The sequence below is a fragment of the Trachypithecus francoisi genome, unplaced genomic scaffold (assembly GCF_009764315.1).
Source record: "Trachypithecus francoisi isolate TF-2019V2 unplaced genomic scaffold, Tfra_2.0 Lachesis_group6, whole genome shotgun sequence".
NCBI lineage: Eukaryota > Metazoa > Chordata > Mammalia > Primates > Cercopithecidae > Trachypithecus > Trachypithecus francoisi.
The window spans coordinates 85,950,460-86,218,253 of NW_022681471.1; the positions used below are offsets into that span (position 1 = coordinate 85,950,460).

Here is a 267,794-nt window from a genome sequence, read left to right on the forward strand (position 1 = left end):
TTTTTTTTTTTTTTGAGACAGAGTTGTGCTCTTGTTGCGTAGGCTAGAGTGCAATGGCACAATCTCGGCTCACTGCAGCCTCTGCCTCCTGGTTCAAGAGATTTTCCTGCCTCAGCCTCCCAAGTAACTGGGATTATAGGCATGCGCCACCACACCCAGCTAATTTTGTGTTTTTAGTAGACACAGGGTTTCACCATATTGGTCAGGCTGGTCTTGAACTCCTGACCTCAGGTGATCCACCCGACTTGGCCTCCCAAAGTGCTGGGATTACAGGCATGAGCCATCGCACCTGGCCTTTTTTTTTGTTTGTTTATTTTGAGGTAGAGTCTCGCTCTGTTGCCCAAGCTAGAGTGCAGTGGTGCAGTTATGGCTTACTGCAGCCTCAACCTGCCAGGCTCAAACACTGCTCGCACTTCAGCCTCCTGAGTAGCTGGGACCACAGGTGCATGCCAACACCCTGGCTAATTTTTGTAGAGACTAGGTTTTGCCACATTGCCCAGGCTGGTCTCAAACTCCTGGGCTCAAGCAATTCGTCCACCTTGGCCTTCTAAAGTGCTGGGATTTTTGTTTTTTTGAGATGGATTCTTGCTCTGTTGCCAAGGCTGGAGTGCAGTGGTGTATTGTGGCTCACTGCAATCTCCGCCTCCCTGGTTCAAGTGATTCTCTTGTCTCAGCCTCCTGAGTAGCTGGAATTACAGGTGCCCACCACCACGCCTGGCTAATTTTTGTATTTTTAGTAGAGATAGGGTTTCACCATGTTGGCCAGGCTGGTCTCAAACTCCTGACCTCAAGAGATCCACCTGCCTTGGCCTCCCAAAGTGTTGGGATTACAGGCATAAGCCACTGTGCCCAGCTTTAGATGTTTTTTAGCTATGTTTTTTCCATTAGGATTTTTTCGAATTTTTATTTTGACAATTTCAGACTTACAGAAAAGTTTCAAGAATAGTACAAAGAATTGCTATATACTCTTCACCTAGATTTGTTAAATGTTCACATTTTACCACATTTGTTTAGCTACTCTGTTTCTTCCTCTGTCTCACAGATGTATTCTGTTCCGTTGATCTATTGATCTATCTATGTATCTATCTATCTTTATATTTATATGTGTATTCTTATATATATTCTTTGTATGTATATTCTTTATATATATTTCTATTTTCCCCTGAACCAATTGATAGTCAGTTGCAGACATGATGCCTTTTTATTCCTAAATACTTCAATGAGTATTTCCTAAAATAAGAATTGTGTTATATAAACACTGAATAATTATTAAAAATCAGGAAATTCACATTGATAACAATACTATTATGTATAGAATCTACAGACCTTATTTAGAACTCACAAATTTCCTCAACAATAGTCTTTATAGCAAAAAAAAAAAAAAAAATCCTCTGAATAATGTGCATTTGGTTGTTATAGCTCTGTAGTCTCCTTCCATATGGAAGAGTCCCTCAGTCTTTCTCTGTGTTCCATGACACTGACATTTTGGAGAGTGCAGGCTAGTTATTTTTGGACAGTCCCTCAATTCGAGTTTGTCTGATGCTTCCTCATAATAATAAGACTCAGGTTATGCATTTTGGTAGGAATCTCACAGAAGTGGTGCTGTATCTCTTTTTTTTTTTTTTTTTTTTTTTTTTGAGACGGAGTCTCCTCCCTCTGTCGCCCAGGCTGGAGTGCAGTGGCGGGATCTCAGCTCACTGCAAGCTCCGCCTCCTGGGTTTAGGCCATTCTCCTGCCTCAGCCTCCCGAGTAGCTGGGACTACAGGCGCCCGCCATCTCGCCCGGCTAGTTTTTTGTATTTTTTTTTAGTAGAGACGGGGTTTCACCGGGTTAGCCAGGATGGTCTCGATATCCTGACCTCGTGATCCACCCATCTCAGCCTCCCGATGCTGTATCTCTTTCAGTGCATCATATCAGGATGCACATGATGTCTGATTGTCCCATTAATGGCAATGCAAACTTGCATCACTTGGTTAAGGTAGTGTCCATCGGGTTTCTCTGCTGTAAAGTTACCGTAGTATCTTGTGGGAAGATGCATTGGGCTTATGTAAATATACTGTTACTCAAACTTTCACCCACTAGTTTTACCGTTCACTGACAATTCTCACCTGGAACAATTATTATGGCCTAGGTCGACAAATGTTGGTTTTCAAATGCCATCTTTTTTTTGACGTGTCTTGGTTGGCCTTCCAGTATAAGGGAGCACTTTTCTTTCTCCTACGTTTATTTATTTATATCCTCATGGACTATGGTCGTCTCCTTTACTCAGTGGGTTATATAACACATTAAACTATTCTTTATTTTGATGTTTAAATGTCCCATATTTGACCAGTAGGACATCTCTAATCTCCTCTGTCCTTGGACACATCTTCATCTCTCTTTGAACAATTCCTTGTTTTCTGGCACCACAAGATGCTGCAGGCCCATCTTATACTTTCCCTGCCGCAGCCCTGGAACCAGCCATTTTCCCCAGGAGCCCTGTCTCTTTTTACTAGAGAATGGCATTTAGTAACCTAGATTTGGGTACTAGGTGTTATAGCTAGATTTTAAGAGTTTTCTTTCTTGTTTGAAAAAAAAAAAAAAAGCTGAAGCCACGTTACTGACAATCAAATGCTCTTTGTTGGAAGTGTTGGGAAATAGGCAATATCTGCCTGTAAAAGTTGTTGGGTGTTGGTGTCTTCTGAAAGCAAGTTGTACCTTGGGATGTGGTACCACAGAGATTCGGGGGAAGGAGCAGAAGTAGAGGTGACTAGCAATGAGGGTGGGCTGGAACAGTTGAAAGGATAATAATAGCTTATAATATGCATTTAGTGAGCACTTACTGTGTGCCAGGCAGTGTGCTGGGAGTTTCACAAACATTTTCTCTGATCCCTACAATAATTCTAGGAGGTGAAGTAAGGTTGACTTACTGGCTAGTAATAACTGAGCCAGGATAAGAACCTAGAGAGGGGCCGGGCACGGTGGCTCACGCCTGTAATCCCAGCACGTTGGGAGGCTGAGGCATGTGGATCATGAGGTCAGGAGTTCGAGACTAGCCTGACCAGCATGGTGAAACCCCATCTCTACTAAAAATACAAAAATTAGCCGGGCATGGTGGCTTGCGCCTGTAATCCCAGCTACTCAGGAGGCTGAGGCAGGAGAATCACTTGAACCTGGGAGTTGGAGGTTGCAGTGAGCCAAGATTGCGCTACTGTACTCCAGCCTGGGTGACAGAGCGACACTCCATCTCAAAAACAAACAAACAAATAAAAAGAACCCAGAGGGGGAGGAAAATGGTGGGAGAAGCCATTGAAGGGTGAAAATGGCATATCTCTGGATTTTGGATAAATCACTCCAGTGTAATAGGTTAGGAATTTGAAGACTGAGGCTCTAGTCCCAGCTCTGCTACCCACTGATTGTGAGATCAGGGGTAGCCACATAGCTTCTTTGAACTTTTGTTCTCTTGCCTGGCTACCTCACAGAGTTGTTAAGAGAATCAAATTAAATAATGACTCCAAAAGCAGATTTGTAAACCATAAAGTGCTACACAAATGGAGGTGGTTACTATTTATTTATTTATTTATTTTGTTTTTTAGAGACAGGGTCTCACTCTGTCCCCCAGGCTGGAGTGCAGTAGTGTGATCACAGCTCACTGCAGCCTTGAATTCCTGGGCTCAAGCGATCCTCCACCTTCACCTCCCAGTAGCTGGGGCTACAGGTGCATGCCACCATGCCGAGATAATTTTTTTTTTTTTTTTTTTTTGTGGGGACAGGATCTTGCTTTGTTGCCCAGGCTGGTCTCAAACTCCTGGGCTCAAGCCATCCTCCTGCCTCAGCCTCCCAAGTACTGGGATTATAAGCATGAGCCACCTCACCCAGCTGGAAATGGTTATGATCTACTTAGCCTTATGAGCCTAGGGGTTTCCTCTTCCATCAGAGACCATAATTCTCTTGAAAATATAATTGATCACCGGGCATGGTGGCTCGCGCCTGTAATCCCAGCACTTTGGGAGGCTGAGGCGGGCAGATCATTTGAGGTCAGAAGTTCGAGACCAGGCTGGCCAACATGGTGAAACCCTGTCTCTACTAAAAATACAAAAATTAGCTGGGCATAGTGGCGGGTGCTTGTAGTCCCAGCTACTTGGGAGGCTGAGGCAGGAGAATTGCTTGAACCTGGGAGGTGGAGGATGCAGTGAGCCGAGATCGCACCACTACACTCCACCTTGGGTGATAGAGTGAGACTCCGTCTCAAAAAAAAAAGAAAAAAAGGCCGGGCGCAGTGGCTCAAGCCTGTAATCCCAGCACTTGGGAGGCTGAGGCGGGCAGATCATTTGAGGTCAGAAGTTCGAGACCAGGCTGGCCAACATGGTGAAACCCTGTCTCTACTAAAAATACAAAAATTAGCTGGGCATAGTGGCGGGTGCTTGTAGTCCCAGCTACTTGGGAGGCTGAGGCAGGAGAATTGCTTGAACCTGGGAGGTGGAGGATGCAGTGAGCCGAGATCGCACCACTACACTCCACTTGGGTGATAGAGTGAGACTCCGTCTCAAAAAAAAAAAGAAAAAAAGGCCGGGCGCAGTGGCTCAAGCCTGTAATCCCAGCACTTTGGGAGGCTGAGACGGGCGGATCACAAGGTCAGGAGATCGAGACCATCCTGGCTAACACGGTGAAACCCCGTCTCTACTAAAAAAATGCAAAAAACTAGCCGGGTGAGGTGGTGGCGCCTGTAGTCCCAGCTATTCGGGAGGCTGAGGCAGGAGAGTGGCGTAAACCTGGAAGGCGGAGCTTGCAGTGAGCTGAGATCCGGCCACTGCACTCCAGCCTGGGTGACAGAGCGAGACTCCGTCTTAAAAAAAAAAGAAACAGAAAGAAAAGAAAATATAATTGATCTAGGTTACAGGAGAACCCCAGTGATCTGTGTCCCTTCTTTACCTCATGTGCCAGTGAATTTCAGGGACACTCCTTCAGCAAATTTTGAGTTAGTTAATGCTACCAAACCTACCATCACTTATACTTCTTAGTAACTGTGGCAGGTAACCTCTAAGATGACCCCCAATGATCCAGACTCTTGGTATTCACCCCTTTGTTATTTATTGTTTGTTTGTTTTGTTTTGTTTTGTTTTTTGAGACGAAGTTTCGCTGTTGTGGCTCAGGCTGGAGCACAATGATGCGATCTCGGCTCACAGCAACCTCTGCCTCCTGGGTGAATGGTGTGCACCAAGTGAGCCAAGATCGTGTCACTTCTCTCCAGCCTGGGCGACAGAGCAAGACTCTGTCTCAAAAAAAAAAAAAAAAAAAAAGACTGTGACTTCTGACCGGGTATAGTGGCTCACACCTGTAATCTCAGCACTTTGGGAGGCTGAGGCAGGATGATCGCTTGAGCACAGGAGTTTGAAACCAGGCTGGGCAACTTAGTGAGATCCCATCTCTACAACAACAACAAAAAAAAAAAAAAGAAGAGAAGAAAAGAAAAGAAAATTAGCAAGGCGTGGTGGCATACACCTGTAGTCCCAGCTACCCAAGAGGTTGAGGTGGGAGAATCACTTGAGCCCAGAAGGTTGAGGCTGCAGTGAGCTGTGATCACGTCACTGCGCTATAGCCTGGGCAACAGAACAAGGTCCTGTCTCAAAAAACAAAAACAATAACAACAAAAAACTATAAAACTATGCTTTGTAGCTTGCTAGACTATGATTATCTCTTTTGTTGGCTTTGATGAAGCAAGCTGCTATGCTGGGGAGGTCCATGTGGCAAGGAACTGAAGAGCAGCATCCAGCCAGAAACTGAGGCTGTCAGTCTAACAGTCTTTGACGAATTGAAAATCTGCCAATAACTAGGTGATCTTGGAAGTGGCTCCTTCCTCTGTCAAGCCTTCAGATGAGACTCCAGCCCTGGATGACACCCTGATTACAGTCTTGTGAGGGACCCTGAAGCAGAGGACCCAGTTAAGCTATGTGTAGATTCCTAACCTACAGAAACTATTAGATGAATAAATGTTGTGGCTTTCTTTTTTTTCTTTTTTCTATTTTCTTTTCTTTTTTTGAGATGGGCTTTCACTCTTGTTGCCCAGACTGGAGTGCAGTGGTGTGAGCTTGGCTCACTGCAACCTCCGCCTCCAGGGTTCAAGTGACTCTCCTGCCTCAGCCTCCCAAGTAGCTGGGATTACAGGCATGCACCATCACGCTGGCTAATTCTTTTTTGTATTTAGTAGAGATGGGGTTTCATCATGTTAGTCAGGCTGGTCTCGAGCTCCTGACCTCAGATGATTCACCTGCCTCAGCCTCCCAAAGTGCTGGGATTACAGGCATGTGCCACTGTGCCCGGCTGAAATGTTGTTTTAAGCCACAAAATTTGTGGCCATTTGTTACTCAGCAATAGATAACTAATACAGTAACCATCTTTTATATAAGCTCCTTTTATCATCTGCTCGCTCCTGTATTTCTTTTTATTTTTTGAGGCAGGGTCTTGCCATGTCACCCAGGTTGGAATGCAGTGGCACTATCATAGCTCACTGCAGCCTCAAACTCCAGGGCTCAAGAGATCCTCCCACTTCAGACTCCTGAGTAGCTGGGACTACAAGCATGCACTGACACAACTGGCTAATTTTTATTTTTTGTTTTTTTTTTTTTTTTTGAGACGGAGTCTCGCTCTGTCGCCCAGGCTGGAGTGCAGTGGCCAGATCTCAGCTCACTGCAAGCTCCGCCTCCCGGGTTTACGCCATTCTCCTGCCTCAGCCTCCCGAGTAGCTGGGACTACAGGCGCCCGCCATCTCGCCCGGCTAATTTTTTGTATTTTTTTTTTTTAGTAGAGACGGGGTTTCACCGTGTTAGCCAGGATGGTCTCGATCTCCTGACCTCGTGATCCGCCCGTCTCGGCCTCCTAAAGTGCTGGGATTACAGGCTTGAGCCACCGCGCCCGGCCTGATAACTAATACAGTAACCATCTTTTATATAAGCTCCTTTTATCATCTGCTCGCTCCTGTATTCTTTTTATTTTTTGAGGCAGGGTCTTGCCATGTCACCCAGGTTGGAATGCAGTGGCACTATCATAGCTCACTGCAGCCTCAAACTCCAGGGCTCAAGAGATCCTCCCACTTCAGACTCCTGAGTAGCTGGGACTACAAGCATGCACTGACACAACTGGCTAATTTTTATTTTATTTATTTATTTATTTTTGTAGTGACAAGGTCTTGTTATGTTGCTCAGGCTGGTCTGGAACTCCTGGACTCAAGCAGTCCTCCCATCCCAGCCTCCCAGAGTGCTGGGATTGCAGGTGTGAGCCCCTGCACCTGGCCTCGCCTGTATTTCTTACACTCTACATTTTCTCTCCCTTGAGCCAATCTTGAACTGCTTTGCTTCCTTCAAAACCTTTCTACTGTACCTTCTGGAAACCTCACTCTATAGTTAAGAAGCTCCCCTTGGCCGGGCGCAGTGGTTCACGCCTGTAATCCCAGCACTTTGGGAGGCCGAGGTGGGTGGATCACGAGGTCAGGAGTTCGAGACCAGCCTGACCAACATGGTGAAACCCGTCTTTACTAAAAATACAAAGATTAGCCAGGCGTGGTGGTGGGCGCTACTCAGAAGGCTGAGGCAGGAGAATCGCTTGAACCTGGGAGGCGGAAGTTGCAGTGAGCCGAGATTGAGCCACTGCACTCCCGCCTGGGTGACAGAGCTAGACTCCGTCACAAAAAAAAAAAAAAAAAAAGCTCCCCTATAGGATATAATATATTTGGGGTTTTTGTGTTTTGTGGGGGTTTTGTTTTGTTTTGTTTTGTTTTTTGAGATGGAATCTCCCTCTGTCGCCCAGGCTGGAGTGCAGTGGTGCAATCTCGGCTCACTGCAACCTCTGCCTCCCAGTTTAAGCAATTATCTTGCCTCAGCTTCCCAAGTAGCTGGGATTACAGGCGGCCTCCACCATGCCTGGCGAATTTTTGTATTTTCAGTAGAGACAGGGTTTCGCCATGTGGCCAGGCTGGTCTCAAACTCCTGATCTCAGGTGATCCACCCGCCTCGGCCTCCCGAAGTGCTGGGATTACAGGCATGAGCCACTGCCCCCAGCCAGGTTTTGTGTTTTTTAGAATGGGGTCTCAGTCTGTCACCCAGGCTGGAGTGCAGCAGTGCGATCATTTCTCACTGCAGTCTCTAACTTTGGGGCTCAAGCAATCCTTCCGCCTCAGCCTCTGGAGTAGCTGGGACTGCAGGTGTGAGCCACCGCACCTGGCTGGATATAACATATTTGAATAAACAGGGAGACATACCTGGTTCCTGGATGGGCAAACTCATTTATTAAAACGTTAATACTCTCCAAATTAATTTATAAATTTAATGCAACCCAAATAATTTTTAGTTGATATTACATTTCTAAACTGTATCCCTTTAGAAGAGTAAACATCTAGAAATAATCAAGAAAATTCTGAAAATGATTAATGCATACCAACTATTCTTAGCACTTATTGAAAGACATTGTGGGCCGGGCGCGGTGGCTCAAGCCTGTAATCCCAGCACTTTGGGAGGCCGAGACGGGCGGATCACGAGGTCAGGAGATCGAGACCATCCTGGCAAACACTGTGAAACCCCGTCTCTACTAAAAAATACAAAAAAAACTAGCCGGGCGAGGTGGCGGGCGTCTGTAGTCCCAGCTACTCGGGAGGCTGAGGCAGGAGAATGGCGTGAACCCGGGAGGCGGAGCTTGCAGTGAGCTGAGATCCGGCCACTGCACTCCAGCCCCGGCGACAGAGCAAGACTCCGTCTCAAAAAAAAAAAAAAAAAAAAAAAAAAAAAAAAAAAAAAAAAAAAGAAAGACATTGTGAGGCTATAGGAATTAAACAGTGATACCAGTACAAAACTGACTAGATCAGTGGAACACAATAGAAAGTTCAGAAAAAAAACATGGACAGTTTAGTAATTGACAGATATTTTAATTCATTGGTGAAAATATAGATTGTATAATAATGGTGTTGGGATAACTGGCTTGTGATTTTGGTGAAAATGAAATTGGATCTCTGTCTAATCCTTACACCAAAATAAATCCAGGTGTATGAAATAAATAAATAAATAAATAAGGCCGAGTGCCCAGCCTAATTTTTGTATTTTCTGTAGAGACAGGGTTTTGTCATGTTGCCCAGGCTAGTCTCAAACTTCTGGCCTCCCAAAGTACTGGGATTACATGCATGACCCACCACGCTCAACCCTGTTCACCTTCTGGGAGTCAGTCTTGCATCTTGTCCCTTGGGGGAGGGGGGGCAGCTTAGTCTGCTCAGGTGCCCAGGCCATATAGCCTGGGGTGTCAGAGGAACTGGTACTTCAGGTAGGACAGATATGTGTCCCAGCCCAATGTCAGGCCATTGATGTAGGTGACTCAGAACTGGGAGTGGGGTGTACACAAAGGGAAAGTTCACCAGCGTGCAGCCGGCCACATGCACCAGTCAGCCTTGTAGAATTCCCAGAACCTGTCCTGCAGCTCCTGGCAGCTCTCTCCCAGCGTCTGGCCTTCCAGGCAGCCAAGGCCCAAGAAGTATCATATGCTCGGCATGGGAGAGGCTACGAGCTGATCCATGAGGACCTTCCTGAGGGCATTTGGGAGGCCACAGAGGCTAGACACAGGGAGTAGGCAGTCCAGACAGAGGTACCGATAGTGCGGGAAAGGATCCACGTTGCCATCCACTGCAAACATGCTCACTGAGTGCCACCTGTGGAGCATCTGTCAGGCTGGGTGCAGACTACCCAGGACTGTCACGCAGTGTCCCGGGCCACCATAAGCATACCACAGCCCAGTGTATTGATGACCAGCAGCACACAGCCATGGAACAGGGACTGCCCCATAGTTCACAGCCCATGCAGCCAGTGCCAGTAACATTTGGCCCTGTTGTTACTCAGTTGTTGTCTGAGTAACATTTGGCACTGTTGAGCTCTCCCTCCATTTGGAAGATTGGCCCTTGGTTTCTGTGACACCGCACTCTCCTGGCTTTACTCTTTACTCTTTGGCCACTACTTCTCAGTCCCTTTTGTGGGCCCCTCTTCCTCTGCCCTTTCCTTAGAATCTGGTGTTCCATAAGGCTATGTCCCAGCCTTTTTCTCATTTTTGTGGAACTAAATGAAGACTCACCAAATAAGAAAAGCAAAGCCTATTTTTTCAGAGCTTGCTATAGCAAGGGAGTCGGCCACCATCACTTTCCTATTGGCAGAGACTCAAAGGCAGGCAGAGCAGTGGGAAAGCTTTAGCATGGAGAAAAGGGAAGGCTTCAGGTGTGCCCTGACTGGAGGCTGTTGGTGGGGGAAGCTGGAGGCGGCTAGCTAGAAGCGGGGTGGCCTTTGTGGTTGGTTGGGGATACATATTTGTCTTTCTCTGGTTAGTACTAAGTTGGAAGCAGGGACAAAAATTAGGGAAACTGTTAGTTATTCATCAAGTCCTGGCCATTTGGGCCAATTTTTTTTTTTTTTTCAGACACAGTTTCACTCTGTTACCCAGGCTGGAGTGCAGTGGTATGATCTTGGCTCACTGCAGTCTTTGCCTCCCAGGTTCAAGTGATTCTCCTGCCTCAGCCTCCAGAGTATCTGGGATTACAGGCACATGCCACCACGCCCAGCTAATTGTTGTATTATTAGTAGAGATGAGGTTTCACCATGTTGACCAGGCTGGTCTCGAACTCCTGACCTCAGGTGATCCGCCCACCTTGGCCTCCCAAAGTTCTGAGATTACAGGCGTGAGCCACCACGCCCGGCCGGGGCCAATTGTTAGAGAAATATTTGCTTAGCTTCCTGGATTGTCACTAGAGGTGGCAAGCTGGTTTCCTGCAAGTCTGACTTAAGGTAGGCTGGCTTCCTGGGCTGTTTATTATACATAAGAAGTGGGCTTCCTGGGCAGGTTACTGCAGGTTGTAGGTCAGAGTTCTGTTTTTATATACGGTCTGGCCATTGTCCATTTGTACGTTCAGGCTCTCGTTCTGTGCAGTCTTGGTAGACGACCTCACCCATTCCTATAGCTTTAATAACCATCTACGTGTTGATGGTTCCCAACTTTTTCACTCCAGCCTATATTTCTTTCCTGCACTTCATATTCATATGTCCAACTACCTCCTGGAAATCTCCCCTTGGACATTCCAGACACTTAAAATTTGGCAGGTCCAAAACTGAATTCAGTATTTTCCCCAGAAACCTGTTCCCCTTTGCGTGTTCTCTGTCTCAGTGAATGGTTCCATCATCCACTCAGCTACCTCAGCCATTAAACCCAGGCTTCCTCTCCGACCCACTCTGTCAACCATCACATACAATCCATCACTAATCATGTTGATTTTTATCTCCTAATATTCTATAAGTCGGAGATTTGACACATAGGCTCATGGATCCTGGAGGATTCCAGAGCATCCATGAACGTGCTGAATTGTAGACAAAATTTGGTATGACGATGTCTAGTGGCATTTTTCTGGGGAGAGTGTGCAGGCCATCACTTTCATCACATTCTCAGACAGGTCTGTGACTGAACAAAAGGTTTAGAACCACTTCTCTAAATGCATCCATTCCTTGTCATCCATCCTCCCACCCTGACCAGATGTAGTCACTACAGAGGACTGTGTCTCCCAATAACAGCCTCTTTGCTCTCTTACAGCTGCAAATGAGGGGATCTTGCTGTGGCCATGGACAGAGGCCAGCAGGGCTGGATGCTCTGGGCCCCAGGTGTGCCAATGTGGCCTGCTCCCCTCCCCACATGCCCACAGATCACTTACTCTTTTTTCCTTTCCCCCCTCCCCTATCTCTTTCTTCATCTTCTTTTCTCGTTCACTCATTCTCTTTCCCTTCCCCAGCTTGTCTCTTGCTTCAGTAACACACTGATTGTAGGGCACTGGGATCTTTGACACACGTAGCTTGAAGCCTCTTCAAACCAAGACTAGAGGCAGCATTTACCCTGCTCATTGGCTCCCACTGGCAGAGCCCTCAACACCCCTCCATAGAAGAGGAAAGGGAAGTGGGAGGGGGGCTGAGCTTGGAGGTATGGGGCCAGTAATTAGGGAGACCTCAGCCCCAAGAATAGCTGTACTGTTAGGAGGAATATGGGGGGCAGCTCAAAGAATCATAGACCCGAAAATCCTTGATTAAAACTTAAAGTTGGGAAGACATTTTACATTCTCTAACCTGATCTTTCCCCCATCTCTTACAGATAGTCCTCGATTCCTTCTTTTTCCTCAATTCATATTTACAACAACAAGTTCTGTTGGCTTTACCTCAAAATATATTCCACTCTGTTCTACTGATCTCTGTGTGCATTCTTTCTTTAACACCACGGTGATTAATATAAAATGTATATTTGGTCTTCCCCATTTCCTGATATACAACTCCTAAAATCCTTAAAATCTCCAAAGTGATGGCTTTTTATATGTTAATGGGTTGGCTGATGGCCAACAGCCCCTAGGTAGCTTCAGGACTGGGGATTGGTCCCCAAAAAGACCAAGGCAGGATTAGAGAGTTGGGACTTTCTGCCCCATTTCCCCACCTCAGGGGAGGGGGGAGGAGCCCAGAAGGTTCAGCTGATCACAATGTCAATGATTTAATCAATCATGCCTGCATAATAAAGCCTCCATAACAACCCAAAGGCCAGAGCTTGGGGAGATTCCAGACAGCAAAACACGTGGAGGCTCCTGGAGGTTGGCACACTCAGAGAAGGCGTGAAGCACTGTGCCCCTTCCCACAGGCCTTGCCCCATGCATCTTTTCATCTGTATTCCTTGTAATATTCCTTATAATAATCCATTACCCTTTTGCTGCCTGACCTCTGCCATCATGGGTCGCATGCATGCTCCCGGTGGCTGACATTGACTTCCGATGACGTGAAGGAGCAGATTGACAAACTGGCCAAGGGCCTGATTCCCTCACGAATCAGATAAGGATGCTAAATGCTATCTGATTCTGATAGCCGGCTTCATCATTTGGCCCGATATTATAACACCAAGCGAGTCCTCCCTCTTGATTAGGAAATATGAGTCATCCACAGCCTCTGCCCTGGTCACATAAATTGTCTATATGCTCAAGCAATAAAATGATTATTTAACTAAAAAAACCCAAAAATCTAATAAATATAAGTGCCGGGCGTGGTGGCTTACGCCTGTAATCCCAGCTCTTTGGGGAGCTGAGGCGGGTGGATCATGAAGTCAGGAGATCGAGACAATTCTGGCCAACATGGTGAAACCCCGTCTCTACTAAAAATTAAAAAAAAAAAAAAAGCTGGGCATGGTGGCATGTGCCTGCAGTCCCAACTACTTGGGAGGCTGAGGCAGGAGAATCACTTGAACCTGGGAGGTGGAGGTTGCAGTGAGCCGAGATTGAGCCACTGCACTCCAGCCTGGGGACAGAGCAAGACTCGTCTGAAACAAACAAACAAACAAAAATAAATAAATAAATAAATAAATAAATAAATAAATAAATGTATGATGTATGTATGTATGTATGTAAGTGTTTCCTTGAGTTCTGTGAAGACCATGTCTAATGGTGAAATAATGAAACTTTGACAACTTCCCCTTTTCATTGTATCTGGAATAGAAACTTTTCTGTGAGCTACTCTAACAAATTAATGGAACTCAGTGAGGGGTTGTGGAAACTCAGTTTATAGCCAGTCTGTCAAAAACACTGGTAAAACAACCAGGAGTCACATCTGAAGGCGGAGGTGAGGATGAGGGAGGGGAACATGGCATTCTTGGAGACAGCTCTCAACCTGTGAGATCTGACGCCATCTCCGGGTAGTTAGTATCAAAATTACATGAAATTAGAGGACATTCATCTGGTGTCCACAACAAAACTGATTGCTCATTTAGTGTGTGTACTCCCACACATCTGGTCACAGAAATCTGTGTTGATTGTTCTGTGAGAGCAGAGCAAAAACAGTTTGTTTTTTCCACACTCAACCACACTGTCTTGTGTACCATAGCTTTATAGTACTGTGGTATCTTGACATTAGATAGTGCGAATCCTCCAACTTTGTTTTTCAGTATTGCTATAATATAGCTTGCTGAGATTTTGACTGAAATGATACTGAATATATACATTAAGTTGGAAAGAAATGACATCCTAAAAATATTGAGTCCTCTTTTTCATGAACATGGAATAGCTCTCACTTTATTTAGATTTCTTTCATTCATGTTTTATAGTTTTGTAGATTTGGGTCCAGTACATATTTTGTTATATTTATTCTTAAGTATTTCATTGTTTTACTGCTATTGAAAACAGTATTGCGGCCGGGCGTGGTGGCTCATGCCTGTAATCCTAGCATTTTGGGAGGCCGAGGTGGGCGGATCACTTGAGGTCAGGAGTTCGAAACTAGCCTGGCCAACATGGAGAAACCCTGTCTCTACTAAAAATACAAAAAAAAAAAAAAAAAAAATAGCCGGGTGTTGTGGCGTGCACCTGTAATCCCAGCTACTTGGGAGGCTGAGGCAGGAGAATTGCTTGAACCTGGGAGGCAGATGTTGCAGTGAGCCGAGATCATGCCACTGCACTCCAGCCTGGGCAACAGAGCAAGACTCTGTATAAAAGAACGAAAGAAAGAAAGAAACAGTATTTCTTTCCTAAAATTTCAAATTCTAATTGTTCATTGCTGGTATATAGGAAAGCAATTGACTTTTTTGTGTATTGACCTTGTACCCTGTGACCTTGCTATATATATTTTCATTAGTTCCAGGAGTGGTGCCCCTATAGATTGTTTGGGATTTTCTGCTATCCCACACATTTTAATAGTTGCATTTTTATTTTCACTTAATTGAAATACTTTAAAATTTATCTTGAGACTTCTTCTTTGACCTCTATGTTATTTAGAAATTTGTTGTTTAATTTCCAAATATTTGGGGATTTCCTAGCCATCTTTCAGTTACTGGTTTCTATTTTATTTCTTTTTTTTTTTTTTCCGAGAAGGAGTCTGGCTTAGCCACCCAGGCTGGAGTGCAGTGGCACGATCTCGGCTCACTGCAACCACCATCTCCCGGTTCAAGCGATTCTCCTGCTTCAGCCTCCCGAGTATCTGGGATTACCATCATGCCCGGCTAATTGTTGTATTTTAATAGAGATGAGGTTTCACCATGTTGGCCAAGCTGGTCTTGAACTCCTGACCTCAGGTAATCTGCCCGCCTCAGCCTCCTAAAGTGCTAGGATTACAGGCATGAGCCACCGCACCTGGACGGTTTCTATTTTCTTTCTTTCTTTCTTTTTTTTTTTTTGAGACAGAGTCTCGCTCTGTCCCCCAGGTTGGAGTGCAGTGGCACGATCTCGGCTCACTGCAAGCTCTGGCTTCCGGGTTCATGCCATTCTCCTGCCTCAGCCTCCCGAGTAGCTGGGACTATGGGTGCCCACCACCACTCCCGGCTAATTTTTTTGTATTTTTATAGAGACGGAGTTTCACCATGTTAGCCAGGATGGTGTCGATCTCCTGACCTCGTGATCCGCCCGCCTCGGCTTCCCAAAGTGCTGGGATTACAGGCGTGAGCCACCGTGCCCGGCTCCATTTTATTTCTATTGTGATTTGAGAGCATACTTTGTATTATTTCTATTATTTTAAATTTGTGGGGTTTCTTTTCCTTTTTTTTTTTTTTTTTTAGAGAGAGACAGGGTGTCAATCTGTCATTCATGCTGGAATGTAGTGATGCAATCATAGCTCACTGCAACCTCGAAATCTTGGGCTTGTGAGGTCTTCCTGCCTCAGCCTCCTGAGTAGCTGGAACTACAGGTACACACCACAATGCCCAGCTATTTTTTTTATTTTTAATTTTTTTGTTGAGACAGGGTCTCGCTATATTGCCCAGGCTAGTCTTGAACACCCAACCTCAAACAATCCTCCTGCCTTGACCTCCCGAAAGTTCTGGGATTACCAGTGTGATCGCCACACTCAGCCTTTTGAATTTGTTAAGGTGTGTTATATGGCCCAGAATACAGTCTATCTTGGTGCATGTTCCATGTCAGCTTGAGAAGAATGTGTATTCTGCTGTTATTGGATAGAGTATCTATAAATTTCAATTAGATCATATTGATTGATAGTGCTGCCCAGGTAAAAATCTATTTCAAATCTGTCCACATATCTTTCTCCACAATCACTATCCTAGCCCAAGCTATCATGGTCTCTTGCCTGGACTGTCTAACTGGCTTCATAACTAGCCTCTTAGCTGACCTTCTTGTTTCTGGTTTTGCCTCCACTATAACCCATTCTCCACACATCAGACAGAGTAAGCTTTAAAAGACAAAATTCAGATCATGTCACTTCCAGCTCAAAATCCTCCAGTGGCTTTTCGTTGTATCTGAAATAAAAACTAAATGTCTTCCATGGCTGTCATGGCCCTACAACATTTTACTCCAGAACTTCTTTCCTACCTCATCTAGTACCAGTCTTTCCTCTTGCTGTCTCTAGTTGGACTTCTTTCTGAATTCCCTTGAATACACCAAGCTCATCTCTCACCCTGGGATCCCATGCCTCTGGTTCCTCAGGAATGACTGACGACTTCTTGTCATTCAGGCTCACCTCAACTCTCACCTCCATGGAGAATCCTTCCCTAACTAACCTATTTCATCTTGTTCTCCATCCTCACCCTATCATACTACCTTTGTACTGTTTTTTGTTTTATTCATTTGTTTTCATAACACTTTTGACTTTTTGAAATGTTCTTGTTCATATATTTGTTTGGTTGTTTGTGTCTGTTATCCTTTCTCTAAAATGGGAGCTCTAGGAGAGCAGGGATCTTCTTCACCACTAAGTAGCCAGAACCTAGAACAGTGCCTGACACCCAGATATTTACTGAGTGGCTGCACTTCTACTTGAACATTTCCAGTGACTTGGAATTGACTGCTTTGGTCCGTGGGGTGGCTAGTGCTTCTTTGGATAGTTTTGTATGTTAGAAATTTCACCTATCTTCTTGAACTAAATGCTGCATTCTTGACCATATAAACAGATTAGAAGAGAAAAATGTATGATCATTAGAAAAGATGCTGAGGAAGCATTTGATAAAACTTAACTCCTGTTCATAAAAAAAAGAGGTTCTTAGCAAGCCGGGCATGGTGGCTGACACCTGTAATCCCAGCACTTTGGGAAGCTTAGATGGGAAGATCGCTTGAGCCGAGTTCCAGACCAGCCTGGGCAACATGGTGAAACCTCATCTCTACAAAAAATAGCCAGGTGTGGGGGCACACACCTCTGGTCCCGGCTACTTAGGGGGGCTGAGGTGGGAGAATCGCTTGAGCCTGGGAGGTCAAAGCTGCCGTGAACTGTGATGGCGCCACTGCACTCCAGCCTGGGCAACAGAGCAAGATCCTATTTAAAAAAAAAAAAAAAAAGGAATGAGAGGAAACTTCCCTAACCTGATAAAGAGTAAGAGTATCCTCCAAAATCCTCCGAATACTCCAGTGAAGACCATGTCTAATGATGAAACATTGACACCTTTCCCCTTTAACATAAGTAACAGCAAAAGGATGCCCATTATCATCCCTTTTGGTCAGAACTGAACTGGAGATCCTGCACAAAAAGGCAAAGAAACAAAACAACAGGAATACAGATTTAGAAGGAAGAAACAGAACTGTCATTTAAATCTGCCTTCTTGGGTGGCTCACGCTTGTGACACCAGCACTTTGGGAGGCCGAGGCGGACAGATCACTTGAGGTCAGGAGTTCAAGACCAGCCTGGCCAACATGGTGAAACCCTGTCTCTACTAAAAATACAAAAATTAGCCAGGCGTGGTGGTGTGTGCCTGTAATCCCAGCCACTCAGGTGGCCAGGGCAGGAGAATTGCTTGAACCTGGAGGCAGAGGCTGCAGTCAGCTGAGATCATGGCACTGCACTCCAGCCTGGGCAATGACAGTGAGACTCTGTCTCAAAATAAATAAATAAATAAATACATAAATCTGCCTTTTCATAAATCGTACTCACTGGTCCTCCTTGTTTTTTCTGGAGGCCCACAGAACAAAGCTGTCCCCTCTTCTGCATGGTAGCCCCAGGTCTTCTTCCTCTCTGGGCCTCGATCACCTCATCTGTAAAATAAGGTTATCCAAAAAGCTCCTTGTGTTTCTATGCTTCCATGCTCCTCTGAGTCCATATCCTCCTTCCTACAGGCAAGGCATCTCCATTTCCCTAATAGCGATGATTTCTACATCCCTCCTTTCCTAGCAACATACTCCATTTTGTTTTGTTTTGCTTTGTTTAAATATGGTGCCCAGAACTGGAGCAGAAGGTGAAGAAAGGCGAGGGCACAAAAAGATGAAAATAGAAGGAGTTAGACTGAAAACAGAGCTTGAAAATGGTAGAGACAGGCAGCCAAGGGGAAGGGCTTGGGGGAGGGAGGACAGAAGAGGCAGGGGACAGCCTCTGAGACAGAAGTGGCCTGGTAGAGCCAGCTTGTGGGCAGTGCTCGATCTCCTTATTTCCCTGGGAGGGGAGGAAGGTCCCCTCCATAGTTTGGGAGACGGTGATGGCCACAGAGTCTGTGGTCAGCCACAGCCCTGGGTGGCTCTGCCAGTCCTCCCTTCCAGCTTTCCTCCTCCTGGACTCCAGGACTGTCTCTCTCCCAGAGCTGGGGTGGGGGTAGGGACAAGGGGGCATTGACAAAAGCCAGCTCCAGATGGGAAGGGGAACTGCACAGCATCGGGTCCCTGTCCAGGAGGCAGGAGCAGCCGCCACAGTGGGAGGGAGCAGCAAGCCAACAGCTGAGTGCGACAAGGCCTGGTTATTTTTTTTCCAGTTTGTTGGCATGTGGGTGGATTTTTTCTCCTTTTTTCTTCTCTCCTGCTCTCTGCCGTTTCCACAGAGATGTGGGAGTTTGCAAATTTGTCTCAGTGGAGGGGAAAGGCAAGAGCTGATTTTGGGGGTCCTTGTCAGGGACCAGGGGAACAGAGAAGGGCACTGCAATTTTGGCAGCAGAAAAAGCAGGACCCATTCCCTGGCGGCATCCCTGGGGCGAAGAAGGCTCTCACTTTCTCCTTTTGTCTTGAGGCTGCAGGGATGCCTTCTCACCTCTCCTCAGCTCTTGGCTCTCAAATCCATCCCACTGGTGATTGCAAAAGCCTCCCTCTGCTTCCTTTCTTGCTCTACAGTGCCAAATACACTTTCCTCAGGGCCCTGGACCAACTAGGCCACTCCTGAGACTCTTCTGACCAGAGGCTGCTCTCCTTGTTAGTATCTCTGGGGGTTGGGCTTGCGGGGAGCCGAGGAGCTTTCCTTTTTTGAGCTATACATTTAAGGGATAAAAAACGGTACCTATAGCACATGCTAGGTGTCAAATGAATGTTTCAGGCTTTCAGAGGAGGAAGTTTTCTGAAAGGATTAAGGGGTGAGAACTTTAGCGAGTCTGGAGGACATGGGACCCAGACAAACTGACAAAGTAGCTGAGGGCATGCCAGCCAGGGGCAACAGTGCCCAGGGCTGTGGGCCTGGACACCTAGATGCTGATTCTCGTTCTGCCATTAATTTGTAACGTATTGCTGAAGAAGGAAATTCTTTCCCTTCTCTTGGGCTTTGTTTCCTCATCTGGAAAATGGGCTGGATCTCTAAAGCTCTACAGATCTGTGGAGACTGAATCCTGATTCCTGGCATCGAGGGTTAGGAGCCGTGTAATGAGATCATGTGTATACAAGTGCATTGAACACCATCAAGGAGTAGGCTTGCCTGAGACTCAGAGGTTTCTTGAGATGTGGGTCTTTCAAGTGATAAAACAATCTTGGGCAAACGGGTATGGTTGATCTCTCAAGCAAGGACCACATCCACTAGTTGTTATTATCATTATCATTATCATTATCGTTATTATTACCACTAGAGGGCAATACTCTCTTATGCCTGGGAGTAGGTCTTACCCCACCGGAAAGGTGCAGAACTGATCCCTCATTCCAGGGCCAATCAGATCTCTTTTCTTTTCTTTTCTTTTCTTTTTTTTGAGACAGAATCTCGCTCTGTTGCCAGGCTGGAGTGCAGTGGCGCGATCTCAGCTTGCTGCAACCTCTGCCTCCCGGGTTCAAGCGATTCCCCTGCCTCAGCCTCCCGAGTAGCTGGGACTACAGCCGCACACCAACACGCCTGGCTAATTTTTTGTATTTTAGTAGAGACGGGGTTTCACTATGTTGGCCAGGATGGTCTCGAACTCCTGACCTCAGGTGATCCAGCTGGCTTGGCCTCCCAAAGTGTTGGGATTACAGGCGTGAGCCACCACACCCGGCCCCAATCAGATCTCTCATTCTTTCTCCTGGAGAGCAGAATCCTGAGGAATAGAGATATTTGTGAATTCCAAATTCCAGGAGTTTCCTTTCAGTTCTGCCCTGTGGTCTCACTGCCGATTGTGCCCAAATCCAGATCAGCAGGTGGTGACCAGGCTGTCCCACTGTGGCAGAACTGCCTGCTTCCTAGGGGACTGGGGAAATGGAGAGATGTTGACAAGTAGCTTTGGTTTGTCTGACCACAATGGGCGCTTTCACGAGACTATACCGTTTGCGCCATGCTTTGATTGTCTGGCCGTATATGCATTCTGCAAGGCTAGCCAAGGCCAGCTCCATAGATGCAGGAGCTGGCCTCCTCCTTTCTAAAGAAATGATTTCGGCCAGGTGTGGTGGCTCACACCTGTAATCCCAACAATTTGGGAGGCCAAGGCACACAGATCACCTGAGGTCGGTAGTACGAGACCAGCCTTACCAACATGGAGAAACCCCGTCTCTACAAAAATACAAAATGAGCCGGGTGTGGTAGCACATGCCTGTAATCCCAGCTACTGGGGAGGCTGAGGCAGGAGAATCGCTTGAACCCGGGAGGTGGAGGTTGCAGTGAGCCGAGAGTGCGCCATTGAACTCCAGCCTGGACGACAAGAGTGAAACTCTGTCTCAAAAAAAAAAAGAAAAAGAAAGAAAGAAAGAAAAGAAAAAGCAAGAAAGAAATGATTTCTCTATTACCTTATACTTCTTATCACATTGGATTGTAGTTATGATTTATCTGTCTACATACCCGATTAGGCTGTCGATTCATACATTCAACAAACACGGACTGCTTATCCTGGGTTTTGGCCAGGCTTATGGTACACAGCGGGGAGCAAAACACAGTATCTGCCCTTGTAGAGCTAACAGTCTAATGAGGAGGTAGGAGATTAGCAAACCAAGAACTGCACAAATCAATATAGAATTACAAACTTGCTAAGTTCAGGAACGAAAAGGACTCACTGACAGAATGTATCAGAGGGATCTGCCCAGTTTGGGAGTGAGAGAAAGGGCGACTGATGAGCCAACATTTGATCTGAGATTTGAAGGATGAATAGGCAGTTAAGTGGGCAAAGGCAGCAAAGAGAACTTTCCCCGCCAAAGGAACAGCAGGTGTGCAGGGCCCGAGGTGGGAAGAGCCTAGCTCCCTGGAGGAACGTTTGCTTCTTGAGGGCACAGCTTGCCTCTGGTTTATCTTTTACTGTAGCTCCAGGTCTGGCACATAGAGAAACCAATAAATGTTTGTTGAACTGAATTGAATGAGATTTTATTATGGAAAGCATCATAGGTTGGGGGTTGAAAGGCCTAGCTTCTGCTTGTAGCGCCTCTGGGCAATTCAGTTCCATTTTCCAACTGCTTACTGTTCACCCACAGTGGGCAAGAACCCAGGGCCAAGCCTGGTTGTGGATTGAAAGGTCAACAAAACTGTCTCTGCCCTCCTCAAACAATCCTCCTGCCTCAGTCTCCTAAGTAGCTGGGACCACAGATGCATGCCACCACATCCAGCTAATTTTGTTTTCAGTGAGACAGGGCCTCTCTGTATTGCCCACGCTGGTCTTGAACTCCTGCGCCTAAGTGATCCTCCCACCTTAGCTTCTCAAAGTGCTGGGATTATAGGCATGAGCCACTGTGCCTGGCCAAAATTATCTTATTCAACTCCTCCATTTAGTGTTTCCATTCCCTGGGCAACAGACCCTCCTGCTGAGGTTGTCCAGCCACTGTTTGAAGACCTCCAATGACAGTGACCTCCACCACAGCCCTGGTGGAGTAGTGAACAAGGAGACAAGTCCTTTCCACTGTCTGAGCCTCTTTTCATCCGGTTATAAAATGAGGGGTTTGGATTACATGATCTCTAAAGTTCTTTCCAGCTCCAGCAGTGTTGACCTCTTCTTCCTTGAATAATAGCCAGTTAGATGGCAGTGGAGAGCAATGGAACAGATTTTTTTATTTCTCCTGCCCTGTAGGAGTTACATGCAGTAGGACTGGGGAAATGCAGGCTTGAGTTCTGTGTATGGACCATTCTTCCTTTTAGGAGTGTCTCAGGGGCTGTCAGGGTTCAGTGCTTCTGGCTGGAATGTTGCAGTATTCAAAGGACCTTTGTTTCTTTTTTTCCTGTCCCCCCTCCTTACCTCCCGGCCAGACGTCTTTTCTACATCTAGGACTGTGTAGTGCAAATCAGGGCTGGAAGGAGCCTTTTAAATTATCTTTTTTTTTTTTCTTTTTTAGAGACAAGGTCTTGCCCTGTCTCCCAGGATGAAGTGCAGTGGCACAATTATAGTTCACTGCAGCCTCAACCTCCTGGCCTCAAGCAATCCTCCTGCCTCAGTCTCCTAAGTAGCTGGGACCACAGATGCATGCCACCACATTCAGCTAATTTTTTTTTTTTTTTTTTTCAGTAGAGACAGAGTCTCACTACGTTGCCCATGCTGGTCTCGAACTGCTAAGCTTAAGTGATCCTCTCACCTTAGCTTCTGAAAGTACTGGGATTACAGGCGTGAGCCACTGTGCCTGGCCAATATTATCTTATTCAACTCCTCCATGTAGTGTTTCCATTCCCTAGGCAACAGACCCTCCTGATGAGGCTGTCCAGCCACTACTTGAAGACCTCCAATGACAGTGAACTCGCCATCTTCGCCAAGCATCGCCTGTGAGAGCTTTCTTCCCTCTGGGATCATCTCCCAGTAATTTTTACCCATTGCTTCTGGCTGTGCCCTTTGGAGCCAAGCAGAATAATTCCACTACATTGCCCCCCTGACAGCCTATTGGATATTTGAAGACAGTAATCATGTCCTCATAAGCCTGCTCTCCTCTAGGCCAAATATCATCTGTTCCTTCAAATGTTCTTCATTGTTTCAAATCCCCTTAGCATCTGTAAATATAGTTTAGTTTATGTAAGATTTATATCCCGCCTACTTTAAAGAGGATATTAGGCGACTCATCAGTTTATAACATGAAAGAAAGACAATTAGGGATAAAAATGTGGAAGAAAACAGACCAGAGACCATGTAAAGGAAGCACGAATAGATGTTGCCAGGTACCTAAAATGAACTGGATTATAATTGGACTCTGAATTTGGCTCAAAGTTTTATGGCAGCTAGGACAAAATTGGAAACACATTGGGTTATGTGGTTTTATGTTCTGACAGGATCAAGCTTACAAATCATCTTCAGAGAGAAAATTTTCCTAAAACGAAACCCCAGACTTGCCTATTAGAATTGCTTTCTGTGCAGCTGTTCGAGACCGATAGGTATTTTGGTTACATCTCACCCCTTCCCCCACTAGGGGAAAGGGGGCTGGAAGGATAATTAATTAATTAGCCAAATGCAGTCTCAGTTTTAAGCACTGCTATCTCTTTAGGGATCCCCACAGAGAAAAGAATCTTCCTTTTCCCTTTCTTTTTTCTTCTATGTTCCTCACAGATGGCTACTTTCCTACCTTTCTGCCCTCTAAAGTCTGCAATCTTAAGACTCTTTAGAACACCAGACTGCGGGAAATAGCCTAAGAAAAGGGTCATAGCCTAGTGGTGACTGATCATAGCAATTGTGTGCAAATCACTTCTCTCTGGTCCTCAGTGTTCTTATCTGGAGAAGGAATTCACCTGTACGTTCCTTCTTTTCAGCTCTGATATTCTGGACTGTAAAGTCTGAGAGAAAGACCAATTTTTTTTTTTGGAGACAGAGTCTCGCTTTGTCACCCAGGCTGGAGTGCAGTGGCAGGATCTCAGCTCACTGCAACCTCCGCCTCTTGGGTTCAAACGATTCTCCTGCCTCAACCTCCCCAGTAGCTGGGATTACAGGCATGCGCCACCACGCTCGGCTAATTTTTGTAGAGACAGGGTTTATGATGGCCAGGCTGGTCTCAAACTCCTGGCTTCAAGCGATCCTCCCGCCTCCGGCTCTCAAAGTACTGGGACTACAGGTGTGAGCCACCGTGCCCAGCCAGACCAGTGTTTTTTTTCATTTTGATTTTCCCACCTCGTGCTTGGCAGCTAACAGGTTTGGGAGAAAAGGTCTGCTCACGGAAGGGAGAGAGCTGTGAGGATCCAGTAGGAAAAACCAATTTGAACAGATGCCACCTTTGGATCTGAGGCAAATGCTTCATGGTTCTCAGTATTCTGACGGGTTCTTGTTGACTGGAACCTGGCAGTGGTGAGATGTGGTTTTTAAGGCTCTTTCCTGCTCTAGCTCCACGTTCCTTGGCAAAGCTGGTCCCAGGGACTGAGGCTTCTGGGAAATGACTCTGGGAGGCAGCAGGTGGGTAAAGAAGGTAGTACCACAGTTTTTGATGAACAACAACAATGAACCAATGCTAAACTCACCTTGTAGTGTGTGATACTCGGTGCGTGCAATATCCACGTGGGCCCCTCACCTCCCACCATGTCACTCTTCCTACCATGTCACTCTCCTGCTCAAAAACCTTTCATGGCTTTTCATTGCCTCTAAGGGAAGATCCAGATCCTTCAGTTTGGCAATGGAGTCTTCTCTAAGCTGAATCAAGCTCTGTCTTCCCATCTCCCATCCCTTGCTACACACATACATACACACACCACACACGTCTCTTGTGCTGTCTTCAACCAAACTACACGTGGTTTCCTAAACAGACACTGTTTTCCTGACCCTGTTCCTTTCCTCACAGGCACAGGGTTCCTATTAGCAGGTCTTGCCCAGTTCTAGTACCTTCTACCTGTTGAAATCCTAGCTTAGCTCAAAGACCTTCACATCCATAAAGACCTCCCAACCCTTCCCCGCCATCCTTGTGCCTCAGCTCTAGCGTTTTGTACATTCTGTCTCATTAGTCATGTTTGTGACTTATGGTCGTGACTCTGAGTAGATTGGGAGCTCCCTGAGGGCAGAGGCTGTATCTGATTCACCGAAGCCTCTCTATCATCTTTTGCTGCCTTGTCTTTCTCCAGAGCACCCATCACCGTCTGTATTAGTGTCCCAGGGCTACCATAACAAAATACCACAGACAGGGTGCTTACAACAACAGAAGTGGTTTCCCTCACAGCCCTGGAGGCTGAGAGTCCAAAATCCAGGTGTCAACGCGGCCATACTCCCGCTGAAGGCTCTAGGAGAGAATCCTTCCTTGCAGTTTACAGCATCTAGTGGCTGTGGCAGTCCTTGGCATTCCTCAGCTTATAGATTCATCTTTCCAATCTCTATGGCTAGATTCATGCAGTGTTCTCCTCACGTATGTGTGTTTCTGCATCTAATTTTCCTTCTTCTTTTAAGGACACTAGTCAATGGATTAAGGCCTGTATTCATCCAGTGTGATCTCATCTTAAGTTGATTACGTCTGCAAAGACCCTTATTTCAAATAAGGTCACATTCAGTTTCTGTGTGGACATGAATTTTGGGGGGCCATTATTCAACCTCATTCGCCATCCAATGTGCCCTACATATTTCATTTGCTTCTTGTCTCTCTCTCCCACTAGAATGTTAGCACTATAAGGTTAAGGATCGTTGTCCTTTTTTGTTCATTGCTATATCCTCAGTGGTCGACAGCAGTGCTTTACTCATTGTAGACACTCAAAATGGTTTGTAAATGAATCTAAATACCCATCTGCTTTCAACCCCACAGGGCATCTAAACAATAGAAGAAGCAAGATAAGGATGGGAACATACATATTGCCTAGAACATAATGTTCTGCAAGTGTTTGTTGGATGAATGGACATATTTGGTGGATATACTGTATTACTTTAACATTTATGGAGCACTTACTTTGTACAAGGTACTGAGGGAAAATATAAAGTGAGAAGTGAGAATGAATCATCTGAGTATCCTCACTATGCCTCTGTGTGACCCTGGGCAAGTCACTCAACCTCTCTGTTTCACTTCCCTCATCTGTAAGCTGGGAGGTAATAATAGTACCTACCTCATAGGATTGTCATGAGGGTTAAGTGAGTCCTTATATGTAAAGTGTGTAGCACAGTACCTGGCACACAGTAAGCGCCAGAGACATGTTAACTATTACCATTGTAGTTGTTGTTATGTGATAGCTCTGTGCAAGGTGTTGTTTTTTAATAAAGCTTTATTGAGATATAATTAATATACCATAACATTCAGTGGTTTTTAGTATATGGACAGGATTGTGCAAGCATCATCACAATTTAATTTTAGAACATTTTCTTTTTCTTTTTTTCTTTTTTGAGATGGAGTCTCGCTCTGTCGCCCAGGCTGGAGTGCAGTGGCCGGATCTCAGCTCACTGCAAGCTCCGCCTCCCGGGTTCACGCATTCTCCTGCCTCAGCCTCCGAGTAGCTGGGACTACAGGCACCTGCCACGTCTGTCGCCTGGCTAGTTTTTTGTATTTTTTAGTAGAGACGGGGTTCACCGTGTTAGCCAGGATGGTCTCGAACTCCTGACCTCGTGATCCGCCTGTCTCGGCCTCCCAAAGTGCTGGGATTACAGGCTTGAGCCACCGCGCCCGGCTTTCTTCTTTTTTTTTTTTTTAAGACTAGTCCAGTGCAGTAGTGAGAGATGGGAAAAGAGTAGAACAAGGAGTTCGATCTATAATTGACTGTCAACAACCAATTGAGATAACTCACTGCCTTTGGACCAGCCTCATTTTAGAACATTTTTATCCCCCTCCAAAAAAGCCCCATACCCGTTAGCAGTCTTCCCCATTTTGCCACTCACACTCCAGCCCCCGGCAACCATTACTCTAATTTCTGTCTCTATAGATGTGCCTATTCTCGGATTTCATATAAAAGGAATCATACAATATGTGGCTTCTCTCATTAGCATAATGTTTTCAAGGTTCATCCATGTTTTAGCATGTATTAGTTCTTGATTCCTTTTTAATGACTGAATGCTATTCCATTGTGTGGTCATACCACATTTTGTGTATCCATTCATCAACTGATGAGCATTTGGTTGCTTTCACTTTCAGGCTATTACAAATAATGCTGCTGTGAACATTCATGTACAAGTTCTTGTGTAGATGTATGTTTTCATCTCTCTTGGATATATACCTAGGAGTGGAATCCCTGGATCATATGGTAACTCTATGTTTAACATTTTGAGGAACTGCCAGACTGTTTTCCAAAGTGACTGCACTATGTTACATTCCCATCCGCAATGAATGAGGGTTCCAATTTCTCCACATGCTCGCTAACACTTCTCATTGTCTGTTCTGTGGATTTTAGCGATCATAGTGGATATGAAGTAGTATCTCTCTCTCTCTCTATCTCTCCCCACCCCCTCGCCATGTGTGTGTGTGTGTGTGTGTGTGTGTGTGTGTGTTTAAGAAACTGATGTTATTTTCCATCAACCTGATTTCCGTTTTCTGTTCAAGAGCCTGTGGAAGAACAGCTTAAGACCACTCAGTGGTTATTCCTATCCATTCAGCTATCTGAGAGTAACTGCTACAGACCAGCCTCCAGTGGCAGGCTGAGTGCTCCAAACTTGAATAGAGAATTATTGAATAGGTACAAAGGGCACCTGCACACCTTCAGACCAATCTGCACCCTCAGGTTGAATAGCAGTAGACTCAGGAGCTGGCACAGTCCATTCACCCTGAAGTTCCTCCTTGGTCACAGCCTTTTCTGCAGCAGCCTGCTCTTCCTTTTCAATCTTTTCAGGATCTCTGCAGAAATAGAGATCAGGCATAACTCCCATAGGTGTTCATGGGAGGTGGTACAACGCACGTGCAGAACCTCCTGGGTGAGCATCCATTACACTAGACCCCCTGAGGGAACTCCCGTGTTGTTGCATGGGATGGCAGTGTCCACACAGTGCAGGGGAGACTCTGTGTGACCCAGAGCAATGGTAGGCAAGTTAATATAAGATGCCTCTGTGAGAGGTTAGTGGTCAGCCCTGGGATCAGTAACCACCAGCAGACGTGGCTCCTGGAAGGCTGCCTGGATCTGGTTAGTGAAAGTTCCGGGAGTGAAGCGCCCAGCAATAAGAGTGGCCCCAGTGGAAACAGCAAACTTTAGCACAACCCACTGGCCAGTATCCTGGAAGATATAACACTAACATCAGTCTGGTTTTCAATGGCAACAATGGCAGAAGCTTCTTCCAGGTCCTCTTCAGATTTATGATGTAGATGCCATCACTTTTCTTTTTGTAGATGTACTGTTCCATTTGGAAGTCAAGGTTGGTGCCATTCAAGTGGGGCTCTGCTGCAAGGAATTTGAGGATATCGTCTTCCTTCATCTGCAGGACATTAAGGTCTCCAGACACTGTGAAAGTTTCCCTTTAGGTTATGGGAGAAGGCAGGAAACACCTGATGGGTAGCACTGAGAGCTCATTGTAGTTTTGATTTGCATTTCCCTGATGGCTAATGATGTTGAGCATCTTTTCATGTGCTTATTAACCATTTGTATATCTTCTTTGGAGAAATGTTTATTCAAATTCCTTGCCCATTTAAAAAAAAATAGTTGTCTTTTTTTGCTGTAATAGTTATTTTTTTTTTATTTTTTATTTTTTGAGACGGAGTCTCACTCTGTCACCCAGGCTGGGGTGCTGTGGTGGGATCTCAGCTCACTGCAAGCTCCGCCTCCCGGTTTCACGCCATTCTCCTGCCTCAGCCTCCCGGGTAGCTGGGACTACAGGCGCCGCCACGTCGCCCGGCTAGTTTTTTGTATTTTTCAGTAGAGACGGGGTTTCACCGTGTTAGCCAGGATGGTCTCGATCTCCTGACCTCGTGATCCGCCCGTCTCGGCCTCCCAAAGTGCTGGGATTACAGGCTTGAGCCACCGCGCCTGGCCTAAAAGTTCTTTATATATTCTACGTACAATTCCCTTATCAGATACATGATTTGCAAATACTTTCTCTCATTCTGTAGGTTGTCTTTTCTGTGCAAGGTGTTTTTGCATGCTTTTATCCAAGACCACCCTGTCAGGTAGCTGTTATTGATGGGGAAATTGAAATTAAGAGAGGAGAAGATGGAATTTAAATTCAGTTTTGTCTGACTGTAAAACTCATGTTTTCTTCTCTAACCCAACCTGCTCACAAAGATAAATTAAGACACGTTTCTGTCTTTAAGGAGCTCCGTCTGGCAGAGGACATAAAAACAAGAACACAAACAAATGTGCTGTAAAGCAAGTTCCACTTGTTCCACAAATGCCACAAGATAGGGAATGCAGCAGCAGGAGGTCAAGAGGAGGGCGGGAGAGAGAGAGAGGGAGGGAGGAGAGAGAGAGAGAGAGAGAGAGAGAAAGAGAAAGAGAAAGAGAGAGAAAAGCAGCTCGCATTGTTGGCTGAGGAAATCAGGGTTGGCTTCAGTAAGGTGGCATTTGAGTTAAGTCTTGAAGGACCAGTACAGTTTCAGTGTATGGGGATGATGGAGTGAATGGGGAGGGCATTTCTAAAGGAGAGCAGGAAATGAGGTTGGTTGAATGAATGGAGCCTTGATCCCAAGACTGACTGTGATGTGGAGTCCTAGGGCTTGTTGAGTCCCAGGGCTTGTTGAGTTGAGAGATCCTGGACTGCCCTGGTTAGAGGACCCGGGGACTGGCTGAGATGGGGAATTCTGGGATTGGCTGGGGGTAGGAGATCTGGGCACTGGTTTGAATGGAGAGTGTAAGGGCTGGCTGGAGTGGGAGATGCCTGCGATGTTGTGCATGAGTGTCTGTGTGCATCCTTTGGGAGTCCCAAGGGATGCCTGGGATGAGGGCAGCTGCAGACAGTCAAGGGACTGGCTAGGATGGGGGACTCAGGGACGACTGCCCATGATAGGGGCTGGAGGGAGGTCGCCTGAGGTAGGAGACACAGGGGTTGGCTAGGAAGAGGAATCTGACACTGGTTGGGATTGGCAGACCTAGGGGATGGGGAGTCCACGGGCTGTCTGGACCCGGGGACTGCCTGGGATGTGTTCCTCCCGGGGTGGCTTTGGATGAAGATCCCTAGCCCGAGGGACTGGCGGACTCTGGGAAGGAGCTCTTCTTTAGGCTGCGTTAAGTGAGGACCCTGGGACTGGTGGAATGGAGAGATCTCTTGCGGGCTGTGATGGGGCTGGCCCTGACCGGGCGCCGGTGCCTTGGGGCCAGTCCAGCTGCGGGTGCGGGTGGCAGCCGCAGGTGGGGCGCGTGGGGGCGGGCCGGGCGAGCCGGATGGGGGCAGGGGCGGGGGGCGGGCCGGCGGCCGGGGCGGTCCCGCGCGGCCGCGCTGCGCAGTGACTCCGCAGCGGGCGGAGCGCCGTGGGCCGCGTCCTCCCGAGCAGTGGCTGTGGTGGTGGTGGTGGCGGCGGCAGCGGCGGCAGCCTCAGCTCCTGCTCCCCGTGCCGCCGGCCCCAGCGCTGTCTCCCGGGCCCCCTAGGGCCCCCGGGCCCTCAAGCCCGGTGCGCGCCCTCGCGTCCCGCCGGCCCCCTCCCCCGGCTGGGCCCGGGGAGGGTGGCGCCGTGAGAGAGCGGGGACCGGGCTCTCCTGCCCGTTCCCCTGCCCCTGGGCCGCCAGGATGGAGGCGGGGTCGGGGCCCCCGGGCGGCCCGGGATCCGAGAGCCCAAATCGGGCCGTGGAGTACCTGCTGGAGCTGAACAACATCATCGAGAGCCAGCAGCAGCTGCTGGAGACCCAGCGGCGGCGCATCGAGGAGCTGGAGGGCCAACTGGACCAGCTCACCCAGGAGAACCGCGACCTGCGAGAGGAGAGCCAGCTGCACCGCGGGGAGCTGCACCGGGACCCCCACGGCGCGCGGGATAGCCCGGGCCGCGAGAGCCAGTACCAGAACCTGCGCGAGACCCAGTTCCACCACCGCGAGCTGCGGGAGAGCCAGTTCCACCAGGCGGCCCGGGACGTGGGCTACCCGAACCGGGAAGGCGCCTACCAGAATCGGGAGGCTGTGTATCGGGACAAGGAGCGGGACGCCTCCTACCCGCTCCAGGACACTACCGGTTACACAGCCCGCGAGCGTGACGTGGCCCAGTGCCACCTGCACCACGAGAACCCAGCCCTGGGTCGCGAGCGTGGCGGGCGGGAGGCCGGGCCGGCGCACCCGGGCCGCGAGAAGGAAGCGGGCTATTCGGCGGCGGTGGGCGTGGGGCCGCGGCCACCGCGGGAGCGGGGCCAGCTGAGCCGTGGCGCATCCAGGAGCTCCAGTCCCGGCGCCGGCGGAGGCCACAGCACTAGTACCAGCACCAGCCCGGCCACGACCCTCCAGAGAAAGTAAGGAATGTGTGTTTGTACCCCTGGCTCTTCCCTCTAGATCCCTCTCCAACTTGTCCAGCTGATAGAGTAAGAAGCCAGTGTCTGGTTCCGTGTCTTCCTCTCCTGTCCCAATCCGCCAGGAGAAGCCCGGTCCCCCTCATCCAGCTGACACCCCTTCCCTGGCCACCCCAGACGGGGTTGGCCAGATGAGTGCAGGCGTCTCTTCTTTCCCGGTACCACGGCCAGCGAGGGACTAGAGCAGTCATCGTCGCCTCCCCCGCCTCCACTTCTTCAACCCCTAGCTGCATCCTTGCCAGAAGATGGATTTTCATTTATTTATTTATTTTGGATATGCTGATTGGAATTTTTATGGTCGGCGAGGGTGTCTACTCAGAGCCCCAGGGGAGAGAAAGAGCCCCCACCCCCGCCTTTTTTTTTTTTTTTTTTTCCCGTTTTCTTTTTGCCTGATCTTTTCTCCTCTGGCCGCCTCAGCTCCATCCCTTACCAGAGAGGCAGGTGGGGACCAGAATGGCTGCTGGAGGCTGAGACATCCCTCTGAGGGGAACTGCAGCACATTCTGGCAGAGGGGAGCAAAGATGGGGGAGCAAAGATGGAGGCCAAGCCCTTGGCTAGTTCCTCAAAGTCCACCCCCTCTCCACCCTTCAAGGAAAACAACACCCATTTAAAGAGCCCTACGGGAAGGGAAGTCTAGATTGCCCCTCTGCTGAATCGGTTCCAGTTCCTGCACTGGGGTCTGTGTGTCTATTTGGGACACCTTGGCACTATCTCTTGGGTTGGTGGGACATGGGCTGGGTTCACTTTTTCTGTGTAGATAGCATGGTGAGCCGATTGGGATACATGTATCAGGCTGAGAGAGTCAAGGGCGTGCAGGCTCCCAAGGCTGCCCTAAAGCCTCCCTTATTTCTTTTCTGCCGTATTCGAAGGAACACTGAGCTGGGAGTTGGGAGACCTGAGTTCCCCTTTCAGCTCTGTTGCAGATTGGCTTTGTGACCTTGACTGAGTCTCTTTCTGTCTTAGGCCATCAGTTCCCCTGTATCTTTTTAAATGGCAAGGTCTGCCTTGGATACTCTTGAAGTACCCTCCAGCTCAGATTTGATGGTTCTGTGTTTAATCCAGCTACACTACAGAGCAAGTCTGAAGTCCTGTAGCAAATGGACAGGCTTCCCCCTCCTCTCACTGCTCAGCTGGTCCTACCATGTGCCACAACCAGTGGAGTGTCTCTTGGAGGCTGGGTTGGGGGTGGGGAAACCTTCTGCCTCAGGAAATCTGCCGAGAGACAGCGCTCTGCAACTCCCCCGTGGTGAGGCAGCAGGCTGGGGTGCTGGGTTGAGATGGCTGGGCCCCAGGAGCAGCAGCTGGAGCTTGAGGGCTCGGCTGGGCTCCACTGCAGCACACTCTAAGCTGAGTTTTAGTGTGGACTGCCCCTGAGGAGTCTGGGGGCAAAGGAAATGGGCTTTCCTGCCCAGGCAGGGCTGCTGCGAGCTCAATCCGGGAGGACTGACTGTGTGCCTTGGGGCGCCACACTGGAAGAGGGACAGAGGTAGACCAAGGTCCATTCAGGAGAGGGCCGTGGTGGGCCGGGGGCAGAAGAAGACTGCATGGGGTATGGTGGTCTTTGAGCCTGGCTGCAGAAGACTTTTCTAGAGGGGTCAGGCCTGTGACAGAGGGAGCGGATTCATTATGTGTGGCTTCAGTGGGCAGAACCCGTAACAGGGAGAACATTTGAGATAGATTAGGAAGAACTTTCCAACCTGGCCTTCTGGTGGTGCAGTGGACTGCCTCAAGAGATGGAGGTGGGAGCTGACTGGACCTGGAGCTCTCAGCTGAGCTCGGGTGGGAGTCTGGGAGAACTGGAGGAAGCATGATTCCTGAATGAGGTAGAAAGCCCAATGAAATGATCTGGTGGTCCCCAGTTATGGGATTCCATGACTCTGGCTCTCCACCCTGCAGACATTGGTCTGAATCTCTTGGCTGACTGGTTGCCTGTTTGCTCCTGAGCTCCATGTTTCTGGTATCCGTACAGGCCTACCTCTTGGTCCTTCCCTCTTTCTGTGAACCCCCAAGTCGCTTGTTGCGTTTCCTTGCTTTGCATTTCCTACTGGATTAATAAAGGGGTTTAGATAGTACTTTAAGTTTCTCTCCTGATCATATGTTAACTGTTTGCACACCCATTATTACCTCCTTTGGACTTCACAACAAGCCTTCTGCAGTGAGTGTTGGCAACTGCATTTTAGAGATGGGGAAACTGAGGCTCCAAGATGAAGGGACCTCGCTCAAGGTTACCCTACTAGTTGCTAATGGAGCTGGGAGTAGAACCCAAGTCTTCCTGTCTCCAAGGCCTGGTATTTTTTCTCTAAAGCTCTCCAACCCACAGGAGTCTCCTAGCCTCAGGACCTGGACTGGCACTGAGCTGGGAGAGGCCAGGAGAGCCTTAGGTCTCTAGAGGATTTGAACAGGAGGAGATGAGTCTGGGATGAGTGGGGAGTTGACGGCAGCAGGGAAGAAGGCTCTGTCTCCCTCCTTTCCACTCTCCCTCCTGGCCTGGCATCAGGAGGGCCTGTTGATGCAGTAGCCATTGCTGTCACTGCTGCTGCTGCAAGCGACTCCCCTGCTAGGTCTGTTCTGGGTTTGTAAGGAGTGGGTGAGAAGCCGCTGGAAGCGAGGGCAGGCAGGGTGGGAGTTTAGCAGCAGAGGCTGCAGCATTGGGGGAGGCTAAGTGGAGCGGGTATAGGCTGGGCTTTCTTGGTCCCCAGGCTCCCCCTGGTGGAGGAAGAGGGGAGAGTGGTGCCTGGGCCGAGCTGCAGCTTGTTGGGGGGCTCCGCTGTGCCTAGGGACTTTCTTTAGTCCTCCCAATGATCCTGTGCTTCTGTCACCACGATCCACATTTTACAGAAGAAGAAACTGGGGGATCAGAGAAGTGAAGCCCACCGGAGGTTACATTACTAATAAGACAGACTCCCAGTCCTGTGAACTTTCCCTCTACTGCATTGGGCATCAGCTGTCATGTCCACCCCCATCCATGTCATCCATGCAGGATTCCCATATCCTCCTGCACGGTCCCCTCTGGACAGGTTTCAGGATGCCAGTATCCCTTTTGCTGTGCTCAGGGTGTGGCCTTTCCAGTGCAGATAGAGTGAGATGCGTCCCTACCTCCTTTTGGTCCTGGGTCCTCTGTACGTGAAGATTTTGTTTGCTTGCTTTTTAGTAGTCGATGGTCCTGACTAATGCTCAGGTCTTTTTACCTGGAATTGTCCATATACCCCCCGCTCCCTCCAAGCCTGGTTGATTAGAGAATAGCTCTGCTTTTGTTGTTGATCTTGGCTTGGCCCCCTTGCAGTTCTGCCACCTAGAATGATTTATAGGAGTGCTAGGGGCCCCTGCTGAGTTGCTCCACACTGAAGAGCTGCATTTCCCACGCTTTTTGCATGGGCCCAGCTCAGGCTCTGCTGTAGGCGGTGGTGGGCTGAAGCTGGTATGGTGGCAACTCTCCTTCCTTTACCCCCACCCCCACCCACCCCGCAAGTTGGCTTACATTTGGAGATAGCAACTAAAGGGGCTGGCCTGGTGGTGTTTTTTGTTTTTTGTTTTTGTTTTTGTTTTTGTTTTTGGTTTGTTTTTGGGACAGGGTCTTGCTCTGTCACTCAGGCTGGAGTGCAGTGTTGCAAACATAGTTCACTTAAGTGAGCTCAGGAGTTTGAGGCTGCAGTGAGCAATTATTGCAAAAAAGAACATCAGGCTGGTCCTTCTGGTTGCTATCCCCCCAAATTTTTAAGCAGAAATGGGGTCTCTCTGTGTTGCCCAGACTGTTCTCAAACTCCTGGGCTCAAGTGATCCTCCCTCCTTGGTGTCCCAAAGTGCTGAGCCACCAAGCCCAGCCCAACATGGTATTCTTGACAGCTAGGGCAATGTATGGTCTACCACATGCTGTCCTCTGCTTGCAATGGGATGTCAGCATGCTCCCCGCAGGGCTAAGGCCACTGAGAGACAGCACATGAGACAGCGAGCCCAGGGAGAGGCTCAGGGGAAGTCTGTCCTTTGGGGTCTTGGGTACTTTTCCCAGGGGGTGTCTCTCTTTCCCAGGAGGGAAAACCATTTATCTTCCCTCCCACTGTGTTGTGAGCATTATCTTCATGTGGGAGGAAATGGTAATGTTGAATTTAATGAGAATGAGAGTCTTGCTTCTCTATCTAGATCTGGGGCAAGAATGGGGTTGTTATCATCTACAAACATTTCTTGGCTGTGTGCACAGTGCAGGAGGGGCCACCAGGCTGAGCAAACACCACGCTCTTAGTGCTTGCAGAACCCCTGCTCCCCTCCATCCAGGGAGACAGGGTTGCAGGCCTAACCATGCCATAGAGACAGTGCTCAGGACAAAATGAGTGGCAACGGTGGTGAGGAGTGGAAGTTCTCAGAGGAAGGAGGGATCAGGGCAGGCCAGGCTGCTGTTTGAGTACCCGGGTGGCAGGTGAGGGATGAGGGGTATGGAAGGAATATGAGTGGTCCCTTCATGGAGGTGGCTGCCAGGAGGAAGACGTCAGACCGGACTTGCTGCCTGCCCTTTCTCATCTGTCCCACCCCTGCCTACCATGGTCTCTGAATTTGCTGGGAGCAGAATAAAGGCCTGGAGCATGGGGAAGAGGCCACACGTGTACCGAGTGAGTCTCAGCCTTCTGCCAGGCCCCACGCTATGTGGCTTTATGTAATAATAGCTAACTTTTTTCACTGCTCTTACTGTGTGCTAAGCACTATTTGTTCTAAGTGCTTTCCATGTATTAATTCATTCAATCTCCACATGAGTCCTCTCATGTAGATATTGTTATTAACTCCATTTTACAGATGAGGAAACTGAGGTCCAGAAAGGTTGGATAGCATACCCAGAATCACTCAGTGAATAAGTGGCAGAACTGTGAAGGAGCTGGAGGAGCCCAGGGAGTTGGGCTCCAGGGTCTGCAGTGTTCTAACCCACCCTGGAGCACTACTTCTTGTCTCATTTGCACAGAGCCCCTGCCAGATGGGTGTGTTTGTTCGACTGTTTGTTTTATGGAGTTTCGCTCCTGTTGCCCAGGCTGAAGTGCAATGGCACGCTCTCGGCTCACTGCAACCTCCGCCTCCCGGGCTCAAGCAATTCTCGTGCCTCAGCTTCCCGAGTAGCTGGGACTACAAGCACATGCCACCACCCCCGACTAATTTTTGTATTTTTAGTAGAGATGGGGTTTCACCATGTTGGTCAGGCTGGTCTTGAACTCCTGACCTCAGGTGATCCGCCCGCCTCTGCCTCCCAAAGTGCTGGGATTACAGACATGAACCACCGCGCCCGGCCTATTATCTTCATTTTTTCAGACAAGGAAACAAGGATCAGAGAGGTACAGTGACCTGCCCAAGGTTATTCAGGCAGATGGAGCCCAGAACTGTCTGGCTTCCAAGCCTATGGTACACCACTGCCTCCCGCAAGCAGGCTTTAAAGGCATCAGAGCTGCTCCAGGTGTGTGGCTCTAGCTTCCTCCAGCAGAGCTCCCAGGACCGCTGCTCTAGGCAGGCTCCCTCTCACCATCACCCCCTGAATTTTGGCCATGGTCTCCTAGTAGATTGCCCCTCCTGCTCTCACTCCATCAAGCCTCTGATGAGGCGCAGCCAGACCATGTTCTGCGGTCCAGCTCCAGTAGTTTCACTCTCTCTTTGGCCTGAAAACTCCTCTGCCTGCCCTGCAATGTCTTCTTAGGATCTGTCCCCAGTCTGCCTTTTTCCTCTCATCTTTTTACGGACTATGCTCTAGCCAGGCTGACCCGTGTGTCCCCCTGGTTAGCCCACTCAGGCCTTCTGCTAGCCTCTAGGTCTTTGCTCATGTTGTTCCCTTCTCTTGGGCTGCTGTACCCAGTTCCCAGGCTGGACACAGCTGTTACCTCTCCTGTCTGTTTGCTGGTGTCTCTGATGTTTGGTCTATCCTTGACCCTCTCAATGAGCACTCTGCCCCTTTTTATTCCTTCATGGTTGTTTACGTCTCATGTCCCCTCTGTTAGACCGAGAGCCCCTTCAGATTTACATTTAACTGACATACACTGAGTGCATTTTGTGTGTCAGGTTCTGTGTTACGTGCTGCGGGCATGCATGAAGGAGCTATAAGCTTGGAAACACGTAGCACAGCACATAGTAGCTGCTTAATAAATACTGAGTAGACGAATGAATGTCTGATTGAGTCCTGCTGAACTAATGGCCAAAGGTGCCTAATATTTTCTTCCTTCCAGGACTCCTGTAGTAAGAAATGACAACTTCAGGATCCTCTTGGGGTAGGCACAGTAGCTCCCAGGACTTTGGGAGGTCAAGGCGGGAGGATCACTTGTGCCAGGGAGGTTGAGGTTACAGTGAACTATGATCGTGCCACTGCACTCCAGCCTGGGCAACAAATCGAGATCCCGTCTCTAAGGAAAAAGAAATTCTTTTGGCTTTTCTTTGGCTTTTTTCTCATGCTCCCTGGAGCCATTTTGGCCTTTGCTGTCTCTTCTCACGCTCACCAGCCTTCCGATTCATAGAATGTCAAGATAGCAGACTTGGATGAGACTTTGGAGACATTTAGACCAATCTGCTGTTCATTATCTCTCCGTACCATGTCAGGCTGTGGTCCTGACCCTCGATGCCAAGTCTTCTGTTCTGAAAGGAGCAAAGAGGCCTGCACAGGACCTGTGTGCAGTTCACTCAGCCCAGTGGGAAGTTGTTTATTTATCCATCAGACCTTCCTTGAGCTCAGACCCTGAGCTGGACATGGTATCTCAGGATTGATGTAAGACTTGGCCCCTCTGCCTCACTCACTGCGGTGTTCCCTGGCAGTATCATAAACATTGGTCATGGGGAAGAATGCTTAGTAAGTGACTTACTTCCTCTTTTGGGGAAGCTCGTTTAGGGCAACATAATTTGCCAGTTACCACAGCTTCCTCATGGTATTTGGTTTCTCTCCAAGCCTGCCTGTTGGAAGCATTTACACGGGGAAGCCCATTCCCCAGTGCTTAGTAGTTGAAGCTCTCTGGGACCTTAGCATTCAGAGAAAGCATAGTGCCATGGAAGGACTTTGTGTGACTCTAGGCAAATCACTTTCAGAGCTTCAGTTTTCTCAAGTAGTAAATAGGAATAAAACTGTATTTTCTGATGCATGAGATTCATGTTGCCAGCCCCCTACCCCCCTCAAAAAATTGTATCAGAAAATTTCCTGGCTGCCTGGCATACTGTACATCAAGGTCCTAATCAGGCTGGGAAGCTGAGAATGGAAAATAATACATGAGACTGCCCTGCCCCCTAGAGGCGGAATGTGGCAAACACACAACAATGCAAAGACCGATGCATCTCATCGCATCCCTTTCAAAGCAGAGATGACAAGCCAGAGCTACACGGCTGATTAGGATTATTCCTCTAACATTTTATTTTATTTATTTATTTATTTATTTTTTTGTTTTTTGAGACGGAGTCTCGCTCTGTCGCCCAGGCTGGAGTGCAGTGGCCGGATCTCAGCTCACTGCAAGCTCCGCCTCCCGGGTTTACACCATTCTCCTGCCTCAGCCTCCCGAGTAGCTGGGACTACAGGAGCCCAACACCTCGCCCGGCTAGTTTTTTGTATTTTCTAGTAGAGACGGGGTTTCACCAGGTTAGCCAGGATGGTCTCGATCTCCTGACCTCGTGATCCGCCCGTCTCGGCCTCCCAAAGTGCTGGGATTACAGGCTTGAGCCACCGCGCCCGGCGCCTCTAACATTTTAGATGTAAATGTATCACTGTCATCACCTGATAGGTACCATTTCACTGTTTCACTAGTGCATTTCTTTGGAGCGATGTGATTTTTATACCTTTTTAAGGGAGTGATATGACTGCATATCCAGGCCCTGTGATTTCCTACTGGATTCCAGGATACAGCATACTGCATTCACCTGAATAAAACTGATATTTTCCTTCATATAACCACTTTAGAATTATTGTCATTAGATCTGTAATGAAAAGTACCTAACTTGGCCCTTCTCCCACATTTTCTTGTAAATCTGGAAGGCATCTCACACAACTGTATCTGATATGCCAGCCAGTTCACAAACAACCCATCTCATTGTGATTGTTGTGAAAATTAAATAAGATGACGTAGGTGAAGCGCTGAGCACACAGTATGTGTTTACTCAGCGATAGTCATTATTATTAATAGTAACTCTGTAAAGCTGTGTGCTGTGGGAGGACAGGAGGAGAAGCCATGTGGCAGCTCACCACATTTCAGAGAGAGAGGTCAGTCCAGTGAATATTGCATGCCAGGATGTGCCATGCCTTGTGCCATCACAGGCAGAGAATTCCATGATTAGTATCATATAGTTCCTGGTTTCGAGGTGCTCATAATTGGGTGGAGAAGGTGGTGGTGGAAATAGACGATTGCAGTGTGCTATCCAGTGTGTTATCCCCCAGCACAGGGGGCCACAGGCGCTCAAAGGAGGGACATCACCCCGGACAGTCAGGGAAGGCTTACTGGAGGAGGTGATACCTGAGCTGAGGCTTGGAGGATGAGTTGGAGTTAGGTAGGTGAAGAAGGACAGCATGTGGGTTGGTGGGAATTGGGGGCAAAAGGGAGGTTAAGGCAGAGGGGCCAGCATGAGCAAACACACAGAGGTATGGGCCCAGCAGGATATATGTATGGGGAGGTTTTTTCTTTCTTTTTTTTGTTTTTATGAGTTCAATACAAACTAGAGCACAAACAGGGAGGCTCAAAGGGGAGTCTGGAGGGTTGGTCAGCTCACATCATGAGGACACTTCACTAGCAGCGTCAGGAGCTTTCTGCTGTTTTGTTTTTGTTTTTGTTTTGTTTTTATTTTTGTTTTTTTTTGAGACAGAGTTTTGCTCTTTCGCCCAGGCTGGAGTGAAGTGGCGTGATCTCAGCTCACTGCAACCTCTTCCCCACCCCAGGTTCAAGCAATTCTCCTGCCTCAGCCTCCCGAGTAGCTGGGATTACAGGCGTGCGCCACCACGCCTGGCTAATTTTTGTATTTTTAGTAGAGACAGGGTTTTGCCATGTTGGCCAGGCTGGTCTCAAACTCCTGACCTCAGGTGAGCCACCCGCCTCGGCCTCTCAAAGTACTAGGATTACAGGCACGAGCCACCGTGCCTGGCCAAGTAACATTTTAAACTGGGGGAGAGGTGCCTATTGTGTGGTGTGGGAGAACATGTCAAGAGCCACATTTTGGAGAAATCCCTCTAGAGGGCAGTTTGGAAGATAGATTGGAGGGTATCCGGGGAGGAGGCTGGTGCAGCAGTCTAGATGAGAGATGATCAGGCCTGTGCTTGGGCAGTGGGAGTAGAGATAATCTATGTGGGGAGAAAGCTGATGACGGCGGGGGAGCGCGGCCTGCTATGGAAACTCAGAGGAGCGGCAGCGTTCATGACAGCAGGGTTTTAATAATACCAGCATAGAAATCAAGAAACTACAAGTTGGAAGGACTCTGACAAATCATCCAACTGAAGCTGTTCATTTTACAGATGAGAAGACTGAGGCCCAGAGAGAGAAAGGACTTGTATAAGGCCAGTCAGGGTGTAAGCAGAAAAGAGAAAGCTGATTAGAAGAGTCACCCTAGTATGAATGCCAGCATTCAGAGCATCTTTTCTTTCTTTCTTTCTTTTTTTTTTTTTTGAGATGGAGTCTCTCGTTCTGTCGCCCAGGCTGGAGTGCAATGGTGTGATCTCGGCTCACTGCAACCTCCCCTTCCCGGGTTCAAGGGATTCTCCTGCCTCAGCCTCCCGAGTAGCTGGGATTACAGGCATGCACCACCACACCCAGCTAATTTTGTATTTTTAGTAGAAACAGGGTTTCTCCATGTTGGTCAGGCTGGTCTTGAACTCCCGACCTCAGGTGATCTGCCCACCTTGGCCTCCCAAAATGTTGGGATTACAGGCATGAGTCACTGCGCCCGGTGCATCTTTTCTTAAATGTGCTGCTTCAGCTAGATGCGGTGGCTGACGCCTGTAATCCCAGCACTTGGGAGGCTGAGGCAGGTGGATCATAAGGTCAGGATTTCGAGACCAGCCTGGCCAACGCAGTGAAACCCTGTCTGTACTAAAAATACAAAAAATTAGCTGGGTGTAGTGGGGGGCACCTGTATCCCAGCTTCTTGGGAGGCTGAGGCAGGAGAATCGCTTGAACCCGGGAGGCGGAGGTTGCAGTGAGCCGAAATCTCACCACTACATTCCAGCCCAGGTGACAGTGTGAGACCCTGTCTCAAAATAAAATAAAATAAAATATGCTGTTTCCTGCCTTGAAATCCCATGAAAGTTGCAGGGATTATCATATTTATGTCCCACAGATGAGAAAACTGCGGTCAAAAGGAAGCTAGGCGACTTGTTGGGGAGAAAGTGATGAAGGGGCATCACCTAAAGGACTCTTGCTTTGATGGCAGACAGACCCGCTGCTCTGTTCCAACCTCTCTGAAATCAAATCTAGAATCATGGCTGGGGAATGAACCCAAGGTTCTCTTTCTCCCCCTGGCTCAGGCCCAGCCTCTTTCTGCTGTTTTTTGTCTTACATGGTTTCATTTACTATAACTGAGGCAGCTCAGAGGCAGTTTCTGACTGACAGCCAGGTCTGTCATCCCTGTTTTTCTGTTTTTATGGAAGAGAGTGGACCTGTGTCTGTCTTTAGTATATCCCCATTACCTTGGGCGGGGCAGCTCTACCTCAGGTGTCTTTGTTTTGAGGCCCGATGATACTGATTCACAAAGAATGAGCTTTGGAGACAGACAGACCTGGGTTTGAATCTATGTTCCACCCCAACCCGTGAGATGGCCTCAGCTAGGTCATTTTACCTTTTCTGAATTTTAGTTTTTCTGTAAAATGGGATAACAATGCCTATTTCTCAAGTTTTTTGTTTGTTTGTTTGTTTTGAGACAGGGTCTCTTTCTATCAGCCAGGCTGGAGAACAGTGGTGTGATCACAGCTCACTGCAGCCTCGACACCCTGGATTCAAGTGATCCTCCTACCTCAGCCTCCCAAGTAGCTTGGACCACAGACATGCACTACCATGACCAGCTAATTTTTTTGTAGAGACAGAGTCTCCCCATGTTGCCTGGGCTGGTCTTGAACTCTTAGGCTCAAGCAATCCTCCCACTTCAGCCTCCTAAAGTGCAGGGATTATAAGCATGAGCCACCGTGCCTGGCATATTTTTCAAGGTTAGCCAAGATAATTTGGATGGCATTCCCTGATACTGTAGGTGCTCCATAAATAGTCATTTTCCTTCTCTTTCATGAAATCTCCATGGACAATGACTAACGAATCAAAGCTTTGCTTCCCCTGAAAACTGGTATATTTCTTCCTTCCTAATGTGAGGCTGTCATAGCTCATTGTATCTTCCTTTTTGCCTCAGCCACCAGTTAATTTGAAGCATAGCTCTAGCATCTTTGTTGATTTCTTTTTCGGAGTTCTTATTTTCAAGTTCAATTTCTATTCTGTGTTATTGGAGTAAGCACCCTCAAATCCTTTGTGACTCGAGCAGGTATAAGTAACTAATGGGTGTAAATAGTTGAATGAATGTAAGGCTGAAGAGGCTGGACTGGCGATGGTGGGATTTGAAGAGGACCAGAGGGTGGAGCAGGCTGGGGCAGCTGAGACAGTATCTGCGTGGATGGTTGTGAGGAGCCAAGGGGTCACTTAGGAGGGGCCAGCCCTTCACCCGCCTCTCTTACCTCCTGTTCTCAAAAGAAGCATAGATTGGAGAACAGGACCTCATGTCACCCAGAATCATCAGCCTCCCCATTTCATATTTACAGTGTGGAAGCCAGAGTTCTAAAGAAAGAGAAGGACTTGTTTTGACAAATTAAATCAAAGCAATGCATTTACACAGTTTTTGAAAGGCAAAATAGTACATAAGGACTCATGTAGTAAAAAGCTGATGTCTTCCTATCCCCTGCTTCTCAGCCCCAGATGCAACCACTTTTCCCATTTAGTTCTTCTGATGGTAACTTCATATCTCTAAATAACGTGCTTGAATGGGTATTTCCTATTTATCAACTTTAACATTATCTTGACTTTTTCCTACTATGACAAAATAATTTAGCTTATTTACAACAGCTGACTCTTTCTCAACACTCCCTCCCAGTTGGTTTTTTTTTTTTTTTTTTGAGACAGGGTCTTGCTCAGTGGCCCAGGCTGGAGTATAGTGGTGTGATCAAAGCTCACTATGACCTCAAACTCCTGAACTCAGGCAATCTTCCTGCCTCAGCCTCCAGAGTAGTTAGGACCACAGGTGCATGCCACTACACCTGACGAATTTTTAATTTTTTTTTTTTTTTTAGAGACGGACTCTCGCTATGTTGCCCAGTTAGGTCTCGAACTCCTAGGCTCAAGTGATCCTCATCCCTCAGCCTTCCAAAGTGCTGGGATTGCAGGGGTGAGCCACTGCGCCTGCCCCCTCCCAGATTTTGAGAGTTTTATTACTGTTTGGGCTCCTTTATTAGTTATTATTAAAACTATTTTAAACTGTGACTTCTTATTTCATCAGTTTTCCACAGCATCTCTTGACCATATACTTTGTAAGACATAGTTATTAGTGCCATCCTTCCCTCCATCTCTCCTTCCCTCTTCCACCTCCCAGTCTCTATGTTCTGTACTTGTGTATCTAGCAAGGTAGATTACATTTGCATTCTATTCTGTAAAAATAATTATGTCTTCAATGCTTTATCCAGAGAGATTGATTATAAAAATTACCTGGCAGTACACTGTTTATGTGATTGTGACTATGTCACTATTAGTCATCACAGGGCCAAATAGTGTACTGTAATTATACCTCATCACTCACAGTTACACAACCTTTGTACTCCCAGGATTGTTTTAAAACTTCATACCGAAATATAATGTGAATACAGAAAAGTGCTCATATCAGAAGTGATATGACCATATCACAAGTGATATAGTCACGATTTATAAACCAAACCCCTAGGTAACCAGCATTCCGAACAAGGTCTGTTTTTTATTCACCCTGAGTGGTACTCAGGCAGCTCTTTCAGTTTGAAGTACTAAGTAACCTTTTTGTTTTGAGATGGAGTCTCGCTCTGTTGCCCAGGCTGGAGTGCGGTCGCATGATCTCGGCTCACTGCGACCTCTGCCTCCCGGGTTCAAGTGATTCTCCCATTTCAGCCTCTCTAGTAGCTGGGACTACAGGTGCCCACCACTATGCCTGGCTAATTTTTGTATTTTTAGTAGAGATGGAGTTTCGAACTCCTGACCTCAGGTGATCCACCCACCTCAGCCTCCCAAAGTGCTGGGATTATAAGCGTGAGCCACCGTGCCTGGCCTTTTTTTTTTTTTTTTTTTTTTTTTAAGACAGGGCCTCACTCCATTGCACAGGCTGGAGTGCAGTGGCTCAACCTCCACCTGCTGGATTCAAGTGATTCTCCTGCCTCAGCCTCCTGAGTAGCTGGGATTACAGGTGTGTGCCACCACGCCCAGCTAATTTGTATTTTTAGTAGAGATGGGGTTTCACCATGTTGGCCAGGTTAGTCTGGAACCCCAGACCTCAAGTGACCTGCCCACCTTGGCCTCCCAAAATGCTGGATTACAGGCGTGAGCCACCACGCCTGGCCCTCTCCTTATGTTATTTCTTTGATCATTCCTTCCCTTAATTTGCTCTGTTTTCTTGTTTGGAATGTCTGTTAGTTGGGTGTTGAACTTCCTGTAGGCTTTTGATCCGGTAAGCTGCTTACCTTTTCTCTCATACTTTCTATTTTACGGTATGTGAATAAGTTAATAGAAAGTCTGACTGAGCCAGCCGTGGTGGCTCATGCCTGTAATCCCAGCATTTTGGGAGGCTGAGGCAAGAGGATCGCTTGAGCCCAGAAGTTTGAGACCAGCCTGGGCAATATGATGACATGATGAAACCGTGTCTCTACAAAAAAAAAAGAGAAAATCTGACTGAGCGGTGAGCTGCCTGAGTATCCAGGCTTGCTTGTCCACTCACTGGCTTCATTTTGGCGAGCTGGCAGGGAGTTGGTTGTTATAATCCCCAAGACCAGAATGAATAGCACTTTATTTTGGGGGCACCAACATGCCACTAGGTGTCTTGACTCATCCCAGATAGTTTAATTCCTTTAGCAAGCAGCCCTCTGATACTTTGCCTAGGGGTGAATGCCAGGCGGCCCGTGTTCTAGGTCTCAGGATTGGGGTGGCAGGGAAGGAAGGATGTCGTATACTTACCTTCCATTTATCCCTGTGTCCAGTGCCCTGGTTCCTCCTACCCTCTCTTGCAGCTACCATCTCCAAGTCTGGAGTCTCTCTGGGCCTCTGCTGGCCTGACTGTCTCCTTCCTCAGCTGCAAGCCCCTAAGTGGTGTTCCTGGATCTCCCTCAACTGTGAACACCCTGCTGTTTGTTTTTTGCTTCCAGAAATTTGTTGGAATCTCTCACCCACTGATCTCACCCTCTCCCATCCTCCTCCCTGTTACGAGTTCATACTTTATTTTATTCCTTCACTTTCATTATGGTGGGGTCCTGGGAGAGAAAGGAGATAACATTTATGCCCTTGAGGTGGAAACTAAGGCAAAAGCTACTTTAAAAAATGATTGTTTTGTTTTTTCAACCCAGACTGAAACTGGAAACTATTAGTAGGCCCCCCACATAGCCAAGTTTGGATGACCTCATTTGGGCCTGTGTTGCTTCTGGCCCCAGCCCTTATCATAAGCATTCCTCCAGTGGCCTCCAGAGCACCCCTTGCCTCAACCTCTGCTTCCTAGACCATGGAGTCAAGCGAGCCCTCAGCTGAGGAACCGGACATCTGGGTTCTGATCCCAACCCTGCCGCTGCCTCCCTCTGGACCCCTGGGCCAGCCTCTCCACCTCTCTGGGTGCCCTCTCTGTGGCTTGAGAGGCTCTCCGTCTGCTATGAGCTGGGCTTTGCGGGGATTGGCTGGGTGCTTGGAGGGCAGCCCAGCCTCTTTGTCCAGGCGGTGGGAGCATGTGGGCCAGAATGGGCCCCAAGCGCTCAGGAGGGGGCTTGGAGGCTGAACTGAGGCTTCTGCAACAGCAGGCTGTGCTAGCTGCTCCCCCTTCTGCCCACTCTTTCCCATCATGGCTGAACCTCTATCCCTCTGCCTCCAGCAGAGGGAGGAAAGAAGGCAAGGCTAGAGAGCTAGTTCTGTTTTCCTTTGCTTCTTCTCTCTCTCTCTCATTGTAGTACCGAGCTGATCTGTGCTACAATACCTGTGCTTAACCCCACCTTCCTTTTTTGGTGTTCCCCCTTTCCGTCCTTAAATGATTGTCTCTTCTAGAAGCGCTCCTTGAGTGTTCGTGGGGTGGGGGCTTGGGCTGCACTGTGTGGTGGGGAGACAGGAGACAGATGAGGGAGAGGGGCCAAGCTTGTAGGCTGGGATGGGAGATGAAGTGCTACTTCGCTCTGGGATGATAGAAGGAAGCAGCAGCTGTAGCAGTTAAAAGCATTGGTTTTGGAATCAGACAAACCTAGACTTGAATCTCGGCTCCACTACTTATTAGCTGTGTGAGTCTGGGTAAGTCACATTGCTCCTCTGTACCTCAGTGACTGCATCCATACAATGAGAAGAACTACTTTGCACAACAGTTATGAAGATTGCGCAAAGTAGTGGGTACAACTGTGGACCATTGTAGGTGCAACTAAATAGTGACTTTATCGCTGGGAATGGTGGCTTATGTCTGTACTCCCGGCACTTTGGGAGGCCGAGGCAGGATTGCTTGAGGCCAGGAGTTTGAGACCAGCCTGGGCAACATAGCAAGACCCCATCTCTACAAAAAATGAAAAAATTAACTGGGCATGGTGGTGTATGCCTGTAGTCTTAGCTACTCAGGAGACTGAGAGCAGAAGATTGTTTGAGCCCAGAAGTTCAAGGATGTAGTGAACTATGATCATGCCATGGCACTCCAGCCTGGGTGACAGAATGAGATCCTGTCTAAAAAAATAAATAGGGTGGGTCATCCTTGTAATCCTAGCACTTTGGGAGGCCTAGGCAGGTGGATCACTTGAGGCCAGGAGTTCGAGACCAGCCTGGCCAATATGGTGATTCTCCATCTCTACTAAAAATACAAAAATTAGCTAGACATGGTGGTGCACACCTGTAATCCCAGCTACTTGGGAGGCTGGGGCACAAGAATCACTTGAACCTGGGAGACACAGGTTGCAGTGAGCCGAGATTGCGCCACTGTACTCCAGCCTGGGTGACAGAGTGAGACTCTGTCTCAAAAAAAAAAAATAAGAAAAATAAAAAATAGTAACTTTATGATTATTTGGATTATTATAAGGCAGAATATGCTAAGGCCCAAATAAAGTCTGCTTGTTACTTATTATGATTATATAACATATAGTATTTGCTTATGATTGAAAGGAGCATGAGGTTAGGGAAGGTATTCTCTAAGAAGGCAGCTTTTGACCTCATCACTCTTTGGATCAAGCCTCCCAGGGGCTCCCTGGCAACTACAGAATGAGGTTCACGCTGTGCTGCTGGTATTCGAGCCTCTCTTGGTTGTAATCTTTGCCTTTCTTCTTCAAAATGTAAATGTGAAGTGACTTGTCTCTTTATTTCCTGAAAAAGACATTTTAAAAGTGATAGACAAATATTTCATTTGAAGTATATAGCAATCTTCCTCATCATTGTCATCATCATCAACATCATTTTTATCATCCCAGAACCTGTACAGTGAGTTGTGTTAACAAGGACTATAGGAACAATAATCACCTGCAAAAGGATAGCCAGCCACTGAAACCACCATGGCCTTCATTTTGCCATTTACCTCCATCTTTGCTTTCAAGATTGTTTGGCTCCATTACTAAAAGTGATTCCAGTATCTGACAAACTTTCTGATTTGTCCTATGGTTCTTTTTTTTTTTTTTGGGACGGAGTCTCACTCTGTCGCCCAGGCTGGAGTGCAGTGGCCGGATCTCAGCTCACTGCAAGCTCCGCCTCCCAGGTTCACTCCATTCTCCTGCCTCAGCCTCCCGAGTAGCTGGGACTGCAGGCGCCCGCCACCTCGCCCGGCTAGTTTTTTGTATTTTTTAGTAGAGACGGGGTTTCACGGTGTTAGCCAGGATGGTTTCAATCTCCTGATCTCGTGATCCGCCCGTCTCGGCCTCCCAAAGTGCTGGGATTACAGGCTTGAGCCACCGCGCCCGGCTATCCTATGGTTCTATTTCTTCTTTTTAAATAATCTTCATGAGACTTTCTTGCGTAACACCATTACCTCATCCACCTGTTCTCTATACTTTTTGTCATTACTTCATCCACCTGTTCTCTATACTTTTTGTCATTTCTGGGTCTGATTCTTGACTTCCTTAGAAGGAGTTTTCCTCTCTACCTGAATCATCTTTCTTTTTTTTTTTTTTGAGACGGAGTCTCACTCTGTTGCCCAGGTGGAGTGCAGTGGTGCAATCTCGGCTCACTGCAACCTCCGCCTCCCAGATTCAAGCAGTTCTCTGCCTCAGCCTCCCAAGTAGCTGGACTACAGGCGTCTGCCATCACGCCCAGCTTTTTTTTTTTTTTAGTAGAGATGGGGTTTCACCATCTTGGTCAGGCTGGTCTTCAACTCCTGACCTTGTGATCCACCCGCCTCGGCCTCCCAAAGTGCTGGGATTACAGGCGTGAACCACTGCGTCTGGCTACCTGAATTGGCTACCTGAATCATCTTTCAAAAGGTTTTCACTTTCACTTTTTTTTTGTTTAGACGGAGTTTCGCTCTTTCACCCAGGCCGGAGTCAAATGGCACGATCTGGGCTCACTGCAACCTCCGCCCCCCAGGTTCAAGCGATTCTCCTGCCGCAGCCTCCTGAGTAGCTAGGATTATAGGCGCCCACCATCATGCCTGGCTAATTTTTGTATTTGTAGTAGAGATGGGGTTTCACCATGTTGGCCAGGCTGGTCTCCAATCCCTGAGTTCAGGCAATTCACCCGCCTCAGCCTCCCAAAGAGCTAAGATTACAGGCGTGAACCACTGTGCCAGGCCTACTTTCACTTTTTACATTGTCATGATTTAGGTGTCATTTGAACTTGGGAATCATCTTTACCTCCCCTAGTGCTTTTCTCCTTCCTCGCTCTCACACCACTTGTCTTCGCGCCACTTGTGGTTTAGGGAGAGCTTGCATGCTCCTTTGGGTAAGGCTACAGCTCCACTCATTCCTCAAGCCACTCTGTTTCCTTCCTAACCCTACACTCAAGTTGTACTGAACTATGTAGAGTTTTCCTAAGCATGTCAGGCTTCTTTTTGCTTCCATGCCTTTATTCTGACTGTTCCTATGGCTGAATGCCTATTTTTTTTTTTTTTTTGACAGAGTCTCACTCTGTTGCCCAGGCTGGAGTGCAATGGTGTGATCATGGCTCACTGCAGCCTCTACCTCCTGGGCTCAAGTGATCCTCCCAGTCCAGCCTCCCGAGTAGCTGGGACCATAGGCATGGGCCACCACACCTGGCTAATTTTTTGGTTGTTTGTAGGGACAAGGTCTCCCTATGTTGTCCAGGCTTGTCTCAAACTCTTGGGCTGAGGCAGTCTTCCCGCCTCAGCCTCCTGAGTAGCTGGGACTATAGGTATACACCATCATGCCCGCCTAATTTTTGTATTTTTGTAGAGACAGAGTTTTGCTTTGTTGCCCAGGCTGGTCTCAACCTGGGCTCAAGCAATCCTCTCACTTTAACCTCTCAAGTAGCTGGGACTATAGGCACACACTAATATGCCTGGCTAATTCTTATTTCATTGTAGAGACAGAGTCTCACTGTGATCCCCAAGCTGGTTTCAAACTCCTGGGCTCAAGCAGTCCTCCTGCCTTGGCCTCCTAAAGTGCTGGGATTACAGACATGAGCCACCATGCCTGGCCCCAAATGCCTTTTTACCCTTGTCTACATGGCAGATAACTAGTTAACTGTTTTTTTTCTTTTTTTTTTTTTTGACACAGGGTTGTACTCTGTTGCCCAGGCTGGAGTGCAGTGGCATGATCATAGCTCGCTGAAGCCTCAAATTCCTGGGCTCAAAGTGATCCTCCTGCCTCAGCCTCCCTAGTAGCTGAGGGAGGCCTAGAAACTTATTTCTCGGCCGGGCGCGGTGGCTCAAGCCTGTAATCCCAGCACTTTGGGAGGCCGAGACGGGCGGATCACGAGGTCAGGAGATCGAGACCATCCTGGCTACACGGTGAAACCCCGTCTCTACTAAAAAATACAAAAAAATTAGCCGGGCGAGGTGGCGGACGCCTGTAGTCCCAGCTACTCGGGAGGCTGAGGCAGGAGAATGGCGTGAACCCGGGAGGCGGAGCTTGCAGTGAGCTGAGATCTGGCCACAGCACTCCAGCCTGGGCGGCAGAGCGAGACTCCGTCTCAAAAAAAAAAAAAAAGAAACTTATTTCTCTCTGTTGCCACCACACCTGGCTAACTATTCAAATTTGAAGGACATCTAAGTACCTCACACTGTTCCAGGCACTTGGAAACAGTGAGCAAAATAGACAAAACCTCTGCTTTGTGGAGCTGAGATTCTAGTGTATGGATGTCTGGGATGGGCGTGGAAAAGAAACAAATAAACAGGAAGACACATAATATGTCAAGTAGTAGTAAGTGCTATGGGGAAAAATAAAGCTGCACGAGCCTGGGGAGTGCAGAAGGCCCAGTCAACTCCACCACAGCCAGTGTTTGCACAACCATTATTGAGCAGCATTTTCTCATTTAAGCATTTTCCAGTGTTATCACATATTCTTTATAGCCATAATCCTCCCAACAGCCCTATCATATTAGTGCTATTATTATCTCCATTACATTGATGAAGAAACTGAAACTTAGGGTCGTAAATCGCATAGCTAGGAGAGGCAGAGCTGAGACTCAAATCCAGGCCTGTCTGATCTAAAGCCTGGACTCATAACTACTGTCATTCTACAAACCTCAACACAATTCTCTGAAGTCAGAATTATTATGCCTGTTTTATAATTGGGGAAACTGAGTCAGAGAGGAGAATGGATTCATCCATGGGTTGCACAGCAAATGAATGGATTTGAACCCAGATCTGTGAAGGCTAGGGCCTTCTACAAACCCTGGGGCCTAAGGCTCTATAGACTTGCCTGCTTCTACATTTCTAGGGCCCAAGCAAGTTATCAGTAGAAGCCCTTGGCCCTCCACGCTTCTCTTCCCTCCCATAGTTCATATGGAGCCTTGAGCTATGTAGATACCCCAGCCAACATGTCCAAGCCCTATCTATCTCCCCTTCCCCTTAGGACACTCCTTGGGCTTAACAGATGGACCTGGGTAATAAGACCATGCAATTCCCGAAAGTAAGCCCAAGAAATTTAGGCAAGAAATTCTGAGGTCCTTGGTGCTTGAAGTGCAGCCTAGAAGGGACAGGGCCAAAGATCCTGATGGGTCCTGATGGCATTACAGACATTTTGCCTGATGGAGAGTGGCCCCTAAAGTGTGGGCCCCAGTGTAGGGCCTTCTGTTTATCAGTACAACCCATGAGATTGCGATTCGTAATAGGCTGGCCTCCAAGATCCTCCTCCTTTGACTTCCTAAGCTAGGTCCTACTTTGCAGGGAAGGGAACAAGGGGTGTTCTGTGGGCCTGGGCCTTCAGAGGCTCTGGCTGGTGAAGAATGGAGCTCTCCCAGCAAGCCCTGGTGGACATGTGCACTGATTCTTACTCCCCCCACTTCACAGTATTTTGTTCCCAGTACTCTCAGGCTACTTAACCAATTTAATTCTTAGTAGCTTTTTAAACATTATACTTTCAATGCATTTTTAAATTAGGAAATTTAGAAAAACTAGGAAAAGTAGAGGAGAAAAACATTACACATAATTACAGTACCCAGCGGCAGCCACTCTGAACATCTGGTGTATTGCCCTTGTTCTCTGCATTTTTTTCATGTAGTTGAAATGATTTTACACATACAGTTTTTTTTCTTGATTTTTCCATTTGCGCATTTCCCCATGTCATTGCATATTCTTCATAACCATCATTTTTAGTGGCAACTGATATACCACGATGGACTTAATCATCCTCTTAATGTAGGGTGTTGCCGGGCGCGGTGGCTCACGCCTGTAATCCCAGCACTTTGGGAGGCCAAGGTGGGCGGATCACAAGGTCAGGAGATCGAGACCACTGTGAAACCCCGTCTCTACTAAAAATACAAAAAATTAGCCGGGCGCGGTGGCAGGCGCCTGTAGTCCCAGCTACTCAGGAGGCTGAGGCAGGAGAATGGCGTGAACCTGGGAGGCGGAGCTTGCAATGAGCCGAGATCGTGCCACTGCACTCCAGCCTGGGGGACAAAGCGAGACTCCCTCTCAAAAAAGAAAAAAAAAAAAAAGTATAAAAATGTAGGGTGTAGAAGCTGTGCCCATTTTTTTTCACTGGTTGAAATCATGCTGTGATAGGCTTCCTTGCACACACAGCATCAAAGGAACTTATATCTTTTAGGGAATTGATCTTATAGGGAGACAATTGTATTCAGCTTATTTCGCTTTCTAGATGGTCCCTCTAGCTAGGTCCAATTCATTTTTTTAGTCATTCATTTATTCATTAATTTCATCACCACATATTTACTCCATACACCTGGAAACCACACTCTGAGATATGCGGGTCCAAGCAGGAATGAGACAGAGTGCTGACTACCAGGAGCTCCCAGTCGCTGGGAGAGTTAGCCATGGAAATAGACAATTTCAGAATAGTTTGATCAGGGCCGTGATGGAGGCAAGAAAAGGATACTGTGGGAGAACAGAGGAGGGGCTCCTAACCCAGTCTAGGGATGTTAAGATACGCTTCCTGGAGGAGGTGGTGCCTAAATGAGTCATAGAGGATGAATAGGAGTTGGCTGGAATAAGAAAGGGAGCTTCCTGTTAAACACAATGAGTTGGATAAACTTATTTCTCTCTGTTGCTTTCCCAAATCTCATTAAAATATGAAAAAAGGAATAAAAAAGGTAGAAACACATAAGGTCTGGGATGCTGACCAGAAGTAAACTATTCTAATCCCAGCAGTGCTCAGGATTGAGAGGTACTGAAGGTACATCCTCGGAAGGCAGGATGAAGTATGGACCTGAGAATGGGAATGTTGAAAATCTTTTCTGTCTGGGCACAGTGGTTCATCCCTGTAATTCCCCCACCACTTTGGGAGGCCGAGGTGGGAGGATTGCTTGAACTCAGGAGTTTGAGACCAGCCTGGGCAACATAGTAAAACCCTGTCACAAACAAACAAACAAACAAACAAACAAACAAACCAAAGATTGGCTGGGTGTAGTAGCATGTACCTGTGGTTCTAGCTACTCGGGAGGCTGAGGTGGGAGGATCGCCTGAGCCCAGGAGGTCAAGGCTGTGAGCTATGCTCACACCACTGCACCTCGTCTGGGCAACAGAGAGAGACTTTGTCTTAAAAAAAAAAAAGTCGGCCGGGCGCGGTGGCTCAAGCCTGTAATCCCAGCACTTTGGGAGGCCGAGACGGGCGGATCACGAGGTCAGGAGATCGAGACCATCCTGGCTAACACGGTGAAACCCCGTCTCTACTAAAAATACAAAAACTAGCGGGCGAGGTGGCGGGCGCCTGTAGTCCCAGCTACTCGGGAGGCTGAGGCAGGAGAATGGCATAAACCGGGAGGCGGAGCTTGCAGTGAGCTGAGATCCGGCCACTGCACTCCAGTCCGGGCGACAGAGCGAGACTCCGCCTCAAAAAAAAAAAAAAAAAAAAAAGTCTTGTTTTTCTGGTCCTTCCCCAACCCCATCCAGACAGTGAGTCCCCCACTCCCAGCTGCATCCCTGCAGATGGAGATTGCTTCTTTGGAGAAAGTGAAGTTAAGAGGCTTTGACTTGAAGTCACCAAGTACAGTGGAGGATGGGGTGAAACAGGCCTGCAGGCAAAGGAATCTGCAACCTAAAACAGTGGAACCCCAACTTCCTTCCATTTAAAACAGTGGGACTCCAACCTCCTTCCACTCCCCCACTTCTAGGACACCAAAGTCAGGTACACAGATGAGATCAAAGGATTGTTCTCTGGGGAAACTGAAAGGCCCCAGAAAAAAAGGCCTCCAAAAGCTGACACTTGAAAGTCTTCTAACAAAAGAACAGGCTTTCAGCCCAGTAATTTGATAGTGAAGCCCACCACCTGGCAAGCCCCACCTGCACACAGAGCTTCCACGCAGCTTGGTAGTGTCATGGGAACTAATCAAGGATCACCAGCCAAGGACCCTTAAGATAGGTATATTTTATTTTAATGTAAACTAAACCTCAGTACACTGGGCCAGGCATGGTGGCTTATGTCTGTAATCCCAGCACTTTGAGAGGGCTGAGGTGGGAGGATCACTTAAGCCCAGGAGTCTGAGACCAGCCTGGGCAACATAGCAAGACCTTGTCTCTAAACCAAAAAAAAAAAAAAAAAGAAAAGAAAAAACTCAGCATATGTTTTTAAAAACCCCAAGCTCTGGTAGCCAGAGATGATCAGATAGTCCAAGGCTATTTGAGGAAAACCATCAACTTGGAAGACAGATTGAAAAAGCAAACAAACAAACATAAAAAAGGAACTTGGAAGGTAATGAAGGGAGGAGAAGAAACCTGGGACATTAAAAATAGTGAGAGCTAAAATAAAAATTTCAGCAGAAGGATTAGAAAATAAAAGGTGAGGAGATATCCTAGGAAGCAGAATAACAAGACAAAGGGACAACAGAAGAGAAAAGATGAGACAATTGAAGGATCAATTGAGGAACTCCAACAGCCAACAATAGGAGTTCCAGAATAGAGAATGGAGGGAACAGCAGGAAGGAAATTCTCAAAGACATAATACAAGAACATTTCCTAGAACTGAAGGAATGAAAACTCCTGCTGAGTACCAGCAAGATAAATGATAAAAAGACCCATGCCAAGATACGCCACTGTGACATTTCAGAATACCAGGGATTGAAGGGAAGATCCTAAAAGCTTCCAGAGAAAAGACATCATATACAAAGAATCAAGAAAAGGAATTACGTTGGACTTATCAACAGCAACACTGGAAGCTAGGGTATGATAGAGCAGTGTTCTCAATATTCTGAGGGAAAAGAATTTCCAACCTAGAAGTCTATACTCAGTTGAATGATCAATCAAGTATGAGGGTATGTAAGATCTAAAGGTTTTAAGTCCTATGCCTCCTTTCTCAGGAAGCCCTGGGGAATGTGCTCCAGCAAAATATGGCATAAACTCTAAAAAAAAAAAAGCCACGGAATCTAGGAAACAGAAAGTTCAATGCAAAGGAGAGGTGAAGGGAATTCCTAGATGATGGAAAAGAGGTTCTTTTTTTTTTTTTTTTTTTTTTTTCGAGACAGAGTCTCGCTCTGTCATCTGGTCTGGAGTGCAGTGGCGCGATCTCGGCTCACTACAACCTCCACCTCCCAGGTTCAAGCTATTCTTCAGCCTCAGCCTCCCGAGTAGCTGGGATTACAGGAATTCGCCGCTGCGTCTGGCTAATTTTTGTATTTTTAGTAGAGACAGGGTTTCACCATGTTGGCCAGGCTGATCTCGAATCCCTGACCTCAGGTGATCTGCCCACCTCAGCCTCCCAAAGTGTTGGGATTACAGGCGTGAGCCACCACGCCTGGCCTGAGAGAGAGGTTCTTAGGGCAACATCTGGGCAGGCCTAGAGAGCAGCCAGCCTAGGTTGCAGGAGGAAGGTGGGTGTTTTTAAGGGAAACAAAGAGTAGGATGGATTACCTGATATGTCAAAGCATATTGAGAGGAGAATTGCACTTCTGACAGTTTGGGGAGAATTGATCATTTGTATGAAGAGAACTAAGCTGACAAAAAAATAATGGACAGTAATCAGGCTGGGCACAGTGGCTCATGCCTATAATCCCAGCACTTTGGGAGGCCGAGGTAGTTGAATCTCTTGAGCCCAGGAGTTCGAGACCAGTCTGGGCAACATGGCAAAACCCCATCTCTACAAAAAACACAAAAATTCTCCAGGTGTGGTGGTGCATGCCTGTAGTCCCATCTACTCGGGAGGCTGAGGGTGGGAGGGTCACTTGAGCCCAGGAAGTTGAGGCTGCAGTGAGCTGTGATCGTGTTACTGCACTCCAGCCTGGGCAACAGGATGAGGACCTGTCTCAAAAAAGAAAAAATATAGACAGTAATCAATAGCAGGGAAAATAAAAAGTTGTACGGGAAAGGAAATGTAATCATAGTATGTCATATGATTAATCCATTTATTAGTATCCATGCAGTCATAATAATGTAGACCACCAGCCTAGGCAACATGATGAAACCCCATCTCTACAAAAAATACAAAAATTAGCCAGGCATGATGGTGCATGCCTGTAATACCAGCTAATCGGGAGCTGAGGTGGGAGATACTGCTTGACCCCAGGAGGCAGAGGTTGCAGTGAGCCAAGATCGTGCCACCGCACTCCATCCTGGGTGACAGAGCGAGACCCTGTCTCAAAAAAAAAATGTAGACCACCAATGTTGATTTAACCCAAACTTTGTGATATAACTCTGATGGTAGAATGAGAGGAGGGCACAGTTATTCAGTTGCAGGACAGTTGGAGTGAATGGAAGTGGTCACTGCACAGCATTTAGGCTGGGTACAGTGGCTCACACCAGTAATCCCAGCACTTTGGGAGGCTGAGGCAGGATTGCTTGAGCCCAGGAGTTTGTGGCCACCCTGGCCAATATAGTGAGACCCTGTATCTATTTAAAAAATTAATAAACATGGTTGGGTGCAGTGGCTCATGCCTGTAATCCCAGCACTTTGGGAGGCTGAAGTGGGCAGATCACTTGAGGTCAGGAGTTCGAGACCAGCCTGGCCAACATGGGGAAGCCCAGTCTTTACAAAAAGATACAAAAATTAGCTGGGCACAGTGGCACATGCCTGTAATCCAGCTACTCAGGAGGCTGAGGCAGGAGAATGGCTTGAACCGGGAGGCAGAGATTGCAGTGAGCCGAGATCATGCCATTGCACTCAGCCTGGGCAACAGAGTGAGGCTCCATCTCAAAAAAAAAAAAAAAAAAAAAGTTCCTTTAGCAGTCAGTGTGAGAAAGGAGCTGTCCACAAAGACATTTGCAGTTAGGTGTAAGGTGATATTCAGGAGAGAAAGTGCAAGGCTGCTTTGGGGCTGGTTCTCAGCTTTTGGAGAGACCGCATGATTTCTGGGCCAGGGCACCTGTCTCTTTTCCTCAGGACACTCCTGGGAGGAGCCCTGTTCATAGTTGCCCTTCAAGTTTCATTCTTAAAAAAATCTACTTCTTCGGGCCAGGCATGGTGGCTCATGCCTGTAATCCCAGCACTTTGGGAAGCTGAGGCGGGCAGATCGCCTGAGGTCGGGAGTTCGAGACCAGGCTGACCAACATGGTGAAACCCCATCTCTACTAAAAATACAAAATTAGCTGGGCATGATGGCAGGCGCCTGTAATCCCAGCTACTCAGGAGGCTGAGGCAGGAGAATCGCTTGAACCCGGGAGGCAGAGGTTGCAGCGAGCCGAGATTGCACCATTGCACTCCAGCCTGGTGACAGAGCAAGAGTCTGTCTCAAAAAAACAAAACAAAGCAAAACAAAAAAATCTACTTCTGTTGATGTCCAGTCTCCTTTCTGTGGGAGACATGATCTTTTAGGCATGTTATTCAGATTCTGGCTTGAGGACCAGTCTGTGATCGTTGAAGTTACTCCACATATCTCATTTCTGATGCATTTTGTATTTATTTAATTAGTTTTGCTTTCAGGGACAACCTTCTTGATCTAATTTCAGGTTCCTGGGAAGAGGCACCATATTGTTCCCCAGTTACTGCTTATGGATGGCTTGGAGCATGGCAGGCAATCTAGTCAAGAAGCAAGGGCAGAAACTCCAACACAGCAGCTCCAGGGCCTCCGTTCTTTTCAGCCATTCTGCTCTGTCTTCCCCATAAGTCCCCAAAAGGCTCAGGAACTTTCAATATTCTGCCATTTATTCTCCCATCTTCCAAATTGCTTCTTTTTTATTTTTTTATTTTTTTATTTTTATTTTTTAATTTTTATTTATTTATTTATTTATTTATTTTGAGACGGAGTCTTGCTCTGTCGCCCGGGCGAGTGCAGTGGCCGGATCTCAGCTCACTGCAAGCTCCGCCTCCCGGGTTTACGCCATTCTCCTGCCTCAGCCTCCCGAGTAGCTGGGACTACAGGCGCCAGCCACCTCGCCCGGCTAGCTTTTTGTATTTTTTTAGTAGAGACGGGGTTCACCGTGTTAGCCAGGGTGGTCTCAAACTCCTGACCTCGTGATCGCCCGTCTCGGCCTCCCAAAGTGCGGGATTACAGGCTGAGCCCCCGCGCCCGGCCCCAAATTGCTTCTTATACCTGGAAGAAGCAACATTAAAGTCCCTGGTCAGATTACATGCCTGTTTTTGCTTCAGAAAATATGGTTTACTCCTCAAAGCTCCAACAAGTTACTGTTTATTGGCCATCACTACTGAGGATGGGAGTTGGCATATCCGAATCTCTTGAGAATCCTGGGGCTAAGCGGCCTTCATTAAGAGAAGTCTGGCCAGGCGCAGTGGTTCACGCCTGTAATCCAGCACTTTGGGAGGCCGAGGCAGGTGGATCACTTGAAGTCAGGAGTTTGAGACCAGCCTGGCCAACATGGCAAAACCCTGTCTCTACTAAAAATACAAAAATTAGCAGAGTGTAGTGGTGGGCACCTGTAATCCCAGCTACTCAGGAGGCTGAGGCAAGAGAATCACTTGAACCCGGAAGGCGGAGGTTGCAGTGAGCCAAGATAGTGCCATTGCACTCCAGCCTGGGCAACAGAGCGAGGCTCTGTCTCTAAATAAATAAATAAATGGCTGTGGGGAATAGCAGGAGAAAGCGGTCTCCTTTACTGACAGGATTGATGAAGAGGGATCTAGTCCTTGGGTCTATTGCTTCTCCTTGCAGACAGCAGAATCTAGTTGATAAGAGATAAACTTTGAGGTTCTGAAGAAATAGAATATTTAAGACCTAAAGATTGCTTAGAACTCAAATAAACACAGCCCCATCACTTTACAGGTGAAGAACCAAGGTCCAGAGGGAAATGATTTGTCCAAGTTCATACTGCCAATTAGGGAATGAGCCATAAAAGGACCTAGCATTCTTTCTACCACCATTCTTTTGGGAGGCATTCTATACTGCCTCCCAAAAGAATGGTGGCCCAGCTTCATGACCATTGGGCAGGATATGAGCCTCTGAGGAGGTGTAGGATAGCACTGATGGTGTTCTATACATAAATGAAATATGCTAAATGCATAAAGGGTGATGAACCCTGGGGTGAGCGCACCCCCACATGAGAGTCATATGATGCTGTGCACCCTTCAAGCTAGTAAGAATCAGTCCATAGCGAGAATTGGCGAATTCCCCACTGCATCATGATTTGGAGCTCTTTTGCTCCCCTTTGCTGCCTTCTTGAGGGTTGTCACATATCACATAGAAATACTTCTGGAGCAGAGATGCATTTCTCATAATCTCTCAGATGAAAGAGCACTGGAGAGGAAAGGTCTGTTGGTGCCTCTCTGGCTTGATATTGAGGAATGAAGATAAGGGAACTCACCCTCATAGTGCGTATGTGCCTGGCACTGAGCTTGTGGTATAGTGGAGCGTGGTGGTAAGAACATGAACTTTGGGGTTCACTCTGAGCTCCTCCACTTGTGTGACCTTGGACAAGTCATTTTGACCTCTCTGAGTCTCAGTTTCATATCTTAAAATTGGAATGAATAACCCCCACATTGCAGGATCAAAGGAGACATGTACAAAAAGAGCTAACACTATTGCCTGGTAATAGTAGGTACTCATAGTTTGTTCACAGTGGGGGTGGGGGTGATTAGAAGTGTGTTTAAACCCTTGGGTAGATTGGGGCAAGTGGCCAGTCCATGAGCTCCTTGAGAGGTTGTATTCCCAGGGCAGGGCCTGGTAGACAGCAGACTGAACACATGTGTGCTGGGTTTGGGGGTAGGTGGGTGGTGAAGAGATCGGCCTGCCTGGAGCAGAGGGTTAGTGTTAGGGAGAGAGGCTGAGAGGCTTGGCCTCAGTTCTGTAGGCATCTGGGGAGTCACTGAAGTCAGGTCCCTCAGGCCTTGTACCTGAGAATAATTGGGCCAGGCCTCAGAAGCAATCTTGTTGCTGCAGAGGGAGATGGAACGTTTTAATAAATGTGATAAGGCACGCTGTGGCCCTGGTCCTCTGTTCCTTCAGGGCGCTGAGAAGGCTAAGGGTTGGTGCTACTGGCATCTGCTGAGCATGTACCATGTGCTGGGCACTGTGCCAGGCTGAGCCTCACAGCCACACCCCATAAAGGGAGTGACTCTCACCGCAGCCCACCCCCAAAGCCCCATTTACAAGGCAAAGCACTGACACTCAACAAAATGAAGTATCTTCCTAGGATTCCATGGCTTGTGAGTAGTGGAACCAGGAGTGCTGTGGGCAGCACCCTGTTGCGTGCCTGCCCCACCTCGCCAGCGGGGCCTCCTTTCATTCTTTCAAGAAATGCTCCCTTCTGAGGCCCACCTGCTCCTCTCCCTGTGTGTACCTATGTCATTTAGCGCTTAGCATAGGTGGACACTCCCTCACTAAAGCCATGTCTTGGCTCTCTCAGCTGAGGACAGAGTCTGTGCTGTATTCATCTCTGTCTCCTTTGCAGCATGAGCGAGGGTGGGAGGCCTGAGGTGAAGATGGAGAAAGATGACGAAGGGGAAGTCCGTGTCCCACACGCTCCCACTTTCAACTTCCATGGTCCTCTTCCGCCCCTTCCCTGCACGCAGCAGACACCAGCCCCACTGTCCTGATCTTCCCTCCCTACACACACACGTGCGCACACAACACGTGTACACATGTGTGTGCACTTGCGTATACACTCTCTCACACTCTCTTTTCTTGGGAAGGCGTAGTGGGAGGGGAAGGGTATAGTTCAGATTTCACTCATTCCCTGGTGCCCTCAGTGATGTCCCAACTCCATTCTCTTCTCTTGCCCTTCTTTTGCCTCTAAAGAGGCTTCACAATGAAAACGGCCAGACCAGTGTAGTCGAAAGGAGCCCAGCGGCTGACTCACTTATCCCCTCAACCTCGTTCCCTTCATCTGGAAAACAAGCAGGTTGGACAGGCAGTTGGCAAAGCCTCTTCTGTGGTGTTAATAATACCTGGCATTTGCCTACCGGGTTCCAAAGGGTTTAATTATCCCAACAGCCCTGTGAGGATCAGCCTCATGTCACAAACGGGGAGACTGAGGCTCAGACTCAGAGAGGTGAAGTGATTTGCCCAGGTCTTGGGGCTGGTAAGTGGCAGAACCAATATCTGAACCTAAGTCTTTCTGTGTTTCAAGCTTGGGCTTTGCCCCTGCCCACGGCTGCTGGCTGCCTCGAGGAAAGCCACGCTCCTCACTGCGATCCACTAGGCCCCACATGGTTGGTTCCTGGTGCCTCTTTGACCTCACTTCTGACCACTCTTCCCCTTGCTCACTGCACCCCAGCACCACCGTCTTCCTCTCCATCCCTTCAGCTGGTGAGGCACTCTACTGTCTCTCAGCCTTGCACTTGCCATTCTCTTCTCTCTGCATGAAATACCCTTCCCCTCATTTTTGTGATGTGCATTAGGCCTCAAGGCCCCCAAAGCCACTCTACCTAGGACAGAGGGAGAAAAGTAGAGCGCATATACTGACTGTTTTGGTTTTTTTTTCTCTGTTCCCTTTCAGATCTGATGGTGAGAATTCCAGAACAGTCAGGTCAGTACCTCCTTTCTTTAGTACTAGTGGGAGATGGGGCAGGGCCTGGGGTGGGGGCCTCTGGTTTGTAACTGCAGGATCCATGGGCAGGGGGAGGGGCCAACTCAAGACTGTCTTCCCTGTTGGTATTAAGGGTGGCTATGGAGTGGAGTGGGAGGGCAGTTGGGGAATGTGGCAGCTGTGGGGAGGGGGTTCAAGACTGTTCCTTAGTCTTTCTGACACTAGTTGACTTGGGGGCTCGGCTGAACACCATAGGGGCTCATAGGAGCTGCCCAGATGTGAAAGCTGAGAGGTCAGCTCTGGACCCAGGACCTTTTCCACCTTCTCCTCCCGGGGGAAGAGGGCATGATTGATGCTGAGCTTCCCTGGTCTAGCGTTCACATTCCACCCTGAATCTGTGGCAGCCCTGAGTAGTGGGATTTGAATGGACTCTGGATGTAACACATTCTAGACATTAGAACTATACATTATGGCGACAAGGAAAATTTTTTGTGTGTGTGCTTGGTAAAAAAAAGTTACAAGCTTTGGTACATTTATTTTATTTTATTTCTGTTTTTTGTTTTGTTTTTTGTTTTTTTTTTTGTTGTTGTTATTGTTGTTACTGACCCATTGGTAGACATAGTAAGCTTTAAAGATGTGTTCAATCTGCCAGTTGGGGAGGCAGGAGTAAAACTTGGGTAAAGGTAAAGACAAGGACCTTCGTGCATTTCCCAGGCCTTACCCCATCAGAAGCTTCATGAAGGCAGAGGTGTCAAGTATAGGGATTATATAGGAATGATGAGGGTGCTCAGGATAGGACCCACTCAGCCTTAACATCTAGGCTGGGGGCTTTGGGATAGGCCACTGAGCTGAGCTGAGCCCAGGCAGCAGAGGCACAGATGGGTACAGTCCTTCCCAGCCACAGCTGGCAGTAACATAATTGGCACCTTTGTGAAGAATAGAAAAAGATGTCCCATTCAAGGGCACCCCCTCTGAGTGGCGGCTCCATTGAGCATAGCACGGGTGGATATCAGCCCCTGTTCATATCCTTTGGCTGTGACCTTTTGTGCAAGGCACAAAATTGCCGACTGTATGCAGCAGCCCTGGTTTTGTCATTCAGGCAGGGGATATGGGCTGGGGACAGAGGATGCCAGCATACAGACAAAAGTGTCTAATGAGACACCCTCTGTTCTAGCACCCCAGACAGGGGCTCTGGGGTAAACACACGGATACCCAGAGCCAAGATTGGGGCTGTGGGATGAACACACACAGGCAGCCTTAATGTAATCAGTCCCTTAATGCAATCAGTCCCAGTGTCCAGGAAAGGGGTTTGTGACAAGACATAATTAGACCCAGCATGCAGCCAAGGAGCATGTCACGGGCACAGCTTGTCCTAGCACTTAGGAAGGCACCTGTCTAGCAAAGGGAATAGATCTCAGTGTCCCACCGTCGGTTTGGAGAGAGGCCACCTCAGCTGACCCCGAGCACGGGGCTCCTGCAAGCATCCCCAGTGATGTACCTGCTACTTGTTGAAGAAGAAGATTGAAAACATCTCTAGTTATCAGCTCTTTCCAGCAAGGAAGTTCCTGGGACACAGAGCTCAGGACATTTAATAATGAGCATAATCATAAGTCATGTGATGATAGACATTGGGCCTTTACAACTTACAGAAGTTGTCAGGGACTTTCTTTTGTTTGATCCTCCCGTGACACTGTAGGTAGAACCTGGGCTGGCCTTATCGTTTTACAGCTGAGGAAACTGAGGCTCAGAGTGGTTATAGGTTTTGCCTGCAGCCAGGCAGCTAATATGTGGATTCAGCTAATATATGGATCCTGAGCCAGGATTCAAACCAAGTCTACCTGGCGCCAACTAGAGTGCTACCCATACCATCACCACGGAGCTCTCGACAGGCCTGGCAGATAATAATAATCATCCTCATCCTCATCCTCATCATGATATTAGCAATTATAGCAATCATCATTTGTTCCTCACATACTAACAACTTGGAATATAATGCTCACAACAGCCCTAATAGGCATGGATTACAATCCCTGATTTACAGATCGGGGGAAGAGGTCTGAGAGAGTCAGTGCCTGGGCTGTCTGATTCCAAAGCCAGCATTTAATTTATTCAGACACGCTTCCTGACATCCGTCCTGGGCCCACAGTCAAGGAGGCTATAGGGGCTAGAGAAGTCAGCATCTGGGAAGCGAGGGTCAAACTCAGGCTATGGGAAGGGGCTAAAGCATGGCGGTGTGGGGCAAGATCTTGACAACATGGTGGAAGGCAATTTGAACTTGCAACCAGGGCTGGGTAGGGACCCACTTGTAAATTTTTGAATCCGCTCCAGTTAGGGTGAAGGAGAGCTTCCCGGAGCAGGCAGTGTCTGAGCAGGGCTGTCAGGGACTGCCATGCAGATTTGCATAAGGAGGGTGTCCCCGGAGGTGGGATCAGCTTGTGGAGGAAAGCAAGGGGGGTGGGTTTAGAGACAGGGAGCGATCCGTGGGGCTAAAATAGAAGATTTAGGCAGGAAAAGAGCAGTAAGGTCAGAATGCGGGTCAGGGCTGGGTCACAGCGACCTTCTGCCATCACTTGGGAGCTGGGGAAAGTTGGAGGAGAGAGGCGAGGCTCTGTGGCATAGGAAGGGCAGAAACTTGGATCCACGCACAGGCCTCCGTTTGGGGGTAGGTTGCTTTCTAGTTATGTGACTGGACAATCTGTTCATCTCTTGGAATCCCAGTTCCTCATCTAATAAACGTCATGTGTGCGTGCATGGGTTTGTGGAAGGGGAAGGGCTAGGTGGGTAGAAGAAAAAACCGAGGAGAGGCACTAGGCCTGGGCTTTTGGGAACTGAATAACAAGGAGAGAGCAGAGTCGGTAGATTGCAAGCCACCCTTGGCATGACCCAGGCCTGAGGACTTCTAAGTATGGGGTGCCAGAGGAGTGTGGTGTCTAATTAGAGCAGAACAGCTGGTGATGGGGGTGGGGGTAGGCATGGGCAGAGAAAGGTGCCTGGACTTCTTGTGGATCCCTGAGAAGTTGTCACAGATTTGACCTAAAGGCACCTTAAGCCAAAGTCCAGAGAGGGATTGGCCACGGCTCGAGGTTACAAAGCTAGCTAGCAGCAGAGCCTGCTTCCTAGCTGTGCGCTCTTTGCAAAATCACTTAACTTCTCTGGTTCTTAGTTTCTCATGAGTAAAATGGAAACAATAGTCTTGACTTTTCTGGGTTGATGAGAGAACTTAAAGTAAAGCAACGCTCAGTGTGAAACAGTGGCGCAACAAACTGTAGTGTCCTCCGCTTTCCCCTAACCCAATCCGTTGTCATACGCTATATAGTCAGGCTGGAAGAATGTGAAGAGGTGTAGAACTTGAAAACAGAGAGGGCAGGAGGGGCCTGATGAGGCCCTCACCAGAAGATGAGGGGGCCCAGGCCTAGAGGCACTGCTGCAGTGAGGGTCAACCTGAACTTGTTGGCTCTGGGGACCAGGCTGGGGTTGCTAGACACGCAAGGATGAAAGCAGGAGGAGGTGGCCTGTTGCTAGGGAAGGAGGGAGGGGGTGGGGGAGCTGCTGACACCCGCAGAGACAGGGACGTCCCTATGGCAACGGGAACCACTGCAGTTGGAGGAGAAGTGGAGGAGGAGCCTCCCACTCTGGGCCTCGGTGCCCCAATCTGTCCTACAGGAGTTTAGATTAGATAATCTCTTGTTTTGACCTCTTGGCAATCTGGATGGCCAAGACCTCATGAACGATCCGTGGCTCTCCCATCCACATGTCCAAGACACTACCCGTCCCCAGAGCCATCCAGCTGCGTCACCTCCCATGATGCCTCCCATTTGGCTCAGCCTGGTTGCCCACCTTGCCCTGTTCCTACCACATCCTTTGCCTGGAATCTCGCCACTCACTGCTTCCCAGTCTGGGGTTGCTGCAGACACAGATGAGCCAGCTCGGGTCAGCCCAAATGGGAGCGTGATGATGGGGTAGACAGTCATTTTGTAAGGACAGAAGTCTGGAGGAGTCAGAACTGGATTCTGACAGTGGGACAGAGGAGGAGGTACCTTTCCAGAAAGCTAAAGAAGGGCAAGAAGGGGTAAGAGATTTCTCTCTCCTCCCCTTCCTCTCTGTGTTCTGCCACCGCCTGGCCCAGCCCCAGGAAGTGGGTGACCCCTAAACTGGCTGAGTGCCTGGTTGGCACCGAAATAAACTTGCCTTCTCTCTCTTCCCCTCCCCTTGCCTCTGTCCCCTCTGTCCTGGCTTTAATTAGCAGCCCTGGGGATGAGTCACTTGGCAGCTGGGGAGGGAGGCTGCATGGAGCTCAGTGAAGCTTCGACTCCTGCCCTGAGCCTTACGGACAGCACCTCTGTGTTCATGCATGTGGGTGTGCACTGCTGCATGGCAGTGTGGCTGTGAAGAGCAAAGTGCAACACTGCATGCTGGCACGTGGCCCTGCATGTCAGGGGGTCTGCAGAGAACCCTATCGGGTTGCTGCTGCGTTTGTTTCTGTGTACCACTGAATGTCAGCATGTGTGAGCGTGTGGCTGGAGCGTGTGGCTGTGGTTGTCAGTGTCAGGGAACAAGGAAGCTTCTGGGTGAACAAACACAAATGCTGGACAATTGCATTCACCCCTCTCTACCTAAGCGTTCTTATGCAATTTTGCTTACACAAGCCCTGCACTTACATTCCCAATTTTCACTTGTCTTAGTCTGGGTACACTTTGTTGTGAGGAATGGAAGCCCACTCAAGCTAGCTCAAGAATAAAGGGCTAATGAGGGGGACTATTGTGAGGCTACATTTCACAGAATCTAAGAACAGTTAATGAAATACTGCCAGGCCTCACACAACTGGAAGTGGGACCAGGAAGTCGAGGACCAAGGTTGCTGTCTCGCTCTCTGCATCTCCTGGGCCCATGTCTCATCTTTCTCCATCTCTCATGGCTTGCCTGGTCCCTGTCATCTCTTTTTCTTTTTCTTTTTTCTCTTTTTTGAGATGGATTCTTGCTCTGTCGCCCAGGCTGGAGTGCGATGCCATGATCTTGGCTCACTGCAACCTCCACCTCCCGGGTTCAAGCAATTCTCCTGCCTCAGCCTTCCAAGTAGCTGGGACTACAGGCGTGTGCCACCATGCCCAGCTAATTTTTGTATTTTTAGTAGAGACGGGGTTTCACCATGTTGGCAAGGATGGTCTCCATCTCTTGACCTCGTGATCCGCCCACCTCAGCCTCCCAAAGTGCTGGGATTATAGGCATGAACCACTGCACCCAGCCTATCATCTCTTTTTCATGGCCTTCTCTCTCTGGACCAGCCTCCTCTGCTTGCCCATGGCCTGACATGGCCACCAACTTGGAAGCTATATGACCTTTTCCAGCATCAGGATCCGCCCCTCCTGCCATTGAACTGCAGTGATCCTCCAGCCTGTTGGTAACACAAGGCGGCAAGGGGCCATGTGAGATAATTGATTCCCTTAGAATTGGATGAGAGGAGAGAGAGAGAAAACACTTGGTACTTCGTGTTTCTTCTGCAGTAAGCACAGTTTTCATGTGTACCCAAGTGAGGTCAGAGCCTGGTCGGCTCAGAGGCAAACGCTTGTAAGATTGTTTTGGTTCCTATTTTATAGCAAGATGACCTTTGCTCACTGTGCTTTCAAGTTCCATATCCTTGCATCAAAACATGCTGTTTTGTCTAAAAGTGCCCTCTTATTTTATGCTGAAAAAGCTTTTAAATGTACAGTGAATATTACCATTGCTACCAGCTTGTGGTAATTTTTCATCACCTCAGAGCAACTGGTATAAAGCTACTGATGGGGCAGCTGCTACCCAGCTCTTGGTGGCCTCAAGAATTTTGACATTTTATGAGTTCAGTGACTGAATTTATAGTTATCTCCAGTGTATAATTACAAGTACACATTATCAATGTTATCAGCTTGATGCTGGAGCTTACTTTTCCATTAATACAAACCCTGCAGGTTTTACATTAATTACAGAGGGAATTAATGACCCTTTAGACAAGTTTTTACCTATGAATAAAGAGTCTGGAACCAGCCGTGCCAGTAATGACTGTTCTCCAGACACAGGAGCGATGTCCACAGCTCTGGCCTTGGCCCTGGCCTTCCATCCTCTGGCCGAGATTAGGGCTTCCCCCACCTCCTCAGAGGCCTCCTGATTCTGGCCTGGCACACAGTAGGTGCTGTTACTTTTAATAAAATTGGTAGTTTTATTATTGCTGTTAAAGCCATCTTCCATATCTAAATGGTAAACCTAAGTGGGAGACATTATCCCAGGTTCTGGGCAGTCTCCTTCAACTCCTCCCCCTGCCCTTTTCTCACTGTTCCAAATAGTAATAATTGCTTTGAGTCAGAAAATGTCTGCTAAATATCAGGTACTATTACAGAGCACTGGAGACACATTATCTTTAATCCTTGTGGCCACCCTGCTAAGTAGGGATGACTTACAGATGGGGAAACTGAAACCTAGAGAGGTAAAATGACTTGCCTCAAGTTGTTCATCCACACATCCATTCATTTATTCCTTCATTCAAGGATTTATCCAGTGCCTACAATGTGCCAGACGCTGCTAAATGTGACTGATGGGGTGGTGAGTAACAACCCTGCTGTGATGAAGCCCACTGTCAGGTCAGGAAATAGACAAGAGACAGACAATTACAGACAATTATAAGGAAGTGCAGGGTGCTGTGGGAGCACCATGGAAATATACCCAACCCAGCCTGAGGGCCAGGGAGGCTTCTCCAAGCCGACATCTAAGTGGAAGCTTGGAGCATGAGCAGAAGTTAGCCAGGGGAGGGGTTGGCTGGGGCAAGGAGAAGTGCAGAGTGTTGCAGGCCAGAACTGCGAGAAGAGTGTTTGGCACCCACGTTTGTGAAGAACTAAAGGAGTATCTGCAGTGAGATGGCACTGTCATGAGAAATGGTCTGGTCTGGAAAGGGAGCAGAAGTTTATCGGGAGGCTGGAACTGTGGCCCTGGTTGCTTAGGTCCAGAGCTGAGGAGCTGCAGGACCCAGCAACAGTTTCCATGTGACAATCGTGGGCCTGGGAGGCTCCTGGGTCTGCCTGGCCAGCAGCAGGCTGGGATTCTAGTGGCCACAGTGCCCTCTAGTGTCCACTGGCCCACCTTGCAGCCTCCACCTCTGTCCATTGTCCCCCACCATGTGTGACCGGGTGCCCTGGTGCTGAGTGCTGGGGACACTGGGATGAACAAGACACAGAGCTCTTACAGAGCTCCTGACAGAGGAGGGGCAGCAGGCATCTGAACACAGTGTTGAGAGAAGCCAGCTGAGAGAAGAGCAGGGTGGAAGGACACAAGGGAGGTGACCCAACCTGCTTGGGTGGAGTCAAGGCAGGTTCCCAGAGAGCACAACATCTAGCTGACTTTTGAAGAACAAGCGGGAACCAGCCAGGTGGGGAGATGACAGTGGGGGCACAGTGGGACAACAGAGGTACTATTACAGAGCATTTGACACAAATTCTCTTTAATAAGGCTTGGAGCAGCAGAGTGTAGCTGAGAGTTGCAGGTGCTTCTGTCTGGGTGAGGTGCAGGTTGAAGGTGGGGAGAAGGCTGAGACTAGCTGGAGGTATGGGATAGGGGCTAGCTCACGGAAGGTTCTAGGATGCCTGCCACCCGCTCATCACGGGCACTTAGTGAATGGAATCATGTAAGAAGCTTCCTTACCCTTTGGGATCACAGACCCATGCGAGGATCTGATCAAAGCTAGAGGTGTTCTCCCCGGAAATTAAAGCTTTTCATACAACTTTAGGGGCTTCAAAGATACTCCCCACCCCACATGCCTGTCCACAAACCACAGGCTTCCAAACTGCTCTTCCTATAGATATGGAAACCCACACGGAGGCCTCCAAGGCTCTACATGCTGGGCCCCCACCTCCATCTCCAGTCTCACCTTTCTCCCCTGCACTTTTCCCACCCCACCACGTCAGCCTCTTCGTGCTTGCTGGAATTACCACCTCAGGTCCTTTGTCCGGGTTGTTTCCTCTGCCTGGAATGCTTTCCTGCTGCCATCTCTACATTTTGCTCAGTTGAATTGCATTAGTTGGTGAATGTCTGTCTCCTCTCACTTGGTTATAAGCTCTGTGAGAGCTGGACATTGTCTACCCTTAGTCACTGCTGTATCCAGCACTGGGGATAGTGCCTGGGCCACAGTATCTGTCAAATAAGCACGTGAAGGCCCTACCAGTGCCCCATGGCTGGGTCAGGCTCCTCACCCTTCATTCCTTCCTCCCTTCAGACCCTGGTGGGTCATCATCTAAGTCTGTTCAGCATGCTCAGCTATGACTTAATTCCAAAAGTGGTCCCAGGTTCAGGGATATTTTCTTAGAAATCTTCCTCACTGTCCCTGAAACAAGCAGGCTTCCCGTGGGTCTCCTCTGCCTCTCTGGGAGAAGGGTCAGACTCTGTCAGGTTCAGGCTGAGACTCTTCACCATGTGCACACTTTGTCTACCTACCAAATCCCTACAAGAACTGTGAGGTAGGAATTGTCACTCCTCTTCTATAGATGAGCAAACTGAGCTTCAGAGGGCTTACCCAGCTAAAAAGTGACAGGGCGAGGACTTGTACCCAGCTTTACCAGGCACCAAAGTTTAGGTTCTTTGTCTCACCAGAGAGGGAAAGGGGCTTACCCAAAGTCACACAGCGTCATCCCTTAAAGCTACCACTACACTTTCTTTTTTTTCTTTTCTTTTCTTTTTTTTTTTTTTGGACAGGGTCTTGCTCTGTCACCCAGGCTAGAGTGCAGCAGCGTGATCTCAGCTCACTGCAACCTCCACCTCTGGGGCTCAAGCGAGCCTCCCAAGTAGCTGGGACTACAGGTGTGCGTCACCACGCCTGGCTAATTTTTGTGTTTTTAGTAAAGTCAGGGTTTTGCCATGTTTCCCAGGCTGGTATCAAACTCCTGAGCTCAGGTGATCCACCGCCCCCCACCCGCCCCACTGCCCCCGGCCTCCCAAAGTGCTGGGATTACAGGCATGAGCCACTGCACCCGGCCCAGCACTACACTTAATGTCTCTCCGCTCCTGCCAGGTCAAGAGAGTCCAGCTCTTAGGGCAATAACTACAAATGGGCACAAGGTGAAGCTGCTGCAGGAGATAGGAGAGTTCCTCAAGGAGAGTTAAAAAAAAAAAAAAAAAAAAAGGCAGGGGCTAAGGCCAGAGCCCTGAGGACCAGGGCTTTGAGGGGTGGGCAGAGGGAGAGGAAGCCACCAAGGACCCACAGATGCCAACGTTGTGGTGGTCCGGAGGGCCTCTCTCTCTCAGTAGCTTTGGCTTTCTTGAGAGGAACCAGCTGCCCCAGCAGGGAGGCAGGAAGGCTGGCCTGTTGCCTGTCAGCTTCTATTTCTTCTAGATCACTGGCCCCCTGGCCCCTCCCAGGGCCGCCTTCTGCTCAGAACAGCCAGGGGCCTGGGCTCCTGGGCCGTGAAAGGACAGGAGCACTTTGAGCTGGACCTGTGATATTCTCAGGAGCCCTACATCCTTCAAAGCCGAAAAACCCTCTCCTTTCTCCAGTCCCGCGCATGTGGAGGACAGAGAGGTTGCTGTAACAGGCAGGCAGGGAGCCAGGGCACCTGCAGTCTACTCTGACTTGCTGCATGAACTTTAGTAAGACCCTTCTCTCCAGGCCTCAATTTCCCCATCTGTAAAGTCAGGCTGGGCAGTTTCCTTGGAAGAATAGCCTCTTGGCATTTCTTTTGATTTTCTGTCTTCTCTTCAGGAAGCATTTCTCTCAGCCAGTCTAGAAAACAACACAGAAGAGTGAGAGCTTATTGCAGTGGGAAAGAATATTGACTGGGGCCCCATCTTGATACCCCAAAATGGGTGATTTGAATTTTACTTAATGTGCAGAGTCCCAGAACAACTCCTAAACACAGTCTCTTTAACTGTGCTGAAAATAAGGATATTTGTGAAAAGCTTCTATGGAAAGGTTTCTGTATTCACAAGGTAACAATATGGCTGAAGGGGCAGATTCCAGGTTTGGGAATAGCCAAACCGGGTCTTGATATTGGAGCTCTGCCACTTACTAGCAGTATTACTTCACCTCTCTCCATCTCAATTTTCTGTTCAGGAGACTAGAGCCAGCGATACAAACTTGATGGGGTGCGTGGGGAGATTCTAGCAGAGTGCACTGAGGGAGCCCAGCCTGGGGTTTGGCCCAGAGGAGGGACTGAGAGCTCTCCAGGCCGCTTCCTTCTAGGAGGGGTTCCCAGCCCTCCTGGAGGAGTAGGGGAAGGAGCAAAGTTTCCAGTTGCAATCTGGCCAGCAGCCCAGCTGGCCTGGCCCCGCCTTCTTGGTTCCTCCTTCTAGGGAAGGGCTGGGGAGGAGGGGGTGGTGACACGGTGGAGACACCGGCTAGGCCGGGGGCCTGCCCTTGGGACAGGTCCAGACCCATGGAGCCCCCCGGGAGGAGCAGCAGGTAGGAACCTGGGCCCCGAAGCCTGGCCCCCTCCCTTCCTGCCCAGACCTGGACCCAGTCCCTGGGCTGCTGATTCAGCAGCCTCCTGGCTTCCTGGTTCCTGGCTCCCTTCTTGGACTCTGAGAGGCCTTTGGCCTGGGGGAGGGAGCCAGTTCAAGTGGGAGAGCCCATGGGCATCCAGGTGCCCAGCTCTGGAAGGACCCTGGAACCCTGAGCAGCACAGCTTGTGGCCTGTGAGGGGTGAGCTTGGCTCCTACCCTGCTCCACTAGCCTTGTGTGCGAGGCACTGCAGGGCTCCAGGCTCGAGGCCTCTGAGATTCTAACACCAACATTCCAGCAGCCTAAGGGTCTCTGAGTCTCAGATTCAAAAGAGATAATGAGTCAAGGACTTGGGTTGGAGACTGGCACCTGAGAAGCAGTCGCCCTGATGATGATTAATTCAGAACCTTCGATAAGAAGAGTCTCAGATTCAAAGATTGTCTGTAAGGTTCTCAGATTTGGACATCCTCGAATTCACAGCTGGCCTGGCCACGTCTCCTGGCTTTTACATGGGCTTTTGAATGGCCAGGCCCTGACCACAGTCTGCCTCTATGGGCTTGTGGGGGACAGGGGCTGGCTGACCTGGAGAGGTCGGCTGCACTCCCAGCTTGCTCTGGCTCCAGCTGACTGGCACACCTCTGGCATCTGCACTGCACTGGGTAGGGCAGGGACCAGGCCCTCAGCCTCCCTGCCCTGCTGTGCCTCCTCCTCCCCTTGGCCATTCTCCAGACTTTAATCGCAGGAGGCACAAGGTGGAGGGGTCTTTGGACCCTGCAGTAGGGGTGGTGGGGGCGCAGCATCAAGGGTGGAGTGTGGGCCCTGCCTTGGGGTGGGAGGGTAAGCACTGGCTTTCAAAGCAAAAGACTCCTACCTGGAACCACCCCATCTTCTGCCTCACCCACTCAGCCCTGAGTCCCATCCTGTCACCAAGACCACTGAGACCTTGTCAGCCTCCTCCGCCCTCACCCTTCTCTGCTCTGGCGCTCTCTGCCTCTCTCTGGCTTCTCTCTGTGTCTTTTGTCTCGCCCTTTCTCTGTCTTCCTCTTTCTCTGTCTTTCTCCTTTTCTGTCTCTTTCGGTTTCTCTCTGTCTCTCTCCCTCTCTTCCTTCAGTGTTCCCCCTACCCACCCACCTGGGTTCTCCCCCTTCTTTGGGCCCAGAGCCTCTCCTTCCTCCGTCCCTTCCTCCCTTCTGTGAGTGGTCTTCTCTCAGGGGAGCCCCCATACATCTTTCCCCCCTCTCTTTCATCCCCCCTTCCCCTGCCATCCTCCCTACCCTGTGGCGTCTGGTGTGAGGAGGGCTGCCTTCCCCCTTCCCTGCTGTGGTGTCCCAGCGTCTCTGTGGCTGAGGTCCCCACGGAGTCACCTGGAACACAGGAGGCCCAGCCCGGCTCTTTCGTCTTCACTGCCCCCTGTTGTCATTGTGTTCTGTATGTGGTTCGAGTGCCGTCCTCTCTTTCTTGACTTTGTGGTTTTTTTCTTTTTTTCTTCCTTCCTTCCTTCCTTCCTTCCTCCTTCCTTCCTCCTTCCTTCCTTCTTTCCTTCCTTCCTTCCTTCCTTCCTTCCTTCCTTCCTTCCTTCCTTCCTCTCTCCCTCCCTCCTTCCTTCCCTCCCTTCCTTCCCTCCCTCCTTCCTTCCTCTCTCCCTATCTTCCTCCCTCTCTCCCTTCCTCTTTTCCTTTCTCCCTTCTTATCTGCCTTCCTTTCCTCCCTCCCTGCCTCCCAACCCTCCTCTTCCATTTCCCATCCTCCATTCCTCCCAGCCTTCCCTTTTCCCCTCCCGCACTCACTCTCACCTTCTTGTCCCCATCGCCCACCCTGCACTTCCCTCCCTCCCTGTCTCTCTCTCTGTCTCTCTCTCTGTCTCTTGCTGTCTCTCAGGTCCACAGCGTCTCATACTCTACACCAGTATTGCTGTCCTACTCAGGTCCTTGACTCCATGAAGCTTACCCCCTCAGGCAGGCTGGCAGAGAGCAGGTAAGAGCTAGACCCATCCCTCCCCCAATTCCTTCTCCTTCCAGGCAAATATACAGTGTCATTGCCAGCCCCTCCCACCTCCCTGAGCCCCCGCTGTGCCTGTGGAATGGGTGTCCGAGTGTATGAGGAGAGTGCCTGGGAGATCAGGTCAGGAGACCAAAGAGGACATTCAGGATCTATCTGTAGTTTGTCCTTCCTTAAAACAATCCTTCCCTGGAGACCTGCCCAAGAGGCCTGAGTGGTTGGTCCTAGACTATGTGAAATTCCAGCTTTTTTAAAGGATGAATAGGAGTTTGCCAGTTGGATAGACTGAGGAAGGGCGGTTAGGCAGAGGGAACAATCTGCCCATATCTTTGGAGAACGTTATTTCTTTTTTTTTTTTTTTCCCGTGGCGGAGTCTTGCTCTGTCGCCCAGGCTAGAGTGCTGTGGCGTAATCTCAGTTCACTACAGCCTCTGCCTCCTGGGTTCAAGCAATTCTCCTGCTTCAGCCTCCCGAGTAACTGGGATAACAGGCATGTGCCACCACGCCCAACTAATTTTTATATTTTTCTTTTGGTAGAGATGGGGTGTCACCATGTTGGCCAGAGTTGGTCTCGAACTCCTGCCCTCGTGATCCACCCGCCTCGGCCTCCCAAAGTGTTGGGATTACAGGCGTGAGCCACCACACCCAGCTGGAGAACATTATTTCTAAGTTGATTAGAAAACCTATTTTATGTTTTCTAATTACAACTCAATAAAAGGAAATATTAACAGCAATAGCAAAAAGGCTAGGCCCTCCTCCCCATTTGAAAGTTTAAAAATACTTGTGCTAAAGAGGAAATAAGAGTGGAATTTATAGACTGTTTAGAATAAATGTCAGTGAGAATACTACAAATTGGCCGGGCGCGGTGGCTCACGTCTGTAATCCCAGCACTTTGGGAGGCCGAGGCGGGCGGATCACGAGGTCAGGAGATCGAGACCATCCTGGCTAACACGGTGAAACCCAGTCTCTACAAAAATACAAAAAATTAGCCGGGCGTGTGGTGGGCGCCTGTAATCCCAGCTGCTCGGGAGGCTGAGGCGGGAGAATGGCGTGAACCCAGGAGGCGGAGCTTGCAGTGAGCTGAGATCGTGCCACTGCACTCCAGCCTGGGCAACAGAGCGAGACTCCATCTCAAAAAACAAAAACAAAAACAAACAAACAAACAAATACTACAAATTAAAACCTATAAAATACGGGCACAGGGATTCCCAGAGGAAAATATATAATCTTAATTGCTTTTATTAAATAACAAGATGGTTTAAATTAAATGGACTAATTATTCCACTCAAGAAGCTAGAAATAACCAAAACAAAGCAGAATCATTACTACAAATAAAACCAGAAATTAATTAAATGGAAAACAAAAGATTTGATAAAGTATTAATAAGTAAATATGACTTTTGGAAAGACCAGCTCTACCTAGTTTGGTAGACATTCTTTGGCAGATATGACTAAGAAAAAGCTAAATAAATAAATACAATAAAAAATAAGGAAGGGGATTTAACCACAGATTCTAAGGAGATGAAAAAAAAAGTTATTATAAAGAAAATATTGGGTCCGGGCGCAGTGGCTCACGCCTGTAATCCTAGCACTTTGGGAGGCCGAGGCAGGCAGATCACGAGGTCAGAAGATCGAGACCATCCTGGCTAACATGGTGAAACCCAGTCTCTACTAAAAATACAAAAAATTAGCCGGTTGTGGTGGCGGGTGCCTGTAGTCCCAGCTACTTGGGAGGCTGAGGCAGAAGAATGGTGTGAACCCGGGAGGCGGAGCTTGCAGTGAGCCGAGATTGTACCACTGCACTCCAGCCTGGGTGACAGAGTGAGACTCTGTCTCAAAAAGAAAAGAAAAAAAGAAAATATTGGTTGGCCTCAGTGGCTCATGCCTGTAATCCCAGGACTTTGGGAGGCCAAGGTGGGCGGATCACCTGAGGTCAGGAGTTCAAGACCAGCCTGGCCAACGTGGCAAAACCCCGTCTCTACTAAAAATACAAAAATTAGCTGGGCGTTGTGGTGTGCGCCTGTAATCCCAGCTACTAGGGAGGCTGAAGCAGGAGAAACACTTGAACCTGGGAGGCAGAGGTTGCAGTGAGTCAAGATCGCACCACTGTACTCCAGCCTGGTGACAGAGCGAGACTCCATCTCAAAGTAAAATAAATAAAATAAAATAAATAAAATAAAAATTGTATACACTTTTATACCAGTAAGTGTGAAAATATAGATTAATTGGGTGGTTTTCTAGGAAAATGTAAATTACCAGAGTGACTTAAGGAGGGACAGGAAACGTGAATAAAATGGAAAAGTGTGGAAGAAACTTAAAAGACGGTCAAAGTGGCTGGGCACGGTGGCTCACGCCTGTAATCCCACCACTTTGGGAGGCTGAGGTGGGTGGATCACGAGGTCAGGCATTCGAGACCAGCCTGGTCAACATAGTGAAACCCCGTCTCTACTAAAAGTAAAAAGTAAAAAATAATTAGCAGGGTGTGGTGGCAGGCGCCTGTGATTCCAGCTGCTCAAGAGGCTGAGGCAGGAGAATCGCTTGAACCTGGGAGGCGGAGGTTGCAGTGAGCCGAGATTGCGCCACTGCACTCCATGCACTCCAGCCAGGGCAACAGCGTGAGACCCCGTCTCAAAAAAAAAAACAAAAAAAAAAAGAGGCTCAAAGTTTTCTCCCCAGAAATGGTACCAGGTTCAGTTGGTATTTTGGAAGTTCTGGTATGATGGACATTCTAGCAAATCTTGAAAGATCAGATAATAGGAAAAGATAGATAGCTTCCCAGTTCATTCTATAAGGCTAGTATAACTGGACAGGTTTAAACAAACAGACAAAAAGAAATATAGCCTAATGCCACATATTAATAGAGCTACAAATATTTTCAATAAAGGATTATCAAATGGAATCCATCAGTGTAGTAAAAGAAGAATATATTGTGACAAATGAAAGCTTGCCCCAAGAGTGCAGGGATTGTTCAGCATTAGGAATGTTATTGTAATTTATTGTATTAAGATATTAAAGAGAAAATATCATATAATCATCTCCATAAATGCTGAAAAGTGATCTGATTAAATTATACATCTATTCTGCTGTATTGGGGTAGTTTGTTACACAGCAATAGATGACTAATATAGTAAGCTAAGAATCACGAAAACTTCGTTAACTTGGTAAAGAATTTTTATCAGAAACCAAAGAGAATCATCAGATGTAACAGTGAGGCACTAGATACATTTCCATTGAATTCAGGAACAAAATAAGGATGGCTGGTATCACTGTTATTAACCAATATTTTTCTGGAAGTTTTAACCAGTGGGATTAACAAAAGAAATATATGATATAAATGTTAGAAAGACAGAGTTAGAATTAGCATTATTTGAGGATAATATGATTGTCTACTTAGATAATCGAAGAGAATATAATAAAAAATTAGTAGAACTAAGAAGAAAAGTCAGTGCACTGAGTAGACACAGACAAATATACACACAAACCATTAACTTCTCTGAGTACCAGCAATAACTAATTAGAACACATCATAGAAAAGATCCCATTCACAATAGAAAAATAATTCTATAAAACCACTATGAATTTACAAGAAATGTGAAATATTTCTCTATAGAAAACTATAAAATTTCATCAACGGTTGTAAGAAGACTTGAGTAAAACAAAGTTATATCTTGTTCCTGGATGAGAAGAGTCACTGTGGTAAAAATGACATTTTGTTCCCAATTTGATCAAAACATTCATTGCATTCCTTATTAAAATTTCAGTGGTATTTTCTTTGGGATTTGAGTGATTGGAGTTTAAAGTTCATTCGGAAGAGTAAATGTTCATGAATCACTAAGAAAATTTTGAAAAAGAATTAGGGTGGCCGGGTGCAGTGGCTCACGCCTATAATCCCAGCACTTTGGGAGGCCGAGGTGGGCGGATCACGAGGTCAGGAGATTGAGACCATCCTGGCTAACACAGTGAAACCCCGTCTCTAGTAAAAATACAAAAAAAAAAAAAAAAAAAAATTGGCCAGGTGTGGTGGCGGGCGCTTGTAGCCCCAGCTACTCGGGAGGCTGAGGTGGGAGAATGGTGTGAACCTGGGGCACGAAGCTTGCAGTGAGCCAAGATCTCAGTCACAAAAAAAAAAAAAAAAAGAATGAGGGCAACTTGTTCTGTTAAATATAAACTTACCATAAAACTGCAATAATTTCAAATGTTCTGTCATCACAGAAATAGAGGACTACAGACATGAAACAAAATAGAGAGTTTAGAAACAAACTCATGTTCATATGGGAATTTAATTTATGACAAAAGACATCTCAGATCGTGGGGAGTCAATAAACGAGATGGGACTATTGGTTACCCATTTGGGAAAAAAATTAAGTGAAATCCCTGTCTCATATGAAAACAAAGCCAGGTGCAGTGGCTCATGCCTATAACCCCAGCACTTTGGGAGGCTGAGGCGGGTGGATTGCTTGAGCTCAGGAGTTCAAGAGCAGACTGGGAAACATGGCAAAACACCAAAAATACAAAAATTAGCCGGGCCTGGTGACACATGCCTGTAATCCCAGCTACTCGGCAGGATGAGGCAGGAGAATCGCTTGAACCCGGGAGGTGGAGGTTGCAGTGAGCCGAGATCTCGCCACTGCACTCCAGCCCTGCAGCCTAGGCAACAGAGGGAGACTCTGTCAAAAAAAAAAAAAAAAAAAAGCCAGAAAAGTACCAGAAAAATATCTGGAATATTTTAATAATACTAGGGTGGAGAAAGCCTTCCTGAGCATGACTTAAAAACCCATAAGCTGTAACATAAAGAGGAATAATTTTGGCTACATTAAAATTTAAAACTGTGTGGAGAAAGATACTATACACAAAATTAAAACATAAGCAACAGGCTAGGAGAAAGTATTTGCTACACAGATATCAGGCAAAAGGTTAATATCTCTGCCTATATCTATATCACCTTCTGGAAACTAGAAAGGAAAAGATACAAAACCCATTCAAAATGGAGAGATAACATGATATGGCAATTCAGGAAGAAATAGACAATTAGCTAATAAATGAGAAAAGATGCCCAAGCTTACTAATAGTTAAAGAAATGTAACTAAAGCAATGAAGTGCCATTTTTAGGTATCCAAATTAAAAATATCGGAAGGGTTTTGGAGAAACAGAACCTCTCAGATACCTTGTGCAAATTGGTAGCATTTTTTATGAGGCTAGTTTGTCAGTTACCACCAGAATCCTAAATTCTTCCATGCTGAGAACCATATCTTGGAGCTAGATTTCTCCAAGATATTGCTTCCAGAAGGACCCCAACTTGGCCAGCCAGAGGCCTTTTCTAAAACACCGCAATCTAAACTGCAAACATAAGCCAGACCGTGCAACTCTTTATCACATGCCCTTGTAGGATATCATTCTCAACCAACTCTTAACTAAAAGGTGCATGATATATGCTTCTCAAAAGAAAGACAAGATTATGTGAGTAGGAATAACCTTTCTTTGTAGCCAGTCTGCAAACGTGTTAAAGTAACAGAAATAACTTTTATGTGCACTTTAAACAAAATGTGCATTCCTTTGACCCAGCAGTTCAACTTTTAAGAATCTAACCCTCAATACTTCGAGACATATGCAGAGATGTTCAGTGCAGCATTGCTTGTGATACTGAAAAATTAAAACAACCTAAATGTCCATCAGTAGAGAATAGATCTTAGTCCATGATATACCCATATTATGGATTACTCTGCAGCAGATCCAAAGAAAAAAGGTAGATCTCTGTATACTCGCACAGCAAGATCTACAAGACTTACTGTTACATGGAGAAAGCAAGTTGTAGAACAGGGTTTATAGGCCGGGTGCGGTGGCTCACGCCTGTAATCCTAGCACTTTGGGAGGCCAAGGCGGGCGGATCACGAGGTCAGGAGATCGAGACCATCCTGGCTAACACAGTGAAACCCCGTCTCTACTAAAAATACAAAAAACTAGCCGGGCGAGGTGGCGGGCACCTGTAGTCCCAGCTACTCAGGAGGCTGAGGCAGGAGAACGGCATGAACCCGGGAGGCGGAGCTTGCAGTGAGCTGAGATCACGCCACTGCACTCCAGCCTGGGCGACAGAGCAAGACTCCATCTCAAAAAAAAAAAAAAAAAAGCAACAACAACAGGATTTACAGTATGATCCCATTTTTGTAAGGAAAAGATAACCCCCATAACAACAATGAAAACATGTTATGAACACCCTGTCATAATTTCAAAATTACTGGCCTTTTTCCTTGGTCTAATTTCCTTGCTTTTATTAATTCATTTCCCTCCTCCTTTATACCTTCTCCCTGTATCTAGCTGTTCAGATTTTGTTTAGATCCTTTTAATAATTAGCTCAGATACCACCTCATTCATTCAGCAAGTATTCTGTCTTGCCTGCTTTAGATAAGGCCTTGTGCTGACCCTTGGTGGAATACCGGAATGAATTGTATTTGATCCTGCTGTCCTGGAGCTGAAGTCTAGAAGGGAGAAAGGCACGTAGACATTGACACCATAGTGTGATTTGGGATGGGACAGAAGTAGGCCCAGAAGGCTGCCAGATGAGGGGCAATTAACCCCATCTGGGAAGGCTTCCTACTGGAGGGGACGTTTGTAATGAGTCTTGGAAGAGTGCTAGCTTTCCTTCATCCCCTTCCTCCACCAGAAATGGTCTTGTTCACTCTTTGGCCCTCCAAGTAGGATGACTTCGTACGGGAAAAATAATTGAGTCAGTACCTTTATTCAAGCCCGAGTTCTGCCACTTACCAACTTGGTGACTCTGGGCAAGTCATTTATCCTCTGAGCCTCTGTTTTCTCATCTATGTAATGCCAACTTACCTCTTAGGGCTGTCTTTAGTATTGGAGATAATGCATGGAAGGCTCCTGGGTGACTGTCAGCTCTAGAAGAGGAGGGACTACCTGTGTCTTGTTTTCCTCATAGCCAACTGTGTAGCATTGGATTGGATTCAATCTCAAAGCTGTGTGTATCTGGAGATGGTTCTGGAGCAAAGAATGGGCCTGACCATAGCAGGGCTTTGGGATGAGAAGGCTGAGAGGAGTACAGGGTACACAGGTTGCATCATAAGAAGAGAGAACCAGGTGCCTGGTCCTGGCTTACATAAAGGTGATGCAGGAGGGAAAGTAAGAGTAGGTGTTCCTGGGAAAGGGATTCCAAGTAGGGAGTTCTGGCCCTGGTTCTTGGTCCTCTTCTACTGATACCATCTCTTAATCTCACAGTCCAGGGCAGTGAGGCATGGTGGACCACTACTTGCCACGGCATTCATGGCAATCTCAATCCCAACTTTGTCACTCACTAGCTGGCTGACCTTCACCAACTCACTTCACGCTTCTGAGCCTAGTTCCTTATTTGTTAAATAGGACTCAATACCACCAACATCATGGGGTTCATTTACTGAATGAACTGAGCTCATTCAGGTGAATGCATTCAGAATTTGAGTGGCTGGCACATAATGGGTACTCAGGAAAGAGTAGCTATTATTAGTGTTCATTTCAGTAGATACTTTTGGAGTGCTGCTGTGATCAGGGTCTCTGTTGGGTAACAGTTCTTGCCTTCCATGAGTTCCCAGTCACTCAGGGAGACTGAGAAGGGCTCTGACAGAGGAGAACACTGAAAGGTATGGAAGCCCAGAGGAAGGAATTTGGCCCTGTCTGGGGCTGGTACAGGTCAACTCAGCCTAAGAGTTAAGACCTAAGGGTCTTAAAGGTTAAGTAAGAGCCAGGGACAGAAGGGTGAAGTGTGGAAGAGCACTCCAGGCAGAAGGAATAGCATATAGCATATGGAAAAGAAACGGGATGTTATTGGGAAGGTCCAGAGGTTCTTTACCTGGGGTGCATGGGTCTCAGATGGGCTTCAGGAACCCCACGAACCTCCGGAAATTGAATGCAAAATGTTGCATGCATATACCTATGTGCATTTTTTGGTGGAAAAGATGGTCCATGGCTTTCATTAAATTGGTAAAGGGGTTTGCATTCCCCCCAAAAAGGTTGAGAACCAATATTTTTGGTGACAAAGTGTCAGTTGAATGGATTCTAAATAGGAGAGTAATTTGGCAAAATTGTGTTTTAGAAACATCACATTAGCAGTCAGTATGAAAAATGGGTTGTATGCAGGGAGACCAGCTGGAAGGCCTAAACTGGGGTATTGGCAGAGAAGAAATGGATTTGAGCAGGGCTACTGTGTTGCACGACTCCAATGAGCACCATTTGTTGAGAAGCATTTTAATTTCAAATTATAGAATCCAAATCCTTTGAGAGTTATTAATGAGATAGACTCAATAGAAGTGTCAGATGATATAAACTGTTGTGGATGTGTAAGGTGAGGGAAAGGGAAGAGTCAAGGATGAGTCAAAGTTAGCAGAGGGCCAGAGGGACGTGAGTCCGTGCCAGGGTAATAGTGCAAGGGGAAAAGGGAACGTCTATTAATGCTCACCTAGCATCCCGAGTCCTTGGTCTCAGACATATTTACTAACTTTCATCCTACCCCTGGTTCTCAGAGATCCCAAATGACACTGGCAATACTCATTTCCCTGCGGATTTTGCAGAGGAATTACTTTTGCTTTGTGAGTCAGTCAAGTTTCCTGAAGAAAGCTGTGTTTAAGCTAGTCATTCAAGGTCCGTGAGGATTCTGAGAGTTAGAGATGGGGGAGGAGGTGCTGACAGTGTCTGCAAGGGCCTGGAGGTGAGCAAGGTGAAATCAGACATTGGAGGGTGCAGAGGTCAGGCTTACCTCAAGCAGCTGTCTGAAGAGTACAGGCTTTTTATTTTATTTTTTTGGTAGGCAGCTGGAGAGCCATGAACAGTTCTTGAGTAGGAAAAGAGGAAAAGTGACATGATCAAATTAGCATTTTAGCAGGGAGATGAGGGAGGAGGCTACTGCAGTAATTCAAGGGAGAGAGAAGCCAAGGTCGTGGGCATAGAGCCGAGGAGATGGATTTGAGAGGTGATCGGGAGGAAGAGAGGACTGGAGTCAGAGACTGAAGAGGTAACCGGGGAGAGAGGAGGAGGTGGAGATGACCGAGGCTGGAGTTCGCAGTAAGTTAGAATGTTCATGCCTGGCGCTGGATTCATTCATTCACCAAATATTTATTGAATGCCAGGCACTGTGTTAGGCACTAGGGGTTTAGCACTGAACAGAACAGATGCCTGTCCTGATGGATCTTACAGTGACTGAGACAGATAAATAAATAAACGACTAAATGTCTAGAGTGTATCTGATGTCAGTAAGTGCTATGAAGAAAAATAAAGCTGGGGTGATAAGGTAGAGAATGTTGGGGTGCCTTGTGAGAGGGAGGGCCTCTCTGATGAGAAAGTATTTGAGCAGAGGCTTGAAGGAGGTAAGAGAGTGAGCCGTGTAACTCTCAGGGACGATGTTCCAGATAGAAGGAAACTCAGGTGTAAAGGCCCCAAGGCAAGAGTGTGTTTGGTCTGTTTGAGGAGCAGCAGGGAGACCAGTGTGATGGGAAAAAGGCTGACGAAGGAGCGAGAGGAGTAGAAGATGAGATGGTAGGGGCGACATCACAGTCTATCTTTTGGAGCTATTTAGGAGGTAGAGTCCACAATAATTGGTGACAGACTTGCTAAGGGGGCAGGAAGAATCTAGGGTGACTCCAAGGTATGTTTTGGGCTCAGGTGACTGGATGAATGGTGGTGCCTTAAGGACAATGGTGAGATGCTAAGTCAGAGATCCCTATGAGAACTGAAGGCCCAAAGGGCCGTCCTGGTAGAGCTGTCCAGCAAGCTCTGGGCTCGACGGGTCCGGGACCCAAGAGAGGGATCCACACCTGAAGTTATGAAATGGAATGAGATCACTGAAAAAGTGTGGAGTGAAAGAGAAGAGGACCAGAGCAGAACTGGGACAAGGAAACCAACATGTAGGGAAGGAGCCCAGGAAGAAATGGGGGCGGGGTCAGAGCAGTAGGAGGAAAAGCAGTGGGGGTGGGCTCACAGAAGCAGAGGAAGGAAAGGGCCATGCAGAGGAGGCCTTGTTAAGAGTGTCAAATGTTGCAGCCTGTGGGGAGTAAGCTGAGGGCGGAAGAGAGTCTATTGGCTTTAACCATCAGGAGGGCCTGGGCGACCTTCCTCAGAACAGCTTCCGTGGAGTGGTGGGCGCATGAGGCAGATTGCAGTGGGTCGAAGAGCTCGTGGGAGGTACCGAAGTGAAGCAGAGATGGCCAGTGTAGACGGGTTTCTTAAGAAGAAGCTTAGCTGTGAAGAGGAGAGAGGGACACAGGGGGATGTGGGGGCAGATAGAGGGTTTTTATTCCCAGATGGGAGAGACTTGAGCTTCTATAAATGTTGATAGGAAGGAGGCAACAGAAGGGGAGAGGTTGAAAACGCAGGAGGGAGAGGGGATGATTATTGTGGAGGAGGTAATGGGGATGGGCTCCAGAGTCCAGGTGAAGAGACTGGCCTTAAATGCTAGAGGGGCCCCCTCTTTCTTACAGAGGAGCAAGGCGGTGGTAGTGGTGAGGATACAAGGGTATTGGGGGGTTAGTGAAAGAAATGCTTCAGGAAGGTTCAAAGCAACAAATGGAGAGCCCTGGCCAAGGGAATGGATGCTGGAGCTGGGAGGAAGCAGAGAATACTTCTGGCTAGGACTTCCTTAGGAAGTGGCACTTGAGCTGGGTCAGGAAATTCAGAAAGGATGGTAATAGGCAGATCTCTGTGCAGAGGGAAGAGTATTCTAAGTGGAAGAAACAGAATCAGCACACACATAGAGATGTGAAAAGGCTGGGCATGCTGATGGAATAATGAACAAGCTAGCTTGATGAAGGTTGGGCATGAGTGAGTAGGGAACATGGATACCACTATAATGGTTGTTATAATAATAGCTACCATGCACTAAGCACCAGCCTTGCTTAGTACATATTTGAATTCCTTTAGTCCCACCGCACCCTGCAGAATAGGTATTTCCTCAGTTTGCGGGTAAGGAAAGTGAGTCCTGGAATGGTGAAGAAATGAACCCAAGGTCATCCGGCTAGTAAATGACGGGGCTGGTATTGAAACTCAGGTCCGTCTGACTCCATAGCCTGCACTTTTGCCATCTAACAGGAAAGGCCTGGTAAGGCCATATGATGGGAGAGCCGCGAATGCCAACTTGAGGACCCTGAACTTTATCCAGGAGGCAGTGAGTGTCTGAGTAGAAGAGATGCATGCTTGAAGGTGGGCTTTAGGAAGGCTAATGTGGTTCAAGAATGGAGGGAGAAGAAATCAGGAGGTGACTGCAGTGTTAGGGGGAGAGGAAGCAGTGGCCTGGCCTGGAAAAGAGGGGAGTGAGTGGTGGGAATGGAATATTATTTGTTCCTCATGACAGCCTCGAGAGGTGTGGATCTTCTCTTTTTATAGATGAGGAATGGGACACTCAGAAAGGGAAGGCTACTTGCCCAGAACTTGTGCCCTGCTTCATGTGATTTTGCTGATTCAGGAAGTCCGTGGAACAATGTGTCAGAGGGAGCTCTGAGTCTGAGAAAGGCGTGTGCGTGCGTGTGTGTGCTTGTCTGTCCATCAGATGGACAGCAGTGCCTTCCCTTCCTTTCCCTTCCCTTCCCTGTCTGCATTCCTTCCCACCTCTTCCCATTCTTCCAGTTTCCTGGATTCCATAATTCCTGTATCCCCTGAGCCAAGGGGTCTGGGAATAAGGGTAACTGTTTCCTTGCCTGTCCCCAGAAGGTCAGCCTTGTCACTCCCAAGCCACCTGGTCCCCTCCCATCCCAACTGTCTGTCCATCCACCATATGAAACTGTAGCCCAGCACCAGTGAATGCCACGTGCAGCCTGGCCCCTGGTACTGCTCAGCAGCACCCTAGGGATAGGTGCTTGTTCCTTCAGCAACTCTTCTCCCACTGCTATGGCTGCTTCTGTGTGGGCAGACGGCCACTTTGGGAATTAGATTTGGCTTACGAGTAGTTAACAGTAATTACCACCATGTTCCCATTGCTGTTGTTTGCCAGACACTTGATGTATGTTCTAGTTCTTGCAACAGTCCTGGGAGGTTCACATCACGAGCCCCATTTTTACAGATGAGGAAACTGAGGCTTCAAGAGTGACAATAATGCGCTAGAGGGCATATAGCCTGGAACCACTTGTAGAGCTGGGATTTGAACCCAGGTCTGTTTGCTTCCAAAGCTGTGGGCTTCCCATACTCCATTTCCAAGTGTCTCCCATTTTCCTGAGCCTGAACCTTCAGGAAATACAAATCCTCGTCCTTCAAGAACGGGGTGGGTTTCTAGAGATAGTGCCAAGTTCACCCGAAGGACCTAGTGGGATGAGTCTGAGACTTGGAGCTCTAAGAACTCTGGGTTCAAATCCTGACTCTACCACTTACCCAGCTGTGTGACCTGGAGCAAGTTATCTAACCTCTCTGAGCTTTAATTTCCTCATCTCTAAAATTTTCCTCTGCAGAGCTGTTGTAGGGGCTAAGTGAGATGATGCGTGCAAAATGAGAGCAGGTTGCTGTTATTATATTAAAATAAGGGTCAGGCACCTGGCAGGGTTAGAAAGGGAGTTGATATACGCTGAAGGTGACCTTAAGACTGAGCCCAGGCTGGGTGTTGGGGAGGGCTGTCCCAGCACACTGAGTTGGGTGTGGCCCTGGATAATCCATCACACTGGCCTCCCGACCCTGACCCCCATTCTCGTCCCAACTTCTGGTTCCGGTCCTGGCCCTTCGCGTATCTCCCCTGCTCTGCAAACTAATGCCTCTGCCTCTCTCTGTCACCCGCCGCCTGTGGCCTCTACCCCGCCCTTCCTGGCCCCAGGGAAGAGGAGGAGGAGGAGACTGAGGAAGAGGAAGAGGAAGACGCTCACCAGTTCTGCTGTCCGGCCTCCGAGTGCAGTAGTCCCTCCTCTCGGTAACTGAGAGGACAAGGGCCATTTTCTATGCAGAAGCAAAAGCCTTAACCAGCCCCTCCTTCCCCCTGCCCATGCCCCCACATATCCCCCATGGGACCCTGTCCCCTGCTTCAGGAACCAGATGGGCAAGCATCATACCCCTTCCTCCCCCCACCTCCTTCTTGGAATTCCCATCCCCACTGCTGTCTCCTCTGGACTCCAGCCCCTGAATTAAAGAGAGCTGGAGCCCTAGGTCCGACTAAAATGTGGGAGAAGCAGAACTTGGAGCTTGGAGCTTGGAACCTGGACCCTCCTGTACCCGCACTCCCACTTCCCAGGCACCCTGGAGCCTGCCACTACTGGAGAGGTCTCCAAATGACATCCCAAGGACCTACCTCTGTCCTCTGTGAGCACAAACAGAGATGCAGGGTGCCTAGGGCTCAGAGGACCAGACGGGGGCAGGACCCAGCCTGCCTAGTTCCCTGTCATTTGTTCCCTTGCTGTGGCCATTGCTGCCATCTCCACTGCTTGAAGGCCTCACCCCATGCCCTCTGCCACTCCCATAGTGCTCTGTAAATATGATCAGGAGGAAAAGGCCTCTCAGAGTACGTGTTGCTGTGTACAAAGGAATTTCCATCAATAAAAGCTGATCTCTTCTCTCTGTCTGATGTATATTCCACCCACCCCTACTTCCCTCTTCCCATCCCCACCAGGGCTTTGCCCTCTTTCCTATCCAGGGCTGGGAATAGGGGCCGGGAAAGAGAGTAGGGTTTGACTCGTGGTTTCGTCAACACCCAGGAGGCACTCGATAAATGCATGAATGACTCCCAACATGGGCAGGCTAACCTTGGACATGTCGCGTGGCCTCTCTGACATGTAGTTTTCCCATCTGTAGAAAGGAGAAGGGTTGGATTAGAGGGTCTCCAATGGCTCTTCCAGCTGTGACATTTTGTGAATCTGAGATGCTACAGTTTTAAGAAGCTGTGATTATGTGAATTTAATAGACAATGATTCAGTGACACATTCCACTGCAATTTTATGATTTCTGTTTCTACAATGCAGTGATTTTGGGATTCTCCAATCCTGTGGTTTTAAGATTGCATAATTCTACCATTTGAACAAATTCTGAAGATGCAATTTTAATATTCTGCAATGTTTAGATTCCTTGATCGTTTACTTTTAAGGTTCTGATTCTACAACTTTAGGGATCCCTGAATCTGAGAGGAAGCCATTTCCCCCCTATGCAGCAACCCTCAATATTCCCTGCACTTGGCCAGAGGCTGGTTCTAAGACTCCCTGGAGGCTGTCAACTGGAGGGTGGAAGATGTCCTTTACGGGTTTGTAGGACTCACACTTTCCATGATGTGTCTGTGTTAGGAGCACAGCCGGAGACCCCAAAGTGGGCTCATACCCCCGACTTTTCCTCTCTGAGCCTTTGGTATTAGACAAATCTGAGTTTACCTTCTGATTCTGCCACTTACATCTGTATAACCTTGAGCAAGTTTTTTCTTCTCCTTGAGCTTTGTTTTCCTCCTGAGTACAGTGAGAATATATCTACCTCTCTGGGTTGTCATGAAGATTAGCAAGAAAGAACACAACGAGTCCAGCATGGGGGCTTGTGCACTGCTGGGCAAGTGTGCTGTGATTGGTGGTTCTTATTTTGATTAAGGCCCAAGTGAGAGTTTTCTCCTGTCTTTTCTTTCCTCCCTCCCTTCAGCATTCCTATCACATTGAACCTCTAGGTTTCCTAGAACCTCACCTCCTTCCCTCACTTATTGCTTTACTTGCTCAACTCATCTACTCATTCACTCATTCAAAGTCTCATTTATTTCTCCCCTCCCTCCCTGCCTGTCTCTCTTATTTACTCTTCCTCATTCTACCCAATAAACCATTGTTTGAGCCCTTACTGGGTACAAGACCTGACGCTAAATACTGTGAGAGATCCAAAGTAAGACAGAGGCCAGGTGTGGTGGCTCACACCTGTAATCCCAGCCCTTTGGGAGGCTGAGACAGGCGATGGCTTGAGGCCAGGAGTTTCAGACCAGCCTGGGCAACATAGTGAGACCTCATCTCTACAAAAAGATTTTTTTTAAAAGCATGACAGTGGCTATGTCCTCTGCGAGTTCTCCATCTCCCGGGGGAGATGGAGATGAGAAATCCTTTGGAAAGTAGGAAGGATGCAAAGGGTTAAAATGACTGGACAGGAATGGCTTCAGTAACGAGCACATTTTGTTCCTGGCCCAGAGAGGAAGGAGATGTCAAGGTGGTGGGGAGATGTGTGTCCAGGAGGGCTTGCTGGAGGAAGCGGTGCAAGAGTTGAGCCTTGAAGGTTGGTAAGGCTTTGAAGAGGTGGCAAGGGGTGAGAAGGCATTACAGGAGACAGGGGCCACATAGGCAAAAACCTGGGGGAGAACTCCAGGGTCATGTAGGGGAATGGTGGGTACATTACTCTGTTCACACCGCTCTCCAAGGTGTGTGAATGTAGGAGACCTGGGACTGGGGACGAGGAGACCATTCCATCCTTCCACTGAATGGAGAGAGAAGCAAGTGTGGGGGTGAGGACGGGAGTTGAACTACATACAGGGAGGAGGCGAGTCAGGGTCAGATGGTCCTCCCGACCTGTGGGCAACTGAATTGACTGAATCGGGCAGAGGGCTTGTGCTGTGGGAAGGGGGCAGGGTTTTGATCAGCCGTGAGACAAATATGTGTGCACGCATGGTCTCCATGTGCCCGGGCATCCTCACACATGTCTTTGCACGAGGCTCTGCAGGTCTCACAGTCTCGAGACTGTGCACACTGCTGCAGAGCTGAGGAAATGTGATGATGTGAGACTGGATGCGAGGTTGATTGTGTGAAGTGGTGACTTTATGTACCTGGCAGCCTTGATGTGTGTGTCTGGTGGATGTAATCACAAGGCTGGGTGTGGGTGGCTTTTAAGCATGTGAGGCTGTGGCCTTTAGGGTGACAGTTGTCAGGCAGGATGGTCACACACACACAGACACACGTGATTTCTACCTGTGGTCTTCGAGGACCCAGGGTGGCTGCTGAGTAACTGCTGTGTGCTTAGCTCTGGCATGAGCGCCATAGGTTCGAAAAGGTGAATCACACCGGGTTGCTGCCCTTGGGAAACAGGACGGGAGTGTGGGGTAGGAGACGGACACTTTAAGAGAGAACCACAAGTTAGCCAGGGAGAAAGACTGACTGTGATATATGCGTATGCACAAGACACAGGGGAGGGAGTCACTGACCCTGTCATGTTCTGCGAGGGGCAGGAGTGAGTCAGCATTGACTTCCCAGAAGGACCAACCTGCTCAGGGTACTGCAAGATGAAGATGAGCTCACCCAGACCGAACAAGTCCAGGGGTGAAGGGGAGACAGACGACATTCTGGGCAGAAGAAACAAAGGAAGAGTATGAGCATAGGCTTGGTGATGTGGATCAGCTTGCTGTAGTATAGGAATTGCAAGTAGCCTGCTGTTGCCTATGACACTGAGGAACTTACAGGGCAGGGTGAGAGGTGAGAGGTGGGGAGACAGGCCAGATTCAGAGAGGCTTCTGAAGCTAAGAGTGGGATGCTGGCCAGAAGTGAGGGGGATTCTTGTCCTGTGCAACCCTGGGCAAGTCACTTTGACTCTCTGGACCTCCGTTTGGGTCTGTGGGATTGGATAGTTCATAAAGCCTAGTCCGTCCAGTCCATCCCAGCTCTGTGCATCTTCTACCACCCTTGGCCAGCCACATCCATGAGTCATTGCTCTTGAAGTCAGGAGCTTCTTCCGTCTAAACTCAGTCCTTCCTGCTTCCTCCTGGGTTGCTTCCTCATTCACCCACTCCACAAATATTTACCCAGCATCAACCCCTTGTGTGCCACTGTGGGAAGGCACGGGGAGATGAAGAATGCAAGGACTGCACCTTGGAGGGACTGCTCAGTAGTGCCTGCAACAGACGGTGGGGTGGTGCTAAGAGCACAAGCTTTGTGTTCAGATACATTTTTGTTTGAATCTTGGCTCCACCAGTGCCGAGCTTCAAGGCTTCGGGCAGGTTTCATCATCTGTGCTGTCCCCCTCAAGAGAACAACCCAGACCTTGCAAAGTTGCTCAGCCTAGCAAAGTGACAACTCAATAAATGACAACTATTATTTTTAGGGCTGCACAGCAGCAAAGCTGGGATTCAAACCCAGGTCTGTGCGCTCCAAAGCCTGTGTATGCCCACTGCATACCCAGTCAGCTCAGCTCCTTCAAAGGCTTCTTTCTCCCCTGTCAGTTCCTGTGCCAAGCGAGGCTGGACTCAGGCTTAGAATCCCTGTGACACTGGGATTGGGCAGCAGAACTAGTTTGCCGAAGAAATATTGGAGGGAGAGGTGGCTGCAGTCCCCCTGCCTCCTCTCTCCCCTGCCACTGGGTCCAGTCTTCTGGCCCAGTCTGCTCCTTCCAGAACCCAAAGCCCCTGGCCCCATCCAGGTGCAATGACCTCCTCGTCTTGTTTTCTTGTCTCCACTTCCGGTCCGTCCCGTTCCCCCCACTGCCACCTAAGTTGTCATGGGGATAGTCCTCACCATCCCTAGCTTCCTCTTGCCCTCATCTTATGATATCCATGGCAACAGCCCCCATTCGTTTCCATGGCAACTGCATCCTGATCCCATCCCCTGCTGGCTGCCTGGTTCCGGGCAGTGCCAATAAAGGGAAGGAGGGAGAGAAGACTTCCCATTAGGAGCAGCATTCGAGGAGGGTTAGTGCCCCTGCCATGGGCAGGCCAACCCCAGATCCCTGTGGAACATCCTACACTGCTTCTCCCCATCTTAGTGCTTTGGCACACAATGTTCCCTCACTCTTCATCTCTACCAACTCCTTCCAGGCAAGACCCAGTCCACAAGCTTCCTCCCCAAGGAAGCCTTCCAGGCGGCAGAGGAACTAGCACAAGCTTTGGGGTTTGAATCCCTGTCCTTCCACTTGCTAGCTCTGAGACCTTTGGCAGTCATTTCCCCTCTTGGAGTTTTTTTCTTCATCTGCAAAATAGAAATCCTAATTCTTCCCTCACGTTTGCCATGCAGATTAAATAATGTGTGGAAAATGCCTGACACAGGGAAGGTGCGCAGTAAGTGCGAGTTTATTTTTATTCTGCTCAACCACCCCCAAACAGAAGGGATCTCTCTCCTGCACTCCCCCAGCACTTCCTCTGTTCCCCAGCCCTGATAACTTTCTGCTTTGTACTGTGGTTATTGTGTAACATAGCTTATTTCCCCCTCTGCAGAGGATGCTCTCCAATTTCCCCCACAGAATAGCCCAGCAGACAGTGCACATGGGCATGTGTGTGTGTGATCGTGTCCGTATATGTGCATGTCTGCATGTGTTTGTGTCTTTTTTCATGTGTCTGTGGATGTGTTTTTGTTTCTACGTTTGTCTGCCTTTGGATGTGTCTGTGTTATTGTACCTCTGCGTGCATGTGTGTGAGTGTGCGTGTGTGTGTGCACATGCAGATGTTTTGCTCCTGGCTGGGAAGAGTCCGGGGTGAGGGGGAGCTCCCAGACCCTTTCTGAAGTCCAGGAATCCAAAGAAGGAATTGGTTTTGCTTGACCCTGCACAGATGAGAAACTGAGGTGCAGAGAGGAAAAGTGACATGCCTGGGCTTACACAGCTGGTCAGTGGCAATCAGGACCTGAGCCTCGGCCTGCCCAGCATCTTACTCTACAACAGGCTTTCTCTCTGTCTCTGTGTGCGCATGTGTGTGTATGTGTGCGAGAGAAAGAGAAGAAGAGAGATTTTCCATGTGATCAGCATGTTCCCGAATGTTGTTCTGGGGGCTCTGACTTGAGGGATTCCACATCCCCAGTGCTGTTTCTTCAGCAGTATGTATGATATCAGAAGCAACGCCCTCAAGCACCCTCCTTTTTTTGCCAGGCTCCCTTGTGGGAGGCTGTGCTGACAGCCCGACCTCCCTGCCACTATTCCCTTTGCAACCAAAACAAGGGGTGAGCTCTCAAGGGAGGAATTGCCAAAGAGTGCAGAGCCAGGGGCAGCACGGAGCTGGGAGTGAGGAGAGGCAGCAAGATGTCATGAAAAGCCTGGCCCTGGTTTTGCTGGCAGCACGGAGCTGGGAGTGAGGAGAGGCAGCAAGATGTCATGAAAAGCCTGGGCCCTGGGTTTGAATCCTAGCTTTTTTACTTAATAACTATGGGACCTTGAGCAAGTTTATATCACCTCTCTGAGCCTCAGTGTCTTCATCTATAAAATGAGGCTAATGGTGCTTGCCTTGATAAGTTTCAAGAATTCAATGAGCTAAGTAGTGCCTTTGTCCTAGGAATTACAGGTGACAACAGGGCCCTACAGCAGCCCGAGAGGAGCGGGTGTAAGGCAGCCTGTGTGGAGCAGGCAGGCAGGCATGGAAAGGCACACCTGAGCTGAGTGTTGAAGGCTGAGCAGGAGGTAGCCAGGTTGGGGCAATGGGCAGAGAATATATGATGTGGGGGGACAAGTCAGGAGAGCCATCCATGGCCACATTGAGGAAGTTGAAGGTTATTCCATGGCTGCTGATTCCTGGAATACCCAAGTCAGATCATGTCCCTCCTCTGCTCACCTCAATCAGAGCAAACACCAAAGTCTTTATTGTAGGCTCATGCCTTTCCGATTTGGCCCCCATGACCTCTCTGATCTTATCTCCTATATCCTCTCATTCACTCTGTTCTACCTCCGGGCCTTTGCACTGGCTGTACCCTCTCTCTGGACTGCTACTGCCTTTGCCATGCAATTTACTCTCACTTCCGTCAGCACTCTGCTTATATGCCATTGCTCCAGAAAGGCCTTCCCTGAGCACCACATCTCAAACAGCACCTTTTTGCAATCTGCTTTATTTTCCTTCCTAGCACTTCACCGCTACCTGAAATGGCAGGATATATTTACTTGTTTCTTTCTTCTCTAAGCCTCCAACCTTGTGCCCCCTATAATGAGACCATTCTCTGGGTCCCAGCCACACCCATTCCCTCGCTAGAACATCACCTCCCTGAGAAAGTCCTTGTGCATTTTGCTCACTAGTATATTTCCAGCACCCAGCACTGTGCCTGGCATACAGAAGGTGCTCAGTTGTTGTTTGATGAGTGAGTTATCTGGCACTGTGGAAGGGTTTTAGTGAGAGAATGAAATAGTTAGGTTAGTATGGTTTGTTTTTGTTTTTGTTTTTGTTTTTGAGACAGGGTTTCACTCTGTTGCCCAGGCTGGAGTGCAGTGGCACCATCACGGCTTACTGCAGCCTTGACCTCCTGGCTCAAGCGATTTTTCTGCCTCAGCCTCCCTAGTAGCTAGGACCAAAGGCATGCGCCACCATGCCTGGCTAATTTTTTATTTTTATTTTATTTTTTTGAGATGGAGTCTCTCTCTGTCACTCAGGCTGGAGTGCAGTGGTACAATCTTGCCTCACTGCAACCTCCACCTCCCGGGTTCAAGCGATTCTCGTGCCTCAGCCTCCCGAGTAGCTGGGAATACAGGGGCCTGCCACCACACCCGAATAATTTTTTTGTATTTTTGGTAGAGACGAGGTTTTGCCATGTTGCCCAGGCTGGTCTTCAACTCCTGGCCTTAAGTGATCCTTCCATGTCAGCTTCTGGAGTAGCTGGGATTACAAGTATGAGCCACTGTGCTCAACTAGATTTGTACTTTTTTTTTTTTGGAGACAGTCTCACTCTATCTCCCAGGCTGGAGTGCAGTGGTGCGATGTCAGCTCACTGTAACCTTCGTCTCCTGGGTTCAAGTGATTCTCCTGCCTCAGCCTCCCAAGTAGCTGGGACTACAGGCCCACCATGCTCAGTTAATTTTTGTAGTTTTAGTAGAGATGTGGTTTCATCATGTTGGCCAGGCTGGTCTTGAACTCCTGACCTCAGGTGATCCACGTGCCTTGGCCTCCCAAAGTGCTGGGATTACAGCCATGAGCCATGGTGCCTGGCCTAAATTTGTACTTTTGGTTGTTGTTGGGTTTTTTTTATTTGTTTGTTTTTTGTTTGTTTGTTTGCTTGTTTGTTTTTTTAAGACAGAGTCTCGCTCTGTCTCCCAGGCTGGAGTGCAGTGGCGCAATCTTGGCTCACTGCAACCTCTGCCTCCTGATTCAAGCGATTCTCCTGCCTCAGCAGGAGATTACAGGCGCCCACCACCACGCCCGGCTAATTTTTGCATTTTCAGTAGAGACGGTTTTCGCCATGTTGCCCAGGTTGGTTTTGAACTCCTGGCCTCATGCTCGCCTCAGCCTCCCAAAGTGCTGGGATTATAGGAGTGAGCCACGACGCCCGGCCCAGATTTGTACTTTTGAAAGCTCTCACTGGCCACAGGGTGAAGAACGGGTTGGAAGAGGAGATTGGAGGCTGTGGTAAAAGTTCAGGAGAGAGTATTTCTTAGAGCAGCCTCCTGAGCACATTCATTGACTCCCTCTGGACGGCAGTTTTTATTGATCACCTACTGTGTTCCAGGCCGTGTGCTCTGTGTTAGCTGGGAGATTATCAAACTCTCTTCCTGAGCTGGGATTCTGGGAGTCATGAACACAAATAGCTGTCACGCTTTGCCAAAGCTAACCTGTGCCATAAAAAGCAGGACAGACATGTGCTGTGTGTGGGAGCTCTGAACAGGATCAGCAATAATTTCTGGCTGGAGGCGGGATTCAGGAGGGCTTCTTAGTGGTGGCATATGACCTGAACTTGACGGAACTAGGATGTGGGGGAATTTCTCAGATTGCAGATGGCGGAGACGATGGGGATTGCATTTCAAGTGGTAGGTACTGTATGAGCAGTTTTGGAGATAGAAAGCATGGAGCATTTGGGAAAAGCCGGATTTGGGCCAGGCTGGAATGACAGGTGGATGGAGTAGGGGGCTGGCAGCCAACCCTGAAGTATGGCTTAATGTTTAAGAGTGTGGGCTCTGGAGTCAGACTGCCTGGATTTGAATCCTGGCTCTATCATTAGTAGCTGTGTGACCATAGATATGTTACTTAACCTCTCTGGGCCTCAGGTTCTTTACGTGTAAAATGAAGATAAATTACAGTACTTATTTCATATGGTTGTCTTGAAGAGTAAACAGGTTATTCAGTGTGACGTGGTAACAATTGTACCTAAATGTACTAAATGGTCTATAAATATTAGCTGTTGTATCTTGGAGAAGCCTCAAATGTCAGAATAAGGGACTTGGGCTATCTCTTCTGAGCAGTGGAAGTTATAGATGATGGTTCATGCATACAGGAGACAGTTGATCAAAACTGGGCTTGAGCGGTGTGCTGGGAGGGGAGGTTTGAGAGATTAGTGGGCATGATCCTGCAGTCCTGGCAGGGAGGAGAGGAACATCTTGGATGCCGGGGGTGGGCTGAGCTGGGGCTGAACCCTGGAGCGGGGGTGATGTCAGGGCCACCGTCCCAGGCTCCGGAGGGACGAGAATTTGGGGTGGAGGGTGAGCAATGGGTGGGAGCTCCCCCTAGGGCGAGCCGAGCTCCACAGTGCTGCAGCCCGGGACCGGGCCTCGTGGGCACAGCCTTCACGCCACATCCAGCCCCCAGTGCAAAGCGCTCTGCTGCAAAGCTGGCAGGCCTGTTGCAGCTAAGCTCCTGCACTGGTAGGGTACCCCCCAGTACCCACCCCAGCCTATTTCTGCCCTTTGCCTTCCCCTCTGCCAAATAGGGGCTGGGGGTACCCCTTTGCCTGTTTACCAGCCAAGAGCCTCCAACCTTGTGCTCCCCATGATGAAACCATTCCTGGGTCCCAGCCACACCTATTCCCCCCACAGCCTCCTCCATGCCTCACCTTCGTGTTCCTTCCCGCCCGACTCCTTCCCTGTCTTCCCCACCTCTGTAGCTCTTCACCATGCAGGCTCGGCTCAAGGCCCCTGGGCTCTGTCGCCACCTGGGTTCCCTGGCAGCCTGGTTGCCATGGCACCATGGGAGCAGTTCTGGTGGAGCAACAGCTCTGGGAAACCAGGGCGGGCAATCCCAGGGCCCAGCTCCTGCCACGCGTGGAGACCCCCCTGCCCCCTTCCCCCAGCTGAGCAAAGGAGGCCATGAGGAGAAAAAGGAAGCTGCCCCGCAGGGCTGCTCTTTACCTGTGAGGATGCTGGATGGGAGGCGCCTCCCACTGTCGCTGCTCGCCCTGCCCTGCTGCTGGCCCTGCCCTCGCAGCCAGGGAACCCTGGGAACTGGCTTGGCCTGGCCTGGAGTTCAAGCACCAGGGGCAGGGGCCAGGCTGCAGGGGGCAGGGCTGGGCAGGTGAGGGGAGAGTCTGGGTGGGCAGGGTGCAGGGGTGGGCCTCACACAACTGGGACAGGGCTGGGAGGGAGTGGCGCTTCGAAGGAGCTAATCTGGGGTGGTGCTGGGACTCGGACTGGGAGGGAAATCACAGTGCACTGTGTTGGGGACAAGGCCAGGAGGGGATGGAGCTGTAAGGGGAAGAGGTCTGTGGGAAGGGGTGGAGCTGTGAGGGGACAGAAAAAAGGGCATGAAGAGACAAGACTGGGAGGAGAGTGGTCTCGGGGAGAAGGCTGTGAGGGGTGAGGAGGACAGGACCAAAGAGATCCTTGAGGAAAGGAGTCTAAGAGGATCTTGCTGTGAAGGCAAGGGGGCTGGAAGGGAAGGGACTTGGGTGGGAGTGGGGAGACAGTCCAAGAGCTAGGACTCACCGTGGCCTGTAAGTGTTGGGTCCCTGTATCTGTGAGGAAGCTGGGGTGGATGGGATGGGGGGCAGGGATCAGGCTCACCCACTCTCAGTCTGGCCAGTAGGCCCCTCTCCTGTCCCAACATCCTGGCTCATCTTATCTCATCCCCACAGTGTGGAGGGTGATGCCCCAGGCAGTGACCTGAGCACAGCGGTTGATAGTCCTGGGAGCCAACCCCCTACCGGCTGAGCCAGCGCCCCCCTCCAGCAGCCACATGGGGGGCCCCCCTGCTGGAGTGGGCCTTCCCTGGGCTCAGCGGGCACGCCTCCAGCCAGCCAGTGTCGCCCTGAGGAAGCAGGAGGAGGAGGAGATAAAGCGCTCCAAGGCCCTATCGGACAGCTATGAACTCTCCACAGACCTGCAGGACAAGAAGGTGCAGCAGAGGCAGTCTGGTTGGGAATGGGAGTCGGGATGCAAGAGAGCGCCAGGGGAGGGTTTGGGATGTGGCTCTTAGGGGTGGTATCAGGGAGGGATAATGAGGCTGGAATTGGAGAAGACTGGCCCAGGACCCTTCACCCCACTGGGGATGCACTCATTCACCACCCATCCACTGAGGCTTGTATTCACTCAAGAAACACTTACTGAGTTCCCTGCCCAGGTCTTGGAGATGTAAAGATGAATGAGTCCTGGATCTGGTCCCCAAAAAACTCAGTCTAACGGGAAGCACACATTATCAGTTGACCTTTTCAGAAGAGTGCCATACAATAGATTATTTAGCTAAAAAAAAGGTGGAGGGAAAACAAAATACTACATATAGGAAAAACTGGAAGGACATATATGAAAACACATACCCTAAACCAAAGGACATATTCTAGTTAGGTGTTTGGAATGAAGGAAATTCCTTCCTTCCTTCCTTCCTTTATCCCTCCCTCCCTCCCTCCTTCCCTCCTTCCCTTTCCTCCTCCCTCCTCCCCTTCCTTCCTTCTCTTCCTTTCTTTCTCTCTCTCTCTTTCTCCTTTCTCATTCTCTCTCTTCTCCTTTCTTTCCTTCTTGCTCTCCATGTATTTTTACCTTGCTTTTCTTTTATCGGCTTCTCTGTTTGTTTCCTGTTTTCAAATAATCAATATGTTCTTCTTGCAAATAAGAAAACAAAACATAATCCAATCCCATTTGACCAGTGTTATCTGAAATTCAAGTGAGGAGACAACACTGAGCACCTAGCCTGGCGCTTTTTGTGGCTGTAAGCAGTCAGCCGTGACTCCAGTGGGGGTGGTGTGGTTGAGTGCCTAGGGAGATGAGGCTGCCATGACTTTCTGACTTTGTTCCCCTCGACCCTTCTCTGCCAGGTGGAATGCTGGAGAGGAAGTATGGGGGCTCCTTCCTGAGCCGCAGAGCTGCCAGGACCATCCAGACAGCCTTCCGCCAGTACCGCATGAACAAGAACTTTGAGCGGCTACGCAGCTCAGCCTCAGAGAGCCGCATGTCCCGCCGCATCATCCTTTCCAACATGCGTATGCAATTCTCCTTTGAGGAGTATGAGAAGGCACAGAACCCCGCGTACTTCGAGGGCAAGCCTGCCTCGCTGGACGAGGGTGCCATGGCTGGTGCCCGGAGCCACCGGCTTGAACGGGGGCTCCCATATGGGGGCTCCTGTGGTGGGGGCATCGATGGTGGTGGAAGCTCCGTCACCACATCTGGAGAGTTTTCTAATGACATCACAGAACTAGAGGACTCCTTCTCCAAACAGGTCAGGATCCCTGAAAAGGGCCTTTCTTCTCCATCCCCATGCTCTGGCTACTCCTGCTACTTTTTACCTAGATTGCAAACTGAAAGAAGTTGCGTGACAGGCGTTTAGTAACAGCAAATAGCTACCATTTGAGTTGGGACTGTGAGAATAATGAGAAAGAACTGGCAAGATAGAAATTACTTTTTTTGAGACAGAGTTTCACTCTTGACACCCAGACTGGAGTGTAATGGCACGATCCTGGCTCACTGTAACCTCCGCCTCCTGGGTTCAAGTGATTCTCCTGCCTCACTCTCTGGAGTAGCTGGGATTGCAGGCATGTGCCACCACGCCCAGCTAATTTTGTATTTTTAGTAGAGACAGGGTTTCACCATGTTGGCCAGGCTGGTCTCAAACTCGTGACCTCAGGTGTTCCACCTGCCTTGACCTCCCAAAGTGCTGAGATTACAGGCGTGAGTCACTGCGCCCGGCCAGAAATTACATTGTTAAAACAAGCAAGTTACAAATATGAGTGTTCCATGCTGTTCCCTTCTTGTGGGAAAAATATATATGGGTGTATAGAACAAATAAAAAAAAGTTCTCACTACTTGGAACTTGATCTACTATAAAATAAAGCTTAACTCACAGGTAATGAGCTCCTACTGTGTGCCAGTGCTGTGTATGCCTCACACCAGACCTGTGAGACAGGGATTATTATTCCCATTTAATAGAGGAGGAGACTGAGGAATTGGTCCTTGTCCTCAAGGATCCCAGTGCAGTAGGAAATGGCAGACATGTGTGCATTACTGTCTCCTGAAGTAGAGTGTGCTCTGAGCCATGAGAAAGGCTGTAGTATAATGTATAGTACCTTGGGAACCCAGAGGAAGGGGAGGAAACTTTCTTCTGGAGAACCACAGAAAACCTACTTGAGAAAACAGCATTGGAGCTGGGCCTTGCCAGACAGAAAAGATTTAGCAAGTTAGAAATACTTGGAAGGGTGTTGCTTACATAGGCATTGCATCAGCAAAAGCCTGGAGGGGTGGGATTGTAACGCAGTAAAGGTAGTGGGAGATCGTTCTAGGGTTGGGGTGTGTCAACATACTTGCCCAGGTGTGAATCCCAGTTCTGCCATTTCCCAACTGTGTGGCCTTGGCAAACTGTTTAACCACACTGAAACATGATCAATAAAATGGAGAGAAAATAAAATGGAGAGAAAACCCTTTTAGAGTTGTTTGGAAGACTCAGTGCAACTATACAGGTAATATATATGAAAACGCCTAGTACATAGTAGCTGCTAAGTACATGTTAGTTTTCTTCCTAAAACTAAGAAGGTACTTGGTAGAGATTGTTGAATGAATGGATGAAGCTTTATAAGAGAAAAAGTCACTCTGCTCTATCCTCTATGATCTGGCCTTGCCATCAGCCTGGGCATGCCTCCTTGGACCTGGTGAAGAGGTGGAGGGAAGGACAGGAATATTGAAGGGAAGATCTATATTATTCATCTGTTCATTCATACCACAAAGATTTAATTGAACATCACTTCTGTGTCAAGCAATGTGTTGAGCTGAGCTAGAAAGAGAAACCAGGCCTGGATCCATCCCTCAAGGGAGGAATGGGGAATAGGAGATCAGTCTGGGAACCAGGTCTGGTCCCAGCTCTGAGTGCTATTGAAGTCTGATGGGGAAGTATATCCGTTATTTGTTAGCTGTGTAACAAATTACCCCCAAATTGGTAGCTTAAAACTGACCCAAGGCCGGGCGCGGTGGCTCAAGCCTGTAATCCCAGCACTTTGGGAGGCCGAGACGGGCGGATCACGAGGTCAGGAGATCGAGACCATCCTGGCTAACACGGTGAAACCCCGTCTCTACTAAAAAAATACAAAAAATTAGCCGGGCGAGATGGCGGGCGCCTGTAGTCCCAGCTACTCGGAGGCTGAAGCGAGAGAATGGCGTAAACCCGGGAGGCGGAGCTTGCAGTGAGCTGAGATCCGGCCACTGCACTCCAGCCTGGGCAACAGAGCGAGACTCCGTCTCAAAAAAAAAAAAAAAAAAAAACTGACCCAAGAGACTGAGCCTAAACAATAAACATTATTATCTCATACAGTTTCTGGGGGCCAGGAAGCTGGGAGTGGCATGGCTGAGTGGTTCTGGTTCAGGGCCTTTCATGAGGTCGCAGTCAAGCTGTAGGGAGAGCCTGCAATATCTGAAGACTAGACTGGAGCTGGCAGTCTGCTTTCAAGCTCACTCACTTGGCTGTTGGCAGGAGGATTCAATGCCTCACCCTGTGGGCCTCTCTATAGGACTGTTCGTGATGGGCTTTCCCCAGGTTGGGGGGTCTGAGAGAAAGAGTACAAGTGACAAGCGACCAAGAGTACTCAAGATGGAAGCTGCAGTCATTTAAATTTTTTTTTAAATTTTGTAAATTAAAAAAAATTTTTTTGCAGTCTTTTTTTAAAATTTAAATAATTTTTTTTTGGCCGGGCATAGTAGCTCACACCTGTAATCTCAGCACTTCGGGAGGCCAAGGCAGGCGGATCGCCTGAGGTCAGGAGTTTGAGACCAGCCTGTCCATCATGGCGAAATCTCGTCTCTACTAAAAATACAAAAATTAGCCAAACGTGGTGGTGCGCGCCTGTAATCCCTGCTACTGGGGAAGCTGAGGGAGGAGAATCGCTTGAACCTGGGAGTTGGAGGTTGCAGTGAGCTGAGATCATGCCACTGCACTCCACCCTGGGTGAGAGCGAGACTCTGTCTCAAAAAAACAAATAAAAATTTTAGAGACAAGATCTCGCTCTGTTGCCAGGCTGGAGTGCAGTGGCATGATCATAGCTCACTGCAGTCTCAAACTCCTGGGCTCAAGTGATCCTCCTGCCTCACTCTCCTGAGTAACTGGGACTACAGGTGTGTGCCACCACACCCAGCTAATGTTTTTATTTTTTGTAGAGATAGAGTCTTGCCATGTTGCCCAGGCTTTTCTTGAACTCCTGGGCTCAAGGGATCCTCCCATCTTGGCCTCCCAAAGTGCTGGGATTACAGGCATGAGCCACCATGCCCAGCCTCTGCAGTCTTTTAAAACCTAATTTCAGAAGTGACATACATTCACTTCTGCCATATGCTGTTTGTCACACAGACTAACTCTGGTACAATGTGGTACCCTAAGGTGTGAATACCAGGAGGCAGGGATCATAAGCGGTCAGTTTAGGTCTGGATACCACAGGGAAAGAGCATTACCAGCTGTGGTCCAGACGCTCAAGGTCAAATGTTATGGATTTCCTAAGAGAATTCCCACAGAGGAAGCTGGGATTTTGGTTTACCCTGGGGGATGGCAGAGGCAGAATGTGGCTTGAATCAGGGAGGAGGTAACATTTGGCTTGAGTCTAAATGGACACAAAGGAGGTATTGGGGTGTGAGCTGAGTGGGGGAACTCATGGGCATTAGTCCCAGCTCCTGTGAGTTCACAATGGTTCCCTGGGAGTCATTTTATAGACCACAGAGAGCTTGTCAGGGCTGGGGGAGGGGAATCCACCCTCCTTGCTGACCTACCAGGAAGACTCCCTCTTTTCCCTTACCCACCCCCTCATTCCCACCTTCCACCATTCTTCCCTTTATCTTTCTTTCTTTTCTCTCCCTTTCCCTCCTCTCCTCCCCCGCCTGCACAGGTAAAGTCTCTGGCTGAATCCATCGACGAAGCCCTGAACTGCCACCCGTCAGGGCCCATGTCTGAGGAGCCAGGGTCAGCCCAGCTGGAGAAGCGGGAGTCAAAGGAACAGCAAGAGGACAGCTCGGCCACATCCTTCAGTGACCTTCCCCTCTACCTGGATGACACAGTTCCCCAACAATCCCCTGAGCGACTGCCCAGCACAGAACCCCCACCCCAGGGCCGGCCCGAGTTCTGGGCGCCAGCCCCTCTCCCGCCAGTTCCTCCACCAGTGCCATCAGGAACCCGGGAAGACGGTAGCCGTGAGGAAGGCACTCGCAGGGGTCCCGGGTGCTTGGAGTGCCGGGATTTCCGGCTGCGGGCCGCCCACCTTCCCCTGCTTACCATTGAGCCTCCTAGTGACAGCTCCGTGGACCTGAGTGACCGCTCAGATCGCGGCTCTGTCCACCGCCAGCTGGTGTATGAGGCTGATGGCTGCAGCCCCCATGGGACCCTGAAGCACAAGGGGCCACCAGGCAGGGCCCCGATCCCACACCGCCACTACCCAGCCCCTGAGGGCCCAGCCCCAGCCCCACCAGGGCCCCTGCCACCAGCCCCCAACAGTGGCACTGGGCCCAGTGGCGTGGCTGGGGGTCGGAGGTTGGGGAAGTGCGAGGCAGCAGGCGAGAACTCTGATGGTGGAGATAATGAGAGCCTCGAGAGCTCCAGCAATTCCAATGAGACCATCAACTGCAGCTCTGGCTCCTCTTCTCGGGACAGTCTAAGGGAGCCTCCGGCCACCGGCCTGTGCAAGCAGACTTACCAGCGGGAGACAAGGCACAGCTGGGACTCGCCAGCTTTCAACAATGATGTGGTCCAGAGGCGGCACTACCGAATTGGCCTCAACCTTTTCAACAAGTGCGTGCTCCCCCTTCTAGCCTGCTCGCCCTTTCCTACCCTGCCACGGGTACTTGAGTTCCTGGGACAGAACTCCACGCAGTGATCCCGGTTCTGCCATCCTTTCATTTTGTGGAACGGTATTTCTCCCCAGACATTCAGGGAAGAGGATTGGCAACAGGGTGGAAGAGTAGAGAGTCCCTTAACACACCTGGGCAGTCCTAGTACTGTCTCTGGCTGACTGTGCGATCTTGGGTGAGATGACCCCACTAAATGGATTCTGAACCTAGTCCTCCCCACCTTCCCTTTTTAGAGGGGAGGTGATATGATGTAGAGCCCCAGCCTGGGAAACAGGAGATCTGGCTCCCGAGTGGGCCTTTGGCCAGACTTGCTGCATAGCCCTGGGCAAGGTGCATTCCTCCCCTGGGCTTCTATTTTCCACCTACCACTAGCAGAATGTGTATGTGAGACATGTTGGGGGCAGGGTGGTGTGCTGGACCCTTCAGTGACTGTGACTAAGCTCTTTCTAGGTGGCTGGTCTTCTGCCAGGTGTTTAGGAGTGAGGTGGGAGTGTGACATTTGATTAGAAAATAATTGGAAAACATTAGATGTAATTAGAAAACATTAAATGTAATGTAAGCCATTACTTGAATGCCTTACATCTTTATAGCTTATTAAACACTGCCACCTATATTTAATTCTTACAATAACTCAGCAAGGCAGGCAGTAGTGTTCCTGTTTTGTAGATAAGGAACCAAGGCTTGGAGAAGTAAAAGGAATTGTCCAAAGTCATACAACGGGGAAGTGATGGATCCGAGACTCCTATGGCACCAGTCCCTTCTAAATTTTAACCTTGTGGGGTCCTAAGGTTCTGGGGTTCTGAGTATGGGATAACTGTGACCCAGATTTTGGCCCAGCTCCCTGGAAATCTAGGGAGCACCTTGTCTATAGAATACTCAGAGGAAGTTGGTGAGACCTGCCTGCGTGGGATGTGGGATATGGAACAAAGTAACCTCTTCACTTCTTCCCTACTCTGAGGGTCTGTGACTCACAGAGAAGGTGCTCAACCCTGCTCCTCGGTTCTTGCTGGGAATGTCAAAGCTCCTGGCGTAGAGCGGCTCTCATTAGATACTGATTTTCTTTCAATTGTGGTGTAGGTCCAGTGAAGGGGGATGTTGGTTGAAGATACCTTGGGATTTGAAGCTCCTCGAAATGGGCAAGTGGCTTCTTCTCTCTGGGCCTCAGTTTTCTCATTTGCACCATGATGGGATTGGATCAAATTATGTATTTGACTTTGTTGGTCCTCTGAGGCCGGACTTAGTTGGGCCCAAAATGAGTTCAACAAATGAGACAGAGAGCACAGTTCCACGAGGACAGTCATCTCATCTACCTCCCCTCTTTCTGCAGGAAGCCAGAGAAAGGTATCCAGTATCTGATCGAGCGGGGCTTCCTGTCAGACACACCGGTGGGAGTGGCTCACTTCATCCTGGAGCGGAAAGGCCTCAGCCGGCAGATGATAGGGGAATTCCTAGGGAACCGGCAGAAGCAGTTCAACAGAGACGTGTTGGAGTGAGGACCCCAGGATGGGGCAGGCTGGGCCAGGGATTCCTGGAAAAGGACAGCAAGAGGGAGGAAGGGGGCAGCCTGTCCCTTTAGCTCAGATAAGCTTTTCAAAACAGGATGAATAGACCTTCCTGCCCCCTTACCTTCTGCCCCAAGGGGTCTGATCTTGTTTGGCTCTATTCCTAAAGTCTTCTGTGTGGCCCTGGGCAAGACGTGCTCATCCTGTGGCCTGTTTTGGGCCTCAGTTTTCCCGTCTCTGGAGTGGCTCGATGGAAAGGGCCTTTAGTGACCACATGCCTTGCCTCAGTTTTCTGAGATGGATTTGATTTCAAACATTCTGTCCTCATGTGTACTTGCTCGGGCCACGGGTCCTGAATTTGGGAGTGTATCAGTGGGGGTGTTGGTCCATTTGAGCAGGTCCAGGTGGGTCAGAGGTTTTCTGCAGAGGAATTGAAAGCACCACACCCCCTTCTTTGCTCCTTAGCTGTGTGGTGGATGAGATGGACTTCTCCTCCATGGATCTGGATGACGCACTCCGGAAGTTCCAGTCCCATATCCGGGTTCAGGGTGAGGCCCAGAAAGTGGAGCGACTCATCGAAGCCTTCAGGTGTGCCTGTCTCCCACTTGTGAAGCTGCCCCTCCCTCCTGTGGGCATCAATGTAGTATGTGTTTACAAGTCACTTCTCTGAGCCTCATACTTTCTTCACCATAAAACAGAAATGATAAATCCTATCTTGCAAGGCAATTGTGAGGATCAGAGGTAGTGCATGTAAAGTATCTAGCTCAGCCTCTGGGACATGGGCATTCAATAAGTGACAACAACATCAGCAATAACAGCTAACATTCACGGAGCACTTACTAGGTATCAGGTGCTGAGCTGAGCACTTTACACGATTATTTCACCGAATAATCACAACCACCCCATAAAGTAGGCACTTCTATTATTATTCCCATTTTACAGAGGAGAAATCAGAAGTTTAGAGAGGTTAAGTAACTTGCCCAGGGTCATACAGTGAATAAGTGGTAGAACCAGGATTTGAACTTGTGTGTGTCTAAGTCCATGATCCATCCATGCCCTTAACCATTTTACTCTACTATAAATGCTTTAGAGATCAGGTAGGCCGGAGTCTAAATCCTGGCTCTGCCACTTAGGGTATTTAGAAGAGAAACAGGAGTTGCTGAGAACTTGTTTCCCACAATGGGGGAAGGATTGCTTTGCAGTTAGAAATATCTGGGTTTATCATTCTCAGCAAACTATCACAAGAACAGAAAACCAAACACCACATGTTCTCACTCATAGGTGGGAACTGAACAATGAGATCACTTGGACTCGGGAAGGGGAACATCACACACTGGGGCCTATCATGGGGAGGGGGGAGGGGGGAGGGATTGCATTGGGAGTTATACCTGATGTAAATGACGAGTTGATGGGTGCAGCACACCAACATGGCACAAGTATACATATGTAACAAACCTGCACGTTATGCACATGTACCCTAGAACTTAAAGTATAATAATAATTAAAAAAAAAGAAAAAAAAAGAGAAATATCTGGGTTTTCATCCCGGCTTCACCATTTACCAGCTCTGTTATCTTGGGCAAGTTACCTTGTCACTTTGAGTCTCAGTCGCTTCATCTTTAAAATGGGACTGCCAGTAGCTACCTTGCAGGATTATGATAGGATTACATGAAACAATGTACATAAATCCCCTAGAAGAGCTCTGTAAAAGGTAGCGATTGTAATTTTTACATGCTGGTCTAGGGGAAGCTCTGAAGAGGACAGACCCAGAGATCAAGAAAGTATTTCTTGCAGGAAAGGGTTGCTGGTGTCAGACTGGGTGGGTGGTGGGTAGGCAGAGATGGCTGCTTCCTGAGTCTGGCTTTGACCCCTCCTGCCCTGCAGCCAGCGGTACTGTGTCTGTAACCCAGCCCTCGTGCGCCAGTTCCGGAACCCAGACACCATCTTCATCCTTGCTTTTGCCATCATCCTCCTCAATACCGACATGTACAGTCCCAGCGTCAAGGCTGAACGAAAGATGAAACTAGATGACTTCATCAAGAACCTGAGAGGTGACTTCCTTATCAGCCTTCCTGCCCTTCACCTGGGAAGGGAAAGTGGGGGTTAAGGTGGGGAAGGATGCAGGAGATCCCATCTGTTCCTTGGAAATTATTTGTGATGCTGTCACTTTCTGGCCTAGCTGGATGTTCCCAGGATATTCACTTATTAATTCACTCAAATCGTCATTTGCCCATTGTACTGAGCTTCTACTGTGCACCAGGTTTCTGGGTCCTGGGGTTCAAGCAGTGAACATGATAGATTAAAGTCCTGACTCTTACAAGGCTTTATTCTGATTCATCATTCAGTCATTCACTTCTCCTTTCCTCACTCCCTCTTTCCCTCTCTTATTTATGCCCATGAGGACTCATTTAATTATTTTGCGTACCTTTTCCTCTATTCATGCATTCATTTATCACTCGACCAAACAACCAGCCAGCCAGTCAACACTTAGCACTTAGTGTGTGCCAAGCCCCACGATGGGTGCCAAGGACAATGGAGAGGAATCTGCCATACTCCCTGTTCTGAGAGAGCTCCCCGTGTGTGGGAGAGGCTGACTTGTAGCACCCAGATAACTAACATAAGACAGAAAGTGAACAGTGACATCAGAGAGGCCAAAAGTGCAGTCAGAGCTCAAAGGAGGAAGAGCCCACCTCTAGCTAGCTTCCCGGAGGAGGCAGTATTTTTATTTTAAGGTGGGTCTTGAAGGCATGGAGAAGGTGACACAATAGAGATAGAGGAGGGCTTACCTACCAGTGAGAATACCAAAGACGCAGAGGCAGGAACATTTATTTTCTTTAGGGAACAACTGAGGGCTGGGTACGGTGGCTCACGCCTGTAATCCCAGCACTTTGTGAGGCCGAGGCAGGTGGATCACATGAGGCCAGGAGTTCCAGACCAGCCTGGCCAACATGGGGAAACCCCGTCGCTACTAAAAATACAAAAATTAGCAGGCATGTTGGTGCGTGCCTGTAATCCCAGCCACTCAGGAGGCTGAGGTAGGAGAATTGCTTGAACTTGGGAGGCAGAGGTTGCAGTGAGCTAAGACTGCACCACTGCACTTCAGCCTGAGTGACAGAGCAAGACTCTGTCTTCAGAAAAAGAAAGAAGAACAATTGAGATGAGGTCACTGATGGGTTGGGAAGGTCCCAATATATGAGGGTCCCAATATATGAGGTTCCAATATATGGAACCAATATATGAGGGCCTTGAATGCCAGATGAAAGGTGTCACCTTGCTCTTTTTGCTTATTCTACTGATGTCGAGCCCTCCCTATCACCAAAGAGCAGCCTACTAAAAATGGTACAGATGTTAAGATTATTTAAGCAGAAACGAAAGAGGAAAATAGAGTCAAAGAAAAAAGCAAACTGAAAACAAGACAAATTGGCTGCCCATTGGGTTTGTGCAGCTGTGGCTGCTCTGGTAAGAAAGTCAGTGCAATATAGAATGTTCCTTTAGCACCTGTCCAAGGAGGAGATGTGGCATTTCCAAGGAAGAAAACATTTTCTCCTTTTTGTTTTCTGTTTTTTTTGTTTTTTATTTTCAGAGACAGGGTCTCACTCTCTCACCCAGGCTGGAGTGCCGTGGTGCTAGCAGAGCTCACTACAGCCTTGAACTCCTGGGCTCAAGCGATCCTCCCACCTCAGCCTCCTGAGTAGCTGGGACTATAGGCACAGGCCACCATGCCCAACTAATTTTTAAATTTTTTGTAGAGACAGGGTCTTGCTATGTTGCCCAGGCTTGCCTCAACTCGGCCTCCCAAAGTGCTGGGATTACAGGTGTGAGCCTCCACATCCTGCCCAGAAAACATTTTCTCTAGTAGAGGATTTAGAGAGAAGAGTGAGTAGGTTTCACTCAGCAATCAGAAATGGAGAAGGATGGTGAAGATGGGAGGAGGGAGTTAGATCAGAGGCCATTTGGAGCTGTCTCCTATAATTTTGCCATCATTCATTCATCCATTGTTTTTCCCTCTGTCTCTCAATATATGTGTGTGTGTGTGTGTGTGTGTGTGTGTCTGTATCTTTTCCACTCTAATTATTAAATAAAGAAGCAAATAAATGAAGGTAATACACACTTGTTTCAGAAATGTTGAAAGATTCAGAAAATTAGAAAATTTCTTATATCACCCAAAATTTGCCCCCTAGAGGCAATCATAGTTAATGTTTTGGTGCATTCTAATCTTTTCCCTCATGCATATGTAACTTTTTATATAGCTCAGATCATACTATACATGCAATTTGTCTTGCTCTTTTCACATAATTTGCTACTGCAATTTTCTCAAGCTATCGAGATGTTTTTGTAAATGTCAAGTTTTTAATAGCTGTGCATTATTTTATTAAATGGATATACTATCCTTTACTTAACTGTTCCTCTATTGTTAAAATTTAGGTTGTTTCAAATTGTCCCCATAAGTAACACTTAGTGAGTATTCTTTTTATTTTATTTTATTTTTTGAGACAGGGTCTTGCTCTGTTGCCCAGGCTGGAGTGCAGTGGTGCAATCATGGCTGACTGCAACCTCCTCCTCCCAGGCTCAAGCTATTATCCCACTTCAGCCTCCCAAGTAGCTAGGACCACAAGTGTGTGCCACCACACCCAGCTAATTTTTGTATTTTTTGTAGAGATGGGATTTTGCCATGTTGCCCAGGTTGGCTCTTGAATTCCTGGCCTCAAGCGATCCACCTGCCTCAGCCTCCCAAAGTGCTGGGATTACACTACGCCTGTCCTAGCAATCTTTTTTTTTTTTTTTTTTAGACAGAATCTCAATCTTGTTGCTCAGGCTGGAGTGCAGTGGCCCGATCTTGGCTCACTACAGCCTCTGCCTCCCGGGTTCAAACAATTCTGCCTCAGCCTCCCGAATAACTGGGACTACAGGCACATGCTACCATGCCTGGCTAATTTTTTGTATTTTTAGCAGAGATGAGGTTTCACCATGTTGGCCAGGATGGTCTTCATCTCCTGACCTCATGATCTGCCCGCCTCGGCCTCCCAAAGTGCTGGGATTACAGGTGTGAGCCACCATGCCTGGCCTGCACTAGCATTCTTGCACATATTTCTGAGTAGTTCCTTAAGGTAGATTCCTAGAAGAAGAATCACTGTGTACAAACATTTAGATTCTTGCCAAATTACCTTCCAAAAGAGTTATGTTACCATACATGCCCACTTCCCTGCACTCTTCCTAGCACTGGATTTCATTTAAAATTATTTTTGCTAATTAGGAAGGCAAACAATAGTATCTGATTGTTTTAATTACAATGTATTCTGAGTTGTTGAGAGAAAATTCCCCACCCCGGGGAAGATAGCAACTGGCTATTGTGTTGAAGGACATCCTCCCTGCCCCAATCCTGGCCAAGGGGCTGAGGATACCCACTGACCCTCAGTCCTGACTGTCATGGCCCGTGCCTGGGTGTGGGAGTTGTGGAGCATCCCTACCACCCAGTGCCCATAATCATGTGACATATCCCTGTGTTACTCCCTCCCCCAGGGGTTGACAATGGTGAAGACATCCCCCGAGACCTCCTGGTGGGCATCTACCAGCGCATCCAAGGGCGTGAACTGCGGACCAACGATGACCATGTGTCCAGGTGCAGGCTGTGGAGCGCATGATTGTTGGAAAGAAACCAGTAAGTGCCTTGGAAGGCTGCAGAGGGGCCAGGGTTCAGGTCTGCCTCTGCCACTAAGTGCACCTCCTGAGTCACTGCACCTCCCTGAGCCCCAGGTGCCCTTTACCTGCAATACGGAGTGGGTGATAATGCATTCCTCAGAAGGCTGTGGTGCAGAGTGAATGCATCGAGCACATTCCAAGGCCCATAGTGGGTACTGTATAAATATTAACATCCTTTTCGCCTCTGGCTTTGCCTCTCCATCCTAAGTGAAGGGCCAAGCTGATGGTTATCAGAAAACCAAAGCAAGAACACACTTTAGGCCAGGTGCAGTGGCTTGTGCCTGTAATCCCAGCACTTTGGGAGGCCGAGGTGGGCGGATCACCTCAGGTCAGGAGTTCCAGACCAGCCTGGCTATCATCGCAAAACCCTGTCTCTACTAAAAATACAAAAATAGCCGGGCGTGGTGGTGCGTGCCTGGAGTTCCAGTTACTCAGGAGGCTGAGGCAGGAGAATCGCTTGATCCCAGGAGGCAGAGGTTGCAGTGAGCTGAGATCGTGCCAACGCACTCCAGCCTGGGTGACAAAGCAAGGCTCCGTCTGAAAAAAAGAAAAAAAAAAAAGAACAGGCTTTAGCCAACAAACATTTGTGGATGCCTTTCCACTGAGCCCAGCATTTTACTGGGCACCAGAGTTGGTGCTGGGCATTCATATATATGAATCAGACGTGGTCTCTGTCCTTGGGGGCACTCACAGACCAGTTGGGGTGTGAGACAAAGACGCATATAATACTTCTGCCTTACGGTCCAGTTTAGGAGAGGAGAAAGGAGAAAGAGGCCATTTTCAGCCTGGAGAAATCAGGGAAGGCTTCTTGGAAGAGATAATTTTGGGATTGATTTTTTTTTTTTTTTTTTTTGAGATGGAGTTTCACTCTGTCACTCAGGCAGGAGTGCAGTGGCATGATCTTGGCTCATTGCAACCTCCACCTCCTGGGTTCAAACGATTGTCCTGCCTCAGCCTACTGAGTACCTGGGATTGCAGGCACCAACCATCACACCCAGCTAATTTTTGTGTTTTTAGTAAAGACGGGGTTTCGCCATGTTGGCCAGGCTGGTCTCGAACCCCTGACCTCAGGTGATCCGCTCACCTCGGCCTCCCAAAGTGCTGTGATTACAGGTGTGAGCCATCGTGCCTGGCTGGGATGGAAATTTGAAGGGGAGTTGAAATATGACCATGCAGAGCTGGACAAGAAAGACATTCCAGACAGAGGGGCAAAGACAAGGTAGAAGAAAAGTTTAGGCCTTAGTTGCTGATACCCCTTGTGTCAGAGTGATACACATGTATGAGAGGTAAACTTTTTGCGGTTGAAACTTAAGGTGCCAGGAGGCCTGAAGCTGACGGGCTGGCCTTGCTGACACCTGTTTCTCCATGCCTGACTAGGTCCTATCTCTCCCTCACCGTCGACTGGTTTGCTGCTGCCAGCTCTACGAGGTGCCAGATCCAAACCGCCCCCAGAGGCTAGGGTTGCATCAGCGAGAGGTCTTCCTCTTCAATGATCTCCTTGTGGTATGAGCACTGTGGGGGAGGAGATGGAGGGGGATAGTGAGGTTGACACCTGAGTCTGGTGTGAACCATGTTGATGTTGGTGTGTGGTGTGGTGTGTGGAGTGTCGCGGGCGAGGTGTTCTGCCATGCCATCTGCATGGTCTCAGGCAAGGCCCAGGCCTTCTCTGCCCCTCCTTTTCCTCACAGATTCATTTGGAGATAGTAGCAGACGCACAGGGACAGAATATATGAGGACCAAAGGGATGACAGACTTACAACCTGGGAAGTGGTAGGAAATATCCTTGTCCACCTCAGTAGCCCATAGGGTTGTGTGAAGTGGGGTGAACCTGTGACCCCCAGGTCAGTCTAGAAATCTTCAGTAATCAAGATGCTTGAAGTGGGCCGGGCACCATGGCTCACGCCTACAGTCCCAGAATTTTGGGAGGCCAAGGCAGTTTGAATCACTTGAGTCCAGGAGTTTTGAGACCAGCTTGGGCAACATGTTGAAACCCTGTCTCCACAAAAAATACGAAAATTAGCCGGGCATCGTGGTGCGTACCTGTAGTCCCAGCTACTTGGGAGGCTGAGTCAGGAGGATCACTTGAGCCCAGGAGGCAGAGGTCGCAGTGTGCTGTGATTACACCACTGCATTCCAACCTGGGCAACAGAGCCAGACCCTGTCTCAAAAAATTAATAAATAAATAAATACATAAATAATAAAAACAAAATTTGAAAAAGATGCTTGGGCCAGGCACGGTGGCTCATGCCTGTAATCCCAACGCTTTAGGAGGCCGAGGCAGCTGGATCACCTGAGGTCAGGAGTTCGAGACCAGCCTGGCCAACATGGAGAAACCTTGTCTCTACTAAAAATATAAAAAATTAGCTGGGCATAGTGGTTCATGCCTGTAGTCCCAGCTACTGGGGAGGCTGAGGCAGGAGAATCGCTTGAACCCAGGAAGCGGAGGTTGCAGTGAGCTGAGATCTCTCCATTGCACTCCAGCCTGGGCGACAAGCGAAACTCTGTCTAAAAAAAAAAAAAAAGATGCTTGAAGTGATTCTTAAAACTGAGCTCATTACAAATAGAGATGTTTGTCTTTTAGGGATGGGACTCTTAGGACTTTGCTGGTTGGAAGGGACTTTCGGGGTCCAGCTTCCTAGATGGCCCACTGGATGTATGACTGCAGGGACAGAAAGCCGCCTTCCTCTAAGGCAGCCAGTTGCCTTGTTAGGCAGCTCTGACTGCTAGAATCTGTCTCCCTGTGGGTTTCTTCCAACCATCTGCACTTAACCTTTGGCATCACAAAGAACAAGTGTTGTCCTTCTGCTCCAAGACAACTCTCCAGGGATTTGAGGACAGTGATCCTGTTCCCACTGTGGTCTCTCCTTTAGAGCAGGGTTTCTCGGTCTCATCACTGTTGATATTTGGGGCTGGATAATTCTTTGCAGGGACTGTCCTGTGCACTGTAGGATGTTTAGCAGCACCCTGGTCTCTACCTATTAGGTGCTAGTAGCAACCCTTCAACCAAAAATGTCTCCAGATATTGCTCCATGTCCTCTGGGGGCAATATCACCCCCAATTGAGGATTGCTGCTTTAGCTGAAGTATTTCCATGCTCCCTCTGAGCCTTAGTTTCCTCCTCTGTGAAATGGAGCTAACCCCTACCTCACAGGGTTGTTATGAGGATGAAATGAAATAAGAGGTTATATGTGGAATCTGCCTTACCCCAAGGAGTACCTGGCCCACACAGTCAATGTGTAGACATCCCTCAGGTACTGAAACTGGTGTGTGTCCAGCTGTATGCTAGGCACCGGATATGCCAGAATGAATCAGAATTAGTCCCTGTTCTCAGGGAGCTCACAGCCCAAAGGACCTAAAAAAGTGCTTTGTGTCATTGTGCCATCCTGAAATCAAAACATTTCCTTTTATGAGCCACTTGCAGACCGCCTGAGGTGTTTGCAACCTGTGTTAGTTGAGTCCAGAATGCCCAAGTACTCGACAAAGACGTTGGGTTGTTGAGAGGAAGACTTGTTAACTCTCTACATGGGTTCAGCAGAGATTGCCATTAAGTGCAGGCTCTGGTGAGGCCCAGTGACAGAACCCGACAACCAAACTCCTGCCTTCCAGTCCAGCAGGGGGTGATCACACACTCAGAGGACTAGCATAGCGCCTGACAAGGGAAAGGTACTGAATCATCATTCTGGAGCTCAGAAAAGGGGTTTACAAATCTCTATGGGATGTTGGAGCAGGCTTCCTGGAGGGAGCAGGATTCAGTTAGTTCCTGGAAATGTGGTAAATGTCTGTGGTGCGTGGTCATTATGTCAGGAACTTGCGTTTTCTTCCATGCCTCCCATTCTGTCCCTCAAGCTTCCATTCTCCCCAGCTTGTGGGCATGTGTGTTTGTGTGTGTATGTCTGTTAATGGGGTGGGAGGGGAGGGTGGTTACCAGAAACAGGTGCCACGTGGAAATTCCCCACCCAAAACGCTGCCTCTTGTCTTTTTCCCACTCCTGCCAAAGGTCACCAAAATTTTCCAGAAGAAGAAGATCTTGGTGACGTACAGTTTCCGTCAGTCTTTCCCCCTCGTGGAAATGCACATGCAGCTCTTCCAGAATTCATGTGAGTCCCTTCTTGGATCCCAGCTCCCGAGAGTCTATGTCATGGCCCCCATGCTCACCCGTCATCTATACCAGCTCCAGTTTTTGGAGTCCCTTACAACCAGGCTAAGGGTCTCCAAAGCACCTACTTGGTCCCAGGATGAGGGGCAGGCCAGGGTGGAGTATGACTCGGGTCTAGCCCCTGGTTAGCTCATAGTCTTGCAGAGAACCACAGTGCATGTGTTCTCTGGTAGGCCAAAGAGATGGTGATCACGCTGTGCTCTGAAGGATGAACCAGGAGGAGCTTTGTTTCATGGTATTCTGGGCAGCAGTAGCAATGTGAGTTGAGGCAGAGGTGAGAAGGAAAGGGTTTCAAGACAGCAGTGCAGAGCTGTATGCCTTTACATCCTGCAGTACAGGGAGTAAGGGGGCCACAGCTACCAGGAGTTTGAGGGCTTTGGGGCAAAGGGGAGCTGCTAAACATGCTCAAATGGAGAAGAGGCATGATCAGAGTTAGACAGTAGAAAAATTATTTCATGGGCTAGGTGTGGTGGCTCACACCTATAATTCCAGCACTTTGGGAGGCCAAGGCAGGAGGATTGCTTGAGCCCAGGAATTCGAGACCAACCTGGGCAATATAGTGAGACCCCATCTCTACTGAAAATAAAAAAAATTATCTGCACATATGGTGCGTGCCCATGGTCCCAGCTACTCAGGAGGCTTGAGGCAGAAGGATCACTTGAGCCCAGGAGTTCAAGGCCGCAGTGAGCCATGATGACACCACTGCACTCCAGCCTGGGTGACAGAGAGATGTTATATCAGGAAAAAAAGAACAGAAAAGAAAAATTATTTTATGTATGAGCCACCTTGCACCAATCCCAACAGAAGTGCCCAGTCTCCCCTTTCTCCACAGATTACCAGTTTGGGATCAAGTTGCTGTCTGCAGTACCTGGTGGGGAGCGAAAAGTCCTCATCATCTTCAATGCCCCCAGCCTCCAGGACCGGCTGCGCTTTACATCCGACCTGCGCGAATCCATTGCGGAGGTGCAGGAGATGGAGAAATACCGTGTGGAGTGTGAGTAGCTCAGCCACATCTCCTCCCCCATCTCCTGAAACAGTGCCCTGCAGAAACCAAGAATCCTATCCTCTGAGAATCTCAGAGTTGAGGGTTAGCTTGTCCAACCTTCCCATGCTCATTTCAAGAATTCTTCAGCCTCTGCTTGAATACCTTCAGTGACAAGGGGCTCATTACCTCCCAGCCCCATTATTATCCCGAACTCTAATTATGAGCCAACTATTCCTTCTAGTGAAAGGTATTAGGGAGAAGAATCAGAGTACTGGAGGTAGGACTGTAGTTTTAGATTCCAGGTATGCTATTCATTATCTGGGTGAACTGGAGCTAATTGCCTAACCCGCCTAGCCCCAGTTTCTTCCTACACGAATTTGGGGTAATGAAGTCTCCTTCACAGAGTAGAGGAGATGAAATGAGACAAGGTAGCCGAAATGTCCCAACACATCTTAGGCATTCAAAAAAATCTATATTCCCTGTCCCACCCTCTCTCCTCCTCTGCCCACATATCAATTCCTGAGCTCAGTCCAGTGGCCTATCCTCTCCAGGGGTCACACCAAGTCATTTTGATCATATATATATAATGGAAAATAGTGATTACATCTCATTCCTCCCGATGCCCTCCAAGTTTTCTCTTCTCCAGGCTAAGCAGTCACAGTTAAGTAACATGGTGTTAAAGAGAAAGAGGCAGGCAGACAGAAAGAGAGAGACGAGGCGACAGACAGCTCCTTGGTGAGGCCTTCACAGCTCCAGGGCCACTCTACTCCTCAGCGAGGCAGGGATAGAAATTTCAGTTCACCAGATCCTTTGAGATCCTGGGAAATCCTGAGAGGGATTAGCAGCCCAAGACGAGGGGAGGCCAGTAGACATGTTTCTATGAGCTCTGTGGGGAGGTGGGGCTGTAAGGAGGCCGGAAGCACCCAAACTCTGGAATCAGGCAGACCTGCTTCCAGAATGTCGGCTCCGCCATTTCCAGCTGTATGACCCCGGGCAAGCTCTAAGACTTCTCGGATTCTCAGTTTCCTCCTCTGCACAATGTGGATGCTAATACTGACCTCAGAACTGTTGTGAGGATTGACAGAGATCAAGTATGTGTAGCGCCCAGCATACTGCCTGGCACTTAATAGAGGATTTGATTCCTGTCAGTTTCCTGCTCCTGCCCTTCCAGGAGCCCCTCTGCTCCGGAGCAAGGTATCTGAGAACTGACTGAACTCCGGAAAGATTGCCCTTTGCCATAGGCTAGAAGGGCCTTCCCGTCCTTACTGTGAACCATCTGCCATGAAGCTCTTTCTTGAAGGGCAGGGGTGCTTTGGGAGACTGACTGCAAGAGGGCATGGGAGGGGAGAAGTCATAAGGGTGAAAGGAAGGGAAAGGGAACAGGGAGAGCAGGCACCAAGAGGGATGAAGGGAAGGCTGAGCAGGAAGGGAGGGTGCAAGACGGGAGCTGGGCACTAAGGGTACTTCGGTGATGGAGCTGCAGTTTTGGGGGAGACAAGGGCTGGTCGTCCACGGGGCAAAACAGGAAGCCTGGGGACAGAGGGAGGGAGGAGGGAGGAGGAAGGAGGACAGAGGGCTAGGGTCAGTCAGATGGGCTCTCACTCCTGTTCCTGACCTTTGCTCCCTGTCTCCCCGACTGCCACCCAGCGGAGCTGGAGAAGCAGAAAGGTATGATGCGGCCTAACGCCTCACAGCCTGGAGGGGCCAAGGACTCAGTGAATGGGACGATGGCCCGCAGTAGCCTGGAGGACACTTACGGGGCAGGCGATGGGCTCAAACGGGGCGCACTCAGCAGTTCCCTGCGAGACCTCTCTGATGCAGGTAAGCCCTCTGGGCCCCTGCCCTGGCTGGGGAGACACAGGACCAGGTGTCCTCTTTGCCTCCTGTCACTGGCCACCAGCCTTCCCTCCACCTGCCACACACACACGCACCCTGCCTTCACCCAGAGTCCTGGGCGCTGCGCCACAGGGGGCCTGGGAGCCAGGTCAGAGCAGGGGGAGCCCAGCGTTTGGGCCAGGGAATGTGAAGTGGGGCCACAGTCTTGGTGCCTCTGTCTTGCTGCTCCACCTCTCCTCCTCTTCTCCCTCTTCTGTCTCTCCTGTACCTCCACTCCTCCTTCTCCATCTTTTCCTCCTCTCTCTCCTCCTTCTCCACCTCTCCTCCTCCCCACCTCCCCCTCTTCAATGGGGGAAAGGGATAATGGGGTGTCTGTCCCCGGGAGGGGCCCAGGCCTGGTGCCCAGCTCTGGAGCCCAGCAGGGTAGGGAGGGGGGGTTGCTGCTCTGACGCTGGGCTCCTTGCTTGTGGGTGCAGGGAAGCGGGGGCGGCGTAACAGCGTGGGATCGCTGGACAGCACCATCGAAGTAAGTGCCAGCTCCTGCCCCACTCGTCCTCTGCATGAGCCCTGCCCCGGCCATGGAGACCCAGAGGAGGAGGGGACCTGTTGCTCCCCCCTTCCCTGCTGAGAACCGTGCGGCTGCCTCTCCCAGCCAACCACTCTCTCCATCTGTCCTCAACTCTGTCTGTCCTCATTCTGCCTGTCTCTCAGCCTGTCTTCCACTCTCCCGTGCCCCCTTTCAACCCCAGGGCCGACGGCGAGTAGGGATGCCCTTGGAGTTGGGCCACGAGAAGCTCTTACCTCCAAGTCCTACTCTTTGACCCTGGGCGAGTCACTCTGCCTCTCTGGGCCTAACCTTTTCCCTGCCTGCAAAATGGGGATGAGGAGGAGGTACTGCTAATTTCTCCTCTCCCAGCTGAGGCTCAGATGAGATAGTGGATGTGACAGCCAAGCTTTGCAAGCTGGGGAGCTCCACATATGAGTACAGGACGGTGATTTGGTTTTTATTACAACTTGGGGTTCGCTATCTCCCCAGCTCCAGCCCTCAGGGACAGGGGTGGAATTTAGGGCTGGGGGTTTAGGGCATCTAGCCTGGCCTGACTTCCCCCCTCCCCCCTTCCAGGGGTCTGTTATTAGCAGTCCACGCCCTCACCAGAGGATGCCACCTCCGCCCCCACCCCCGCCGCCAGAGGAGTACAAGAGCCAGAGGCCCGTCTCCAACTCCTCATCCTTCCTGGGCTCCCTATTTGGAAGCAAGCGGGGCAAGGGGCCCTTCCAGATGCCACCACCGCCAACAGGCCAGGCCTCTGCCTCCTCTTCATCTGCTTCTTCCACGCACCACCACCACCACCACCATCACCACGGCCACAGCCACGGTGGCCTGGGGGTGCTGCCTGATGGGCAGTCCAAGCTCCAGGCCCTGCATGCCCAGTATTGCCAAGGACCAGGCCCTGCCCCGCCACCCTACCTCCCACCCCAGCAGCCCTCTCTTCCCCCACCTCCCCAGCAGCCCCCACCCTTGCCCCAGCTAGGCTCCATTCCACCGCCTCCCGCCTCAGCCCCACCTGTGGGGCCACATCGCCACTTCCACGCCCATGGCCCAGTCCCAGGGCCCCAACACTATACCTTGGGCCGGCCAGGCAGGGCACCCAGACGGGGGGCTGGAGGACACCCTCAGTTTGCTCCACATGGCCGCCACCCCCTGCACCAGCCCACATCCCCACTGCCCCTGTACAGTCCTGCTCCCCAGCACCCTCCAGCCCACAAACAGGGCCCTAAGCACTTCATCTTCAGCCACCACCCACAGATGATGCCAGCAGCAGGCGCGGCTGGGGGCCCTGGATCCGGCCACCAGGGGGCTCCTACTCCCACCCCCACCACCCCCAGTCACCATTGTCACCGCACTCACCCATCCCGCCCCACCCCTCCTACCACCCCTTCCCCCACCCTCTCCCCACACCCCGCACTCACCCCTTCCGCCCACCTCCCCCCATGGCCCGCTGCACGCCTCTGGGCCCCCTGGCACAGCCAACCCCCCCAGTGCAAACCCCAAGGCCAAGCCAAGCCGGATCAGCACCGTGGTCTGATGAATGGAGAGAGTGAGCTGGGGAACAGGAAAGTCTGGGGAACCACAGGAGAGGGACCTTACACCCTCTTTGCTTCCTCGGTTTTTTCAAAAATATATACACATAGCAACGTCCTCCTCCCCATGTCCTTCCTGCCTTGGGACCGTCCCCTCACCCCCAGCAGTTGCCATGGGGTTTCCTTCCAGATTCGAGGATCCTTGCCACTTGAAGCCTGGACTCAGGGTGCTCCAGCGCTGGGGAGTGGTGAGGGCCTTCCAGAGATCCTCGTTGTCTTTCTCCTGTCTTCTCTTCCCCACTTTTCCCTGGAGGTCTAGCTCTGTGGCCTCAGACCTCTGGGCCTATGTGAGCTCCCTGTCAGCTCTGGCTGGCGGAGAAGGGCAGGTGTCCAAAGCTGTCGAGGTGAAGGCTTCCTCGGGGCTCCTCTGGCCGTGTGGGGCTAGGAGAGCGCTCTGTAGAGTTGTGGCCAAACCTCAGCTGGCTTGGCCCTCTCTCTGACCTCAGGGCCTGGCCACACACTTCCATGTGTCTTCTTGCCTGCTGGAGGACACGGACCGTCGATTCACTCGGTGGGTGGGACCCTGCTTATGTTGGCCCCACGTGGGGCAGTGCTTCCTCTCTCGAGCCAGTCTATGCCCTTTCTCCAGTAGGCCCCAGCCCAGACCTCTTCGGCTTCAGGAACTTGCCTCGCCCTGCAATGTTCTTATCCTGATCAAAGTCCAGACAGCTTTTGGGGGGGCTCAGGTCTGGGATGAGAAGGGCACTGCCCTCCCTCACCCATATTGCATGCCCCCCCATTCCCTTACACCTACCCCACCTACAACTGAAGACAATGCACTTTACAGATATCGCCCACACACACCTCGCTGGGGCAGGGCACCCAGCATCAGCCCTGGGGAGAGAGGCTCCCAAAGGGCCACCATGAGCCCAAGATGTCCTTCCTGAGGCAGAGATTGAAGCCATCAGACCTGGGGTTGGGAGCCAGAATGCCTGAGTCCTTCTGTCCATCAGAATCTCCGCTGCCTCTCCAGCCCTTTTGCAGCCCTGTTTATTTATTATAAATATATTTTTTACAAGCCCCAGCTCCTCTTCTTGCCCCGCATATCCAGCTCCTCACTCAGCTCCTGTCTCCCTCTCCCCCTCTCCACCACGGGCTGCAGTACAGACAGACAGAGGAACCCTGGCTGTACAAAGGGCCAGGGCCACTGGAGCTTGGGGGCGGGGGAGGGTGACAGTGGGAGGGACTGTATGGAGAGGAGCTGGGGTTCAGGCATTGTCTTTTTTCCTCCTTGTATATAAGAATGTATATTTGATGCCTCATAAAAGACCTTGTGCTCACCTCCTGCCTCTGCCTCCTACTTCTGCGCCCCTTCCCCACTGTGGAGCCCGTGGAGAGAGGCCTTAGCCCAGGAAGGTGATGCGCTAATGTTAGAAATTCAGGCACCTGGGTGGATGAGATGCTTTGCTTGGAGGGAGGTGGGAGTGAGGGAGGTTTTTCTATCTCATTTCATGCACAGTTTGCGTGACAGAGTGGCAAGAGTATGGGCTTTGGAGTTGATCCAGTTCACATCCTGGGGTTTTCATTTCCTAGGCATGTGAATTCGGGAGAGTCACCCTCTCTGAGTCTCCATTTCCTCAGTGTAAAACTTGGGGTGATAAGCCGTTGCCACACGGAGATATGATGATTCCCAGGAGTAATGGATGCCAAGGAACCAGGATAGAGCTGAGCAAGTTAGTTCCCTTCTCTTCCTTTCATAGGATGGATGCTTCCTTCCACTCTTGGGGCATCTCCTCTCACCCTGGATGTGGCTGGCCTGGCCTGGCTTGGGAGCTTCTCCTCATCCCCACAATGGCTGGCCACATTTCTATCCTTGAGGGTGGGAGAGTGATTTGGAAGGCACAGGGCTAGATACATTTTAAGAGCTCTGCATATGTACTTGGGATGTTAGATACCAAAGAGCTGGACTCCCTTTCATTTACAGAGAAGGGACAGGCTGAGAGAAGGGAAGAGTCTCTCCCGAGGCCACTCAGCAAGTCAGGATGAGGTTTCCTGACTTCTAGCCCCAGGGCCCTTTCCAGTCCTCCCAAACCTCTTGCCTCTGAAACGGACGTGTTTCTAGCATCACTGATTATGTCCTGGATCTTAGCCTAGCGCAGGAGAAGTGGGGTTGAGCCATGGTTCTTGGTTAAAGTCAGCAGGGTCCCCAGAAGCAGCATTCAGTCACTATTTTTGCTGCCTTCCTAGAATCTGGAATGGCCTCTAAAAGGGAATGGTTTGGATGGCCTCGCTCTTAGCAGCTCAGACCAATTCTTTGTTTTCTTCCTTGTATGCATGTTTAAAGGTGTCCCAGGTAAGACAACTAGCAAAAGCAGCAGCTGGGGCCACCTACACATTTGATGCTGCCTTATGGACCAGACGTGAGGGTTTGAAGAGCTTAGACCCACAAGGTCCTGAATCAAGTCCAATCAACATTTTTTAGTTTTCTTCCCTGCTGAACCAAGCTGCACGATCGTTTCCCTACCTTCAGCTTGATTCTGGTCGCATTTTTCCAAAGCTCAGCTTTTAGCACTCAAATCCTGGCTCAGTGACTTGCCTGTGCTGCATTTGGCAAGTCACCTAGCCTTCAGAGCCTGGCTTTCCACCTGTAAGATGGGGATAATAACCTTGCAGGACAGTTAACAGATGCATGTGAAGTGCCTACCTCATGGCCAGACACACAGTAAGTCACCTACAGAGACCACTTATCTTGACATGGGAGGTGTTCCACAAGGTGGCCCAGCCAATCTCTGTGGTCCTAACTCTCATTCCTCACCCACACATTGGCCATCCACTTACTGTTCCCCAAAAATGCCTCTGTGTACTTTCCGAACTCAGCATTTTACTTGTGCCTTTCCCCCCTGCCACGATACTCCCCCCAACATCCCTGATGAAGGTTTTCCCAACCCTTGCAAGATGGGCTTGAAGAACCCATCCTTCACAAAATGTGCCCTTCATCACATTCTCTGAGATCCTTCCCCACCATACCTTAAGTGGCTTGGGAGTGACACTGGTCTGAATCATCTCCATCCAGAGCATTGCCCCATATAGTGCCTGGCACAGCACAGATGGCACTAAAATTTTGTTGATCAAATGAATGAACGAACGGTTCTTTCTAAGTCTCAGAGTTAGGTATCTTTGCATTGGTTGATTTACTGATTGATGCAACCTGTGTACCAAGTTTCCGGGCCCCTCTGGGAGCTCCTCATGCTTCCTTCAACTGTTTCCTAAATTCTCCTCCTCCAGTCCTCATTGCAGTCCCAGTGCTGGGCTGTCCGTGCTCCTCACCCCCTCCACCCCTCCAGAAATGCACTGTCCAGACTGTGGAGGGGTAGTTCATCTCCTCACTTCCCCATTTCTCTGAGGACCTGAAGACAGCAAGCCCATTGACTATTCTTATATCAAAGGTGCTGCTGCCAATCTCTCTGGGGATGCAGATGGGGAGAGACAACACATAACAAAGAACCGAATTGCTTGAACCTGCCAGGCGGAGGTTGCAGTGAGCCGAGCAAGATCGCGCCAATGCACTCCAGCCTGGGTGACAGAGGGAGACTCTGTCTCAAAAACAAACCAACCAACAAACAAACAAACAAACACAAAGGACAAAGGTTCTAGAATCTCAGAATTCTTATGTTTGCTCTCCAGTGCTGTCCAATAAGGTCTGTCTGTGATAAGCAAAATGTCCCTTACCTGTGCTGTTCAATACAGTAACCACTAGCCACATGTGGCTACTGAGCACTCAAAATGTGGCTAGTGCAACTGAGGAACTGCACTTTTCATTTTATTAAATTTAAATGTAAATAAATAAGCACATGTGGGTAAGTGGCTACCACGTCAGACAGTGTAGGACAAGAGTTTCAGGAGTGGACAGACAGCCTGGTGGGGATAATGTGAAGATGATAAAGTAAGTACAGGCCCAGAAGGAAGCCCTGGGTGTGTGGGAACACAGAGGAGGGGAAAACCCAACTTGGGGTGTGTGGGTGGGGTCAGGCACCGTTTTCTGGAGCCACCCTTTTAGTGGAGTGGTCTTGAAGGGTGAGTAGGACTTAGCCTGACAGAGAAGGGCATTTGTTAGAGGGAGCAGCGCATGAAAAGGCCTGGAGGTGTGAGCGAATGCAATGTGTTAGTAGCACAGTAAGAAAGGAATGGGAACTGGAGCTCCAGCAGTGGGCACAGCACATGGTGCAGCGTGGAGACAGGCAGGTCTCCCCAGCTGCTCCCTGTGACTCTGTTGCCAACAGGTTTCTCAGGCTGGCATCAGCAGCAGCTAAAGTAAGACCAGGTAACAAATTGGGCTATCTAATATCTCCACTGTAAAGTTACCACTTCCCCATTGTAGTGGATGAGTATCTTGTGGAGAGATGAATGGAAATGTTGTTACTCCTCAAACTTTCACTCACTAGTTTTAGCGTTCACTGGAACAATTATTATGGCTGAGGTTGTCAAATGGTGATTTTCAAATGCCATCATTCTTTCAATATGTCTTTTTTTTTTCTTTTTTGAGACAGGGTCTCATCCCATTGCCCAGTGCAGTGGTGCGATCATAGCCCACTGCAGCTTCGAACTCCTGGGTTCAAGTGATCCTCCCACCTCAGCCTTCCATGTAGCTGGGACCACAGCCACACACCACCACGCCCAGCTAATTTAAAAAATTTTTATAGAGATGGAGGTCTTGCTAGGTTACCCAGGCTGGTCTCAAACTCCTGGCCTCAAGCAGTCCTCCCAAAGTGTTGGGACTACAGGCATGAGCCACTGCACCCGGCCTGGGCATGTCTTAGTTGGCTTTCCACTATAAGGGAGGGCTTTCCCTTCTACATTTATTTATTTATATCCTTATGGACTTAATGATTGTTTATTTCACTCAATGGTTTATATATAACCCATTAACATCATTCTTTATTTTGATATTCACAACCTCAGATTTGGCCAGTAAGAAGCCCTCTAAGCCCCTGTGTCCTGTGGCACATCTCTATCTTTTTTTGAGCCCTTCCAAGGAGCCCTGGTTTTTTTTAGTAGAGAATGACATTTAGAAACCAAGATTTGGGCACTAGGTGTTACAGCAATATTTGAAGAGCTTGCTCTTTCATTTTGTAAAGGTTTGAGCATCCATTGACGATTTTCTAGCTCCATCATTCCTTCTATATAATTTAGAATTCTACTTTCCCTTTTCTCTCACTTCATTTACTTATATCAATGTGGAGTCATGGATTTTTATTTTAACCAGTGAGTTGTAATCCACTACTGTCATAATTCATTTTGAATTAACATTATTTTGGATAAATCATTTTGTTGTTATGTATATGTATTAAGCACATACTATACATCTGTATTTCTATACCAGACATCGATATTTCTCTCTCTGTCTCTGTCTAATAAACCATGAGTTCACACAGATACCTTGAGGAGGTTCTTTTAAGAGTAAAGGCTAGAGATAGTAAAAGGCTCACAAGAGGAGTGGAAGATGGCGAGGAGGAGGGGATGGATTCTAGAGCTATTTAGGAATCAGAACCAACAACTCAAACCTACTTCAGAACTGGAAGAGACCATATTTTACAAACCAAAAAAGTGAGACACAAAGTCAGCGTTGCCCAGTTGATACACAAAACACGAATGGGGTGAGTGTGGTTTTGAGCCCAGATGAGCCTTCCAGTCACTGCTCTGCACCAACTCCATGTCAGACCCTGTCTCCCAGGTGGATAGGTGAGGCCAAGCCAGCCCCCAGTCTGGGGTGAGCTCCTTGATGCATCCCGGTTCTTAAGTCCGCAGCGCCTAGACTCTGGTTGGCCCCCAGCAAGACCCATGGCTTGGGGAACAAACCCATTTCCTGAATGCCTTACTACATTGGGAGCACCATCTGAGACTTTTACAGGCAGAGTTGTACGACAGTCAGACAGACCTGAGTTTGAGTTCTGGTCCTGCACTTACTAGCCATGTGACTTGAATAAGTTTACACTTCCCTGAGCTTCAGTTTCCTCATCTGTAGGATGGGGATAATAATACCTACTTCATAGCACCTGGCCCTTGATGAATGGCAGTCATCATTATCTCTAATCCTCCTAACAACACTGTGAGGAAGGGATTATTTCGCTTCATTATATAAAGGAGAAAAGGCTCAGGAAGGTGAGGTACTTGGCAGATCTCAGTGGGTGCATGTCAGCTCCAGGAAAGTAGAGACTACATCTGTCTTGGTCACCATTATATTCCCAGTGCCCAGAAAATTTTCTGGTGCATAACAGAAATTTAATAAATATTTGTAAACGAATAAAGTCTATCTCACTGGCTTCAAAGACTACGTGATTTCTATTTAATTTTCCAGGACAGGGGTGTCTGGGCTAAAGTACCTCAAAGAAGCCTGTAGGAAGACTGTGCAGAGCTGAGACCCAAAATCTGGCCTCCTGATTCCTGACTCATGCTCTTTGTCCTTCCCTGAACTGCCTCTAGATGAAAGGCTGAACTTCCTTCAGCCTAGGATCTACCGTATTCTCCCACCTTCTAGATTCTCCTCACCCTTCCCTGGCCAGGCCTCTGCCTCCTTTTCATCTGCTTCTTTCACACACCACCACCACCACTACCATCACGGTCACAGCCACGGTGGCCTGGGGGTGCTGCCTGATGGGCAGTCCAAGCTCCAGGCCCTGCATGCCCCATATTGCCAAGGACTGGGCCCTGCTCCACCACCCTACCTCTCACCCCAGCAGCTCCCTTTTCCCTCACCTCCTCTATTCCTGGTGAGGGCAAACGACAGGAAGAGCATTTGACCAGAGTCAGCAACTTCCTGTGTAACATTGGGCAAGTTGTTTAACCTTTCTGAAACTTGGTTCCTCATCTACAGACTGGGTAAATTCACCTACATCTTTCCGAAGACTGTTGCAAAGACTAAGGGAAATAATTGGCATGAACTAGCCATGTAGGCAATTAGATGCTTATCCATGTGAGAGGCTAGTGATATTACTGTGATTAGCATCACTTTGCCTAGCTTTCCTGCTTCCTGTCCAGACAGCTGTTCAGTTGGACTATCCACCTGTGTTTCTGGTGGAGAGGGGCTGAGGTTTCCCCTGACACCTAGAAAACTAGAAAGATGTCACTTAATATCTTTGTTACTTGGGACAAGTCTCCACACGAGCCAAGTGGGGATAAAGATCTTGAACACTGAAGGTAATATAAGGATTCAGACGATAAAAAAAATAAAAGCACTAGCAGTGTCTGACACAAAGGAGATCTTAATGAGTTTTGGCATATTGGTTGTTGACTCTCAGAAATAAAAATAACAGCTACCAGATACTGAGGGCCTGCTATGTGCCAAGTACACGACAATTCTGCAAGGTATGTAGTATCCCCATTTCAGTTACAGAAGTTGGGACTTGTTCAAGGTTACAAACTAGAAAATGGCAGAGCTGGTGGGACTGCAAGGCATGACTCTTTGAGCCCAGGGCGTGAGCTCCTACCTGTGTGCCCTGTTCCCTCAGCTAGGATGTCTTTAGCTCAGTCCTGAAGTAGGCAGGATGGACCTAATTGGCACAGTATCTGATTAGGAACAGTTAACTGCACGAAGGTATGACACTCCCTACCTGCCTTAAGCTTACAGTGGACGTTTAATATGTTAAACAGGAAATGTTTGCAAAAAGTATACATATTTTTCAGTCAATATATGCTAAGGACATTTATTCATTTTTCTTTTGTTTATTCAACATTAATTTACTGCTTAACACGCCAAGTGCTAAGGAGGTATAAGGCCACATGGTCCCTGCCCTTGAGGAATTCATAGTCTGATGGGGGAAAACAAAATTACTTAATCAGCATGTACACAAGTACTCAAATATTTGCACAGTAGGTGTTCAAACTATATGCAGTAGGTCCACAGCTGATGAATGACATAGATGATCCTCCAATCACTAGATGTCTGATGTATGTGTACAAAATACTGGTTTGATACTCATTCAAAGTACTGTAGTTGCAATGAACCTATTCAGAAACTGCTCAAGGAACATGCACACAATAGGACTAAATGTACATACAATTGGTACCAAATGCACAGGGGCTATACACAATAAATACAATCAAAGTACACGGATGTTTGGAAAGTACACTGCAGGCTCACAAATGGGCAAACAGGTGTTTTACACAGTAGACACTGAATAAATACGCCGTTGCTAAACATCCAATAGTTAAACAGGCTTATTTTGTCGGAGTGTATGCAACAAATGTGTACACGGTAAAAGTGAATACAGAACAGTTGAAAGCATTCATTAAAATGCTGACTCCCAGTGACTTTTGGGGGGTAAGAATCGAAACCCCATCGCTCTACCTGTAACCTTGGATGAAATAAAGATTTCCTGCTTTACTTGGGACTCAGGATTCTAAAAAACCATAATCCCCAGGGAGTAAGCAGCTTCCTGCCTGCCTTATTTCAAAGCCCCAGAGGTGTCAGTGTCTAGAGCTGGAGACTAGTACATCTCCCCCCACCCCGCGGGCCAGCAGAAGGGGTCCTTTGCAATCAGACTCCCAAAGCCGCCTTCCGCAGCCCATACCGGTAAGACCAAGGAGAAGGGACACAGAACGCTGGTGCTGGGATAGCGAGCCGGTTGAGGTCTGCGAGGGAGTGCCGGTTGGCTCCACCACCACGGACACCAGCTCCTCTTCCGGTCTCCATAACGCGCATGCGCATCACTGGCCTTTAAACGTGCACCGCCGGTCCATCCGGAAAGAGGCTCCGGCAAACTAATTACAATCTTGTTCCTCCGCCGTTGCAATGAACTATTTTCTCTCAATCGGGGGTGGTACTTTTGAGTAACCCCTTCCAAATAGAACCCATAGCAGCCTATTTAGCTCGGTCTCCACTATCTGAAGATTTCCTAGGGCTTGGTGTGACGCAAAGTATACGAGGCTCGGAAGGACACCCCGCGGAAGGATCCGGTTTGTTGTGGTGTGGGGAGGGGAGACGCTGACAAACCAAGATGGCGGCGGCGGCGGCGATGAAGGCCGCGGTGTTTGGGAGGTAACTGTGGTGGCGAAGGCTGCGGTAGTGTGGAGGCAACGACACAGTTTGGAAGAAACGGAGCAGGACGAAGAGGCGGTAGCAGTAGCGTCAGCTTGAGACTCTCAGAGCACGACGGCCACACGCCCCTCTAGGCCCTCGGCGGGCGGCGGCTGCCCCGCTTAGGCCTAGCCTCCGAGCATTGCCTCGGCTTCAAACAGCGGCGGCGCCATGAGTCCTTAAGGGCGGTCCAAGCCCTCCTGATCCCTGGCCCAAGACCTCAGGCCCACCATGGAGCCGGGGTCCGACGATTTCCTACCGCCGCCGGAGTGCCCAGTGTTCGAGCCTAGCTGGGCCGAGTTCCGAGACCCTCTTGGCTACATCGCGAAAATCAGGCCCATCGCAGAGAAATCGGGCATTTGCAAGATCCGCCCACCTGCGGTAAGCCCCGGGGCCGGTTTTCGCCGGCGGCGAGACGGGGAATGAAGCAGTAGGATAGCCAGCAGCGAAGTCTGGGGCGGAGGGCAGCTCGAGGTGGGGAGAGTGGGTGGCTGGGACCGTTGTGGATGCGGCGCGGATCGGAAAAAGGTGTTGGGCCGGGGGTCTTCTCGTGGTGTGAGGCCCACAGGTGACCTGGAGTCAGAGATCCACCCCCACTTCGGCTCTTCAGAATCATTCTGGGTTTAAGACAGGGATTCCTAGTGGGCCGGAGGGAGTTCACAGAGAGGCACCTCGCACATCTCTTAGTTAGCCCGGGCCACCTAGGTCGAGGCTGTAAAAATAAGGCGTTTCTCCAATCTGTTGTCATCACTTCCCTTAAGGCAGGCAGCATGGTATAGTATTAATAGAAAGATCGCAGCCCTGAAGGGAGACAGACTTGAGTTCAAAACTCCACTTTGAAGCTTAGCAGCTGTGTGACCTTGGGAAAGTAGAAGTAATCTCTCCGAGCCTGTGAAATGGGTCCCAGGAATGGTTATTTAGAGGATTGAATTAAACTAGGTAGCGTCTGTATGTAGTAGGCACTAGATAAGTGGTAATTGTGACTGTGAGGGTGTTTGATGTGGTCATTGGTTTATTCCTATGTAGGTTGACTCATATTTACTCATACCCTGCCAGGCCAATTCATCTATGATAATATCCTGGCCTGCTGGACCAGTCAGGAAATCAGTCTCACAGGGATTGCTCTGTCTCCCTTGAGGTGGGTTCAGGGAATTGTCCTCTTATTTTCCTCATCGAAGGCAATGTCAAGGCCTTTTCTGCACATCATCCCGCAGACTTGACTTCCTATGGAGATGTTTGGACCGGTCAGCTTGGTGGTGGAGTGTGAGTCCTTCTCAGAAGATTTCTACTCTGCTCTGGACCAGGATGTAGGAGATCCCAGAGGATAGGGCACTCTTGGGCCCCCAGAACAGAATGAAGCCTTGGAATTCTGTCCCCTTTGGAACATGATTCACAGGGGTCAGCAACAAAGGCCATAGCTTTCCTCCTAGGCCTGGCTTCAGGCTAGAAGTCCCTCAAGGGCTAGGGCAAGCTGCTGCCTTGCTGGTATGGTGGAAAAGTGATGATAATGTTCAGTGATCACTTGGGATTCCAAGCGCAGAAATTGAGCTTTGCTGGAAAAGGGTGTTTTTGAGTGGGTGTCTCCTGGCTGAAATGGAATAGGAAGCTTCATTCCTACCTGAGGAGGGCACCACAGGCCTCCTTATCCAACTTGGTGCTTTCTGGTGCTCAGCCACAGATCTAGGGTGGTTTCAGATAGATCCTCTAGGAGTTGTTGGGTAAGCTAATTTCTTCCTTCTTGGAGTCTGGCCACAGATTTCTGAGGTATCCTTGTCCATGGTGAGGGAGTGGCAGTGGGTAGAGGATCAGGAAGGCTAGTGGAAGGGAGAGGCAGGAGTCCTGGGCAGCCTCAAGGAGGCACTCCCTGAAGTAGTTGGGCAAACCTGTGGGAAAAGAGGCGTAGCTGACATGGGGGTAGTTGAGGCCTGAATTCCTTTTTTTCTATCTTGGACTGACTTTTAGGCAGGCTGGCCTTGTGCCCGTGTTGTTACCCTGCTTTGGGGGATCAGGAAGGGGAAGAGTGACATGTCCCAGGTGTGCATGGCCAGCAGGAGGCCATCCTTTATTTTGCTTCTTTTCACTGGTCAACAGTGTGCTTCCCTCTAATCCAGGATACCTGGCTCTCTGGTTTGGTTTGGTGTTTTCCTTCTCTATGGCTGCTCCTAGGCCACCTTTAGGCAGCTGGCCGCCTTCTGGTTGAAGTTTGAAGTACTTGCTCAAGTGATGCTTGGGCCCAGGGTGGGAACCTGTATATGGGTGGGTGCCTGGGAATTGGAGGTTTGCTGGAGGAAGGATGGTTTCGGGCCTGAATTGCTGGGCAGGTGACTGCTATGCCTGGGAAAGATGGGTGGGAGGAGAGTTGTGGGTACCCTGAGTAGACCCAGGGGAGTTTGGAGGGATCTTGCTTTCTTCATCAGGTAGCCAGCCTTTTTTATCACCACATCCCAGTAATACCAACATACTGAGCATTTGGCATACGATAGTCTGGAAATGAAGACAGGCGGTTTGCAGGGCCTTCCCAGGTATCTGTTGCATCCATGGCTCCTGCTGTAGCATTCCAGGGCTGCCATTTCCTGTCAGGTGCTTGATGTTGCACTGGTTGTCTAGAATTTGATTCAGCAGGAAAGAAGAGTGCCCGGAGTTTTGGGGTTGAGCACCCTTTTAGCTGGGTTACCTGTGCTGAGGGGACTGCCCTATCCTGATGAGAGGCAAGCGGGCACAGGGAGCTTGTCTGGATTTGAGCCATACCATTTTGGCCTGCGTTTTTTTTTTTTTTTTCTTTTTTTTGTTTTGGTCCCTGCTTCCTGAGCCCCAGATATTTGCCACCTGCTTTGGCTGGTAGGGGAAGGGGAGTGTGGTCTGTGTATGCATGCAAGTGTGAGTCCTCTAGCCCATTTTCTAAAAGTGTGTGTGCAGGAGAGGTCAGCAGTTTTTCTTCTCTTTTACTGTCTCCCCCCCACCCATGTGTATGCATATATGTATGAACACTGGTGTCTGCAAAGGCCTTGGATCAGAGGTCAGAAGACGTGGGTTCTTGGCTCCACCACTAACTCAGCATGTAATTTTGGAAATTTCACTTTTTTTCTCTGAGCCTCACTTTCCTCGAGCATTGGTTTAGGTTACTTTAGGTTCATTTTGCCAACCCAGCAGGAACCAGGGCTCTGGGAAGGAGAGGACTGTGTAGCAGGTTGGAAAGGGGTGTTGGAGAGTGGGTTCTTCACAGCTGACCTTTGGGCAGGACACAGCAAGCTCCAACTTGGCAGGACAGAGTTTCTTCCACTTTCATGATCCTTACCTGACTTCCCTCCCCAAATCCTCCCATTCTTTGCCACCACGGTCAGGCATCCCAGCTCTTAACCCCACCCCCTGGAGCTCCCTCCCCTGCCTCTTCCTGTACCAGGCAGGTGTATGAGAGAGGATCCACAGGAAGCCTTCCAGACTGGGTGAGTGATACACGTACTTGCTCCCTGTTCCTTGCTCTTCCCTGCAGTGTCTATCTCAGGCCCTTAAACTGAGAGAACAAACATTAAAGGGCCAAACCTTTACGTCCTGCCAGAATCAGAGCTAAGCTACCCTGCATGTGTATTGTGAGGTGTGGTCAGCCTTAGATGTCAGGTCATAACGATAACTCCTTTGAATAACATTTTCATTTGAAAACTAGTTTTAATTTTCCTTATTGGTCTTGTGAGGAAGCCAGGCTAGAGTTCATATTGCCACCTCACGGATGAGAAAACAAGTTCAGAAAGCTAAAATCTCATAGCTAGTAAGTAGCAGATCTAGAATGTGAACCCATGTCTTCTGACTCTAGATCCTGTGTGCTTTCCAGTACTCCCAGGCCTGTGTGTCCTACAGCACATGCCTAGGGGATAAGGAGTTAATGTGGGTGTGGAGAAGGTTTAAGGTCAACAAAACAGAGGCTCCATCTCTTAATTTCTTGAAATCCTGGCACTGTACTGTTGGTGGGACTCAGGAGAAGTTTCCTAGGGCATGTGCATGGGGCCTTGGTGTGGACTTGAGGGCTGCTAGACTCTTGTGAGTTCTGGGGGGAGGTGGGGGTGGGTGGTTGGGTAGGATGTTTGCAGGTTAAAGGGTCTGGAGTGGCTAGAGGTCTGGGAAGGTGCCAGTGAGATTCCGAGCTGCTTTTGGTGAGTTCGGTCTTACACTATGCTGAGATAACTCAAGTCCCTTTCACCTCTCTACCCTCTCAGGACTGGCAGCCACCCTTTGCTGTGGAAGTGGACAACTTCAGGTTTACCCCCCGAATCCAGAGGCTGAATGAGCTAGAGGTGAGAAGACTAGGAGCTGGTGGTGGGGTTGGGAGAATGGATACCTGAGTTCTAATCCTACTTCCCTTGTAGTTTCTCTGACTGAGGTACTTTAACCTAGCTAGGCCTTTATTCTCTCTTCTGTGAAATTGCATTACTTTAGTGTGCCCAGGGCATGGAAGAAGCTTTAGAACTCTAAATATAACCAAGAGCCAGGCGCATTTAGCATTTGTGATTTGATAGCCCAAAGGCTAGGGACATATATCTCTTTCTCACAAAGGTTTGTTACTTCTGAAGCTCCCCTGTGAACTAGCCTCCCCTAGCTGAGTCAACAAAAAGGAAATATGGAACTGGCTGATACCCCTTCTTCCTTGGCCAGCTGAATGTGGCTTCATATATCCAATTCATCCACAGCCCTGTGCTTTCTACTTTCCTTCCATGGGTGCTTGGTAAGGTGGGAGTTTAGGTAGATGGGCAGAACAACACAAGAACTGGGCTCTGTGGAGGCTGGAATGGTTAGAGACTTGGCAAGGGGTCAGGCAGGTAGGATTTTCCTTCTCCCTTTTGTTCTGTACAGGAAGTCCAGGCCCTTTTCATGGACAGGTGGGGTTTTCCCTGCTAGAGAATGCCTGGGGTAGTAGATTAGGCTCACTGAAGCCATTTCCACGTAAGATCCTGGAGTTTTCCATGGAAGCTCTAGGTTAGGCATATGCTGCCACTCCCTCCCCCATTATTATGTACCCACAAATCTTACTAGATGTCCAAGGGGTGGGGATTAGGCCCAGGCCCAGCTGAATACTTACACCCTAAAAGTTCACTTGTGTTCTAGACCAGAGTTCCTCAGCCTCAGCACTATTAACATTTTGGGAAGCTAAGGTGGGAGGATTGTTTGAGTCCAGGAGTTCAAGACCAGTTTGGGCAACATAGCAAGACCCCATCTCAGAAAAGAAAAATATATCTTGTCAGGTTTATAGGGGTACAGCTTGGGCAAGATGTTGCCTAGCATGACACAAGGGCAGGTTTTCTATAGAGGGAGTGCTGGCTAATGAGAAGGAGCAGGGATGAGGCCAACTTCAGAAAGCTAAGGGGCTGAGGTCGAGGGAGCACTTCCTTGCCCTTTGAGGGTTCTCACAGCTGAGGAACTGTAGGTTGTTTCTTTGCACAAATAGACCTTAGTTTTTCTCAGCTATGAAATGGAAAGAGCTGTCTTTGTTCCCCCTAATGGGATCAGGGCAAGGTAGCGAATGGTAGTGACTATCTAGTTCCCCAAGAACCAGGCCCTCTGACTGGAGTGAGGAGGTTATAGACTTGGGGCCTATGGGAGTCCTTCTTGGTTACTGAGATTTCAGGGAAGCATGATACATATCTTGTTCCTAGTCTCTTTGGCCCACATTGGGTCCTGGGTTGGCCAGGTGCTAGTGCTACTCCGATATACCATCTCTTAGTTCTAGGCCATTCTGTCTATAATTGTAGCATGCACTTTCACCCTTTAGCCACCATGGAACAAGTTTGGTGGTACATAAGGAGGTGCATGTGCCATTTTGGAGCTTTCTTTCTCTGAAACATGCCTAGAGCTTAGATATAATTCTGAAATCTGCAGAGGATCTTCACTGTTCCCCTCATTAAGTCTACCCCTCTGGGGTAAGTGGACTATGCAGTTATTTTCCGTTTATAATTATTGGTAAAAGAAAAAAGGAGTCCACAGCGGAACTGATTTGCTCAAGGCAATATAACAAATAAGTAGCAGAGGGAGAGCCAAAGCTCAAGTTATGTGGCACCAAAATATCTTGATGTTTGCTGTGTGACCTAACTCCTCTGAGCCTCTGTTTCCTCATCTGTAGAGGAAGTGATAATACTCACATGACCCTGTCAGGGAGATTGACAGAGGACATATCTAAAGCTTTTGGCAGTTGTGACCCTCTCTATTGGGACCTTGGGCTTCTCTAATTGACTAGAAGGTGACAAATGAGAGAGAGGTGGCTGAGTGCAGTGGCTCGCACCTGTGATCCCAGCTCTTTGGGAGGCCGAAGTGGATGGATTGTTTGAGCCTAGGAGTTTGAGACCAGCCTGGGCAACATGGTGAAACCTCATTGCTACAAAAAATACAAAAATTAGCTGGTCGTGGTGGCGTGCGCCTGTAGTTCCAGCTACTCAGGAGACTGAGGCAGGAGAATCACTTGAGCCCAGGAGGTCAAGTCTACAGTCAGCCGTGATTGCACCACTCCATTCCAGCTTGGGCGACAGAGCAAGACGGTCTCAAAAAAAAACAAAAGAAGTGAGAACGAGGTGGGGCTACGTACTGTCTAGAGTCTGGGATCCGGTTCATTGGAAGAAGCCCTGGGTAGTGAAAGTGTGGACTGCTGTATTCCTCTGTTCTCCCCTAAGATTGGACCCAAAGATAGTGGTCAGTGGGAGGGGGTGGCCAGCCTCTTTGAGCCATTTTTTCTTCAGGCCCAGACGAGAGTGAAACTGAACTACTTGGACCAGATTGCCAAATTCTGGGAAATCCAGGGCTCCTCCTTAAAGATTCCCAATGTAGAACGGCGGATCTTGGACCTCTACAGTCTCAGCAAAGTAAGAACAGGTTTTTGTCAAGCACCCCCCCACCTCACCCCAATATCCTTGGTACTGTGGGGGCCCCCTTAGTTTGAATATTAGATCTTTAGGCTGCAATGGAAGGGGCACAGCTTGGTAGCACACAAGCTGTCATGAGAACATCTTGGAATCTTTTGCTGCAATTTGAGATTGGGATAAGGGGATAGCCTCCAGTGAAGTGAGGGACTAGAGTTGCCCTCATTGCCCTTTTGCCCTTTCTACAGGCCTACTCCCTCACAAAAATACACATGAAATATCCATGTCTTTTCCTGCTTGTTTTTTCAGATTGTGGTGGAGGAAGGTGGTTATGAAGCTATCTGCAAGGACCGTCGGTGGGCTCGGGTAGCCCAGCGCCTCAACTACCCACCAGGCAAAAATATTGGCTCCTTGCTACGCTCCCACTACGAACGCATTGTTTATCCCTATGAAATGTACCAATCTGGAGCCAACCTTGTGGTAAGGATGTCAAAGTGGGGCAGGGCGCGGCTTTACCCTTCAGCACAGATTTCTACACTTGCTCTTAATGAAACTGGTTTGGCGGACTGAAGACCTGGGAGTTGGACTCTGCTCTTTCCTAGTGATGCTTGTTCTCTTTCTGCACTGCTCAGGGTCAGAGGTCCTGGAGTTATCTGTACGGCTACCTTATTTGTTGTGTGACAAAGTTTTAACTGATAGAGAAATCAGATAAGGGAGAGCTTGGGCTAGAAGGTGTGGGAAGAGATGGCGTCTGATTTAGTTGGGGAGATGGTTGGTTGGTGGAGGAAGTGACTGGAAGGGAGCAAAGGCACTAAGAATTCCCAAAGTGTGTGCTCGTGTCAGTGCTAAAGACCAGTGGAACGGGCTACTGGTGTGGGTCAGGTGAGTGGACCACTACTTTGGATGCCATTGGGTGAGGGTAGAGGGAAGTTCTTGCTTTTGCGGGCTGGAGTCCCATGTCCTGACCCTTACCCCTCACCTGTCCCCAGCAGTGTAACACACGTCCATTTGATAATGAGGAGAAGGACAAGGAATACAAACCCCACAGCATCCCCCTACGACAGTCTGTGCAGCCTTCCAAGTTCAACAGCTATGGCCGGCGGGCCAAGAGACTGCAGCCTGATGTGAGTACTCCCCTTCTTCGAACTTAGAGCTTTGAGGTGGAGGGAGTCCTTTCCTTCCCTCTGGCTAAGCTGTGTTCCCTGTTCCACTATCCCTTCTTTTGTTCTCTGAGTTCTTCCGAGCGTTAGTGTGTGCCTCTCTCTGGCTTCACTTTTGCTTTTTTCTCCCCTCTCAGCTGAGCTGCTGAGCTGGGTCTTGATCTGTTTGTGCAGCCTCTTTTGTATGTCTGCTCTTCTTGCCTGTTTTGTTCCTTTCCGGACTTACTCTGCTCATAGAAATAGAACTCTTCTTTCTCCTTATACCTGTGTCTTTTGTTTTGTTTTGAGACATAGGGTCTTGCTATGTTGCCCAGACTGAAGTACAGTGGCTATTCACAGGCTTGATCATAGTGCACTATAATCTTGAACTCCTAGGCTTGAGTGATCCTCTCGCCTCAGCCTCTTGAGTAGCTAGGACTACAGGTGTGTACCACTGTTCCCAGCTCCTTATGGCTATGTCTTCAGGCAGAAGCTTATGTGCGAGGCATTCTTCTTGCACTGGAATACAACAAGAACAAGATGGACACTCCCTGGGCTCAATGAAGCATGTAATTTAGCAGATCCTATTAGTCACTGCCATTTGTTGGTAATGCCAAACACTGCTAGCTTTTTCATATATATTATCCCTAACCCCCCTCATAACTATAAGGGAGGAGGTAATATTCTCATTTTGCAGTTGGGAAAACTGAGATATCCTGTCTTTTATTCCTTTCCGAGAGAGGGCCGAGGAGGCAGCTCACCTACCCTCAGTCTCCAAAAAGCAACACTGAGTTCTTGGCTTAGCCCATCTGTGCCTCAGCCCCCAGCATATCAGGTGATATGTAGTCTGAGTTATTGTTCTTTTAGGATGGGACAGTCTGCCCCAGATAGCAGTCTTGATTCATTTCCTTCTTTCCTTCCAGCCGGAACCCACAGAGGAAGACATTGAAAAGAATCCAGAGCTGAAAAAGCTACAGATCTATGGGGCAGGCCCCAAGATGATGGGCCTGGGCCTCATGGCCAAGGACAAGACTCTGCGGAAGAAAGGTAAGGCCTAACAGGCTGGGGTGGCCTCACCTGGGGAGAAAAGTCAGGGCCCTAAGTGTCCTAGACCTCTGTTTACAGCCATTTTTCTCTCTCCCAGATAAGGAGGGGCCCGAGTGTCCCCCCACAGTAGTGGTGAAGGAGGAGTTAGGTGGGGATGTGAAGGTGGAGTCAACTTCGCCTAAGACCTTCCTGGAGAGCAAGGAGGAGCTGAGTCACAGCCCAGAACCGTGCACCAAGATGACCATGAGGCTGCGGAGGAACCACAGCAATGCCCAGTTTGTAAGGACCCAGCCCTGACTTCTTAATGTTCTGCTTCTCGTCCCTTCAATAAGCATTCCCCTGCATGGCACTGGACCAGGTCGCATTAACCACAAAAGCGGGCCTCCATGGGCCCTGCCCTCAGTTAGCTCCCTTAATTGGGGAAACAAAGCCAACTCACATGGAACAAAGAGCAAGAAAGGGTGATCAAGTGCTGTCAACATGAAGTGCTGGAAGGGTCCAGAGAAGGAGCCTCGCCATTGCTTCAGGATAAAGGCTGAGCTCCTCATTGCCATGCATGATCCAGTCCCTGCTGACCTCTAGCCTCATCCCCCAGAACTGCCCACCTCACTCCTCTGCTATAGCCACACTGAACTCCTTGTAGGTATGTTCATTTTTCCCCGTAAGACGCACTATGCTCTTTCATCCCTATCCTTTGCACATGTTGTTTCTTCAGCCTGGAAGATATTCCCCCTGTGCTCTGCCCTGTTGCCAAGTTTTATTTTGCCTTCAGGTTTCAGCCAGTTTCAGGTGTCACCTTTTCAATGAAGTCCTATCTCAAGGCTATCCCCCCTTATCTCCAGCTGCTTTGAGTGCTTCCTTCTCTAGGCTCCACAGTGCCCTTTATGGACCGCCATTGGCAATTTTTAATTTTTATGAACACATGTCTCTAGAGTACTGTATATACTTGGAAGGATACCATGTCTTGTCTTTGTGCTAGAGTCCAGCGTAGTTCTGAACATGGGTTTAGTAAGTGTTTATTGGATGAATGAAAATGGGAAGATTCAAGACTGGATGATGAAAGACTGGTCTCGCAGCTCTACCTGCTTATTTGGGGAGGTGGTACATACAAGCAGTTGAGCTCCAGACCTAGCATGACTAGCCTGTACAGGACTGTAAATCATTCAGCCAGCAAACACAGTGGATTTCCAATGGAGAACTTTTGCTCTTCTCCCCTGGCAGATTGAGTCATATGTCTGCCGGATGTGTTCTCGAGGGGATGAGGATGACAAGCTCCTGCTGTGTGATGGCTGTGATGACAACTACCACATCTTCTGCCTGCTGCCTCCTCTGCCTGAGATCCCCAAGGGTGTCTGGCGGTGCCCAAAGTGTGTCATGGCGGTAAGGCCTCCCCACTCCACATCTGCCTCATAGGGCTTTCTTGCCTTCCTTCATCTGGCCTTATTGAGGGCAGCCTCTTAGCTCAGCCATAGTCTTAGGTTTTGGGTCTCTGTGGTGGGATTAGGCTGGGCAGAGCTTTGGGAGAAAGGAGCAGGAGATTCGGCCTTTGCTTTTGTCCTCTAAGAGCTGCCAGACCACCTGGAGAGGTAAGCATCATAATTAGACTGTATGTGGTGACATATAAACAGAGGCTAAATTGTGTGTTAGGAGCTCTGAGATATACAAGTTCAGAGGAGAGGAAAATGGCTAAGGATAATAATCAGGGAAAATGTCAGAAATGAGACTTGAAGGATAGGATTTTTTTTTTTTTTTTTTGAGACGGAGTCTCGCTCTGATGCCCTGGCTGGAGTGCAGTGGCCGGATCTCGGCTCACTGCAAGCTCCACCTCCCGGGTTCCCGCCATTCTCCTGCCTCAGCCTCCCGAGTAGCTGGGACTACAGGCGCCGCCACCTCGCCCGGCTAGTTTTTTGTATTTTTTGGTACAGACGGGGTTTCACCGTGTTAGCCAGGATGGTCACGATCTCCTGACCTCGTGATCCGCCCGTCTCGGCCTCCCAAAGTGCTGGGATTATAGGCTTGAGCCACCATGCCCGGCCTTTTTTTTTTTTTTTGAGAAAGAGTCTCGCTCTGTCGCCCAGGCTGGAGTGCAGTGGCGTGATCTCAGCTCACCGCAAGTTCCACCTCCCAGGTTCATGCCTTTCTCCCGCCTCAGCCTCCCGAGTAGCTGGGGTTACAGGCGCCCACCACCACGCCTGGCTAATTTTTTGTATTTTTAGTAGAGACAGGGTTTCACCATGTTAGCCAGGATGGTCTCGATCTCCTGACCTGGTGATCCACCCGCCTCGGCCTCCCAAAGTGCTGGGATTACAGTCGTGAGCCACCGTGCCCAGCCAAAGGATAGGAATATTAAGAAAAAAATGTTCTTTCAAATTCTGAGTTTTTGTTCTTTTTTTTTCCTTTTTAGAAAGTTTGAGGCTGGGCACGGTGGCTCACGCCTGTAATCCTAGCACTTTGGGAGGCCAAGGTGGGTGGATCGTTTGAGCCCAGAAGTTTGAGACCAGCCTGGGCAACATGGTGAAACCCCATCTCTACCAAAACAGATACAAAAATTAGCCAGGCCTGGTGGCGCACGCCTGTTGTCCCAGCTACTTGGGAGGCTGAGGTGGGAGGATCCCTTGAGCCCAGGAGGCAGAGGTTGCAGTGTGCCGAAACCATGCCACTGCACCCCAGCCGGGGCAACAGAATGAGACCCTGTCTGAAAAAAAGAAGAAAAGACGTTTTGGAAAATAGACAAATTACTTGCCTTCCCACTACCCAGTGATAGCCATTGTTACTAGTTTGGTATATTTTTTTCTCATCTTTTTGCTGTTACTTATATGTAACTATAACAAGTTTGAGATCTTGTTATATATTTTCATTTGTTACTTTATAACCATTTCTCTGTATTACTAAGTTTAATCAAGGTCTGGAATTTTTTTCAGATGGTATATCATAGGTATAATAGTTATTTAGTTGTTTTCCTCTTGTTATATTTAGACTGAGGCAGTGATACAGGCTTTAACTAGAGAGGTAGGTGGCTGTTCGGGACTGGGAGGTGGAGGACTAGCAGGAACAGAGGTATAGCAGGAGAGCATGCCTACTGTGGGTATAGGGGCAGTAAGGAGAGCAGCCGAAGCAGCAGTAAGGGCCAAGCAGCCAGGAAGTTGGGCAGGTACATTTCATGAACTTCCTACCTTCACCCAAATTCTTGGTGCTTATCTTCTACATTTCCCTCTGGATTTCTGGAGAGCAGACATTCGCCTTATCTTAGGGACTCAACTGTGGTTGTAGAGACCAGGTGTGCACATGCGTACATACACACACACAGACATACACAGATGAGGAAAAATCAGGGCAGTGCATATTGGCCTTGGTAGTGGTGGAGATTCCAGTTGGGGAGGAGTTTGGATACCAACAGTATCAAGACTATCGACTCTACTTGACTCTCTTAAGTGGTTATAAGTCAGTGGATCAGACTGACATTATTTTTCAAACATAAGCATGGTGTGTGTCTGATTTTGGGGTACATATCGTTCTCATCTAAAATAATGAGCATAGGTACAAAATGAGGTAGACCCACATCCTGTCTTCTGAGACAGTCTCAAGAACAGAAGTAGTGGAAGGTTTATACTGTAAAAGCCAGTGTCTTCATTTTCCATCTTTCTTTCTTTTTTCTTTTTTTCTTTTTTTTTTTTTTTGAGACCGAGTCTTGCTCTGTCGCCCAGGCTGGAGTGCAGTGGCCGGATCTCAGCTCACTGCAAGCTCCGCCTCCTGGGTTTACGCCATTCTCCTGCCTCAGCCTCCTGAGTAGCTGGGACTACAGGCGCCCGCCACCTCGCCCGGCTAGTTTTTTTTTTTTTTTTTTTGTATTTTTAGTAGAGACGGGATTTCACCATGTTAGCCAGGATGGTCTCGATCTCCTGACCTCGTGATCCGCCCATCTCGGCCTCCCAGAGTGCTGGGATTACATTCTTTTTTCTTTTTTTTCTTGCGACAGAATCTTGCTCTGTCACCTAGGCTGGAGTGCAGTGATGCCATCTCTGCTCACTGCAACCTCTGCCTCCCAGGTTCAAGTGATTCTCCTGCCTCAGCCTCCTGAGTAGCTGGGACTACAGGTGCCTGCCACCACGCCTGACTAGTTTTTGTATTTTTAGTAGAGACAGAGTTTCACTGTGGTGGCCAGGCTTGTCTCGAACTCCTGACCTCATGTGATCTACCCACCTTAGCCTCCCAAAGTGCTGGGATTACAGGCATGAGCCACCATGCCCAGCCCCATTTTCCATCTTTCAAGGTGCTAGGATATTCAGTGCCATTTTCCCAGCCTTATAGTTCTAGTCTGGGCGTAAAAAAACTTCCCTAAGCATTCTGCATAGAATCACATTTTAGAGGCCAGGCATGGTGGCTCATGCCTGTAATCCCAGCACTTGGGAGGGCAAGGCGGGCGGATCACAGGGTCAGGAGTTTGAGACCAGCCTGGCCAACATGGTGAAACCCCATCTCTACTGAAAATACAAAAATTAGCCAGGCTTGGTGGCGGGCACCTGTAATCCCAGCAACTCGGGAGGCTGAGGCAGGAGAATCGCTTGAACCTGGGAGGTGGAGGTTGCAGTGAGCTGAGATTGTGCCACTGCACTCCAGTCTGGGCGACAGAGCAAGACTCTGTCTCAAAAAAAAAAAAAAAAAATAGAATCATATTTTAGTGAGAGAGGAAAAATGGTGGCAGAAGAACACCGGATAGCATATTAAAGTCAGAGCCATTTAGATAAAGTCCTAAAGGAAGAAAAGAGCATGAGATGACTCCCTGGAAGTTGTGAGACTGGAATTGAGTTTTGAAGAACCAATGAAAGAAAGTGGAAAAGGACATTGCAGTAGGGAGGAACTGAGCAGAAAAAGCATGATGGGGAATGAAAAGACTTAAGCCGAAGTGGTAAGAGCAAAAGGTACAGCTATAAAGTAAGGCCTGCCTCAGGGGCCTTGAGTGCAGACCTAGGGCTCTTCTCCCTCCCTACGCCTTATATTCCAGTTCCACTTGTGAGGATTCTTCACCTCTTTGCCTCTGTTTTGGTGACATGTTCTCCTTTGGGTTTTAGGAGTGTAAGCGGCCCCCAGAAGCCTTTGGCTTTGAGCAGGCTACCCGGGAATACACTCTGCAGAGCTTTGGCGAGATGGCCGACTCCTTTAAAGCTGACTACTTCAACATGCCCGTGCATGTAGGTGATGGAGGGCTGAGGTAGTGTTGGGCTAGGATCATAGGTGTTGGTGCCAGATGGTCTCAGCTCACCTGGGTCAATGGGTCCAGGATGTGATGGGCCATGGTCAACTGCTACCTTTCTTCCCCTAGATGGTGCCCACAGAACTTGTGGAGAAGGAGTTCTGGAGGCTGGTAAATAGCATTGAGGAAGATGTGACTGTTGAGTATGGAGCTGACATCCATTCCAAAGAATTTGGCAGCGGTTTCCCTGTCAGTGACAGTAAACGGCACCTAACCCCTGAAGAGGAGGTGAGTGGATGATCATGGTTACATGTCAGCTATGTGAACTTAGGCAAATCATTTAATATCTGAAAAACTCAATATCTCTGTAAGATGAAGATAATTATGCTAGTCTTACGTAGCCGTGAGATTTAGATGAGATGAAAGAAAACAGTCTGGTACCTGGCATGTACAAACATGAAGATGGGTTCTTTCACCTCTGCGAGCCCATTTCCTTATCTCTAAAATGGGGATAAGATCTACCTTGCAAATTTGTTATAAAAATTAAATGAGAAGGTATATGAGATTCTGGCTCATCCATAAGAAGTGTTCAGGGGGTGGGGTTTGTATGCACAGGAGAAAATGAGGGCTTAGTTGTGCTTCCAAGAAAGGGTACATTTTGATCCAGAGCAGGATTTTTTTTAACTTGCAGGTATTTTGGTAGATGGATATATCTGTACATTTTGCAGAAATTGAAGTGAATAGAATTGAAATTTTGTATGTCTGCTTTTTGGTGGAGAGGTAGGGAGAAAACCTATATGTTTCTTAAGATGTTTCAAAAAAGTCTCTGACCTCAAAATTAAGATTCCCTAGGCTAAAGAAAATGACTAAGATCTCAGTTCCTTAGCATAACCCTCATGCCCTTTTTACAAATACCTGACCTGGCAGGAGTATGCTACCAGTGGTTGGAACCTAAATGTGATGCCGGTGTTGGAACAGTCTGTACTGTGCCACATCAATGCAGATATCTCTGGCATGAAGGTGCCCTGGCTCTACGTGGGCATGGTCTTCTCAGCCTTTTGCTGGCATATTGAGGATCACTGGAGTTACTCCATTAACTACCTCCACTGGTGAGTGGGGCCCTGGGGAGCCAGGGAATCAAGTCAGTGTGGGCTCCCTGCATGACCAAGGTGTGATTGTGTGTGTCCCTTTTCCATTTGTGCAGGGGTGAGCCGAAGACCTGGTATGGGGTGCCCTCACTTGCAGCAGAACATTTGGAAGAGGTGATGAAGAAGCTGACACCTGAACTATTTGATAGCCAGCCTGACCTCCTGCACCAACTTGTCACCCTCATGAATCCCAACACCCTCATGTCCCATGGCGTGCCAGTGAGTACCCAGGCAACAGGGACAAGCAGCAGGAATGATTTAGTGATGTCCTTTGTGATGGTGGTGGTGGTGGTTGTCATCTAGATTCTGCCCCTGCCCTTTCTTCGTTGCTGTTCTTAATTGGGCTACAGGTTTGACTACTCTAGTAGAGACCCAAAATAATAGTGATTAGATGTACCATATGATGGTATACCCTCTGGGCCATGTGATAGAGGGTAACACCTAAGGGGTGGCTTATTATCACATCTACATTCCAGCCAGTGGAAGAGGGAAATGGGAAAGGGCAGGGCTAGACAAATCTTTCAAGGGCACACATCATTTCCATTCATCTTCTGTTAGTAAAAACTTGGTCATAATGACCACATCTAGCTGCAGGGAAAACTGGGAAATGTAATTCTTATTTTGGATGGTCAAGTACCGCTTATAAACGGGAGGTCATGTTGTTATGACAGAAGACAAGAATGAATATCAGGGTACAGCTAGCAGCCTCTGCCATACCTTGTATACTCTTACCCTTCTCAGAGCAATGGATAGGTCTTTTTATTTAACAGGTCAAAAGTTGAACCCAGAGTTCTGGGCTATCCTCTGTGTACTTCTCTCTTACCCTTTAAAACATTTTGCTGGGTATACAACGTGGCTTACCTGTGAGAGACTTTATATTCCTGGGAATTTCTAGCATTGATTAGCATCAGCCAGTTTTCTGGTGTGGATCTTAAAACAGCCTGATCACTAGTCCTGTAAGAACAGGAATTAGTAGATCCTGTATCTCTGCTTTAAGTGTTACCTGGGGCTGCTACTCTTCCCTACTCCCTTCCACACTCTTTGGCCTTGGACACATTACTACTTACTCTAATGCATGAGATAGTCAATAAATATTGAATTAATGTCTCCTTCAAATATTCCTAGATATCTGTACAGTAGGGCTTTGGACTAAGTCAGTGGTTCTCACCTGCGTTTCTTTTTACCTTCACCTGTTTTGGTATACTATATGTCCCGTGAGTAATATTTTTATTATAAAATTTAGTGATATTTAACCAAGGACTTGGGATATCTAGGGAATTGGACAGAAGGAGGTGTCCTATACCAGTTTAGGCAGTCTTCCTCCACTCAGGGAGTTATCCGTTTCTCTCTCTACCTCACCCCATTGAAGGATTACCGGACTCGATGATCAAGGCTTGAGTTCTGCTTCATAAGTAGACATGGGGTCTGACTTTCCTCAGACTTCTGTCTTCCTGACCCATAGCACAGCATCAGTCCTTGTCTATAATGCCATGGAAAACTGTAAAAGAGGATTCTCTTGGCCAGGCGCAGTGGCTCACACCTGTAATCTGAGCACTTTGGGAGGCTGAGGCAGGCAGATCCCTTGAGGTCAGGAGTTTGAAACCAGCCTGGCCAACATGGTGAAACCCCGGTCTCTACTAAAAGTACAAAAGTTAGCCGGGTATGGTGGTGCACGCCTGTAATCCCAGCTACTCAGGAGCTGGAGGCAGGAGAATCGCTTTAACCCGGGAGGCAGAAGTTGTAGTGAGCTGAGATTGCACCACTGCACTCCAGCCTGGGCAACATAGTGAGACTCTGTCTTAAAAAAAAAAAGAGCCAGGCACAATGGCTTATGCCTGTAATCCCAGCACTTTGGGAGGCTGAGGCGGCCGGATCACCTGAGGTCGGGAGTTCGAGACCAGCCTGGCCAACATGGCGAAACCCTGTCTCTAATAAAAATACAAAATTAGCCAGGCGTGGTGGCGCATGCCTGTAGTCCCAGCTACTGGGGAGGCTGAGGCAGGAGAATCGCTTGAACCCAGGGGGCGGAGATTACAGTGAGCCAAGATCATGCCATTGCATTCCAGCCTGGGCAACAGGTGCGAGACTCCATCCCAAAAAAAAAAAAAAAAAAGGATTCTCTGAAGGATTGGGTAGCTAAGAGGCATATATGTGTGTGTGTGTGTGTGTGGTGTGTGTGTGTATATATATATGCAGAAGGTCATGGAGCTGTTTAATCCTTACCTCTTTTTAAAAAACTTTATCACAGACTCTGAAATATGTGCTTTTTGCTTACACCTCCACAGCATTTCTCCTGCTCGTGGCTCACCGTCTTCTCTGGCCAGCTACTACTTTGCCACCCAGCCCTCTGTCTGCCCTGCCCTTCCTATAGGTAGTTCCCAGCATCTCCAGGCCCTTTGGACTTGGCAGTATCCCCTTAATCGAAGCATCTGTGATGTTTATGTTCGCATGCTGGCAGGCTGCAGTTTAGCCAGCTGGAGCTCCCTCAGAGGTATCTTTAGCTCCCTGCCCCCACCGCCCTGCCTTCCCATTTGGTGGGAGAAGGACATTTCTTTTTATAGATATGTAATGTAAGTACTATCTTCTTTCTTTTTTTTTTTTTTTTTTTTTGAGACAGAGTCTCACTCTGTCACCCAGGCTTCAGGCTGGAGCGCAGTGGCACGATCTCGGCTCACGATCTCAGCTCACTGCAACCTCCTCCTCCCGGGTTCAAGTGATTGCCCTGCCTCAGCCTCCTGAGTAGCTGAGATTACAGGTGCCTGCTACCACGCACAGCTAATTTTTGTATTTTTAGTAGAGACGGAGTTTCACCGTGTTGGCCAGGATGGTCTCGAACTCCTGACCTCAGGTGATCCACCCACCTTGGCCTCCCCAAAGTGCTGGGATTACAGGCGTGAGCCACTGTGCCCGGCCTATTTTCATTATAAAATAAACATGCCCTCTTCCCAGAAAATGGAAAACAGAAAGTTTGCCCCTATTCTCTCCACCCTAAACATCTAAACATTGTTATGTTTCCATCTGTTATTTTTTATGTAAAATTCGACATAGCAATAATCAGTGTATGGTTTTTATAATCAATTTAGTAAGTTTATTGGTGTAGAACTGCACTGTCCAATTTGGTAGCCACTGGCTACACGTGGCTACTGAGCACTTGAGATGTGGCTAGTCCTCACTGAAATGTGCCAAAAGTATAAAATGCATGTTAGCTTTCAAGACTTAGTACGAAACAAAGAATGCCAAGTATCTCACTTAATACTTTTGTGTACCAATTATACCTAGAAATAATAATATTGTGGATATATTAAGTTAAATAAAATATGTTTAACTTAATTTTACCTGTTTCTTTTTACCTTTTTAATGTGGCTACTAAAAAAATTTTTTTTTCTTTTTTTTTTGGAGAAGGAGTCTCACTCTTGTCACCCAGGCTGGAGTGCAAGTGACGTGATCTCGGCTGACTGTAACCTCCGCCTCCCAGGTTCAAGCGATTCTCCTGTCTCAGTCTCCCAAGTAGCTGGAACTACAGGCATGAGCCACTATGCCTGGCTAATTTTTGTGTATTTTTAGTAGAGATGGGGTTTCACCATGTTGGCTAGGCTGGTCTCGAACTCCTGACCTCAGTTGATCCTCCCGCCTCAACCTCCCAAAGTGCTAGGATTACAGGCGTGCGCTACTGCGCCAGTTTTTTTTGTTTTGTTTTGTGAAGGAATCTCACTCTGTTGCCCGGGTTGGAGTGCAGTGGTGCGCTCTTGGCTCACTGCAACCTCCATCTCCTGAGTTCAAGCGATTCTCCCGCCTCAGCCTCCTGAGTAGCTGAGATTACAGGCGTGCGCCACCACATCCGGCTAATTTTTGTATTTTTAGTAGAGACAGGGTTGTACCATGTTGGCCAGGCTGATCTTGAACTCCCAATTTCAAGTGATCTGCCTGTCTTGGTCTCCCAGACTGCTGAGATTATAAGCGTGAGACACCGTGCCCAGCAAAAGAATTTAAAAGTACCTATGTACCGAGCATATTTCTCTTGGACAGCACTGGTCTAGAATGATTTTCGCTTTGTTGCTATATGAATTATAACCATTTTTAAAAGTTTTATTGCAGTATGATTTGCTACATACCGTAAAATTCACCCATTTTAAGTACACAATCCAGTAAATTTATGGAGTTGTGCTACCATTTCTACAATCCAGTTGTAGAACATTTCCACCACCCCAAAAAGATCCCTTATACCCATTTACAGTCACTCCCCTTTCCAGCTCCTAGTCCCAGTCAACCATTCATCTGTTTTCTGTCTATAGATTTGTCTTTTCTGGACAGTTCATAAAAATGGAATAGTATGTGGTCATTTGTTTCTTCTCTCACTTAGCATGTTTTTGGGGTTCATCCACATTGCAGCATGTGTCAGAACTTATTCCTTTGATGGCCCAGTAATATTCACCAGTTGATGAACTTTTTGAGTTGTTTTTACTTTTGGCTATTCGCAGTTGTCATTTTTAACAGCTGCAAAATGTGAGGAGAACTTTTCTAAATAACCACATAGGAAATAGTAAAGTGACATTGCCAGAATCAGGGTGCAGAGTGAGACGGAGTTATAAGCATCAAGTTCTACTCCTGGCTCTGCTACCTGAGGCTTATCTGAGACTTAGTTTTCGTGTCTATAAAATTAAGGCTGGCATAGTAAGACCCCTTCTAATTAATTAATAATAAATAAAATTAAGCCTGGTACTAGATCATTCAGTAAATGTTGCTAGAGCTCATTCTTTGTGCAAGGCCTCTCTGGTCAACACTTTGAAGGCAAATAAGCCAGTGCCTGCATTTGTGTATGCATAGCTGAGTGCTGGACAGAGGAGTAAATAAGTGGAATAAACCATTAAAGGCGCTAAAAAAGAGCAACAAACTAGGTCATTTAGGAAGCAGGGGTTATCAGGAAAAGTTTTGCAGGAGCAGTGATCCCTGAAAGAAGAGTAAGAGTTTACCTGTCAGAACTGTGACTTAATCATGTGGGCATGGGGATTCCAGTGAGGGACTCTCAGCTGAGGCATTATGTGGTCAGATTTGCATTTTTTGGAAGATAGTTCTGGCAGTTAGTAATTGAGGCCAATGCAGTAATACAGGTAAGAAAGAAATGCTGATGTTGCCTCTAAGTAGAGGGAGATTTGAGAAGAAAATATGATGGAGGTGCAAGCTTGATGCATGGTCCAAATAAATGTGGAGATATGTTTATGAATGGGAAGATTTAATATTGTTAAGATGTTAATTCTCCCCAAATTAATTTAGACTCCTGGCAGAGGAATCATTGGTTGAAGGGTTCTTGATATACATTAACAAATTTGTTTTCCAGAGAGTAGAATGTATTGATTCCCTTACCAGCACTGTACCTACTTCACTGTGTCTTCAACACAATTGAATGTTTACCTTAAAAAGCTTTGTGAGGCTTCTCAGTAAAGATGACAGATTAAGCATACACATGGCTACTTCCATTCTGTACTGAGACTCCACAAAAATTACATAAAGGGATTTTTAAGGTGAAAAAAATTACAGAGATGGAGAATATGAGAGAGGAGATAACGATAAAATTCTTGAAACTGGAAAAACAGATAGATGAGAAAACTGAAACATAAACCAATACTGAGGACATCTTGAGAACCAACCCAGTTCATACCTCAGAATCCCCCACAGATTTGTTATCGGTGGCACCAGGCGTTCTAGGGTAAGATGGATGGGGTGAAAGTAAGGATTGGTTCATGTCTGTGTAAGAAGCTGTGAGGGCCGGGTGCAGTGGCTCACGCCTGTAATCCTAGCACTTTGGGAGGCTGAGGTGGGTGGATCACAAGGTCAGGAGATCGAGACCATCCTGGCTAACACAGTGAAACCCCGTCTTTACTAAAATTACAAAAAAGTAGCCGGGCGTGGTGACACACGCCTGTAGTCCCAGCTACTCAGAAGGCTGAGGCAGGAGAATGGCGTGAACCTGGGAGGCGGAGCTTGCAGTGAGCGGAGATCACCCCACTGCATTCCAGCCTGGGCAACAGAGTGAGACTGCGTATCAAAAAAAAAAAAAAAAAAAGGCTGTGAGATCTCCCATGCTGGGCAACTAGAAATGTCTAGTCACTCTAGTAAAAGACTGAAGATTTATTTCTGAAGAGGTTAAAACAGAGTCTCTGGATTAAGTCTCCTACGTACAATTGAGGGTGGAGTTATAGGGAATGTAATTAGGATTTATCATACTGGATGTTGAGGTTCCCAGCCATCATTCTCCACTTGGCTGTTAGAATACTGGCTGCCAGGCCTTTTTTCCTACAGGCAAAAAAAAAAAAAAAAAAAAGAGGGTTTTCTCTGGGGAATCTGAAATCTGACTGGCCTGCGAGGAAAGACCTGGAGTTTCCCAAACTAAATGACTTAGCTAGATCACCCTACAGTGAAGCTTACAGTTGACAAGCTTCATCTGTGTACTCAGAGCTTCCATTCAGCTTTTTAATCTCTCCTCTTAAATATAAGCAGGGAAGCCACAGAAAACAACTGAGAGGCTGGCACGATGGCTCACGCCTGTAATCCCAGCAATTTGGGAGGCCACGGCGGGTGGATCTCCTGAGGTCTGGAGTTTGAGACCGGCCTGGCCAACATGACAAAACCCCGTCTCTACTAAAAATACGGCGTGGTGGCGTATGCCTGTAATCCCAGCTACTTGGAAGGCTGAGGCAGGAGAATCACTTGGACCCGGGGGGCGGAGGTTGCAGTGAGCCGAAATCGCGCCACTGCACTACAGCCTGGGCGACAGAGTGAGACTCTGTGTCAAAAACAAAAACAACAACAACTGAGGAAACCCTAAAAAATAAACCCCCCCAAAACAGAAGCAACTTGGAGATACAGAGGCTAGGCAGGGAGAAATAAACTTCAAAAGAAAAGCATATACTGTAAACATGAATGAAGACCAGAATACTGTTTAAAAAATAGCATATGCAAACAAAATTATGATAGCAAAAATGAACAATGTAAAAAGTGTATGTTTTCCACTTTTGAAAGATAGTGAGGAAATCTTCAAAAAAATAGAGTAAAAAGATGGAAAAGGGTAGAAAAAATAGGGAATTTTTCTAGGAGGTTCAGTATTCAAATAGGAGTTATAAAAAGAAAATAGATGAAAACTGAGAGGATGAAATCATTAATGAAATCATTCAAGAAAATTTCCCTGAACTGGAGAATCGATTTTCCAGAGTCAATGGGCCTACCCGGTACATGAGTGAAAAGAAATTCATACCAAGATGTATCTTGTAAATTTCCGTGTCAAACACTGAGACCAGAAGAATCCTATAAGCTTGAGAGAGAAACAGGTTTCAAATGCTTATCAAAGCATTAGAAATTAGAATGGCTTCAAACTTTTCAACAGTAACACTAGAAGATCAGGGCAGTGTGCCTTTAAAATTATTTTCTGAGTTAACAACTATGGGAGTTTAAAAAAAAGGATTTTCATCTTAGAATTCTATATACAGTCAAGTGTGAGAGTAAGAATAGAGACTTTTTTTAAAAAAAGAAAAGTAGGTTCTTCACACCATTTCTTAGGAAACTGTTGGAGGATGTTCTTAAGCATAGCAAAGGAATAAACCAAGAATGAGGAAGACATGGGATCTAGGAAATAGGAGATCTGTCACAAGAGAGTGATGATCCAGGGAGGACAGCTGGTCCAGATTGGGACAGAGCAGAAGGTTGCATGAGAGACTGTTACAGAAAGGTGAAAATTGATAGGAAAAGAGATTTGAATATTGGTCAGAAAGTTAGGGATATATGCATAAAAACTAAGCAAATGAGAAACAGGAGGCTATTTTTAACAGTCTAGAAGCATGTTATTTAAGGTAGTTATCAACACCAAAATAATCAGAAGAGGTGGAAGTGATTGGGTCTGGGGAAGGGAGAATATCAAGGCTGGCAGATTTTATAACAGATCTTTATAGAGCCATTTGACTCTTGAAACTGCATATATAACTGATGAAAGTAAATAACTAAAAAAGCTTGTCCAGCCTAATTAAAAGTGATTTTTTATAATTTTTGCAAAAATTACTAAAGGAAGTTGGAATATTTTGACTTTTTTTTTTTTTTTTTTTTTTTTTGAGGCGGAGTCTCGCTCTGTCGCCCGGACTGGAGTGCAGTGGCCGGATCTCAGCTCACTGCAAGCTCCGCCTCCCGGGTTTACGCCATTCTCCTGCCTCAGCCTCCCGAGTAGCTGGACTACAGGCGCCCGCCACCTCGCCCAGCTAGTTTTTTTGTATTTTTAGTAGAGACGGGGTTTCACCGTGTTAGCCAGGATGGTCTCGATCTCCTGACCTCGTGATCCGCCCGTCTCGGCCTCCCAAAGTGCTGGGATTACAGGCTTGAGCCACCGCGCCCGGCCGACATACATTTTTAAATCTCAAATCTCCCTGTCATCTCAACACACATCAAAACCTTGAGAGCAGAGACCAGTGGTCCTTCCTTTCAGAGTTGGAGAGTCTGGGATTCTGTTGTCAGACTGTGTTCCCTGAGGCTTTTGTCTCCTTAATGACCTTGCACTTAAGTCAGGTCTGCATACAGGAAAATCTCTGTCTCAACAGCCATGGCCTTTCTTGTTCCTCAGGTTGTCCGCACAAACCAGTGTGCAGGAGAATTTGTCATCACTTTCCCTCGTGCTTACCACAGCGGCTTCAACCAAGGCTACAACTTTGCCGAGGCCGTCAACTTTTGCACTGCCGACTGGGTGAGTCTAGAATGTGGTGAGATTGGGGGGAGAAGCAGGAGGGTTGTGGAGAAGCTGGGGCATCATGGCCGCCAGACTTGGCCACACTCAATCTTGAACCTGCCCACAGTTGCCTGCTGGGCGCCAGTGCATTGAACACTACCGCCGGCTCCGGAGATACTGCGTCTTCTCCCATGAGGAGCTTATCTGCAAGATGGCTGCCTGCCCAGAGAAGCTAGACCTGAACCTGGCGGCAGCTGTGCATAAGGAGATGTTCATCATGGTGCAAGAAGAGCGGCGTCTACGAAAGGCCCTGCTGGAGAAGGTGGGGAGAGTACCCCAGATCAAGCACCCTATTCTGGTGGAAGTTCGGGGAGGCAGAGGCAGCAGCACCAAGAAGATGTAGCCTCTACTCTTGGAGTGTGGTGAAAAGAACTAGACGCATCTTGATTGAAAACCACGTACCATTCTCTGCTATACCCTTTACTAGCAACCTTGCTTAAGTCGATTTACTTCATTGTCAGTTTTCCCATCTGAAAAATGGGATTATGATAATGCTTATCTTTTTGGATAGTTGATTGGATTAAAGATAATGTTTGCTTAGTGACTGACCCATGACAGGTACTGGTATAGCAGCTATTTATCATTATTTAAATGACCCAGCAAAATAGACTGGCATATGAAACCTCACTGCTGATTATCTAGGTGACTGTATCAAGTTACTTGATCTTTCATATCTCACTTTCCCACTCTAAAATGGGAATAAATATCTAACTTGCAAGATGTAAAGTTAGAGTAAGGTGATTTATGTGAAAACCATCTCTCTAACATTGCCTTTGCAATGTTGCAGCTGCTATTATTGATAATGTTACTACATGAAGAAACTGAAATATGGAATGTTTCTCAGGAATTGCTATTTTATTACATGCAGATGTTTCAGTAACTCAAGCTAGGGCAATAATATTATCAAGTAGAAGGTGGTCCTGCTTTAATTGATTTCTTGTAAGCTTGTGTCAGTTGTGTGTGTAGCTGAGTGAAAGCTGCTACAGAGCTCTAAAGTCCACTTGTGTAGTTTCAGCCATCATCTTCAAATTTCACACTTGCCCAGTTAGGGAATTGACTTTGTGAGAGTCTTTCATAAGATTACAAAGGAGTGCTGGTTCTGTGGGATCCCTTGCTGCCTATTTAGGGTAATACTTTCTTACTTTAAAGCTCATTTATAGCTTTCCTGTGAGTGTGGGCTATAGGGAGAGCTATAGCTACAGTAGTGTTGGAAGTCTGGGGCCTCTCAGTCATGATGTTAGTTGTTGAGTCCCTGGGCTTTTCCAGACATCATTTTCTCACTCTATTCAGTACTGTTACTAAATGATGGCCATGTGGCTGTGCCAAGCTGTGGGAAGGAGCCAAAGCAAGGTGGGGAGAATAGACTTTCTCATCTTGACATTCAGAATTCTTCACACTTGGCCCTTACCTCAGAGAAGCATTCTGGACACCATAGTCTTGGAATCCTGTAAGAGACTGTATGTGTATTTAAGTATGTTTCTGGGAAGAGGCCTCATAGTTTACATCCAATTCTCAAGAGTCCATAGTCAAAAAAAAAAACCCTAGAGACTTCATCCTTAGAATATTCTCTGAGTTTAGAGTCAAAATTAACTCAGTTTGGCAAGTTACTGACCCTAAGACTTAGTTTCTGCCTTAGCAAAATGAGATAGACCTGTGGAATATATATTCTTATCTGAAAATTAGAGCTAATAACAGTAAGTATTTGATGAACACCGAATCTAATTGCCGATATACTTGTCTGATTCCATAGCTGCTGTTTTTGTTAATCCTCATAACAACCCAACAAGGATGATACTGTTTATCTCCATCTTACTAGATAATGAAACAGACCCAGAGACGTTAAATGATTTACTCATGATCACATAGCATATAAGTGGCAGAGTGGGATTTGGGCTCATAACTTATGCAGAGGTTAGGTGTTAAAGTTGGTGTGTAAGGCAAAAACTGTTAGAGTCAACATTTCCCATTAAAATCCCTAAAATGGCCCGTTAGATATACGCACTGGGTTGTCTCTCAATTACTCCAACATAGCCAGCTTTTTCTTCATTTTTGAAATGGAGTGCTTTTTCTTTGTCTGAGCAACAGATGAAGTCATTGGATTAGGTTTGGAAGCCATATTGTTGGGAGAAAATTATTATATCTCTTTAAACCCTGAACACAAGCACGTGCAGTTGAATTTCTCTAAGTTATATATGTGCACAAGTATCTCCTGCCTACTGTGTGGCCAGCGTGGTGCCTGGAACACAGTGGGCGCTGAGTAACTGGAAGCCGATATTGTTCCCCAGTACACATAACTAGCCAGGCCTGTCCCTTGGCCACTTCCACACATTGCCACCTCTCTGGTATCTTGGTCCACCACTTTCCTAACTTCTCACCCACAAGGCCCTTTCTGCTGATCTGGATCTTACCTGATTTTTCTTCCTCTATAAAATTATCCGACTCAGCTCACACTGATCTTGCCCTGGTTTGTCTGATTCCCCAGCTTTGAGAGTCTCAACTTTACAAAGGGCAGGTATGCTCCCTGGGGTTTGGCCTCTTAAACCCTATGACCCTCAGCATAGATTTGAGTCTAAAGTAGGGGTCGGTGGTGGCTGAGATGGAGGATTCTGCTACCTGGTTCTGGTTATATATAACACATGGGTTAAATGCCCTTAGGGCATCACAGAGGCTGAGCGAGAGGCTTTCGAGCTGCTCCCAGATGATGAGCGCCAGTGTATCAAGTGCAAGACTACGTGTTTCCTGTCAGCCCTGGCCTGCTACGACTGCCCAGACGGCCTTGTCTGCCTTTCCCACATCAATGATCTCTGCAAGTGCTCCAGTAGCCGGCAGTACCTGCGGTGAGCGTGGGCCTTTCTGGAGGAAGTGGGGCAAGAAGGAGGATGCAGAGCTGGGCCAGACATGCTCTTGCCTGCCCTCTTCCTCCAGGTATCGGTATACCTTGGATGAGCTTCCTGCCATGCTGCATAAGCTGAAGGTTCGGGCTGAGTCGTTTGACACCTGGGCCAACAAAGTGCGAGTGGCCCTGGAGGTGGAGGATGGGCGGAAGCGCAGTGAGTGATGGGGGGATGGAGGGACTCCACAGGCAAGTTCTATTCCCTTTCTTCTGTACTCTGACCCCGTTCCTCTGCCTTTATTCAATACTGCCTACTCCTTGCTGCCCTCATTCTTCTTCCAGGCCTTGAAGAACTGAGGGCACTAGAGTCTGAAGCCCGTGAGCGGAGGTTTCCTAATAGTGAGCTGCTGCAGCAACTAAAGAACTGCCTGAGTGAGGCAGAGGCTTGCGTGTCCCGAGCTCTGGGACTGGTCAGCGGCCAGGAAGCTGGGTATGACAGCATGAGGAGTCGGGGCACACATAAGGTGCTGAGGATCCAGCACCTAGGAAAAGTGCTACAAAGGGTAGACTGTGAATACCATTTGGCAGAATGGACATCATCAGGAAGCTGCCAGGCACAAGAGTGTGAGATGGCCTGGAAGGTGTTGGGGAGGGCAAGGAGACCAGGCCACCTAAAAAGGAGAGGAGAGCCTCCTTGATAAGAAAGCTAGAAGTGTTTATTTTTTATCAGTACCTGGAAGTGGCCTGAGAGAGAGGCTGAGGGGTTTTGTGGGAGGCTTACGGGTAAGAACAGGACACAGATGTATAAACCTGATCCCTGCTACACAGCTTTAGAGTTCACAGTAGAGGATGGATTGCAAAGTGTAGCTCTTGTTACAACCCATTAGTTTCTAATTCTTTCCCCTCGTAATATGAACATGCTCTATGATTTAAAACCTTCCCTCTAACCTGGGCAGTTGGGGCAAATTTGAAATATGCGAGATCAAGGTGGACAGGTATGGTGAAGAAAGGTGTTGGGTCTTAGCGTAGACATGGAGGGAGGGCACTGGGTTTGGACCTGAAATCTCACATGTGATACTCCATAGCCCCCACAGGGTGGCAGGTCTGCAGATGACCCTGGCTGAGCTCCGGGCCTTTCTGGACCAGATGAACAACCTGCCTTGTGCCATGCACCAGATTGGGGATGTCAAGGTGAGGATGCTTGGAGTGCTGGTGAGGGATCAAGGGGACTGGGGGACCTGAGCAGCAGGCTACGCTTGGCTCCTTTCAAAAGCTTAAAGTGTTCAGGCGAGACTGGATGCACATGTGAGAAAAGAACAGGTGGAGGGGTGAGGCAAGGGTCTAGTGACTGCCTGTTAGAAATGGGCCTTGAGGGTCAGGTGGCAAGGGTATGAGTACAGGATACAGAGTCCAGGTAAGGTTTCCTGGAGGAGGGATAGAGGAGGAGGAGGTAACAGGGGTGCTTGTTGGGCTTGGAAAGTGGAGGGGAATTCATGAAAGTGGAGGAGGAGTGAGATGGAGAGGGCAACAGACCCCACGGTGGTGAGCACGAGGGTTTATGTGAGGACTAAGCATAGCAATTTTTAGGGCAGGGAGGTTTCTTGGTGCCCTGAGAACAGAGCCCTCTGAAAAGTTAAATAAAGCATAGTTTAATAATTATTAGTTAATTAAGAATCTCTAAGTGTGGGGCCCAGGAATCTGCATTCTTAACGAATTCCCCAGGGCATTCTAATGAGCAGTCAGTGTTAGGAACCTCCACTGTCTTAGGGCTTGGAGAAGGAGAACCCAGCCCATGTTAGGCTCCTTTGCCCCAAAAGCTTGGAGGTTAAGAAGGTAGGTGGGACAAGGTTCCATCTGGTGGTGGAATTCCTCAGTGGGCCCAGCTGAGGAGTTTGTTCTTCATCCTGTGTCCTGGTAGGGTATTCTGGAACAGGTGGAGGCCTTCCAGGCTGAGGCTCGTGAGGCCCTGGCCTCACTGCCCTCCAGTCCAGGGCTACTGCAGTCCCTGTTGGAGAGGGGGCGGCAGCTGGGGGTGGAGGTGCCTGAGGCCCAGCAGCTCCAGCGGCAGGTGGAACAGGCGCGATGGCTGGATGAGGTGAAACGCACACTGGCCCCCTCAGCCCGAAGGGGCACCTTGGCTGTCATGCGAGGACTGTTGGTCGCGGGTGCCAGTGTAGCCCCTAGCCCTGCTGTGGATAAAGCCCAGGCCGAGCTGCAGGAGCTGCTGACCATTGCTGAACGCTGGGAGGAGAAAGCCCACCTCTGCCTGGAGGCCAGGTAGGTCCAGCTGCTGCTTCTCTTCTTCCCTGCCCTATTCCAAACATCAAAGTTGAATGGAGACCCAGAGGATGATTCCCATGGGTGGCCTTAGGTATCACACTCCTGTGTTACTGTATTGACTCTCCCCTCTTTTGTTCCCTATCTTGTCTTTTTTTTTTTTTTTTTAAACTGTATACTTAAAGGCAGAGAGAGGCTGATGGAGAAGCAGAAATGCACAGATAGAGATTATCTAGAAGACTAGCACTACAGGCTAATGTGCGCATACCCAGAAGCCCAAGTGACAGGCAGATGGGCAGATGTTGGTAGGAAGACCCCACAAAGGGTAGTTGACAAACTGCAGCAACAGATTACGTAATACAGGTTGTGTATGTAGGCATTGCCAGCAGGCCAGGAGACTGGCAGACAAACAGAGGCGCAAGAGCTATGGCAGAAGGATGAAGTTGGATGCATGCGGTCTTGGGGAAGCAGGGACTGGCAGCTACCCTTAGGCAGAATACAAGCAAGTAGGCCCAAGTGGCAGCAGGAATAACAGACACCCAAGGGGCCCATGCAGATATATCTGGTGGTCAGGCTGGGCTTCTGGTCAGGCAGACCACATCAGACTGAGTGTTCTTTTTTTTCCCTACTTTTAGGCAGAAGCATCCACCGGCCACACTTGAGGCCATAATCGTGAAGCGGAAAACATCCCTGTTCACCTGCCCAACATCCAGGCTCTCAAGGAGGCTCTTGCTAAGGCCCGGGCCTGGATTGCTGATGTTGATGAGATCCAAGTGAGGACCCTGCCACTCCCACCCCAGGCCTTCAGTCCAGCTGGGAAGAGATGGCATATACAGTGGGATGTGCTGGGTTGCTGGGATGGTTTGGGTTGGCTGGAGAGAGGAAGGGGGCATGGCATGTAGTCAGGAGGCAAAATGTGCCTGATGAGCAGGGTGAGAGGAATAGTGTGAGGCTGGCCTGAAGGAAGAGAGGGCACTGGTTAGGATGAGATTGGTGGGCCAGGAAGGCAGGTGATATGGGACTGAGCAGGGCAGGGGCGTGGAGGAGAGGAGAAGAGGCAAACTACAACAGAAGGCTGATGAGATACTTAGGGCTGAGCCAGTCAGAAGATGCTGGTGTTGTGGGAGAGAGCCAAGTGGGTGTTCCTTAGGATGACACCTGTTTTTTTTCTCCCTGAAGACAGCCCAGTTCATCTTTCCAGCTCAGGGCCAGGCACAGAGTAAGCATCAGTAGCATTGGCAAGTTGAACTGAGCTGTCTCTCGCCCTTGTCACTAGAATGGTGACCACTACCCGTGCCTGGATGACTTGGAGGGCCTAGTAGCTGTGGGCCGGGACCTACCTGTGGGGCTGGAGGAGCTGAGACAGCTAGAGCTACAGGTACTGACAGCGCACTCCTGGAGGGAGAAGGCCTCCAAGACCTTCCTCAAGAAAAATTCTTGCTACACGCTGCTGGAGGTGAGGCCTGGGACCTTGACCTACAGCATCTCTTGACGCCTGCCCTAGCTTCTATGAGATGGCTCATGAGATAACATGGGTTTTGTGGGGGCACCAGGGAGGGAAGGAGAGGGCAGGGGATGTAAGGGAAGCCCAGTCATTCCCTCTCTGTGTGCCTGCCTCAGGTTCTCTGCCCGTGTGCAGACGCTGGCTCAGACAGCACCAAGCGCAGCCGGTGGATGGAGAAGGAGCTGGGGTTGTACAAATCTGACACAGAGTTGCTGGGGCTGTCTGCGCAGGACCTCAGGGACCCAGGCTCTGTGGTAAGGAGCTTAAGACACAGATGGGGAGAAGGGCTTGGTGATGATAGAGTCTGAGCTGGGTGGTCATGCATAGACCGCTTGTCCACTGAGCCTCAGTTCTCCTGGTTTGGGAGTAGGGGTGTTAAGGGGGGGCGGGGGCAGAGAAGGGAAGGGATAGGCTGCTGACCCACTTTGTTCTTCCTGTCCTGGGTATGGCAGATCGTGGCCTTCAAGGAGGGGGAACAGAAGGAGAAGGAGGGTATCCTGCAGCTGCGTCGCACCAATTCGGCCAAGCCCAGTCCACTGGCATCATCGACCACGGCCTCCTCTACAACCTCTATCTGTGTGTGTGGGCAGGTGCCGGCTGGGGCGGGAGCTCTGCAGTGTGACCTGTGTCAGGACTGGTTCCATGGGCGGTGTGTGTCAGTGCCTCGCCTCCTCAGCTCTCCGAGGCCCAATCCCACCTCATCCCTACTGCTGGCCTGGTGGGAATGGGACACCAAATTCCTGTGTCCACTGTGTATGCGCTCAAGGCGCCCACGCCTGGAGACCATCCTGGCACTGCTGGTAGCCCTGCAGAGACTGCCTGTGCGGCTGCCCGAGGGTGAGGCCCTGCAGTGCCTCACAGAGAGGGCCATCAGCTGGCAAGGCCGTGCCAGGCAGGCTCTGGCCTCTGAAGATGTGACTGCTCTGTTGGGACGGCTGGCGGAGCTCCGCCAACGGCTACAGGCTGAACCCAGACCTGAGGAGCCTCCTAACTACCCTGCAGCCCCTGCTTCTGACCCCCTCAGAGAGGGCAGTGGCAAGGATATGCCTAAGGTGAGCTACTTAGCCCAGCTCTTGTCCTCAGATTCTTGTCTCCTAGCCCCTACCCCAGTTTAGGCTCGGCCCTGCCCCTTGTTCTCCAATTTTCAGTTTTCTTTGGACCAGCTTTCCTACTCCATTCTGCATCTGTCCAGATTCCTAGACTCTGCTCCCTGCTGGCAGCCTGTCTTCCCTCCTCCTCCAGAAGGCGGAGGGTCTCAAGTTTGGGGTTGACGGAGGAGGAATAGGGCCTGGTTCTTCAGTTCAGTCACCCCTACCTATTCTTGTTCTCCTTCGCAGGTCGAAGGCTTACTGGAGAATGGAGACAGTGTGACCAGTCCTGAGAAGGTAGCCCTGGAGGAGGGCTCAGGTAAGAGAGGTAGGTCTAGGTGTGGTATGGGTAGGCTGTTGACTGCATTTCACCAGAGTGACCCATGTAGTCCTCAGCTCTGTTGTAGTGGTGGGGATAAGACCAAGGGCAGCCTCTTAACACAGCTTGTTTCTGCAACCTCGTAGATCTGGAGCTGCTGTCCTCGCTATTGCCACAGTTGACTGGCCCTGTGTTGGAACTGCCTGAGGCCACCCGGGCCCCCTTGGAGGAGCTCATGATGGAGGGGGACCTGCTCGAGGTGACCCTGGATGAGAACCACAGCATCTGGCAGCTGCTGCAGGCTGGACAGCCCCCAGACTTGGAGAGGATCCGCACACTTCTGGAGGTGAGGAGAGGGGTCATGGGCCGGGCCAGGAGGTCAGACCGAGTAGGGAGCCCAGGCCTGACCACTGGCCCACAACCTGTCTTTCTGCCTATCTGTAATCACAGCTGGAGAAGGCAGAGCGTCACGGGAGTCGGGCTCGGGGCCGGGCCCTGGAGAGGCGGCGGCGGCGGAAGGTGGATCGGGGTGGGGAGGGCGATGACCCAGCCCGAGAGGAGCTAGAGCCAAAGAGGGTACGGAGCTCAGGGCCAGAGGCTGAGGAGGTCCAGGAGGAGGAAGAGCTGGAGGAGGAGACTGGGGGTGAGGGCCCCCCTGCACCCATCCCCACCACTGGCAGCCCCAGCACCCAGGAGAACCAGAATGGCTTGGAACTGGAGGAAGGGACCATTTCAGGCCCCTTGGCCCCTTTCTCCACTCTGACTCCCCGGCTGCATCTGCCCTGCCCACAGCAGCCGCCTCAGCAACAGTTGTGACAGTGGCTGAGCCTAGCACAGACCCTGACAGAGACCCCCCCCCTTCGGCCTCAAGGATCCTCTTTCTGACCATCAAGCCTGCATCTTAGGGGGTGGGCAGGTAGGGGGGTGGCCATCCCCCCTACCCGCCCACCCCTGAGTCCCTTGACTTTTGTATTCTGACTCCAAGGTATTGTTCAGACCTCAGCTCCTGGGGGCCAGCCCCTGGAGTCTTCCCTCCCTGGTAGCCTCTAACCAGCATTCCCAGACACCTGAGGCAGATAGATGGATGGGCTGGTGGCAGGGGGGTGGCTGGGGCTGGGCCATCACCATTCCAGAGACAAGGCCAGTGTATATGCAAACTGGGGGACTCTCCTCTCCCTTCTCTCCCCAGTTCTGGTCCTGGCCAGGCCATGCTACACTAACCCCTGCCCCCACTCTCCTCCCCTGTTTTCCTTCCTTCCTACCCCCTTCTCCCTCTCCCTTCCCCTGACTGTTCCACCCAGGAGGAGGAAACTTCACATAGCCGTGCTCACAGTTTTTTATTTTAAAGGAATTTGGCTGGGGAGCTGAACAGGGCTCCCTGTGATCTGAAGAAAGCTTTTGGTGCTTGTCCTCACAACCAACTCAATCCTCCCTCCCTGTCCTCCCCTGTCTCCTTTCCTCCTCCTGGGTTCATGTTGTAATAAAAAAAAATTGTTGGTGTGTAATTAATTTGTTCAAAAGAAAAAAAAAAGCAAAACAAGAAACTTGGTTCCAACTGAAGCCTATTTTAATTTTATTTTATTATTTTCCTCTTGTTAGAAATAAAACCCTTAGAAACATTTTTTGGAAACATGTTTCTGAAGTGCATTTCTCTTAGACGGGGAGGACAGTGCTTCCATCACCAGTCAGTGGAGCAGCTGTAGTGCTGGCGGGAGCACTAGGGCTGAAGCCAGGGAGCTCTGGGTTCTGAAATCAAGTTCCACCAGCTTCTTAACCTTGGGCAAGACATTCTGATCCTCCCCTGACTAACCCCAAGCCATTTTCCCTCAAGTCCAAACAGATGGGCTCAGCCCGCTCACCCAGACTCCTACACCACAGCCTCCCCCAGTTGATGCCCTCCAGTTTATCCTCCTCAAGCTCCCAAAGGGATTTTTTTTTCAATGGCTTTGTTGAGATATAATTTACATACCATAAAATTCACTTGTTTGAAATGTACAATTCAGTGATTTGGGGGATTTCTAAAGTGTAGATCTGATTATATACTGCTTAAAACCTTCCATGATGCTTTATTGCCCTTAAGATTATACATAGAATCTCGTTCTTTCTAGAATGTTTTCCTGTCTAACCCATATACTGCATAATTCCCTGATTTTTCTCCACAGGTTATGCCCCTGATGAATGGGGACTAAAGCTCAGATGTGTGGTCATTTGCAACCCCTGAGTTCACTTTTTAAAGACAGCTTATTGAGATACAATGTACATACCATACAGTTCACCCACTAAAAGTATACAATTAATAGCTTTTAGTATATTCAGAGTTGTGCAGCCATCATTGCAAAAAAAAAAAAAAAAAAAAAAATTTAGAACATTTTCATCACTGCAGAAAGAAACTCCGTATCCCTTAGGCATCCTTTACCCCTCATCCCGTTTGCCTCTTTGGGACATTTTACATAAATGGAATCGTATAATATGTGATCCTTTGTGTCTAGCTTCTTTCACTTAACATAGTGGTTTCAAGCCCATTAATGGTCCCATAGTGGTTGGAAAGATCTCCCTTCTGAGTCCCAAAGTCTTTAAGATGAGGTGCTGGACTAAATCAGGGACCATCAACAGATTGTTTACATGTTTTTGTGGGTGTTTGCATGCATGTGTTTTTCTGACAAGAAGACTAACCAGCTTGTATCAGATTTAAAAGGGATCCTTGACCCTCCAAAGGCTAAGAACCATTCTTTGTGGTCTTGAGTGTTGTGTGTTTGGAGTCTGCCCCATGATATGAGGATACAAAGGAGGAAGCAAGAGCATGGAAGCCCTGCTAAGCCAGTCAGCTTCCCATCATGCCTGCCTCAAGGGCTTTCCCTCCTCTCAAGGGGCTGTGAGGAGGCTGAAGGCTAAAGGCTGGGTCCTGATTGCTAGCCCAGGAGCTTAGCACACTGCTACTCTTATTTTGCTTTCTCATTTGAACGTTCATGGGTTTCATTCCCCCTTCCCAATATTTGCAGTTGATAGGAACCTAGTGGTAAATAAGAAAGCCCGCCCTCTTCTGGCAGCTTTGATTGGTGGGAGGGTCTGGCTCAGCCCTGCTTCATCTAGTCTCCTAGTTGGGACCCTAGGCTATGTAAGTAAGGAGAGAGAGAGGAGTCCTTGGACAACCCTGTCGGGTCCAGTTTGACCCCAGGTCTCAGTCCAGGGGGAAAGGCTGACCTTTTGGCTGGAATTGATCATGAAAAGGGGGTTGAAGGAGCTGACAGGAGAGGTGAGTGTGAGAGCTGGGATGGGCAGGAAAGGGCTCAGTCTCAGCACTTAACTACCACTCCCAAGGCAGTCAGCCACAGGAAGTGGCCAGACAGGAGAGGAAGAGATGGTGCCTACAACCTGAAGCAACTCCCAGGTTAGAGAACTGCTTGGCCCAGGATGGGGGCCTCCCAGGTATAGGCCCATCCTTCACCAGTTTTCAGACCGCCTTTACCATGTTGGCACATCCCTGTCCCATCCCTCACACACTGTCTCCTTCACAGCAGACATGCATTCTATGAACTCTGCAGGAGAGGCCCTGGCCATCATCCTGCAAGACCCAGATCAAATCTAACCCCTTCCAGAGAGCTTTCTCTGGTTCCAAATCTGCCCTCTTTCCCAGACACTCCCCTAGAAAGGGAGGGGGACCGGCTCAGGGGACCCCCTCCACCTCAGATAAGGGGCTGAGGAGAATGAAGTCAGGGAAGCAGTGGGTATCTTCTCACCTCAAAGTCATTTTCTATTATAGAGATATCACCTAGCTGCCGAGTCCTCCCAAATGTTGCCACATCCCTCAGGATGGCTCCAGAGTCTGCAGGTGACAAGGGGATGGGAAGAGACATCACTTCTATTAAGGACTTTACCGTAACTCTTCCTTCAGGCCCAACTGAACCCTTCTTCCCCTTCTCCTTAGTGCCTCCACCTGTGCCTTACTTACATGGTGTCTGAAACACTCTTAAGATTAATAGGTCTGTCTCTCCTCCCACCCCCAAGCTCTGGAGCTTCTGGAGGGAAGGCAAGGCCCAGGCCTCAGTCTGTCTCCACTTCCAGGCCAAGGGCCCGCAGTCTAGTTTTAGAAAGAAGGAGGTAGGAGCATCAGTTGGAGCCTCACACTGTGCATATGAACTCTGTTTCCTTTCCGTTGCAGAGTCCAGTGGTACAGGATACTACCCCTTGGGAGTGGCGCCCGGGGTCTGAGGTACATGGTCAGTGGGTCCTTGAAGGGGCAGACGCTAACTAACCATGCTTCCCAGAAGACCTGAAATTGCGATGGGAGAAGAGGAGTTAGGAAGCCGAGGAACAGGGTTCTTGCCCCTGGGGCACTCACATGAAAGGGAGGGGAACAGCCCCTTGTGAACCTCCACCTGGGTGCTCAGCTCCATTTGAGATATTTCACAAAGTCCCCAACAGACACAGGAAACAGACCCCTAGGAAAACAGGCCTCACCTAGGCGTATCAGTCTGGCAGAGCTGGGATTTTCACCAAATCTCTGTGACCCTAAGGCTAGACAGAAGGGGTCCAAAGTAATCAGCCTGCCATCAGGAAATAGTTCACAGTGGGAGCTCAGTGTTGATCTCTGCTGTTGGTAGGTTGGGAATTAAGCAGTGCTAGGGCCACAGTGGCCTTGGTAGGTTAGAAGTTCATATTGCCAAGGTGCATAACCTCCACGCCTATCTCTATTGGTTATATATTTGCTACATAACAAATTACCTCAAAAACAGTGGCTTAAAACAATTTTATTTCACAGTCCTGTGGTTAGGAATCTGGGCACAACTTAGCTGAGTTTCTATTTCAGGGTCTCACAGCCAGCAGGGTGTGAGCTGGGGCTACAGTCATCTCCAAGGCTTGGCTGGGGAAGGATCTGCTTTCACGCTGACTCATGTGGCTGTTGGCATATTCAGTCTTGCTGGCTGTTGGCTGGGGGTCATTCTCAGGTTCCTTGCCACGTGCACCTTTTCATAGGGTGGCTCACAATATGGCAGCTTGCTTCATCACAGCAATCAAGTGAGATGAGCTAGAGATAGAAGGAGAGTGCCCACATGCCAGACAGAACTCATAGTCTTTATAACCTAATCTCAGATGTGACATCCCATCACTTTTGCAATATTCTATTTGTTACTCGAAGTAAGTCAGTTACTGCCGGGCGCGGTGGCTCACGCCTGTAATCCTAGCACTTTGGGAGGCCGAGAGGGGCGGATCACCTGAGGTCGGGAGTTCCAGACCAACCTGACCAACATGGAGAAACCCCATCTCTACTAAAAATACAAAATTAGCTGAGTGTCGTCGCGCATGCCTGTAATTCTAGCTACTCAGGAGGCTGAGGCAGGAGAATTGCTTGAACCCCGGAGGCAGAGGTTGCGGTGAGCCGAGATCGTGCCATTGCACTCCAGCCTGGGCAACAAGTGAAAACTCCGTCTGGGGGAGGCGGGGGAACAAGAACAAAAACAAAAAAGTAGGTCAGTTACTAGGTCCAGGCCACACTCAATGGGAGGGGATTACACAAAGGTGTGAATACCAGGAGGCGGGGGAGGGAGGGTCATTGGAGGTCATCTTGGAGACTGACTACTATAGTTTTTCCACTGGTCCTGGTGATTCATGTTACTTCCACATGCAAAATACATTCACCACTTCCCAGAGTCTCTAAAAGTCTCATCCAATCACAGCATTGCCCCAAAATCCAGAACATCTAAATCAGGCCCGTATATGAAAGAGGCTCTTTGAGTATGGCTTCTTGACTACTGTTTGTCTCCATCTTTAGATTTGTGAGACAATTTTTTTTTTTTGTAAAAAATTATTTTTTGGTCGGGCACGGTGGCTCACGCCTGTAATCCCAGCACTTTGGGAGGCTGAGGCGGGCGAGTCACGAGGTCAGGAGATCGAGACCATCCTGGCTAACATGGTGAAACTCCGTCTATACTAAAAATACAAAAAATGAGCCGGGTGTTGTGGCGGGCATCTGGAGGCTGAAGCAGGAGAATCACTTGAACCCAGGAGACGGAGCTGGCAGTGAGCCGAGATCATGCCACTGCACTCCAGCCTGGGCTACAGAGCAAGACTCCATCTCAAAAAAAAAAAAAAAAAAAATTATTTTTTATTTTTATGTTGTTATAGAGACGAGATCTTACTATATTGCCCAGGCTGTTCTCAAACTCTTGGGCTCAATCCTTTCACCTTGGCCTCCCAAAGTGCTGGGATTACAGGCGTGAGCCACCGTGCCCAGCTGATTTATGAGATTTAAGAGGCAAGTTATCTGTCCCCAGCACACCCAACGTACAATGGTGGAATAGCCATAGAACGACTACTACAGACATTCCGGTTCAAAAAGAGGGGAAATGGGAGACATAAAGAGTTACTGGTCTAAAGCAATTCTGAAATCCAGCTGGGAAAATGAAAGTTTCTTGATTAGATGTCAAGGCCTGGGAATAATATTCTAAGGCTCTGCCTTATGACCTCTTGGTTTTACCCTCCAAGAGGGTCTTCCTTTTTCATGAAAGGCAGCACGTTTGCAGCTGAACAGTTTCCCCAGTTTGCTTCCTGCCAGTAGAATTTTGGGAGTCCAGTGGCTTTTTTCATTTTGTCCTGTCTGTAATCAGCTGCCACCAAGAAATAGTTCCATAGAGGGGCTTGGGTTACTGTTCTGTTGGCAGGTTGGGCACTCAGCAGTGGCTTATAGCCAGATTGGTCTTGGTGGAAGTCCATATTTTGGAGCCCATGCATAACCTCCATGCCTGCCACCGTGGCCATTTTGTTCAGGAATCCACTGGGCAAAGAAAAGGGTGACAGATAAGAAGCTGACTGACATCACAGAACAGGACACCTACCTGTCTACTTGACTGAGCTCCTCTTCTGCAGTGGATTCTCTCTGGTGCTCATTTATGTGGGACATGAATATCTCTCCCCATTCCAAGAGAGACAGCCATATGCTCTTCCTCAGACCTTGTCAATAATATTTCAGTCCTGTTATTTCCAAGTCCTTCACTATTTAGCCGAATCATTAACAATTACTCATGAAACAGTGGAAACCTATCTATACCTCTGACCAGCTATGTGACCTGCCAGTTGTTCTATTGGGAGAATTTGCCTTCTCACTGTCCTTCAGGATCAACCCTAAGTAAGGCTGTAACACTACAGCTAGCTACTTCAGCAGGGCCAGCATATCGTGCAGGGCCATGTATAAACCAAGCTGGAATAGAATATTGTATCCCTTAGTCACCTGGTCACAGGGAATTCCCCATGAGGCTTCATGTGTGGGTGAGAGAGGGATGGCAGTACAGCAGATGAGAGTATGATTCACTTGCTCAGGCAGCTTATTCATCTTCTAGGCCTGCTTGTATAACTCTATTCTATTCGATGGTGGAGTGCTACTGCACATAGATAACTTCATGGCTTGATGAGACAGTTAACACACAACTCACCATGGGGAGCTCAGCTTGCCTGGGTCACTTGGAGTCCTATGCTCAGCCATTAATTCACAAAATAGATCCACTTTTCCATTTTTATTTTTCTTTGCTCCTGGGACTTCTGTTACCACGATATTGCCACCTCCAATTTTATCCCCCATTTCTTGAGTCTTTAACTTGCTCTTCAGCTGTAGTTCTCCTCCCCTTTATGCCATCTATACTGTGTAGATTCTAATAGTATATCCAAGAACTGGAGAAATCACCACAGGATTTCTTCTGGGCCCAGTGTAAGAAAGACTCAGATCAAAACTTCATGTATAACCCCATCCCACTCTGACTGATGGGCCGCAGCGGCAATCTGGATCACCAGAGATTAACATTAATTCAGAACCAATATCCAGTCTATTTCAAAAGGCCTGGATATTTCCCTGTCCCCAGTGTACAATGACTGTGGCTGCAGGTCTCTGTGAGGAAAGCAAGGAGGGAGATTTTGCCATACACACTTGTGAAAAGTGTAGCAAGGTCCTTCTTCAGATGGACCCTCCCCTTCATTCAAGGGGCTCTGGTCTATGAACTGGGGAAGAGGCTGGGATGCCACATTTTTTAGGACAAGATCAGGCCTCCATTTTCCAGAGTAGAAGATTATTGGGGTTATATAACAAGTAGGACTTTATCAGGCTACCTATTTTGGTCCTAGGGAAACTATCCTTAATTATCGACTGTTAACAAACCTCCACAGGTCAAACCTGATTATTGCTATGGCTCTGCTATCCATTATAAGAATGAGACCCAATTTCTCTTTGGAGATGAACCTATCACCTCCATTGAAATCAGGGAGCCCATTCATGATTTCTCACCATGACCCTCATCTGCAGAAATAAATCATTTCAATGCTTTATAATACTGGTACTCATTCGTATACTAGTTAAGGTGAAGCTAGCTCCTGAGACAGAAAAAAATTTTCTGGGATTTAAGACAAGTTTACTTCTTGCTTCTGTAGTATTCCAAAACAGGTGTTAATAATTGAGTTTCCCTCTTCTAAGTGATGATTCAGAGGCCTAGGCACTTTCTGTCTAGAAGGTCTGCCATCTTCAAAACATGGTCATCATTGTATTTATTGTCATCTCCATCCTAAATAGCCAGAAGAGGAAAAGACCATGTGGGAGGTTACTATGAGCTGGATGTAGCACACATCACTTCTCATATTCCATTAGCTAGAACTCAGACAATGGGCATACCCAATTGTAAGGGACACTGACAAATGTAGTCTAAATCTGTCCCTAGGAGGAAAAGGAAACAAGTTTAATGACTACTTAGGTAGTGCCTACCACAGTGTATTTCTCAAAGTCCTGTGAAAGGAATGTCAATGTCCACATAGTCAAAAGGGTGAGTTGCATGTGTTACACATGACTAATCGATTCCACATTGTTATTGCCCTAAACAATGGATTCCCCTGCCTACACTGTACCGTGGAATTTCTGGCATCTTAACCTCATTTAACACAAGCTACTATTGAGTAGAGGTTTTGGACAATCAATGGAACAACTCTTAGACATACTCCTAGCTGCTTCAACTAACAAAGTACATCCAGGATTGCTGATGAGTGCACCCATACTGAAAAGTTTGGCCCACCCAAACCAGATAAAGACATCACAAGAAAATAAAATTACAGACAAGTATCCTTTATGAATATAGATGCAAAATCCCCAACAAAATACTAGCAAACTAAATCCAACAGCATATTAAAAGTAGGATACGTCTTGACCAAGTGGGATTTATCTTAGGAATGCAGGAATGGTTCAACATAAGAAAATCAATCAACGTAATAACATCACATTAATAGAACAAAGGAAAAGAAACACATGGTCATCTCATTTGATGCAGAAAAGGCATTTCAGGCTGGGTGTGGTGGCCAACACTTATAATCCCAGCACTTTGGGAGGCTGAGGTGGGAGGACTGCTTAAGCTAGGAGTTCGAGACCAGCTTAGGCAACATAGCAAGACCCCATCTCTACAAAAAAATTTTAAAAATTAGCTGGGCATGGTGATGTGTGCCTGTACTCCCAGCTACAAGGGAGGCTCAGGTGGGAGGCTCCCTTGAGTCCGGGAGTTTGAGGCTGTAGTGAGCTTTGATCGTGCCCCTGCACTCTAGCCTAGGTGACAAAATGAGACCTCGTCTCTCTTAAAAAAAAAAATCAAAAAGGCATAGAGCTAATAAATTCAGCAAAGTTGCAAGGTGCAAGATCAACACATAAAAAGCAGTTGTGCTTTATACACTAGCAATGAGTAATTCAGAATGAAGTTAAGAAAACAATTCAATTTACAATAGCATCTAAAAGAATAAAATATCTAGGAATAAATTTAATCAAGGAGGAGAAAGACTTGTACATTAAAAACTATGAAACATTGGTGAAAGAAATTAAAGATCTAAAGAAATGGGAAGGCATCTCATGTTCATAGACTGGAAGACTTAATACTGATAAGATGTTAATACTAGCCAAAGTGATCTACAGATTCAACACAGTCCTTATGAAAATTCCAACAGTCTTTTTGCAGAAATGAAAAAGCTAGCCGGGTGTGGTAGCTCATGCCTGTAATCCCAGCACTTTGGGAGGCTGAGGAGGGCGGATCACAAGGTCAGGAGTTTGAGGCCAGCCTGGCCAACATGGTGGAACCCTGTATCTACTAAAAATAATTTTAAAAAATTATCCGGGCATGGTAATCTGTGCCTGTAATCCCAGCTACTCGGGAGGCTGAAGCAGGAGAATTGCTTGAACCTGGGCGGCGGAGGTTGCAATGAGCTGAGATCGCGCCACTGCACTCCAGCCTGGGCGACAGAGCGAGACTCTGTCTCAAGAAAAAAAAAAAAGAAATGAAAAAGCTGATCCTCAAATTCATATGGAATTACAAGGGACCGTGAATAGCCAAAACAGTCTTAGAAAAAAAAAGAACAAAGTCAAATGGCCAATTGTTTTTTTTTTGTTTTTTTTTCAAGACACAGTCTTGCTCTGTTGCCCAGGCTGGAGTGCTGTGGCATAATCTTGGCTCACTGCAGTTTGAAGCTCACTGCAGCCTCAAACTCCTGGGCTCAAGTGATCCTCCTACCTCAGCATCCCAAGTAGGTGGATTTAAAAGGCATGTGCCACTACACCCAGCTATGTTTTTTTTTTTTTTTTTTTTGTAGAGACAGGGTCTCACTCTTGCCCAGACTGGTCTCAAACTTCTGGGCTCAAGCAGTCCTCCCACCTCAGTCGCCCAAAGTGTTGGGATTACAGGCGTGAGCCACCACACCCGGCTAACTTTTTCATTTCTGCAAAAAGGCTGTTGGAATTTTCATAAGGACTGTGTTGAATCTGTAGATCACTTTGGCTAGTATTAACATCTTATCAGTATTAAGTCTTCCAAGTCTTGCACAGTGTGAGCCACTGTGCCCAGCCACCAATTGATTTTTTACAAGCGTGCCAACCAAGTCCATTCAATGGGGGGAGAGATTGGTCTCTTCAACAAATGGTGCTGGGACAACTGGATTTTCACATGCAAAAGTATGAAGTTGGATGCCTACTTCACACCATATACCATTAACTCAAAATGGATTAATGACCTAAATTTAAGTCCTAAAACCATAAAACTGGAAGAAAACATAGGAGTTAATGTTCATGACCTTGGAGGTAGCAACGGTCACCACAAGCATGAGCAACAACAGAAAAAACAGATAAATTGGACTTCATCAGAATTAAAAATTTTGTGCATCAAAGGACATCAAGAAAGTGAAAAGACAGCCTACAGAATAAGATATTTGCAATCATATATCTGATAAGGATTTGCTATCCAGAATATACAAATAACTCCTACAACTCAACAACAAAAAGACAAGCAATTCAATGTAAAAATGGGCAAAGGAGGCCAGGCGCGGTGGCTCACGCCTGTAATCCCAACACTTTGGGAGGCAGAGGTGGGCAGATCACCAGAGGTCAGGAGTTCAAGGCCAGCCTGGCCAACATGGTGAAACCCATCTCTACTAAAAATGCAAAAATTAGCTGGGCGTAGTGGCATATGCCTGTAATCCCAGCTACTTGGGAGGCTGAGGCAGGAGAATCACTTGAACCTGGGAGGTGGCAGCTACAGTGAGCCACGATCACGCCACTGCACTCCAGCCTGGGCAACAGAGCAAGACTGTCTCAAAAAAAAAAAACAAAAAACAAACAAACAAACAAACAAAAAAAAACAAAGGATCATGTCTTTGTGATTAGGAAGAAAAAAAAATGGGCAAAGGACTTGAATAGATATTTCTCCCAAGATATAAAAATGACCAAGAGCACATGAAAAGATGCTCAACATCATTAGATCAGTTACCACTTCATACCCACTAGTATGGCTATAATAATAATAATAATCAGAAAATAATAAGTATTGGAGAGGATGGGGAGAAATTGGAGTCCTGGTACAGAGAATTATCATATGACCCAGCAATTCCACTCCTAAGAATATACCCAAAAGAACTGAAAACAAGGAGTCAAAACATATTTCTGAACCAGCATTCTTTGCATCATTATTCACAATAACCAAAAGGTAAAAAAACCCGAGTGTCCATCAACAGATAACTGTATAAACAAAATGCAGTATGTACAAATACTAGAATATTATTCAGCCATAAAAGGAATAAAGGTTGGACACGTGCTACAACATGGATGAACCTTGAAAAAATTATTCTAGCTGGATGTGGTGGCTCACGCCTGTAGTCCCACCTACTCAGGAGGCTGAGGTGGGAGGATCACCTGAGCCCAGCTGGGGAGGTCGAGGCTGCAGTGAGCCCTGATTGCTCACTGTACCCCAGCCTGGATGACAGAGTGAGACCCTGTCTCAAAGAAAATATTATTCTAAGTGAAATAATCCAGACACGAAAGGACAAATATTGTATGACTCCACTTAAATGAAATTATCTAGACTAGGCAAATTCATAGAGACAGAAGGTAGGTTAGAGATTACCAGAGGCTGCAGGTAATAGGGAAATGATTGGTTAATGGGTATAGAGTTTCTGTTTGGGGTGATGAAAAAGTTTTGGAACTAGATACTGTAGTGCTGATGGTTACCCAACATTGTGAATGTAATTAATGCCATCTAACTGTACACTCAAAAATGGTTAAAATGGATTTTTGTTTTGTTTTGTTTTTTTGAGGTGGAGTCTCAACTCTATCACCCAGACTGAAGTGCGGTGCTGAGATCTCGGCTCACTGCAACCTCCACCTCCTGGGTCCAAGCAATTCTCTTGCCTCACAGCTTCCCGAGTAGCTGGGATTGCAGGTGCCCACCACCACGCCTGGCTAATTTTTGTATTTTTAGTAGAGATGGGCTTTCACCATGTTGGCCAGGCTGGTCTCGAACTCCTGACCTCAGGTGATCTGCCTGCCTCGGCCTCCCAAAGTGCTGGGATTACAGGCATGAGCCACCACGCCCTTCCAGAAATTTTTGTTATATATAGTTTACCACAATAAAAAAATTTGGCCCAGCCAGCGTGGTGGCTCACACCTGTAATCCCAGCACTTAAGGCAGGAGAATGGCGTGAACCCGGGAGGTGGAGCTTGCAATGAGCTGAGATCACGCCACTGCACTCCAGCCTCGGAGACAGAGCCAGACTCCGTCTCAAAACAAAACAAAACAAAACAAAACAAAACAAAAAACTTTGGCCCTATCAAAAATTACACTTCTTTTTCCCTGATCTATCATCCATAGAATCAATTCTCACATATTATGGAGGTTTCTTTTTTTCTTTTTTTTTGAGACATGGTCTCACTCTGTCACCCATATTATGGAGGTTTCTGCCAGTATAAATTAGCTACATCTTATCATTTGTGTGTGTGTGTGTGTGCTTTGTCCTCATAGGTTTGACTTTACTTCCTGGGACATACAGGAATCTGAATTCAGTAATGGGTCTAGAGGCAACGAGAGATGATATGGGTGGATATTGAAAAGATTAGCCTAACAGTGAGAGGGTCCCCAAGTCAGGCAGGACCAGCCCCATAGACTGGGGAAGAAGGGCTGCTTCTGCTGCCAAGGGAGACTCAGTGAGGGTTGGGGTTTAGGGTGCTCAGATCTATCCAAATCAGTCCTGATGTTCCTATTCCTATTCTCAAGGTCCCATTTTCCCCTAATCAGTGGCCATGTTTTTGCATATGAGACCTGGAGATCTTATGAATTCAACCTGCATTGTAATTCAGCAACCTGCAGGATTTGGTTTTATGTCTGATTTCAGGCTGCATCAGTCCTGCGCCCGGAAGAGATAAAAAGATTACTTTAAAAAATATAATATATATAATATATATATATATGGGCTGGGCACGGTGCCTCACACCTCTAATCCCAGCAGCAGCACTTTGGAAGGCCAAGGCGGGTGGATCGCTTGAGGCCAGGATTTCAACACCAGCCTGGCCCACATGGTGAAACCCCTCCTCTACTAAAAATATAAAAGTTAGCCGGGTGTGGTGGTGGGCACCTGTAATCCCAGCTACTCGGGTGGCTGAGGCAAGAGAATCGCTTGAACCTGGGAGGCAGAGGTTGCAGTGAGCCGAAATCACGCCACTGCCCTTAAGCCTGGGTGACAGAGTGAGACTCTATTTCTTTGAGCAGTTTTAGGTCCACAGCAAAATTGAGTGGAAAGTATGTATCCCATATACCCCCTGCTCCTACACAGGCACAGCTTCCCCCACTATCAACATCCCCAGCAGAGTGGTATATTCGTTACAGTCAATACATTGGCACATAATTAGTCAAGTACATAGCTTACATTAAGGTTCACTCTTGGTGTTGTACACTCTATGGGTTTTGAAAAATGTATAATTATATGTATGTACCATTATAGTATCATACAGAGTAGTTTCATTGCCCTGAAAATCCTCTGTGTTCCACCTATTCATACTTCCCTCACATAACTCCTAGCAACTTCTGATTTTTTTTTTTTACTGTCTCCATAGTTTTACCTATTCCAGAATGTTATTATTTAGGAATCATATACTATATGGCCTTTTCAGATTGCCTTCTTTCATGTATTAATATGCATTTAAGATTCTTCCATGTCTCTTGGTGGCTTGATAGCTTATTTATCTTTATTGCTGAATAACATTCTGTTGTCTGGATGTACCACAATTTATCCATTTACTTACTGAAGGGCATCTTGGTTTCTTCCAAGTTTGTGCAGTTGTGAATAAATCGGCTATAAATATCCATTGCAGATTTTTATGTAGTTGTAAGTTTTCAAATCACTTTTCAAATACAAAAGAGTGTGATTGCTGAATGGTAAGGTTAGTTTTGTAAGAACCTGCCAAACTGTCTTCCAAAGTGGCTGAACCGTTTTGCATTCCCACCAGCAATGAATGAGAGTTCCCATTGCTCCACATCCTCATCAGCATTTGGTATTGTCGGTGTCCTGGATTTTGGCCATACTAATAGGTATGTGGTGGTATCTCCCTGTATTAATTTGCAAACCCTAATGACATATGATGTGGAGCATCTTTTAACATGCTTATTTGCCATCTGTATATCTTTTTTGGTGAGGTGTCTGTTCAGGTCTTTTGCCCTTTTTCTTTTTATGAGGTAGGGTATTGCTGTGTTGCCCAGGTTCATCTCCATCTCCTCAGTCAAATGATCCTCCTGCCTCAGCCTCCCAAGTAGCTGGGACTACATGCGTGTGCCACCATGCCAGGCTTCTTTTGCCTGTTTTTAAATCGGGATGTTCCTTTTCTTATTGTTGAGTTTTAAGAGTTATGTATGTCTTAGATAAAGAATCAGATATGATTTTTGCAAATCTATAGTTTGTTTTCTCATTCTCTTGACAGTGTCTTTTTTTTTTTTTTTTTGGAGAGGGAGTCTCACTCTGTCACCTAGGCTGGAGTGCAATGGCACGATCTTGGCTCACTGCAACCTCTGCCTCCAGGGTTCAAGCCATTCTCCTGCCTCAGCTTCCCGAGTAGCTGAGATTAGGCGCCTGCCACCATGCCCAGCTAATTTTGAATTTTTCTTTTGAGATGAGTTTTGCTCATGTCACCCAGGCTGGAGTGCAATGGCACGATCTTGGCTCACTGCAACCTCTGCCTCCCGGATTCAAGCGATTCTCCTGCCTCAGCCTCCCGAGTAGATGGGACTATAGGCACCTGCCACCATGCCTGGCTAATTTTTGTGTTTTTGGTAGAGACGAGGTTTCACCGTGTTGGCCAGGCTGGTCTTGAATTCCTGACCTCGCGTCATCAACCCGCTTCAGCCACCCACAGTGTTGGGATTACAGGTGTGCGCCACCACACCCGGATTTAATTTTTGTGTTTTTAGTAGAGACCGGGTTTCACCATGTTGGCCAGGCTGGTCTCAAACTCCTGACCTCAGGTGATCCACTCACCTCGGCCACCCAAAGTGTTGGGATTACAGGCGTGAGCCATCGTGCCTGGACAGTGTCTTTTGCAGAGCAGAAGTTTTTAATCTGAATGAAGTCCAGCTTATCAATCATTTCTTTCATGGATCATGCCTTCGGTGTTGTACCTAAAAAGTTACTGCCATACCCAAGGGCACTAACATGTTCTCCTATGTTACCTTCTAGGGGTTTTACAGTTTTGCATTTTACATTTAGGTGTATGATCCATTTTGAGTTAATTTTTTGAAGGATGTAAATGAGATTTCTTTTTTGAGGGCAGTGAAAGAAGCTCTCGGCCGGGCGCGGTGGCTCAAGCCTGTAATCCCAGCACTTTGGGAGGCCGAGGCGGGCGGATCACAAGGTCAGGAGATCGAGACCATCCTGGCTAACACAGTGAAACCCCGTATCTACTAAAAAGTACAAAAAAACTAGCCGGGCGAGGTGGCGGGTGCCTGTAGTCCCAGCTACTCGGGAGGCTGAGGCAGGAGAATGGCGTGAACCCAGGAGGCGGAGCTTGCAGTGAGCTGAGATCCGGCCACTGCACTCCAGCTTGGGCGACAGAGCGAGACTCCGTCTAAAAAAAAAAAAAAAAAGAAGCTCTCCAGTGTCTGACCATGCCTTGAACTAAAAGTTTACAACCATGATCTTGCCTTTAAGAGGTTTTCTTAATTATGTCAGCAATATGTATTTATTGTTGTTCATAAATGGTCAAAAGATACTACCTATTAGACTAAAACAAAGTATAGCTTCTCAAATACAGCATCACATAGAGACAAAGAATGAAAAGGTCAGTCATATGTATACTTTAAAACACCCATATATACACATATACCCTCATGTCCAATACAAGCAAATGTTTTCCATACTTTGCTTTGAAAGCAGGAAACATTGAGTTGCAGAGGTTCTAAGATACAGAACATATTGAACACATTTCAGGCATTTAAAAAATGCACTGAAATAGCAAGAATAAAGTTTTTTTCTGGCCAGTCATGGTGGCTTAGGTATATAATCCCAACACTTTGGGAGGCTGAGGCAGGAGGATCGCTTGAGTTCAGGAGTTCAAGACCAGCCTGGGCAACATAGTGAGACCCTGTGTCAACAAAAAATAAAATATTGGCTGAGCATAGTAGCATGCACCTATAGTCCCAGCTACTCTGGAGGCTGAGGTGGGAGGATTGCTTGAGCTCGGGAGGTGGAGGCTGCAGTGAGCCGTGATCACGCCACTGCACTCCAGCCTTGGTGACAGAGTGAGACCCTGAAAAAAAAAAGGTTTTTTTCCTTCAAACGTTTTGATCCGAGCTAAAGCAAAGAGTACATTAGAATAGACCAGAAAGACGTGTACAAGTAGATATGTTTCCTTCTCAAACATTTAACAATTTGCTTATTAAACATTAAGCTGAGTCAGTTTAAACCAAATGACATAATAACTGATTATTGCTCCAAACAGGAATCTGGTGTTTCTTAGTGTCTATAGATAGAAATTTCACAGATGCAAGGACATTATTTACCTGAAAGATCATTCCTGTTACAATTAGAGGGCATTCATACAAAAATTGTTTCCTGTTTTATTTGCCTTTTAAAATTGCAAAACATGATACGAAGACATTTCCTTATGTAACTACAAAATCATTAGTACACCTAACACAATTCACAATCCTTCCTTACTGTCATCATAGTCAAATGAACATCACTATATTCAAATGTTCCCAATTTAACTAAAAACATATTTTGAAAAATTATTTACAAATAAAACTTTTTTTTTAAATGCAGGGTCTTGTTCTGTCACCCAGGTTGGAGTGCAGCACAATCATAGCTCACTGTAACCTCAACTTCTGGGCTCCACTGATCCTTCAGCTTCAGCCTCCTGAGTAGCTGGGCCTACAGGCATACACCACCATACCTGGTTAATTTTTATTTTTTTCAGAGCAGGAGTGAAAGTTTATTTAAAAGCTTTAGAACAGTAAGGAAAGGAAAGAAAAGAAGGAAAGTACAACTTGGAAGAGGGCTAAGTGGGTGACTTGAGAAACCAAGTGCACCTAATTTGAATTTTTTTGTAGAGATAGAGTCTTGCTGTGTTGTCCAGTCTGGTCTCCAACTTCCAGCCTCAAGTGATCCTTCCATCTTTGCCTCCTAAAGTGCTGGGATTACAGGTGTGAGCCACCACACCCAACCAAAATATATCTTTTTTTTTTTTTTGAGACGGAGTCTTGCTCTGCCGCCCAGGCTGGAGTGCTGTGGCTGGATCTCACCTCACTGCAAGCTCCGCTTCCCGGGTTCACGCCATTCTCCTGCCTCAGCCTCCCGAGTAGCTGGGACTACAGGTGCCCGCCACCTTGCCCGGCTAGTTTTTTGTATTTTTTAGTAGAGACGGGGTTTCACCATGTTAGCCAGGATGGTCTCGATCTCCTGACCTCGTGATCCGCCCGTCTCGGCCTCCCAAAGTGCAGAGATTACAGGCTTGAGCCACCGCACCCAGCCAAAATATATCTTTTAATAGTTAGATTTGTTTGATTCAGGATCCAAACATTGACTTTTATGGTCACCACTTCCTTACTTTTCTTTAACATTTTACCACTTAAGCATGAGTTCCTATTTATGTAGTTTACTTTTGCCTGTTTTTATTAACATCATAGAGTCATAACAGTATGTATTCTTTTGTGTTTGGTTTCTTTCATTCAACATTATGCTTTTAAGATTGATCCATGTTTTAACATATAGCTGTGCTTTATCTTCTTGCCTGTATAGTATTGAAATCAACCCAGTTTTCACACTAAACTGAAAACTGAGAAACTATATTTGTTTTTATCTGAGTTCCTTTCTCAGGAAACCAATCATCAGGCCTCCCAGAGAGAATCGAGGATCTGAAACCTCCCATATCACCACATCCAGACAATGAGACACACCTGCTACCTGTTGACAAACTCCTCTTCTTTATACCTCCCGAAATTCTGTTTTCCTGCATATGGTTACGGTGAGACACCAGACCCCTCATCCAACCACCTGCTGCCTGTCGACCAACTCCTCTTCCTTACCCCTCCCTAATTCTTGTTTTACATTCCTTCCTACTATAAAAACCCCTAACTTTAGGCAGTTGGAGAGATGGATTTGAGACTGGTCTCCCATCTCCTGGCTGACATTACTGGCATTAAAGCTGTTCTTCCCTGGCAATATTCATCTCAGTGATTGGCTTTCTGTGAAGCAAGCAACCAGACCTAGGCCGAACCCCTGGTGTTCGGCAACAGTATTTCATTGTATGAATCTGCCATAATCTCTCAACTCTACTTTTGAAAGGCATTTGGAACATTCTGATTTTTAACTGTATAAACAATGCTGCAAGAACATTTTTGTACATTTTCCTGGTACACATAAGCAGATTTTTTTTTTTTTTTTGAGACAGAGTCTTGCTCTGTCGCCCAGGCTGGAGTGCAGTGGTGTGATCTCGGCTCACTGCAACCTCCGTCTCCCAGGTTCAAGCGATTCTCCTGCCTCAGCCTCCCGAGTAGCTGGGACTACAGGTGTGCACCACCACACCCAGCTAATTTTTGTATTTTTAGTAGAGATGGGGTTTCACCATGTTGGCCAGCATGGTCTCAAACTCCTGACCTCAGGTGATTCACCTGCCTCGGCCTCCCAAAGTGCTGGGATTACAGGCATAAGCCACCGTGCCCGGCCCTAAGCGTACATTTCTGTAGGGTGTATGACTTATTGGGACAAAAGGTATACACATCTTTAACTTTTCTAGCTAGTGTCAAACTTTTCTGAAGTAGTTTTACTAATGTATACTCCCAACCAGCAGAGTATGAAATGTCCTATTATTCCACATATTTCCCACCCTTGGAACAGTCAATTTTCAATTTTTGCCAAGCTGAGGACTGCAAAATGGTATCTCATGTGGGTTAAATAGGCATTTTCCTGATAATTAATGAAGTTGAGCACCTTTGATATTTTTTCTTTTTTTTTTTTTTTTTTTTTTTTTTGAGACGGAGTCTCGCTCTGTCGCCCAGGCTGGAGTGCAGTGGCCGGATCTCAGCTCACTGCAAGCTCCGCCTCCCGGGTTTACGCCATTCTCCTCTCCTGCCTCAGCCTCCGAGTAGCTAGGACTACAGGCACCTGCCACCTCGCCCGGCTAGTTTTTTGTATTTTTTAGTAGAGACGGGTTTCACCGTGTTAGCCAGGATGGTCTCGATCTCCTGACCTCGTGATCTGCCCGTCTCGGCCTCCCAAAGTGCTGGGATTACAGGCTTGAGCCACCGTGCCCGGCCTATTTTTTTCTTTTTAGAGACAGGGTCTTGCTCTGTTGACCAGGCTAGAGTGCAGTGCCATGATCATAGCTCACTGCAGCCTCGAACTACAGGGCTGGGCTCAAGTAGTCCTCCTGCCTCAGGCTCCTAAGCAGCTGGGACTACAGGCATGCCACCATCACGCTTGGATATTAAAAAAATTTTTTTGTAGAGATGGTCTCACTATGTTGCCCAGCTGGTCTTCAACTCCTGGTCTCAACTGATCCTCTCACCTGGGCTTCCCAAGTTGCTGGGATTGCAGGCATGAGCCAGCACACCAGGCCTACCTTTTCATATATATATATATATATATATATTTTTTTTTTTTTTTTTTTTTTTTTTTTTTTGAGGCAGAGTCTCGCTCTGTCGCCCAGGCTGGAGTGCAGTGGCCGGATCTCAGCTCACGGCAAACTCCGCCTCCCAGGTTTACGCCATTCTCTGCCTCAGCCTCCGAGTAGCTGGGACTACAGGTGCCCGCCACCTCGTCTGGCTAGTTTTTTGTATTTTTTTAGTAGACGGGGTTTCACCGTGTTAGCCAGGATGGTCTCGATCTCCTGACCTCGTGATCCGCCCGTCTCGGCCTCCCAAAGTGCTGGGATTACAGGCTTGAGCCACCGCGCCCGGCCACCTTTTCATATTTTTTACTGGTCATTCAAGTACTCTCTTGTAAAACTGTTCAACTCTTTTGCATATTTTTCTATTGATTATCTATCTCTTGTTGAATTGTAGAACTTCATCTTACAATCTGGATATGGAATCTGATTTTAAGTGAGGCAAACATATTTTCCCATTTTGTAGTTTTCCTTTGTACTGTTTATGGTGTCTCTGGGTGAAGAAGTTATTATTTTTGATGGAGTCAATTTTACCAGTCCTTTCCTTTCATGCTTTGTACTTTTGGTGTTTTGTTTGATAAGTCTTTTACTATCCCAGGCCCAGCGCGGTGGCTCATGCCTGTAATCCCAGGACTTTGGGAAGCCAAGGTGGGAGGATCACTTAGGCCGGAGTTTTGAGACCAGCCTGGGCAATGTAGCAAGACCCCCCCATCTCTATTTTTAAAAAATAAATCTTTTACTATTCTTTTTTTTTTTTTTTTTTTTGAGACGGAGTCTCGCTCTGTCGCCCAGGCTGGAGTGCAGTGGCCAGATCTCAGCTCACTGCAAGCTCCGCCTCCCGGGTTTACGCCATTCTCCTGCCTCAGCCCCGGGTAGCTGGGACTACAGGCGCCCGCCACCGCGCCCGGTCTAGTTTTTTGTATTTTTTTAGTAGAGACGGGGTTTCACCATGTTACCCAGGATGGTCTCGATCTCCTGACCTCGTGATCCGCCCGTCTCGGCCTCCCAAAGTGCTGGGATTACAGGCTTGAGCCACCGCGCCCGGCCATCTTTTACTATTCTAATGTCAAGAATATACTCCTTTGTTACTTTCTTTGCTTTTCACACTTAGGTCTATAATCTACCTGGGAATTATTTGATTTTTTAAAAATACATAATGTGAAGTAAATACCCAATTTATTTTTAGTTTGTCCCAGCACCATTTGTTGAAAAGACTGCCCTGCTCCCATGGCTCTACAGAGACACATTTTTGATAAATCAAGTATGCGAATATGCACGGATTCATCCTTCTTTTCTTGTTTCTTTTTTGTGACGGAGTCTCGCTCTGTCACCCAGGCTGGAGTGCAGTGGCACCATCTCAGCTCACTGCAACCTCTGCTTCCCAGGTTCAAGCAATTCTCCTGCCTCAGCCTCCCAAGTAGCTGGGATTACAGGCACCTGCCATCACACCTGGCTAATTTTTGTAGTTTTAGTAGAGTCGGAGTTTCACCATGTTGGCCAGGCTGGTCTTGAGTTCCTGACCTCAGGTAATCCACCCGCCTCGGCCTCCCAAAGTGCTGGGATTACAGGCATGAGCCACTGCGCCCGGCCAGATTCGTTTTTCTATCCTTGTGCCAATACTAGACTTTTTTTTTTTTTTTTTTTTCCTGAGATGGAGTTTTACTCTTGTTGCCCAGGCTGGAGTGCAAAGGCGCGTTCTCGGCTCACTGCAACCTCCGCCTCCCAGGTTCAAGTGATTCTACTGCCTCAGCCTCCCGAGTAGCTGGGATTACAGTCGTGTGCCACTACGCCCAGCTAATTTTGTATTTTTAGTAGAGACGGGGTTTTGCCATGTTTGCCAGGCTGGTCTTGAACTCCTGACCTCAGGTGATCCTCCTGCCTTGGCCTCCTAAAGTGCTGGGATTACAGGCATGAGCCACCGTGCCCAGCTGCCAGTACTACACTCTTAATTACTACAGCTTTATTTATTTATTTTTTTTTTTTTTTGAGACGGAGTCTCGCTCTGTCACCCAGGCTGGAGTGCTGTGGCCGGATCTCAGCTCACTGCAAGCTCCGCCTCCCGGGTTCACGCCATTCTCCTGCCTCAGCCTCCCGAGTAGCTGGGACTACAGGCGCCGCCACCTCGCCCGGCTAGTTTTTTGTAGTTTTAGTAGAGACGGGGTTTCACCATGTTAGCCAGGATGGTCTCGACCTCCTGACCTCGTGATCCGCCCGTCTCGGCCTCCCAAAGTGCTGGGATTACAGGCTTGAGCCACCGCGCCCGGCCTACAGCTTTATTTTTTTAAAAAACCCTTAACGTCTGAGAGATCAAGTCCTCCATCATAGTTCTTCTTCAGGAGTCATGGCTATTCTTAACCTTTTTCATTTCTATTAATATATACATTTTAGAATCAGTCAAGTTCCACTAAAAGAAACAAACAAAACAAACCAACCCACCCATAAGGGTTTAATTGGAATCACATTGAATCTGTAGATCAGCTTGGGGAGAACTGGGATTCTTGTAATATTGAGTTCAGCAGCTTATGCCTGTGAATATGGTGTCTCACTCCATTTATTTACATCTTTTTTTTTTTTTTTTGAGACAGAGTCTCACTCTGTCACCCAGGCTGCAGTGCAGTGGTGTGATCACGGCTCACTGCAGCCTTGACCTCCCAGGCTCAAGTGATCTCACCTCAGCCTCCCAAGTAGCTGGGACTATGGGCTCGTAACACCACATCCGGCTAATTAAAAAAATTTTTTTGTAGAGACAAGGTCTCACTATGTTGCCCAGGCTAATGTGGAACTCGTGGGCTCAAGTGATCCTCCTGCGTTGGCCTCCCAAAGTGATGGGATTACAGGCGTTATTTACATCTTGGTTTTTTTTTCTTTTCTTTTTTTTTTTTTTTGAGACAGAGTCTTACTCTGTCACCTAGTTAGAGTGCAATAGTGCAATCTTAGCTCACTACAACCTCCACCTCCCAGGCTCAAGTGATCCTCCTGCCACAGCTTCCCAAATAGTTGGGACTATAGGCGTGCACCACCATACCTGACTAATTTTTGTATTTTTTGCAGAGACAGGGCTTCGCCATGTTGCTCAGGGTGGTTTTTTTGTTTGTTTGGCTTTTTTTTTTGAGATGAAGTTTCACTCTTGTCATCCAGGTTGGAGTGCAATGGCTCGATCCTGGCTCATTGCAACCTCTGCCTCCCGGGTTCAAGTGATTCTTTTCTCTCAGCCTCCCGAGTAGCTGGGATTATAGGTGCACACCATCACGCCCAGCTAATTTTTGTATTTTTAGTAGAGACGGGGTTTCACCATGTTGGCCAGGCTGGTTTCAAACTCCTGACCTCAGGTGATCCGCCCGCCTCAGCCTCCCAAATTGCTGGGATTACAGGCGTGAGCCACCATGCCCGGCATTGGTCATCTTCTTTAATCTCTCTTTTGCAAGTGCTATAGTTTTCTCCAGAAAGGATTTACACATCGTCTGTTAGATTTATTTCTGGGATTTGTAGTTAAGTGATTTTTTAATGCTATTTAAATAATTTTTTGTTTTTCAGCTGTATTTGTTTGTATATAGAAATACAATAGAATTTCATAAACTGATTTTGTATTCAGCAAAATTTATTCCTGGGATATTTGCCTCCATCCTTCAAATATTTTCTTGTATTTATTCATTTGTTTATGATTATACTCTAAGGCTATTATCAAAATGCTGACACTTCTCCATTTCTCTTGTTTTTTTTTAATTATTGTTTTCTATATTTTATTATTTCCTGCTGCTTTCTGGGAGAGGTCTTCAATCCAGTCTTCCATTCACTTATTCATTCTTCGTCTGTGGTCAACCTGCTATTTACCCCATCTATTGTGTCTTTCTTTCAACTATATATTTTTCATAGCTAATATTTTCACTTTTCTGTGTCTGAAGGAAGGTGAGGGAAAACCCCAGAGAAGGTGGTGATGAACTGTCTGGAGAGATGAGTAGGGGTTTCTCAGGTTGTGAGAGGGAGGAGAATCCACCTGAGGGTTCAGCACTAGCTAAGGCCTAGAAACCAGACAGTGGGGCCCAGCTTGTCCTACTGGGAATGGCTGGGGCACCGGAAGTAAGATGGGAGGGAGATCAGGTGGAGAAATGCAAGGCTTTATACTTTATAGGGCCAAGAAAGACGGCAGCTTCAAGGCAGTGTTGGTCACCCAGCCCTCTGAGGTGAAGAGACACACCCACCCCCACCACCACGTTATGCTCCAACTCCATCCCCCTTCCCCTTCCCTTAGGGCTCCCTCTCTCTCTCCCTCCCTCCCTCCCTCCCTCCCTCCTCCCTCTCTCCCTTCCTTCCTCTCCTCCCTCCTCCCTTCCCTCCCTCCCTTCCTCTTTTTTCTCTTTCTTTCCTTTTTCTTTCCTTTCTCTTTCTTCTCTTTTTGTTTTCCTTTCTTTCCTCTCTTCCTCTCTCTCTCTCTCTCTTTCTTTTTGAGACCGAGTCTCACTCTGTCACCCAGGCTGGAGTGCAGTGGTGCAATCTTGGCTCACTGCAACCTCCACCTCCCAGGTTCAAGTGATTCTCCTGCCCCAGCCTCCCAAGTAGCTGGGATTACAGGCACCCACCACCATGCCCGGCTAATTTTTAAATTTTTAGTAGAGACGGGGTTTCACCATGTTGGCCAGACTGGTCTCAAACCCCTGACCTCAGGTGATCCACCTACCTCGGCCTCCTAAAGTGCTAGGATTACAGCCGTGAGCCACACTGTGCCCAACCTCATCCTATCTTTCTTGAGGAGGCAGGTTAAGTAGAGAAGGGGACCTAGTTCAGAGGGGTTTAGGAGATCAGGTTGGCTACGGAGGGACTCAAGCTCTGGAGATGCCTTCAGGGCCAGTCTCCTCTCTGGCCATTTTATTTCCCCAACTACCACCAGGAGGTGCTGCTGGGATTGAGCCCCTTCCTGCCCTTTACCTGGCATTCAGGCCTCATTCTCTTCTGAGGGCCTCCCTTCATCTCCCTGCCCTTGCACGATGGCATCCCGTTTGGTCCTGGGATCAGCTCCAAATAGGAAGGCAGGCAAACAGCCAGACCTTTCCCCCTAGACTAAGGCTTAAGATCAGGCCGAGTCAGCGCCTGTGCATCCATTACTTCCTGCCACCCCTAACTGCAGACATCAGAGTCTCCAGCTGGCCTGTCCTGCTATGTGGCCTATGTGGCTACCTGCTCAACCTGTAGCCTGGCTTAGGACAACCCCAATACCGATCCCTCTACATAACCAACCATTGCAGACCAAAAGCAGAGGCCCAAGGGAGCAGAAAGGATCCCAGGAGGAGCAGGCACATTGAGGGGTACTCAGATGGGGAAGCCACCGCCCAGGAACTGCTGAACTGCCTGGGTGCAAGTCCTCCCTGTGTCTCAGTGGAGACATCCCTCTGGCTGTTTCTCTGACTCTATTTGGAGGGAGTTTGAGGGTGATGAGAAGGATGGGAAGGGGGCTTGGTAAAAACGTGTTACTTTGTATTTATTTCATATAGTTATTACAAAAAAGAAAATATGCACTGTTAGAGAATACAGTAAATCTTTAATTTGTATAAATATTTAAATAAACTTCATATTTTTCATGACATACTTGAGCACCTTCTATGAATATGCATTTTATATAAGGTTTTAAGCTGGAAGCAGCTATACACAATTTCTGATTAAGACTTTTTATTCATGATCTCTTCAAATTCTTGACTCTTAATGAGAAATGATTGCTGTTCAGACAGGTGGTGGTAAATGGAAAAGGAGATTTTACCTATGTTTCCACCCATTACCAGAATTTCCATTTCATTCCTGAAATCATTTAAGTCCCGTTGAACAATTTAATAGTTTTAAAAGAACAATTCTTTCCTCCAGTCATTTGCAGATGTTACTCTACTCCTTTTGCTACAAAATGAATGTTTGTCTCTCTTCCCCCAAATTCACAGGTTGAAATCAAATCCCCCATACGATGGTATCTGCAGGTAGGGCCTTTGGGAGGTGAATAGGTCATGAAGGTGGAGCCCCATGGATGGGATTAGTGCCCTTAATAAAAGAGTACAAGAGAGACAGACCCCTTGCCCCTTCCACCACGTGGGGAGACAGTGAGAAGGTGCCATCTGTGAACCAGAAAGTGGGCCCTCACCAGACACTGAATCTGCCAATGCCTTAATCTTAGACTTCCCAGCCTCTGGAACTGTGAGAAATACATTTTTGTTCTTTATAAGTCACCCAGTCTATGATGGTTTGTTACAGCAGACTTTTAATTACTTTTCTTTATGATTCAAACTGTAACAGCAACAGCACCTGGACACCATTTTCACCTAACCTTTCCTTTTTTTTGTTTCTGATTAAGTACTTGCCCACTTTTCCAAAGTTAATTTTTGCTTTGAACCCCAAGTCTTTGTCAGTTCACATTATTAATTTTGACATGGTCCTTCCCAATTTCTATTAACTATATTCAGGGATCCAAAAAGTCAGCTAATCTTTCCATAGATCTGCCAGGTGAGAATCATTCAAGGAAAAAATCTTCACCTTTTAAATATTTTTGCTCACACACTTTTGAAACTGTTCTTCCTTTGGATCAGCTCCCACACTTCAGTATGAAATAGCAGAGAGGGATGTTTTGATCCCTTGTCTTTACACAAAACTGAAAACAGGTGAGAGGTTAGTGCCTTGTATGTAATTAGATTCTGAGTATGATACTGATAATATAATTTCCTGTGGAAATCAGATAGAAAGGCAAACTCTTACAAATGAGGGCTTCTCTGTGTAAAACAGTAAATGAAATAATGTATTACTTGAATCTCAGGGGTTTCAGAACAAATTCTAGATGCAAAGCCTTTACATCTTCCTATCACTGTGGCTTCACTCACTACACAGACTTAATTGTTTTAAAACATTCATAAAAATGCAATGCATGCTCCTAGTTTGGATCATTTTGCTATAAATTATGAGAAATTATTATAACTGGTGTAATTTGAATAGGGTCTGAGGACTAGGTGGTAGTAATGGACCAACATTAATTTCATGACATTGATAGGTGCATTGTGGTTATGCTGGAAAATGTTGTTTATAGAAAATGCACACTAAAATATTGAGAAATGATGGGGCACCAGGTCTGCAACCTACTCTCAAATGGTTCCGGAAAAAAGTTATCTATACTGTTCTTGCAACTTTTTTTTAACTTTGTGATACCTTCAAAACATACAATAATTTATGAATTATTAATTTGACTATTTTGACCTGGAATAGTCTGCTTGGCATTGTTGTGTCTCTTGATAATTTTCCATGCAAATCAGACATTTAGGCTGAAGAGTGAGGGCTCGTCAGGCATCCAAATCTAAATCTGAGATGATCCTCATGACATCATTTGTGGACAATGAGTTAGTCTTAGAAATACAATGACATTCCAGCTTTACTCCAAAAGTTGTACAGTATGGTATTGTGAAGGTTAATTTTATGTGTCAACTCAAATGTGCCATTAGTGCCCAGATATTTGTCAAACATTATTCTGGATGTTGTGTGAGGATGTTTTAGGATGAGGTTAACATACACACATACATATATACATACATACATTATTTATTTGACAGGGTCTCAGTCTGTCACCCAGGCTGGAGTGCAGTGGTGCGATTTCAGCTCGCTGTAGCCTCAGCTTCCCCAGTTGAGGGTGATCTTCCCATCTCAGCCTCCCAAGTAGCTGGGACTATAGATGTGCTACCACGCCTGGCTAGTTTTGTTTTGGTTTTTTTTTTTTTTTTGACAGTCTTGCTCTGTTGCCCAGGCTGGAGTGCAGTGGCATGATCTTAGCTCACTGCAACCTCTGCCTCCTGGGTTCAAGTGATTCTCCTGCCTCAGCCTCCCAAGTAGCTGGGATTACAGACATGCAGCAGCACATCTGGCTAATTTTTTGTATTTTTAATAGAGGCAGGGTTTCACCATGTTGGCCAGGCTGGTCTCAAACTCCTGACCTCAGGTGATCCATCTGCCTAGGTCTCCCAAAGTGTTGGGATTACAGGCCTGAGCCACCACGCCAGGCCTGGGTGGACCCAGTTTCTAATGGCTTACATTTGCATATCAAAGGGTGCCAGCCTGGCTCTAAGAGCCAGGGCTTTACAAGAAACTTTCCAGAGATGCTTTAAAAAACAAAAACTTCCCAAGGACCCCTTTTCCTCTCCATCTGCCTAAAATAATTTCTTAATAACTCCTACAACATTACTCCCCGTGGAGATACCACACTAACTGCTGTTAGGGGATTTTGGGCGGCGACTCCTTCTGGCTACTTCCTGCTGCAAAGGGGCGTCGAATGGGGAACAGCAGCTAGGGCTCCTCCTGGGATCGATCTAAGGGTCCTCGGAAGAATGGCCTGTCCATGTGTGGTTCAGTTTACAGCACCATCTGGAGTTTGATTGCTTCTAGGCGAGAAGAAACAATTCGAGTTACAGTATTGAGTATACAGGGTCCAAATATCAATACAAGACATATAAGCAAGAGAGGGCTTAATAAAGGGGTTAACCAATTCCATAAAGAAGACTGGAATTTCTTAAAGAGGGTTTGTAGCCACTCGGGGCTGGAGCCGGCATTTTCCCTGAGCCTGTCAATAATTTTGATTTGATTTTTAAGTACCTGTAAATTTTCCTTTACTAGAGGTATAAATCCAAAAGCAGCATGTTTCATTTAAAACTGCATCACTAAACCCAATAAAAAGTCCTGCCAGACTCAGTGATAGTAAAACTTTCATGCTTCCTTTTTGTTAGTAACTATTATCTCTGCTATAAGGATAATAATTAAGCAAAATACGACAGCGATGGAAACTCTCTGTTTAATATTTCAGTTAGAAGGTGCTACTGTGTGGCAAATAATAGAGTGAGTATAGCAATTTCCATAAGTGTGGTGTGGTAGATAATTTCCATCTAAAATTTTACTTGTCAAGATATAGAATTCCCCTTTGGGGGGGGTCTATGAAGTTTCTTGCTTTTATTTTCCTAAACAAAGAAACCTCCGGGTTATGGGCACCCTACCCACTTTTATTACCTGGCAGAATTTGCAGGATAATTGCCCAGAACCAGTATATTGATCCAGATTTTTACATTACCCATCCCTTATTTCTTCTTCCAAGCTGCAGGGGATCACTACTTGATTCACAGGAATAAGCAGGGTTAGTCTAAAATGTAGGCGAAAAGCTTGAAAACAATTAATGAGACTAGAACTTAATGACAAATGTATGATAAGCTTTGCAGTACCATTTTTCTCTCTAGTCCTCATTTTTGGTAAAAACAAATTGTGAATAAACTGTAGTCTTATATTTGACCTGATTATTTGCATAAAGTGCAGCAAGAATGGTTATTTCTACATAGGCCTTTTGGATTGGCTTTGATGAAACTGTTTCACAAGGAATTCCAGGTAAGACTTTTTTTTTTTTTTTTTTTTTTTTTTTTGAGACGGAGTCTCGCTCTGTCACCCAGGCTGGAGTGCACTGGCCAGATCTCAGCTCACTGCAAGCTCCGCCTCCTGGGTTCATGCCATTCTCCTGCCTCAGCCTCCCGAGTAGCTGGGACTACAGGCGCCCGCCACCTCGCCCGGCTAGTTTTTTTGTATTTTTTAGTAGAGACGGGGTTTCACTGTGTTAGCCAGGATGGTCTCGATCTCCTGACCTTGTGATCCGCCCGCCTCGGCCTCCCGAAGTGCTGATTACAGGCTTGAGCCACCGCGCCCGGCCCAGGTAAGACTTTTAAAGCCGAGCCTAGCAATGGGTTTGTATCCTCAAATACCTGTGGACTGGTGATCCTCTCCTCTTGAGGTCCCAAGATAAACTCGGAGCTTCCAGACCTGTTAGAAAGTGACATTCTTTTTTTTTTTTTTTTTTTTTTTTTTTTTTTTTTTAAGATGGAGTCTCGCTCTGTCGCCCAGGCTGGAGTGCAGTGGCGCAATCTCGGCTCACTGCAAGCTCCGCCTCCCGGGTTCCCGCCATTCTCCTGCCTCAGCCTCCTGAGTAGCTGGGACTACAGGCGCCCGCCACCGCGCCCGGCTAATTTTTTGTATTTTTAGTAGAGACGGGGTTTCACCATGTTAGCCAGGATGGTCTCGATCTCCTGACCTTGTGATCCGCCCGTCTTGGCCTCCCAAAGTGCTGGGATTACAGGCGTGAGCCACCGTGCCCGGCCAGAAAGTGACATTCTTTACTGACCACAGGTTAGGAACCCTGTGCAGGGACTGTGTAGACAAGGTATGAGGCCAGTTCTCCCCAAGGGGTTTTTATTGGCTCTGCATGTCAAGCTTGATTCCTTAAAGAGAAACACACCCTTTCAGTTAAAGCCTTGGTAAAATAACCAGTTTTTCCAATTGTGTCCCGCTGATAAAGAAAAATGGATTCTTATTGCACCGATGCAAACAACTATATTGCCATAATTAAGAGTACTCACAGATAGTTTCCAAATTCCAGAGGAACCAGGCAGAGAAATAAACATGCTCTAAATTTTGTTCATAGGAGTATACCTTACTCAATTATTAAAGGCCATAAATAGTTTAAAATAAGTTTCTCCTTGACTCTGAAAAACAAAACAAGGATCAGCAGTATTCCAAGCAAAAGATAAAGGCTTGCTTTAACTTTCTGAGTGCAGCTCATTTAGTTAACTCTTGTTTTGCTTGATATTTGTGACCATGTCAGTTCTTTAAAAGTTTCCTATGTTCTTTCTCTATTCCAATGTTACAATCTGTAAAGGTATTAAAAACCTGCATTTGAGAACACCTGTTAAAGTTCTTAATATAGCCTCATTATAAACTGTCTTTTGAGAAGGAACAAAACAAGACAATTGTCTGCGAATGGCAACATTTCCGGGGTAGTTACAATTAAAAACATGACTGACAAAAGAAATTTGTGTATATCCATGGTTTACAATAACTTTACCTTTAATTATGATTGATAGCATATACTTAGACATTAGAATTTTAGAAATCCCATACAATTTTTGAACATATATTAGTATTATTCACCAAAATATAACTTAAAGAAGATTGGACATCATTTTGGCAATCTCATGTGACTAAACATGCCAAATAATCCTGTTTACCTCTTTTTTAAAATGTTTCAGAGGCCCTATGAACCATCCAAAAAGCCAGGCATTAGCAAGGACAATTCCCAGACTGCCATACATTATTTTGCCAAAATGATGACTTAAAAGGCAAAAACCTTTTATTAGCCTTTACTATGACACGGAAATCCTGTTTAAAGCCAAGTTTTACCCTTGTATTAGTTTGTTAATGTTAACCCTAATTGGTTTAAATAAAACCTTATAGATCATTCCATCTAATCCTAACCAACTTGACCATGAAGTGAAATTTCTACAAACTTTTTATAACCCTTTTACTAAAAGGCAGAGTAGTGTTTTAAGACCTCCTTGCTATGCTTTTATTTCAATGCTTATTTATGAAAAGACCATATAGATACTATGGGAGAAGACAGTGTAGTGCTTCTACCATGCATTTCATTGCAAGGCAACCCAAAGCCAACTGGCTTATTTTGTAATTAGCCCGTCCCTGATGTGAGTCTCATCTCCCAGTGGGGGGTGGGGATGTCTCCTTATTTTTCAGGTGGCCAAGAACGCGCTTTTCTGATTTATAACTATTATTAGCCATCCCTTACAGTGTATTTTTTACCTAGTTATTATACACCAAAGCTCTCTTACAATGCGGAGTAATTTCTGATACCGCAAAACTCAAAACCACCATCAGATAACACAACGCAAAACAGAACAGAGCCTTTGATTTTGAGAGGGATCTATTTGCTTTTAATTCCCGGGGTTTCATGAGGAAAACAGGGTTTTCCCTAAAACGGGGTCTGTGGCACCCCCTGTTTTTCCCAAGGAGTCCCATGCTACCAGAAGTTATCTCAGGGCCTTTAATGCATGCATTAAGAATGGCAAGACAGAGTCTTGGGGGCGGAGCAAGATGGCCGAATAGGAACAGCTCCAGTCTCCAACTCCCAGCGCGAGCGACACAGAAGACCGGTGATTTCTGCATTTTCAACTGAGGTACTGGGGTCATCTCTCTAGGGAGTGCCGGACAATCTGTGCGGGTCAGCTGCTGCAGCCTGACCAGCGTGAGCTGAAGCAGGGCGAGGCATCGCCTCACCTGGAAGCGCAAGGGGGAAGGAAATCCCTTTTCCTAGCCAGGGGAACTGAGACACACAACACCTGGAAAATCGGGTAACTCCCACCCCAATACTGTGCTTTAAGGAAACAGGCACACCAGGAGAATATATCCCACACCTGGCCGGGAGGGTCCCACGCCCACGGAGCCTCCCTCACTGCTAACACAGCCGTCTGCGGCGATCTATCCGCAAGGCAGCAGCGAGGCTGGGGGAGGGGCGCCCGCATTGCTGAGGCTTAAGTAGGTAAACAAAGCCGCTGGGAAGCTCGAACTGGGTGGAGCTCACAGCAGCTCAAGGAAGCCTGCCTGTCTCTGTAGACTCTACCTCTGCGGACAGCGCACAGCTGCAGTCCATTAGGGGAAAGAGCGGGGCCGCTGCAGACCCGAACGACTCTGTCTGACAGCTTTGGGGAGAGCCGTGGATCTCCTAACGCAGAGGTTGAGATCTGAGAACGGACAGACTGCCTGCTCAGGTGGGTCCCTGACCCCTGAGTAGCCTAGCTGGGAGACATCCCCCACTAGGGGCAGTCTGATACCCCACACCTCACAGGGTGGCATCACCCCTGAGAGGAAACTTCCAAAGAAAGAATCAGACAGGTACACTCGTGTTCAGCAATATTCTATCTTCGGCAACCTCTGCTGCTGATACCCAGGCAAACAGGGTCTGGAGTGGACCTCAAGCAATCTCTAACAGACAAACAGACACTCCTTCTGACTGTCAGACGGAAAACTATCAAACAGGAAGGACACCTATACCAAAACCCCATCAGTACGTCACCATCATCAAAGTCCAGAGACAGATAAAACCACAAAGATGGGGAAGAAGCAGGGCAGAAAAGCTGGAAATTCAAAAAATAAGAGCGCATCTCCCCCTGCAAAGGAGCGCAGCCCATCGCCAGCAACGGATCAAAGTTGGTCAGAGAATGACTTTGACAAGATGAGAGAAGAAGGCTTCAGTCCATCAAACCTCTCAGAGCTAAAGGAGGAATTACGTACCCAGCGCAAAGAAACTAAAAATCTTGAAAAAAAAGTGGAAGAATTGACAGCTAGACTAATTAATGCAGAGAGATCATAAACGAAATGACAGAGATGAAAACCATGACACGAGAAATACGTGACAAATGCACAAGCTTCGGTAACCGACTCGATCAACTGGAGAAGAAAGAGTATCAGCGATTGAGGATCAAATGAATGAAATGAAGCGAGAAGAGAAAACCAAAAGAAAAAAGAAAAAAAAGAAATGAACAAAGCCTGCAAGAAGTATGGGATTATGTAAAAAGACCAAATCTACGTCTGATTGGGGTGCCTGAAAGTGAGGGGGAAAATGGAACCAAGTTGGAAAACACTCTTCAGGATATCATCCAGGAGAACTTCCCCAACCTAGTAGGGCAGGCCAACATTCAAATTCAGGAAATACAGAGAACGCCACGAAGATACTCCTCCAGAAGAGCAACTCCAAGACACATAATTGCCAGATTCACCAAAGTTGAAATGAAAGAAAAAATCTTAAGGGCAGCCAGAGAGAAAGGTCGGGTTACCCACAAAGGGAAGCCCATCAGAATAACAGCAGACCTCTCGGCAAAACTCTACAAGCCAGAAGAGAGTGGGGGCCAATATTCAACGTTCTTAAAGAAAAGAATTTTCAACCGAGAATTTCATATCCAGCCAAACTAAGCTTCATCAGTGAAGGAGAAATAAAATCTTTACAGATAAGCAAATGCTTAGAGATTTTGTCACCACCAGGCCTGCCTTACAAGAGACCCTGAAGGAAGCCCTAAACATGGAAAGGAACAACCGGTACCAGCCATTGCAAAAACATGCCAAAATGTAAAGACCATCGAGGCTAGGAAGAAACTGCATCAACTAACGAGCAAAATAACCAGTTAATATCATAATGACAGGATCAAGTTCACACATAACAATATTAACCTTAAATGTCAATGGACTAAATGCTCCAATTAAAAGACACAGACTGGCAACTGGATCAAGAGTCAAGACCCATCAGTCTGCTGTATTCAGGAGACCCATCTCACATGCAGAGACATACATAGGCTCAAAATAAAGGGATGGAGGAAGATCTACCAAGCAAATGGAGAACAAAAAAAAGCAGGGGTTGCAATCCTAGTCTCTGATAAAACAGACTTTAAACCATCAAAGATCAAAAGAGACACAAAGAAGGCCATTACATAATGGTAAAGGGATCAATTCAACAGGAAGAGCTAACTCTCCTAAATATCTATGCACCCAATACAGGAGCACCCAGATTCATAAAGCAAGTCCTTAGAGACCTACAAAGAGACTTAGACTCCCATACAATAATAATGGGAGACTTCAACACTCCACTGTCAACATTAGACAGATCAACGAGACAGAAAGTTAACAAGGATATCCAGGAATTGAACTCATCTCTGCACCAAGCGGACCTAATAGACATCTATAGAACTCTCCACCCCAAATCAACAGAATATACATTCTTCTCAGCACCACATCGCACTTATTCAAAATTGACCACATAATTGGAAGTAAAGCACTCCTCAGCAAATGTACAAGAACTGAAATTATAACAAACTGTCTCTCAGACCACAGTGCAATCAAACTAGAACTCAGACTAAGAAACTCAATCAAAACCGCTCAACTACATGGAAACTGAACAACTGCTCCTGAATGACTACTGGGTACATAACGAAATGAAAGCAGAAATAAAGATGTTCTTTGAAACCAATGAGAACAAAGATACAACATACCAGAATCTCTGGGACACATTTAAAGCAGTGTGTAGAGGGAAATTTATAGCACTAAATGCCCACAAGAGAAAGCAGGAGAGATCTAAAATTGACACTCTAACATCACAATTAAAAGAACTAGAGAGGCAAGAGCAAACACATTCAAAAGCTACCAGAAGGCAAGAAATAACTAAGATCAGAGCAGAACTGAAGGAGATAGAGACACAAAAAACCCTCCAAAAAATCAATGAATCCAGGAGTTGGTTTTTGAAAAGATAAACAAAATTGACAGATCGCTAGCTAGAGTAATAAAAAGAAAAGAGAGAAGAATCAAATAGACGCAATAAAAAATGATAAAGGGGATATCACCACCGACCCCACAGAAATACAAACAACCATCAGAGAATACTATAAATGCCTCTACGCAAATCAACTAGAAAATCTAGAAGAAATGGATATTTCCTGGACACTTACACTCTCCCAAGACTAAACCAGGAAGAAGTTGAATCCCTGAATAGACCAATAGCAGGCTCTGAAATTGAGGCAAAAATTAATAGCCTACCCACAAAAAAAGTCCAGGACCAGATGGATTCACAGCTGAATTCTACCAGAGGTACAAGGAGGAGCTGGTACCATTCCTTCTGAAACTATTTCAATCAATAGAAAAAGAGGGAATCCTCCCTAACTCTTTTTATGAGGCCAACATCATCCTGATACCAAAGCCTGGCAGAGACACACAAAAAAAAGAGAATTTTAGACCATATCCCTGATGAACATCGATGCAAAAATCCTCAATAAAATACTGGCAAACCGGATTCAGCAGCACATCAAAAAGCTTATCCACCATGATCAAGTGGGCTTCATCCCTGGGATGCAAGGCTGGTTCAACATTCGCAAATCAATAAACGTAATCCAGCATATAAACAGAACCAAGACAAGAACCACATAATTATCTCAATAGATGCAGAAAAGGCTTTTGACAAGATTCAACAGCCCTTTATGCTAAAAAACGCTCAATAAATTTGGTATTGATGGAACGTACCTCAAAATAATAAGAGCTATTATGACAAACCCACAGCTAATATCATACTGAATGGGCAAAAACTGGAAAAATTCCCTTTGAAAAGGCACAAGACAGGGATGCCCTCTCTCACCACTCCTATTCAACATAGTGTTGGAAGTTCTGGCTAGGGCAATCAGGCAAGAGAAAGAAATCAAGGGTATCCAGTTAGGAAAAGAAGAAGTCAATTGTCCCTGTTTGCAGATGACATGATTGTATATTTAGAAAACCCATCGTCTCAGCCCAAAATCTCCTTAAGCTGATAAGCAACTTCAGCAAAGTCTCAGGATACAAAATTAATGTGCAAAAATCACAAGCATTCTATACACCAGTAACAGACAAGCAGAGAGCCAAATCAGGAATGAACTTCCATTCACAATTGCTTCAAAGAGAATAAAATACCTAGGAATCCAGCTTACAAGGGATGTAAAGGACCTCTTCAAGGAGAACTACAAACCACTGCTCAGTGAAATCAAAGAGGACACAAACAAATGGAAGAACATACCATGCTCATGGATAGGAAGAATCAATATCGTGAAAATGGCCATACTGCCCAAGGTGATTTAGATTCAATGCCATCCCCATCAAGCTACCATGACTTTCTTCACAGAATTGGAAAAAACTGCTTTAAAGTTCATATGGAACCAAAAAAGAGCCCGCATTGCCAAGACAATCCTAAGTCAAAAGGACAAAGCTGGAGGCATCACGCTACCTGACTTCAAACTATACTACAAGGCTACAGTAACCAAAACAGCATGGTACTGGTACCACAACAGAGATATAGACCAATGGAACAGAACAGAGTCCTCAGAAAATACCACACATCTACAGCCATCTGATCTTTGACAAACCTGAGAGAAACAAGAAATGGGGAAAGGATTCCCTATTTAATAAATGGTGCTGGGAAAATTGGCTAGCCGTAAGTAGAAAGCTGAAACTGGATCCTTTCCTTACCCCTTATACGAAAATTAATTCAAGATGGATTAGAGACTTAAATGTTAGACCTAATACCATAAAAACCCTAGAAGAAAATCTAGGTAGTACCATTCAGGACATAGGCATGGGCAAGGACTTCATGTCTAAAACACCAAAAGCAATGGCAGCAAAAGCAAAAATTGACACATGGGATCTAATTAAACTAAAGAGCTTTTGCACAGCTAAAGAAACTACCATCAGAGTGAACAGGCAACCTACAGAATGGGAAAAAATTTTTGCAACCTACATCTGACAAAGGCTAATATCCAGAATCTACAAAGAACTCAAACAAATATACAAGAAAAAAACAAACAAACCCATCAAAAAGTGGGGAAAGGATATGAACAGACATTTCTCAAAAGAAGACATCCATACAGCCAACAGACACATGAAAAAATGCTCATCATCACTCGCCATCAGAGAATGCAAATCAAAACCACAATGAGATACCATCTCACACCAGTTAGAATGGCAATCATTAAGAAGCCAGGAAACAACAGGTGTTGGAGAGGATGTGGAGAAATAGGAACACTTTTACACTGTTGGTGGGATTGTAAACTAGTTCAACCATTATGGAAAACAGTATGGCGATTCTCAAGGAGCTAGAACTAGATGTACCATATGACCCAGCCATCCCACTACTGGGTATATACCCAAAGGATTTAAATTACTCTGCCACAAAGACACATGCACACGTATGTTTATTGCGGCACTATTCACAATAGCAAAGACTTGGAATCAACCCAAATGTCCATCTGTGACAGACTGGATTAAGAAAAGTGGCACATATACACCATGGAATACTATGCAGCCATAAAAAAGATGAGTTTGCATCCTTTGTAGGGACAGGATGCAGCTGGAAACCATCATTCTTAGCAAACTATCACAAGAAGAGAAAACCAAACACCGCATGTTCTCACTCATAGGTGGGAACTGAACAATGACATCACTTGGACTCGGGAAGGGGAACATCACACACTGGGGCTATCATGGGGAGGGGGGAGGAGGGAGGGATTGCATTGGGGAGTTATACATGATATAAACGTCATGCACATGTACCCTAGAACTTAAAGTATAATTAAAAAAAAAAAAAAAAAAAGAAAAAAAAAAAAAAAAGAATGGCAAGACAGGCCGGGCGCGGTGGCTCAAGCCTGTAATCCAGCACTTTGGGAGGCCGAGACAGGCGGATCACAAGGTCAGGAGATCGAGACCATCCTGGCGAACACAGTGAAACCCCTCTCTACTAAAAAAAATACAAAAAACTAGAGCCGGGCGAGGTGGCGGGCGCCTGTAGTCCCAGCTACTTGGGAGGCTGAGGCAGGAGAATGGCGGGAACCCGGGAGGTGGAGCTTGCAGTGAGCTGAGATCCGGCCACTGCACTCCAGCCTGGGCGACAGAGCAAGACTCCGCCTCAAAAAAAAAAAAAAAAAAAAAAAAATGGAGAAAAATAATTCAGCCGACTGAGAAGAACCTTTTTCCAGAAAACAAGATCCAAGAAAAGAAAAACATAAAGGCCTTTTAAATATACCTAAAACTTGAATATTCACTTTTAATTAAGCTGAGCGTTCTTTAAGAAAATCTTTTTAAATCCCTGGTACTTACTGGACTTCAGCCATGCCAAGCAGTTAAGATGTTTGGCTTTTGAACTTTACAAAGAGTAACCTCAGAGGTGAAACCAATGAGCCTTAATTAGGTTATGACTTAACCGCCAGTGTACAAGGTATTTTCAAAGGAGTGATAGGTAGCTTTTGAAACTGTCATTGCAAAATTGTGAGTGAGACAGTGAAAGAGAGCCGACCCAAACAACTTCATTTTGTTTCCAGCTCACAAGCTGTCCTTGCCAATCACTGGGCATAGGCTGAACCAACTTTGGGAGGAGTTGGGTTTACAGCCTGGCTCTAAGAGCCAGGGCTTTACAAGAAACTTTTCCGGAGATGTTTTAAAAAACGAAAACTTCCCAAAGACCCCTTTTACTCTCTATCTGCCTAAAATAATTTCTTAGTAACTCCTACAACAATACTCATCTTCCCTGAATAGCACTGTTTTCCACGAGAACCAAAAATGCTGGAGAAGAGCTGACTTTTGATTATCAAATGAAAGGTTCTGGAGATATATCTTCAGATTCTATTGACCATAGCCCAGCCAAAAAGAGGGTCAGAATTGTATGTAAATGTGGAGCTGTGACTTGCAGAGATGAATTTTCAGGAAATAGAGCTGATGATCATGATAATTTTTTCCCCTAAGGTTAACATTTTAAAAAATATGTATTTGGGACTCTTACTATCAAGGTTGCACCTGTGTCAATTTACAATTCATGTTTCAAGACATTGCCAAATGCATTACTGATGCCTCTGAAGCGAGGGTCACTGGGTAACATAGACTGATTTGAAGTCTACCTATTTAGTGCTTAGAGACCAAACATGGAAGGGCAAACTATTTACAGCTCAGTATATATGTACTTAAGTCTATGTGAACAGAGAAATGCCTCCCGCAGTGTTTGAAAGTGTTAAGCTGATAATGTAACTAACAATTGCAGAGAGAACAAACATTCAGCTTGCCATACACCTCAAATTGGAGAAATAAAGTTAATTTGGGCAAATCTACAAGTTTTCATTCCATATTATCATTGTTGTTAATACTCACTGTACTTGTAGTGAGACAAATAAGTGATACTGAATTTTATGCTCTATTTTCTTTTTAATTAAAACATTGGCATCTTAGTGATACAGACATTTAAGGTATAAAATTGCAGGGAGCCAAAGGCCGTGGGACGTGACCAACTCGGCATTCTGCTGGAGGCTATATGATCAGAAAACAAACTGTTTATCATCAATGCAGGATGTGGGCAAACTCACATTGCCCTGCCACCAAAAGGTTTGCTGAGGGACATCACTCCCTGCTGCCAGGCTCCTTGAAGTTATCTACTGAGAAAATCAGCGCCTGTTGTTCAAAGGATGCAGTCTCGCAAGCCTGCTGTGAACCAATTGACAATTACCTGAAAATCACCCTCCCACCCCCGTTTCTATCTCTTTTGCCTAATAAATACGGAGGGCTGTGTAAAGATCAGAGCCCTTGTCCACCAGAGGCAAGGTACCCCCGACCCCTTCTTCCAAATATACTCTTTTGTCTCTTGTCTTTTATTTCCGTGTTTGCCCCCCTTTGTTCAGTCCAATAGGTCAGCGGCATAGTGGCGCCCCAGAACAGGGATTTCGAGGACGTGAACGAAAAAGGTCTGCTGGAGCAGAGGAACTGAAATTGGCAAGGCAAATGGGGACCCCAGGACAAGTCTGCCGGCAGTGGATATAAGGTCAGTGCCATAAAGATGTATTGGGAGCAGTGTCTTAAAGAAGTACTGGGAACAGTAAGTTTTTTGAATCAGAGTAACAAGCAGAAAAATTTGTCTATTAAAGAAAAACATTATGTGCAGTTGCTTAAAGTTCTGTTGGGACAGTGTCAAGCTCAGGTTAATTTGCAGACACTAACCTCCTGCAGAAGCCCCAAGATGTTATTATGCATAACCCACAGTTTCCACAAGCAAGCACTCTTGATGTGGAAAATTGGGAGCAAGAGAAGGATTAAAACAGGTTCATCAAAAAGATCTTAAAGTTGATTCTTTTGTTTTCTCCCCTTGGAGTTTAGTTCGTACTGTACTTCTGCCATTATCTCATTATTATTTTGCTGGACAGCAGGCTAAGTCTAAAAATCTGAAAGAATCTGTTGTCCCACCTACAGCTCCAATTGAAAATAAAAAACAGGAGAGGGAGGATAAAAATTGGCCTATACCACCTCCTCCAATTGCAGAAACATCTGTACTGCCTACTTTGGTAGCAGAAATAGCCCAATACAAAGAATTTTACCATCTTCTGCCATAGCTGGAGAGCTCTTAGGACCTTGCCCTTTTCCTATTTCTGTAAGGCCTGATCCAAATAATCCACAGCAGGTTATTCATGAACACACCCCACTAGAGTTTAAGTTGTTAAAGGAATTAAAAGTGAGGGTGGTAAATAATGGCGTACAAAGCCCATTCACCTTAGGACTGCTAGAAGCTGTGTTTGGTGCTATGCGTCTTTTGCCCTTTGATGTGAAACACTTGGCGCGAACTTGCTTGTCTGTGAGTGCATATCTGACACGGAATTTAAATGACAAAAAGTGTGTGCAAATCAGGCTAGACAGAACCGTGTTGCTGGACACGGAGACATTACAGAGGATATGCTGTTAGGTAATGGCCCTTACTCAGACCTGGAACGTCAAATGGCATGCCCCGACACTGCTTATCAGCAGTGTGCACAGGCTGCTAAATAAGCCTGGGCCACAGTTCTGAAGAGGGAGTCCCAGAACAATCCTTTTTACATATCATTGCAAGGATCACAGGAACCCTATGTGCAATTTCTTGCAAGATTACAAGAGGCAGTGAAGCATCAGATTCCTCATACCATGGCTGCAGAAATGCTAACCTTAACTCTAGCTTTTGAGAATGCAAATATGCACTGGCACCGGGGAGGTGTAAAAAAAAAACCTGGGAAATTTTCTCAGAGCTTGTCAGGATGTAGGAACTGAGCTTCATCAGTCTGCAATGTTAGTGCAGCAATGGCTAATTTAGCAGTTGACAAATCTAAAAGAAGCCAAGGGTCAAACCCTAAAATGGGAAAATGTTATAATTGTGGAAAAACTGGACATTTTAAAAAGGAATGTTGCCAGATCTCAGGACAGAAAGGACCTTACAGTGCTGTTCCCCCGCCAACCCACCAACCCCAGTGGAAAAAACGCCAGGACTTTGTCCTCGCTGTAACAAAGGAAATCACTGGACTAATCAGTGCTGCTCAAAATTTCATCAAAATGGCACCCCCCCTGCCAGGAAATGAGACAGGGGCCTGAACCCGGGCCCACAAACAATGAGGGCATTCCCAGTACAGATCTCAACCCCGTTTCAGGAATGGGTTCCCGGAGGCACATTGATTCCCTCACCCCAGAAACACCAGGAAGCGTAGAATTAAATCTACCCACCAGAGAAAAAATCACATTAGTTGGTGGAGACAAACCTATCAAAGTTCCCACTGGTATTTGGGGACCTTTACCAACAGGATACATGGGACTAATTTTAGGCAAAAGCCATCTTAACTTGCAAGGCATCACTGTAGTCCCAGAAGTGATGGACTCCGATTATGAAGGAGAAATTCAAGTAGTTTTAATGTCACAAAATCTTTGGGGTTTTGAACCAGGAGAATATATTGCTAATTATTGCTTATTCCCTGCAAATTACACCCTTCTCCACAAAAGGAGAAACGAGGAAATAAAGGATTTGGGAGCACAACTATACAGGAAATCTGTCTATCCTAACCCATAGCCTCTAATAGACCCATCTGTGTAGTACAAATTAAAGAAAAGAAGTTTTATGGGCTTATGAATACAGGAGCTGATGTATCAGTAATATTTAAAGACAATTGGCCCCCATCCTGGCCCTTACAATTTACTTCTATGCCCCTAGTGGGTATAGGAACAGCTCAAAGTATTCAACAAAGCGCTGAGATTTTATCTTGTTTTGGTCCAGATGGACAGTCATATACTTTTCAGCCTTATGTTGCAAATATAGCTATCAATTTATGGGGTTGAGACTTACAGCATGGGATATCAAAAGGAAAAAGGTTTAAGAAAATTTCTACAGTGAAATCCTAACCTGATATCAGTAACTGGAAAAACAAATAAAAAAGGGCTAGAATGTCAGGATTTCTGACGGGGATCATGATATTTCTCCTCTGCCCACTGCCTTACCATTAGCATTGCTTAGTGACAAACCTGTGGGGTGGATCAATGGCCCCTAACACATAAGACACTAGATCAACTTCATCTGTTGGTAAAAGAGCAATAAATGCAGAACATATAGAAAAGTCCCTAAAATTCACCGGTATTTGTTGTTCCAAAAAGGTCCAAAAACAATAATGACCTCTGGGGTTTCTGCTCAACGCTCAAAGCTAATTGCAGTCATTCAGGTTTTACAGCTCACAGCTTCAGATCATATCAACATTGTCTGTGATTCAGCTTAGGTTATAAATGTAGCCAGTTGCATAAAAACTGCTACAATTAGAAGTACACTAGACCCAGAACTGCTTAATTTATTTTCAAGACTTCAATAAGTTATTTGTTCTCGTACAGCTCCTTTTCATATTTCTCATATTCACTCTCACATACAACTTCCTGGGCCACTTCTCTAAGTAATGAGAAAGCAGACAAACTAATTAGTTCTGTGTTTCAGCAAGCTCAAGCGTCTCATGCACTTCTGCACCAAAATACTTCCGCCCTTACTCGCATGTTCCATTTATCTCGCAGTCAAGCTAGGGCTATAATACAAGCCTGTCCTATTTGCCAGCATCTCCCTGGAGCCACAACTGTAGAAGGCTGTAACCCACGAGGTTTGGCTCCCGATGAAATTTGGCAAATGGATGTTACACACATAGCAAGCTTAGCTATGTTCATGTGACTATAGACACTTATTCTCATATGCTGCATGCTACATGCCAAATAGGTGAGACAGCTGGTCATGTACAGCAACATTGTCTGTCATTATTTGCTTATATGGGAATTCCTAAACAATTAAAAACTAACAGTGGACCCACTTATACTAGTCATGCTTTTCAAAATGTCTTGCAGCTTTGGGCTATAACCCATAAAACAGGAATTCCTTATAATCCTAGAGGACAAGGCATAGAGCAGGCACATCAAACATTACAACGCATGTTGAAAAGACAAAAGGGGGTATATGAGGCCAACTACCACCTCAATCAAAACTACATTTAGCCTTATTTACTGTAAATTTATTGACTCCTGGTACGAATGGTAAGACTCCAGCAAAAAGACACTGGCAAGTGTTAGAGGAAGAGGAAAGTTTATCCGAAAGTGCTATGGAAATCCCCAAAAGAAGGACAATGGAAAGGTCCGGTAGATTTACTGATCTGGGGAAGATGGTATGCTTGTGTGTTTACAGGAGATGGACAAACTGTGCATGCAACCATGGAACGGGAGACTGGAGGAACCCAGGGTGGCCAACCATGGGCCTGGTCCCTCTGGTATGAGCCATGAGCCAGCTGAGCCTGAGTGCAAAGACGGAGAGAGGGCCAATAAGAGTCACGACACAGCTCTAATGCTACATTTTCTGTAAAATTCAATGGACCGGCCGGGCGCGGTGGCTCAAGCCTGTAATCCCAGCACTTTGGGAGGCCGAGACGGGCGGATCACGAGGTCAGGAGATCGAGACCATCCTGGCTAACCCGGTGAAACCCTGTCTCTACTAAAAATACAAAAAACTAGCCGGGCGAGGTGGCGGGCGCCTGTAGTCCCAGCTACTCGGGAGGCTGAGGCAGGAGAATGGCGTAAACCTGGGAGGCGGAGCTTGCAGTGAGCTGAGATCCGCCACTGCACTCCAGCCCGGGCGACAGAGCAAGACTCCGTCTCAAAAAAAAAAAAAAAAAAAAATCAATGGACCACCAATTGGATAATAAGAGCTGCCCAGCCTGGACTTATATTCTTTCCATTAATACATAAACAAAAAGGGGGATATGCAGGGAGCGGAAGGCCCGTGGGATGTGACCAACTCAACATTTCGCTGGAGGCTATATGATCAAACAGCAAACTGTTTATCATGAATGCAGGATGTGGGCAAACTCACACTGTCCTGCCACCAAAAGGTTTGCTGAGGGACATCACTCCCTGATGGCTCCTTGAAGTTACCTACGGAGAAAATTAGCGCCTATTTAAAGGATGTAGTTCAAAGCCTGCTGTTCTCCAAGCAGCTTGTTTTTACTGTTTAGACCAAGGTATTCAACACAGATTTCCTAATTCATGTTACTAAGAGGCACCCTTAAAGTGCTCCATTTCCATTGCTTGGTGCTCCAAAAACCATGCTGGCCCCACTGCCCTGGGTGTGTAGTTCAAATGGCCGACTGACACCCGACAATCACACCCCCACCACCCTGCTATTTCGCTCTTTTGCCTAATAAATATGGAGGGCTGTGTAAAGCTCTGGGCCCTTGTCCACTAGAGGCAAGGTACCCCCGACCTCTTCTTCCAAATATACTCTTTTGTCTCTTGTATTTTATTCCCATGTTCGCCCCCCTTCGTTCAGTCCAATAGAGACCAACGTGGAAGGCAAACTGTTTACAGCTCAGTATATATGTGCTTAAGTCTGTGTGAAAAGAGAAATGCCTCCCGCAGTGTTTGAAAGTGTTAAGCTGATAATGTAACTAACAATTGCAGAGAGAACAAACATTCAGCTTGCCATACACCTCAAATTTGGAGAAATAAAGTTAATTTGGGCAAATCTACAAGTTTTCATTCCCATATTATCATTGTTGTTTAATACTCACTGTACTTGTAGTTGAGACAAATAGGTGATACTGAATTTTATACTCTATTTTCTTTTTTATTAAAACATTGGCATCTTAGTGATATAGAATTTGAGGTATAAAATTAAATGTAAAAGTTAATTTCACCTTCATTTTATATATATATATATATATATATATATATATATTATATTATTTATTTTTTTTTTTTTTTTTTTTTTTTTTTTTTGAGATGGAGTCTTGCTTTGTCGCCCAGGCTGGAGTGCAGTGGCACTATCTCGGCTCACTGCAAGCTCTGCCCCCCGGTTCATGCCATTCTCCTGCCTCAGCCTCCCAAGTAGCTGACACCACAGGCGCCTGCCACCATGCCCAGCTAATTTTTTGTATTTTTAGTAGAGATGGGGTTTTGCCGTGTTAACCAGGATGGTCTCGATCTCCTGACCTCGTGATCCACTCGCTTCGGCCTCCCAAGTGGTGGGATTACAGGCGTGAGCCTCTGCGCCTGGCCTCATTTCATATTTTGAAGCAATCTAGACTGTTGTAATGAATGTATGTCTGAACCTGTAAGTCTTAAAGATTTGTTAATCTTCTAGAAGAAAAAAATCTCCAAAGATCTCGCTCTTCGTCCAGAATAGCTGCCATTATGCTTCTTTGAAAGGACAGGGCAGTGGGGCCAGCATGGTTTTTGGAGCACCAAGCAATGAAGTAGAGCACTTAAGGGTGCCTCTTAGTAACATGAATTAGGAAATCTGTGTTGAGTACCTCGATCTAAACAGTAAAACAAGCTGCCTGGAGAACGGCTGTACCTAATGATACTATAACGTACATTAGGCAGGCTGGTCTCGAACTCTTGAGCTCAAATGATCTGCCTGCCTCGGCCTCCTCAAGTACAGGCAGGTGTAACAGTTCCTTTCTACCAGATTTAATTATTTTCATATTTCCTGTAGGTTCTTCTTAAAAAGTAATCTATATTTTTGAACTGAAACTTGTTTTATACATGAATTTTTTTAGATGTGATAAGGCTAAACTTGGCCAAAGTGTGTGCCTGAATTATGAGACTTTTTTATTAGTCGACCTATGAAGGCTGAAATGGAATATATTGGTTTTCAAGGGGGTGGGGGTGGGGTTCCAGCATAGTATTGAATCTCAGGAAAAACTATGCTTTCATCTCTGATTCTGGGATTTCTAATCGTGTTGTCCACAATGAAGATAAATGCAGCAAATAAATCTAGCTTTCAGTATTCCTTAATAAGTTTTACCTAAGCTCATTGCTCTAGGTTTTGATTACCTAAAATAAGCTTGGGTAAAAACTGAACCGACTTCAAGAATGCAGCACTTCTCAATCTTTAGCTCTTTCTTGGGAGAACTATACTTTATTGTTCATTATATTGCTATCACAACTTTGCTCTTTCATAATACAGGATAAACTGTTTACTTGTTTGGAGCCTCACAGTCTGTTAACCAAGACTGCAGAGTGTGTCAAGGAAAAATACACTTTCTTAATGGCATTTGTGTTTTCTTTGTGAAAAGTCAGTCACATAGTGTCAGTGTTAAGAAAGGGTCAAAGGTTTATAGGTTGCTCCCAATGGCCATACTTGGAATTATGATTCTCATGGGTTTAAAGATGTAATTTTTTAAAGTCAGTGTTTTACCACCTAGTTATTTGATCTTGTCCAATTTTGTGTTTTTAAAAAGTGTAAAACTGGAAGGCAAAGAAAAAATACTATTTTCAGTAAATACGTTGTTTGGTTGTTATTAATAGAATGTAATGGGCCTTTGAGATCTTAAGAACTTATGTTACCTTTGTTATTCAAACGCTGAACTTAAGCAGTGAAATAATAGAAACTATTTGAAGGAAGTTATTAAGGGGTTTAACTATTTTAAGCCAATATTTAGCTTATTCATATTGGTTTCCTGAAGATGTCAGAATTTGTTTTCAGTGTAAGACAAATATTCAACGGTAACAGATCAAGTTTAAAATGTAAATCCACTGTACGTATTATATTGATACCATCATTTTCAGGATGTACATAAGAGGATTGTGATACACAATTAGTAATCTCAGGGTTTTTCCCCATATATCTAAAATTTAGACTGTACTTATTTCTCTTTTAGTTCATCAATTTCTCTTAGCAAAAAATTTAGTTTGGTATTTGATGTCTTTTTTTTTTTTTTTTTTTTTTGAGACGGAGTCTTGCTCTGTCGCCCGGGCTGGAGTGCAGTGGCCGAATCTCAGCTCACTGCAAGCTCCGCCTCCCGGGTTTACGCCATTCTCCTGCCTCAGCCTCCCGAGTAGCTGAGACTACAGGCGCCCGCCACCTCGCCCGGCTAGTTTTTTTTTTTTGTATTTTTTTAGTAGAGACGGGGTTTCACCGTGTTAGCCAGGATGGTCTCCATCTCCTGACCTCGTGATCCGCCCGTCTCAGCCTCCCAAAGTGCTGGGATTACAGGCTTGAGCCACCGCGCCCGGCTTGATGTTCTATTAAAAAAATATTTCCAGGCTTGAGCCAGCTTAGAGACCTAGAATACCTTGAATGAAGGGGAGACTGAGTCTTCCTTGAGTAAGAACCCCAGAAAACTATCTAAAATCTATGCTGTATCTTTCAGCCTTCACCAAAGGGTACCTACAGCCTTTAACTAGGATAACTGCATTGAGAAAAAGGAAATAATCAGACCTTTTGGGAATTACTGGACACAGGCTTTGACATTTACTCCAGGAGACCCAAAATATCACTGTGATCACGTCAGAATAGTGGCTTATGAAGGTTACAGTATCAATGGAATTTTAGCTCATGTCCATATCACAGTGGACCAAGTGGATACCCAATCCCGTGCTGTGGTTATTTCCCCAGTTCTAAAATGTGTAATTGAAATAGATATACTCAGCAGCTGACAATCCCACACTGGTTCTCTGACCTGTGGAGTGAGGGCTACTGTGGTGAGAAAGGTCAAGTGGAAGTCAATAGAACTGCCTCTACCTAGGAAAATAATATATCAAAAGCAATACCAGGTTCCTAGGGGACTACAGAAATTAGTGCCAACATTAAGGACTTGAAAGATACAGGTGCGGTTGACACAGCAGGAGTACTGCCATCTTGAACAAGCACTGTCATTTTAAAATTCACGTTAATAAAAACTGCCTAAATCCAAGGGCATCAGCGTAATGGCTGAGGTCAGCACGACCGTAAACCACAAACATCTCCAACCAGAAACACCCCGAACTTCTCCCCAACCAGAGACATGCTAGCCCTCAGATAAACCCCCTCTGGGTGGGAAGATGCCAGCCTCGAGATAAACCTCTTCTGGCCGGAAAGATGTCAGCCCAAAGATAACCTCCCCTCTGCCCAGAGACATTTTAACTCCACTGTAAAACTTCTCCCCCACACAGAAACATTCCAAGCTTGTAATAAGCCCCCTCACCCTAAAACCAATATATAACTCTTAGTCTATAAGAGAAAGTGCTCCTGACTGAAATCGGCCAGAAGCCCCTCTCAGGTTTATTTTCTCTAAAATAAATCTGTCTTTAACTGTTAAGCCACATTTTGTGTTTCTTTCCGCTTTAACTCTTACAGTGGTGATTCCCACCACATCTCCATTGAACCCTCCTATTTGTCCTGTGCGGAAGACAGATGGATCTTGGAGGATGACACTAGATTAAGTTTAACCCAGTGGTGTCTCTAATTGCAGCCATTGTGCCAGATGTGGTTTCACTGCTTGAGCAAATTAACACATCCCCAGGTACTTGGTATACAGCTATTGATCTGGCAAATGACCTTTTCTCCATCCCTGTCCATAAAACCCATCAGAAGCAGTTTGCTTTTATTTGGAAAGGCCAGAAATACACCTTCACTGCCTACATTAGGGATACATCAACTCTCCAACACTATGTCATAATTTAGTTCACAGGGATCTTTCTTTTTTTTTTTTTTTTGAGACAGGGTCTCATTCTCTCGCCCAGGCTGAAGTGCAGTGGCATGATCAGAGCACACTGTGGCCCCGACATCCCACGCTCAATCTTCCCTCTTTAGCTTCCCGAGTAGCTAGAACCCCAGGCATGTATCACCACATGTGGCTAATTTTTTAAAATTTTTTTGTAGAAACAGGGTCTCAATACATTGCCCAGGCTGGTCTTAAACTCCTGGGCTCAAGTAATCCTCCTGCATTGGCCTCCCAAAGTGCTGGGATTACAGGCATGAGCTGCTGCACCCAGTGGCATCTTGATCATTTTTCCCTTTCAAGAGATATCACACTGGTCCATGACATCAATGAGATTATGGTGACTGGATTTAGTGAGAGAGAACTAGTACCTACTCTAGACATTGGTAAGACAGTTGCATGACAGAGAGTGGAAAATAAGTCCGAAAAAAACTCCAGGGGCCTTCTACCTCAGTGAAATTCCTAGGGCTTCAGTGGTGTAGGGCATATGGAGATACTCCCTCTATTTGATTTTTTTTTGTTTGCTTTTTTTGAGATGGAGTCTCAGTCTTGTTGCCCAGGCTGGAGTGCAGTGGCACAACCTAGGCTCACTGCAACCTCTGCCTCTCGGGTTCAAGTGATTCTCCTGCCTCGGCCTCCCAAGTAACTGGAGCTACAGGTGCGTACCACCATGCCCAGATAATTTTTGTATTTTTAGTAGAGAAGGGGTTTCACCATGTTAGCCAGGCTGATCTCGAACTCCTGACCTCAAGCGATCTGCCTGCCTCGGCCTCCCAAAGTGCTGGGATTACAGGCATGAGCCACCCTGCCCAGCCTGATTTTTTAATTTTTTTGAGACAGAGTCTCGGTATGTTGTGCAGGCTGTTCTCAAACTCTTAAGGTCAAGTGATCTGTCTGCCTTGGCCTCCCAAAGTGCTAAGATTACTGGCATGAACCACTGTGCCTGGCCAGAGATATTCCTGCTAAAATGAAGGGTAACTTGTTGCATCTGGGCCCTCCTAAAACCGAAAAATGAGGCACAACACCTAGTAGGGTGATATGGTTTGGCTGTGTCCCCACCCAAATCTCACCTTGAATTGTAATCATCCCCACGTGTCAAGGGTGGGGCCAGGTGGAGCCAAATGAATCATGGGGCAGTTTCCCCCATACTGTTCTGTGGTAGCAATAAGTCTCACGAGATCTGATGATTTTGTCAATGGAATTCCCCTGCAGAAGCTCTCTTGCCTGCCACTATGTAGATGTGACTTTGCTCCTCATTCCCCTTCCACTACGATTGTGAGGCCTCCTCAGCCATGTGGAACTGGGAGTCAATTAAATCTCTTTCCTTTATAAATTACCCAGTCTTAGATATGTCTTCATTAGCAGTGTGAAAACAGACTAATATATAGGACCTCCTTGGATTTTGGAGGCAACATATTACTCATATGGCTTTGTTTCTCTGGCCTATTTATGAAGCGACCTGAAAAGCTGCTAGTTTTGAGTGGGGTCCAGAATAAGAGAAGGCTCTGCAACAGCTCCAGGATGCTCTGCAAGCTGCTCTGCCACTTGAGGCATATGCTCCAGCAGATCCAATGACAGTGGTGCTTGAAATGACAGTGGCATTTAGGGATGTTGTTCGGAGCTCTTGGCAGGCCCCCATAGGTGAACCACAGCTCAGGCCCTTAGGATTTTAGAGCAAAGACTTGCCATCTCCTGCAGATAACCACTCTCCTATTGAGAACAGCTCTTGATCTGCTACTGGGTTTTAGTAGAAACAACACTTGACCATAGGCTACCAAGTTACCATGTGACCTGAGCTGCCCATCATGATCTGGGTGTTATCTGACCCAGCAAGCCATAAAGTTGGGTGTGCACACCAGTGCTCCATCACCAAATGGAAGTGGTAAATATGTGATGGGGCCTGAGCAGGCCCTGAAGGCACAAGCTACATGAAGAAGTGGCCCAAATGCTCATGGTCTCCACTCCTGATACACAGTCTTCTCTCTCCTAGTCTGCACCTGTGGCCTCATGGGGAGTTCCCAACAGTCAGCTGACAGAGGAAGAGAAGACTTGGGCCTGGTTTACAGATGGTTCTGCATGGTATGTAGGCACCACCCCAAAGTGGACAGCTGCAGCACTATCAACCCTTCCTAGGACATCCCTGAAGGACAGTGAAAGGAAATCCTCCCAGTGGGTAGAACTCCCAAGCAGTGCACCTAGTTGTTCACTTTGCTTGGAAGGAAAAAGGGATAGATATGCAATCATATACTGATTTGTGGGGTGTGACAAATGGTCTGGTTAGATGGTCAGGGACTTGGGAGGAACATGTTGGAAAACTAGTGACAAGGAAATCTGAGGAAAAGGTATATGGATAGACTTCCTTATGTGGGTCAAAAAAAGTGAAGATATTTATGTCCCATGTGAATCCTCACCAAAGGTGACCTCAGCAGAGGAGGATTTTAATAGTCAAGTGGACAGAATAATCGTTTCTGTGAATACCAGTTAGCCTCTTTCCCCAGCTATCCCCTCATTGCCCAATGGGTTCATGAACAAAGTGGCTATGGTGCCAGGGATGGAGGTTATGCATGGGCTCAGCAACATGCACTCCCACTCATGAAAGCCAACCTGACTATGACCACTGCTGAGTGTCTAATCTACCACCAGCAGAGACTATCACTGAGTTTCCAATATGGCATAATTCCTGGGGAGATCTGTCAGCTATCTGGTTGATTACTCTGGATTGCTTCCATCAGTAAGGAAGCAATGTTTTGTCCTTACTGGAACAGACACTCTAGATACTGGTTTGCCTTCCATGCACACAAAGCTTCTGCCTAAACTACCATCCATGGTCTTACAGAATTCCTTATCCACCATCATAATATTCCATACAGCATTGCTTCTGGTTAAGGAACTAACTTCACAGCCAAAGAAGTGCAGCAATGGGCGCATGCTCATGGAATTCACTGCTCTCACCATGTTCCCCATCATCCTGAAATAGCTGGCTTCAAAGAATGGTGGAATGGACTTTGGAAGACTTAGTTACAGTGCCAGCTAGGTTACAATACCTTGCAGGGCTAGGGTAAGATTCTCCAGAAGTCTCTATATACTCTGAATCTGTATCTAATATATGGTGTTGTTTCTCCCACAGCCAGGATTCACAGATCCATGAATCAATGGGTGGAAATCAATGGGTCCCCATCAACCCTAGTGACCCACTAGCAAAATTTCTCCTCCTGTTACAGAGACCTTTTGGTCTGCTAGCCTAGAGGTTTCAGTTCCAAAGGGAGGAATGCTTCTACCAGGAGACACAACGATTCCATTGAGCTAGAAGTTAAGGCAAAGAAGGGAGTTCTGGTGTTGGTTGGAGTGATTGATCCTGTCTACCAAGGGGAAACTGGACTACTACTCCACAATGGAGAGAAGGAAGAGTATTCTAGAATACAGGAAATCCTCTAGAGAATCTCTTAGTGTTACCATCCCTTATGACTAAGGTCAATGGAAAATGACAACAACCCAATCTAGGCAGAACTACTAATGGCCCAGATTTTACAGCAATGAAGGTTTGGGTTACCCTACCAGTAAAGAACTATGACTAGCTGAGTTGCTTGCTGAAGAATATGGAATGGATAGTGGAAGAAGGTAGTTATAAATATCAGTTATCATGTGACTAGTTACAGAAACAAGGGCTGCAATTGCCATATTTCCTCCTTATTTTGTTATGAATATATGTTTGTATATATCAAATACTTATGTTTTCGTCCCTCTCTTATTCCCTTATCGTGTAATATAAGGTGTATTGGCTTTAAATAATAGTATTTAAGAATTGTTAACTTTACATCATAGTATTTAAGTTACAGGATATCAAAGAAAAGAGTAAACATCAGTAAAGGACTTTACCCCTTTTGCTGGGGAAATGGTTAGTGCGCTTTCGGTTGTAGGCAGAATAGTTTTATCACGTTAGATGGAATTATGACCTTGTTATGGTCTTCATTTGACGATTAAATATGGTTTAAGGAGGTGTTATATGGGTGCCAAGTTCACAAGGCATGGATTTGTGATGGTTAATTGTATGTGTCAACTTGACTGGATCTTGGGGTGCCCAGATATTTGGTCAAACATTATTCTGGGGTTTCTTTGGGGATGTTCCTGGGTGATAGGAACATAGGAACATTTAAATTGTAGACTGAGTAAAGCAGATTGCCCTCCCTGATGTTGGTGGGCCTCACCCAATCAGTTGAAGGCCTGAATAGAACAAAAAGGATTACCCTCCCCAAAGTAAGAGTGAATTCTCCTGCCCGCCTTCAAACTAGAATATCAGCATTTTCTTCCCTTCAGACTTAAGCGGAAATATCAGCTCTTCCTGGGTCTTGAGTCTGCCAGCCTTTGAACTGGAACTACACCATTGGTACTCTGGGTCTTCCTCCTGACAACTCACCTTGCAGATATTGGGACTTGTCAACCTACACAATCATGTGAGTTGACTCCCTACAATGAATCTTTGTCTGTCTTTCTCTCTCTCTAGCTCGCTCGCTCATATATATCCTATTGATTCTGTTTCCCTGGAGAACCCTAATACAGATTTTAAAATAAATATTTGTATAAATTAAATTTACATGTTAGGTTCTAAAAAATTACTATTATTTAGAGATGGGGTCTAGTTATATTGCCCGGGCTTGAGTACAATGGCTATTCATAGGCACAATCATCGTATGCCACAAACTCAAACTCCTGGGCTCAAGCAATCCTCTTGCCTCAGCCTCCTGAGTAACTGGGACTACAGGTGTGGGCCACCATGTTGGGCTCAAAAATTAATTTTGGCCAAGCATGGTGGCTTGTGCCTCTATCCCAGCACTTTGGGAGGCTGAGGCGGGAGGATTTCTTGAGGCCAGGAGTTCAAGACTAGCTCTGGCAACATAGTGAGACCCAGTATCTACCAAAAAGAAAAATTAATTTTAAATGTTAAAAATTAATGTTTTAAATGTTCAAAAATTAATTTAAATTTTAATGCATTTAAAAATAAAACTTAAATGCATTAAGAGTGCTTTAAAATAAATTGCATTGAAACATTTTTAAAAACCCAGGTATAATCCTGAAATCTATAAATTCATCTATAGATCTATAGAACTTATAGATCTTGAAATCTATAAATTCACCTCACTCTACAATATGGATTAGAAGTACTTGAGACACAGAAAGACTAAGGCAGCTGCCTGGAGACTGGGTCCACTAAGTGGCTGAACTGAGATTTACGTGGGAAAGATTAAATAGTAACTGTTTTACATGAGAAAGATTAAAATTACATGAAATAAATTATGTAAGGGACACTGGCTGATATATGCAAAATGGTCTACATATTTCAGAATAAAAACAGTATTCTTTAAAAAAACACCCAGGTGTAGTAAATATTCTCTGGTGGTTAATAAAAAGTCTAAAAATTCACAAAGTATTACTTACACTCATGTATGGACATTTTTTTTTTCTTTTCTTCTGAGACAGAGTCTCACTCTATCACACAGGCTGGAGTACAGTGGTACAATCTAGCTGACTGCAACCTCTGCCTCTCAGGTTCAAGTCATTCTCCTGCCTCAGCCTCCCGAGTAGCTGGGATTACAGGCATGTACCACCATGCCCAGCTAATTTTTGTATTTTTAGTAGAGATGGGGTTTCACCATGTTGGCCAGGTTGATCTCAAACTCCTGACCTCAGGTGATCCACTTGCCTCAGCCTCTCAAAGTGCTGGGATTACAGGCATGAGCCACCATGCCCAGCCTAGACAGACTTTTTGTTTGTTTTTGAGACAGGGTCTGGTTCTGCTGCCCAGGCTGGAGTGCAGTGGCACAATCTCGGCTCACTGCAATCTCTGCCTCCTAGGCTCAAGCAATTCTTATGCCTCAGCCTCCTGGGTAGCTGAGGTGGTGGTAGGCACGCACCACCATGCTTGGCTAATTTTTGAATTTTTAGTAGAAATGGGGTTTCGCCATGTTGCCCAGGCTGGTCTCAAACTCCTGGACTCAACTGATCCACCCACCTCAGCCTCACAAAGTGCTGAGATTACAGGCATAGCCACCGAGCCAAGGAATCAATTTAATTAATTCTCGTTACATGCTTTCTATTTTTTTTTAAAGAAAATAATTCAGAATGAATTTCCATCAAAACTCAGTATTTGGCTAATTGTTAACTTCAAAATCCAGTAATACACTCACTTGCTGCCACCAGCCCGTACACCATGTCCTCCCACGGCTCTGCCGCCCCGCTCCTCCACAGGTTGCAATGGAAGAAGAGATCGCCACGCTCGTCATTGACAATGGCTCTGGCATGTGCAAAGCTGGCTTTGCTGGGGATGGATGGCCCCGGAGCTGTGTTCACCTCCATCATCAGGCACCCCCCTGCACCAGGGTGTGATGGTGGGCATGGGCCAGAAGGACTCCTACATGGGCCTTGAGGCCCAGAGCAAGCGCAACATCCTGACCCTGAAGTACCCTATCGAGCATGGCATCATCACCATCTGGGACGACAAGGAGAAGATCTGGCACCACACCTTCTACAACGAGCTGTGCATGGCCCTGGAGAAGCACCCAGTGCTGCTGAGCGAGGCCCCCCAAATCCCAAGGCCAACAGAGAAAAGATGACACAGATCATGTTTGAGACCTTCAACACCCCAGCCATGTATGTGGCTATCCAGGCTGTGCTGTCCCTCTAAGCCTCTGGGTGCATCACTGGCATTGTCATAGACTCTGGAGAGAGAGTCACCCACATGGTGCCCATCTACGAGGGCCATGCCCTCCCCCCATGCCATCCTGCGTCTGGACCTGGATGGCTGGGACCTGACCAACTACCTCATGGAGATCCTCACTGAGCTTCACCATCACGGCCAAGCAGGAGACTGTGCGCAACATCAACGAGAAGCTGTGCCACGTCGCCCTGGACTTCGAGCAGGAGATGGACACTGCCACATCCTCCTTCTCCCCGGAGAAGAGCTACAAGCTGCCTGACAGCCAGGTCAGGTCATCACCATCGGCAACAAGTGGTTCTGGTGTCTGCAGGCACTGTTCCAGCCTTCCTTCTTGGGCATGGAATCCTGCGGCATCCACAAGACCACCTTCAACTCCATCATGAAGTGTGACGTGGACATCCGCAAAGACCTGTACGCCAACACAGTGCTGTCTGGCAGCACCACCATGTACCCTGGCATCACCGCCCTGGCATCCAGCACCATGAAGATCAAGATCATCATGCCCCCACAGCACAAGTACTCGGTGTGGATCGGTGGTTCCATCCTGGCCTCACTGTCCACCTTCCAGCAGATGTGGATTAGCAATTAGCTATGTATGACGAGTCTGGCCTCTGCATCGTCCACTGCAAATGCCTCTAAATGGACTGCGAGCAGATGTTCAGCATTTGCTGCATGGGTTTATTCAGGAGTATAAATTTGCCCCTGGCAAATGCATAAAACTCATGCTAGCCTCACAAAACTGGAATAAGCCTTCAAAAAGAAATTTGTGGCCAGGTGTGGTGGCTCATGCCTGTGATCCCAGCACTTTGGGAGGCCTAGACAGGTGGATCACAAGGTCAGAAGTTCGAGACCAGCCTGGCCAACATGGTGAAACCCCGTCTCTCCTAAAAATACAAAAATTAGCCAGGCATGGTGGCATTCGCCTATAATCCCAGCTACTGGGGAGGCTGAGGCAGGGGAATCGCTTGAACCTGGGAGGCAGAGGTTGTGGTGAGCCGAGATTGCACCGCTGCACTCCAGCCTGGGCAACAGGAACAGGGTGAGACTGTCTCAAAACAAACAAACAACAAGCAAAAAAAAACCACACACACACAAAGAAATTTGTCCTTGAAGCTTGTATCTGATATCAGCACTGGATTGTAGACTTGTTGCTGATTTTGACTTTCTATTCAAGTTATAATCAAGTTAACTGTTCCCCTTGGTATGTGTTTAATACCCTGTACATGTCTTTGATTTCAACCTTTAGTACATGTGGCTTGGCCACTTTGTGGCTGAGGTAAGAATGTGCTTGTGGAAGACAAGTCTGTGGCTTGGTGAGTCTGCGTGGCCAGCAGTCTCCAATATGTGCAGGGTATTAATGTGTCAGGGCTGAGTGTTCTGGGATTTCTCTAGAGGCTGGCAAGGGCTCCTGAACCAGTTGTTTCTGTCCTTCTGGTCTGTCAGAGTTGGAAAGTCCAAGCCATAGGACCCAGTTTCCTTTCTTAGCTGATGTTTTCCTGCAAGAACATCGTGGGCTGTTACTTGCCTTGAGCTGGAAGCGGTTTGGATTTACACCTGTAGATATATTCATCCTTTTAATTTATGTAAGTTTTTTTGTACATAATTCTCAATTCTTTAAAGAGATGACAACAAATTTTGGTTTTCTACTGTTATGTGAGAACATCAGGCCCCAGCAACACGTCATTGTGTAAGGAAAAATAAAAGTGCTGCCGTTACAAAAAAAAAAATCCAATAATAGAGAGTGGGAGAAGGAGAAATTGGGGAGAGTGAGAGCAAGAAAGAATGAGGGACAGAGAGAAAGAAAAAAGGAAAGAGGAAGAAGGGAGGAAGGGAAGATAAAACAATGGGGTAAATAACAACTAAGAAAATGAAATCAGTTATGTTCCATTAAAGCAGCGCCTAATAATAGATGCTGATTCTAATAATAAAAGATACAGCTTCCATGTTACCAGAAAAAATTGTGAAAAGAGCAGATTGAATCTAATAAGTAAGTATTTAATACTACACATATGCACACCAACAAAGTATCTTGATGAGCAGGAGCAAGGCAAAAATCAGGTTAAGTCGAATGATTCCCACAGAAGGTCACAGAAGTGCTGTATACTGCAGCCCCTCACAGCTCCTCTCTAGTAGAAGAAGCCACACACTAGATCTTGCACTGGACCAAGATGTTCAAAGAGGGAACTGTGTGAAACACCACACTGTTCAAATATAATTTCAAAATAATTTTATTTTACTTATTTTATTTTTGGGATAAAGTTTCGCTTTTGTTGCCCAGGCTAGAGTGCAATGGCGCGATCTCGGCTCCCTGCAACCTCTGGCTCCCGGGTTCAAGTGATTCTCCTGTCTCAGCTTCCTGAGTAGCTGGGATTATAGGCATGCACCACCACGTCTGGCTAATTTTGTATTTTTAGTAGAGACGGGGCTTTATCATGTTGGTCAGGTTGGTCTCGAACTCCTAACCTCGAGTGATCCACCTGCCTCAGCCTCCCAAAGTGCTGGGATTACAGGTGTGAGCCACCATGCCTGGCCTTCAAAATAATTTTAAACTGGAAAAACACAGTTGCAAATGCTAGAGATACTTTAAAAACATTTATAATTATTTTAAAAATTATAACTATTGATAACTCTCACCCCTGGAACTGAAATGCAGCACTGTAGGGTACCTGGGCACACAGGCTAGGAAACTAATGAGAGAAGACTTGTGTTTTTGCCCTTGGAAACTTCTAATTTGGAGGGACATGCATTTTGTTTTTGCCCTTTTTGTGCTTAATGCTGTGATGAACACCTTGCATATGGCCCCTTATATATCTGTGTACTTCCCTGGGATTTATTGTACCCAGGAACAGAATTGTGGGTCATACAGTAAATGCATTTACTTTTTTTTTTTGAGACAGAGTCTCACTCTGTTACCCAGGCCTGGAGGGCAGTGGTGCGATCTTGGCTCACTGCAACCTCTGCCTCCCAGGTTCAAGCGATTCTCCTGCCTCAGCCTCCCGAGTAGCTGGGACTACAGGCGCCTGCCACCTCGCCCGGCTAGTTTTTTGTATTTTTTAGTAGAGACGGGGTTTCACCATATTAGCCAGGATGGTCTCGATCTCCTGACCTCGTGATCCGCCCATCTCGGCCTCCCAAAGTGCTGGAATTACAGGCTTGAGCCACCGCGCCCGGCCTATACATTAGGTTTTTATATACACGTGTCTGTATCTATGCTGTTGTATTGGTCTACTTTTCTGTTTCTGTGCCAATGACACATTGTTTATATTTCTAAATTCAAAGAAACAAAGGCCGGACGGGGTGAGTCACGCCTGTAATCCCAGCACTTTGGGAGGCTGAGGCGGGCAGATCACCCGAGGTCAGGAGTTCAAGACCAGTCTGACCAACATGGAGAAACTCCATCTCTACTAAAAATACAAAATTACCTGGGCATCATGGCGCATGACTGTAATCCCAGCTATTCAGGAGGCTGAGACAGGAGAATCACTTGAACCCGGGAGACGGAGGTTGTGGTTAGCCGAGATCGTGCCATTGCACTCCAGCCTGGGCAACAAGAGTGAAACTCCGTCTCAAAAAAATAAATAAATAAAAATAAATTCAAAGAAGAAAGAAATAAGGCAGAAATAAAATAGAGAACAAAAGACAACAGTGAAAATCAAGCAAACCAAAGCAGATTCTTTGAAAAGACTAATAAGAGAGACAGACTTCTGGCCAGTGATCAAGAAAAAAACAGAAAATTAAAAAACCAAGATACAGGCCAGGCACGGTGGCTCACGCCTGTAATCCCAGCACTTTGGGAGGCAGAGGTGGGTGGATCACCTGAGGTCGGGAGTTGGAGACCAGCCTGACCAACATGGAGAAACCCCGTCTCTACCAAAAATACAAAAATTAGCCAGGCGTGGTGGCGCATGCCTGTAATTCCAGCTACTTGGGAGGCCGAGGCAGGAGTATCGCTTGAACCCGCGAGGTGGAGGCTGCGGTGAGCCGAGCTCATGCCATTGCACTCCAGCCTGGGCAACAAGAGCGAAACTCTGTCAAAAAACAAACAAACAAACAAACAAAAACCAAGATATAGAATGATAAGGGGGACAATAATAGGGAAAAAATACATATATATATTTTTTGAGACGGAGTTTCTCTCTTGTTGCCCAGGCTGGAGTGCAATGGTGTGATCTCAGCTCACCGCAACCTCCACCTCCAGGGTTCAAGCGATTCTCCTGCCTCAGCCTCCCAGAGTAGCTGGGATTACAGGCATGTGCCACCACAGCCGGCTAATTTTGTATTTGTTTTAGTAGAGATGGGCTTTCTCCATGTTGGTCAGGCTGGTCTCGAACTCCCCACCTCAGGTGATCTGCTCGCCTTGGCCTCCCAAAGTGCCGGGATTACAGGCGTGAGCCACTGAGCCTGACCAGAAAAATAGAATTTTTAAAAGTGAAGAATTATGAATGACATGCCAATGAATTTAGAAACCTAGATGAAAATAAATGATACATTCTTAGAAAAATACACCATGCTAAAAATGGCACAAATAGAAAGGTCTATTCTGAATAGTCCAGTAAGTATTAAATAAATAAAAATGGTAATCAAAGAACTGTTCTCTCTCAAAACCCCAGTGGGTTTTGTAGGTGAGCTGTAGCAAACTTTCAAGGTATAGTTAATTCCAATCATATGCATAATAAATAACAAAAGTAAAACCAATTTTTTTTTTTGAGGTTAGTGTAACCTAAATTATAAAACTGGATAGGAGAACCTAAGAAAAGAAAATCCTAGGGCCACTTATAAAACAAAAATCTCCCCTCAAGAGTTAGCTAACAGACACTAATAGTGCATTCAAAAATACAGATTATGACCCAGTGGAGTTTACTCCAGGAATATAAGAATGTTATGATTCAGGCTATGTGCTGTGGCTCACATCAGTAATCCTAGCACTTTAGGAGGCCAATGCAGGAGTTCACTTGAAGCCAGGAGTTCAAGATCAGCCTGGGCAACCTAGCAAAACCCCCATCTCTACAAAAACAAAAATAAAAAATTAGCCAGGTGAGGTGGCAGGCACCTGGAGTCCTAGCTGCTCTAGCCTGGGTGACAAAGCAAGACCTTGTCTCTTTAAAAATAAAAAAAGAGAATGTTATGGTTCAACATCAATAGTATACTAATGTGGCCAGGTGCAGTGGCTCATGTTTATAATCCCAACAATTTGGAAGGCTGAGGTAGGATGATTGCTGGAGCCCAGGAGTTTGAGACTAGTCTGGGCAACATAGTGAGACGTTCTACTAAAAATACAATGTGGCCAGGTGCAGTGGCTCATGTTTATAATCCCAACAATTTGGAAGGCTGAGGTAGGATGATTGCTGGAGCCCAGGAGTTTGAGACTAGTCTGGGCAACATAGTGAGACGTTCTACTAAAAATACAAAATTAGCCGGGTGTGGTGGCACATGCCTGTAATCCTAGCTACTCGGGAGGCTGAGGCAGGAGAATCGTTCAAACCCAGGAGACGGAGGTTGCGATGAGCCAAGATTGTGCCATTGCACTCCAGCCTGGGCAACAAGAGCGAAACTTCAACTCAAAAAATATATATATATATACACACACACACACACACATTTATATATATATGCTGGGTGTGGTGGCTCTCGCCTGTAATCTCAACTACTTGGGAGGCTGAGGCAGGAAGATCCCTTGAGCTCAGGAGTCCGAGGCTGCAGTGAGCCATGATCATGTCACTGCACTCCAGCCTGAGCGACAGAGTGAGACCCTGCCTAAAAATGAAACAAACAAAAAAACCCCAAAAAACAAAAACAAACAAACAAACAAAAAACAAGGCCGGGAACGGTGGTTCACACCTGTAATCTCAGCACTTCGGAAGACTGAGGCAGGCGGGTCACCTGAGGTGAGGAGTTCAAGACCAGCCTGGCCAACATGGTGAAACCCCATCTCTAGTAAAAATACAAAAATCAGCCAGGCGTGATAGTTTACACCCATAGTCCCAGCTATTTGGGAGGCTGAGGCAGGAGAATCGCTTGAACCCGGGAGGCAGAGGGTGCAGTGAACTGAGATTGTGCCATTGCACTCCAGCCTGGGCGACAAGAGCAAAGACTCGGTCTCAAACAAACAAACAAAAAGAAACAAACTATCTGTTGCTGATGGTGGGTGAAAACAGAGTTTTGGGGAATTGGGATGTCCTAAGATAGAGAAACAGTGTCGGTCAGGTCAACCCCAAAGAAGCCTGAACTGGATTCACAGAGGGGATGATGGTGGATTCAGAAGTCTGGGATGAACAGGGGTGACATATGTTCACTAATGTGGTGTGGGTCCTGATCATGATGGCAGACCCATCTGCTCTTAGAAATAAAACTTTCTTACCAGGAGGATAGGGCTGTTGTATAAACTGTGGGTTGGCATTAAGACACCAGTTTGAGGAGGACATTGATGATAGGCTCATTTCCCTCTTCTGCCAGTATGGAAAGTGGACACTAGGGCTAGAAGATGGCAACAGGTGCTGTGTGATTTTGATTTTAACGGGAGCATCCTAAGTAGCTGCCCTCCCTTGTTAAAGTCAGCTGTCCACAAGTTGGATTCAGGAAGGCTTCAACCCATAAAGACAGTTACTGTGGGTCACACCAGGGTGACACAAATGGCATGCGGAGATCCGGTGATACTCCAGCTGGCCTGCAGCACATTACTACGTTTAGTTTGCAAGGAACATGTCTACCTGATATGTCAGTAGACGTACAAGTTTAGGCAGGAAGGCACATACCTCAGTGAAGCATCCTATGGTAACAGAAAGCCATTTCAAAAGATAAGAACTAACTAACTAACACGATCTCAACTAAAACTGCAGCCCACAGCAGATCTGGCGAGGCAACCTGAGTGCAGAGACAAGGCAGAATACGTGACCTCAGTGTTGAGGGGAAATGTCCATTTGCTCATCAGTGGAGATAGGGACACTAGGATTGGGGGACAAAAGGAGGAAGAGTGTGGCTAGGGGTGATCCAAGCAGACTCAATTTAACACCCATGATTCTTTTCTAGTCTAAGGATGGCTGGGGTTAAATCAAATACATTTTTCCAACAGCCAGATTTTTGTTTGTGTTGAAGCTACAGAGGCAATTTCCAAGACATGGTTCAACATGGGGCTGTACTTCTAAGGTATGAAGGTTTGGTCTTTTGCTCTTGTAGGGACATGAGTTCAGTCCCCTGCTTTCTCCACTGGATTTTGAGTTTTACTGTGAAATGGGCTAATGAACCGAGGGCCCCATCTGAATCCTTTAGGAACGTTGGGAAGCAATCCCGACAAAACTTTGGAGAAATGACCAACTTTTGAAGGAGCCTTCAAAATCCTTCACCTCAGAAAACTTTCTGTTGAAATGATTTACTTGATTATAATAATCTTTTGGGTACTCAGGTGATTTAAGTTTGTACCTGTTGGTTTTGGATCAATCAGATTTATTAGGTTTGGTTTCTTGATCATGCTCAGTATTTATTTTTCCTTTGAATCTCAGGTGCAGAAGGTGGAGGAAGCTAAATACTCTACTGGTCATGTTACATTATTATCTTTGATCAGTAAAATGCGTATCTTTTTATTTACTTATTCATGTATTTACCTTCATTCCTCACTCCTGTTTCCAACACTCTCCCCCTCATAGGCAGATATTCCAATGTGATTATTGTCATTCTCTTTGATTCTATGTGTTCTGATAAATGCAAATGTTATCAGGTTTGAAATCTCTTTGTGTTGCTTTCAAACTTTTAAATGTATTCAACATAGAAAAAAGTTCTGAAAACTTCCATGTACAGTTTAAAGACATATAAGAAAACACCCATCTACCCACCAGCTGGCTTAAGAACTAGAACATTATAGAGTTTGAGAAGCCAACTGTGGATCCCTTATCTCCTTCCCCCGCCCAGAAGAAACCACTACCTTGACCTTTATGTTCTCATTTCCTCAATTTTTGCAAAAAAAAAAAAAAAAATTCTTTCTTTTAATTTTTGAGACAGAGTTTCACTTTTGTTGCCCATGCTGGAGTGCAATGACACGATCTCAGCTCACTGCAAAACCCACCTCCTGGGTTCAAGTGATTCTCCTGCCTCAGCCTCCTGAGCAGCTGACATTACAGGCACATGCCACCATGTCCGGCTAATTTTTGTATTTTTAGTAGATACGGGAGTTCTCCATGTTGCCCAGGCTGGTCTGGAACTCCTGACCTCAGGTGATCCGCCCGCCTCGGCCTCCCAAAGTGCTGGGATTATAGGCATGAGTCACTGTGCCTGGCCTGCTTTTGAGAAAATTTCACCTCCCATGTATGTATCACTGAACAAGGTATTGTTTTGTTTTGAAAACCGAATGGCAAGCATGCACCTGGCTGGTTACGGAAGGAGCAGTATTGGTACAATTAGGTGAAGAGTCCCAGGAGAGGATAAGCTGAAGAGAATTTCTCAGTCATAGCGAGTGCGGCTTCAGTTTCCCTAAGAGTTTACAAGAGCTGCTTCTGGGGAAGTCAGAGGGTAAGGTTCTAAATGAGGCCAGGAAAATACACTCATGCCTCAGCATAGTCAGGGCGCTGGCAGGGCTATTGTGCGGACCAGAAATTAGTTACCATATGGTCTGGTTACCATATGGTTTGATGGGGAGTGGGCCACTCTAACTCTTTACTTCCAAACTCTGTGACCAGCCCCCATCCTTAATAGTAGATCACAGCAGGTAACTTCTGTGGGGTGAAATGCACGTCCACACCTGCTCCAGGCAGCTGCAGTGCTGGTGGGAGGGTGTGCAGGAGCCGCAGCAGCACGTACTCAAAACCAGCCGAGTACAGATGGTCTGAGCCAGGCTCACCTGGGCATTCTGGCCTCAGGTTAACAGAGTGCAGGTGTGGCTGTTTCCTCCTCAGTGGAGTAGACTCTAAAGGATGAATGCCATGGAGAGTGGGTGACTAGGCCAAGGGAACAGACACTTTCTGCTTGTTTTTTTCCCTACCCCTTTCTTTTTTCTTTTCTTTTTTTTTTTTTTTTTTGACAGGGTCTCACTCTGTCACCCAGGCTGGAGTGCAGTGATGCAATCTCGGCCCACTGCAGTCTCAGACTCCTGGGCTCAAGCGATCCTCCCACCTCAGCCCCTCTGGTAGCTGAGACCACAGGCATGCACCACCACATTTGGCTAATTTTGTATTTTTTGTAGAGATGAGAACTCACTATGTTGCTCAGGCTGGAACTGAACTCCTAGGCTCAAGCGATCTGCCCACCTCGGCCTCTCGAAGTGCTGGGATTACAGGTGTGAGCCACTGTGCCTGGCAATTCCACCGCTTTCTTATTTATTCCTGTCATCCACGCTCCCATTCCTCCCCACTCCCTGACATAGGCATTTTTCAAAAGTGTTTAACTTACATCCGTTTGTGTGCATTTCTGTAAGGTGTGTATTTGGTGTATATGTGCATATATTTGTAACTTGTGAGTAGTATTGTTATACGGTTCATTCTTTTTCACTCAGTGCTATGTGTTGAAGATCATCGTGTTGCCCTGTGTACATCTAACTCACTGGTGTAAAGGTTAAGAGGTCCTCTGTGGAATGCACCCATCACTATTTCCCTGTGTATGCCCCTGGTGATGGACACCCAGCATGCCTTTGACTTCCCACTGTTGCAAACCACACCATCATGAACATTCTTCTACATGACCCTTTATGGACCTGTGTGAGAATTTATTTGGAGGGCCCATGGGGATAGTGTCACATTCATCTCTGGGATGGCTGCCACAGTCCCCACTCCCAATGCAAGAGGGTCCCTGTGCCCCCATATCCCCACTAAAGGACTTGGCATGATCCAGCTTTTTAACATTTTGTCTGTTTGTGAATCTAAAGTAAAATCTCACTGTAGTTTTATTTTAGACTTTTCTGTTAATACATTTGAACATCTTTATTAGGCCTGTTAGCTTTTTGGGTTTTCCACTTCAGGAAATTGCTTGTTCATATCCTTTGTAGACCTGTTTGCAACTGGAGACCCTGTCACTTTTTTTCCTCTCTATATGTGCTCCACTGATAATCCTAATTCTGTGGGAAAGCTGAACCCTACCCAGGGTTTCCACACACTGTACCAGGCTCTGTAGTGTCTTTCCATATGAATTTTAGGATCAGTTTGTCAATTTCTGCAAAAAGCCTGCTGAGATTTTTATAGGAATGACATTTAATCTATGGATCAATTTGGGGAGAATTGACATTATAACAATACTAAGTTTTCCAACCCATGAATGTTTTTCATTAATTTGGCTCCTCTTTCTCTCAGCAATACAAGTGTATAGGTCTCCCACATCTTTTGTGAGATTTATTCCTAAGTCACATTTTTAGATGTTATTGTAAATGGTATTTTAAAATTTTCTGTATCCAATTGTTCATTGCTAGTATATGGATATACAACTAATTTTGTATATTGATCTTATAACCTGAAACTTGTTGGATTCACTTATTAGTTCTAGTAGGGTTTCATTTTTGGTGGACTCAGTTGGATTTTCTACATAGATGATCACATTTTCTGTAAATACAGTTTACTTCTTCCTTTCCAATTTGGATGCCTTTTGCTTCTTTTTCTTGCCTGACTGCACTGCCTAGAACCTTCAGTATAATGCTGAATAGAAGTGGTGAGAGTGGACATCTCTGTTTTGTTTCTGATCTTGGGGGGAAAGCACTCAGTTCTCACCAGTAAATATAATGTTAGCTGTGGGTTATTTTGCAGATGCCCATATCAGATTGAAGAAGTTCCCTTCTACTTCTCGTTTGCCAAGAGTTTCTGTTTTTAAACTCGGGAATGGATGTCAGATGTTGTCAAATGCTTTTTCTGCATTTATTGCAATAATCATATGGGTTTTCCTTTTTGGTTTGTTAATATGTTGAATTGCATGATTGATTTTCTAATGCCAAGCCAATCCTGCGTTCCTGGGATAAAATCCATTTTGTTATGATTCATTATCCTTGTAATACATTATTGGATTTGATTTGATAAAGTTTTTTTAGAATTTTGTATCCCTTGAACTTTCCATTTTAATACTAATGGCTCCTCAGATTGGCCTCCCCACGACGCACCTGTTTTCCAGATGCCCCACTCTGACTGTTCATATCCTCTACACTGTGTCTGGGATGGTTACTGAGGTGGTTACTGAGGCTGGGACTTTCCCCAAACTTACGGAGGGTCAAAGAAAATTTAGAACAAAGACTTGAAAGCATTTTCTTTATGTGGTCAATCCTACCTCTGAGTATGTGAATCAACTCCGGGCAGCAGTCTTGCCCCTTAACAAAGGCGTGTCCCCAACCTGAAGAGCCATCTTCAAAGCCTCTCAGTACCTGACAGGTTAGTTCCTAAGAGAAAAAGCATTATTAACTGCTTAAGAAATCCCCTGAGCCTAGATTATCCCTCTGTCACTGTTCTCCCATATAGTACTGCTCTGCTCCAAAAGGAAATAGCCAATACTTCTCACTGAAGAATTCTATCCCATTCTGACTGCCTACTTGATATCCCACACTCTAAGGTGCCAAATAACCCTTTTGAATTCCTGACCTTGTTTTTTTGTGGATGGCTTTTATATCCACGATATTAGGGGAACATACAGGGCAGGATATACTCCTTTCCTCATTGCACCATAGAAGCTCTTCTTCCTTCAATCCCCTCGTCGCAAAAGTAATAATGGTAGTAATAGCAAACACATATACAGTGCTTACTACATGCCATGCATTATTCTAAATACTTTATGTAGATTAACCCATTTAATACCCTCAATAATCCTATGAAGTACATATTACTACTATTCCCATTTTTGTTTTATTTTTTAAGGGGGCTTTCGGCAAAAACCAGAATGCCTGCTAGACAAATTGTGAAGTAGTAACACTACTATCCCCATTTTTACAGAAGAAACTACAGAAATTTGAGGTCAAGTGACTTGACCAGCTCTGGGATTTGAATCCAGGCAGTCTGGCTCAAGTCCACTGCACTAACATACTTGCAAGTGACAGAACTGTGGCACTGACCCATGTTTGCACACAGTAGAGCCCGCCCCGGCCCATTATTCATACATATTCTTTCTAAGGCTTCAGAATATGTCATGCCTGTGTTATCTGTGGTGCCTTTGGCCAAATCTGGTGTCAGTGAGTTTCTCACTGCTGCTGACAACGAAATATATATATTTGGAAACAAAAAGTATGTAGGGCTGGGCACGGTGGCTCATGCCTGTAATCCTAGCACCTTGGGAGGCCAAGGTGTGTGGACCACTTGAGGTCCGGAGTTTGAGACCAGCCTGGCCGACATGGTGAAACCCTGTCTCTACTAAAAATTAGCCGGGTGTGATGGCGGGCACCTGTAATCCCAGTTACTTGGGAGGCTGAGGCAGAAAAATCACTTAAACCCAGGAGGCGAAGGTTGAAGTGAGATGAGATCGTGCCACTGCACTCCAGCCTGGGTGATAGAGTGAGCCTCTGTCTCAATAAATAAATAAATACATAAAATTGTAGGGAGAACACTTTTTAAAAAGACATTATTTAATGTCATCGGAGCAACAAGAAAACACTGCATTCATAAGGCAAGATTAGGAAGCTATAAAAAGGAACATTTGCAAGACAACACCAACTAAAAAGATCTTATAGAGTCAACCAATAACCAAAGGACCTTCAAAGCACCCAGAGAAAAAGAACACCTACAAAAAAAAATTAGAGTGACAGTAGACTTTGCAACGGTAATAATGGAAACCAGATAAGAGTGTCATAATGTTCTCTTAGTGTCAGTGTTTAATATCCTTCTAAAAAAGGTAATTTAGAAGTAGGTACCTAGCAAACCCATCTTTTAAGAAGAATAAAGGGAAAAAAAAGGCATTTATAGATAAACACAGACTAAGAGTTTCCAATTAAGTGATCTACACTAAAGGATTTTCTAAAGTTCTGTATGTATTTCAAGAAGAAGAAAAATCAGGCTGGGCGCAGTGGCTCGTGGCTGTAATCCCAGCACTTTGGGAGGCCAAGGCAGGTGGATCATGAGGTCAGGAGACCGAGACCATCCTGGCTAACACGGTGAAACCCCATCTCTACTAAAAATACAAAAAAAAAAAAAAAAAAAAATTAGCCAGGCATGGTGCCGGGCGCCTGTAGTCCCAGCTACTCGGGAGGCTGAGGCAGGAGAATGGTGTGAACCCGGGAGGCGGAGCTTGCAGTGAGCCCAGATCGTGCCACTGCACTCCAGCCTAGGTGACAGAGTGAGACTCCATCTCAAAAAAAAAAAAAAAAAGAAGAAGAAGAAGAAAAAAAATCGTCCCAAAAAATGACATCTGAGGTAAAAGAAGAAAGGTGGCAAATAAAAGGTAATGAGTATTTAAGCAAACAATGTTTGCATAAAATGATATTGTTAGTGTCATCCTTAATAAGGGAGGAACAAAAATAGTAGACATAATAACATGTAAATTGGGAGACACTAAAGATTATAAAGTCTGTGAATTGTTGGGTGGGGAGTATGTTTAACTTTGGACTTTAGGTTAATATGTACGGTAAGCTTTTCAAGGCCAATCGCTAAAAAAAAATCTTTGGAGAAACAAGAAAAAATAGAAAAGGCACAATAATATGAACGACATAAAAGATATAGTAAAAATTTAAAAATAAGAGAATATAATTAATTTGAAAACTTACATGAAGTGGACCAATTCCTAGAAAACTGATTTATTTATTGGATGAGATCACTATAACCTTAACCAGACAAATACAGATGGCTAAAGATGCAAAAATCCTAAACAGTTTATTAGCAAACCACATCCAGAATGAATAAGATTTAATACAACATAAAAATGTTGAGTTTAATCCCAGAAATGCAAGGGCAGTTTAACATTAGAAAGTTAAACTAAATCTTTTAAGATTTAGTTCATATGCCATCTCTTCCAAGAACGCTTCCTTGGTCCCCTGCACTGGGTTGTGTATTCCTTAGGGGCTCTCACAGTCTGTTCTTCCTACCAGTGTTACTGCACTGACCACACTGCCCTGAATTTATGGTTCTGTGTCTGGGAACGCATCTCATTCATCTCTGTGTCTTCAGTGTACAGAAGGAGGCCTGACACATAGTAAGTGGTCAAATTTTGCTCAACTGAACTTACAGCTAGGTGGATGTTTAGTTAAACTCAGTGTGCTAATGATTAATAAATTGATGTTGGCCTGGATAGGGAGGTCTCTACTGGCATGCCACAGGGAGCTAATTATACATGGCATTCTGTATCATTCTGATGGCATGCTGATGAAATTAGTAGGTGACAAAAATAGGAGAGTAGGTCACACATTAGACAATAGAATTAGTATCCAAAGTCATGGGCAGGCAGAAACACTGGAGCCAGACTAGGCCCCAGTAGGGTTAGGGGCAAAGTCAGGACTAAAACCCCACACAGCCTGTTCTCACTTTGACAATGAAAAAAAAGCTTTTTGAGCTGTAACTTACCCTCCTAAGGTATCTCCCATTATAACAACCCTTACTATGAGCTCATCATCATACTAGCTTCCACGCTATCCCCTGCAGCCCCTCTACCGACCACCAAGTACCACAGGTAAAGTATAATGAGAGTGGTCTGCTTGGCCTGGGGACCAGGAAACAGTTCCTTGCAGTGCAAGAGAAAGGCGGATGATAGCTGGGATCAGAAAGCCTGATGAGAGTTGGGGTTTTATTTTTCACCAGGTAACAGGCAGCATGACAACACAGCAGTTTGAGGGCTATTTGGGTAAGAGGCAGGCCTGCCTTCAGGAGCCCTAGGGCCTACAGCCAGTCAGAAAATATGGGGCTTTGCCACAACCCTACCAACTGAGAACTTGCTTCCCCAAAGAACCCAGGAGCTATCCTCACTGCTTCTTCACAGTCTCCAACCTTATGAAAAATGATATCCAACTTCCTTAGCATGGCATTAAAGGCCTTTGTGCCTTGCCTACTCCTCAGGCGTTTATCTCTCTATCCTCCACATGAACAATTAAGTCATTCATCCATTCATTCAGTTTATTCCACAAATATTTATTGAGTATCTACTATGCACTGTTGTTTTGGCACTGGGGATACAGCAGTGAACAAAACAGAAGTCCCTGCTTTATGGAGCTTACAGTCTACTGAAGAGAGACAAACACTAACCACAATAGATAAATATAAAATATACCAGGTGGTGATCAGTGCTTCGTAGAAAACATACATAAAGTAGGATAAAGGGATAGAAAATGCATGTGATGGGGCGATTTTAGATATGTTGATCAGGAAACACTTCTCTAGGGAGGTGACATTTGAGCACACTGGAAGTACTAGGGCAACTCATCAGATTATTTGGAGGAAGGGTGTTCCAGGCAGTGAGAAGAACAAGTACAAAGGCCCTGAAAAGGAAGGGTATCTAGCACACTTGGGGAATAGCAAGGAGGCCAGTGTAGCTGGAGAAGAGTGACTGATACTGAGAGTGATAGGAGACAAGGTAAGAGAGGTAAAGGGACCAGATTACGCAGGGACTTTTGGGCCATGGTGAGGGCTTTGGCTTTTGTTGAGGGAGGTGGGAGCCATGGGAGAATTCTGAATAGTGGAAGGACATGATCTGATTTGGACTGTATAAAGAATTTCAGAGAAGAATAGTAATAGGTACTAGAACACTAAGCAAAAGAAAACAAAATACACAATTATTAGCTCCAAGGAAAATGAAAGGGTATACAACAAAGGATATGTAATCAGAATATACTATGTAGTTTTGATGTGAACAATATTTACAATGTCATACTCATGCAAACAGTGACTACTGGTTGAACAAAAAGTATATAAAATGTTTTAAAGAAGTAGTAACAGATGTAATCACAAAGATGACCAAGCAATAAGAGACTATTAGGGATGACTAGGCAGATTAGCAAGTAAAATATATGAGGTTTGTACAAATGAAAAATATAACTTTTGAAATAAAAAACTCAATGGGCAGATTAAAGTTAGTTGAAAAGAGAATCAGTAAGTTGAAAGATATACCTAAAGAAATTATCCAGATGAAATGCAGAAAGACAAGGAGATAGAAAATCTCAGAGATGTTATGAGATACGGAAGACAGAATGAGGTCCAAAATATGACTAACTGTATTCTGAGAAAGAAAAACTAGAAAAAATGAAAGGCAATATTTGAAGAGATAATGGCTGAGAATTTCCCAGAAATGATGAAAAGCATGAATCCACTGAGCCACAAAGCATGACATTTCCAAAGTAGAATAAATTAAAAAAATACATATCTAAATATGTTAGAGTAAAACTGCAGGACCCTCTGCATATTCTACTACACACGCATGCACACACACACAAAACCAGCAATTAGTCTGATAGTCGACTTCTTAATAGCAATAAAGACTTCTCAAAGCCAAAAGAGAATGGAACCATATATTCTAAGTGTTGAGTAAAAATACCTGTAACAAACTATCTTTTAAGAATGAGGATAAAATAAAGACATTTACATATATGAAAGACTGGAAGAATTTAACATCAAGAGACCTGTACTCAAAAAAAAAAAAAAAAAAAAAACCCACTAAAACACTATATTCATAATGAAAGAAAATGATCCCAAAGGATGGTCTGTGATACAAGAATGTCTGCATGTAAGTCCAAACAAACACTGTCTATATAAAGTAATACTGATAAAGATGTATAATTGTGAGGTTTATAAAAAGGAACAAACTACATATTTGAAAACAATAGTATGTAGTCAGGAGAGGAATGACTAGAGTTGAAGGTTTCTAAGCTTCCTGCATTCTTCAAGAAGGAGGTTAAAATATTGTTTAACTTTAGACTTTATAAGTTAAACACATATGGAAAACATCAAGGGTAACCACAGAAAGAATAGAAAAAAAATTAAAATAGGGAGGAAACAATTGAATAAGAAAACAAATCTCAAAACTAAAAAAGCAGGCAAGAAAAGAGAAAATGAAGCACAGAAAAAGGCAGTGGTGGTAAACAGAAATAAAAAAGTATGATGGTAGAAACAAGCCCAAATACATCACAGTAAATATAAACAGACTAAACTTGCCAACTAAAAGAGATCATCAGATTAGATTTTTAAAAGGTCCAGTTATATGTTGTTTCCAAGAGATGTAATTAAAGCATGATGGCATGAAAATGCTCAAAAGTAAAAGGATGGAAAATTATATACCACACAAATCCCAACAAGAAAAATTTGTGTTACTACATTAATATAGATAAAATAGGTTTAAAAGAAAAATGCATTATCAGGAATAGAGAGGGTCATTACACATTTATCAGGAATATATAACAATTCTTAATTTGAATATTCCTAATGAACACCCTCGAAATATATAAAGCAAGAAACGAGATAGAATTACAAGGAGAAATTGCCAAATCCACCATCACAGTTGAATATTAACACACCTCTTTCAATTATTGGTAGATCATGACCAAAAAAATTAGTATAGATAAGTAAAAACTGAACAATAGTTGACACACTTGATAATAGACATATGTAGATCTCTGTATTCAACAATTAGAGAAGACACATTCTTATAAATTAGCACATAGGAAGCATTCAAAAATATGGTCACATACTAAGCCATAAAACAAGTCTAAAAAATTTCAGAGTTGTTATCACACGAACCACATCCTCTGACCATAATGCAATTAAGACAGATTTCAATAACAAAGAGGTAAAATTTTAAATCCCCAAACATTTGGAAATCTAAAAACACATTTCTATATAACTTACAGGTAAAAGAAGTAACCTTGATGGAAATGAAGTACTTATAACTGAACAATAATGAAAATACTACATATCTAAACTTATGGAGAAGCAGTAGTTAGAGGGAAATTATATCCTTAAATGCACAAATTAGAAAATGGGCAAGAATGAAAATTAATGAGCTCAATGTCCAGTTAAAGAAATTAGAAAAAGAACAACAGAATAAACCCAAAAAATGTGGAAGGAAGGAGATCAAAAAAGATAAGAGCAGAAATTAAAGAAATAGAAAACAAAGACACAATAGAGAGGAGCAACAAAGCCAAAAGCTGGTTCTTTGAAAAGACTAATAAAATAGATAAACCTCTGGTGAGATTGATCAAGAAAAAAAGTGAGAAGGCACAAATAACCAATATCAGTAATGAAAAAGGAGACATCGTTACAGTTTATACACAGCAGAGAATAAAAAGGAAACTTTATGCCAATGAATTTGAAAATGCAGACAAAATGGACCAAATCCTAGAAAACTGTTATCTTACCAAAATCGACTCAAGAAGAAAAAGAAATCCTCAACAGTTCCATAGCTACTAAAGGAATTACAGCAGTAGTTAAAACTCTTCCCGCCAAAACAAACAAAAAATAGCAGGCAGATTCTTCCACTTCGTATGTGGATTACAGGTAGGTGAAGAGATACTGATCCCCTCAGCCCTAGAGGTGTCCGGGTAGGACCTGAGGCAGTGGAGACCCTAGGCAGGCCACTTCTCTCTATGGGCAGCCTCTTCTGGAGATCCTTAGAGGGTGGCCCTTAGTGAAGTAGGGTCTGACAAATCCCTCTGCAGTCCCTGAAGGTGGTGAGCACAAATAAGTAGCATCCAGCTCTGCAGTAAATGTGCTAAGCAGGGCCAAGAAGATGCTCTATCACTTGGACAGCCTCTTCAGTAGCCAGCTCCTGTAGTCTTCTGCTCATTGAGGACAAGGGGCCTGTGGAGCTGCTGGAGGAGTCTGTGTTCCGGTTTCCAAGAAACACCACGTACAGCCCAAGTTGTGACTGGCTGGGATGGGGCTGGGTGCAGGGAGGCCAAGGAGGGGCTTCTGGAGGGTGTAGCTCCAGGTAGAAACCCTGAAACTCTGTCTTCCCGAGTATCAGATACTTTTATCCATTTGCAGCTGGTGAGCCCTTTTAATGGTATCCAAGCTAGCTGCAGGGTGATGGTTCTAATAATGATGCATGTTCTGCAAATAAGAGCTTCATCATTATTTTGAAATTGTTAATATGAAAGCGTTCAACTGGATTTGAAATCTACTCACATCATCATGAGAAGTTTTAACAATATACTTGTCAGTGAAACAAAAAGAAAAGCTGTTAGATATAATTCCAATTGTTAAACATCTTTGAAACATTTACAAATTGGCTTTAAATATTTTATCACCTACTTGTACAAAGAAAGACATTTATGGATGGTGACTGTTAAGAATTTGAAGAATGCATCATTAAAAAGTCTTATTCAGGATTTGTGTGTAGCCATTTCAAGCATAAAGCTTATAAAATAAACATGGAAGCAAATTTCTACCTTCTTATTTACAATTTTGAAAAGATTTTAATTTAGAAGTTTAATAGTAACTCAGTATTAAAAAGGAGAACACTAGACCAAGATGGTTTTGCAGGAGTTCTACCAAACCAATCATTCCAAAGTTACACAGCACCTTCCAGAATATTGTAAAAGAGGGAACACTCTGAATCATTCTATACCAGCAGAACCTTAATACCAAAAGCCATAAGAACAGCCTAAGAAAGAAAAAGTAAAGACCAATTTTACTCATGGACACAGTTGCAAAATTCTAAACTTTTGTTTACCAACCTGAGTCCAGCACTGTATAAAAAACGAAAGACCATGACCAAGTGGTGTTTATACAAGAAATGCAAAGATGGTCTAACATAAGGAAAATCTATAAATGTCATTTACCACATATCAGATTATTGGAGAAAAAATATAATTATCATAAGAAACAGAAAAGGCATTTGGTAAAAATTCAACACCCTTTCATTATTAAAAAAATAAAAGCCTCTTAATATAGAGTAATAGGATGGAACTTGCTTAACCTGATAAAACCTGTAGGAAGTCTATAGCAAATACAGTATCATTCTTAATAGGGAAAAGTTAGTGGTGTTTCCTCTAAAATACACAACAGGACACGGATGCATGCTGTCATCATTGTACTAGATGTCCTGGTCATCTCAGTATGACAAGAAAAATAAAGCCATAAAGATTGGAAAGGAAAAGACAAAACTGTCATTATTCATAGCTGATATGGTTGTCACCATAGAAAACATAAAAGAATATACAGACACCTTAAAAGGAACCAGGGCTCCTTGGAGAAATGACTGATTCCAGGACTGAGAGAGGAAAATACAAGATGAGTCTGGGGCATTTCTAAGTGCTGGCAAGTAAAGCAGTGCTCAAAACCAAAGGATGGGAGTATGTGAAAGGGACACAGGAGCCAACTGGCAAGAGTCCCCAGTGGCCACAACTGGACTGATTTGACCAACAAAACAAAGAACACAGTATTAGATTTATAACTCGAATTATTAAATAAAAATGCATGAGTTCATACTGATATAAGTGACAGAATAAATAAATAAGGGATAAGAGACAAACCTTTACAGAAGAATTTCAGATGATATACAGAGATACACCCCCTCATTCCAGGAGCTGTAGCTCAATTCTTCCCGCCTCCTTGCGGGTGGGCTAGATTCTTCCAAAGAACAGACTATGAAAAGGGAAAGGCAGCAACTTGCCAGGGGGAAAACCTGGCAAACACCACCTTAACCAAGGGATGAAGGTTCACAAAACCAGGGATGCCAATGGATACCAGGTACCTCTCGTACGATCTGATAAGAAAGGCATTTAAACTCCGGTGTTCTTTCCAAAAACAACTCCAGTCTAAATATAAGCAAAACTTCAGACAAATACAAACTGAGGAACATTCAACAGTATTCCTTAAAACTGTTAGGTCATGAAAACAAGGACATTCTCAGCTTAATGGACTTCTGGGAAAACAAAACAAAACAAAAAACAAGAACAGACTGAGAAACTGTCATAGACCAGAGGACACTATGGAGACATGACAACTAAATCCAATGTGATATTCTGAATTGGATCCCAGAACAAAAAGACACCAGTGAAAAAAACTGATAAAGCCATGTAAAGTCTGATGTTTAGGTAGTAGTAATATATCAATGTTGCTTCTTATTTTTGATAAACGTACTACGGTGAGGAGTATATAGAAACTCTCTGTACTATCTCTTAACTAACTTTTCTGTAAATCTAAAACTATTCCAGAATAAAAACCTACTTAAAAATAAGTTTAGGGCCAGGCATGGTGGCTCACTCCTGTAATCTCAGCACTTTGGGAGGCCGAGGCGGGCAGATCACCTGAGGTCAGGAGTTCGAGATCAGCCTGGCCAACATGGTGAAACCCCGTCTTTACTAAAAATACCAAAAACTACCCGGGCATGGTGGTGGGAGCCTGTAATCCCAACTACTCAGGAGGCTGAGGCAGGAGAATTGCTTGAACCTGGGAGGTGGGGGTGGCAGTGAGCCGAGATCACGCCACTGCACTCCAGACTAGGAGACAGAGCGAGACTCCATCTCAAAAAACAAAAACAAACAAACAAACAAAAAACAACACTTTGGGAGGCCGAAGCGGGTGGATCATGTGAGGTCAGGAATTCGAGATCAGCCTGGCCAACATGGTGAAACCCCGTCTCCACTAAATATACAAAAAATTAGCTGAGCGTGGTGGCCTGTGCTTGTAATCCCAGCTACTGGGGAGGCTGAGTAGGAGAATCGCTTGAACCCGGGAGGCGGAGGTTGCAGTGAGCTGAGATCGTGCCACTGCACTCCCGCCTGGATGACTGAGCGAGATGAGACCTCAAAAATAAATAAATAAATAAATAAAATAAAATAAAATAAATAATGAAAAGTGTAATAAGGCAAATGGTTATAATACTAATATACAAAAGCCAACTTCATTTCTATATACCTGCAAAAGAGATAAAAAATACAATAAAAGATCCCACTTATAATAGCAGCAAACCCATAAAGCACCAAGAAATAAATCTAACACAAGATATGTAGACCTTATGCAGAAAATATAAAGCTCTGCCAAAAGACGTTCAATAATTTATTTACGATAGAGAGCTATGTCATGTTCTTAGGGAGGAAGACTCAATACCATAAACATCAATTCTCTTCAACGTGATCTACAGATTCATTGCAATTCCAACATTTTTATAGAACATGACAAGTTGATTCTGAAATGTGTTTAAAAAAAAAAACAAAGGGGGGCCGGGCGTGGTAACCCCCACCTGTAATCCCAGCACTTTGGGAGGCCAAGGCAGGAGGATCACTTGAGGCCAGGAGTTTGAGACCAGCCTGGGGAACATGGGGAAACCCTGTCTCTACAAAAAAATACCAGAATTAGCTGGGTGTGGTGGCATGCCCCTGTAGTCCCAGCTACTTGGGAGGCTGAGGTGGGAGGACTGCTTGAGCCCTGGAGGTTGAGGTTGCAGTGAGCTTACTGTACCACTGCACTCCAGCCTGCGTGACAGAGCAAGACCTTGTCTCAAATAACTAAATTAATAAAATAAAATAACAAAGGAGGGCCAGGCAAGGTGGCTCACGCCTGTCATCCCAGCACTTTGGGAGGCCAAGGTGTGTGGATTGCTTGAGTGCAGGAGTTCAAGACCAGCCTGGTTAACATGGGGTGACCCTGTATCTACAAAAAATACAAAAATTAGCTGGGCATAATGGCATGTACCTGTAGTCTCAGCTACCCAGGAGGCTGAGGTGGGAGGACTGCTTGAGCCCAGAAGATCGAGACTATGAGCCCAGATCACACCACTGCACTCCGGCTTGGGTGACAGAGCAAGGACCTATCTCAAAATAAATAAATAAATAAATAAATAAAATAACAAAGGGCTAAGAATACATGATACTTCTGAAGAAAAATAAGATGGGAAGATTTTGCTTTATCAAATATCAAGATTTATTATGAAGGCAAGGTAATTAAGGCAGTACAGTACTGGTTCAGGGACAATAAGCTGGCCAACAGCAAAGAGAGGCCAGAAACAGATCTATATGGATATGGAACTTTGATACTCCAGGCCAGAGGTGGCTTCTCAGATTATTACATTATCCATATGGAAAATAATGAAACCAGCTCCCTACCTTATACCACACAAAAACCAATTCCATTTGGACTTAAATGTGAAAGGTAAGCTTTTAAAACTTTTATTAGAAGAAAATAAAGAAAATGTTTATAACCGTAGGTTAGAGAAGACAAGACAAAAAATTGCTGGCTATAATACAGAAAAGATGGATTTGTTCAACTCAAAAATAAGACTAGCCTGGGCAACAGGGAGACCCTGTCTCTACAAAAAAATAAAAAATAGCAATTAGCCAGGTATGGCTAATTTACAGGCATGGCACATGCCTGTAGTCCAAGCTACTCGGGAAGCTGAGGTGGAAGGATCACCTGAGCCCAGGGAGGTCAAGGCTACAGTGAGCTGTGATCCCACCACTGCACTCCAGCCTGGGTGACAGAGTGAGACCCCGTCTCAAAAAAAAAAAAAAAAAAGGAAGAAAGAAAGAAAGAAAATAAGAATTTCTGCTCATGCAAAGACACCATTAAAAAAGCTTCAAAATTACAGAAGCTATTCAACACATACAACTGACCAATGATGAGGATCCACATAAAGAACACCCACAAATCAATAAAAAATGATTTAGCCAGGCACGGTGATGTACATCTATAATCCTAGCTACTTGGGAAATGGAGGCAGGAGGATCCTTTGAGCACAGGAGTTCAAGACCAGTTTGGGTAACATAGTGAGAACCCATCTAAAAAAAAAGTTTCGGCCGGGCACTATGGCTCAAGCCTGTAATCCCAGCACTTTGGGAGGCCGAGACGGGAGGATCACGAGGTCAGGAGATCGAGACCATCCTGGCTAACACGGTGAAACCCCGTCTCTACTAAAAATACAAAAACTAGCTGGGCGAGGTGGCGGGCGCCTGTAGTCCCAGCTACTCGGGAGGCTGAGGCAGGAGAATGGCGTAAACCCGGGAGGCGGAGCTTGCAGTGAGCAGAGATCCGGCCACTGCACTCCAGTCCCGGCGACAGAGCGAGACTCCGCCTCAAAAAACAAATAAAAATAAAAATTTAAAATTTAAAAATAAATAAATAAATAAAAGTGTTTTTTTTTTTTTTGAGACAGAGTCTAGTTCTGCCACCTAGGCTCGAGTGCAGTAGCGTGATCTCAGCTCACTGTAGCCACCACCTTCTGGGCTCAAGCCATCCTCCCACCTCAGCTTCCCAAGTAGCTGGGACCACAGGCATGCACCACCACACCCAGATAATTTTTGTATTTTTTGTAGAGATGGGTTTTCGCCATGTTGCCCAGTCTGGTCTCAAACTCCTGGGCTCAAGTGATCTGCCTGCCTCGGCCTCCCTAAGTGCTGGGATTACAGGCATGAGCCATTGTACCCAGAAAAATTTTAATGTGCTAAAGATATTAATAGTCCTTTCACAGAAGAGGAAATGTGTGGCTAAAGACCATTAAAAGATGCTCGATCACATTAATGACTAAGAAAATGCTAATATGTCCCCAGTGAAATACCATTTTACACTCAGTGTAATAACAAAAAATAAGGAGGAGGACAATATCACAATATCAAGTGTCTGAGGATGTGGATCAATGGGATCTCTTATACATTTCTGAAAGTAGTGTAAATTGGTACCACCAGTTTGGCATAATCCTGTCAAGCTGAACTTTTGGATGACCTATTAACCAACAATCGCATTCTTAGGTCTATATACCTTAGAAGAATGGGTGTGCATGTGTCCCAGGACGTACACCTAAGAATGCTCATGGTAGCACTGTCCATAAGAGCAAAAAGGTGGAAATGACCCAGATGTCCAACAATGGATGAATGGATAATGTGTCTTATGATCACCCAAGGGAATATTGTAAACAAACTCTAGCTACATGCAACAAAACAGGTGAATCTTAGAAACATAATATTGAGTGAAAAAAGTTAAGTCTCAGAAGACCACACAGGGCCAGGCGTGGCGGCTCACGCCTGTAATCCCAGCACTTTGGGAGGCCAAGGCGGGTGGATCACCTGAGGTCAGGAGTTCAAGACCAGCCTGGCCAACATGGTGAAACCCCAACCCTACTAAAAATACAAAATTAGCTGGGTGTGGTGGTGCAAACCTATAATCCCAGCCACTTGGGGGGCTGAGGCAGAAGAATCGCTTGAACCCAGGAGGCAGAGGTTACAGTGAGCCCAGATCACACCACTGTACTCCTGCCTGGGAGACAAGTGAAACTCCATCTCAAAAACAAAAACCAAAACAACAACAACAAAAAACCCCACATACAGTATGATACTATTTTTACAAGGCTCATAACCGAGTCAAATAAACAATGTATGGGTTGAGCATCCCCACAAATATGAAAAAAAAAATCCCATATATCAAAAAAGGCAAGTTATGTTAAGCACAAGGCTTAGCAGAGTAGGAATTTCAGGAGTGGAGTGGTGGGGAGGGTGAGGAATGGAACAGAAAATGACACACGGGTAGATGATATCATTAATGTTTTTGGGTAGGGTTGTGAGTTCTTGGGTTTTCATATTATTATATTTATAACTTGTGTATATAATGTATATATTCTGTTTTTTTTTTTTTTTTGAGATGGAATCTCACTCTGTCCCCAAGCTGGAGTACAGTGGCGTGACCCTGGCTCCCTGCAACCTCCTCCTCTGGGTTCAAGCGATTCTCCTGCCTCAGGCTTCCAAGTAGTCAGGATTACAGGTGACCGCCACCACACCCAGCTAATTTTTATATTTTTAGCAGAGACGGGATTTCACCATGTTGGCCAGGTTGGTCTTCAACTCTTGACCTCAAGTGAATCACCCGCCTCAGCCTCCCAAAGTGCTGGGATTACAGGTGTGAGCCACCGCGCCTTGCCTATTCTTTTATCATATATCTAATACATGTTATATGAACAGCATATAGGAGAAGGGTAGAGAAAGTGAGGAAGGAAAACTGAAGAGTTTTACTGTTAGGGGAAATGATAAATGAAGTCATAACTGCAAGGGCATGTGAGATGAAGAGGATTTAAAGTTTTTTTTAAAGACAGGAGTAATAGTAGATAGATGGAATGGCAGAGCGGGGACTTCAATGAACTCACTTTCCCTCTAAAACAATGAAAAGATGGTCAAATCAATTCAAATCAACCATTTTAGAACTCTGGCAATTAACCAAAGCCACAGAATAAAGTGAAAATCATCATCCAAAGAAACTAGTTGGCAAACTAGTCTTGGCAAGACAGTGAGGTCTACGACACTTCACTTGTGGTGATCCCCATCCTCCCTCCCCAACCCTCCCTAGCTCAGTGATACAGGATCCAAAAGCTGACCAAATTCCAGACATCGGAGAAATCTGACCACTTAGAGAATTTTACAGGAAATCCTAGAGAATGAGACAACCATAGGAAACTTTGAAAAGCTCTGACATACTCCTAGGGATCTAAAGGGCTGTGCATATACTCAAGGCTATATGCATGCCAAGGAAAGAGCTGGGATAGGAGAGGACCCAAGCCACTCACTTCTGGCTGACTATGAGGCCCGGGCAAGTAGAAAGTGAAAGCGAAGGCTGTCTCGTACACTGGCTGGACTTTGAAGGCAATGCTTTCTTAACACAGATCCTCTTCGCAAGGGTTAGAAGATGTACAGGCAAGGCATTTAAGGATATATTCTGACCAATCACTGGCTGACCACCAAATTATATTTATTCATCAGGTGTGACCCCTAGGAATCCAGGCTTAAAAAGAAAAACAAGAACTGAAAGGAAAAAAGGCTGCTAGCAGGCAACTCAGAGGCCACATAATGCAGGGGGAGACTGAATCCACAAAATGAGCTCAGAGAAGTCACTGAACAAACAAACAGCAACAAGAAAAAGAACTACGACAGCAACAAAAACAAAAACAGATCAACAACAAACCTTGGGAGTCCAGATGGCAGCAAGATGGCAGAGCAGGACTTTCCAGTGCTCATCCCCCAACAGAAACATCAATTTGAAAAAACAATCCATACACGAAAATACTTCACGAGAGCTAAGGAAACCAGGTGAGAGTTGACAGCACCTGGGTGTAGCACAGAAATAAGAAAAGACACATTGAAGAGGGTAGGAAAAACAGTTACACATTATCCATGCCACCCCTCCCCCAACCCCAGGCAGTGCAGTGGGAAAGGAGACACTTTTTTTCCCGGAAGAGAAAGGAAGTAAGCACTGGGCTTTCCCTTGGACTCCAACACCAGGCCTGCCCCAGTCAAACCCAGCACCGGGCAGGCAACCACAACCCAAGCCTCTAGGCTGGTACCTGTAGACCGAGCCTCCAGGCCTGCCCCAGCACCAGACCAGATTCCACTGCCTCACACTCCAGGCCTGCCTGGCAGTCTGTCTCCAGACTCACCCCAGTGCCAGGACAGCCCCCACAGACTCAGGTACCAGGCATATTCCAGGGCCAGGCCAGCCCAGGTGGCCATGGGTCCCAGACCACCCCCAGCATGGGGCTGGCCCCCATGGCCCCAGGTTTCAGGCCCACCCCAGCACCAGGCCAGCCCCCACAGCACTAGTCATCAGGCCAGCACCTGCAGACTCAGCATCCAGCAAGACCTTGTGGACGTAGGCTCCAGACCCACCCAGAGCCAGGCCAGGCTATGTGGTCTCAGGCTCCAGGCCCACCTTAGGTTCCAGCCCAGCCCAGAACCAGGTTGACCTACATAGCCCTAGGCTGCAGGCCTGCCCCAGCACCAGGAGAGCACTTCTAGATTCAAGTACCAGGCTGGCACGCACAGACACAGACTCTAGGCCTGCCCAGTGGTGGGCTGATCTCTGTGGCCCTACCCTTCAGGCTGGTCCCTGCAGCCCCACGCTCCAACAGACCCAGGGTCCAGACCTATCCCAGTAGATCCCAGTACTGGGCTGGGTCTAGTGAATCCAGGCTCCACACCTGCCCCAGCACCACACAGTTCCCAGGCTCCAGGCTGGTCCTCATGGTCAAAGGCTCTAGCTGACCCAGGCTTCAGGCCCACCCTAGTAAGCTCTGGTGCCAAACCAACTCTCGTGGACTGAGGCTCTAGGACCACCCTTGCAGACCCAGGATCCAGGCCAGCCCCCATGGACCCTGAACCCAGGATTGACACTGCAGATTTAGGCTCCAGGTCCACGTCAGCACCATGTCAGCCCCTGTGGACCCAGACATGAAGTTGGCTCCCACAGATCCAGGAACCAGCTGTGCCCTTGTGGACCCAGGCTCCAGGCCCACCGCCACATACCCAATCAACAGGCCCATCTGTTTGGATCCAGGCTCCAGGCCAAACCCCATGGACCTAGACATCGGGTCCACCCACCTGCTAACCCAGACACCAGACCAGCCTGCGTGAGGACTCCAGCAGCAAGCCCACCCGCAGAACATGCCAGATGGCCAGTCCAGAACCTCTGGACAGGCTGACTGGTGAGGGGCTTTCCCAGACAAAGCCAGTCTGCAAAGACTAGAATGAGTTTTCACTTCTTCAGATGTGCAGACACCAATGCACAGCCACAGGGATCAAGAACAATCAGGGAGGCCAAGCACGGTGGCTCAGGTCTATAATCCCAAGCACACTGGGAGGCCAAGGCGGGCAGACTGCTTGAGCCGAGGAGTTTGAGACCAGCCTGGGCAACATAGCCAGACCCTGTCTCTATTTTTTAAGGAAAAAAATTTTTTAACCTGGCGCAGTGGCTCAACGCCTGTAATCCCAACACCTTGGGAGGCCGAGACAGGTGGATTGCTTGAGCTCAGGAGTTCGAGACCAGCCTGGGCAACGTGGCGAAACCCCGTCTCTACAAAAAATACAAAAAAATTAGCTGGACGTAGTGGTGCATGTCTGTGGTCCCAGTTACTTGGAAGGCTGAGGCAGGAGGGTCACTTGAGACTGGGAGGCAGAGGTTGCAGTGAGCCGAGATCGTGCCACTGCACTCCAGCCTGGGTGACAGAGTGAGACTTTATCTCAAAATAAATCTTGTTTTGTTTTGTTTTTAAAAAGAACAATCAACTGGGTGCAGTGGCTCACACCTGTAATCCTAGCACTTTGGGAGGCTGAGGCGGGCAGATCCCTTGAGGTCAGGAGTTCGAGACCAGCCTGGCTAACGTGGTGAAATCCCATCTCTACTAAAAATACAAAAATTAGATGGGCATGGTGGCACACGCCTGTAATCCCAGCTACTCGGGAGGCTGAGGCATGAGAGAATAGCTTGAATCAGGGAGCCAGAGGTTGCACTGAGCTGAGATCGTGCCACTGCACTCCAGCCTGGAGTGGGTGGGTGACAGAGCAAGACTCTGCTTCAAAAAAAAAAAAAAGAACAATCAGGGAAAGGGAAACACACCACCACCAAAGGAACAAAAGAAAGCACCAGTAACTGACCCTAAAAAGAGGAGACTTCTGAAATGGCTTACAAAGGATTCAAAGTAATTATAAAAAGGAAGCTCAAAACTTCAAGAAAATATGCAGGGACAATTCAATGGTATCATGAAAAAATGAATAAAATGAAACATTTAACAGAGAGACTGAAATTATTTTTAAAATTGGGGTTTTTTTTTTTTGGGTTTTCTGCTATAGGCTTGGTTGGTTGCTGTTGAAATGGGCAAGTTCATGAAACATGGGAAAGTGGTACTGGTCCTGGCTGAATGCTACTCTGGACACAAGCTGTCACCATGAAGAACGTTGATAAGGGCACCTCAACCTTCCCCTACAGCCATGCTCTGGTAGCTGGAATTGATTGCTATCCCTGCAAATGACAGCTGCCATGGGCAAGAAGAAGATTGCCAAAAGGTCAAAGATAAAGTCTGTTAAAGTTCATAGTTATAATCATCTCATGCTCACAAGGTACTCTGTTGATATCCCCTGAGTGGGATATCCCACTCAGAACTGATAAAGCAAAAAAAGAATCTGTGAACCTGAAGACACATTATTTGAAAATATACAGTCATAGGGGGAAAAATGAAAAAGAAATAAGACAGCTTATGGGATTTATAGGATAGCTTCAAAAGAGCAAATTTTTGAATTATAGAGTTCATGAAGGAGAAGAAAAAGACAAAGGAACAGAAAGCTTACTTTAAAAAGTAATAGCAGAAAGTTTTCCAAGTTTGGAGAAAGATACAAAATATCTAGGCATAGGTCAAAGTTCTCCAATCACATTAAATTCAAACAAGACTATACAAAAACATATAATCAAACTGTCAAAAATCAAGGACAAGCAGAGGATCCTTGAAAGTAGCAAGAGAAAAGAAGCAAATAACAGGTACAGGAGTTCTAATAAGGCTAGCAGCAGATTTCTCAGTGGACACTTTATAGGCCATGAAAAAGTGAAATAATCTATTCAGTGTGCTGAAGGAAAAAAACCTTTCAACCAAAAAGACTGCACCACCAAAGCCGCCCTTCAGAAATGAAGGAGAGGAAAAGTCATTATATGAAAAAGACACTTGCACATGCATGTTTATAGCAGCATAATTCACAACTGCAAAAACATGGCACCAGCCCAAATGCCCATCAGCTAACAAGTGGATAAGGAAACTGTGGTAATATATATACCATGGAATACTACTCAGCCATAAAAAGGCATGAAATAATGGCATTTGTAGTAACCTGGATGGAATCGGAGACCATTATTTTAAGTGAAGTAACTCAGGAATGGAAAACCAAACATTATATGTTCTCAATCACAAGTGGGAGCTAAGCTATGAGGATGCAAAGGCATAAGAATGACAAAATGGGCTTTGGGGACTCGGGGGAAAGGGTGGGAGCGGGTGAGGGATAAAATACTACACATTGGGTATAGTGTATACTGCTTGGGTGACGGGTACACCAAAATCTCAGAAATCACCACTAAAGAATTTACCCATGTAACCAATCACCACCTGTTCCCCAAAAACCAACTGAAATTTAAAAAATAATAATTAAAAAACAAGAAATGAAGGAGAGACAAGAGACTTTCCAAGACAAACAAAAGCTAAGGGAGTTCATCGCCACCAGATCTGTCTTACAAGAAATGCTAAAGTTAGCTTGTCTAACCCGCCTTATTTTGTTGTTGTTGTTCTGTTTTGTTTTAAGTTTTTAGCAGCCTGAAGCCATGGTTTTTAGTTTCTGTGTCTAGTGATAAGCAGAAAAAAGGGATGAGGAAGGGGCTTTACTGGCTCAACTAGAAACAGAAACTAAGAACTCATGACTGTATTTGTTCCCTTGGACACCTCTGTGCTAAAGAGAGTTTTTCAAGCTGCAAGAAAAGAATGCTAATTAGTAACACGAAAACATATGAAAGTATAAAACTTCCTGGTAAAGCAAGTATACAGTCAAATTCGGAACACTATAATACTGTAATGGTGGTGTGTAGATTGCTTATACATGTAGTATACAGGTTAAGAGGTAAAATTATTAAAATAATATCTACAATAATTGTTAACAGATACACATTATAAAAAGAAATAAATATACCATCAAAACCATAAAATGTGGCGAGGGAGTGGAGCGAAAGTGTAGAGTTTTTTAATGCACTCAAAGTTAAGTTCTTAACAGCTTAAAATAGCCAGTTACAAGATATTTTAGGCCGGGTGTCGTGGCTCAGGCCTGTACTCCTAGCACTTTAGGAGGCCAAGGCAGGAGGACTGCTTGAATTCAAGCCAGGAGTTTGAGACCAGCCTGGGCAACATAGCAAGACCCTATTTCTTAAAAAAAATTTTTTTTTTAACTTAGCCGGGCGTGGTCGTTGCATGCCTCTAGTTGCAGCTATTCAGGAGGCTGAGGCGGGAGGACTGCTTAAGCCCAGAAGGTTGAGGCAGTGGGCTGTGATTGCACCACTGTATTCCAGCCTGGGTGACAGAGCAAGACTCTGTCTCAAAAATAAATAAATAAATAAAATGTATAAAATAAAGAAGTAATATCAGTCATTCTTGAACTCTTCCAAAAAACTGAAGAAGGCGGCATACTTCCAAACTCTTTTTTTTTTTTGAGACAGAGTCTTGCTGTGTCACTCAGGTTGGAGTGCAGTGGTGCAATCTCGGCTCACTGCAACCTTCACCTCCCGGATTCAAGCAATTCTCCTGCCTCAGCCTCCTGAGTAGCTGGGATTACAGGTGCATGCCACCACGCCCAGCTAATTTTTGCATTTTTAGTAGAGACGAGGTTTCACCATGTTGGTCAGGCTGGTCTCAAACTCCTGAGCTTGTGATCCACCCATCTCGGCCTCCCAAAGTGCTGGGATTACAGGCGTGAGCGACTGCGCCCAACCCCAAACTCTTTTTATTAGGCCAGCATTACCCAATACCAAAGCCAGACAATGACACTAGAGGAAAAGAAAATTACAGGCCAATATCCTGATGAACACAGAAGCAAAAATCCTCAACAAAGTACTGGAAACCATATTTAACAGTATGTTAAATGGATCATTTACTATGATCAAGTAGGATTTATCACAAGGATGCAAGGTTGGTTCAACCATGCAAATTAGCAGAATGAAGGATAAAAATCATATGTCAATAGATGCAGAAAAAGCATTTGGCAAAATTCAATATCCCTGCATGATAGAAACTCAAAAAACTAGATATACGAGAAATGTACCTCAACATAATAAATACTATATATAACAAACCCACAGCTACCATCATACTCAATGGTGAAAAGTTGAAAGCCTTTCCTTTAAGATGAGGAACTCCTGTCACTTCTATTCTACAGGATACTAGAAGTTCCAGCCAGAGGAATAAGTCAAGAGAAAGAAATAAAAGGCACCCAGATTGGACAGGAAGAAGTAAAATTGTTCCCATTTGCAGATGACACAAACTTAAATACAGAAAACGCTAAAGACTCCACCAAAAAAACTGTTAGAACAAGCCCGGGTGCAGTGGCTCATGCCTGTAATCCCAGCGCTTTGGGAGGCCGAGGCAGGCAGATGGCTTGAGGTCAGGAGTTTGAGACTATCCTGGCCAACATGGTGAAACCCTGTCTCTACTAAAATATAAAACTTAGCCAGCCATGGTGGCACAGGCCTATAGTCCCAGCTACTCGGGAGGCTGAGGCATGAGGACTGCTTGAACCCAGGAGACAGGGGTGCAGTGAGCTGAGAACATGCCACTGCACTCCAGCTTGGGCGATACAGTGAGACTCTGTCTCAAAAAAAAAAAAAAGAAAAGAAAAAGAAAAAGAAAACCGTTAGAACAAATAAATTCAGTAAAGTTGCAGGATACAAAATCAACATACAAAAATCAGTAGCATTTCTATACACTAACAACAAACTATCTGAAAAAGTAATCAAGAAAGCAATTCCATTTATAATAGCTACAGAAAAAAAGGTAAAATACTTAGGAATAGCTGGGCACAGTGGCTCATGCTGTAATCCAGCACTTTGGGAGGCTGACGTGGGCAGATCACGAGATCAGGAGTTTGAGACCAGCCTGGCCAACATGGTGCAACCCCATCTCTACTAAAAATACAAAAAATTAGCTGGGTGTGTAGTGGGTGCCTGTAATCCCAGATACTCGAGAGGCTGAGGTAGGAGAATCACTTGAACCTGGAAGGCGGAGGTTGCAATGAGCCGAGAGCACACCACTGCACCCCCAGCCTGGGCGACAGAGTGACTCCGTCTCAAAAAAAAGAAAAAAAAAAAAAAAGTCCAGCTAGGTACAGTGGTTCACACCTGTAATCCCATGAGTTCAAGACTGTAGTGGGCTATGATGGAGCCACTGCACTCTAGTTTGAGCAACAGAGCAAGACCTTGTCTCTAAAAAGCAAACCCTGACTCTGAGATAAAAGCATGAGGAGATAAAAAATTTTTTAAATTAAAAAATATCCCATTTTAAAGTAGTATCAAAAAGAATAAAATGCTAGGAATAAATTTAACAAAGGAACTGTAAGACTTGTACACTGAAAACTATAAAACACTCCTGAAAGAAATTAAAGATCTAAATAAATCTCATGTTCAAAGACTAGAAGACAATATTGTTAAATGGCAATACTCCCCAAGTTGATACATAGATTCAACATAATCTCTATGAGAATTTCAGCTGTTATTGCTGTTTTTGTTTTTTAAAGAAATTGACAAGCTGCTGAGTTTGGTAGATCATGCCTGTAATCCCAGCACTTTGGGAGGATGAGGCAGGAGGATTGTTTGAAGCCAGGAGTTTGGTATCAGCCTGAGCTACAAAGCAAGACCCTGTCTCTACAAAAAAAAAAGCAAAGAGGATCACTTGAGCCCAGGAGTTCAAGGCTGCAGTGAAGTATAATCACACCATTGCACTCCAGCCTGGGCAACAGAGAAAGATCCTATCTGTAAAAGAAAAAAAAAAAGAAAGAAATTGGAAAGCTGATCCTAAAATTCGTATGAAAATGCAAGGATAGCCAAAATAATCTTGAAAAAGAACAAAGTTGGAAGACTCTCACTTCTTGATTTCAAAATTTGCTACAACTACAGTAATTAAGACAGTGTGGTCTAGCATAGTGACAGACATGCAAATCAATGGAACAGAATAAGAGTCCGGAAGTTAACCTTTATGTTTATGTTTTATGGTCAATTCTTAATTTTTTTCAGAGATGGGGTGTCACTATGTTGCCCAGGCTGGCCCTGAACTCCTGGGCTAAAGTGATCCTCCTGCTTCAGCCTCTAGTATCTGGGACTACAGATGGGTGTCACCATACTCAGTCTATGGTCAACTGATTTTTGACAAGGTTGCCAAGACAATCCAATGGTAAAAAGAATATTTTTCAACAAAAGGTGCTGAGAAAACTAGATATCCATGTCAGAAGAATAAATCTGTACCCCTACTCTCACACTATACACAAATATTAACTCAGAATGGGCCGGGTACAGTATGTCTGTAATCCAGCACTTTGGGAGGCTAAGGTAAGAGAATCACTTGAGCCCAGGAGCTCGAGACCAGCATGGGCAGATAGGGAGACCTCATCTCTACAAAAAATACAAAAATTAGCTGTGTGTGATGGCTCATACCTGTAGTGTCAGCTACTCAGGAGGCTGAGGTGGGGGTATCACTTGAGCCTAAGAGGTCAAGGCTGCAGTGAGCTGTGATCGTGCCACTGCATTCTAGCCTGGGTGACAGAATGAGACCCTGTCTTGAAACAAAAATAACTCAAAATGGATCACTGTCCTAAATGTAAGAGCTAAAACGATAAAATTCCTAGACGAAACCATAGGAATAAATCTTCGTCAACCTGAGTTAGGGGAGATTTATTGGATATAACACCAAATGCCCAAGTGACAACAAAATAGGTAAGCTGGACATCACTGAAATTAAAACCTACTGTACATCAAAAGATACCATCAATAAAATGAAAAGAACCCACAAAATGGGAGAAAATATTTACAATTCATATTATCTGACAAAGGACTTATATCCAAATACATAAAGAAGTCCTGGCCAGACGTGGTGGCTCATGCGTGTAATCCTAGCACTTTGGGAGGCCAAGGCAGGCGGACTGCCTGAGCCTGAGCTCAGGAGTTCGAGACCAGTCTGGGCAACACAGTGAAACCCCATCTCTACGAAAGTCAAAAAAAAAAAAAAAAAAATTAGCCGGGTGTGGCATTGTGTGCCTGTAGTCCAGCTATTAGGGAGGCTGAGGCAGGAGAACTGCTTGAACCCAGGAGGCGGAGGTTGCAGTAAGCCAAGATCACGCCACTGCACTCCAGCCTGGGTGAGAGTGAGATTCCGTCTCCAAAAAAGAGAAGTCCTGCAACTCAATAATAAAAAGACACATAATCCAATTAAAAATGGGCTAAGAATTTGAACACATTTCTCCAAAGATATACAAGCATATAAAAGGACATTCAATATCATGAGTTATTAGGGAAATGAAAATCAAAACTATAATGAGACACCACTTTCATACCCACTAGGGTGGCTATAATAAAAAAGACAAACGAAAAGTGCTGATGAGGATATGGAGAAGTTAGAACCTTCATACATTGCTGATAGGACTGTAAAATGGCATAGCCACTTATGCAAACAGTTTGATAGCTCCTCAAAAAGTTAAACGTAAGGCGGGGCACCACGGCTCATACTATAATCCCAGCACTTTGGGAGGCCGAGGAAGGCAGATCACTTGAGCCCAGGAGTTCAAGACCAGCCTGGGCAATGTGGCAAAACCCATCGCTACAAAAAATACAAAAATTAGCCACGTGTGGTGGCATGTGCCCATGGTCCCAGCCACTCAGGAGGCTGAAGTGGGAGGATCACTGAGCCCAGGAGGTGGAGGTTGCAGTGAGCCAAGACTGGGACACTGTATTCCAATCTGGGCAACAGAGTGAGACCCTGTCTCAAAAAGAAAAAAAAAAAAAAAGTTAAAATAGAGCCACCATATAACAGCATTTCCACTCCACATTCAGAGAAACATTAGTCATATTAGCCAACATGAAAGCAACTGAACTGACCAACTGGGGAGTGGAGGTAGATCCATACGACAGAATATTACGACAATAGGAAGGAATGATACGTGCAACAGCATGGATGGACCTCAAAACATTATGCTAAGCAAAAGAAGCCAGCCATCAAGACCAGTATCTTGTATGATCTCATTTATATGGAATATCCAGAATAGACAAATCTCTAGATAGAGACAGAAAGTATATTAGTGGGTGGCTTGGACTGGGGAGAAGATTAATGGGAAGCGACTGCTAATGAGTATGAAGCGTCTTTGGTGGGGGTGCGGGGGTGAAAATGTTCTAAAATTGATCATGATTGGGAGGTCGAGGCGGGTGGATCACTTGAGGTCAGGAGTTTGAGACCACCCTGGCCAACATGGTAAAACCCCGTCTCTACTAAAAATACAAAAATTAGCCAGTCATAGTGGTGTGCACCTGTAATCCCAGTTACTTGGGAGGCTGAGGCAGGAAAATCACTTGAACCCAGCAAACAGAAGCTGCAGTGAGCCGAGATTGTACCACTGCATTCCAGCTTGGGTGACAGAGCGAGATTCTGTCTCAAAAAATAAAAATAAATAAATAAAACTACTGAACGGTATACTTTTATTTATTTATAATAATATTTATTATTATTTTAACAGTACCCTTTAAAAGGGTGAATTTTACTCTGGAGGTGAGGCCAGAGGATCACTTGAGCCAGGAGTTCAAGTCCAGCCTGGGCAATATAGTAAGATCCTGTCTCAAAAATAAATAAATAAAAGGTGAATTAGATGGTATGTGACATGTATCTCAATGAAGTTGCAACGAAAAGATGGATGAAGTAATAGAATGTCTGTGTGCTAATGAGAATGATCTTGCAGAGAGAAGGGAAAACCGGAGGAACCATGTCCTCAAGTAGGAGAGAGAGGATGGGATCGAGTGCCAAAGTGGACAGACTGGATTTTGATAACAGTAGGAGCAGCTTATCCAGAACAGAGAGAAGGCAGAGTATGTGGATACAGATGCTATGTGGTAGTTGGATGTGGTGGTGGAAATATGCAGATGTTTTATTCCAATGGTTTTCATTTTTTCAGTCAAGTAGGAAGCCTGAGTGTAAGGACAGAGAGGACATGTTGAGGATTTCAGCAGAGAAGTACGAAAGAATCATCATCTAGGAGGGTAGGAGAGGAAATGCAATGGAGCAGGTAGAGAGCTGGATTTAACCAGGGCTGAGGCTGTGCCTGGTAAAGTGGATGGTAAGTATGCTGAAGTGACAGAAGGGGGAGGGAAGTGAGACTGTCCGCCCAGGAATTACTGTAACGGTGGGCCATGGAATCTAAGCTGATTAAAGGAGGGACATGGGAGCATGGACGAAGTGAAGGGGAGTGAAAGTGTTCAGTGCCAGTGGGCTTGAGGGATTGCTGGAGTTGGAGTACTAGTAGGTGTAAGCTAGAAAAATAGGAGGCACTGGCTAGAGAAGAGGATGCCTGAAACTGAGCATATGGAAACAATGCAGTCACAGGTACTGACAAAAACAAGGGTCAGGCTTGGCGCAGTGGGTCACACCTGTAATCCCAGCACTTTGGGAGGCCCAGGAGGGTAGATCACTTGAGGTCAGGAGTTCGAGACCAGCCTGGCCAACATGGTGAAATGCCGTCTCACAAAATTTAGCTGACCGTGGTGGCAGGCACCTGTAATCTCAGCTACTCTGGAGGCTGAGGCAGGAAAATCACTTGAACCCAGGAGGCGGAGGCTGCAGTGAGCTGAGATCGCACTACTGCACTCCAACCTGGTGACTCCGTCTCAAAGAAAAAACAAGGGTCAGACTATTGGAGTAGGTAGCTGAGATGGGGTTAAAAGGCAGGATCATTGTAGGGTGGCAAATCACAGAACTAATAGATGAAAACATTAGAAGGACCAGCTACAAAGATATTAAAGTCACAAGAATTAGGATTGGACCAGTGTTAAAGAGAATGACAGTGAGATCTTAGCTAAACTCATCTAGAAATGGTAATGAGGGGGCAGATATGTGTGTATGTCTGTATATGATGATATAAAGTGGTAGTGATGGTATATTCTGATGATATGAGATTTACAACAGGATTGTTGATTTTATATAATCCCAACATATATAAATCACTTATTAATTATGAAGGAAAAAAGGGGAACTATAGTGGAAAAACCGACAGACACACCTTAAACACCTTAAACAAGGACTCAAAGTGAACAAAACCAGTATCAGGAAAAAATGACATCACATGCCTCCTGATAGGAAGCACTGAAGACTAACTTCTCTTCTGCAGTATTCTCACCAGAATTACATAACTGAATATAATCACAGTGAAACTTGAAACAAACCCAAATTCTATGAAATAACTGTCCAGGAGTCTTCTAAATGATCAAAATCATAAAAGACAAAGAAAGACTCAAGAACTGTTCCATATTGGAAGAGCCTAAGGAGGCATGATAACTAAAGGTAATGTGGGAGCCTGAACTGAATCCTTGAAAAGTGGCACTAGTGAAAAACTGATGTAATCTAAAGAAAACCCGTAGTTTCGTTAACAGTACAGGCAATACCTCATTTTATTGTGCTGCACTTTACTGCACTTCACAGATACTGTGTGTTTTATTAATTGAAGATTTGTGGCAAAGTTGTATGAGTAAATCTATTAGTGCCATTTTTCCAACAGCATGTGCTTACTTAGTGTCTCTGTCTTACATTTTGGTAATTTTCACATTTCAAACCTTTTCTTTTATCTGTTATGGTGATCTGTGATCAGTGATTTTTTTTTTTTTTTTGAGACAGGGTTTCACTCCTGTCCCCCAGGCTGGAGTGCAGTGGCGTTATCTCAGTTCACTGCAGGCTTTGCCTCCTGGGCTCAAGCGATTCTCCTGCCTCAGCCTCCCTGAGTAGCTAGGACTAGCAGCACATGCCATGGGGCCCAGCTTAATTTTTGTATCTTTTGTAGAGATGGAGTTTCACCATCTTGCCTACGCTAGTCTTCAACTCCTGAGGTCAAGCAATTCACTCGCTTGGCCTCCCAAAGTGCTGGGATTACAGGGTGAGCTACTGCACCCTGCCTAGATCAGTGATCTTTGGTGTAACTATTTGTAATTGTTTTAGGGCACCATGAACTGTACCCATGTAAGATGGCAAACTGAACTGACAAATACGTATGTTCTGGCTGCTCCAGTGACTGGCTATTCCTCCATCTCCCTCTCCTCAGGCCTCCCTGTCTGAGACACAACAATATTGAAATTAGGTCAATTAATAACCCCACAATGCCTTCTAAGTATTCAAGTGAAAGGAAGTGTCTCAATGTCTCCATTTTATTTTTTATTTTTATTTTTTTAGAGACAGTGTCTTGCCATGTTGCCCAGGCTGGTCTCGAACTCCTCAGCTCACACAATCCTCCCGCCTCAGCTTCCCAAAGTGCTGGTATTACAGCGTGAGCCATTGCGCCCAGCCTTCAATAGCTCTCACTTTAAATCAAAGGCTAGAAATGATTAAGCTTTGTGAGGAAGGCATGTTGAAAGCTGAGAGAGGCTGAAGGCTAGGCTTCTTGTGCCGAACAGTTAGCCAAGTTGTGAATGCAAAGGAGAAGTTTTGAAGGAAATAAAAAGTGCTACTCCAGCGAACACATGGGTGATAAGACAGTGAAATCGTGTTATTATGGATATTGAGAAAGTTTGGGTGGTCTGGCTAGACAATCAAATCAGCCACATTTCCTTAAGCCAAAGCCTAATTCAGAGCAAGGCCCTAACTCTCTTCAATTCTAGAAGGCTGAGAAAGGTGAGGAAGCTACGGAAGAAAAGTTGGAAGCTAGCAAAAGTCGGTTTATGAGGTTTAAGGAGAGAAGCCATCTCCGTAACATAAAAGTGCAAGGTGAAGCTGCAAGTGCTGATACAGAAACTGCATGAAGTTATCTAGAAAAATCTACCTAAGATAGTTGGTGAACAACAGATTCTCTTTTTCTTTTATTTTGAGACGGAGTTTCGCTCCTGTTGCCCAGGCTGGAATGCAGTGGCGTGGTATCGGCTTACTGCAGTCTCTGCCTTTGGGTTTCAACTGATTCTCCTGCCTCAACCTCTTGAGTAGCTGGGATTACAGGTGCCTGCCACCACGCCTGGCTAATTTTTGTATTTTTAGTAGAGACGGGGTTTCACTATGTTGGCCAGGCTGGTCTTGAACTCCTGACCTCATGATCCGCCCACCTTCGCCTCCCAAAGTGCTGGAATTACAGGCGTGAGCCACCGTACCCGGTCAACAGATTTTCCTTTTTTTTTCTTTCTTTTTTATTTTTTTTTTTGAGACGGAGTCTTGCTCTGTCGCCCAGGCTGGAGTGCAATGGCATGATCTCAGCTCACCGCAACCTCTGCCTCCTGGGTTCAAGTAATTCTCCTGCCTCAGCCTCTCGAGTAGCTGGGGTTATAGGCATGTGTCACTACGCCCAGCTAATTTTGTATTTTTAGTAGTGGCGGGGTTTCTCCATGTTGGTTAGGCTAGTCTCGAACTGCCAAACTCAGGTGATCCGTCCTCCTCAGCCTCCCAAAGTGCTGAGATTACAGGCGCGAGCCATCGCACCTGGCCAACAGATTTTCAGTGTAGCTGAAACAGTCTTATACGGGGAGAATATGCCATCTAGTACTTTTATAGCTAGAAGAAGTCAATGCCTGGCTTCAAAGCATCAAAAGACAGGATGACTCTCTTGTTAGAGGCTCACGCAACTGGTGACTTTTAACTTGAAGCCAGTGTCATTTTACCATTCTGAAAATCCAGGATGCTTAAGAACTATGCTAAATATACTCTGTGCTCTATAAATGGAGCAACAAAGCCTGGATGATAGCAAATTTGTTTATAGCCTAGTTTATTAAATATTTTAAACCCACTGTTGAGACATGCTACTCAGATAAAAAGATTCCATTCAAAATATTACTGCTCATTGAAAATGCACCTGATCACCTAAGAGCTCTGATGGAGATGTACAAGCAGATTCATGCTGTTTTCATGCCTGCTAACACAACATCCATTCTGCAGCCCATGGATCAAGGAGTAATATTGACTTTCAGGTCTTATTATTTAGGAAATACATTTCATAAGTCTATAGCCACCATAGATAGACAGTGATTCCTCTGATGGATCCAGGAAAAGTAAATTGAAAATCTTCTGGAAAGGACTCACCATTCTAGATGCCATTAAGAACATTTGTGATTCATGGGAGGAGGTCAAAATATCAACATTAACAGGAGTGTAGAAGAAGTTAACTCCAACCCTCAGGGATGACTTTCAGGGGTTTCAAGACTTCAGTAGAGGAAGCAACTGCAGAGATGGTAGAAATAACAAGAGAATCAGAATTAGAAGTGGAGGCTGAAGAAATGACTGAATTGCTGCCATCTAATGATCAAACTTTTTTTTTGAGATGGAGTCTTGCTCTGTTGCCCAGGCTGGAGTGCAGTGGCGCGACCTCAGCTCACTGCAACCTTTGCCTCCCAGGTTCAAGGGATTCTCCTGCCTCAGTCTCCTGAATAGCTGGGACTACAGGTGCCCGCCACCATGCCTGGCTAATTTTTTTTTGTATATTTAGTAGAGACAAGGTTTCACCGTGCTGGCCAGGCTGGTCTCAAACTCCTGACCTCAGGCAATTCACCAGACTTGGCCTCCCAAAGTGCTGGGATTACAGGTATGAGCCACTGTGCCAGGACCATGATGAAACTTTAATGGAGCCTGGGCAACAAAGTGAGACCCTGTCTCCACAAAAATTTAAAAAAAAAAAAATAGCTGGGCATGGTGGCACATACCTGTGGTCCCCACTACTCTGGAGGCTGAGGCAGGAGGACTGCTTGAGGCCAGGAGTTCGAGACTAGCCTGGACAACACAACAAGACCCCACCTTTGCAAAATTTCAAAAACTGGCTGGGCGTGGTGGCATGCACCTATAATCCCAGCTACTTGGGAGGCTGAGGTGGGAGGACTGCTTGAACCTGGGAGGTCGAGGCTGCAGTGAGCTGTGATCGCACCACTACCCTTTGGCCTGGGTGACAGAGCAAGATCCTGTCTCAGAAAAAAAAAGAAAAAAGTTAGTGGATGAGGAGTTGCTTCTTATGGATGAGCAAAATAGTGATTTCCTGGATGGAATCTACTCCTGGTGAAGATGCTGTGAACACTGTGGAAATGACAACAAGGATTTAGAATATTACATAAACTTAGTTAACAAAGTAGTAGCAGGGTTTGAGAGAACTGACTCCAGTTTGAAAGATGTTCTACTGCGGGTAAAATACTATTAAACAGCATCACACGCTACAGAGAACCTTTTGTGAAAGGAAGAGCCAACGTGCCAAACTTCATTGATATCTTATTTCAAGAATTTGCCACAGCCACCCCAACCAGCAACCACCACCCTGCTCAGTCAGCAACCATCAACATCGAGGTAAGACCCTCCACCAGCAAAAAATTACAACTTGCTGAAGGCTGGGATGATCTTTAGCATTTTTTAGCAATATAGTATTTTTAAGGTAAATACTTTTTTTGATACAATGCTATTGTACACTTAATAGACTATGGTACAGTGTAAACACAACTTTTATATGCACTGGGAAACCAAAAACTTGATCTGACTTGCTTTATTGTGTTGGTCTGGAACTGAACCTGTGATATGCCTGTATGTACCAATGTTAATTTTCTAGTTTTGATAGTTAAACTGTAATTATGTACTTTATTTCTTTTCTTTTTTTTTTTTTTTTTTGAGACAGTCTCGCTCTGTCACAGGATGGAGTGCAGTGGTACGATCTCGGCTCACTGCAACTCACCCAGGATGGAGAGCAGTGATACGATCTCGGCTCACTGCAACCTCCACCTCCTGTGTTCAAGCAATTCCCCTGCCTCAGCCTCCCAAGTAGCTGGGACTACAGGCGTGCGCCACCACACCGTACTAATTTTTGTATTTTTAGTAGAGACGGGGTTTCACTGTGTTGCCCAGGCTGGTCTCGAACTCCCGACCTCAGGTGATCCGCCCACCTTGGCCTCCCAAAGTGCTGGAATTACAGGCGTGAGCCACCGTGCCCAGGCTGTAATTATATAATTTCTTAACATGTGGGGAATCTAAGTGAAGAATATATGAGAATTCTTGTAAAATTTTGAAGCTTTTAAGTTTGAAATTATTTTAGGTTTAAGAATTCTTGGTCGGGCCCGGTGGCTCACACCTGTAATCCCAGCACTTTGGGAAGCCAAGGTGGGCGGATCACTTGAGGTTAGGAGTTCAAGACCAGCCTGGCCAACATGGTGAAACCCTGTCTCTACTAAAACTACAAAAATTAGCCAGGCGTGGTGGTGTGCGCCTGTAGTCCCAGCTACTCGGGAGGCTGAGGCAGGAGAATCACTTGAATCCAGGAGGCGGAGGCTGCAGTGAGCCAAGATTGTGCCACTGCACTCTAGCCTGGGCGACAGAGTCAGATTCCATCTAAAAAAAAAAAAAACTTAAATGAAAAAAGAGTTGTTTAAGGAGGGAGAATGTCTGGAAAGGGTAACTAGGAGCAAGCACACCCACCCTCACCCTCACCACCCAGTCTCTCGGTGAGAGGGGTATGAGAGGGCTGCCGGGAGGAGAGAGTGTTCAGGGGAAAGCCAGGCTGCTACTTAAGCAGTGGTTCTCACTGAAAGGTGGGGGCTGGACAATTAAAGGGTGTTTCGGGACATTTATTCTTTCTTTTTTTCTTTTTTTTGAGACGAAGTTTCACTCTTGTTGCCCAGGCTGGCTCACTGCAACCTCCACCTCCTGGGTTCAAGCTATTCTCCTGCCTCAGCCTACCCAGGAGCTGGGTTTACAGGCATGCGCCATCACGTCAGCCTGGCTAATTTTTGTATTATTAGTAGAGATGGAGTTTTACCATGTTGGCCAGGCCAGTCTCGAACTCCTGACCTCAGGTGATCCACCCACCTTGGCCTCCCAAAGTGCTGGGATTACAAGTGTGAGCCACAGTGCCCGACCCATTTTTTATTGGCTTTTTTTTTTTTTGAGACAGGGTCTTGCTGTCACCCAGGCTGGAATACAGTGGTGCAATCCTAGCCCACTGTAACCTCTGCCTCCTTGGCTCAAGCAATCCTCCCATCTCAGCCTCCCGAGTAGCTGGGACCACAGGCGTGCACCACAACACCTGGCTAATTTCTATATTTTTTGTAGAGACGGAGTTTCATCATGTTGGCCAGGCTGGTCTCAAACTCCTGGACTCAAGTGATCTGCCCACCTTGGCCTCCCAAAATGCCGGGATTACAGGTGTGAGCCATCACACCCGGCCCCGTTTTGGGGCATTTTTGACTGTGACAATAATTGGAGATCATCAGTGACAACTCCAGCTATGGACCAGGGATGCTCAGCCCTCTGCATTGTACAGGACAGCTCCACACACGAAGAATCATACCACATCTCATACAACTTCAGAATATCTCACCAGTTATGTAGGTGAAAAACCTGTTCATTTGTTCTTTTATTCATTCAACAAACATTCATTGAGAAAGCCTACGAGGTGTCAAGCACTATTTTAGGTAATAGGAAATATCATAGAAGAAAAAAGACAAAAATCCCTGCCCTTCTGGAGCTTAATTGAGTGGGAGAGCCAGACAAAAAACAGCAAACATACTAGGCAGTTAATGCTGCACTGTGAAAAAGGTGTAGAATACCATGGAACAGACAGAGCAGGGGCATATTAGGGGAGAGCTGCAATTTTAAACAGGATGGTCAGGGGGGCCCTCTGAGAAAGTGACAGCTGAGTAGAGGCCTGAAGGAAGCAAGGGCCTCAGTCTTGTGGGTATTTGAGGAAAAAGCATTCCTGATACACGGAATGCAAAACCCCTGAGGTGGAAGTATGCCTAAGGTGTTCAAGTAATAGTAAGGCGGCCAGCATGGGTGGATAGAGTGAGCAAGGCAGGGAGAGCGGTGGGAGATAAGGTCAGGGAGATTAAGAGGGTCTGATCATGGATATTAATATACATTGATTTTTCCAGATTTAACAACCATATAAACTAAGAAACTATTCCACATTATTTTGTTTAGAACTTTGTGAAGACTGTTCATTGTTTAGAAAAACTGTGTCACTCTACCTGTGGCTTCTGAATCACCAATCAACACACTCGTAGTTGTCACTATCATTAAGTGTAAGACCATTTATTATGTCTTCTAGTGGAGTCATATCCCAGTCTTTGCAATATATGATATAATATAATATACATTACTCTTCCTTTACTACTCTCTATATTACAATTACGGCATTATATTGGTTTTCAGGGAATTATGTGTGTAGACAGATTCTATTTTCTATCCATTTCATTTTAGAAAAGTGAAGCATTTCAAATATACCTTATTTAAAAAAAGCAATGTTGGGTCCAACAGGTATGAGAACGACCAAAGCATAGCAAGAAAATAAAGGGAGTATTCACAAGCCAGGATGAGAATGGAGGGAATTTTGCTGATAACTGAAGGTGAGTTCCTTAAGGCCTGGTCAAAGGATTTCAGGATGAAAATAGAAAATAGGATGTCCAGGGCTGTATGGAGATGTAACCAGGAGATCTGTGGGCTTCTTGTGGTGACTAACATATAGGATAAGGGGTTATTAAAAAGTGGTTTTTAATCTAAGTTGCTCCCCACTTTGGGTGTCTCTACTTGTTTAACAGAGTAGGCTGGGGAGCAAATAGTTCTCTCTTCAATGAGACCAGAAGCAACCCAAAGCCAGTTTCCATTTTTTAACCCACAAAACAGGTCGGAGCCCCAGGCTAAGCTCCTGTCCTCGGGGGTAAACTAATTGCTATGAACTATGCACTTCTAACCTCTTAGGGTTGAGAAAGAGACGGGTAAAAAGAGGAAAAAACAGTAACAGAGAAAGGCAGAAGCATTCAGAAAGATCCAATGGAGGAAGGGTCAGAGACAGAGAAAAGACACAAAACCAAGAGAGACAATATTCTTTTCAATCAAGATAGTCATTATTTATTGAAAAATTTCTAAAGACCGGGTGCAGGGCAAAGTAACGCACATGCATTGTCTCAGGTACAGATTATCAGACCCCCAATTGACAGATGAGGAAACTGAGGCCCAGGTTGGTGAAGAGACACCTCAAGGTCTCATAGCTAGTTTAAACTGGTCAGGTCAGGATTCAGCATATTATGTCTACTACATCTCAAAAAGTGGGACAGTCAAAAGAGATAGAGATAGGAGAGGGGATGCAGAGACAGACACGCACGCAGATGATCACGTGAGCGGCAGACCTGCATGGAACCGTTTCGAAAGACACCGAGGGTGGGAAGTGGGGCCGCGGAGGGCAGCAACAGGCACCGACTGCTCCGCAGAGTACTCACCCGGTTGCCGTCTGGGAGCCGCAGGAGCACTCGGCCTCCCTTTGCTACCCGCACGATCCTCCGCAACCCGCTGACCTAGGGTTGAGAGGCCGCCCAAGTAAAAGCTCGCGCAGGCCCCACCCCTCGCAAGCTCTGGCCGGCCTCTTCCCGCTGCCACTCCCCCCACCGCCCAGTCTTTATGGCTTCTCACCGTACACCTCCGGCCGTCGCCGCCGCTGCCCCTGCCGAGCGCGCACAGATACGAGAGGCCTACCGCAAGATCTGGAGGATACACTGGACGCAACCCTTCCACCGGCTGCAGCGCGAGCAGGGGCACGGGCCTATGCCGTACAGACGGCTCCCCGGCTCCCATTGGAGGAGTGCCCTTCTGCCTTTCCAGGGATTGGCTGGGAATGGAAACACTTTATTTTTTTACCCCCGAGGCTTAGAGCCAATCCGAGGAAAACTCCGCCCCTTCGGGGGACTTTGATTGGTTAGGGAGCCAAGCCCACCCTTTCATAGGATTGGCCAGGAAAGGAGTGCTCGTCATTGCCCTTTGCTGGTCTATTCGACAGGGCTTCTGGGGACTAGTTGGTCATACGCAGGCGCGAAGCCGGAAGCCCAAACAGGCGCCAAGTCATTGAACAATCGAGTTGGCTGGCTTCTTTGACTTTTTCTCTCCATAAGCCACCTGGCACTGCCATCGCTCCGCTAAGAGACACAATTCTGTCTCTAGTTTCTTACAGCTCCACAGCCACCTGCAGAGATTCCTCAGCCAGGTTTCTCTCACTCAAAGTGAGCAGAGTTCCTAATTCCATGCATGGAGGATGAGGTGGTTATGGGGATGTGGCGAGTTACCCACCAGTCCCTGATACCTACTGAGACATTGGTCAAGTGACGACCTCGCTAGGAGCCTCAGTTTAACCATCTGGTAATGGAAAGATGTTTTAAAATTTTCCTCACAATGTGTGAGGATTAAATGAGAGGACATATATAAATCAGTTGCCTGGGCATAAATATTTAAGTTCTCTCCTCCCAATTCTTTCCCAGTGTTCAGGCGGACAGAATTTATGGCCCAGAGAGGCAAACTGACTGGCTTGAAGTCACACAGCCAGGTCCCCCCCTTCGCGCGCTCCGGCCCGGCCTCTTCCCGCTACCACTCCCCACCCCGTCCGTCTTTGCGGCTTCTCACCGTAGACCGCCGGCAGTCGGCGCAATAAGACCCAGAATAAAACCGAGGCTTTCGTCTTCCAAAGGAAAGTTGTTTAAGAAAGAAGGAGAGATGGGAAGGACCCTCCGATTTGCAAGAGTTCTTAATTTGTATTCTACAGACCTCTAATCGAGGCTGGTGACAGGGTTTGGAGAAGCCCATGAATTTGGATGGAAACAAATTTACATCTTTATGGCCGGGCGCAATGGCTCATGCCTGTAATCCCAGCACTTTGGGAGGCCGAGGCGAGCGGATCACCTGAGGTCGGAGTTTGAGACCAGCCTGACCAACATGGAGAAACCCCGTCTCTACTAAAAATACAAAATTAGCTGGGCGTGATGGCACATGCCTGTAATCCCAGCTACTAGGGAGGCTGAGCAGGAGAATCGTTTGAACCTGGGAGGCGGAGGTTGCGGTGAGCCGAGATCGCACCATTGCACTCCAGCCTGGGCAATAAGAGTGAAACTTCGTCTCAAAAAAGAAAAAAAAAAAAAATTTACGTCTTTATTTTCCCTCTCCTCTAACTGAAATTTAGCATTTTTCAATAAAGAATGTAACTAGGCATAGTAGCACCAGTAGTAGCAGTACTGATTGTCACCAATAGAAATCAGAGATTTTCATATCACATTATAGATGTTGCAGATCTCTTGAAAATCATATAATTTCAATCATTATTTTGAAATCATGATAGTCATTAGACCCTCCATTAAATCTTATGATTTAATGGATTAATGAGGAGTACATATACGATTATACTATAGCACATATTTGCTTTTTCCATATTTTAATAACTATATTTCAATGTAATCAATTTCTTTTGTAATTCTAGATATTTTATTTTATGAATTTAAACGATTTTTGTTTTTTTTTCTGAGAAAAGGTCCAGTGGGGCATAGTGGCTCATGCCTGTAATCCCAGAACTTTGGGAGGCCAGAGGCGGGTGAATCACCTAAGGTCAGGAGTTCCAGACCAGCCTGGCCAACATGGTGAAATCTTGTCTCTACTAAAAATACAAAAATTAGCCGGGGGTGGTGGCAGGCGCCTGTAATCCCAGCTACTCGGGAGGCTGAGGCAGGAGAATTGCTCGAACTCAGGAGGTGGAGGTTGCAGTGAGCCGAGATCATGCCATAGAACTCCAGCCTGAGTGACAAGAGTGAGACTCCATCTTAAAAAAAAAAAAAAGAAAGAAAGAAAAAAAGAAAAAGAAAAGATCCATAGGCTTCACTAGATTACCAAAGGGGTCCATGGCACAAAAAATATTAAGAATATTTGTCTTGAACTCTAGGCTCCAGGAGGAAAAAGACTTGCTCTATCAGCTGGGTGCAGTGGCTTACGCCTGTAATCCCAACACTTTGGGAGGCCGAGGCAGGCTGATTGCTAGGTCAGGAGATCGAGACCATTCTGGCTAACACGGTGAAACCCTGTCTCTACTAAAAATACAAAAAATTAGCCGGTGTGGTGGCGGGCGCCTGTAGTCCCAGCTACCCGGGAGGCTGAGGCAGGAGAATGGCGTGAACCCGGGAGGCGGAGCTTGCAGTGAGCGGAGATTGTGCCACTGCACTCCAGGCTGGGCAACAACAACAAAAAGACTTGCTCTATCTTGTTTCCCTGCTATATCCCTGTCACCCAGTTCAGTACTTCAGGCACACAGTAGGTACTTGTAAGTCTTTACTGAATGAATAATAGGATTCCTTCCCAACCATCCTGCACACCCCCAATTGGGGGAGCCAGTGCTGGCCCTTTGGGTCACCTAAGAAGGAGGGACATTCTTGAATCTAGTTTTGTCCCTGCCAATCTGATTCTGCTCACAGAAGTAGGTGGCACTTTAAAGGTCTGGTCCCAGGAAATCCCAGGAACCTCCCACCCAGGAGCAGGGCCCTCTGCTGCAAAGGAGTGAGGGCAAGCTAGGAAGCATATGAAGACAAGTAGTTTCAACATGGGAACAGGCCCTAGGGCACATTGGGCCCATGACTCTTCATCCTCCTGGTTTCTGTTTAAGGTCTCAGCCAATGGGGCCTGTCTTCTCTGGCCTTTGGCGAAGACAATATCTTGGAGCTAGATGTGACCTTAAAGACCTAGAACAGCCCTCCCTTTCGGAGGTCCAGACTGAAGAGTGAGGGCACAGGGAACAAGATGTTACTCTGGGCAAAGAACATCCTGTCCTCACATGGCTCAGCC

The 267,794-nt window shown here is 46.6% G+C and overlaps 2 protein-coding genes, 2 long non-coding RNA genes and 3 pseudogenes across 6 annotated transcripts; 5 read left to right on the plus strand and 2 right to left on the minus strand.

The window, feature by feature from the left end:
• Nucleotides 1-27,579: 27,579 nt before the first annotated feature.
• Nucleotides 27,580-29,731, minus strand: LOC117077773 (annotated as a pseudogene).
• Nucleotides 29,732-30,297: 566 nt separating this feature from the next.
• On the plus strand, nt 30,298-120,564 carry IQSEC2 (IQ motif and Sec7 domain ArfGEF 2). Its single transcript, XM_033201158.1, is given in 20 exon segments — nt 30,298-31,268; nt 61,890-61,919; nt 97,986-98,051; nt 98,053-98,264; nt 99,159-99,559; nt 103,194-104,089; nt 105,476-105,637; nt 106,116-106,238; nt 107,534-107,700; nt 111,170-111,262; nt 111,265-111,308; nt 112,727-112,852; nt 115,346-115,445; nt 116,337-116,498; nt 118,137-118,310; nt 118,802-118,851; nt 119,449-120,166; nt 120,169-120,252; nt 120,255-120,346; nt 120,348-120,564. Coding segments are annotated over 20 exon segments (4,488 nt in total). The 5' UTR covers nt 30,298-30,561; the 3' UTR covers nt 120,429-120,564.
• On the plus strand, nt 72,201-87,867 carry LOC117077461. Its single transcript, XR_004434773.1, has 4 exons — nt 72,201-72,329; nt 74,247-74,342; nt 87,134-87,226; nt 87,430-87,867. It is a non-coding gene; the product is annotated as an uncharacterized LOC117077461 (long non-coding RNA).
• Nucleotides 120,565-129,711: 9,147 nt separating the features above from the next.
• KDM5C (lysine demethylase 5C) lies at nt 129,712-163,253 on the plus strand. The gene is given in 27 exon segments (XM_033201454.1): nt 129,712-129,861; nt 133,689-133,766; nt 136,197-136,319; nt 136,626-136,796; nt 137,306-137,440; nt 138,379-138,502; nt 138,600-138,781; nt 139,724-139,882; nt 143,572-143,691; nt 143,823-143,981; nt 144,621-144,802; nt 144,898-145,060; nt 153,441-153,560; nt 153,670-153,864; nt 156,258-156,439; nt 156,528-156,652; nt 156,778-156,925; nt 157,521-157,626; nt 158,354-158,712; nt 159,348-159,379; nt 159,382-159,485; nt 159,989-160,168; nt 160,333-160,470; nt 160,669-161,268; nt 161,554-161,632; nt 161,770-161,969; nt 162,074-163,253. Coding segments are annotated over 27 exon segments (4,680 nt in total). The 3' UTR covers nt 162,440-163,253.
• A 16,573-nt stretch (nt 163,254-179,826) lies between these two features.
• On the plus strand, nt 179,827-215,953 carry LOC117077897. Of its 3 annotated transcripts, none has more exons than XR_004434857.1 (3): nt 179,827-180,401; nt 202,091-202,230; nt 215,510-215,953. It is a non-coding gene; the product is annotated as an uncharacterized LOC117077897 (long non-coding RNA). The 3 variants fall into 3 exon arrangements; XR_004434858.1 differs by lacking the exon at nt 215,510-215,953 and adding an exon at nt 213,186-213,796; XR_004434859.1 differs by lacking the exon at nt 215,510-215,953 and adding an exon at nt 205,903-206,083.
• Nucleotides 215,954-217,141: 1,188 nt separating this feature from the next.
• On the plus strand, nt 217,142-218,805 carry LOC117077895 (annotated as a pseudogene).
• A 10,908-nt stretch (nt 218,806-229,713) lies between these two features.
• LOC117078640 lies at nt 229,714-229,771 on the minus strand (annotated as a pseudogene).
• Nucleotides 229,772-267,794: the final 38,023 nt, after the last annotated feature.